General features: G+C 41.9%; 1 long non-coding RNA gene across 1 annotated transcript; it reads left to right on the forward strand.

Annotated features, from left to right (window-relative positions):
• The first annotated feature begins 60,718 nt into the window (after positions 1–60,718).
• On the forward strand, positions 60,719–230,535 carry LOC149462390 (uncharacterized). Its single transcript, XR_016312655.1, has 7 exons — positions 60,719–60,889; positions 67,252–67,337; positions 134,118–134,245; positions 200,161–200,293; positions 207,144–207,250; positions 220,553–220,649; positions 229,641–230,535. It is a non-coding gene; the product is annotated as an uncharacterized LOC149462390 (long non-coding RNA).
• The last annotated feature ends 55,177 nt before the right edge of the window (positions 230,536–285,712 follow it).

The raw sequence follows: 285,712 nt of genomic DNA on the forward strand, positions 1-285,712 counted from the left end.
ACAATTGGAAGTCAGATTACCTCAGCTGTCACCATCTGGACGAAGGGGTATGGGGCCTTCATCCTGACATCTATGTCAGAAATGGGGAATTCCATATGTGATTGTCAAAATATATATATGTGGTGATGCTGCATATGCAGCAGTGAGGTATAAAATATGTACATATATACACCAAGAGGTCACCACCCTATAAAGGAGTATGCAAAAAAAAGAGAAGAAAAACTCCATACGTGAACATCCTGGCTTCAGGTGCAACAATGAGTTAACCCTAGTTTGTGCCAGGAACAAGGATCCTCTAGCATGGGAATTGGATGCTCTTATAATTCCATGAACCCTGTTCAAGTTCATATATGCCTTCTCTCCAGTGCTAATTCTGGCTTAACTGCTCCACAAAATTGAGCAAGAGAAGGGTAGCCTCATAAGGGTATTCTGCTTCAAGATTCTCTATTGCCAGATGGATAAGAAAATTAATCTCAAGATCATACATTCTAAAGGATAAGACACCACCAGCTCCCTTACATGCTCACCCCACCAGATCGGTGGGTGTTTCTTGGGAATTCTGACATCAAGCTTTCATTGCCCAGCTTTGCAACGTTGCCACCTGGTCTTCAGTTCATACCCTCTCCAAGTTCTACCAGATAGACAACCAAACTTCAGCGGATGCAGCTTTCAGCTGCAATGTTCTTGCAGCGGCACTTTGAGTTGGGTCCTTTGATCTTTGTTACTGTTGGGTCTGTTGGCACAGTTCAGTTTCCTTGTTGTTGCCCGCCCTTCTTATTCCTTGCTTGAAGTATCCCTGGGTTTATGAGTATCCAATCTGTGTCCTGTACTTTAAGGATAAGACCAAAGGAATTTTGACTTACCTCTAAATTTCATATTTTGGATTACTGTACAAAGAATACCCTCCCCTCTGTTCTGTGTTACTGCATTTCTTGCTTAAAAACTGAGGTCTCTCATAGTGGGATAGGTTATTGGGGTACAACCAGGGGGATGGTCCAGCACAGTTTTGCCAGTGTCCAATCACCTGAAGATGGCAGCCTACAAGCCAAGGTGTATGAATATCCATCCCGTGTCCTGTACTGTATTCCAAGATATGAAATATACAGGCAAGTCAAAATTCCTTTTATTTAAAAAGATCAATTTTATGTATTTTGCCAACTTAAAGTTATAACCTCTGTCAGGTTTTAATGTCTGCAGTCCCATTAGATCGCAGCTTTACTACCTGTCTGAGAGACATATCAGGAAGTTAAAGAAAGTCTCCCAGAAAATTTTATTATTAGATGATTTCCCCTTACCTCTGTGACAGCTTTCAACTTTTGGACCCCTCCCTCAATTTCTGTCCTGGTGACAAAAATGCAGGAAAAATATCTGTAAAAATACAGCAGCAACATAAGGTTCTTCAAATAGTGTAAATGATGCAGCACTACAAATCATGAAATGTGCAAAGAAAAAGTGATAATTTAAAAAATAAAATAAAATAAACCATATAATAATAAATGATATAAAAGTCCAAACAATTATCTTCTATATATGGTGTTCCCTTCCTCCTGTGATCCCACAGTGGACACTGAAGATCAACTTGATGAATAATAGCTGTTAACATCTTGCTCAGAAAACATCTCTCACCACCAATTTACCTCATAAATTAAAAAAGCTTCACATAGCACATAAAAAACGTAAAAGCTTTTATTTTCACTACACATATCCAAATGCACACTCACATGTTATAGGTGCCTGACCGCACCAAGTATGGAAAGTCTCTAATGATGCTCCACAATCTGAAGAAGCTGTGCTGTCAAAGTCAGCTCTAATAACACTGCAGAGGTGTACCCTCCGAATATATCATCATTTCATATACAAATCGTATAACACAACTGACATAAGGGCCATTGGTTAGATTAGCAGAGTGTCTTCCGATCTGGATCCATATGAAAGGATGTGTAATACCGCTGTGATGATCGCCGGCTAAAGTTGATCTCCAGTGTCCACTGTGGGACCAAAAGTGCAGTTAGACCAAGCATAATAATATGTGAGGTCACACTGCTGGAGGCGAGCAGATATCGGGTGGAGGAATTGTGCACTTTTGCGGTTGGAGCACTTGGTGATCACAGAAGGAAGAGAACACCATATATAGAAGATAATTGTTTGGACTTTTATATCATTTATTATTATATGGTTAATTTTATATTATTTTTTCAAGAATCAGTTTTTCTTCGCACATTTCATGATTTGTAGCGCTGCATTGTTTACATTATTTGATTGAGTTTGCCTGATATGAGAGAGGGATATATGCTATAGCGGCTACAACATAATCAATAATATATGTTTTTACGTTCACTCGTTTTTTGATCCATAGAAGCGTGCAAGTTTTTATTTTAATTCCACTGACATAAGGTTCTTACCTTTATTTACACTCTCATGAATATTTCAAAACATTTCGACTGGCGTTTCACTAAAATATGGCCACAGAAAGGGATGTGCTTATTTATAGACTGACCTCATAACCCCCTCTCCCCCCTTCCTCACTGTACACACATCCACTATTTAGCAATCCCACAAGAGGTCTAATAAAGTGCATTGCCTTCTTCTATCCTTATCATAGTCAGTAGAAAACAATAGGAAATCAGGAGATCTCACTGAACCAGACATTTCTGTTTTGAAAGATCACAAATTTCTGCTGTGACGTCTTTCTGGCAGGTGCACCGTGACATTCATGATGCAGAAATGGTTGTAGCTACAGCAATCCTTCTATGCATGGGATACTTCATTCTAGGTATAGGTAAAGGTAATTTTGTAATATAATTTCACATACATTTACTAACTATATAACTGTCATGATCTTTTTACACTTAGCCTGTCCATACATGGTGTCCTCTTTATGAAGGATAAAGCAACCAAACTAAGCGCAACCTGTGATAAATGGGCAGTGAATAATCAGTACAAATATGCCTAAGAAGTGCTCATTTCTGCTTACAAAGCTTTTCCAACATATTAAACAAATAGAATCACTTCATTTTCTCCATTGAAGTGAATCATTCCCTTTTCTCCAAGAAGTGAATTGAGCACTATGTGCTAAATTCAGATAACTTTGCATGGGAAAATTCTGCCATCATTTATGTAAGGCATGTAAGAGGGGATTAGTTTCCCCGTTAGAGCGGGTTTCACTTTGTCTCCAGCCAGTCTGGAACAGTCTTGCTTTTCCCTTGCTGGGCATATATACTATGTGTGGAGCTGCTATTATGGTGGCACTGATAAATAGGCCATGTGGACCCTGACTTGACCCTATTTCAGTTATTCAGAATAATATTTCTATGAGTGTGGCCTACAGCAAAGGATACAGATGTAGATCACTAGTCCCCATGATTCAGCTCTGAAGGGGGAAGCGAAATGCATTGATGTGTTGCCTTGTTGGAGTCCAGGCTGAGTATGAAATATACCACATTACAGTGGGTCTGTCTTGATGTGTGGCCTATGGGACATTCATCTTATCTTACACTGACATTTGGAGCCGGGACAAGCTCCTTCCCCAGCCAGCACTCACAGCGGTGGACATAGGATTAGCACACCTTCTAAGCCTGAGCAGCTCACACTATTTTTTAATTAGATCACTAGTGACCAAGTAACCTAGCTCATGATTATTGAACTCTGTGGAAGAGATGTTTAACATCTGAAAACTTCACTGTTTGAGCCCTGTAATGCTGTTATAACTATTCAGTAGCAGAAAAGCATCTTCCCTGACCGGACATTACATTTCTGAGAAAGCAGGAAAGAGTATAATGCAGTGTATTTGGTCAAGGGTCCTATATTCCCTGGTCCAGTGAACAGAGAGGGCAGATTTACTGGTGACTCTAACTGTGGCCCGCAGGGAGTCAGGCAGAGTGAGTTAGGATTCCGCTGCTGTCCTATAATAAGTGGGAGAAACTGTCCTGTAGAAACTAAATGCACCTTAAGTCTCTTTACAGCATACCCAACTTAGGTCTCCATGCAAATACAGGTAAACTGGGTAAACCACCCATTGACTTTGAGGTTTCTGCTGTTTGGTCCATGTGGCCATTCTTGACCAGACAAGCCCCCAAAGTCTCGCTATGATGCAGCTGCTGTCCTATAATAAGTGGGAGAAACTGTCCTGTAAAAACTAAATGCACCTTACGTCTCTTTACAGCATACCCAACTTAGGTCTCCATGCAAATACAGGTAAACTGGGTAAACCACCCATTGACTTTGAGGTTTCTGCTGTTTGGTCCATGTGGCCATTCTTGACCAGACAAGCCCCCAAAGTCTCGCTATGTTAAAGTGTTCCCCAGCTGCAAGGAGCAGGTTAATAAATGCTCTGCCTGTTTATATGCAACCAGCCTCATTTGAAGGGAGAGTTGAAATAAAGTTTTCTAGTCTTCTGTCTTCTAGTTCAGTAGAAATCTTCTGTCCTTCGATGGCTCCCTTAGTTAATAGAACTAAGGAGCTGTCACAAGCTGTCGCCAAGAGTGCTCGACTATGCCTGTACTTTCCACCCAGCTCCTCCATTCATAGAAGCTGTTACTACAGCTTCTATGAATGAAACAGAATCTATGAATGGAGGAGATGGATCTTTCAATCATCCACCTGTCCTCCATTCATAGATCAATTCATTTCAATCATAGATACTGTTGAAATGGCTTCTATAAATGGAGGAAGTGGCTAAAAAGGGTGAGCTTATTTTATCACTTTTGATGAGTGCCTGTGACAGCCTTTAATTTCTAATAACCACTGCTGTACTGGCAGATTAATAGGGCAGAGGCGGGGGGTGTCCTTGGAGAACAATAGTGAAAATGTCCAAATTGGGTCCAAAGTGTCAATATTTTGTGTGGCCACCATTATTTTCCAGCACTGCCTTAAACCTCTTAGGCATGGAGTACACTAGAGCTTCACAGGTTGCCACTGGAGTCCTCTTCCACTCCTCCATGACAACATCACGGAGTTGGTGGATGTTAGAAACCTTGCGCTCCTCCACCTTCCGTTTGAGGATGCCCCACAGATGCTCAATATGGTTTAGGTCTAGAGACATGCTTGGCCAGTCCATCACCTTTACCCTCAGCTTCTTTATCAAGGCAGTGGTCATCTTGGAGGTGTGTTTGGGGTCGTTATCATGTTGGAATACTGCCCTGCGGCCTAGTCTCCGAAGGAAAGGGATCATGCTCTGCTTCAGTATGTCACAGTACATGTTGGCATTCATGGTTCCCTCAATGAATTGTAGCTCCCTAGTGCTGGCAGCACTCATGCAGCCCCAGACCATGACATTCCCACCAACATGCTTGACTGTAGGCAAGACACACTTGTCTTTGTACTCCTCACCTGGTTGCCGCCACACATGCTTGACACCATCTGAACAAAATAAGTTTATCTTGGTCTCATCAGACCACAGGACATGGTTCCAGTAATCCATGTCCTTAGTCTCCTTGTCTTCAGCAAACTGTTTGCGGGCTTTCTTGTGCATCATCTTTAGAAGAGGCTTCTTTCTGGGACGACAGCCATGCAGACCAATTTGATGCAGTGTGTGGCGTATGGTCTGAGCACTGAGAGACTGACCCCCCCCCCCACCCCTTCAACCTCTGCAGCAATGCTGGCAGCACTCATACGTCTATTTCCCAAAGACAACCTCTGGATATGACGCTGAGCACGTGCACTCAACTTCTTTGGTTGACCATGGCGAGGCCTTTTCTGAGTGGAACGCGTCCTGTTAAACCACTGTATGGTCTTGGCCACCGTGCTGCAGCTCATTTTCAGGGTCTTGGAAATCTTCTTATAGCCTAGGCCATCTTTATGTAGAGCAACAATTCTTTTTTTCAGATCCTCAAAGAGATCTTTGCCATGAGGTGCCATGTTGAACTGCCAGTGACCATTATGAGAGAGTGAGAGCAATAACACAAAATTTAACACACCTGCTCCCCATTCACACCTGAGACCTTGTAACACCAATGAGTCACGACACCTGAGAGGGAAAATGGCTAATTGGGCCCTTTGGACATTTTCACTTAGGGGTGTACTCACTTTTGTTGCCAGCAGTTTAGACATTAAAGGCTGTGTGTTGAGTTATTTTGAGGGGACAACAAATTTACACTCACTACATTGTAGCAAAGTGTTATTTCTTCAGTGTTGTCACATGAAAAGATAGAATAAAATGTTTACAAAATGTGAGGGGTGTACTCACTTCTGTGCGATACTGTATGTGTATATATTTAATCTGTGCATTTAACCATTTGCCTGGAATTCAATTTTGAAGATTTATTACAATTTCTATATTAAAGCTCTGCATAAATGATGTGCAGGCTAGTAGTGATAGCATTGACTGGTGGGACTGTTGGCTGTATGTGGTGTTCCCCCCATACTGTCACTGCATGTCAGTCTAGGGCAGTGGTTCTTAACCTTTTTGGAGGTACTGAACCCCACCAGTTTCATATGCGCATTCACCGAACCCTTCTTAATTGGAAAAATAAAATATGATTTTTAAAATTCAAAACATAGGTATATATTTATACATAGGTGCACAAAATGAACAAAACCATTAAGAACAAAGAACAAAACCATTAAAACATGATTTTCACACAAAAACAAAATAATGAATATTTACCGCAAATCAGTGTGACTTCTGCTGTTGTCTTTCAGAGGCCAGTTCAGAAATGCGCGGCATTACCTTGGCAAGTGCCACTCTCATGTCATTTTCGCAACAAAGTCTGTTCCTTTTCTTCGTCTTTATGTCCAGCATCCTTGAAAAGGATTGCTCGCAAAGATATGTTGTAACAAACGGTATGAAAATTCATCCCCCATATAGTAATTCATCCCCCATATAGTAATTCATCCCCCATAGTAATTCATCCCCCATATAGTAATTCATCCCCCATAGTAATTCATCCCTCATAGTAATTCATCCCCCATATAGTAATTCATCCCCCATATAGTAATTCATCCCCCATAGTAATTCATCCCCCCATATAGTAATTCATCCCCCATATAGTAATTCATCCCCCCTATAGTAATTCCTTCCCCATATAGTAATTCATCCCCCATATAGTAATTCATCCCCCATAGTAATTCATCCCCCATATAGTAATTCATCCCCCATAGTAATACATCCCCCATATAGTAATTCATCCCCCATATAGTAATTCATCCCCCATATAGTAATACATCCCCCATATAGTAATACATCCCCCATATAGTAATTCATCCCCCATATAATAATTCATCCCCCATATAATAATTCATCCCCCATATAGTAATTCATCCCCCATAGTAATACATCCCCCATATAGTAATTCATCCCCCATATAGTAATTCATCCCCCATATAGTAATACATCCCCCATATAGTAATTCATCCCCCATATAGTAATTCATCCCCCCTATAGTAATTCATCCCCCCTATAGTAATTCATCCCCCATATAGTAATACATCCCCCATATAGTAATTCATCCCCCATATAATAATTCATCCCCCATATAGTAATTCATCCCCCATATAGTAATTCATCCCCCCTATAGTAATTCATTCCCCATATTAATTCATCCCCCATATTAAGTCCCCAAGTCCCCCCTGTGTCAATTCACTTACCTTTGCTCCGCGCGTTCCTCTCGCCGTATTCCCGCGCCGTTCCGGTCTTCAGGGCGGACTGTGAGAGGAGCCTAGCTCCTCTCACGTTCGTCACGCTGCCCCGCCTACACACATCCTGACAGCCAATCACTGGCTATCAGGATGTGAGTGGCAACGAGACTGGCCAATCATTGCATTTGAGTCCCTGCCGCCCGAGAGGAGGGAGGGGAGCAGGCGCCCGGCACACAAGAGCCGCGGCTTGCCGACCACTGGGCATGTCATCACAAATCATATGAGTCGGGTGTGGGTCACCTCCGCCGAACCCCCGAGACTGACTCACCGAACCCCTGGGGTTCGATCGAACCCAGGTTAAGAACCACTGGTCTAGGGCCTCTATATATGACCCCAACAATTTAGCATTGCTGTTTAAAGTTACAAATAATAAACTGAAAACAAAAAATTTCGACTATTTAGATATTTAGGTTGTTTTTAATACCCCCATTTATTTCAGGTTTGTATTAATTAAAAACTTCTTTAGAAATATTTTAAATAGCACAGTAGTCTGCCTTTTTACTAGTGTCTTGTAATACCTTGTGCAGTAATATACCAACTGGCAGAGGAATAGGCAGTACAGCAAGCCAATTAGGCTTTACTACTTTATACAACATACAGGGAGCTGACTTATAGGGAAAAGAAAGCTGCGTGTTCACCTCAGCAGTGTATGGCTGTTCCTTCCTTATTGAATCAAAGGCTGGAGTGGTTCTTGATCAAGCTTTAAAGTGGTATTAAACCCAAAAGCAAACGTTTTTTAGGCTTTCTTTTATTTTTTCTGCATAATAATTTTTTTTCAGAATAGTCCAGCCAATAAGTCTGTTGTTTTTCAAAAGAAGAAGCTCTCCAGCAGAATGTATCAGGTTATAGAGATGAGACAAACCATTTTACACTAGCAAGGGTGCTTACAATGGTTAGTTTATATTTATATAAAACCTTTATCCCAAAAGGGAAAAAAGATGTTTGCTGTAACTGCTTATAAAGTGTTAGCTGGAGTTTGGCTTCAAGTTGTTTGTGTATCTAAATATGCTAATATCTCCCTTTCCCCCAGACTGACAATGCTGCTGTCCAAAGGTGCCCCCTGTGCTCCTGAGCACTCTAGTAAGGAGGTGTGTTATTGGTCAAATCACCAGGTGAAAACTAATGCAGTCACCACATCTAATGATTGATAAGCTGCTATATATTACAGTTTTGGTTTTGGGTTTAATATCGCTTTTAGGGCCAGTTCACACTACATGCATTTCAGTGTGCTTTTTTTCTGCATCCAAACACACAGAAAGTAGGTTACATGGTTGTCAATGTTATAGTTCACATCAGTGTTTACAGTTCCAGTGCTTTCTGGATGCAGAAAAAGAAGTAGAACAGGCTGCATTTTTCCTGCACAGAACTGTACTGGAATGTGGTAAAATGCATAAAAAATGCACTGGAACGCACTAAAATGCACCAAAAAATGCACTGGAACACACATGTCTCTATTTAGATTGAAGAAAAAGAGAGTGAAAAAAATGAACTGAAACGCATCAAAAACGCACCGGAACGCATTAAAAACATGTAAAAATGCACATGCAGAAACGTATCTGGAACGCATCTAGACTGCATTTCTTTAGCGTGCCCTAACTGCAGTAATGGCAGTGGGGTCAGAACCTGACAGTGCTGGCTGACAGAGATGTCTGATGTAAAAAACTAGGCTGAACAAAATTACATATTTTTTGTCAAGTAAGACACTTCATGCATTTTAAATAAATAGCCATGACATTTTATAAGGTACGTAAATATTCATTCTCAGGAACAGCTATGGGACTTCAACAGAAAAATTATTATTATTATTGTCCATCATGTTCTAGCTTTTAAGTTTAACTATAGAGCTAGCCAAACCTAGAACAACCCAATAGCTAAAAGATCAGGATGGTCGGGAGAGGATAGTCCAGTTTTAAATCTGCAGACAAAAAGACCATGTTTATTTCTGGTATTTATGTTCTACTTCCTTCTTACTTTAGTTAACTGAATATATTGCATATTTAAAGTAGAACTATAGGTAGGAATGCACCCAAATTTTGGTGGGTGAAACGTTTCGGCTGAAAACACCCCTTTCGGCTGATGGCCGAAATGAAAAAAAGCACTGATACAGGTGCCAAAAAAACCCCGCCCCTCACCACCACCCGCCCCTCGCTGTCACCGCCACCACCGCCCGCCGCTCGGTAGTTCTCAGCCTTACCTAAGAAACCATCAAAAGATCCTCGCACTGGGCATAGAGATGAGTGAAGGAAAAGATGGCCTCCACTCATCTCTATGCCATTGAAGGACTGGAGCGATGTCACTTCCAGTTCCGGACATTTTTTTCTTTTTTTTAAAGCACTAGATCAAAGCTTTTTTTTGTTCCAATACTTTACATTGCAAAGGAGAGATGTGGGGTCATATTGACCCCATATTTCTCCATAAATAGGACCTGTCACTAATTATTTCTATCACAAGGGATGCATGCATTTCTTGTGATAAGAATAAAAGTGCTAAAAAAAACTTTTTTAAAGGGACAAAATAAAATTAAATAATAATTTTTTTTTTTAAAGTTTAAAGTGCCCCCGTCCCCCCGTGCTCGTAGTGGTGATCGCATATGTAGGCCATGCCCACATATGTAAATGGTTTTCAAACCACACACATGAGGTATCACCACGAACATCAGAGCAAGAGCAATAATTCTTACACTAGACCTCCTCTGTAACTTTACAGTACTGACCTGTAGAAATTTTGAAAGCATCACCCATGGAGATTTTTAAGTTCTGTAGTTTCACGCCATTCCACGAGCGTGTGCAATTTTAATGCTTGACATGTTGGGTATCTATTTACTTGTCGGAACATCCTCTTTCTTTCTCTTATTTTACAAAAAAAATGGGGTATATATTTTTTTTTTGTTTTTTTTTAATCAAAGTGTATTTTTTTCAAAAAAATATATATTCATTTTTAAAACCTGCACAGTTCGGTTTTGGTTTTCGGCCAAGTGCATTTTGAAGTTTCGGTTTTGGAACCAAAATTTTCATTTTGGTGCACCACTAACTGTAGGCAAAGCTTTTTTTTTCATTTTGGTTTAGAGTAAGGGAAGGTTATAACCCCTGTCAGTTTATTTTTTGCCAACTGTGTCCCATTGGGAAAAATTCCATTTGCTTCCTGTCCCATAGCCAAAACAGGAAGTGAGAGGAAATCCCTGCAAATAAAAGCAATTCCTTGAGGACCCCAAGGTCACCAGAACTAGTGTCCCCATCGGAAGATTCCCCCTATATTACCTTTTTGGAGACAACCTAAAATTTAGGATTTTCTTTTACTGCCAGTGATAATGGTAAACAGGACAAATAGAGAGGATGAATCTCCTTAGTGGGGGAACAGACAGCAATAAACACTGACAAGGTGTTCAAATCTCTCTGCACTCTATCCAAACAAAAAAAGTTATGCCTTTAGTTGTACTTTAAAGTGAGTGTAAACCCTCGCCTTGTAAAACAACCCATTCAGTTTAACATATAAATTAAAGGCAAAACATGTGTGTATAGATATAAAAAAAAATTGTATACACCTTTTCTTTCACCTTTTTTTTAGTGATCACATATCCTTTGTTCTCAGCCGCATGAGAGCTAGGGGAGGGTAAACAGCAGTGCATTGAACTTCTCAGTGAAAGGCTGTGTGGTAGGGTGGGGGGTTGTTGGAAGATGTCTGATCATTGGAGTAGAGCAGGCTGAGTTCCAGCACAGCTAGAAAACTGATCATGCTGTGTTCTCATGCCTAGTGTAGTCAGTTTTTATTGGGAAAGCAGAGGGACTGGCAGGAACATTGGGGATTTCACACAAAGGAAGCACTACAAAGGGAACAGGATACTTTTTCATACAAGTACATTGTACAACAGGCACATATCAGGAATATGAAATGTTGGGTTTACATATTCTTTAAGTATAGTAACTTTTGTATTGTGTCAAAACAATATAGTACAATTTGGAATTCGCCTTTAGAAAAATTATAGCCTGTGTCATGTTAGCCTAATTTTCAAAATAGATATTACAAAAGCAAAAATATTTTGTGTTTCAGGAAGATATGACATGCCATACTGTTTCACTGCTGCTGGGCAGTGTTGATGTGATTTCTCTCAGTCTGAAGGATGAGAGCATCATACTACTGAGAAATGTGTTGTAAGCCCAGTAAGATCATAACTATATGTGACATCATTTCTACAGAATACTTACCATTTATTTGATTAATCACACAAGGGAAGGATCTACAGAACTGCTCTGCACATACCATGCAGATAAACATCATCCCTGGAATTTATAGAGTGCCACAAAAGTTTTCAGAAATCTGCACTCAATAGTGAGACAAATGGCAAAATGTTCAACAGACTCATATACTCATACAGTATATACTATATGAAACTCACAATCCTTTTTCCTGTGAAGGGGCAGATATTTACAGGCAGAGAAACAATTAAACTGGGAAAGTAATAGAAACATATAAAATATCAGTTCCAGGGGAACTTAGGGGTCAGTTTATTAAAAACAAATTAACTGGACAAATGCCCATCTATAATGACTTTTCCCTGTATTTTGTCTAATACAACTACAGTCATGGCCGAAATTGTTGGCACCCTTGATATTTCTCCAGGAAATCATGTATTTCTCACGAAACGTATTGCATTAACACATGTTTTGCTATACACATGTTTATTCCCTTTGTGTGTATTGGGACAAAACAAAAAAAGGGAGGAAAGAAAGCAAATTCGACATAATGTCACACAAACCTCCAAAAATGGGCTGGACAAAAGTATTGGCACCCTTTCACAACTGCGGATAAATAAGAATGTTACAAGCATGTGATGCTCCTGTAAACTCACCTGGGGCAAGTAACAGGTGTGGGCAATATAGAAATCACACCTGAAAGCAGATAAAAAGGAGAGACGTTCACTTAACCTTTGCATTGTGTGTCTGTCTGTGCCACACTAAGCATGGACAACAGAAAGAGGAGACGAGAACTGTCTGAGGACCTGAGAACCAAAATTGTGGCAAAATATCAACAATCTCAAGGTTACAAGTCCATCTCCAGAGAACTAGATTTGCCTTTGTCCACAGTGCGCAACATTATCAAGAAGTTTGCAACCCATGGCACTGTAGCTAATCTCCCTGGTCGTGGACGGATGAGGAAAATTGATGAAAGATTGCAACGCAGAATAGTCCGGATGGTGGATAAGCAGCCCCAAACATGTTCCAAAGACATTCAAGCTGTCCTGCAGGCTCAGGGAGCATCAGTGTCAGCGCGAACTATCCGTCGACATTTAAATGAAATGAAACGCTATGGCAGGAGACCCAGGAGGACCCCACTGCTGACACAGAGACATAAAAAAGCAAGACTACAGTTTGCCAAAATGTACTTGAGTAAGCCAAAAGCCTTCTGGGAAAACGTCTTGTGGACAGATGAGACCAAGATAGAGCTTTTCGGTAAAGCACATCATTCTACTGTTTACCGAAAACGGAATGAGGCCTACAAAGAACAAAACACAGTACCTACGGTAAAATATGGTGGAGGTTCAATGATGTTTTGGGGTTGTTTTGCTGCCTCTGGCACTGGGTGCCTTGACTGTGTGCAAGGCATCATGAAATCTGAGGATTACCAAAGGATTTTGGGTCGCACTGTAGGGCCCAGTGTCAGAAAGCTGGGTTTGCGTCCAAGATCCTGGGTCTTCCAGCAGGACAATGACCCCAAACATACGTCAAAAAGCACTCAGAAATGGATGGCAAAGAAGCGCTGGAGAGTTCTGAAGTGGCCAGCAATGAGCCCAGATCTAAATCCCATTGAACACCTGTGGAGAGATCTTAAAATTGCTGTTGGGAAAAGGTGTCCTTCCAATAAGAGAGACCTGGAGCTGTTTGCAAAGGAAGAGTGGTCCAAAATTCCGGGTGAGAGGTGTCAGAAGCTTATTGATGGTTATAGGAAGCGACTGATTTCAGTTATGTTTTCCAAAGGGTGTGCAACCAAATATTAAGTTAAGGGTGCCAATACTTTTGTCCAGCCCATTTTTGGGGTTTTGTGTGACATTATGTCATATTTGCTTTTCTGCCTCTGTTTTATATTTGTTCCAATACATACAAAGGGAATAAACATGTGTATAGCAAAACATGTGTTAATGCAATACCTTTTTTGTGTGAAATACTTGATTTTCAGGAAAAATATCAAGGGTGCCAACAATTTCGGCCATGACTGTATATATGTGTGTATGTATATATAAATGTGTATATATATATATATATATACAGTCATGGCCGAAATTGTTGGCACCCTTGATATTTTTCCTGAAAATCAAGTATTTCACACAAAAAAGGTATTGCATTAACACATGTTTTGCTATACACATGTTTATTCCCTTTGTATGTATTGGAACAAATATAAAACAGAGGCAGAAAAGCAAATATGACATAATGTCACACAAAACCCCAAAAATGGGCTGGACAAAAGTATTGGCACCCTTAACTTAATATTTGGTTGCACACCCTTTGGAAAACATAACTGAAATCAGTCGCTTCCTATAACCATCAATAAGCTTCTGACACCTCTCACCCGGAATTTTGGACCACTCTTCCTTTGCAAACAGCTCCAGGTCTCTCTTATTGGAAGGACACCTTTTCCCAACAGCAATTTTAAGATCTCTCCACAGGTGTTCAATGGGATTTAGATCTGGGCTCATTGCTGGCCACTTCAGAACTCTCCAGCGCTTCTTTGCCATCCATTTCTGAGTGCTTTTTGACGTATGTTTGGGGTCATTGTCCTGCTGGAAGACCCAGGATCTTGGACGCAAACCCAGCTTTCTGACACTGGGCCCTACAGTGCGACCCAAAATCCTTTGGTAATCCTCAGATTTCATGATGCCTTGCACACAGTCAAGGCACCCAGTGCCAGAGGCAGCAAAACAACCCCAAAACATCATTGAACCTCCACCATATTTTACCGTAGGTACTGTGTTTTGTTCTTTGTAGGCCTCATTCCGTTTTCGGTAAACAGTAGAATGATGTGCTTTACCGAAAAGCTCTATCTTGGTCTCATCTGTCCACAAGACGTTTTCCCAGAAGGCTTTTGGCTTACTCAAGTACATTTTGGCAAACTGTAGTCTTGCTTTTTTATGTCTCTGTGTCAGCAGTGGGGTCCTCCTGGGTCTCCTGCCATAGCGTTTCATTTCATTTAAATGTCGACGGATAGTTCGCGCTGACACTGATGCTCCCTGAGCCTGCAGGACAGCTTGAATGTCTTTGGAACATGTTTGGGGCTGCTTATCCACCATCCGGACTATTCTGCGTTGCAATCTTTCATCAATTTTCCTCATCCGTCCACGACCAGGGAGATTAGCTACAGTGCCATGGGTTGCAAACTTCTTGATAATGTTGCGCACTGTGGACAAAGGCAAATCTAGTTCTCTGGAGATGGACTTGTAACCTTGAGATTGTTGATATTTTGCCACAATTTTGGTTCTCAGGTCCTCAGACAGTTCTCGTCTCCTCTTTCTGTTGTCCATGCTTAGTGTGGCACAGACAGACACACAATGCAAAGGTTAAGTGAACGTCTCTCCTTTTTATCTGCTTTCAGGTGTGATTTCTATATTGCCCACACCTGTTACTTGCCCCAGGTGAGTTTACAGGAGCATCACATGCTTGTAACATTCTTATTTATCCGCAGTTGTGAAAGGGTGCCAATACTTTTGTCCAGCCCATTTTTGGAGGTTTGTGTGACATTATGTCGAATTTGCTTTCTTTCCTCCCTTTTTTTGTTTTGTCCCAATACACACAAAGGGAATAAACATGTGTATAGCAAAACATGTGTTAATGCAATACGTTTCGTGAGAAATACATGATTTCCTGGAGAAATATCAAGGGTGCCAACAATTTCGGCCATGACTGTATATCCTATGATCCTCAGTAGACATGTGAGGTTTGTTTTCTTCTGAATCAAAATTTGTACACATTTTTTGTTACTCAGAGATTCGGATGTACAGTATCTGAATTTCCGAATTTAAAGAATAGTAAAAAATAGTAACAAATCAGAAATAACGAAATGAAATGTCGTCCAATATTCGGATTCGATTTTGAATCCAAAATCGAAAACAAATTCAAATTTGAAAATAAATTTGAATATTGCAGATTTCCTTCAAATACTGTGTATGCTAATGTTAGGGTATAGCCGTCTTCTGAAATTCAAATTTCGAAAAGAATAGAACAGAAAATTAAAGAATAGAATAGAAAGGAATAGAATAGAAACAATGGAAATGCATGAATGGAATATAAAATAATAGAATAAATTAGAATAAAAAATAAAGGAATAGAATAGAATAGAAAATAATAGAATAGAGTAAAGCAGGATAGAGTAGAATAGAAAATAAAAGAATATAATAAAATACAATAGAAAATAAGGGAACAGAATAAAAAAGAATATAGTATGAAATAATATAATTGAACAGAAAATAAAATAATATAATAGAAAAGAATAAAGTAAAACAAACATAATAGAATAGAAAATAAAATAATAGAATAGAATAGAAAAAAAAGAATAGATTTTGTAAGAAATTCAAATTCGAATTAGAAAACAAATTCAAATATTGTATTAATGTTAGAATATAGCCTTCTGAAATTCGAATTTTGCAAGGAATAGAATACAAAAGAATAGAATACCATACATAAAAGAATAGAATAGCAAAAACAATAGAATAGGATAAAATAGAATATAACCGTCTTCCGAAATTTGAACCTCGAATGGAATAAATTAGAATATAATAGAACAGAATAGAAAAGAAAAGAATAGAAAAAAGAATAGAATAGAAAAACATAGAAAGAATATAACTGTCTTCAGAAATGTGAATTTCGAATAGAATAAATTAAAATTTGAATATAATAGATTAGAATAGAATAGAATAGAAAATAAAAGCACAGAATAGAAAAAAACAGTAGAATAGAATGAAATAGAAAGAATATAGCTGTCTTCCAAAATTCAAATAGAATAAATTAGAATTCGAATGCTGATTCAGATTTTCTGAATTTTAATTCAAATAAACGAAACAAACAAACGAACGAGGAGACATGGCATGTAACTATTTCACTCAGCTAGTGAACTCGATTTAAAAAGGGTGAGTTTATTATCACTTTACAGACAAATTATGTAATAGGATTAGCTGACGGAGAAATTACATTTTCCTTGTCATGGCTCACTAATACATAAGAATGTAGATGGGTATAGTTTTCACCTAACTGACAAAATACTACAGTATTGTCCATATTACAAACTGACCAAGTCCCTTCAGGAATGTATGCGGTCTTCCTTAAAAGGTAATACTACTTTCCAGGGTTTCTGATTAGTCATTCCTGCAATTTATACCTGTATATACCACAGCGAAAACTGGATAAGTTAGTCTTTCACCAGGGCTGTTTTTGGTTTGATCATCTACCAAGCTGTTGGAAAACGGGCAGGACTCCTTGGTGAAAGGCATCTACAGCTAAAATTTCCGGTTATATTTTTTCAATATTATTAAAACTGTTACCACTATCTGCCATTAATTAAATAAATATTAAATACAGTTTGATTTTACCTACAAGTGTCTGTGTGATCTCTCTTTGCACATCTCAAAATAAACAAGAAAAAGATAAACTAGCCATGTAGCCATGATACAATAATTAGCTCAATGATAAATGATATTTCCTTAAATCCATGTCACTAGTGCATTATACATTTCCTCATCTGTAACATGGTGTCTACTAAGGTTTGTGATGTAGAAGTTGTGTAGCGCTACCCTCATGGGGGCCGCTGTATAGTGGGTATCCCTAAGCCTCTCTCTGCACAGTCAGGGAACAGGTATTTCTCACCCAGACTTGCATCCAAGGACAACAACAAGTACATGGTCTTGGTTTTGTTGTTTTATTAGGGGAAATCAACTTGGATAGTGAAATAGGGATTATGGGATGCCCAGTTTGACTTGAATCAATGGAAGGGGGTACTTCCTTCCTATGTACAGAAGTAGATCCTGGACTGTTCTTGTCCTGAAAGTTGTCAGTCGGTGCGGATCAGCAGCAGCTGCCCTTTATGGGTGAGGAACTAGCAGCTCTTCAGAAATCAGTTTTTCTAAGCTACATGTAGAGATATCTTCTCTCTGCCCTGTAGAGCTGCTCCCAACTCCACAGCCTGCAAGCACTACGAGCCTTCTTGGCTTCTCGGATGATCTCCTGGGACAAGGATAAAGGATTGAGCCCAGCACTGTCCTTAGAAAGCTTGCTATGTGTGGCAGTCTTTCCCCTTGTAGATAGCAGAGAGTGCTGCTGTACTCACACTGTCCTCTTTGCTCCCTGCTGCTCCAGGTCTTGATCCCATTCACGCCTCACTGCTGAATATATCCTCCTGAGCCAGCCTGGTGGCTGCCCTTCCCAAAGACCCAGGGGACCCCTCCCAGGCACCGACAATCTCCTCAGCACTCCATCAACTTCCACTCAAGTCACCTATCAGCCTGGCCATATTTATGGGCCAGTCCACCATTCCACCAGGGCCTCCAAACCTGGGGCTGGCCAGACTCTCATGAACATGCGGATCAGGTCTCCACCCCTTCCTGATTACTGACTTCTGGAAGGTTCTGTGGTCCTCCAGAGTCATGAGGAGGCAATAGAGCCACATCCTGCAATAACCCAACCTCAAACACAGACTCACGCAGTTACCACGAGTCATACACAATGATTTTACCTACAATACTCTATTCTAGTAGCACACTAGAGGTTGCTACAGTCGTGAAGGCAGAGGGTAGGTAAGGGTTTACAGAATGCATAGCAGATGGCGCTTTATTGAGCTTTGGAGGAGTGTGTTCTGCTTTCCCATCTTTTTGTACTTGTCGAACAGATATAACAAAAAGCTTTCAACAGTATATATATTTAGATCAAATAGGAGCAAATAGGAGAAGTTCATTGCTAGGGTTTACATACACTTGTCCTATACATGCTATTCCAGTCTAGACTTATAGGGACATATTCATAAAGCAGTTAAACTGACATTCATCAAACACTCACTGCAAGTGAATAATTTTTGATCATGTGTTTGAAAGGACATTCACTGATTATCCACCAATATTCACCCCATATTCTATAAATGTTTGTATGTCATATTGCATTCTGGTTACCATGGCATCTTTAGGTCAGTTATGGCATGCCGAGTGTGACTAACATTGGCTTTCACCTGAGAAATCCAAAAGAATACAATAGCTGGAAAACAAGCGATAAGTTTCCTATGACTTTCTTTTTTCTTTTTGACAGTCTTCTGTTTTCTCAGTTTTTCTGAGAGCAGCAGTGTCACCCACATCTAATTGTGCCACAGCCCAACTTCCTTTTGCTGTCATGGTAACATGTGGATAGGGTTTACAAAATATAAAACCTGTAGTAACAAAAAGCATACTGATATCTGTCTAACTATAACAAGCTCCACTAATGGTTTTATATAGTGACATTGTATGAAAAGCAATGTGGGAGTGCATGATACAATAACCCATAGCAGCTGACTGTATTTCAGTGTCCTTAACCACTTGCCTACCGGGCACTTATACCCCATTCCTGCCCAGGCCAATTTTCAGGTTTCAGCGCTGGTGCACTTTGAATGACATTTGCACAGTCATGCAACACTGTACCCAAACTAAATTTTTATCATTATTTTGAGCCAGATAGAGCTTTCTTTTGGTGGTATTTAATCATCACTGGGTCTTTTAATTCTTGCTAAACAAACTAAAAAAGACTGAAGATTTCGAAAAAAAAAAGTTTTCTTCTGTTATAAAATTTTGTAAATAAGTAATTTTTCTCCTTCACTGATGTGCGCTATGGAGGCTGCAGTGATGGGCACTGATAGGCTGCACTGATAGGCGGCACTGATGAGGAGGCACTGATGGGTATTGAAAGGCATCACTGATGGGCACCACTCATATATGGCACTGATAGGCGGAACTGATTGGCACTGATAAGCGGCACTGATAGGCGGCACTGATGGGCACTGATAGGCGGCACTTAGGGGCACTGATAGGAGGCACTGACGAACACTGATAGGCAGCACTGACTGGTGGCACTGTTGGGCACTGATAGGCAGAACTGACCGGTGTGACAATCGCGGCGTCAGACCCCAGCCCTTCTCACCACTCGTGACCGAAGGACTACCCATTCTAATACCGTGCTGGCACATGCGTAACAATGCCATGCCCAGCGGCATCCTGAACAAAGATTTTCCAGCTAATGGACCACAATCGATGTACCTGCAGCCTGAGAATGATTGTTACTGGGTCAGGTTAATTACACAATTAACCCTTCACACTGCCACCACCTCCTTTTTATACAGAGAAAGAGGAAGCTCGGCAATATTAGCAATAACACTATGATGTTTGAATAATTGTCTATATACCACTGTCACCGTAGGCAGGGTATACAGAGGTTTAAACACACACAGTAGCGCTCTTCAGAGATAGGGTTCTTAGTTTGCATTAAAGAGCTTTAGAAACAGTTCAACACTCTCAGAAAGTAAGATTTATTACTAAAAGGTCAAAAGGGTGCAATAAAAATATTTTCAGAAAAAGATGTAGCCAATATATATATATATATATATATACACACACAGAGAGCAATAACACAGCAAAGAGATAACAGAAAGAAGTTTAGAGACATAAAGTACTTGCCAAAAGTCCTGAGTTAAGCAGCTTTCAAGTTTTCTGAGCAAAAGGGCCTTATCTCCCAAAGTTAGTTCCGATGTTAAAAGGGAGCTTCTTTAACTCAGCTCAGCTTAGCTTGGCTCTCTGCTCCAAGCATAACAGCTTTTCTAGGAACTCAGCAGGGTGTCTCCTTGAAGCAGAGAACCAATCGCCTCATTTGGGGAGGGTGTTGCGGGTGGAGCCCCCAGCTAGAACCAAAATCCCTCACCGTTTATATCATGATCCATAACTTACCCTCGGTGCATTTAGCAGCCTAGCCACTAGTAGATTAATGTACACAAGCATCTGCTGAATGTCTAGATATGAAGTATGACATACCTGCTGAGATGGTTAAGGAGATATCATTTTCTGCTCTCGTGTAGATGTCAGCTAGGGGGTGTAATATATCAGGCGACTTGTATTACAGTGACCGATCTGACTATATGCCTGGTTTTTATGTAAGTCTTCCATATCTCCAGATATAAAATTATATGGAAAAGGAGATTTTTAAATGTGAGTCTGTTTTACGACTACCTGGAATTTCTTTGAAGCCCAGTGAAGGACTGGTTTTATGGCTTTACGATATCCCAGATTGAGAAGCTAACAGACATCTGGGCACCAGCTAGATTGGGATTTATAGCCATGGAGCTCTCCCACTGGGGCCTGTTGCCTTTTGAACTCAGCATCCAGGGACTACGTGTCACTCAACAGAGAAGGAGTGGGGATTTGGAGGAGGGAGAGAGAGATACAAGATGGAGGGTTTGGAGCAAAATGGATGACTGTGTCCATCTCTGTGTGCACGATTGTTACAACCAGCACTAATAGTTGGCACTGAAAGGCAGCTCTGATGGGCACTGATGTGTGGCATTGATGTGCTCTGATATGTGGCATTGATGTGCACTGATGGGCACTGGTATGTGGCAATAATGGGCACTGACAGGTGGCACTGATGGGGCTACACAGATCATCAGGGCACTTATGATCAGTGCCCTGATGATCAGTGTAGATGTTCCCTCTGAGGAATGCCAAAAACCGTCTCTCCTCAGCTCAGCGTGAAGAGAGGACTGCCGATAACTGGCATTTCCTATTTACATGCAATTAGCTGTGATTGGGCACAGCTGATCACATTATAGAGCCTACGTCATCGGCTCTTTACCACGATTGGTCATCCGCTGTGTCCCAGGATCACAGTGCACCACCGATCGCCGCACCGCATGCCTCCAGGGGTGCGCATGGCATGTGCAGCTAGAGTGGGAGGACATAATATGACGCCCTCCCAGAATGAGAGAACCGCCGCCCATCCGTCATTTCCTTATATGGTTAAAGGGACGTGGTTAAAGGGATAGTTCACCTTTACAAAAAATCTGCCTATGCAAGTAAGGGGTGTTTGTAGATAAAAACAAACTCTGCAGCTCTAGCTAAAGTTGAATAATGTCCTTGCTATAGGTGTAGGCCATTTACATACCTTTCAATGCCTGACTGGAATACTCCCAGGACATTGCTAAGTGAGGCCTAGTTGTTACTGCTCACCTTCACCATCACAGGAGTCAGCTTTTTCTATGATTTTGACTCTCTCACACACGCTCTCTCTCTGCTGATGCGGTAGCTTTGAGTTCAGCATTTGAGAACTTGCTCCTGTGATGGTGAAGGTGAGCAGTAACGTGTAGGCCTCACTTAGCAATGTCCTAGCAACGCCCTGGGAGTATTCCAGTTAGGCTTCAAGAGATACATAAATGGCCTAGATTTATAACAAGGGCATTATTCAACTTTAGTCAAAGCTCTACAGTATGTTTTTATCTACAGACACCCATTATCTGCATAGACAGTTTTTTGGTAAAGGTGAACTAACCCTTTAAATCAGATGAAGTTCTGTTCTGGATTACTGCACTTTACTAAATCCCTTTTGCAGAGCTTCCTATTCCTCAAAATATTCTCTCAGGCATACATTTCAAGCCATCTTTCTTGTATTATTTTCATCCATGCTGTGATAGCAGCAGCTTAATAAAAAAAAATGTCATCTTTCTATATTTTACTTCTTACTCTGTTGCTTCAGCAATAATTGGACACAATTACCAAAACAGAGCCTTATGAATCAGAGTGCCGAGTGACTCAGACCTCTTCTCATCATGGTCTGAGCTGTGGCTAAGGATACAAACGTATGCCGCATCAAAGATGTTTGAGAGCTGTTAACCTATGAATGTAACTACTTCAGTGTGGGCCCATATGGTTCTAAAGGTCACAGATACTCTCCGGTCTCTTGCGTACTGACATAATAATCAAGATCTCGCTGGCAGAAAGATCCTGAGTAAAATACGCAAATATTTTCCATAAAGACCTCATGCTTACAAGCATAAAAATCTTCATTCTTTTCTAGCTGTCACTATTTCAATTTATGTGTACACACTCATATGTACAATGTAATTATTCACCCTGAGGTCATCACTGAGGACAAGGGGGCACTCTATGTCTGGAGGAAAAGAAATGTAATCTCCAAACACGGAAAGGTTTCTTCACAGTAAGAGCTGTGCAAATGTGGAATAGACTCCCTCAAGAGTTGGTTCTGGCCAGCTCAGTGGATTGCTTTAAAAAGGCCTGGATTATTTCCTAGATACACAGAATATAACTGGATACTAACATTTATAGGTAAAGTTGATCCAGGGAATATCTGATTGGCTCTCAGGGAATCAGGAAGGAATTTTTTCCTCTGCAGGAGCAAATTGGATCATGCTTTGCTGGGGTTTTTGCCTACCTTTGGATCAACTGTGAGTTTAGGATTATAACTTTTGTTTTTTTTATGGTTGAACTAGATCAGGGGTGGGCAGACTTTTTGACTTGAGGGCCGCAATGGGTTCATATATTGGACCCGGGGGCCGGACGAAGAGTAGATGAATGATGTGTATGTGTCATCCATAGTAAGTATAGTAATATTCCCCCATAGTAAGCATAGTAATTAATCCCCCATATAGTAATTCATCCCCCATAGTAATTCATCCCCCATATAGTAATTCATCCCCCATATAGTAATTCATCCCCCATAGTAATTCATCCCCCCATAGTAATTCACCCCCCATAGTAATTCACCCCCATATAGTAATTCATCCCCCATAGTAATTCATCCCCCATATAGTAATTCATCCCCCCTATAGTAATTCATCCCCCATAGTAATTCATCCCCCCTATAGTAATTCATCCCCCATAGTAATTCATCCCCCATATAGTAATTCACCCCCCATAGTAATTCATCCCCCATATAGTAATTCACCCCCCATAGTAATTCATCCCCCATATAGTAATTCATCCCCCATAGTAATTCATCCCCCATAGTAATTCATCCCCCCTATAGTAATTCATCCCCCCTATAGTAATTCATTCCCCATATTAATTCATCCCCCATATTAAGTCCCCAAGTCCCCCCTGTGTCAATTCACTTACCTTTGCTCCGCGCGTTCCTCTCGCCGTGTTCCCGCGCCGTTCCGGTGTAGCATGAAAATCTGTCTCCTATGAGGATCTGTCCCCCTCGACGTATATGCGCATGTGCCAGTTTCAGGCATTAGCAGCCGATCGGCGATCTCCGGCACATGCGCAGATACGTCGAGGGGGACAAATCCTCATAGGAGACAGATTTTCATGCTACACCGGTCTACATGGCGGACTGTGAGAGGAGCCTAGCTCCGCGGGCCGGATTAAAAGGTCCGCCGGGCCGTATACGGCCCGCGGGCCATAGTTTGCCCATTGCTGAACTAGATGGACTTTTGTCATTTGTCTTCTAACTATGTAACTAAACCTTTTAGATTGTAAGCTCCAAGGAGCAGGGCCCTCCTAACCCTCTTGTATTGAACTGTATTGTTGCTGTATTATCTCCCGTTATATTGTAAAGCGCTGAGCAAACTGTTGGCGCTATATAAATCCTGTACAATAATAACTATGCATATGAAATATGTATATAAATTTTGAAATAAATAGCCTGCCGGCTTGTAAGTTTGTTTAAAAAAATGCCTTCAGTTCCACTTGAAACATGTTTACCAAGTTTTTTCATTGTCTATATCAAAGCTAAATTTCAGGCAAAAACAAAAACAAAAATCAGCTTTTCTAGTCAACCAAAATGTATTCCTATATTGATAGATGAATTAATTGAGAATCTATCTTTACATCCGATTTCCATATTATCCTGCATACCAGGACACAGAAGAGGATGACAGCAGTGAGCAGTGTGAGGCAGTCATCACACAGCAAACAGTTAAAGCTTGCATACAGGAAGAAGAGCCCTTGACCTAATCAGCTTTCCTCTGCTCCTTCTTTGTCCACTCAGCAGGCCAGGAGGAAGAAAGGTGACTAAGGCAGCAGGATTTTGGCAGCTGTTTTTCCGTCAGATCGAAGGGAATTAATTTACTTTAGTGGGGCTTTGTACATAGGGGAATGCTTGTAACTTCAGAAGTAAGGTAGGATGGTAAAAAAAAAAACCAAAAACCCTAATTGTACACCATTTAGCAGCAAGTATAAATTCTTACATAGAAGCGTGATCTCATCCTACATGATGTCACGTCCAGCTCACTAACATGAGGCTTGGAACGCACTCCGGCTAAATACAGAGAGACATGTTGTCCCCACATTGGCTGTACAGACTGGTGCCAGCATCCAGGCACTATACAACGTGAGTGCATTTTTACTTAACCACTTCAAGTCCGAACACTTTCACCTCCTTCCTGTCCAGGCCTATTTTCAGCTTTCAGTGCTATCACACTTTGAATGACAATTGTGTGGTCATGCAACACTCTACCTATATGAACTTTATTGGATTTTTTTTAGACAGATAAAACTTTATTTTGGTGGTATTTATTCACCACTGGAAATTCAATTTTTTTGCTATATAAATGAAAGTCCAAAAACACAAAAAGTGTTTTTCTTATAAAATTTTGCAAATAAATAATCTTTCTTTATAAATCCTGGCCAAAATGTATTCAGCTATCTTTTTAGTAAAAAAAAAAATAACGCAAATTAGTTTATAACCAAAAATTATAATTTTTCAAAATTCTTTTACATTTTTATTTAATTTTTTATATTATTATTTATGTTTTTTTTTAACATACTGTCACCCTAGCAGTACAGTGTCACCATAGTGACACTGTACTACTTGTGGGGGGTGATGAAAATTTTTTCTTCTTTTTTTGCACTGATTGCTTTTACACCCATAGAGTCTGTTATATTTTTATTTTTTAGTTTTATTCAGCAAGAACCTGCCTATTTATGGTTTTGGTATTTAGAGGATGGTACATACACTGAACATTGTCAATTGATTTGATTAATGATATAGGGCTAGGCTGTTCCCTGCAAAGTGTCAGATATGTATCAGGTAGCCAATTGAAAGTTTTAAAGTCAATTTTTTGGGGGATCCTAATGCATTTTCTGTATTAGGGTAAAAATGTCCCACTACTTGTCCTACCCACCCCATCCCTAAACACTAATCTGAATCCTGTCACCATTCCAGCGCTGTCATGGCTGCAGCACTGCTCCTCTCACTCCTGCTTATATAGGAGACACTGAGAGTAGTGGGAGTCATAGGTTCCTGCTGTTGTCAGTCAAACCCTTGTGTAGGAGGGAGCAGGGACATGGCTTACTGGCTCTGTGTGTCTATGGATGCACAGTGTTTGGCTCCTGAGTGTGAGCGCATGCGGCTTGCTAAGGGCACCTGAAGGTGAGAGGAGCGGTGAGTGCCAGCGGGGGGACTGCCAGAAGAGGGGGTAAGGGACACTTCTGTGCAATATTTTTGCACATGGGCAGGTAAGTATAAAAACGTTTTTGTTTTAAAAAAAAAAAAAAACAGTCTTTGAATCACTTCAAACAAATCTACCTTTTCTAAAGCTGTCCATAAATGGATTGAAACTTGGTTGGTTCAGCAGGGGGCAGTTGAATTTGGCCATCCATGCCCATTCCAGAACAATTACCACCTCTAGTCCCACTGTCGGAATACATTGGCCAGTGGCATCTATGGCCAGTCTTACTCTACAATGCATTGCTGTGATTTTGAGTTTGCCATGTTTGTCTACTTTCTTTCAACTTGTAAACAAACTTTGAATAAAATGTAATCTTGTTATGGTGAAAAGAACAGGTAAAGGAATTTAAAGAAAATCTTTACAGAATCCACTGCCATGGAAACATTCACATTTTAAGCATTGCATCATTTTGTCACCACCTTCCTCCCATTTTCCCTAATCTGCTGCTCTAAAATTGTGTACCTGTTCTCTGTAATTACTAGGAGAAGATGGGATACCGAGACCATATATCACAACAAAAGTGTTGTGTTTTTAGCACAGTAACAAAAACCATATTATAAATACTTGTATTCATATCTAAGCGGCCCTATTGTAGACCATATACTCATATGTCGTGCAATTATGATGAAACAGTGCCTTGCACAGTTCATATCTAAAAAGTTATATAATGCTCTTTGTACACTTAGCTATAGACTAGTGGATAGTTTTGTTTCCATCCTCTGATTAATCAGCCTACATTGGTTGCATCTTTATATATTCATATGTACCTACATAAACACATTGATCTCTTATGACTTTTTGTTAATACCTATGATATACCGTATAATAGGCCTAATTTTGAGAGGTGTGACATAGCTGACAGTCTACTCCCTAAAAAGCGTCAGAGATTTAAATAAGGATCCAGAGCTACTGACTTTTAATGACTTTTAACTGATCATTATTTGGCATTGGTAAAATGATGGTGAGCAACTCTAGTATGTGCTTTTGCTTCTGCTCCATTTGTCATAATTTTTGCAGATTGTAAAGAGGCTATAAAAATATTTAACATTGTTTTTTTTAAAATTTGAATTGGGAACAGGGGGGGGGGCAGGATACATGTAAAGGCTATGCATGAAGGTTAAAAACCTTCTGTGTGCAGCAGTTCCCCCAGCCCCCTCAATACTTACCTGAGCCCCATCGAGATCCAGCGATGTGCACGAAAGCCTTGGCTGTCCCTGGTCTCTGGCTCCTCATTGGTTGAAACAGTAAGCGGGAGCCATTGGCTCCCGCTGCTGTCAATCACAGCCAGTCAGCCAATGAGGAGAGAGAGGGCAAGGCCAAGCCGTGGCTCCATATGTGAATGGACACATGGAGCAGCGGGTGCCTCCATAGCAAGCTGCTTACTATGGGGGCACCCAACAGAAAAGAGGAGCCTGGAGAGCCTGGGGGGACCCAAGAAGAGGAGGATCCAGGTTGCTCTGTGAAAAACCACTGCACAGAGCAGGTAAGTATAGACATGTTTGTTATTTTACAAAAAAAATGAACCTTTAGTATTGCTTTATGGGGTAGGCATATTGTACAGTAAATACAGGTTTGCAGCACACAAGAGTATTTTGACATTGATGAGAAAGCAACGGAAACTTTGTGTATTTTTTGGAATACAGTGTTCATGCTTTTTTGTACAACTATCACTATTCAGTAGAGATATATTTTTCATCCAGTAGATGGCAGTGTTTATATGTTCATGTTGCATCCATGGTTAAATGCTATGTCTTTTCTCTACAATAAAGTTCCTGTTTCCTGTTAGCAGAGAAGCAGTAGATAAACACATGTGGACTGTGCACTGTCTGTACTGTAAGACTATATACAGAATCTTTAACAGTATTCTATTAAAATACATGGAACAAATATCATTATCTGCAATGTATTCTCTTATTTCAAGCCTTGGGGACAGTTTTAAATCTGAAAGCAGTAATTAGGCTTTAGAGAAAATTTAGCATTTGATTGTAATGTGCAGGGGATGTGAAGGAAAGGAAGGAAGGGGTAGGTAAGAGCTGAGAATAATGAGGTAAAAGGTGGGTAGGTAGGAGTGGGAGGGAAGAAGGTAGGTGAGCATAGGGGAAGTGCAAGGTTCCTTACTGAGGCTGATTAAGAACAGCAGAATCAAATATTCTGAATTAGTCTTTTGCAGTGATACAGTGAGGCTGTTAAGTCCTCCATGGTTTCAATTCATTTGAACTTTGGCTATCCATCTGCTTACCAAGGTGGGGTAGGCGATTTTGTATCAATGGTGAGTTCCCTGGCCCCAATGATTAGGTGAATAGGCAAGAACATAGTCTGTAAAGAAGGAGTAACAAGCATGAAGTAAGACATATTTTAAATAGCTCATGTGTTAGTTGGTCTGTGTCTAGAGAAAGTGTTTTTAAAGATTATTATATTATTATTATTATACAGTGTTTATATAGCGCCAAAGGGTTTGATCAGCGCTGTACATTAGCGAGGGGGACAGAGCATGGGACAATACAGTACAATACAATACACAAGGGGTTCGAGGGCCCTGCTCTTTTGAGCTTACAATCTGGGAGGGAGGGGATAGTGGTACAGGAGGAAGTGGCTGTGGGGGATGGAGTGGTAAGAGGAGTGGAGGAGATAGATTGTTAGGTGAGGGTGAGTTAGGCTTCCCTGAAGAGATGGGTTTTCAGGGTGCGCCTGAAGGTGAAGAGGGTAGGTGACAGTCTGATGGATTGGGGTAGGGAGTTCCAGAGGATGGGGAAGTCCTGGAGAAGTCCTGCAGTCGGGCGTGGGAGGAGGAGTCCAGGGAGCTAGGGAGTAGGAGGTCTTGTGAGGAGCGAAGGGCACGGGTAGGGTGGTATTTGGGTATCAGGTCAGTGAGGTAGTTTGGGGCAGCGTTGTGAATGTCTTTGTATGTCAGAGTTAGCAATTTGAATTTAATGCGTTGGGCAATCGGGAGCCAGTGAAGGGATTGGCAGAGGTGGGTGGCAGATGTGGAGCGGTTGGTGAGGTGGATGAGTCTAGCCGCTGAGTTCAGGATAGACTGGACTGGGGATAGCATTTGTTTGGGTAGGCCAGTAAGAAGGAAGTTGCAGTAGTCCAGGCGTGAGATAATGAGGGAGTGTACGAGTTGTTTAGTAGTGTCTGGGGTGAGGAACGTACATATCTTGGAGATGTTGCGGAGGTGGAGCCTGCATGACTTTGATAGTGATTGGACATGAGGTTGGAAGGAAAGGTTTGAGTCCAGGGTGACACCCAGGACTTTGGCGTGTGGGGTGGGATTGATGGTGGAGTTGCTAGTCGTGATGGAGAGGATGGGGGGAGGCGCGGGCTGGGGGGAAAACTAGGAGCTCAGTTTTGGACAGGTTTAACTTGAGGAAATGGAGTGACATCCAGTCTGATATGTCGTTCAGGAGATGGGCGATGCGGGCGGAGAGAGAGGGGGTGAGGTGAGGGGTGGAGAGGTAAATTTGTGTGTCATCAGCATAGAGGTGATAGTTGAAGCCGTGGGAGTGTATCAGTTTGCCAAGGAAGGAGGTGTAGATGGAGAAGAGGAGGGGTCCGAGGACAGAGCCTTGGGGTACTCCAACAGAGAGGGGGAGAGAGGGGGAGGTGGCAGCATTATAGGTAACCCTGAAGGAGTGTTGGGATAGGTAGGAGGAGAGCCAGGAGAGAGCAGCGTCCCTGATGCCAAAGGAGTGCAGTTTAGTAAGAAGGAGGGGGTGGTGGACGGTGTCGAAGGTCGCGGAGAGATCGAGGAGCAGGAGGACTGAGTAGTGGCCATTAGCTTTGGCGGTTAGCAGGTCGTTAGTGATTTTAAGTAGGGCGGTTTCGGTGGAGTGTAGGGGACGGAAGCCAGACTGTAGTGGATCAAGGAGGTTGTTATCAGTGAGGTGAGCGCTTAGGGGATTGTAGGCTAAGCGCTCAAGGAGATTAGATAGATTAGATAGATTGGTTAAGGATCTAAATGTTGTGTTGGTTGTTGAGAAAATTTGTAAAGCAACCACTAGTAATAGCGGGGAGAAAGTACCATCGTGTACCCTGGAGATAATGGGATATTATCCTCCAGCCAAAGTTAGTGGCAAAGAAGGATATAGGAGTTGTTTTGTTTGACCTGAATCCAGTATTTAATTGGGTAATTTCTGCACTAGTCGGGTATTCTTGACATATTTACTGTTTATGGAGTTTATTGAGAGCCTGGTTTTATTTAGTGCCTTTTGAGTCTATAAAAATTGACTAAACTCACCTCTAATGGTTTTACAGAAAGAAGTTGGAATGTAAATTGGTAAGTTTTAGAGTAAATATAATAACCTGGGTAATAGGTTCAATTTTAGGATACTATTCTGCCCGAACCATGAGTTCCAATGTCGTAGGTCTTAGCTAATCGGTGCTGGAAAGGGGGGAAAGTTAGGGGGAAAGTTGGTAGGGATGATGGCTTCTATGGTGAGGGTTAGATGAATTCCAAGGTATTGAAAGTGGTTCCAAAGGCTCAAGGTTCAAAACCTTCTGTGTGCAGCATCCCCCTCAGCCCCTCCTAATACTCACCTAAGCCTCCTCCCGGTCCAGCGATGTACACTGGAATCTCGGCTATCCTGGGACTCCCTCTTCTCATTGGCTGAGACAGAAGTGGGAGCCATTGGCTCCCACTGCTGTCAATCACAGCCAGTGAGCCAATGAGAAGAGAGGGGGCAGGGCCGAGCTGCAGCTCCGTGTGTGAATGGACAGATGGAGAAAGAATCTGAAAAAGAATGCTTTTTCTTGACTATTGTTGGAGGTGAGGAGTAAATTATGTCAATCCATTTCTCCACATTTTTACCTAGGCCTATATAACGTAGGTGGCTTTTAGGAATTCTTAGTTTGTCAGCTGAAATGCCATTTTGGCATCTGTGGGCAAGGAGATGATAGGAATTTTGCTGGAATGTGCTAGATGAATCCCATTCAAAAGGCTTTGGTAGTGTTGTTTTGACCTCTAAGTGGGACAAAGCCTACCTTGTCCTGATGAATAGCTTGCCAAATTAAGGAGAATATGTAATTGGGTAAAATATTGGTTCAATATTTATGGTTATTTAGGAATGACTGAGATGAGTCAGGTAGTAGTGGTCAGGTGGGAAATGATGGCTATCCAAGAGAGAGTTGTATACCATAGGGAATAGTTAAGTTAGTAAGTGGAACTTTTAAAAATTAGGGGGTGTAAAGCTGTCCAGCCTTGTGTTTTATGAGGTTTGGTGGACTTCAGTAGCATGTGATGGTCGTCTTCTGAGATTGGGGCTTTAATAGGTTTCATGGCCCTAGGGTTTCAATGTTTACTATTACAATCTTCCAGTCGCTGGTGTCCTAACAGTCTGTGATGTCATTGGTTGATAGAGAGGACGTTGGGCGCCTGCACAGTATCTTATTTGCCGCTCCCCTGCCCCTACTAGTCATTACCAGTTTGCAAAGATGTATTTACTTTGGAAGAATAAATCACCTCTAATGTTGGGTGTGGATATTAATTTAGATCGGGGACTCCAAACTTTCTAAACAAAGGGCCAGTTTACTGTCCTTCAGACTTTAGGGGGGCTGAACTGTGCCCAGTGAAAGTAAACAATGCCCAATCATTGGAATTAGCGGGAGAAATAGTTGGTGTCAGTGGGAGAATAGTGCTCTATTTTCGTCGTCAGTGGAAGGAATTATGCCCCATTGTTGGTGTCAGTGGCAGGAATAATGCTTCAAGGGCCAGATAAAGGCAAGCAAAGGGCTGCACTTTGGAGCCTGCTGATTTAGATATATACAATTCAGAATGGGGTGCCTCAAGATTGTGCAGATTTTTAAAGGGTGCCCAAACTGAAATAAGGTTGAAAAACACTGCTTTACAGTATTGCTGAAAACAGCAAGCAATATCCATGGGTTTATTGACCATTGAGCCTTGACTTATATTGAGTTGCTGGAAAAAGAATGAAGGTGTGACGCTTGCCCCTAATGCAGGTGGTCAGGCAATATAGCTAGCTTCTGTGTTCTTCACCTATAGCAGCCCCATTTCCCATAAGGTAAGCAGGTCTTCCGATACTCGGTTGCCCCCAGGACTTATACACAATGCTATAGTGCTTGCCCATCACACTGAGGCAGACGTAAATCTAGCAAAGCAAACAGATACTTGCAGTTGGCAGACAGGCAGAGTAATTCAATGACATTCCATGTCAAAAGGCAAGCAGAGTTAAGAGAATATTTGATATCCGATCCAAGGTCATCAACGAGGGAATCCAGACAACAGAGCAAGATAGACAAACAGGGAGCTTGAACACATGTAACCAGCGCTATCACAAGCATGAGGCTGCAGGCTTGGCTGGCTTAAATCAGGTTTGGTTTCTCCCCAGAGACTGGCCACATCAATTACCTTGCAGGTGGACAGACAGACAGGGATGCATCATAGCTAAAACCAGGATGCTAAAATAAGACCTGCAGCTGTCAAAGAACAGGAGCATTTACACACTCCTGACAGAAGACACATTTAACTTAAAATGTGGGCATGGGCTTTGGCTTTACCAGGTGTGTTTCTATATTCCTTAAACTACCTTTTAACCCTAGTTTGCTGGACTTTTATCATGTAAAGGAGTAATTGTTTGGTTGGGAGCAGAGTTGTTGCAGTTCAAAATGTATATTTACAGTAAATATTACTAAAATAATTACATGAAAATCTATCTTTATATCCGTGTCCCATATTCGCCTACATACTAGGACACAGACTAAGGGATGGAGGGCAGCTGTGTGAGGCTGTCATCACACAACACAATTAGTTTAACAGTGGAAGCCTGCATAGAGGAAGAGAGCACTTACCTCATCAGTTTTCCTCTGCTCCTTCTGTATTATTATTATTATTATACAGGATTTATATAGCGCCAACAGTTTGCGCAGTGCTTTACAATATAAGGGAGATAGTACAATTACAATACATTTCAGTACAGAAGGAATGTGAGGGCCCTGCTCGTGGAGCTTACAATCTAAAGGAAGGTGGAGATGATACAAAAGGTGATAGCTGTGGGGGATGATCTGGTGGAGGTGATTCAACTACAGTTCTTAGGTGGAGGTGGGGTAGGCTTCCCTGAAGAAGTGCGTTTTCAAAGATCGCCTAAAGGCAGACAGGGTGGGGGCTGACCGGACATGCTGTGGTAGGGAGTTCCAGAGGATGGGAGAGGCTCTGGAGAAGTCCTGGAGGTGAACGAGAGAGGAGGTGATGAGGGAGCTAGAGAGGAAGATATCATGGGAGGAGTGGAGTGGGCGATTTGGCCGATATCTGTGGATGAGGTTGGTGATGTAGCTAGGGGCAGTGTTGTGGATGGCTTTGTAAGCTGTGGTTAGTATTTTGAATTTTATACGTTGGGTTATTGGAAGCCAGTGAAGGGATTGGCAGAGAGGGGCAGCAGATGCTGATTGGTTGGTAAGGTGTATGAGTCTAGCAGCAGCATTCATAATAGACTGAAGGAGGGATAGCCTGTGTAACGGTAGACCAAGGAGGAGGGAGTTGAAGTAATCGAGGCGGGATATAACCAAGGAGTGGATAAGCTGTTGTGTGGTGTCATTGGTCAGGAAGGGGAGGATTTTGGAAATGTTCCAGAGGTTGAGGCAGCAGGATTTAGCCAGTGAGTGGATGTGGGGACCAAAGGAGAGGTCAGAGTCTAGGATTACGCCTAGCACCCTGGCATGAGGAGAAGGACCAATGGTTGTGCTGTTGATCTTAATGGTAAAGTCGTGAGTGGGGGATCGGGGAGGAGGAAATATTACAAGCTCAGTTTTTTAAAGATTGAGTTTGAGGTAGTGATGTGACATCCATGCTGATATGTCGCTTAGTAGATTTGTGATATGTGAGCAGATTGAGGGGGTGAGCTGGGGAGTGGAGAGGTAGATTTGGGTGTCATCAGCATAGACGTGGTATTGGAAGCCATGTGAGGTTATCAGTTGGCCCAGGGAGGAGGTATAGAGAGAGAAAAGGAGGGGCCCAAGAACAGAATCTTGGGGTACCCCGACAGAAAGGGAAAGAGGAGCGTAGGAGGAGGAGGAGTTGTATGTGACACTGAAAGTGCGCTGAGAAAGGTAAGAGGAGAACCAGGAGAGAGCAGAGTCACGGAGACCGATGGAGTGGAGTTTACTGAGGAGGAGTGGGTGGTCGACTGTGTCAAAGGCGGCAGAAAGGTCAAGTAGTATGAGTATGGAGTAATGGCCGTAGGTTTTAGCAGTTAGTAGGTCATTAGTGAATTTTAGTAGGGCAGTTTCTGTGGAATGTTGTGGGCGGAAGCCACACTGTCAGAGATCAAGAAGGTTGTTATCAGTGAGGTAGCAGTTCATAGGGTTGTGAACAAGGTGCTCGAGAAGCTTGGAGGCAAACGGGAGCAGGGAGATGGGTCTTAAGTTATTCAAACAGGTGGGGTCGAGCGAGGGTTTTTTGAGAATGGGGGTAACCAGTGCATGTTTGAGTGGGGAGGGAAAGGTGCCCATGGAGAGTGAGAGGTTGAAGATGTGGGTTAGAAAGTTTAGGATAGAGCAGGAAGGAGGCTGCAACAGTTGTGAGGGGACAGGATCCAGGGGACAGGTGGTGAAGGCCTTGAAAAGGAGAACAGTAACTTCCTTGGAGGTAACAGGGTCGAAGGAGGAGAGTGTTGAGTTTGGTGTTGGGCCTGGTATGTTGGAGGAGGTATGTTGGAGGAGGACGCTTGACACTGGAGATCTCATCACGAATGGTGTCGATCTTCTTCTTGAATTGACTGGCAATCTCCTGTGCAGTAAGTAAGTTGGTGGGTGGAGGCAGTGGGGGGTGGAGTAAGGAATTAAGGGTAGAGAAGAGATGACGAGGATTGGATGAGAGGGTCTTGATGAGAGTGGTATAGTAGGTTTGCTTAGCAGCATGGAGGCTGGAGTAGTATTTAAGAATAGTGGTTTTGTAGAGGGTAAAGTCTTTCAGGTATTTAGTTTTATGCAATGCTCGCTCAAGAGTGCGGCTGCGTCTCTTGAGACTTCTGGTGTCATCTGTTTGCCAGGGTTGAGACAAGCGAGGCCTGGTTTTGCGTGTAGAAAGAGGAGCAAGAGCGTCCAGGGAGGATGATAGATAGTTATTGTAGGCAGATGTGGCCAGCTCTCGGCAGGACAGGGGTGCAATTTCATCATAGAGGCGTTCAATAGTGGAGTGAAGAAGGTCAGGGCTGAGGTGATGGAGGTTTCTACAGGTGGCGGTTTGCTGGTTGGAGGCATGGAGGGTAGGAGGCAGGGAGAGTGTGAAGCTGATAAAGCTGTGGTCAGAGAGAGGAAAAGGGGTGTTAAAGAGGTTACAGGGAGTGCATAGGTGGGTGAATACAAGGTCAAGGGTGTTGCCATTGCAGTGGGTGGTGGATTGTGACCATTGTGTTAGGTTAAAAGCGGACGTTAGGTTGAGTGGTTGAGAGGTGGCAGGGGTGTGAGCATTGACTGGGATGTTAAAGTTACCGAGGATGATGGTAGGCACCTCAGAGGAGAGAAAGTACGGTAGCCATGCTGAAAAGTCATCGAGAAAGTGTGAAACTGGGCCCGAGGGCCGGTAGATGACTGATGACTGTGATCCTCAGAGAAACGGGAGAAAAGAGACTAATACAGTGCACTTTGAAAGAGTTGGGGGACAGAGATGGGGGGGCAGAAAGAACCTGAAACGTGCATTGTGGGGAAAGAAGAAGTCCGACTCTGCCCCCTTTTCGTCCACTGGGTCTGGGCGAGTGAGTCCAGAGAAGGCTGCCATGGGAGAGTGCCTTGGGAGCTGAGGAGACAGAGTCATAATCCTGGAGCCAGGTTTCAGTAATAGCAAGAAGGTTGAGGGAGTGGGAGAGGAAGAGGTCATTGATAGTAGAGAGTTTGTTAGAGGCTGAGCGGGCATTCCAGAGGGCACATAGGAGGGAGGAGTTGGTGCGTGGAAGTAGGGGAATTGAGATGAGAGAGTGAGGGTTGCGGCTGTGGCCAGAGAGGGGAGGCTGCTGCTTCTGTGGGTTGGAGTTTGATGGTGGAGGGCCAGGGTTTGGGGCAATGTCTCCAGAAGTTAGTAGTAGGAGGGTGAGGGAGGTGAGGTGGGAGCGAGATTTATATGAGGGCAAGTGCCGCAGTGCTTTTTAAGCGGAGACATTAGGTGGACCAAGAGAGAGCAGGAGATAAGTGCAGTGATATTGAGAGGGCAGGAGTGAGGGTGATATGTACAGGTTGTGGGGCGGGGAGGAGGGGTAAACAAGAGAGAGTTTGAGAAGAGAGGGCATTATAGCAACAAAGAGGGTTAGCAAGAGCATGCTGGAGAGAGGAGAGATAACAAAGGAAGGCTGACAGAGAGAGGTAAGAGAGGGAAAAGCACATGCAATCTACTTGGGGTGCAGCACTATTATTTGTACTTGCCTTAGTTAAAGTGCCGTGTTTAAAGTGCGATGTACTTAGCACCGTAATGCGTACTTTGCGCAAGGAATTCCAGCCTGTCCCTTTGCCAGCCGTCCCCCGGAATGTTATGAATAAATACTTGGATGGACAGGGGGAGGTTAAGCAATCGTTCAATTAAGAGCTAATAAATGACACATGGGGGATGTGTTCTGCCCTTAACAAATTGCAAGCAGGATGGACACAAGATAAGGCAAGGTGTTTGATCTCAGCTAAGGCACTGTAAGGCCAAGGTCACTTCAAACAGGCAAGTATACACAATAGTTACAAAAAAGAAAACAGAAAAAAAAAAACTAAGAAAGCAGATAATTTCAGGTATGCAAAGTAGCTTAATGATTGAGAGAGCAGTGGAAGCAGTGGTTACCTTCTATGTTCTTCATTTCCTCCATTTATCCACTTTATCCTTTATCCACTCAGCTTACCATAAAGAAGAAAGGGGACTTAAAAAGCAGAACATCAGCAGCTCTTTTTCTATTTGATTGAAGAGCAGTAAAGTATGATATAGTGTACAGCGCTGAGCAAACCGTTGGCGCTATATAAATACTGTATAATAATAATGTACAGGCACAGAAAAATGTCAGTTGGTCTGACTAATGTGATAGGGTGTTTCCCACAAAGTGTCTGATATCTGTTTAAGAAAATTCTATGTTATCTAAAGCTGGCCATACACTAGTAGATTTATGAGCGTACATTTGTACAATTATTCTCAGTATACCTGATGACTTGACAAATGCTGTTTTCAAAGTTCTTCAACATTTTGTTTGCCTTTTTACATTTGATTTTGGAATGACTGGAATGAAAACCACATTTATTGTTAGAAAATGGTTTGTTTGAAGACAAGTTTCTATCCTGCTCCAAATTTTCTCTTTACTGCAGTCAAAAATGAACATTGATTTGATCCCACTAACAATTAGAAAATTGAATGAACATTCTTAAAAACAAAATTTTAGAGCTTTACTCTTCCATGTATTGCTGTGACTTTGAGTCTGCTATGTTGTCTTGATTTTTGCAGTTTGAAAACAACTAAAATAACATGTAACCTTATATTGGTGAAAAGATCATGTTAGGTAAAGGATTTTAAAGAAATCTTTATACAATCTGCTGCCATGGAAACATTCATATTTTTAGCACAATACTACTTTTTCACCACCGTATCCCCATTTTCCCTAATCCACTTCTCTACAATTGTGACCATTACCTGTTCTCTCTAAGTATCATGAGAATACTGGACTGCAAGACCATATATCACAAGGAAACCAAGTAATGTGTTTGATCACAAAAACAAAAAAAGCTACATACTCATACGCTGAGCAATTATAGTGAAACACTGTCCCCATCTATTTATGATGAAACTGTACTTTTGCTAGCAATGCAAAACACTGTAAACTATAGGTATGCAAACTGCCATATGTAAATTCAATAGCCCAAATATGGGATTTTTTTTATTTACAAGTCTTTCTGTAATAGGTACAATCAAAAAAAAATAAGCTCTTGCTGAAATATTCGCTTACTTTTCAATACATTCCCCTGAGTAATTCAATTCTGCCACTAGATGTACAAAATTTTCCAGTTTAAATAACACCCAACTTCCTTTAATACTGAAGACTGAGGACATACAGTGAGTGCAGGGCATCATGGACCTGCCCTCTCAGGGGGTGTTATCACAGTACCCTAAACTCACAGTATAAAGATGCTCTCTGCATCAGTAAGGACTGTCCACCACCAGGTGAAGATCCAAAGAGAACCACACAGATCAGGACTAGCCCAAAGACTTCTTGTAACAAGTTAGTATTTATTAAACAAAATTACTGCCAGGGGCCTCAAGGGGGTTAGGGGGCCTTCTGGGGGGAGGGGGGGCAGGGTTGAGGTTTAACTTTGTATTGCTTTTCTCATTGTACAGAAGGACACTTATTTAACATTACAAAGAGAAAATGATATGGCGCTACTGCAACTAATATGTGCAATAGTGCATATATGTGGAAGATATAAACCGCATAAATATCAAAATAAATAATAATATAAAGATAATAAATATGTAATATATAACATATAATACAATATAAACCTCCCAAGTGCTTCCTACAATGTGAATATGATCTATATTAGATCAAAACAGGTGAAAAGAATAAATAAGAAATATACACAAGAAGTGATCAGAATAATTCACACAAAAGTGTGTGTGCACATAAATATGATATATCTATAGTGGTGAACAAAAATCAGAAATGTCCATAACAGGACTAATGTGCCCAATTGATCCTTATAGGATATATACGGTAAGTGATCGTGAACCATCCAACTAGTCCAAATGGGACTACAATATCTACTGTGCTCCAAAGAAACAAATAGTGAAAAACACATGAAGTGTCAAACGAATAATGAAAAAACGCACGAATTGCATCAAGAAATGCTCCCCTATAAATTGGTGTATTCATCTGTGCGAAAACAACAGTGTGGATATGACAGATCATTATACCTGTCCCAGCAGCTGTAGTGAGGTAACCCTATAATTGATGGATGATTGACACATCAATAAAAAACATATAGGTAGCAGATGTGGAGATCCTTAGCTCAGTATACCAGTGCACAGCAAGCCTGGAGTGGAGTAATTGAGAAGCAGTGAATGCCATCAGCCATAAAGTATGGAACAAGAGATATCCATATGTTCATGGTATAATGCAGTCATTGCAGTATGAAACTGATGATAATGTGGGATACTCTCACCGCATCCTATGGTCTTGCTGCATGGTGATAGGACCTCAGTTGAAGCTTCATAACTAAAAGTCCAGTATCTGCTCCCAGTGTATATGAGGGTTCCTCCTGTTAGGCAGCATCTAGTGCTGACTCCTCAGCGTGATAGACGAGTGTGTGCAGGTACAGGACATGCAGGGCAGCCAGCTGGACGGCCTGGCCGGGACAACGGGAGCATGGCCGCCATAGATGCAGCAAAGTGAAAACGCAGAACGCTTTTTTGTTTTTATTTTTATTTTCATGATTGACAATGTGTTCACCATGATTCTAATGTCTACCTTTTCATGATCTAATTGATCTTAATAAAATATTTGCATACACTATAATAGTGTATATTTACTCCGCATAGGATTTGTAATATACCGTCTTTTTTGGCAGGTCTGCTCTTGTCAGCTGCTAACATTATCTCTTCAGTGAGATAACAGTATTTTGTTGAGGCCTTATGGGGTTCATTTAAATGACTGGCCTCAATATGGACTACAATCTGGTGTCGAGCAGGTGCTGGCTGTGGTGGGGCGCTCATCAGTGTACCACTGACTTGCGTGTGGCAGTTTTGACCTTGCCAGCAATGGATGTTGCTTTATGGGCTATGCCTTCAAGTTAAATTCTGGGGTCAGTCTAATGCCTGTCTGGCACTGATGGTAAGGACAGGCCTCTTAGACTGTGTGAGTTTATGTTTTATGGATGCTCACAGTATAACTGTGACTGACATTTTTATTTAGTACATTTAAAAAATTGTTACATTTTGAAAGTTCAATAAAGCTGTGGCCTTGCCCTATTTCCAACTTAATAGGCTTCTGTGTTTTTGGGGGGCAAAGTATTGTTTTTTTTTGTTATAAATGAGCCTGTGCTTCTCAGCAGTCATGAAGGCCCCTTGAACTTCCTTGAGGGAAAGGGAGCCTTGATTGCTGGAAGCCAGTCATCACTGCGGGTGCAAACCTAAAAGGGAAGTTAAGTGTCTCAGTTTAGGATTGGCTACAAAGGGCTGAGGCGACTGGGTGGAGCCTGAACTCTAGAAAAAGGCCACACTGGGGCACGTCCAACTGCTCTGAGGAGATTCAGCTGTCATAAGAGTTGCCCACCCACTTGCCCATTGTGATGTTTTGTCACAGCTGTATTAACGGCTTTAGCCTTGCCAGCAGTTGATGTTGCTTTATGGGCTATGCCCTCAAGTTAAATTCTGGGGCCAGTCTAATGCCTGTCTGGCATTAGGCAGGCCTCTTAGTAAGGACAGGCCTCTTAGACTATGAGCTTGTATTATGGGTGCTCACAGTATAACTGTGACTGCATAGTTGTTTGGTACATTTTGATAGTTGTTACATTTGGAAAGTTCAATAAAGCTGTGACCTTGCCCTATTTACAACTTAATCAACTTCCGGGCAAGGTATTGGTTTATTGGTCATAAATAAGCCTATGCTTCTCAGCAGTCGTGTACCTGTTTGAAGACTCACTATATGAAATTGATTCAAGCTAATACTAACAATGTTTACTTCTCCATTGTGTCCACCACTGCCATGTAAGTAGTTTATCACCAGCCGGAAACCTTGAGAGGGATTTTTTTCTGGTTCTCCCTACTCATTTTTGGGAGGGCATATGCTTAGGTTATTGGTTCAATTTTTGACAGAACAGTCATTATTCGCCTCTAATATACTTCTGAAGAAACAGCAATTACTGTAAAATGCATCAAGTTTCCCACAATATGGAATAATCAAACCAAAGAGGGGAGGGACCTGTGCCAAGTACTGTACCTCAAGACAAGGAATATACAGGTAATTCAAAATTCCTTATATCTTAAAGTAGGACTTAATTCTCTCAATCAACACTGACTATTTTTAATCCTTATACTGCTAGCATTATAAATAGATAGGAATGTAATAGAAATATACGCACTTTTTTTTAATTTCTTTAGTTACTTCCTGGTTTCCAGGCCTAGGCAAATGATGTCTTACATTCCAGGAGTCTTCAGAAGGGGAGCGGGGATTTTATAGACTTTTGTAGACTTTTTCAAATATAATTTTTTTTATATGTTTTAAAAAAAAAAAAAATTTTTATATTTTATATTTATTTTTCACTAGTGAATAACACAAGTCACAGATTGTTTTTTTTTAAATAAGCACGCAGGATTGCAAGTTAAAGCTGGACTCATTTTTGTTACTAAAATAATTTTAGATTATACACGTTTATATTTCAGTGTAGATATCATATTTAATATTAGTGGAGCACGACACGTTTTGCAAATTTAATTTTGATTATAGCGACACACGTGCATGAGTGTGTGTGAGGTGTAGGTGACCCACTTATGTTTTTTATGTTTTTATGTATTTATTTATTTACATTTAATACTTTATATTTCACTCACCAAATAGGATATTTATGCACATACCATAGTAGCTCACAAGTATCACGGTTTTATATTAGAATGGGAAAGAGCTAGATCTGAAAGGATTTTACCCAGTAGACAGGGAGTCATGGAGCAATAAGGAAATATTTATGCAAGGGCCAAATGAGCAAACTTGGCAACTGTTCAGGAGTGTCAGAACAAAGTTGGTTGGTGACCTAGAAGGCCACAGGTAAGTACTTAGTATAGGCCCTTGTTTCAAACAAATGGATTACTGGTTGAGGACTGTCACTGAATCTACATTGTAAAAGAGGAGTGGGTTAATATCCGGTTAGCTCATATAAAATGGCCCTACTCTACTGCTCTGTTAATGGAAAGGATGTATAGGAAGGCGAAGCTGAAAATAGGCAAGCGCTATCATGGGGTAACATTCAGGAAGTGAGCTAGAAGATGAAAGGTTACACCTGTCTTGTGGGAGGGCTGTTGTTGCCATGATCCCAAAGTAATCAGGAGTGTTGGCGCCTCTGTAAGGTAAGCATTTTAAAGAAAATCTCTATAGAATCTGCTTCCATGGAAACATTTGTATTTGAAACATAGTATAGTTTTGACTGCAGCTGTAATACTCTCACAGCACAACAATCAACCATTACAACTTACTAACAAATTTTTGATGGAGCTTGAAAAATATAGGGTTCTTCAGTCAAAGAGTCTTTAAAAATAGCAATTATTTGACCACCATATTAATACAAAAAAATAAAGGCTGACTTTTCCTGAGTTGTCACTGTGCCTTCACTTTTTATTTTAGGTAAAGGGAACGTGACATGAAGCTGAATTTTGTTCTAAAAAGTTAAAATGTCCGGCCATGGTCCTTTATAATTGTATAAAAAGTCTATTCCACGGGCTAGCTGCATACAAAAAAGAACAGAGTAGGTCCCCTCTATGTATAACAGTATTTCAGATGCGTAGTGTTTCATTCTAAAAGTTCTCTGAGGAACCCACTGGGAGAAGTAGTGTAATGTTTATATCTAGACAGGGGTTGACCATTGCATACAAGGTTTAGTTTTACACAACATAAAGCTACACTCACCAGCCACTTTATTAGGTACCTTGCTAGTGCCAAGAAAATACTCCAACACCTTTACACCACCAGCCTGAACTGTTGACACAAGGCAAGATGGATCCATGCTTTCATGTTGTTTACCCCAAATTCTGGCCTTACCAACTGAAAGTCTGCCCATTCTCCTCGGATATCTGACATCATCAAGGCATTCTTGTCCACACAACTGCCGCTCACTGGATGTTTTCTCTTTTTTGTACCATTCTCTGTAAACTGTAGAGATGGTTGTACATGAAAATCCCAGTAGATCAGCAGTTTTTGAAATACTCATACCAGCCCATCTGCCACCAGCAACCATGCCATGTTCAAAGTCACTTAAATCCCCTTTCTTCCCCATTCTTATCTCTGGGCTGATCTGTTCAGCTCCATACACTGTAAATGCCCTGATATTTTAAGTGATGCTTGGTGGAGATTGGATCCTATTTGTGCCTGGCAGTATGTGCCCTTATACACATATACATTGTAGAACAGTTCTCTACAAAAAGGCAGTCAATAATCAGAAAATATGAGTGAGATACGCCACTACTAAAGGCAGGCATGATGTAGAAGTTCTACCTGATATAGCTCTCCCATAGTTAATCTTAAAGTGGTTGTGAACCTCAGACATGAAATATGAACAAAGCACGTCTCTCTATCGTATGTACTTGTCTCAATTAATCTCTTCACTCAGGCCGAACGCAAATGTGTGGCCTCCCGGCGTCTGGGCCTAGACGCCGAGCGGTCGCAGATTTGCGTTCTATGAAAAAAGAACATATGTGCTGAGAGCACGCGCCCTGCACGCTCCCAGCACACATGTCCCATACTCACGGAAAGGTCCCGAACTCCTCTTTCAATTGGGACCTTTCCCGATCATGTGACCGCCGTGACGGTGTGTCATGGCGGTCATATGACCCTAAACCCCACCCCGCCTCCCAGCTTCTGAATACCTTAGAGGGCCGGGAGGCACCGGCGTGAAGGAGTTAAGAGCACTGTGTCATTTCTCTCTGCTGCTTTGTTCCTCTGCTATCAGCATGAATCACTTCTGGCAATTTTTCCTGTCACAAAGAGAAAAATGGTGACAGGGAGAGACCTCCAACAGATTGACAGCCTCAGCTCTATTCCTGTGAGCTGTGTGGAGGGGGGGTGTCTTTTCCCTCCAATCAGCTCTCAGAACTTTCCTCAGTGAGCTCTGCAGATGGTAAATTCAGCTCCCTGCCCCCTTTCTTCTGAATTCTCAGGCAAGCTTATAAATTCAACACTTTGTATGGATGTAGAGAAGAGGACACTGCAGATAGACAGATTCAACTTATGTAGGAGGATTTGTTTCATGTGTATCACCTGAGGCCAATCACTTCACTGGGTATACCGTATGTAAGGATTTACAACCAGTTTAACTATGAATAAAAAAAAAAACTAAGCAAACATTGGTTATCATTCATTCCTAATGCAAAAACAAAAAAAGAAAAGGAGTTGCCCCACAGCATTAACGCAGACATCCTGCATATTTTCCTCAGGGTGTGATGTGGACGCTGTGTTGTGATATACTGTAGTTTTTCTTTTTTTATATTATGAATAAACTATTTTTAAGTAACCTGTAGTAATATAATCGTGATTAGGTAGTTTCAGGTTGGTATCACTCCATGTTTTCTCCCTTTTTTCTGTTTTTGTATTAGGATATTATTGTGCTGACACACATTGCATATATGATTTATATACACTAGTCTAACCACCGGAATCATGTCTGTGGGCTGCCAGAACCAATTATTCAATGGGGTATTATCATTAATTCCTCCAATATATATACAAGGAGGTAGAGAACATCCATCAAATCCTCTATGAATAGAAAACAAATAACATACAGTATGTTTTCAGACTTAAAATTGGCAAACAATACTTAAAAGGGAACTTCATCCTACCTAGGTAAAACTAAATTTCAACTCTCTAATAACTGTTGCTGTATTATAAAAAAAATACTAGTACATGGACTTCAATATTGTCTTCCTTGCAGCCAAAGTTTTCTTCTTCAGCACTGCCGTCTTGAAACTCCTTTTTGGGAGATCTTGCAGACATAGCCAGGAGTCCCTGCAGGGTCCCACATACACTGTGTTGCCAAATCATTGGATTCAGGTGTTCCACTCACCTCCATGGCCACAGATGTATAAAGTCATGCACCTAGGCATGCAAACTTCTTCTACAAACAATTGTGAAAGAATGGGCCACTCTCATGAGCTCAGTGAATTCAAGCATGGTACCGTGATAGGTTGCCACCTGTGCAATAAGTCCTTCAATGAAATTTCCTTGCTACTAAATATTCCTTGGTCAACTGTTAGTGGTATTATAACAAAGTGGAAGCCACTGGGAACAACAGTAACTCAGCCATGGAGTGGTGGGCCACGTAAATGACAGAGCAGGGTCAGCGCATGCTGATGTGCACAGTGCGCAGAAGTTACTAACTGTCTGTAGAGTCAATAGCTAAAGACCTCCAAACTTGGTGTGGTCTTCAGATTAGCCCAACAACAGTGTGTAGAGAGCTTCATGGAATTGGTTTCCATGGTTGAGCAACTGCATCCAAGCCTTACATAACCAAGTGCAATGCAAAGCATCTAATGTCGTGGTGTACAGCACGCCACCAATGGACTCTAGAGCAGTGGAGACATGTTCTCTGGAGTGATGTATCACGCTTCTCTGTCTGGCAATCCAATGGATGTGTCTGGGTTTGACAGTTGGCAAGAGAACAGTACTAGCTTGACTGCATTGTGCCAAGTGTAAAGTTTGGTGGAGGGAGGATTATGGTGTGGGGTTGTTTTTCAAAGGTTGTGCTTGGTCCCTTAGTTCCAGTGAAGGGAACTCTTCAGCATACCAAGACATTTTTGACAATTTCATGCTCCCAACTTTGCGGGAACAATTTGGGGATGGCCCCTTCCTGTTCCAACATCACTGTGCACCAATGCACAAAGCAAGGTCCATAAAGATATGGATGAGCACGTTTGGAGTGGAGGAACTTGACTGTCCTTCACAGAGTCCTGACCTCAACAGAGAACACCTTTGGGATGAATTAAAGTGGAGACTGCGAGCCAGGCCTTCTTGTCCGACACCAGTGCCTGACGTCACAAATCCGCTTCTGGAAGAATGGTCAAACATTCCCATAGACTGGGGGTCTACCTGTTGACCACGGGCAGGTGACAGGTAGACCACCAACAGGTACCTGTGCTGCCAACCCCCACCTTTTAGTTGCTGGTCCCTCTCCCCACTTCCCCCCAGCCTCCTCTGGGGGGAAGTAGGCCAGAGGTCACTGATATGGGGGAAAGGGGGGCAGAGGACACTACTGGGGGGGAGGTAATTTGCAGAGGACACTGCTATGGGCAGGGCCACCCCCCCCATAGCAGTGTCCTCTACTTCCCTTCATATTACCCCCCCCCCAAAGTAGTGTCCTCTGCCCACCTGTTTCCCCATAGCAGTGACCTCTGGCCCCCTTCTCCTCCCCCCCAGCAATGTCCTCTGCCCCCCTTTCCCCTGTAGCAGTTACCTCTAGCCCTCCCCCCCCTTCCCCCCACAAGCAGTTTGCTCTTCCCCCCTCCCTTCCCTGCCATGGACAGGTATTTTAAAAATCTGAAATTCCAGCAAGTGGCTGGGGATCAGCTGAAAGCTAGCATCTCCTCCTGCCCTCCCACCAGCGTACAGCTGCTGCAGGAGGAAAATCCATGGGATCAGTTCTAGTAACACCTCCCCAACTGCCCCTCCCATCCTTGTTCCTCCTTTTTTATGCTGCCTGGCCCTTTCTCCAAGTGCTGCCTTTTCAACAGGGCTCCTAAAGAAATTGTGAAAAGTATTAAAAATAAAATTGTAAAAATAAAAACTACTGACACCATCTACTGCCCTACTTACACCAACCTCTGCCCTACTAACACCGTCCACTGCTCTACTGACACCATCCACTGCCCTACTGACTGACACTGTCCATTTTTTAGGTAGGCTAAATTTGTATTTTTACAGTGACATTTGTTTTATTATATTTTTCTACATTTTCCCTGCTATTTATTTAGGCCTTGCTAGTTAATTTTTTTTTTAATGGTGCTGAACTCTGGTGATCTTTGATCTCTTTCATGTTGTTCAGGTAGATCTCCACCTCTCAAAAAGGCTGCCTACCCCTGCCATAGACACACTCCTAAACCTTGTGCACAGCCTTCTCAGAAGAGTTGAAGCTATTATAGCTGCAAAGAGTGGGCCAACTCAATATTGAACCCTACAGACTAAGACTGGGATTAGATGCCGTTAAAGTTCATGTGCATGTAAAGGCAGGCGTCCCAATACTTTTGGCAATATAGTGTACCTGGCAGAGACCTGTGTAATTTGTTCGCATGCACAATGTCTCACACAAGTGCAGACATGCTACAAATCTATGAAATTAAACCCTACATCATTTTGCCTAAGGTATTTGATTTTCTTAAAGTGTATTTATGGTCATATATTCATTTCCAAATTGTATTTCATGTATTTTCTTTGCTGACCTACTCCTATTAATCTGAAAAATCTTGTATTTTTGTAAACTTACTTTGTGAAGATTGCCACACATTTACTTCCTTGAATTCTGTGACACATATTCACTATGCCCTGTGAGTAGGCATTGCTGTGTCACACATTTCACAGAGCCTGCCTTCTGAACTACCAAGGTGCTGAGAGGAGAAATTTTAGGAGGCGGTGTCAGTACAGGAATCACTGCTTGTAGTCAGCAAGGTACCATGGGATATGTAGTCCTTAGAAATTGAAAGTAAGCAGCAGAGGAGAAGCTACAAAGCATGCAGGGAATCCAGGAAGTTGTAGAAAGAGATGACCAGCAGACAGGCAGAATTCACGACATGAAAGGAGATTTTTCAAGTAAGCTTAAATTGGATTGTCTAATATTACCATTGTGTACACTGCTTTTACAATACTAATGTTATAAAATAAAAGTGTATGCTGTGACTATAGATTCTTTTTAAGCATTTTTAAAGGCATTTTTTAAATTAAAATAATAAACATGGTATACCGTATTTTTCGCTCCATAAGACGCACCTGACCATAAGACGCACCTAGGTTTTAGAGGCAGAAAACAGGAAAAAAAATTTCTGAACTAATGGACTGCAGACATAGTACAGGAGATGACCAGAGACTGCGAACACAGTGCAGGAGATGACCGGAGACTGCGGACACAGTGCAGGAGATGACCGGAGACTGCGGACACAGTGCAGGAGATGACCGGAGACTGCGGACACAGTGCAGGGGATGACCGGAGACTGCGGACACAGTGCAGGGGATGACCAGAGACTGCGGACACAGTGCAGGGGATGACCAGAGACTGCGGACACAGTGCAGGGGATGACCAGAGACTGCGGACACAGTGCAGGGGATGACCAGAGACTGCGGACACAGTACAGGGATGACCAGAGACTGCGGACAGCACAGGGATGACCAGAGACTGTGGATAGTACAGGGGATGACTGCTGACCTTTGGGGAGGGGGGGGAGCGGGTACCTGAATTTGACAGGTACCCGCTCCCACTTCCGCGGAGTTGTTCTTTCATCTTACCTGTTCCTCTATCCAGCCGCGCGCTGTCTTCCCGGCTTCTGTAATGGCGCTCGGCATGACAGCCAGGTGCCCAGTGCGCATGAGCGAGAAGCACTTGCGCTTTGTGATTGGTCCGGCGGCTTCTGGGATCTGTCATGTGTCCCAGGTGCCGCCTTACCATTCACAAAAAGCACCGCTTCCTGCGCATGCGCACTTGGCACCCGGCTGTCATGCTCACACTACAGAAGCCGGGAAGACCGCGCCGCTGGATAGAGGAACGGGTAAGATGAAAGAACAACTCCGCGGAAGTGGGAGCGGGTATCTGTCAAATTCAGGTACCCGCTCCCCCCCCTCCCCAAAGGTCAGCAGTCATCTCTATAAGGTCCCGCTGTAGAGCTGAGCGGCCGGCCCGGTATTCTGACACGGCGGCAGTGGAAATACCGGACCGGCCGCTCCATATTCGCTCCATAAGACGCACTGACATTTTCCCCCCTTTTTTGGGGGGAAAAAAGTGCGTCTTATGGTGCGAAAAATGCGGTACTTACTTGCTCTATGCAATGGTGTTCTCCTTCTCTAGGGTCCTCTTCTCTAGGGCCAGGTGCTCTTGGCTGGATCTGTCCCCATGACACGCACTTGCTATATGAGGCAAACGTGGGCTTGATCCCGAACCAGGCTCTGTGTGTCAATAGACACACACAGCGTGGCTCAGCCCTGCCCTGGGCTTCCTCCTTACATGACATGATTGACAGCAGCAGGAGCCAATGGCTCCCACTGCTGTCTCTGCCTGTGCGTACAATAAAAGAGAGCAGCAATGCTGCTCTTGGGCACAGTGCTGCTCCTTAGTACCAACTGAGCATGGCTTAAACGCCATGGCCTACCATGAGTATTGTTGCTGACCATGTCCATCCCTTTATGACTCCAGTGTACCCATCTTCTGATGGCTGCTTCCAGCAAGATAATGCGCCATGTCACAAAGCTCAAATCATCCCATACTGACTTCTTGAACATGACAATGAGTTCACTGTACTCCAATGGCCTCCACAGTCCCCAGATCTTAATCCAATAGAGCACCTTTGGGATGTGGTGGAATGAGAGATTCGCATCATGGATGTGCAGCCAACATATTTGCAGCAACTGCATGATTCTATCATATCAATATGAACCAAAATCACTGAAGAATGTTTCCAACACCTTGTTGAATCCTTGCTATGAATCATTAAGGCAGTTTTGAAGGCAAAAGGGGTCCAACCTGGTACTAGCAAGGTGTACATACTAAAGTGGCCGGTGAGTTTACACACTAGTTAAATGCAAAGAAACACTTGCTGATCATTCCAGGAAACATGTCAGCTTATAATTTCCTTTCTGCCTCTACTGTTATTAGTTACATTGTTCCCAATTTCTGAGGATTACAGAACCTCTCTCTTCTATTTTATGGAGGAGAGGTTATTGCAGTCCTGTATTAGGTGACAATGTTGCTGCTCCATACTGTACTTAGAGTATGGTGAGCGAGCATTGACACCCCAGCTCAGAAGGTGTGGTACTGGTGGAAAGAATGGGAAAAAAGCCTTAAGGAAAGAAAATTTTTAAAAACCCCAATCTATGGACCTGTACGCTGCAATTTATTCAGTTTTTGTTCTTGGATTTAGATACACTTCAATGCTAACTCCAGTGTCAGTTCTATGTTCTTTTATTCTGTAGTATGCAAAAAGAAGGTACCCAAACCTGGAATGGGCACACCCAGTCTGAAAATTCTCTAAATATCTACCTTTAGGCCTAGATACAGTATATTTTCTAGTTTTTATTGCACAAAACCCAAAGCCATGCATTTTTTTTATTCCCAAGCTTATAAATCACATTTTTTTCAAATGATTAAATGTTTTTCTTCTAAAAAAATCTTCTGTTTAGAGATAACAGTGAGTTTCTATTAGGTGTCTATTTAGAAGAAAAGTTACTATAGAAGGGTAGATAATAATGCAGAAAAATTTAAAAAATAAGGATTAATTACAAATGTGATATTTATTTTTCATGTAATAAACATTTTGCTGTGATAAAGTAAACAGTAATAGGAATTATGCAATAAAAATTACAATTGCAGGTCAATTAATTGATGTGGCTTTGTGGCAACCAAAGTTCTGTTGCTGACTTTTTATTGAAGCTTAAAGTGATATTACAGGTTCTGTTTTAATTTTTAAAAGAAATTAAACATATTTTACCTACAGTACCTGTTCTGTGAAATGGTTTTGCAGGAAGCACTCCCAATCCTCCTCTTCTAAGGTCCTATGCTAAACCTCATGGCTCCTTTCCCTTTCAAGTTCCCCCCAGCAAGCCATTTGCTAGGGAGGATACTCATGTAGGCTCGATCCTGACACAAATAGTGCGGCTCAGCCCGGCGTCACTGATTGACAGCAGCGGACGTTAGTAAAAAGGGAGAGATAGAGCAGCGCTGGACCGAGATCAGGCTCAGGTAAGTATTTAGGGGTGGGCGCTGCACCTAAAAGGTTTTTTACCTTAATGCAGAAAAAAATGTTTAGCCTTTACAACCACTTCAAACTGGCTATACACAGTTACATTTTTTTTCTCCTTAACCCTAGGTTCACACCTAAGCGTTTTCCGTAGCGTTTTGCAGAAATGCACAACAGTCCATTTACATGATTTCCTTTGAGACACGTTCACATCTCCGCATTTCCAGTGTGTTTTTTGGAAAGAGTCAGGGACTTTTTTGAACACAACAGGTTACATTTTTGGTTGTATAGACTTCAATGGAAACGTTGCAGCAAAAGCATGTAGTGCGTTTTTGATGCTTTCTTGCTGCATTTTTTATGTGTTTTGCATTTTAAATCTGCCTAGCAACAAGAAAATGCAAAAACACAATGCAAAACGCAATGCAGAAACGGGTCAAAAGCAGACTGCATAGGTGTAAACCTAGCCTTATGCAGGCCATAGATGGGTCGAAAATTGGACAATTTTTTGGCCGAAAATAAAATCGGCCGATTTTCAGATCGTTAGTGGGCTAATTGTTTGGCCGTTTTTTGGTATTTTGGCAGATTTTTTTTTATCGGTAAAGTTGGAAAAAAATGAAGAGGAAGAGGAAGAAGAGGAAGAGGATGAAGAAGATGAAGATGAAGAAGAAGAAGAAGAGGATGATGATGAAGAAGAAGAGGATTAAGAGGAGGAAGAAGAAGAGGATGATGAAGAAGAAGAAGAGGATGAAGAAGAAGAAGAGGATGAAGAGGATGATGAAGAAGAGGATGAAGAAGAAGAGGATGAAGAAGAAGAGGATGAAGAAGAGGATGAAGAAGATGAAGAAGAAGATGATGAAGAAGAAGAAGAGGATGAAGAAGAGGATGATGAAGAAGCTGAAGAAGAGAATGAAGAAGCTGAAGAAGAGGAAGAAGAGGGTGAAGAAGAAGAGGGTGAAGAAGAAGAGGAATTCCAGTCCAGCAAAAAGTGTCCCTGCAGAGAGTTCCGCGATTTCTTTGACAGTTCCTTGACATTTACAGCGGTTGCAACAATGTATCTATTTGTTTTCGAATAAAAACATCTGTATCCTAAATGGATACAAATACATTGTTGCAACCGCTATAAATGTCAAGGAACTGTCAAAGAAATAGCGGAGCTCTCTGCAGGGACACTTTTTGCTGGCTGTAGACGGGATGAAAAGCAGCCGATTTTTTTTACTATTGCTGGTAACGTCGGCCGCTTGAACGACCGATTTTGCGTTTTTTTTTTAAAGGAAAATCGGCCGATTTTCGACCCATCTATGGCCTGCCTTAGCCAGTTGGCTGAATAAAAAAAAAAGTGATCAATGGCCACAGCTAATTGGCTGCAGCTGCTGGTCACCTAGACAATTTCCAATGTTCAAATAATTGATTTCTGTTGAGCAGGGGAAGTCACACAGTGATCAAAATTCAGCTGTTTCCCTCTAGACCAGTTGCCTTTTGATCTCTGGATGGCAAGCTTTAGAAAATAGCACCATTTATAAGACAGCCATGTTTTCTTTTCAGTTTTGATGAATTATTCTCCGAGTGAGCTTAGTAAATCAGATGAACCAATTGTGTGGTAGCAAATTAATATTTTTACATTTTTCTTACACCTGCTTGGATATTTAAATCGAAGTCAGGTTCACTTATTTATTTTAAATTTGCTTTGCAAGGTTCCATACACTTTTTTCTTGTTTCTAAGTCAACATCATCTATCTTTTACTCTACTTGTAATCTATAGATTGACAGTGGGCATTTTTAGAATGACTTAAATTATTGTAAAGATGTTTTGGTTTTTTTAAATTAATATAACAAACATGTTATACTTACGGTATTGCACAGAACAGTTCCAAACCTCCTTCTCTGGGATCCCCTGCTGGTGAACTTGGCTCCTCCTCTTCTGTGTCTGCCCCCTTAGAAAACTGCGTGCTTCCAGGACAGATGTGTGGGCTTGATCCCAAACCAGGCTGTGTGAATCTATACATATAAACAGCATGGCTCAGCCTTGCCCCTGCTACCTCCTCACTGGATTTGACTGACAGCAGCAAGAGCCAATGGCTCCTGTTATTGCTGAGTCTCCTGTGAGAAGGGAGAAAGGGGAGAAAAACTGCTGCAGAGAGGCACAGCATTGGATCGAGATTGGGCTCAAGTAAGTACTTAACCCCTTGACGCCGATCGCACGCAAATATGCAATGTCTAGGCCTTGACGCCGAGCGGCCACATATTTGCATGCAATTAAAAAATACATATGCACTGAGAGCGCGCGCCCTGTGCGCTCCCAGCCCATATGTTTGCTACTCCCGGAAAGGTCCCAATCTCCCCTTTCCATCAGGACCTTTTCCGATCATGTGACCGCCGTGACTGCGAATAACATGACCCTAAAACCCCGCCCTGCCTCCCAGCTTCTTAAAGGGCTGGGAGGCGCTGGCACCAAGAGGTTAAGGGTTGGGAAGGGGAAGGTGCAGCTACATGTTTTTTACCCTAATGCAGAGAATGCAATAAGGTAAAATACCTTTTTGCCTTTAGAACCAATTTACTCAATGGGAACAAGATCTGAGAACCCAAATGGCATCATGATCCCTATTCCACCAAGGTCTGAGGACTCAGAGTGAGGGAGAAGCAGTTGATGGCTGCAATCTGTCTATGAGGATTAGGCAGTCATGATCGACTGGCAGAGAGTTCTTGTGTTAGCTGGTCTAGACAAGATGACTACACCACCTTTATTCATTAGGTATTGCTGAGCATGATCTGTTCTGTAAATCTGAAGACTGTCTTGAAGTGCCACCCAATACCCATATGTAATAGAATGTGATGAGCCAAGACACAATTGGAAGGGAGTAACTTTAAGCCTGGGTTCACACTATGTGGTGCCGGACAGCGCATGTAATTCACACAGGAATTGTACTGCATTCCTGTGCAAATTACATGCAAATGTCTGTGCAGTGCGATTTGAGCCATACATTCTGTATGACTCAAATTGCATCGCATCCGCACCAAAAAGGTGTAAGACCCTTTTTTGAACACGCACCTGAATCACATTGCATGCAATCTGTGACGGAACGCAGCGTTCAATCCCAGCCCTTCTCACCGACTAGTGACCGAAGGAGCAGCCGATCTCACAGCATGCTGTCACTTCCGTAACAGTGCCACTCTCAGCTGCGCCCTGCATAAAGATTTTCCAGCTCACGGGACTACAATCTATGTGCCAGCAGCCTGAGAGTGATTGGTACTGGGTTAGGTTAATTACGCAATTAACCCTTCACACTGCCACCACCACCTTTTTACAGAGAAAGAGGAAACTTACAAATCTTAGCAGTAACACTATGATATTAATATAAGCATCTGTAATACACAGTGTCACCACGGACAGATATATTCAGAGGATTATTACATACAGAAGCACTCTTCAAGAGACAGGGATTCTTTAGTTTGCATTAAAAGCTTTAGAGACAGTTCAACACTTTTCAGAAAATAGGATTTATTACTAAAAAGGACAAAATGGTGCAATTAGAATATTTACAGAAAAAGATGTAACAAAGATATAAAGAGAGCAATAAAACAGAGAAAAAAAAGAAAGGAGTTCAGAAGGCAGAATACTTGCAAAGGTCCTTGGTTTGAGCAGAGTCCAATTGTCCGAACAAAAGGTTGCCTTGGCTCTCAAGTCTCTTAGATGGTTCCTGATCGATGTTAAAGGAGAGCTTTTTTTTTCCAGGCTGTCAGTCTTTTTCTATCATCTCAAAGGGGTGTCTCCTGAGAACAAATGACCAATCATCCAGTTTGGGGATGGGTGTTAGGCGGTAACCAAGGTTATGACCAAATCCCTTACAATTTCATACTAAGGTCAATAACCTTTAATAGGTACAGGTAGCATCCTCAAAACTGGCAGATTAATATTTAGAATTATATTCCAAACGTAAAGATACCAAACATAGCATATCCTGCCACTCCGGATTAAAGAGACTGCTTTCTTCTCTCTTGTTGGTACTAACATAGTGATGTAAGGTCTCGTGTGACTCATATTAAAATTATCTATCCGAATATATACTTCATATTAATGTGTCCAGTTCTGCTGGTTTATGAATTTGTATGAAAAATGACTCATGTGGAATATCATTCCTCCTACCACTTCATCCCCCCCAGCCACTTCCTACTGTACCTTTACCCCCTCCCTCCTAGATTGTAAGCTCGTAAGAGTAGGGCCCTCTTACCCCTCGTACGCTGTCTGTCTTTGTTGTACTGTGCCATGTATTGTCCCCCCCTATTGTACAGCGCTGAGCAAACCCTTTGGCGCTATATAAACTCATAGTAATAATAATAATAATAATAATATACGTTTTATGGCACGCTCTAGTTCTAATGGCCTAACAGATCATGACTGACTGAGTTATTGTTTTACGATCGGGCAGAGGAAAGTGGTTTTCAAGCAGACCCCCTGGAACCAGACTAATCAGAGGTTTACAGCCCTGAAGCTTATCTATCTGTGTTTTATTTAGGATAAGAGGCCCTTTTGACCTCCGTTCACTTACAGACTCACATTCCATTCAAAAGGGAGGAGGGAGGACAGGAGTGAACATGGAAGAGACCTAACAAGATGGCTGTCATGTACAACGTCCATGTCTCTATTGCACACAATCGTCACACAAGCTATTTCAAGGTGTCATTAAAGTGGAGCTCCACCCAAAAGGGGAAGTTCCGCTTTAAGCCTTGGGTCCCCCGCTCTCAATTAAGGATTGGCACCTTTGGGGAGTGGGTACCCAAATTTGACAGGTACCTGCTCCCACTTCCACTGCGATCGGAAGCAGAAGTTGTCCTCCCTCCCCGTAGTCTTCTGGGACAAGTGACAGGTCCCAGACTACGGGGCCATTCACAAAGCACTGCGCTTCTCACACATGCGCAGTGGGCACCCGGCTGTGAAGCCACATGCTATCACAGCCAGATGCCCACACTGAAGATGCCAGCACCAGGGAGAGGAGACGGACGGTGAAACCAGCGGTGGTGAAGACACCGCTGGACAAAGGGACGGGTAAGTGGCTGTATTTTAAGTCAGCAACTACAGTTTTTGTAGCTGCTTTTATTTTTTTTGTAGGCGCAACTCCGCCTTAAATTATCATTAACACTCGCACCAGACCGCATGAATCTGATGATTGCAATGCGGTGCAGGAAATGCAGAGGATTTGCCGTGTTTCCTACATCACATTGGTGTGAATCCGGGCTAATACCAGACACAAACCTCATTTATTTTTAAAAGTCTAAATTGGGGTAAAAAAAACTGAACATAGGTCTTCCGTGGTAATGTGTTTGCTGGTCTATAAATCACTTCCCTTTAAATGTTTCCTCCTTACCCACCATTTGCAGAGGACAGTCTCTGAATAATGCAGGCAGTATGAATGATAGGACTGCAGTAGGGCACGCAGACCCCACTATGGTTATTATAAATGCTTCAACAGTTATTCCTCGAGTCTGACACAAAGATTTTCTAGGCCAAGGCAAATGCTTAGTCACGTTTCTTACTTCAAGCAGCTCAATGACTTCTCACCATGACATTTAACTGCATCAGAGCTTCACAGAAGAGAATGACTTGCTGTGCATGCTATGACTTCACAGAAAATACGAGAAAAGTTCACTCTGGATTAAACCCCATTGGCTGACCCTTCCCCTATGATATCAGCCTCCTGATGTTATTTGCCTAAAATAAGACGTATCACGATGGGGATGATGCTGGTCCGAATGAGGAGGGCTGATGCTGATGCTGGGCTGAGGAGGGGGGGGGGGGGTGTTTATCCTGATTGCTCTTCAGTCACGTGGTGGGCCCTTTAAGTTTCCATTGAGAGCAGCTTGTGGTGTCACATGATGAACATGATATAACGTAACCAGAACAGAGAGGGAGGCAGAGAAGAGGAGGGCAGAGTGGGAGAAAGTCATGGACAGCAGCATCCGCCGCCGCACACTGCGCATTACCGATCACTGCATTTTCATCAGTGTGAGCTGAGTCCACACCTAGTGATTGATCTTCACCATGTGTATGGGGGGTCTGCCACTGCGCCCAATCATCGGAGCCTGCCAGCACAGGACTGCATGTGTCAGCAGAACAAGAGAGATGGCAGAGGAACTTCACTATCACTAACATCTGAAAGGCGAAGTGACGACACAGAGGACCTGCAGCACACACACGAGGATGGGAAACAGCACACACAGGGATGGCAGAGCTCATAGAGAAGGATGGCCAAGGCAGAGCACACAGAGGGATGGCAGAGCTCATAGAGAAGGATGGCCAAGGCACAGCACACAGAGGGATGGCAGAGCTCATAGAGAAGGATGGCCAAGGCACAGCACACAGAGGATGGCAGAGAGCACACACACAGGGATGGCAGAGTTCATAGAGAAGAATGGCCAAGGCAGAGCACACACAGAGGATGGCAGAGCTCATAGAGAAGGATGGCCAAGGCAGAGCACACACAGGGATGGCAGAGTTCATAGAGAGGGTTGGCCATGGCATAGCACACAGAGGGATGGCAGAGCTCAAATAGAGGGGTGGCCATAGCGGAGCTCACACACAGGATGGCAGAGAGTACACACATTCAGGGATGGAAGAGCTCACACACATAGTAGGATGGCCAAATACATAGTAGGATGGCCATGGCAAAATACACACACAGGGATGGCAGAGCTCACAGAGCGGTGGCCATGGCAGACAACGCACAGAGGGCTCATATACAGTGGGATGGCCATGGCGCACACGTAGAAAGATGGCCATGGCAGAGCACACGAAGGGATGGCACAGAGCCCACATATAGGGATGTAGATGGCAGAGCGCACACACAGAAGATGGCAGAGAGTACAAACGTTAAGGCTGCATTCGCACTTTGCAATTTTGAACTGCAGGTAGAAACGCTGCAATTCTGCCCTCAATTCCAAATTGCACTACAATCATGGACAACGCACCACGCATGTTTGGATGTCGTTCATTCCTAATGGCATCTCAAACGCGGTGCAATTTTGCCACGATTGCTGTGCGACATAATTACGCAGCAAAACGCATTGTGTGATGCTGTCCCCCAAAAGAAGCAGAAGGATGGCCATGGCACAGGACACACAGAGGGCACACATATAGAAGGATGGTTATGGCAGAGCACACATGTAGATGGATGGCCATGGCAGAGCACAAGGGGGATGGCAGAGAGCTCACATACAGAGGAATGAACATGGCGGAGCACACACATGGAGGGATGGCAGAGAGCACACATACAGAGGAATGGACATGGAGGAGCACACACATGGAGGGATGGCAGAGAGCACACATACAGAGGAATGGACATGGCGGAGCACACACATGGAGGGATGGCAGAGAGCACACATACAGAGGAATGGACATGGCGGAGCACACACATGGAGGGATGGCAGAGAGCACACATACAGAGGAATGGACATGGCGGAGCACACACATGGAGGGATGGCAGAGAGCACACATACAGAGGAATGGACATGGCGGAGCACACATATGGAGGGATGGCAATGGCAGACAACATAGAAGAATGAGCATGCCGGACCTCACATACAGCAGGACTGCCATGGCAGAGTACACATAGAAGGATGGTCATGGCGGAACATACATACAGGGATGGCAGAGCTTACATACAGAGGGATGGCCATGGCAGAGTTCACAAAGAAGGATGACCATGCCGTACCTCACATACAGCAGGACTGCCATGGCAGAGCACACATAGAAGGATGGTTATGGCGGAACATACATACAGGGATGGCAGAGCTTACATACAGAGGGATGGCCATGGCAGAATTCACAAAGAAGGATGACCATGCCAGACCTTACATACAGCAGGACTGCCATGGCAGAGCAATCATAGAAGGATGGTCATGGCGGAACATACATACAGTGATGGCAGAGTTCACATAGAAGGATTACCATAGCAGAGCACACATAGAAGGATGACCATAACAGAGCTCACATACAGGAGGTGTAGCCATGGCAGAGCACACATAGGAGGACCATAGCAGAGCTCACAAACAGGAGGGGTGGCCATAGCAGAGCACACATAGAAGGATGACCATAGCAGAGCTTACATACAGAGGGGTGGCCATGGCAGAGGACACATAGGATGACCATAACAGAGCTCACATACAGAGGGGTGGCCATGGCAGAGCACACTTGGGATGGCAATGGCAGAGCTCACATACAGAAGGGTGGCCATGGCAGAGCACACGTAGGATGGCCATAGCAGAGCTCACATACAGAGGGACGAGCATGGCAGAGCTCACATACAGAGAGGTGGCCATAGCAGAACACACATAGGATGGTCATGGCAGACCTCACATACAGAGGGGTGACCATGGAAGAGCCAGAGCACACACAGAAGGATGACCATGCCAGAGCTCACATACAGAGGGGTGACCAGACCATGGCAGAGCACACATAGGATGACCATAGCAGAGCTCACATACATAGGGATGACCATAGCAGAGCTCACATACATAGGGATGAACATAGCAGAGCTCACATACATAGGGATGAACATAGCAGAGCTCACATACATAGGGATGACCATGGCAGAGCTCACAAACAGAGGGGTGGCCATGGCAGAGCTCACATACAGAGGGGTGGCCATGGCAGAGCTCACATACAGAGGGGTGGCCATGGCAGAGCTCACATACAGAGGGATGACCATGGCAGGGCACACATACATAGGGATGCCCATGGCAGAGCTCACATACAGAGGGATGACAATGGCAGGGCTCACATACATAGGGATGACCATGGCAGGGCTCACATACAGAAGGATGACCATGGCAGGGCAAACATACATAGGGATGCCCATGGCAGAGCTCACATACAGAGGGATGCCCATGGCAGAGCTCACATACAGAGGGATGACCATGGCAGGGCAAACATACATAGGGATGCCCATGGCAGAGCTCACATACAGAGGGATGCCCATGGCAGAGCTCACATACAGAGGGGTGCCCATGGCAGAGCACACATACAGAGGAGTGCCCATGGCAGAGCACACATAGGGGTGACCATGGCAGGGCACACATAAAGAGGGATGCCCATGGCAGGGCTCACATACAGAGGGATGACCATGGCAGGGCTCACATACATAGGGATGACCATGGCAGGGCTCACATACAGAGGGATGACCATGGCAGCGCTCACATACAGAGGGATGACCATGGCAGGGCTCACATACATAGGGATGCCCATGGCAGAGCTCACATACAGAGGGATGCCCATGGCAGAGCTCACATACAGAGGGATGCCCATGGCAGAGCTCACATACAGAGGGATGACCATGGCAGGGCAAACATACATAGGGATGCCCATGGCAGAGCTCACATACAGAGGGATGCCCATGGCAGAGCTCACATACAGAGGGGTGCCCATGGCAGAGCTCACATACAGAGGGGTGCCCATGGCAGAGCTCACATACAGAGGGGTGCCCATGGCAGAGCACACATACAGAGGAGTGCCCATGGCAGAGCACACATAGGGGTGACCATGGCAGGGCTCACATACAGAGGGATGACCATGGCAGGGCTCACATACATAGGGATGCCCATGGCAGGGCTCACATACAGAGGGATGACCATGGCAGGGCTCACATACAGAGGGATGACCATGGCAGGGCTCACATACATAGGGATGCCCATGGCAGGGCTCACATACAGAGGGATGCCCATGGCAGGGCTCACATACAGAGGGATGACCATGGCAGGGCTCACATACAGAGGGATGACCATGACAGAGCTCACATACAGAGGGATGACCATGGCAGAGCTCACATACAGAAGGATGACCATGGCAGAGCACACAAGCAAGGGTGACAGATCCCTCGGACAGAGAAGTTGCCTGGTGCACAGTCACTCTCCGGGGGAGTTGCAGGGAAGAGGTTGCTCGGGATTGCAGGGAGAAGGCCAGGCTCGGCTTCCTATTGGTCGACGGAGGAGAAGCAGCAGTGCGATCCTCATCCAGCACAGAGGAAAAAATGACGAGGAGGGGCGGGGCGTCCAGTTCCAGCACAACACATGGAGAGGGAGGATACACCCACCTGCAATATCACCAGCAGCACCAGCGACCTCTCCATCTACCTGTCCGCCTGCTCTTCACCTCTCCTCCCCGGATGGGGGATCCCGCCTGGCAGAGCCGGGCCCGGACAGGACACGGCACACAGGACGGTAAGTTGTGCTTTTTCTCTTCTGCTGGGACATCTGCGCCATCAGTGCGGCCATACATACGCAGATCCGGGGTAGCGGCGATCGTGGTCGTTGTGTCTCCCCATATGGGGGGTGTGTGATGGGTGATATTATCGGGGTGCGATGTTTGAGCGGGCACGCCCCCTTTTGTTGTCCCTGCCATGAGTTAGTGCATAGGACGGAGAGGGGATGGGTGGAGGAGGAAGGAGCACATGTCAGATCCATAGACTACTACACCCATCATCATCATCATCACTTCCAGCCATGGCAGGCTCATCGCCCCCTATTCCTGCCAAGGTCAGTGATCAGCGGGGTGTGGGTGGCGATCGGGGTCGGTGATGATGGGAGATGCGGAGTTGCGGTGTCAGGCTGTGACGCACACACCACTTCACCAGCACCGAGCCCTGACTACGTCTGTGTTGCCATGGAGTGTACGGGCTGCAGCCCAGGACGGGCACACCATGGAGGTAAGCTGTGCCCGGGGGTGTCCCTGTCATGGTGGGGGGCCGGGCCCGGGGCTGACAGCCCGTCTGCTCATCACTTCTCTATTCTCAATGTCCGCATTCCAGCTCATGTTGCGCAGATAAAATTCAGCCCTGATGTAAACAGAGAGGCGGGGCTGACAGCTCGGTGTTCCCTCAGCCCCTCCCCCCTCAACTCCACTGGTGTGCCCATCGTGTGCGATCTCCGCACCTGGCAAATCCATGGATCTGATGGGTCTACAGCTATACATACATCTGGATGGGGGGGAGGAGAGGAGTACGCCCCCCGGCCCGGGCCCCCCAACTCTGCCATGCCTCATAAACATCCCGGGCTAGATTCATCGTCACCTCCAATCTCCATGGAAGCGGACAGGATAGCTCCGGTCTATGGCTCCGGTCTATGGCTGGATCCGCTCCTGAGCAGTGGACGGCGTGCAGGGTACAGAGGAGGGGGTGTGTCCGCCTGTTCTCTGGATGTAAACAGCCCGGCGCTGATCATCTCCTCTACACCACAGCCACCGATGTCCCCATCCTTGGACCGGGGAGATGTCTGATCTGTGCCCATCCCGGGACCGGGGAGATGTCTGATCTGTGCCCATCCCGGGACCGGGGAGATGTCTGATCTGTGCCCATCCCGGGACCGGGGAGATGTCTGATCTGTGCCCATCCCGGGACCGGGGAGATGTCTGATCTGTGCCCATCCCGGGACCGGGGAGATGTCTGATCTGTGCCCATCCCGGGACCGGGGAGATGTCTGATCTGTGCCCATCCCGGGACCGGGGAGATGTCTGATCTGTGCCCATCCCGGGACCGGGGAGATGTCTGATCTGTGCCCATCCCGGGACCGGGGAGATGTCTGATCTGTCCCCCCCTCCCCATCCCACATCCCTTCTCTCTCTTCTCCACCACACTCCTCATCTCCCTACATTCCTCCCTCTACACTTGACTTTCACTCATTCCTTCTCTCTTTTCTAACTGATCTCCTCTATCTATCCCTCTCCTTTTTCTCTCTATTTTCCTAATTTCTTCTCTCTCCCTCTTCCCTCCTTTTTTCGAACCCCCTCTCTCTTCCTCATTTTTCTCATTCTTTTCCTTTGCTTCTCTCACCCTCTTGCTCTTCTCGTCTTCCCTCTCTATTTTATCTCCTCTCTGTACTCTCCCTTTCCTTCTCTCACTTGTTCTCATTCCCTCTTCATTTCCTTCCCTCCCTCTCCTCCTTTCCGTCTCCTCCTCCTCCTTTCCGTCTCCTCCTCCTCCTTTCCGTCTCCTCCTCCTCCTTTCCGTCTCCCCCTTTCCGTCTCCCTCCTCCTCCCCCTTTCCGTCTCCCTCCTCCTCCCCCTTTCCGTCTCCCTCCTCCTCCCCCTTTCCGTCTCCCTCCTCCTCCCTCTCTCGCCTCCTCCTTTTCCGTCTCCCCCCCCCCTCTCCTCCTCCTCCTTTCCGTCTCTCCCCCCCCCTCTCCTCCTCCTCCTTTCCGTCTCTCCCCCCCCCCTCTCCTCCTCCTCCTTTCCGTCTCTCCCCCCCCCCCCCTCTCCTCCTCCTCCTTTCCGTCTCTCCCCCCCCCCCCCTCTCCTCCTCCTCCTTTCCGTCTCTCCCCCCCCCCCCCTCTCCTCCTCCTCCTTTCCGTCTCTCCCCCCCCCTCTCCTCCTCCTCCTTTCCGTCTCTCCCCCCCCCTCTCCTCCTCCTCCTTTCCGTCTCTCCCCCCCCCCTCTCCTCCTCCTCCTCCTTTCCGTCTCTCCCCCCCCCTCTCCTCCTCCTTTCCGTCTCTTCCCCCCCCCCCTCTCCTCCTCCTCCTCCTCCTCCTTTCCGTCTCTCTCCCCCCCCCCCCCCCTCTCCTCCTCCTCCTCCTCCTCCTTTCCGTCTCTCCCCCCCCCTCTCCTCCTCCTCCTTCTTTCCGTCTCTCCCCCCCCCCTCTCCTCCTCCTCCTTCTTTCCGTCTCTCCCCCCCCCTCTCCTCCTCCTCCTTTCCGTCTCTCCCCCCCCCCTCTCTTCCTCCTCCTTTCCGTCTCCCTCTCCTCCTCCTCTCCTCCCTCTCCTCCCTCTCCTCTCCTCCCTCTCCTCTCCTCCCTCTCCCTCCTCCTCCCTCTCCCTCCCTCTCCCTCCCTCTCCCTCTCCCTCCCTCTCCCTCTCCCTCCCTCTCCCTCCCTCTCCCTCTCCCTCCCTCTCCCTCCTCCTCCCTCTCCCCCTCCTCTCCCTCCCTCTCCCCCTCCTCTCCCTCCCTCTCCCCCTCCTCTCCCTCCCTCTCCCCCTCCTCTCCCTCCCTCTCCCCCTCCTCTCCCTCCCTCTCCCCCTCCTCTCCCTCCCTCTCCCCCTCCTCTCCTCCCTCTCCCCCCTCTCCCTCTCCCCCTCCTCTCCTCCCTCTCCCCCTCCTCTCCTCCCTCTCCCCCTCTCCCCCTCCTCTCCTCCCTCTCCCCCTCCTCTCCTCCCTCTCCCCCTCCTCTCCTCCCTCTCCCTCTCCCCCTCCTCTCCTCCCTCTCCCCCTCCTCTCCTCCCTCTCCCTCTCCCCCTCCTCTCCTCCCTCTCCCTCTCCCCCTCCTCTCCTCCCTCTCCCTCTCCCCCTCCTCTCCTCCCTCTCCCTCTCCCCCTCCTCTCCTCCCTCTCCCTCTCCCCCTCCTCTCCTCCCTCTCCCTCTCCCCCTCCTCTCCTCCCTCTCCCCCTCCTCTCCTCCCTCTCCCCCTCCTCTCCTCCCTCTCCCCCTCCTCTCCTCCCTCTCCCCCCTCCTCTCCTCCCTCTCCCTCCTCCTCTCCTCCCTCTCCCTCCTCCTCTCCTCCCTCTCCCTCCTCCTCCTTTCCGTCTCCCTCTCCCCCTCCTCTCCTCCCTCCCTCTCCCTCCTCCTTTCCGTCTCTCCCCCTTTCGGGCGCTCTCTCTCTCTCTCCCTTTCCATCTCTCCCCCTCCCTCTCCCCCTTTCGGGTTCTCTCTCCCTCACTATAACACGACTTTCTATCTGACTCTGCTTCATTACCTATCTAAATATTCCCATCTCTCTCGCTTTCCTTTTTTTTCTGGCTCTCTCCCTCCATCTCTTCTATTCTTTCTCATCATCTTGTTTTCCTAATCTCTGTCTCTTTCCCTCGTTCCTCTTTCTCTCACCCTCTTCTTTCCTTCCTCTTGCCCTGTTCTCTTTTGGAAACATCATAATGTTATTCCTGGAAGAAAACCCATGTATCTTACAGAAATAGTGTTGATCTGTCAATGAATCCTTCATTTCCATTATTAACATCAAAAGTGTATTGTAAAACTCTTAAGTACAGGCTGTGATTTAAAGGGAACCTGTTATGAGAGAAACGTTGGCTGCCAGTGCTGAGCCGTCCAGAACATTTTGGTTGCTTGTCTGTCTAATTGTCTCGCTGTAGTACTTCTATTCACGAAGGCAAGCCAGGTATGCCGATTACTGCCTCTGACTTTTCTCTGACTTTAATGGTCTGCACATTAATGGATCAGTGACTCAAAACGTATTGATGCCAGTAGATGACCATTACAGCCAGGCAACTAGCATTTCCAGAAGGTCAGCACTGAAACCTTTTCAGAATAGGTTTTCTTGAAGAAAAAAAAAACTCTTTCTAAATGGCATGTTCTGTTCACGTAATGTGCCATTATGAGGTGCCGAGTACCTGCTAAGGACAGAGGTGCACAGTGCTGTCACACTACATTGATCAGCTACAAAGTGCTTCAGTGCTTGCAGCAATGCAGTTGTATGGAGCTTTAATCTGCCAAAGGGGGGAGCACTGTGTATGTGTAAAAACGGGTTCAGAATATAGACTTAAAAATGAGAATGTGAAATGTCATTCTGTCTTTTTAATGAGCCGATTCATCTGTGTGATTAAGCTTGGAATGAAGGCTGTCGAAAGCCCTGACTTTTGCAAGAAAGTCAGCAGGTATCCATGCTGTCATGTAATGATTTACAAAGGTCAATGAAGGCTTTGACAGTTTAGGAAGAAAGTCAGTAAAACCCCCGACCTTTGCAGTGCCCCCTGCCCCTTGCTGAAAGGGTTAAATACCATTTAGTCTAGTGGTGCAGAGATAAGGTGTCTTACCCTATCCCTCGCTGTTCTCTTCTTAAAGTGCAGCTGCGAGGGGTCCCTCAGCGTCATCGCACACAGTGCAGGGCTAATATCTCAGTGTTGTATGTGAAGAGGTAAGTCTGCAATCGGGGCTAGAAGCACCTTAGAGGGGCAAGAACGCTGAATTGATTCCATGGATGGAGGGAGCCTACTGGATCCAGGAATAAAGTTAGTATTATACTTTACCCCTGATCCTCTAGACCAGGAGTGTCAAACTCCATTTTATCATGGGCCGTATCAGCATTGTGGTTGCGCTGAAAGGGCCAGTTGTATCTGTAAGACTAGATGTCCAGAGCATCCCACTCCCCATTATGTCAGATGTCAAGAATCCTACACCCTCCTTGACATCACCATGCGCTCCCTTTTGGAGGCAGAGCTAGACATCAGAAAGTGCAGGGTCTGGAGGAGGACCAGAGGTAGGGTGGAGTCAGTTACCAGAGTCTGCTGAATGCTGAGATCAGGGGAGGTAGAGATGAGAGGGTGCTGCAGCTGCACTGAGAGGTGCAGGATTTGGCAGAAGAGTTCTATTCTCATCTCTGCTTCCGACTGCTTAAACAAGGGGGTACCTGCAGGAGAGGTGCAAGGGCCATATGAAATGGTCTGGAGGGCCGGATTTGGCCCGTGGGCCTTGTGTTTGACACCTGTGCTCTAGACTAAGTGGACATTTACCTTAATCTGTGGGGGGAACTGAAGTGTAGATTTTGTCTAGATGTCCGGAGTTCAGCTGTACTGCCTCTTGATAAGGAGTTTGTTTTTTTTGTTTTTGTTTTTTTTCTTGTAATGTGGTCAGTGCTGCGTGACGAAACAGTGCATTACTCCATGTTCTGAGATTTCAATGATTTTTTTTTTTTCTTTTTCAAGATGCAGATTTAAGAGTTCGTCTTAATGTAAATGTTTATTAATGGGTGTTAATCTTTAAAAAGAAACACAACCTATTATTGTTTCTAAGTATAATTGGAGTTGTACAGAGGGACATCCATATCTGATCATTATATACGTACGCTTTGTTTCCTGTTTTGTCATGTTATACAGTACTTTTGCTTTATTCTTCCTTTTTGCAATTCATGTCTAGGAGTCAATTGACCCATTGAAAACAATGTTCTGTCTGTGTGGCTGATATTTTATCTTGGCAGATTGCAGTTGGGCTAGTGGCTAATCCACACATTTTGTGCATTAATAAAATAAAAATAGAAAACCAATCATGACAAATGTGAAAGTCATACAAAAATGTACTTTAGAGAGGAGCTCCTGTCTTCCCCCCCCAAAAAAAAAAGTCGCAGCTGGTGACTTTTAATATAAGGACACTTACCTGTCTGGGGATCCAGCGCTGTCCTCACCCGAGCCAATCTTTTTCTTGGCTAAGCCTTGCAACTTCACATCTGGTTTCCTAGTGCGCTTTTGTGAGTCACACTGCAGTTTGTGAATGGTCCTGCAGTCTTCTGGGACCTGTGATATCTCCCAGAAGGCAAACTTTTGCTGATCACCCCTGTCAAAACCAAGTAACCCCCCCCCAAAAGTGCCATATGTTAAGGGGAGGGGGGATGATGCAAACAAGTGGAACTTTCCCTTTTGGGGGGAGTTCCCTTTTAAGGTAAACATTTCTAAAAAAACTCAAAACATGTGCACCCTGAAAATATATTCTACTTTCCCATTAGAGGCATGTTGCAGCCAATGCCAAACTTTTGAAGCTGGTAAAGTCTGAAAACATAAATTTTCTTATTTGCAGGGTATCAAAACTAATCTAGTTCTAGTAGTGAATTGTCCATTTTTTTTTTTTTTTTTTTTTCCCTGCGTAAAAATCCAGGGGTGAAGCTTGACAGCCAGTGTGTGCAAAACAAATGGGCATCTTGGGAGGAAAGAGTGACTGCATCAGCTGACCTTTCCTAGGAAGTAAGTGAAACTACTGTGTGTTTTTAAAATACTTGAATCCAGATCAGCCTTTCTCAACCAGGGTTCCTCCAGAGGTTGCTTAGAGGTTCTTTGAGCATTGAGCAACTACTGCCTCTCTGATTAAAAAAAGAAAATCAAACAAAACACTGAGACTCATGGCCTTTTAAGCTATCTGTAAGGGAAGGGGACGGGGCACCCATTGACCACCATGCTAATGTACTATGAGCTTTAGCTATAGTAATTATAAGCAGGGGTTCCTTGTGACTGAATAGTTATTCCAAAGAATCCTGCATGTTAAAAAGGTTGAGAAAGACTGATCCAGACATATCTAGTAGTAGTAGTTGGTCACAATCAAGTAGACTTGCTGAATGTTGATGTTTCACAGTTTCTCCAAGCCTTTTCTTCACTTCCAATGAGCATTAGAAACACAGGAGCGGGGGTTCCCTATGACCAGTAAGTTATTTCAAGGGTTCCTTGGTGTTAAAACGGTTATGAAAGACTGATCCAGTAGTAGTTAGTTACAATCAACTGAACGTCTGTAATGTTAAAGGCGTTTGGTAGCTAATCCAAGCCACTTCTTTTGAATATAAGGAACATACGCCACCATTTATATCCTCACAGGTAGCACCAGCACGTTGGTCCCGTTACAGATATTCTTGTCCTAGAAGGGGATGGAAGGTGTAAAAATTTGTTTACAACTTCCAATCCTCGTCTTGGACAATAACATCTACGTTTCCGTGTTGGTTGGGTCATGCTGTTGGTGCCACCCGTGTGGGTATAAATGTTAGCGTATTTTCTTGACAGTCATTGGAACTGATAAAATGGCTTGGATAGGCTACAAAACATCTTCTTTGTTAGAGAATGTGTCCAGGAGTAATGGACTAACCACTACTAGCTTTACCATGGCCTGGATAAGGAGCCTTCAAAGACATAGAATGACCCTTTCTTTAAAAGCGGTAGTAAACTCCCCTTGTCTTGTACTTGCTGGTAAATCTATACATAAAGATTACCTGTAAGTACAGTAAATATCGTCTAAACGTGCACCATTTAGGAAATATTTGTACGTTTAGCAGCTGGTGACATCACTGGCATATGCGCACTGCCCATGCCGTCCAGTGAGCGAGCTGTGATGCGTGCGGGAGTGACATCACAGCGGCTCGACCATTCAAACAGCCAGAGCCCCCGAACCCAGAATGAATACCACATGAAGATGGAATCCCTGTCAGCGGTGATGGCGCACCACTGCAGGGATCCATTTCTTGGGTAAGCTTGTTCTAATGTGCTAGTGGTGAAAGGCTATTACACAATCTTAACCTCTTCGCGCCGGCCGCACGCAAATGTGCAGCCTCCCGGCGTCTGGGCCTTGAAACTGAGCAGCCGCACATTTGCGTGCAATTAAGAAAAACATGTGCTGAGAATGCGTGCTCCCAGAACACATGTCCAGTACTCACGGAAAGGTTTCGATCGGGATCATGTGACCACCGTGACGGTGAATCATGGCTGTCACATGACCTTAAACCCCGCCCTGCCTATCGGCTTCTGAAACCCTTAAAGGGTCGGGAGGCGCCGGCGCCAAGGGGTTAAATCCCACAAGGAAGTGATAGTTCCAGTTTACTTAACATTTATGTTGTCAAAGTGATGATTTCCCTTTAAGTTACCAAATATTAATAGCTGAAGAAAGGTCTAGACATATCAGTTCCCCAGAGATAATTTACTTCCTGTTTTTGTGGGAGGTCTAACATTTGGAGTTTCTGTGGTATTTTATTGCCCTCACAAGAAGATAGCAGAAGTTCTGATAATGCGATCTGATGGAGAGTTTCAGACATTACATTTTAATAAAATAGAGAACCCTGGTGCATTGTACCCCATGGCTACTAATAAAACTTATATTAAACTGTGGAAGGCAGGCTTATGTTTTTTCAGTTGCTATTTGTCCTGTTATAAAACATTCCACCATTACTGCTGAGCTTCTGGAAGATATCAATAAAAACGCAGATTGGTCCAGTTTTGCATTCATTAAAAAGCATTCAATATTGGATCAGTACACATTTTATACAAAATTTTTATAATTCTTAGGCCGGCCATACATGGGTCGAAAATCGACCGATGTATCGTTCAAAAATCGGACTTAAGAATAATCGGCCGATTTTCGCTGTTAGTGGGTTAATGGCACCGGGCGATTTTTGTGCTTCCTCCCCTTTTCGGTGATCAGGCATGTTGGAAAATTCATGAAAAACGACAGATTTTCGAATCGATGGTCAAATCTCATGATCGTGTTTCCGAAAAGAATATGCGCATGATCCATGACCTGGAAGGAACAGAAGTTTTGCATGTTATATGGGGTGAACTTTTTTGTCTTGGTCGGCCGATTTTCGAAATCAATGAAGGTACCATTGGATTACCGTGCGAACTACGTTTCCGATTTTCGGACGAAAAATCGTTCGGCATTCAAACCATGTATGGCCTGCATTAGCTTTGCAGCAGTTCAATGGGACAGAGGTGGTCAGCACTTGGAGCCACTCAAGACACCATTGTTTTGCATAGTGCTGTCAGTCCTAATGTTCCTTACAGAAGGGAAAACAAATGGGTGACCTTGCCTTTGCGCTGCTGCTCTTTTATTATCCAACCTGGAAACAGACAGACCTTGTCCTTGACCAAGCTGTATTTATTAACTACAGCAAAGAAAATTTAGGGCATAAGACTAGGGTATGCTAATGCAGGGCAAAAAAGGTTATCTAGTAAAATACTGTGCGGTATAGAAACAACATCTTCAATTAAATTAAAAAATTGTATTAGATTTATTTGGAAAAAAAAGATACAAATAGATATGTATAGAAACAACATAGTAGCATCCGAACTCAAGTTGTACAGCCCCGTTCACATCTAAGCAGCTCTCCCATGGCATATTTTTTTGAGAATTTTTGTAGCCGCATTGTTCATTGGTTTGTTATTGGGGCTGCTGGAGATCAGACGGTACACAACTCCTTTTTAAGAAGTATATTCCTGTTGCCTCCTCTATGGAGTTGTGTGTGTTTTATGCTGTAGGATTTCTACAGAAGTCAGATTTGTAAACTGAGTGAACTTTTTGAATTTAGTACAGTTTCTATGGTGACTGGATAGGATTAGCAGCTGACCCATTGCTTTCATAAGCTGCCTGGTACTGTTTCTACATTCGTGATGTGACATGCATTACTTAGTTACATACATGCATTACCTATTACATGGTTAGCCTGGTTGAAAAGAAGACACAAGTCCATCTAGTTCAAGCAATGAAAGGGGAAAAAAATACAACCTTCTCTCTCTCCCTCTCTCTCTCTCTCTCTCCCTCCCTCCCTCCCTCCCCCCCCCTCTCTATCTATCTATATATATATATATAAAATCCTAACCCACAGTTGATCCAGAGGATCTGTTACTGTGAAAAAGCCTTTCTATATTTTGAGATTAAATCTATTTTACTCTAGACATAAAAGAAAGGGTGCCCCCTTGTCCTCTGTGATGATCATAACCACTTGCCCTCCAGAGGATTTACCCTCCTTCCTGACCAGGTCATTTTTGCTGTGTTCCTTTAACTGACAATTACACAGTCATGCAACGCTGCACCCAAATTAGATTTACATCCTTTTTTCCCACGAATAGAGCTTTCTTTCAGTGGTATTTGATTGCCTGTGCCTTTTTTTTTTTTTTTTTTTTTTTTTTGTGCTATAAAAATAAAAGAACGACAATTTTGAGAAAAAAACATTATTTTTGACTTTTTTATATTAAACATGTCCAGTACAAAAAAAAAAAAAAATAAATCATAGTAAATTTAGGGCAAAATGTATTCTGCTATATATCTCTGCTAAAGAAAATCCCAATACAGTACGTGGAAATGAATTGGTTTATGTGACAGTTATAGTGTTAACAAATGGTGGTATATACAGTGCATCCAGAAAGTATTCACAGCGCTTAACTTTTGCCACATTCTGTTATGTTACAGCCTTATTCCAAAATGGATTAAATACATTTTTTTTCCCTCCAACATTCTACAAACAATACCCCATAATGACAATGTGAAAGAAGTTTTGTTATGAAATCTTTGCAATTTATTACAAATAAAAAACAAAAATAAACTCCACATGTACGTAAGTATTCACAGTCTTTGCCATGACACTCAAAATTGAGCTCTGGTGCATCCTGTTCCCACTGATCATCCTTGAGATGTTTCCACAACTTGATTGGAGTCCAGCTGTGGAAAATTCGGTTGACTGGACATGATTAGGAATGCATAAACCTGTCTATATAAAGGTCCCACAGTTAACAGTGCATGTCAGAGCACAAACCAAGCCATGAAGTCCAAGGAATTGTCTGTATACCTCCAAGACAGGATTGTATCAAGGCACAGATCTGGGGAAGGGTACAAAAAAATGTCTGCAGCATTGAAGGCCCCGATGAGCATCATCCGTAAATGGAAGATGTTTGGAACCAACAGGAATCTTCCTAGAGCAGGCTGCCTGGCCAAAATGAGTGATCGAAGGAGAAGGGCCTTAGCCAGGGAGGTAACCAAACTCCTGATGGTCACTCTGAAAGTGCTCCAACGTTTCTCTCTCTCGAGAGGAGAACCTTCCAGAAGAACAACCATCTCTGTAGCACTTCACCAATCAGGCCTGTATGGTAGAGTGGCCAGACGGAAGCCACTACTCAGTAAAAAACAAATGGCAGGCCACCTGGAGTTTGCCAAAAGGCACCAGAGGGACTCTATGACCAAACAAAACTCTCTGGTCTGATGAAATGTCTGAAGGAAACCAGGCACCGCTCACCACCTGGCCAATACCATCACTACAGTAAAGCATGGTAGTGGCAGCATCATGCTGTGGGGATGTTTTTCAGCAGCAGGAAATGGGAGACTAGTCAGGATTGAAGGAAAGACGAATACAGCAATGTACAGAGACATCCTTGATGAAAACCTGTTCCAGAGCGCTCTGGACCTTAGACTGGGGCAACGGTTCACCTTTCAACAGGACAACAACCCTAAGAACACAGCCCACATAACAAAGGAGTGGTTACAGGCCAACTCTGTGAATGTCCTGGAGTGGCCCAGATTTGAACCCGATTGAACGTCTCTGGAGAGGTCTGAAAATGGCTGTGCACCGATGCTCCCCATCCAACCTGATGGAGCTTGAGAGGTACTGCAAAGAAGAATGGGAGAAATTGCCCAAAAATAGGTGTGGCAGGCTTGTAGCATCATACTCTAGACAACTTGAGGCTGTAATTGGTGCCAAAGGTGCTTCAACAAAGTGTTCAGCAAAGGCTTTGAACTTATGTACATGTGTTTTTTTTATTTTTAATAAATTGCAAAGATTTCAAAACTAACTTCTTTCACGTTCATTATGGGGTATTGTTTGTAGAATGTTGAGGAAAATAATGAATTTAATCCATTTTTGAATAAGGCTGTGTCATAACAAAATGTGGCAAAAGTTAAGCTCTGTGAATATTTTCTGGATGCACTGTATACTGGGATTTGTTTTTTATTTTTACTAGTAATGGCGGTGATTAGCAACTTACAGCAGGACTGCGGCTGGCATTCTGACACTTGGGGGAACTGACCTGGTGTCACTGGCATCTATAGCGACACCAATACAGTGATCAAAATAGCAGGAGCGCTGCCTCGGTATATGTTATGACATGAAAAACATGCTTTAATAGTATATTAAAGTCCCAAATGTGAAATCAAGTGAACAAAAATCCATTTCGCATCCAGAAGGTGATAGGCGGGGAGCACAGAGCACTTGTGTGTCCCCTCTCTCACCAACTTTAATGGACTCTTATGGTGAAATAAGAGTCTTTCATGCTTTTGGTGGGGTATAGGAAGTCATGCTGGAGCTTGTAGTCCTCTTGATTTAAATATTGCTTGTTATTCCCAGTGATTCAAATGTAGAGCCGATAGATATATATACATATAAGGAATGGAGAGAGGCATCCAAAATAGTGTAATTCCATTTTATTACTAAAAGCAGACACACTGGTATTGCACTCCCATGTTTCCAGATACAATAGGCATGAATCTCCAAGTGTACAATAGTAGGTCGCTAGTATTCCACAAAGCTCCTAAGCTTAGTATCGCCACGTCCATGCCTGATGCATTTCACCCCTCCCACTGGGTGTCTTCAGTCCCTAGTTTGTAGGATGCATGCATATTTTTAGCCCCCAAGTTCATAACTTTACATTTATCAACATTAAACTTCATTTGCCACCTAGTTGCCCAATTAAACAGTGCATTGAAGTTGGCTTGTAAGTTGGAGACATCCTGTAAGGACGTTATTCCACTGCACAGCTTGGTGTCATCTGCAAAGACTTAAACAGTAGTTTTAATCCCAGACCCTATATCGTTTATAAATATATTTGAAAAGGAAGGGTCCCAACACCGAAACTTGGGGTACACCACTGATAACCTTAGACCGTCATTCAGAGCTTGAATGATTAACCATTACTCCCTGAATTCGGTCTTTTAGCCAGTTTTCTATCCATTTACAAACTGATTTTTCCAAGCCTGTAGACTTTACCTTACACATTAGCAGTGTGTGGGGAACTGTGTCAAACACTTTTTTGCAAAATCCAAGTAAACTTCGTTCACAGCTACTCCTCTTGTCTAAGGTTTTGCTCACCTCCTCGTAAAAAGAAATCAAATTTGTTTGACAACTTCTGTCTTTCATGAATCCATGCTGTCTGTTGCTTAAAATATTATTTCTATCAAGAACCCATCTATGTGGTCTTTTATTAAACTCTCCAGTATCTTCCCGACTATAGATGTTAAACTAACAGGTCTGTAGCTACTTGGTAAAGACTTTGATCCATTTTTATATGTAGGCACCACTGTGGCCTTTATGCCAATCCAGTGGTACTGTGCCAGTTATAAAATCTTTTATAGCAGTACAAATAGTACTATAATTTCCAATGGTTGTTTGTAACATGGGAACCTTCTTATCATCTGCCATAATACACCCCCCCACCCCCATCTATCCCCATTCAACCCTCCATTATTGTCTGACCGCTAACTGGCCTGTCTGCTGCATTGAATTCTAGCTTCCCCTCCTCCCTCAATCCTAGTTAAAATACTATTCCAGCCTTCCCATAAACCTCTCCCTAAGCACAGCAGACCCCTTCCATTTAGGTGCAAACCATCTTTAACATATAGGTTTTACCCCAATGAAAAGTCAGCCCAGTGCTCTAGAAACCAAAATCCTTCCTTCTTACACCAATCTTTTAGCCATGCATTCAATTCTGTATTCTTCCCCTGTTTTTCCTGTGTTGCGCATGGCACAGGCAATATTTCAGAGAATATCACCTTGGAGGTCCTTCAACTTGCAGCCTAGTTTTTAAATTGATTTTTAAGGAGCCTCCATCTTCCATGCATTCTGTCATTGGTTCCAACATGAACCAACACAGCTGGGTCATGCCCTGCCCCTCCCAGTAACTTACCAACTTGGTTCACCACATGCAGAACCATGGCACCAGGGAGACAGCAAACCATTTGGTTTAGGAGATCTTGGCAACAATTTATTCTATCAGCCCTTCTGATTATAGAATCCCCTATTTCTACCAACTGTCTGTCTTCCTGCATTACCCTCACCACCTCTACTAGATGGGCTGCTCTCCCAGCTGTTAGGGGTAGCAGTGACATCCAGGGCTACCACCTCTGTATTTGCCACCTTCTCATCTTCACTCGGAAAATTGGTTTTGGTGTTCAAACACAGGACTGACCTTCCTACCACTCCCTCTAGCTACACTAACCCTTCTTCCTACCTGATAATCCTGACTTACCCCTCTGCCCTTCACATCAAACCCATAACCCACCTGTTCATTGAGCAGAAGGCTCCTTTTCAAGATTTGTCCTTTCTGCTCAGTGTTGCAACTTGCTCTTCCAGATCTCTAATGCGAGCTTCTAGAATGTCAAGCTGCTCACATCTGTCACAGCAGTATGCATCCTGGAGCTGTGGCACCATTTTTGCATACATATGACACACTGTTCACTGAGCAAAACCATTACCTAGTTTCAAAAATTTTTGAAACAGAATGTGCAGTCATGGATAAACGAACATGCTGAACAAGTGCAGATGCAGTGTACATGAATAACACGAATGAAGACTTGTGTATAATTGAGTCATTATATCACTGGTAATTGATCTAGAACTAAAGAGAAGGCAAAAGCAAAGGTGGTCATGGTAAGTATATGCATGTCGTGAATGCAGAACAAAAGCATTGCCTTCTTAGAACAGGACATATTAACTTTTGATTGCATCAGTGTTCTATTTGTCTCGCAAATGACATTTTACTTCCTTTTACTGAAAATAGCCCCAAAAAGTGTAGCGCCTCGATAATAAAAAAACATCAAAATATGATAAACAAAGACATTAAAGTGCATCGATATGTAGAAATAGTATGCAAAAATCATATGTGCAAAACATAGCAATAAAGAGTTAGTTCTCTTTCATAACCAAAAGTCCCATAAATCTTATGAAGAATCCACTGAAAGGCTTTTTAGTGATCGTGACTCCCAGTGTTGCAATTCATTCACTGTGCAACCAAAGAGCTGTGATCCTTCACCATTATGCACTGCCCAGATAGCTAATGGACATTAGCATATATCAGCTGTTCATACAGACACGTGGAGTCAACTCTGTTCTCCACTCCAGATTGTCCAACAAGGGTCCTGTGTAGAAAATGCTTACCACACGGAGCCCCAAGGATAAGGTATATGGTGCAGTATTTATTTCTCTAATGAGCCACATAAAACATCAAACAGATCTGCAAAGAAACAAATAGACTAAAACCTGCCTGATTTACTAAGATGGCTGAGGACCTGGAAACGGCGACGTGTTGTCAGCACATAAGGTGGTTACTTACTGTTTAACCTTGGTGAGATAGTTTTCAGAGTATTTTAGTTGCAGGTTTTTTTTTTGTTTTTGTTTTTTTTGGTTCCTTTCGGCCCACCTTATTGTTACATGTTTGGTCTTAGAGGATCTGATGAAAGCTTTCCAATTTACACACACAAGGCTTTTAAGTTCATGAACAACAGGATCATTTTATGGGTCAAATGGTAGAAGCCGTAACTAAAAAAGATACTCTGCTAGAGCTAATATTTAAATACTGTAGGTGACTGTTTTTTATTTTTATTTTTATTTCTTTTTAAATCCCACATTTCTCCTTTTTAAACAATAGCGTTGGCTGTTGCATTCCATTAACAAATAGCAGAGAATAAAAGTTTAACCTATGTGGCTGACTGCTAACCCTAAAAAGCAAATTAAAGCGAAAAGGCGTTTAAAAAAATTACACAATTGAAGGGACAGCTTTGACGTTTAAGGGCTACATGGAATTCATTAATAAATGCAAGAGGGTAATCAGCAGCTACAATTGAATATGATGAAACAAATTGCTTCAGAAAGCCAGGATAACCTGTAAAGTTACATAACTATATATGTAAATATATACAGTAAAAAGGCAAGGACTGAACAAATGGGAGGACAGATATGGGGTTTTGGTGACAATTGATCGAGATTAGGCTAATGTTTATAGACACGGTATAAAGGCCTCTATTACAAGGGATAGTAATGCTAACACCAATGTAAGAGACCATTTAGGTTGTCAGAAACTGGGTCTGAAACAGATTAGAAAATATATACAAGTCGCGAAACGCCTGATGGTTTACATTCACAAGTCCTTAAGGGAATTGGCTCAGACATTGGCAAGCCACACTCCTGGATTTATGAAAGGTCTCTCTTGTCAAGTCTAACCTAGAGTTTCTCAAATGTGATTCCGCATCCCTGGGGGTTCCTTCGCTATCTACCCGTCAGTTGCAGCCAGCTGACAGGTAGATCATATCCCCTCTGCCGACACATGCAGAGCTACGCAGGGAAGTAGATGTGATAGTGCCGATTGTGGCACGTTGTTCCCTAGCAGCACCTCCTCCCCTCTGGTCCATCTCAGGTGCTTGTATATGATATCACCTGAGATGGACAGGAGGGGAGCAGAGGCCGTGGGGAACAGCACGCCACAAGAGGACTGATCACAGCTGCACAGCTGAAGGGAACTGCTGCTGCTTTAACTTGTCCTGCTGTGTGCCCCATAATGTGCCCTGATGCCCCCTGTACACTGTTTATCTCAGGTTGGACCCTGAATTGACCATCTTTGCAGAAAAAACAAGGACAAGTTTAGCATTCAATAGGTACAGTACATTTTAATATGGATTATATTATTTAATGCTCTTTCTAAAAAAAAAAAAAAAAATTTTTGTTATATCCAAAGTTCTTTGATCACACCAATGATCCATGAGCTGTAGCTGAACGTTATTTTGAGGGTTCCCCAAGATCTTAAACTTTTTTTGCCAAGGGTTCCCACAAGGTACCGTATGCTATGCAGAAGTGTGCAGTAACCTAGATAAGGGCAGCAGATGTAGCTTATTGGCAACTTTTGTAAAAACATTTGAAATTGTAACCACAAATGCTTAATTTAAAAACTAAAATCTACAGCAGTGGAGTTCATAGAAAGCTGTCTTCAGGAATGTATATAGAGCATAATGGTAAATGCCTCTGAGTGGACCAAAGTTGCAAGAGGTATGCCCCAGGGTTTTGTCTTGGAGCCAATGTGGGGTTTACCTTGTTTATAAATGACATTGAAGTTGGAGTTAGGAGTTCAATATCTATATTTGCTGATGACACACAATTTTGCATGGAAATTACTTTGGCACAAAATGTACAACATTACAGAAAGACCTGGATAAATTAGGGGGATGGGCGGAGACTTGGCAGAAATTCAATGTAGATAAATGCATTCAAAGTTAAGCATTTGGATGCTAAGAACTTGCAAGCAAGGTATTAATTTGCAGGGGATACACTGGGAGAATCAGTGATGGGAAAAAGATTTAGGGGTCCTAGTGGACCACAAATGAAAAGCTGGCCTTACACTAGTAGGATATCATTTGAAATTTTCTGTTTGATTTTCTAATTGTTAGTAAAGTCAAATCAATGTTTGGGTTTTTTTTTTTTTTTTTTTAACCCACAGTGATGAGAAAACTTGAAGGAGCTAGATGGAAATTTTTCTACAACTGTAGAAAAAACATCTGAGGTTTCCTTCGAAAAAGTATACACAGTACATTCCAAAATTAAATGTTGAAAGGATTTGATATTTTGAAGTGCTTTCGAACGATATTCGTCAAATAATCAAATGTATGAGAATTTTCATAAAAATAATAATTAATATTCATATCATTCAAAAAATCTAATCGTGTATGGCCAGCTTTAGCAATGACAGGTCACTGCTAATTGAACAGATCAGAATACTCACATGCATTATAAAGGGTATTTTTTTGAGGGACAAACACATTTTATTACCCTTTTTACAAAACCTTGGTTCAGACTCTACTTGGGTATGCAGTTTAATTTTTGTACCCAATCCAATGAAAGATCAATCAGTCCAACAAAAGACAAATTAAACTAATAAGGATGCTAGAGAACCTCCTTTTAAATGGCATGAGTAAGTAAAGTTAACTTGTTTATTATACAGAGGAGGCATGATCACTATGTAAAAATTAATCAAAGATGATTGTAAAAGTGGTAGCAAGTGGAGTGGTTTCTAATATGGAACGTCCTTCAGGTAGTGGTATAAGCTGAGTATTAAAAAAACTAAACTAACAAAAAAAAATTTCTAGATGTCTTTCTCGATGAGCACAATACACAGGGATATGTATACTCTTAGCCTCAAAAACCTGGACTGACATATACACACGTTTGACTGGATGTGCCATTTTCCCACCTTACCTACTTGTAACTTTCTCAGACTGCTGCATCATACATATTTCCATACTTAACCCATATACAGTATGTGTTATATGTGTTCTTGGTAAACACCATACATAATAAGAGACTACTTTTAATAGAAAAACAAACAGTAGGTGCAGAGGTTTGCTGTAGAGTGCTAAAGCTATTTGCATCTCTGTACTTTTATCTGTAAAAGGTGAGCTTGGCCTCACCCTCTTCTACCTAAGTCATCTATTTGGTCATGCAGCACATTTATGGGGCTTAGAAGGAGCAACTCCGCATTTACAGGGAAAGTCAAGATTTAGATATAACTTTAGCTGCTTATATCTCTGTATGTCCTAATTGTTTTCATGTGGTTTTAATTTTTGATTATGTATTTTATTTATATACATAATACTTCTGGCCATACGCATGAAATAAGAATGCAGAAAAGGATTTCTGACTTCCCTCCAGCTTTCCTGTTCTGCATACTTGTTAAGGTTTGCTGACTTAATAAAAATAATGAAATCCTTGGGTCAGAATAGCGGTCAGGTAGCTTGCATTTTCAGAAGCAGATCAGCAAAAGTAGCTTCTGTATTTCTCTATTTACAAGTTTTTCTTAAGATGGCAAAGTCCTCCATGTTAGCAAAGTCTGTTTACACTGGAGACAACCTAGACATATTGGGGTTTATTTACTAAAGCTGGAGAGTGCAAAATCAGACTCCCTTCTGCATAGAAACCAATCAGCTTCCAGGTTTCATTGCCAAAGCTTCATTGAACAAGCTGAGGTTAGAAGCTGATTGGTTTCTATGCAGAAGGGAGTCTGATTTTGGACTCTCCAGCTTTAGTAAATAAACCCCCTTGTGTTGGGGCTTTGTCATATTTGTCCTTTATCATTCTTTATTTTATAGAAACCTTACATTTTGGACATTCTACAGACCAGACCAGTGGTCAGATCATGCATGCATGTTGTCTGTAGGGAGCTGTAGCCTTGTATTGAAGGGAGAGGTTTAACAAGGTACATAAAGTCTCTACAATTATGCTGTAAGGGTGGAAGGTGTTGGGGGAGGCGACTATCAATGACTAAATAAAGTTTTATGAGTAGGGATGTTATCAATGTGCTGCCCTTGTTTTGCTGCAGTGGAAGTGCATGGAGCTAGGACAGGTTCCCTTGGCCCGCACCTAGTATACCTACAGCAGGGTGGAATGGATGAGTGGAGAATTGGAGTGTTTGCTGTCTTTTGGGTTTTACTAACACAGAGCCCATGTATGTTATCAACCATTGTGCCTGTCCTGCAGTGGTGGTGAGGGGGGTGGTTGCAGCACAATGGTGAGTGGTACCTCCACAAGGAGCTGTCAGCTGTAACTCTTGATGCAGTCCTCTCAGCCAGCAGCAGTGGTTGGGTTGGTTAGCTTTCAGGTTGGGGAGTATAGTGCCTGCGTAAGCTGCAGCACAGGCCAGGGTCTAGGGAGGTAGTGTGAGCTGATGGTGTAACAGAACCGACCCAGACTGTGCTTGAGTACTTCCGTTTTAGAATACCGCTTCCCATCCGAACACCGACAACAGACACCACAGCCGACCATACAAGACTAGACGATGCCAGTCTGTCTGAACATGGAACTGTTTATTTTAAACTCAAATGGGCTTTTTATACAACACACACACTGATTACATGATCATATGCAAACGCAGCTATATACAGAAATAGACTTGACACTCTAAACAGTAAGTTAATTAGGTTAGCTAGCTGGATGACCGAAACAAAAGGTGAATGGGAATCCACACCTAGACAATGGTTTGATGAATTAGGATCTCACTACAGAGCAGATGGTCTGGCTCCTACACTGGAGTAGAGGAGAGGCCAGCATGATCAGCTCTTTCAATTCACATGTCTAGTTCAGAATCAACAACCAGGAATAGTCTTCATATGGCTGATAAATATAACTGTCCTTTTTGAAGTAATTCCAACTGCATTCTCAGGGTGACTTGCACATAAGAGGGATATGGGGAGCTGAGACAGGGGTCTCCCAACCTCTGCAAAGTAAGCTGGGTTCCATGAGTTCCCCACCCAAAGTGCCTCTCATTACAGATGGGGCCAGAAATTCGAAGGTCATGTCCCATTGCAACACAGACTCATCTGCTGCAGGTCCATATGGATGTGCTTTCTGCTGGGTATGGTTTTTGTGGATGACGTTGGTCCACTTTTAAATGCCAATGCTACCACGCATGCACAGTAATAAAATAATTAAATATAGTTCTGCATGCGCCATGTGGCTTCCTTTTTTGAATTACCCAGAGACTTGATATAACCCCACAGAGTGGACCTGGAATTTAGTGTTCATGCTGTCAATCCCCTCTAATCTGCAGTGATCTTTGCAGATACTGGCAATCGGCTTCCAGCACAGGAAGTATTCCATCACTTAATACCTTGAATGTCACATTATCTACTAAAGAGAGCTGCAAATAACATACTGGTGATGGAAGCCTTCCTGTGCCAGGAGCTGATTGCTAGTATGTGCTGTGATCACTGGAAGAGATTGCCATTAAATGCTGGGTCTGGGTCTTACTTCCTGTGCAAACAGTAGAATCCCATAGATTTATATAGGGCTAGAAGACAGATCAGTCTCTCTGGTCTATGGGGCTCAGCTGCACATGCACAGGCAGCAGGAATTAGAAGATGCACTGGTCACAGGAAAACATTGTGGCAGAACTCTGGTGGTCTGTATGCCAGAACTATGTGTGTATGTAGAGGAGTAGGAGGTTGAGTTAGATCAGCACAGTGGGGTACACGGGGAAGGTAAGGAGATGAGTATATTTTGTAAACCCTTCTCTTTACCCAGTGAAGCGACTGGCCTCAGGTGCTACACAGAAGTTAAACAAATCCTCCATCACACAGCAGTCAGGAATAGAGCTTAGACTGTCTATCACAAGCTGTGTGCTGAAGCTCTCTCCCCTGTCACCTTTTTAGCTCTTGGTGTCAGGAAAACTTGTCAGTAGTGACTCATGCTGATAGAAGAGGAACTAGACAGCAGAACGTAATGACACTTAGGTGTTTATTTACTAAAGGCAAATAGATTTGTCCTCTGCAAGTGTAGTTGCTCCAGAGCTTAGCAAAAGAGGTGAAGCTTCACTTTGCAAAGAACACCCATTCACATGCAAGGAAAGTAAAAACAGCATTTTTGCTTGCACATGATTGGATTGTGGAAGTCAGCAGAGCTTCTCATTTACTAGGCTCTGGAGCACCTGCACTTGCAGAGTGAGCAGTCTATTTGCCTTTAGTAAATCAACCCCATAGTGCTTTGCAGAGAGGCAAGTAAACACTATAGAAATATATGCTTTGTTCAGATGTCATTACGACCACATTAGGTGCTCAACTCATTTAAACTCTGAACTGCTTTCCAACATAATTGTTAACATCTCAAACATATAATGTAACCGCTTAAATTTAGAAAGCTGGAAGTTTCTTAAAACATATGGAATACACATACTGCCTTCCATTTTGGAAGCCCTTCCTAAAGTCTTCATAGACCATCTATCGCATTGCCAGCAGTGGAGATCAAAATAGTAAGACTCACTTCACACTGTTGTTCTATTGGGGTTCACTATTGTATGTATCTGTCGGCGACTACTGCACTTGTGTATTGGGGTGCCATTCTAACTGCAGTAAAACGCACATTATTGCAACGGCCATTGGATGAACTTTTATATATGGTTCTACCCGCTGAATTCTGATCTGGGTCTCTGAGTGCAGGAGGTTTTGTATCTGCACATTATTGCAACACATAGGTCTGAGGGTTAACTATATTTTCAAATAACTTAATCCTGCTGCTGTCAGTCAAATCCTGTGAGGAGGAAATGGGGGGGCAGGGAACCAAGCCGCATTGTGTGTCTATGGAGTGCACAGGTGCCCACTAGCAGCCAGCTTGAATGGACACTCATATGAAGATGAAGAGGACAGCGCCAGCAGGGGACTATGGAAGAGGAATTAAGCAATATTGTTGCACAGAGCAGGTATATAACATCTTCTTTCTTCTTTTTTTTTTTTTTTTTTTTTAAGCAAAAAAATTTTTTCCACTATCACTTTAAGTCCTAACTGACCTCTGTAGTTGCAGGCACAGTGGAGTAAGTTTTATAATTTGAATTTCACAAATAGAAGCAGTAAAGTAATTCAAATTGGGTCTGAGCACTCTGCTTTTCCCCCTTCCTTTCCATCTGCTCTGTGTTGACATTGGAGACTATCATGTTTAAAAGTCTGCCAAATAACTACTAGTAGGGGGGAGCAAAATGAAAAATAAAAGTGAAAGCACCTTATAGTGATAATTACTCCATAGTGCTTTTAGCTACAAAACCCATGAGGAATATGTGTTATGTTCTGTATTTTAGCAGCATAATGTTGATAAGTGCGTAGAGCTTCAGCACCTTAAAGTCTTACTAAACCCACAACAGTAAAATCAGTCTGTAGATGCAGTAAATCATGCTTGTTATATTCACTGTGGAACCTAAGGGGTTAATCCTCCGCATTGTGTAAAAAGGCTGTTTGATCCTGTGTTCTTTGATCCTCCCCTTCTTCTACTATCCCCCATACATCTGCCATAGTTCAAAGTTCTCGGAGTCACTGCACATGCTCAGTTTTTAGTGTATATTACTAGAGTTATTTTTTTTTTCTTTGGGAGAGTGCATGTGATTAGCACAGGGCCAATCGGCACTGTCTAGACCAGGGGTGGGCAAACTTTTTGACTTGAGGGCCGCAATGGGTTCATATATTGGACCCGGGGGCCGGACCAAGAGTAGATGAATGATGTGTATGTGTAATCCATAGTAAGTATAGTAATATTCCCCCATAGTAAGCATAGTAATTCATCCCCCATATAGTAATTCATCCCCCATATAGTAATTCATCCCCCCTATAGTAATTCATCCCCCCTATAGTAATTCATCCCCCTATAGTAATTCATCCCCCATATTAAGTCCCCAAGTCCCCCCTGTGTCAATTCACTTACCTTTGCTCCGCGCGTTCCTCTCGCCGTCTTCCCGCGCCGTTCCGGTGTAGCATGAAAATCTGTCTCCTATGAGGATCTGTCCCCCTTGACGTATCTGCGCATGTGCCAGTTTCAGGCATTAGCAGCCGATCGGCGATCTCCGGCACATGAGCAGATACGTCGAGGGGGACAGATCCTCATAGGAGACAGATTTTCATGCTACACCGGTCTTCAGGGCGGACTGTGAGAGGAGCCTAGCGGGAGCCTAGCTCCGCGGACCGGATTAAAAGGTCCGCCGGGCCGTAGTTTGCCCATTGCTGGTCTAGGCACAGATGGTCAGTGGTCATGCAGCCTCATAGGACAGTCGGAGCAGAAAGAAAACTCCTCCTACAGGCTTTAACCATTGCTCAGCAGGACACTGATAGAAGTCACAACACTGCTATATACTGCTGATGAGAAAAGTTATATAGCAGTTTATTTTTACTAAAATAATTGCATTTCCATGTTCTGTGTACTGTGGAACACCAGGTAAAGTGTTACAAAACCCAGGACCCTGCATTCGCTATAAGACAAATTAATTTTAGTCCGTGCCAGGTCACATGGTTTGCAGTTGCAGCATTGCTATGATGCTGCTGGACTCTGCTCATGGTTAGAACTTTATTATGTATACTGTCAGTCTTTTCCAGTATAGAGTTTTGGTAAAGAAACACCTTCAAACTCAAAGCTCTTTTCCAGATGGTCAGGAATCCAGAATTTGATGTTGTTTACTGCACCAAGAATTTTGAAGGATGCTGCACTGTGCCCCAAGTTTCCTGAAACATCTAAGATCTTACAGATATTCTTTATAAAAACATCAGAACATGGGGGTAGAACATGACGTCAGAGTAGTGATAAATTTGCAGCTAGACACCTTACTAGAAAGGACAGAGATGGTAATATTGATGTGATATTCTTTGAAAACTTTATTGGAAACTGGAGGTGATGGGGAAGACCAGAAGTATATCAGACTGCAACCGATGTTTGTAAGTATCCAGAGGATCTGAAAATAACCTACTTTATTCTACTTGTAGGCAAGAAAGGCTTGGAGCTATGTTCCTAGCCATCCAATACGGAAGATTTGTAAGACTGTTTACTTATAGTTACTATCTGTATCCATAAAAAAGGTGTCCATCCTCCTGTGTCTGAGCTTAACGCAAATGATTGGTGAATGTAGACATTAAAGAACTCAAAGCTGACATTTTGTTCATCATTGCCAGTCTCTCATGAAACGACAGCTTGGTCCTGATATACAGTAACATAAGACACCATGGTTTGTCATCTACAGAATCACAGGCCACTAAATGTACAAGATTGTAAGTAATGTTGAAAGGAGAGCCTTTTAATGGAGAATTTGGTTACTCCTTGCCGTCTACAGAAAATTAAAAGATGACGAATGTAAAAGATGACGAATGGGCTGATGTGCCAGAGCAAACATGGCCTGCACTAGTGTGAACTGGGCCTCAAGGTGAAATTGTGTTCATCATTGCCATCTGTTCTTGAAACAAATCTACAAGTTGGTCTTGACCTAATATTATACAACACACTGGGGTTGATTTTACAAAAACCTGGAGTGTGCAAAATCTGGTGCAGCTCTGCCTAAAAACCGATCAGCTTCCAGGTTTTTTTTGTCAAGGCTCAATTGAACAAGTTAGTAGCTGATTGGCTACCATGCACAGCTGCACTAGATTTTGCACTCTCCAGTTTTTGTAAATCAACCCCACATTGTCAATCCGCAGAATAAATCTGACCACTAAATGTACAAGATTGTAAATGTTGAAACAAAAGAAGAACTTTTTAATTGAAAATATGGTCTGCAGAAACTGCTAGTTCTGAACTGTTACAGAAATCAAAATAAGAAACCCAGCCATCAATTATAGAGCTGCATGAGAGAGTGGCCTATGTGGAAAAAACAAGTGCATCTCAATTTACAGGAAGGTCTGTCACTGCGTCATTCACTCTTAGTTGTCAGTGACCTACTTATGTCAAGGAATAGAACTGTAATCCCAAAAGGTTGCAGATCTGAAACGCTTAATACTACATACAGCTCATCAAGGCAATATGTGGCTCCAAAACAAAGGCAACTATCACAATATGTTCACCTTGTATGTCCTTGAAAAGCGTCAACAAAACAGACCAACCAAAAAAAGAGAATGCACCATGGAAATCTTTGACTTTAAAGAATACACATTCATTTTGACTGTAGAATGTTCAACTAAGCATCTCGAGGTTCTCAGTACACAATGAAAACATTTTATACCATCATTACCTAGCCCAAGTGTGGTATTCTGTGATTAGTAGTTTCATACAACGTGCCTTTCCTCAGAGATTTACAAGCTTGTTTTTCTTTCAGTTAGGAACTGAGCATTTTTTATTTTTTGGCCCCAGATACATGCAACCTAATGGGCAGTGAAGTGAATGATAATGACCATAGAACATGATTCAGCTCAAATATTGATCCATATATAATGCTTCATACAGTGCTCCGCATAAATGAGTACTCCCCTACAGAAAACCTTTACTGTACTTTCAGAATCAACATTTTATATGGGAAACTATACTACAAAATGCTCCCACAAATGCAGGTCATTTATTGCAATCAAGCTGTGTAAATTCACACACAAAGTATTTTTTCCTAACAAATTCATTCAAGACCATGTTGCAAAAATGAATACACCCTAATGAAAGTCTTAGAAGCAAAGCTAAATTTTAGAAAACAAAATCCTAAGTAACAAGGATTCAACTAGAAGTGAGTCTAATTATTCATTAAACAGGTGTCTAGTAGACAGTTGATTATAAAAGGGTGTTACTTAAAGAAAACCCCTTCCCATTTCATGTCAGCAATGGCACCACATGGAAGAGAAATGTCACAAGGCCTGAGAGAGAAAATTTCTTTACACAAAGGTGAAGGCTACAAGAAGATCAGCAAAACTTTTCAATCAGAATACTGTAGCAAGAGTGATACAAAGATGGAACTGCAACCATCTCACAGAGACGTCCAGACTGTCTACAGAAGTTAACACCTTGACAGAAGCTTCTTCTGATGGGAAGGGTTGAAGAAAATCTCTGTGCATGTTCACTGCAATTAGCTAAAGAAATAGAAAGCCAAACTGGGGTGATTGTTTCCCATGACACAGTACGGCATACACTGCAGAGGAATGACATGCGTGGGTGTCGCTCACAAAGGAAGCCTCTCCTAAAGCCCATGTACAAAAAAACCCACCTAGAATATGCCAGGGACCATGCTGACAAAGAAGACCTCTGGGACTCTGTACGTTGGAGTGATGATACAAAGATAAATGTTTTTGGAACTGATGGCTTCAAAACTGTATGGTGTCGCAAAGGTGAGGAGTACAAAGAAAAATTCATATTGCCTACAGTGAAACGTGGTGGCAGTGTCCTTCTGTTGGGCTGCATGAGTGCTGCTGGTGTCGGGGAGCTACATTTCATTGATGGTATCATGATTTCTCAGATGTACTGCTCTATATTGAAAGAGAAGATACTACCATCACTTCGTTCCCTTGGTCGTCATGCACTTTTCCAATGACAATGGTCTAAAACACATCTAAGGCCACTGTTGCTTTTCTGAAGAACAGGGTGAAAGTGATCCAGTGGCCAAGTATGTCTCCTGATCTGAACCCAATCGAACACCTATGGGGAATTCTGAAGAGACAAGTTGAGCATCACTCTCCATCTAGCATCCAGACTCTAAAAGAGGTCGTTCTTGAAGAATGGAAAGGGATAGATGTCGCCAACTTGTTCATTCCGTGCCTAGAAGACTTGGTGCTGTCCTTGCAAATCATGGAGGTCATACAAAATACTAGATGGAGTAGTTTTTGTTGTGGGGTGTATTCATTTTTGCATCAACTAATTTGAGTAAAACTGAAAATGTTGTAATCTAAGTTTTATATTCTTAACCTTACTTTCATGTAATGAGCAAAACAAATGTTCTATAAAATCTTACTTTTCAAAAGGGGTGTACTCATGTTGAGCACTGTATATATTTAATATTTCTATATCATATTTCTTCTTGTACAAGTATGAAGAGTGTGACTTGAAATACGGTATGCCTGAAACAAAGTTTCTTTCAACCAAAAGCAATAAAGTCACGAAAAAGCACAGGAAAATGAATGCAGCAGCATTTCAAGGATTCGTCCACATTTCATGTTGAAAACTGAATAAGAATTGCAATAGTTGAATGGAAACCAATGCTAGGGGAACAGCCGCTATTCCTTAAACTCTACCCTAGTTTTTCCTACTGCCTTGAACAGCATCCACTTACTATGTAGATTCTGCATTGTCTGTACGGAGATCCAAATGTTAGTAAGCATAGAAAAGAAGGTGGTATCAGAAAGCAAATGCTTGTCTCATAGTATGCGGGGAAAATTAAAATCCATATTTCTTTCTATGTGAATTTCTATGTGTTTTGTTATGGCACGGTGCAAAGTTGCCTTCAGAAATTGCGTTCTGGAAGTATAGAAAATCTGTGTAATATGTTAAAACAAAGGATTGCTATACATTTATTTGCAAACAAATACAAGAGTTTCAGCACTTGCGTTTATTCCTCCTGCAACCTGCTAAAAAATAAATTGCAAGGGGCACCTGTTTGCTGTTAGCAAAGCGTTTCATACAGCAGCCTCAAAGCAAGTAGCAGCAATTCTTTAGTTTCATGTTCTTTTATCCAACATTAAATAAGATCTATCATTCTCTTTATTTTACAATCCTGTTCCCTATTGGACAAAGTATGCAGTGCTTTGTCCCATGTTTCATACCCTTGTTATGAGTACTAACTTACTGCCTTCCCCTCCTGGTCTCCATATCATATGTTGTGCCATTGACAGATATATTATTATAATTTTTTTATTTTAAAATTCCCTATGGGACAAAGTAAATATGCTTTTTTAGCCCATGTTTCTAAATGTTTGTGAGGTCCACACTGCCCCCCATTCTCTCCCACCTTGGCCAGTTTGACAACAACTTTAAAGGAGGCAGTAGATTCATAAATGCATCTTGCTTCAGCTGTGAACACTTCCCAGAGACAAGTAATGGCAAGAGCATTTCAGAGGGAGGGAGGAACTAGTCAGCCTCCATTGTCATGCCTGATTGAAATTAGGTAAAGAATCTGTAGTCACAGTATACACTTTTATTTCATAACATCAGCAATGTAATAATACAAACAATTGTTTTTTTGACAAGCCACATCTTCCTTGATTCCCTGCATGCTTTGCAGCTTCTCTGCTGTTTTCTTTCAATGTCTAAGGACTACATATCCCATGGTACCTTGCTTCCTGCAAGCAGTGATTCCTGTACTGACTACGCCTCCTGAAACTCTTCCTCTCAGCACCTCTGTAGTTCAGAAGGCAGGCTCTGTGAAATATGTGACACAGCAATGCCTACTCACAGGGCATAGTGAGCGAGTGTCAATCCAAGAATTTCAAATAAGGAGCTTTACAAAGTAAGTTTACAAACTTCAGGATTGTTCACAGTAGTAGGAGCAGGTTAGAAAAGACTTTTAATATAATGAAAATGATTATGATTTTACATTCTGAATATAGATTTTTATAAGTTCCAGTATACTTTGGTAGTGTGGAAATGCTACGAAAAAGTGTTCCTGGCAATTTTTTAGGTTAGCATATACACCTTTTTTGTAGGTATCTCTTATATATAAGTTTCTCAGATTTACCGTTTTTACTGTCATGCCTGATCTAAGTGAATTATATCTCAATATGATTGGTTGCTTTTGAAATGTTATACAAAATTGTTCCTTGCAATTGCTAAAGCAGTTTTATACACATTACAGTTTACCAATCCTTGGATGTGGTGGCTGCATTCGGGGTTTTTTTTTTGGCTTTTCCACCTGGTGATCTGACCAATAACACACCTGTATTAGAGTGCCTCCACTCTGGATGAAAGAGCACAGGGACACCTTTTGGACAGCAGCATTGTCAGTCTGGGGTATGCTGAGTGTTAGAAGGACTTCCACATTTAAAAAAAACTAACAAATTGAGGCCAAACCCCAGCTAATACTTTATAATCAGTTCCAGTAAACCGTGTTGTTTTTGTTTTGTTTTTCCTTTTGGGCTACATGAAATCTGATCATTGTAAGCACACCTATCAGTGATAAAAAAATCTGCCTCATCCCCGTAATTGCAAGAGAGCTTTTCTTTTGAAAAACAGACTTATTGGTCAGATCACCAGATGAAAATAGAAGAAAGAAAGCTAAAAAAAAGGAAACGTAATGCAACCATAACATCTAAAAATTGATAAGTTGCAATATAATAAGTGTTTGCTTGCTTTTGGGTTTAATACCACTTTAAGCATATATAACTTTAGGTAATTTTGTATGGCATATATTTCTGAGGTTTGCCTGTACTATCCTAGTATTTTGCCTGTTTTTCCTTTGGGAAAGATGGGTCATGTTTTTTGTCACTGATACTATGTTAGTTTCATCTTCTAGTATTAACATTTGTACCTGTCTTATCTGATGTGTTCGCCTCCGCACACGTTCCCATTTATTTCCTGTTTTCTAAGTTTCTTAGAATAACTGTGTGTGTGAAGTGGTTTCTGTGTGTTAACATGTTTTTATTAAACCGTAAACATACAGTTCAATGAAAGTATAGATATCCGCGTAATTTATTACAAATGTTATGCAACAAAATAATCGAGTATTAAAATCAAGAAAATACATTTGCTATGATTGAATTTCATCATCTATCTCTTTTAAAAATGGAAATATATAGCATCAACTTTTATTGTCTTATGTTGATGGACATTTTTTGAAAACACAACTATTCAGAAGGACAATGATGACGATAAGAGCAAAAAAAAAACTACTGTTAGTATTTTACCAGGTTTAACACATTTAAAAAATAGTCACTGTAAAAAATTCAGCTATCGATTTCGTCTTTTTGGGAATTGTGAATTTTAATTTCTTCAGATGCCTCAAAACTACAAAAAAAAAATTTAAAAAGAGTGTATAGTTGTTTGTATACTTCCTTTCTTTCTATATTTTAGCCAAGGCTAACATTTTTAAAATTGTAAAAACATTTTCTTTAGTCAAATACAGTGTGTATTGTATATAAATACAGTTGCAAGAAAAAGTATGTGAAGTTTTGCATGAATTTGGCATAAAATGTGCTCTGAACATCATCTAAGTCACAACAATAGAAGAACACAGTTTGCTGAACATAAAACTACACAAACATTAGATGTTGCCATGGTTTAATTGCACATATCATGTAAACATTCACAGTGCAGGGAGGAAAAAGTATGTGAGGCCCTAGCTTATTGTCTTCTCCCAGAGCTAATTGGAGCCAGGAGTGAGCCAACCTTGACTCCAATCAGTGTGATGATATTGGATGTGTTGCTGACAGCTGTACTGCCCTTAAAACACACACACCTGTTTTGGGTTTACTGGTTTCAAGAAGCACTGTCTGATGTGAACCATGCCTCGCAGAAAAGAGCTCTCAGAAGACCTACGATGAAGAATTGTTGACTTGCATGAAGCTGGAAAGGGTTACAAAAGTATCTCCAAAAGTCTTGATGTTCATGTGTCCACGGTAAGACAGACTGTCTACAAATGGAGAAAGTTTAGCACTGTTGCTACTCTCCCTAGGCATGATCGTCCTGTAAAAATGACTGCAAGAGCACAGCGCAGAATGCTGCATGAGGTAAAGAAAAATCCCAGAGTGTCAGCTAAAGACCTACAGAAATCTCTGGCACATGCTAACATTTTTGTTGACACATCTACAATAAGGAAAACATTAAACAAGAATGGAGTACATGGGAGAACACCACGGAGGAAGCCATTGCTGTCCAAAAAGAATGTTGCAGCACGTTTGAAGTTTGCAAAAGAGCACCTGGATGTTCCACAGCACTACTGGCAAAATATACTGTGGACAGATGAAACCAAGATTGAGTTGTTTGGGAAGAAAAATAGTTGTTGGAGAAAAAAAGGCACAGCACACCAACATCAAAACCTCATCCCCCACTGTAAAACATGGCGGAGGGAGCATCATGGTTTGGGGCTGCTTTGCTGCCTCAGGGCCTGGACGGATTGTTGTCATTGATGGGAAAATGAATTCCAGAGTTTATCAAGACATTTTGCAGGAAAACGTACGACCATCTGTCCGCCAACTGAAGCTCCTCAGAGGATGGGTGATGCAACAGGACAATGACCCAAAGCATACAAGTAATTCAACAAAACAATGGCTGCAACAGCACAGAATACGCCTTCTGGAGTGGCCCAGTCAGAGTCCTGACTTCAAACCGATTGAAATGCTGTGGCATGACCTTAAGAGAGCGATTCACACCAGACATCCCAAGAATATTGCTACACTTAAACAGTTTTGTGAAGAGGAGTGGTCCAAAATGACTCTAGATCGTTGTGCAGGTCTGATCTGCAGCTACAGGAAACGTTTGGTTGAGGTTATTGCTGCCAAAAGGAGGGTCAACCAGTTATTAAGTCCAAAGGTTCACATACTTTTTCCTCCCTGCACTGTGAATGTTTACATGTTATGTGCAATTAAACCATGGCCACATCTAATGTTTGTGTAGTATTATGTTCAGCAGACTGTGTTCTTCTATTGTTGTGACTTAGATGACGTTCAGAGCACATTTTATGCCCAATTCATGCAAAACTCCACGTAATCCCAAGGGGTTCACATACTTTTTCTTGCAACTGTATTTAATATTTTTGCATCTAGTCAGCAGTTGTAGTTTTCAGCTCTTCAAATATTTTCCATAACCTATTAGTAAAAAAAGTTCACTGTTTACAGACCTCAATAGCTGAAGCTGAAAAAGATACACAAACAAGTGAATAGGTCAAAACAGGGTCTTATCCCTCTGCTTGCTTTGTTTATTATAGGGTAATAGTGCCAACAATTTTATACAGTGCTTTACATATATACTGTACATTCATATCAGTCCCTGCCCTCAAAGAGCTTACAATGTAAGGTCCCTAACCCACATTCATACATACACATTAGGGCCAATTTCGAGAGGGGCCAGTTGACCTACCAGCATGTCTTTGGCTTGTGGGAGGTAATCCTACGTAGGCACAGGGAGAGCATGCAAACTCCAGGCAAGTAGTGCTGTGGTTGGGATTCAAACCGATAACCCTAGTACTGCTAGGTGAAAGTGTTAACCACTTGGCCACTGTGCTGCCCTGTGTTTGATTAGATTTTTAGAATTTCATCAAGAAGTAGGATCTATAGGTGAAGGGCTTCTGCTGTACTCCTTGCATTAGAAAACCCTTAATGCTCTGTGACATTAGTGTGATCGGTGCATCATGTAGTACATGTTTAATTGGTAAAGACATTGTAAACTTGCAAACAACCTGACCTCAAGCCATTATGGTTTCTTTTTAAATAAAGCCTGTACTGAAAGGCGTTTCTATGATGCTATTGCCGATCTCTTTCTGTAAATGTTATCGTTGCCTAGTTGGCATACAGTTGTAATAGTGTAGGTAATTTGAGTCACTGACCTGGAACAGCAATGCAGACGAGGTGTTCTGAGTCATTTTTTCCTGATCTTCTTCTAATCAGCGCCTTTCTACAGAACCCAGAGACAACCAGGCAGCTGGCATTTTCATAGGGAGGTCACCAGTGGCAGACCCCCTAATTCTCTTAGTACAGGACATCTATACATGTTTGGCCAAAGATGCTTCCATTTTGTCTGCATTAAAGAGTTGAGCACACTTCATCTGAATTTGTTTGAAAATTGAATAGTAAACTATATTCACTGCTGAAGCCAAGGTTATTAAAGAGAAGCTTCAGTCTGTTCTGCAAAAATTAAAAGTCAGCTGCTAAAAAAAACTGTAGCTGCTGACTTTTGATAAACAGACACTCACCTGTCAAAAGATACTGCTCTGTCCTATGGTTCTTCAGTCTTTGGGTCCCTAGTAATGACATGTTAACTGTGGGCAGCCAGATGTGACTCCTTGCTCCTTCCTAGCCAGCTTCACCCTCTGCATTTGTGAAAAGTCCTGCAGTCTTCTAGGACCTGTGACATGAAAGGTTGCGGACAGTGAGGGGGGAGGAGACAACTGTGGTTGACAGACAGGTACCCAATCCCCCCCCCCCCCCAAAAAAAAAATATATATATATCTCTCTCTCTATATATAGACAGACAGACAGACACAGTGAAGGAAATAAGTATTTGATCCCCTGCTGATTTTGAATGTTTGCCCACTCACAAAGAAATGATCAGTCTAAAAATCGAATGGTATGTGTTTTGTAACACTTAGAGACAGAATAACAACAAAAAATTCAAAAGAAATACATGTCTAACAAATTATGCACTGATTTGCATGTTCATGAGGGAAATAAATATTTGATCCCCTATCATTCAGCAGGATTTCTGGCTACCAGGTGTCTTTCATACAGGTAACAAGCTCTAAAACAGTCTCTTAAAGAAGTGCTGCTAATCTCATTGTTACCTGTATAAAAGACACCTGTCTACAGGAGCAATCAAACAATCAGATTCCAAACTCTCCACTATGGCAAAGACCAAAGAGCTGTCCAAGGATGTCAGGGACAAGATTGTAGACCTACACAAGGCTGGACTGGGCTACCAAACTATCGCCAAGCAGCTTGATGAGAAGGTGACAACAGTTTGTGCAATCATTCACAAATGGAAGAAACACAAAACAACCAGTCTCCCTAGCTCTGGTGCACCATGCAAGATCTCACCTCGTGGAGTGTCAATGTTCATGAGAGCAGTGAGGAATCATCCCAGAACTACACATGTGGATCTTGTCAATGATCTCCAGGCAGCTGGGACCACAGTCACCAAGAAAACAATTGGTAACACACTACGCCGACAAGGATTGAAATCCTGCAGTGCCTACAAGGTCCCTCTGCTCAAGCAAGCACATGTCCAGGCCCATCTGAAGTTTGCCACTGAACATCTGGATGATGCAGAGGAGGACTGGTTGAAAGTGTTGTGGTCAGATGAGACCAAAATCGAGCTCTTTGGCATCAACTCAACTCGCTATGTTTGGAGGAGGAGGAATGTTGCCTATGACCCCAAGAACACGATCCCAACTGTCAAACATGGTGGCGGAAACATTCTGCTTTGGGGGTGTTTTTCTGCTAAGGGGACAGGACAACTGCACCACATCAAAGGGATGATGGACGAGGCAATGTACCGGCAAATCTTGGGTGAGAACCTTCTTCCCTCAGCCAGGGCATTGAAAATGGGTCATGATTGGGTGTTCCAGCATGACAGTGACCCAAAACACACGACCAAGGCAACAAAAGAGTGCCTCAAGAAGAAGCACATTAAGGTCCTGGAGTGGCCTAGCCAGTCTCCAGACCTTAATCCGATTGAAAATCTGTGGAGGGAGCTGAAAGTTCGAGTTGCCAAATGTTCAGCCACAAAACCTTAATGACTTGGAGAGGATCTACCAAGAGGAGTGGGCCAAAATCCCTCCTGGGTTGTGTGCAAACCTGGTGGCCAACTACAGGAAACGTCTGACCTCTGTGATTGCCAACAAGGGATTCGCCACCAAGTACTAAGTCATGTTTTGTGAAGGGGATCAAATACTTATTTCCCTCATGAAAATGCAAATCGGTGCATAATTTGTTAGACATGCATTTCTTTTGAATTCTTTGTTGCTATTCTGTCACCTACCATTCGATTTTTAGACTGATCATTTCTTCATGAGTGGGGAAACATTCAAAATCGGCAGGGGATCAAATACTTCCTTCCTTCACTGTATGCATGTGTGTATGTGTGTGTATACATACATACACACTTTTTTTTTTTTTTTTTCCCAAATATGATAGCAAAAGGAGGAAGAAGAGAGCAACGTATCCTTTTGGGTGAAGTTCCTCTTTTAATCAGAGTTTGTTATGCTCTTTTCAGAATTGTTATGATGATATTGGGATTATGGCCAAATAGTGCCCACTCAGGAAAAATAACTGTAGCTTTACATATGTTCCATGGACACTCCTTAAGAGCCAGCTTTTGGCATATTTATGCATTAAGTATTTTTTTTCACAGTAAAGAGAGGTTTATTTTAGTGTATGGTATATTATAAATGTATTTAACATGGATCAGTTCCATAATGTGAAGCACCGCACAAACTCACCCTGGCGTACGCTGTGTTTGAGCAAGCAAATTGATCGTACACTTTCCCCCCCCCCCCCCCCCCTGCTTACAATATACAAACACAGCCTCATGTTCCTTGCAGCTCAACTCACTGTCTTCTGGAACATGTAGTCCTTGTGTGGGTGCTCTTCTCACTTAGGTGAGGACGTTGATCAACACTGCTCCCTGCACACAGTGAGATTATTCAGGAGGGATGAAAGAGAAACATGACTGTACTGCTAGATTTCTTTAAAAGATCATTTTAGAGGCTTTTTCCAGGGGAGGTGGGGAAAGTGGGGGGAAAGGTACAGGGGATATCGATTTAATTACTGGAGTTCTACTTTAACCTGACCCTAGCAGATAACACTGAAACAAACCCCTACAATAGCCTTTCTTTTTTTTTTTTCAAAAATAACAAACGTCATTTTTACCTGTTCTGCGCAATGGTTTTGCATAGAGCAGCCCCGATCCTCCTCTTCTCGGGTCCCTTACCAGGGCATCTCCCATCTGCTCATTACCCCCATAGTAAGCTGCTTACTATGGGGGCACTCATGCATGCTCGCTCCTGAGCTGGCTCTGTGTGTCCATAAGACGCACAGAGCATGGCTTGACCCTGCCCTCCACTCTCTCCTCACTGGTTGTGATTGACAACACCAGGAGCCAATGACTTCCACTGCCATCTCTGTGCCAATGAGGAGGGAGAGAGATTGAGATTGGGCTTGGGGGAGCTGCATGCAGAAGGTTTTTTACCTTAATGCAGAGAATGCATTATGGTAAGAAAAAAAAAAAAAAACTTTCTGACTTTAGACCCACTTTAACACCCACGATGATGGATTTGCTCCTCCTCCCAGGAAATAAAATAAGGGTAGAGGGTCATCTGACCGATCTGAGAAGCTCACAGTGTGCAGCAATTTCAGTACAGGAGAGGAGTCTGTACAACTGCAAGACAAGATAAGGCTGGAGTTCAGCTTTAATGCAGACATCCATAGATATTTGGTCATAAATTAACAGTGAAAGCCGGTTTTGCCAGCATATTCTTACAGCAGCTTGGTAACTGAATAGCTTGCTGCAAGTTCTTTAGGAGTTAAAAAGAGAGTATTTTTTTTTTCTAAAACCCCGTGTATGTCAAGCATCAGAAAAGGGCTCTCTGGTACAATGGAGCTGAAATCGAGAGTGACTACCCTTTTATTACAGACCTTATTTGCTGTAGTTGGAATTCCTACAACACATTTGAATCCAGAATGGGTGTTTTTTTTTTTTTTTTTTTTTTTTTTTTTTTTTATTATTAATAATTCACTTAGTTTTCAATCTCATTCTCTGTGGTTATAATAGGACATTGCTTTATTTCCTCATTCCTTTTATAACGTGCAACAGTTTGTTTGACGAAGGCTGTCTGGCGCATTGGTAAAAACATGGGAAATGCAAAGCACCTATTAAGTGATTACATAATGCATCATGCCTCAAAATTCTTCTTCAAAGACCCTTTGTTCTCCGTCTTGTTTTCCAGAATTTCTGTTACTGTTGGAATATTTCCTTGTTTTTTGCAAAAGCCCCAGAATAATTAAACTTTTTTTTTTTTTCTTTTTTTTTTCCCGTGTAAAGTCGCTGCTAGTCTTGAGCATGTGAAAACGCATTTGGCAGTTTAGAATTTCAGAACTTTACTAAACAGATTTGGCACAAACCTTACAATGGGCTGACAAGTACTTGGAAAAGGAAGGACATTTAGTTTGTTTTCTTTGCAAGAGATGTGAATACGTAAGACAGTTGTTTCATAAGTGAAGTTTAAACTTCTTATCAACGGATTAGTTTTAAAGGGAGTTATAATGGTTTTAAAGTGTAAGTTCAGGTTGTAAAACTCAGACAGTGTACTTTTGCTCAATTAAGAGCATTAAGTGTTATTTCTGTCCGCTGCTTCGTTCCTCTTCTATCATAACTTCTGACAAATTTTCCTGACACCAAGAGAAAAATGGGGACAGGGGATTAACAGCCTAAGCTCTGTTCCTGCGAGCTGTGTGGGGGGGGGGTGTCTTCTCCCTCCAATCAGCTCTCAGAGCTCTCCTCACTGAGCTCTGCAGACTGTAACTTCAGCTCTCAATCCCCTTTTTTTTGAATTCAGACAAGCTTTATAAATTCAGCACTTTGAATGTAGAGAAGAGAAGACTGGAGGTAAACAGGTACTACTTTATGTAGGAGGATTTGTTTAATCTCTGTGTATCACCTGAGGCCAGTCAGTTCACTGAGTATCTTTAAGGGTTTACAAGGACTTTAGCTCTACCTAACTCTACTCTTACCCCATTTTAAGACTATTCTATCTACCTTGTAAAGGAAAGATTGTATACTTACCCATGCTGAGGGAGCTCCAGTCTAGTCCCATGATCGGGACCCAGTGCCGGCTCCAGTGAAGAGAGATCACGGACAATGACTGCAGAGCAGTGGTGCACCAAAATGAAAATTCTGGTGCCGATACCGAAAATTCAGAATGCATGTGGCCGAAAACAGAAATCTCTGCGTACGTGAGGGTGGGGAGGCTCCAGTTTTTTTTTTTTCTACTTTCACATTTTTATTTATTTTTTTTCACTTATGATTTTATTGCTATTACAGAGGGAACCAATTGTCCCCTAATGTGATACCATATGAGTGACAGGTCCTCTTTTGGAGGGGGCAGTGTGTGAGCAAGGAGGGGGCAGGAGAGGAGTAGTGTATACAGTGAGGGAGCAGTGTATAGAGAGGATCCCTCACTGGCTGTCACTATATGTCAGTGCCGGGTTTTAAATGCAATTGCCGGCTTTTTTTTTTCCTTCACTATAGCCCACAGAATTAGCTGCCACTTTCCCTGGAGCTAAAGGAAACCTTGTTTCTTTTAACTCAGGGAATAAACTAAAAGGAAACTTTTTTTTGTTTCTTTTAACTGGGGGAAAGTGACAGTTAATTCTGTGAGCTATAGTGAAGAAAAAAAAAAAGCTGGTAATTGCATTTAAAAACCGGCACTGACATATAGTAAAAGCCAATCACTGTATACACTGCTCCTCTCCTGCCTTTCTCAGCCGCCCCCTCATAATCTGCAGTACACACAGTCTCCTGTATTGGCACCTGTAGCGGCTAAATGTTTCCTATTGGCATTGCTATTTTCGGCTGGTATGTTTCGGTGGCCGAAATTTCGGTTCATCCCTACTGCAGAGCCAAGGTGATGACGTCATCCATAGGCTTACTATGGGGCATCTGTTGTTGGCTGTCCTTCCTTTACACTGAAGCTGGTGCTGGGACCTGATCATGTGACCAGATCGGAGCCCTCAGCATAGGTAGAAGTATGCAGATCTTTCCTTTACAGGGTACAGTCAATTTAGACCATACTGGCCCAAAACCAACTATTTCCATTACATAACTTTGCAGTCGCTGTGTGTGCTGTAATATACTGTAGTAGCATTATCTTCACAGTAGGCGACAGCAGTATGGGTGAGTTTGGTTGAATTTTGCTCTGCTATTTTGGAGCAGCATTCTATTTTTATTAGTGAATACAAGGCTTCCTCTGAATGGCAGAGGTGGAGAGGCTGGCAAATTACATCATGATTTCAACCTTGGACAATCAGAGGAAACCTTGTATTTATTGATAGCTTGGCCCAAATTAACTATTTCAAGTCAAATTTTTGAAATTTTACTTTAAAGGAGAAGTGTGGGGTTCTGAAAAAGAAATAAACATTCATACTTCCCTCCGAGAACTGAGCAATCACGTGACTGCTAATCACTTCTTGGTCTTCTCTGAGCCGAGAGCGGTGGCGGTCAGTTACCTCTCTCGGCTCTGCTCACTGGAGTGCTGGGCTGGGGAGGGGACAGGAACGGCTAGCTCTGGCTCTCTGCTGCTTGCTAAGTGGCTGAGCTAGCTGCCAATCAGGCATCTGGGTGTATCCCGACATTGCTGTCTATCCTTCCAGAGCCTGGAGTGGCTCTGTGAGATAGTCGACTGATTCTGGGTCACAGGAGTGCAAAAGTAAGTGCCAAAAAAGCATCAGTTATACTTCTCTCTTCATGCATTTGGGCATAGTTTGGCTTTAAATGAAGCCTGAGAAGTGTCATAGGGGAAGTACAAGCCTAAGCAGTGTACGCAATGCTAAAATACTGCAAGCATTCTCAGTCCAAAGCTTCTGTAAAAACACAAAAGTTCAAGATCTCACTAGGGTGCGGCCATCGCGATAATAAACTTGTGCATTCATATACTAGGAGTTTTCTGGGATTTCCACAGCTGTTAGCTATTACCTGCATTTGCAAAGTGGTAACCGTTCCCTAGAACTCCACTTACCCGACCCGTGAAAGTTTCTGGCTAGTCACACAGCCACCTCATCTTGCTGGGAAGTTTATTATTATTTTTTTTTTTGGTGGTATACCGTAGCACTTTGTCTTTTGCCTAAGTATGACAAATGATAACTGTGGTTTAATGATTTCCTTTTTTCCTTTTTAATTTCCTAAAGCTATTAGAAGAACAAAGCACTGCCAGACCCTTGTTTATATTGGCATGCTTAATTTTATTTTTTGCAAATCGGACAAAAGAACATTTAGGTTGTCCTCATGCAGGGCTTCACGGTGATCTTTTTTATTCTTCACTGCCCAATAGCAAATTGTATCTATGACTTTTGCCTGTCATTACTTCCAATACATTCATTGCCTTGCCCATCAGTGCAATATCCCTGTCATTACTGTCTGTCAACCCTTTTTTATGCATATGTGCCATTAAAGTGGTTGCAAAGGATTTCTTTAAAATGACAAATGTCCATACTTGCTTGCTCTGTGCAATAGAATTGCAGAGTGGCCCTGAACCTCCTCTTCTCAGGGCCCCTGCTGGTGCTCCTCCCCTCCACCAAATGCCACTTCCCATTGGCCACTCGTATGGGCCTGCTCAGAAGCCCTGCTGCTGGGTCCATTGACACTCTGCCTCCCACTCCCTCATTACTGGCTTTGATTGACAGCAGTGTGAGCCAATTGCGTGGTCATTACTGTCTGAACTACATACTGTAAATGTGTACTATTAATTCCTCAATAGTACGATGTCCTTGCCCCTACTACTAAGGACTTGCTATACATTGTACCATCCCGTAATCACCAGCACATTGGCCATGTTACTGCTGGCTGTCTGTCATCACCGATATACTGGGTGATCTACTGCTCAGCAGCACACTGTCTGTATCTCTGCTTATTAGTTCACAGTCCCGATACGTATTTACCAACCACTACTCAGCAGCAGCATTCATATTTCCCATTAAAAAGAAATTCATACCACACTCCAAAAAATCCTCCTCCTGCTTGTGGTTGAAACGTGTTAGGGGGGAGCTCAGATCGGAGTTCTTTTGGAGAGCGATATGAATTGTTCTTGGATACTGGATGGGGATACCAACCTTACAATCATACCGCCACCTGCAGCGCAGAGGTATTTTTAAGTACACCTGGAGTGGAGTTTCTAGTTTTGAGAGTATTATTCTCATTATTGAGGTCTGTCACTTCTTGCAATACATGCATATGTTCTAGCAGCTCAGTATCAAGAAACCCCTTCCAAAATTCCTTCAAATTTTTTAGCAAATACTTAAAATGAACAAAAATCTGGCATTTGCTGAACATGGTATCGGGTATTCCTCAAATTTGTCCAAAGAAGATCTGCAGTTCTGGAATAAAAGATAAAATCCACGAGTTTGTTTTATGTTAGGTGTAATCCTGGACTCTGAACTATTTTTTTGAGCCTCACATCCAATCGCTGTCCAAAGCTTGGTGCCTCAATATCTGCGATACGATTCTTACTCCTTGGTTATCTCCCGCCTTGACTGCTGCAACTCCCTCCTCACTGGTTTACATTTGCGAAGGCTATCCCCCCTCCAGTCCATCATAAATACTGCTGCCAGACTCCTCCACCTTACCAACCATTCAGTGTCTGCCACCCCTCTTTGCCAGTCTCTCCACTGGCTCCCGCTCACTCAACGAATAAAATTCAAAATACTTGCAACAAATTATAAAGCCATCCACAACGTCACTAACTGGTCTCAAAATATCAACCAAATCATTCTCTTCATTCCTCCCAAGACCTCCTGCTTTCCAGCTCCCTTGTCACCTCCTCCCATGCCTGCCTCCAAGATTTCTCCAGAGCAGCTCCCATCATCTGGAACTCCATTCCCCAATGTGTCCAACTATCTCCATCTCTGTCCACTTTTTAGATGATCCCTGAAAACTCACCTCTTCAGAGAGGCCTATCCTGCCCTCACCTAACAACTGTACATGTATTTTGGCCATTAGCCCATCCCCATAGTTATTACTTTTTGTATCTCTCGACCCTCTCTCTTAGATGGTAAGCTCTAACAATCAGGGCCCTCTGAATCCTCCTGTATTCATTTGTATTGTAATTGTACTGTCTGCCTTTATATTGTAAATTACTGCATAAACTGTTGGCACTATATAAATCCTGTATTATTATAATAATAGTGTTCTAAATCTCACATGCCGGTGCATAGGCACTGCATTCACAATGGACCTCAAGTTTCAAGCCACCTGGGCTTTATGAAATTTATTTTAAAACCAAGACAGGGCTTCCAATTATACTACTCCCTCCAAAATTAAATTAAAAAGGTTTGGGCTTTATACACTTTAAAGAGGGCTGACATTGTAGAAGCCTTCCCCAAAAAGATGGAGGGTGAAAGATTAGTCACCAGTATTGATTGTAGGCTCTCTGCAACTGATCTGTTTCCAGGACCAGCTTGTTTCATGCTGTCTCTCCATGAGAAGCAGAAAGAGAGGTGCAGAAAGCACAGAGATACATTGAATGAATACTCCCCTCTGCCAAGAACATCTCCTGCCTTTTTGTTAAGCAAGAACCCTTGGCCTATAGAAAGGGGAAGATCAGCCAAGCTGGACCAATGTAACTATGCAAAAATTGCCGTGCCTGAAATTGACCTTTTACCCTTCCTGCACACATTACACGTCATCATACCCTCTACATTCCTCTCCTGTACATACTGCCCACTGCTATAACCTCTGCACTCCTCTTTTGCACATACTGCCTACTGCCATAACCTCTGCACTCCTCTTTTGCACTTACTGGCAGCCATCATACCCTCTGCACTCCTCTTTTGCATGTACTGCCTACTGCCCTCTGCACTCCTCTTTTGCATGTACTGCCTACTGCCATAACCTCTGCACTCCTCTTTTGCACATACTGCCATAACCTCTGCACTCCTCTTTTGCACATACTGCCATAACCTCTGCACTCCTCCTTTGCACTTACTGGCAGCCATCGTACCCTCTGCACTCCTCTTTTGCATATACTGCCATAACCTCTGCACTCCTCTTTTGAACATACTGCCATAACCTCTGCACTCTTTTGCACATACTGCCATAACCTCTGCACTCCTCTTTTGCACATACTGCCATAACCTCTGCACTCCTCCTTTGCGCCTACTGCCATAACCTCTGCACTCTTTTGCACATACTGCCTAGTGTCATAACCTCTGCACTCCTTTTTTGCACATACTGCCATAACCTCTGCACTCCTCTTTTGCACATACTGCCATAACCTCTGCACTCCTCTTTTGCACATACTGCCATAACCTCTGCACTCCTCTTTTGCGCCTACTGCCATAACCTCTGCACTCTTTTGCACATACTGCCTAGTGTCATAACCTCTGCTCTCCTCTCCTTGCACATACTTCTAGCCTGCATACCTTCTACACCTCTCTTCTACACATATTGCCTGCAATCATACACTCCACACTCCTACTGCAGATCTTTACCCACTAAAAGACTTTTTCAGCATTATAATTTCACCAACCTTGCTCATTCTGGAACAGGCACACTTTTCCTAGTTTTCCAGTTAATCCAATTTGAAAAGCGTGTGCGTCTTAGATGACAGTTGTATGAATATTGGGTGAAAACATTTATTTGCAGTTAGTACAGACATATTGGGAAAAACCATTTCCTAAAAAAGTTGCCTGTAGTGATGGTAACAAAACAGTCAGATTTTGTGATGATTAAATAAACTATGAAACACGGATGTTCTGATGTACACGTTGGAAGTTTCACTTTGGATCATCAGGCATTACCACCGTACTGCAAGTGATCGGTATCTGAGAAACCACATATACGTAATGCCTCTAAAAATATTTTCTCAAAAATGTTTGGAAGCTTCCTTATTTTGACTAGTAGCGCCCACAGACACGTTAAATTGTGTGGATTTCCTCTTCCCAAAATTCTGCTGTTTAAGGATATTGGAAATTTAAGAGCAAACCCAGCTGTCATTTGGCAGTACTAGGACATTACATAGCCGGAGTTTAATTCCAAAAATGAATATAAAACTTGGTTATTAACCTAAAAACCTACAATGAGATTTTTTTTTTTCCTTGTGCCCAAAAAGGGTTTTACATTTTTTTTTTTATTTTAGTTTAGCCAATACTGGCATGATTAAAAATTAGGAATACATGTGATACACTAGTATTAGCCATTTTGTTAATGATTTTAATTAATACGTTAACAATAATATACTATAGCAGGACTTAAAATGTCAAGTCCTGAGCTGCTAGCCAGGCCTTAGAGTTACTTGCCACCAGCAAACACACACAAACAGAGACACCTGTTCATACACACATGTACACACACGCACAGAGACAAATGTACACACATACAGACACATGTATACACACACAGGCATGTACAGACATGCATACACACAGATACATGTACATACACACATGTAGATGCGCGCACACACATACATGTACATACACGCAGACACATGTACATACACACACACACATGTACTATTGTACATGCATACACAGACACACACAAACACAGGCATGTACAGACACGCATACACACAGATACATGTACATACAGAGAAATACACACACAGACACATGTACACACAGACACATGTATGTACACACACACACACGTGCATACATGCAGACACATGTACAGATACACACATGTACATACACAGACACACACGCGCGCACACACACACACACACACACACACACACACAGCCCCATAAAAAGTTGCAGTACTTCGTTGTTCACTCACAGATCCGGGTACTGCACTCTAGGGGGAGGCTGAGAGCACAGCACACACTCTCCTTGCTTTGCTTTCACTGTGCTCAGTTATTGAGCAGTCTGACAGCTCCCAGTGCCAATGACCGATCCGGCCTGAGCTCCGAACCTGCTCAGCAAGACGGCCCTAGGGGGCACACTCGCCCCCACCATAATTTCCACTAGCCATTGGCGAGCAGGCGAGTGGAAATTTCAAGCCCTGCTATAGTGTATATTAAGAGTTGGCTTTATTGAAATGCAGAACATGTTAATTATGGGTCATTAGGAGCTATTTATTAGGTGGTAAAGGAGCCAGAATTTGTATGTTGTTTATATACAGAAGTTTTATTTTATTTATTTTTTTCTTTCCACTTGCATTTATGATTTCTTTCCTTATCTACAATCGTATCATCCATCAGGTATTACATGTTATTATTATTATTCAGGATTTATATAGTGCCAACAGTCTGTGCAGCGCTTTACAAACTGAAGATAGACATTAGTTACAATACAGTTTGGTACAAGAGGAAACAGAGGGCCATAGAGCTTACTATCTAGGAGGAAGGGATACTACTCAATGCCACTCTATTAAATGCAGTGTCTAATGGCTCTTTATGGCCTGTTGTACATGGTACTGATGTTTTGAGCATCAGCATTTCTGGATGCAATTTCAAGCATTTGTTTTGCGCATATTCACATTCCCATGCACAATGCATTCCTAGAGAAAATTCCATTAAAATTTATGCTCATAGGTGCATATTAAGCACACATTTGTGCCTACCATTGCACATTACTGACCAGGAACACACATTTTTCTATTTTTATTTTTTCACTCAAGGATACGCAGAGCTTTTTTATGCACCTGTGTGTACTGGCACATTGTAAACAATGGGCTGCATTTTAGGTCAGTAAAAAAAAAAAAAGAAAGCTCTACAGAGTTTTTTTTTTTCAAGCTGCAGTGTGCAAGAGTCCTAGTGCATACAAGACTTCTTACCTCTGTATTTACATGCAGAGCCTGAAATCTTCTTATTACACTGCCTCATACACCTGTATTACACTTAGTGCCTCATATTTACCTTTTACATTACACACAGTATGCCATACTTTTCTGTATCACATATGGCACTTCCTTCTTTGTAAGTCATTTCTCAAACAAAGAAATTGTGAAGGGACTGACCATTTTTAAGCTGACCATATACTTTACTATCTGAGCAATCCCTGAGTAATTTCCTTTTAGGTTTAACAACTATATATAGTGTCTCAATCCTTACCCACTTGACCTCCTACAGAAGGTCCCCCCCCCTTCTTTTTTTTTTTTTTTTTCACAAATAGAGCTTTCTTTTGGTGGTATTTGATCACCTGTTTTTTTATTCTATAAATGAAAAAAGACCAAAAGCTTTGAGAAAAAAAAAATTTCTACTTTGTTATAAAATGTATCCAATAAAATTTTTAATTTCTTCATACTTTTAGACCAAGATGTATTCTGTTGCATGTCTTTGGTAAATAAAAAAAAAATCCCAACAAGTATATATTAATTGGTTTGAGTGGAAGTTATAGCATCTGCAAACTATGGTGTATATACTGGAATGTACGCAGCTTTAGATGCTATACTGTACTGGTGGTGATCAGTGACTTAGTGTGACTGTGATAGGGTGGCAAGCAATCCTGATGCCAACAGACACTGGCTGGGAGGGTCACTAACTGAAACTGATATTGCTAGTGGCACTAATACAGTGATCAGTGATAATACTTTACACTGGCATTGTACTAATGACACTGGCTAGGAAGGGATTAACATCAGGGGGCAATCAAGGGGTTAACTGTATGCCTGATAAGTTTAATGTGTGTATTGTGTGCTGCTTTTACTTGGCAATCTGGCTTATGTCCCTGTTTTTTAGGGCGAAGAAACAGCCAGATCACTGTTCACTGTACAAAGAGTTCTGTGTGTTTTGTAAACACAGAACTTTGTGTGTGATTGGATACAGTCGATCAGTAGGTTGCAGCTGAAATCTTTGGTTGAAATCTGCTGCCAAACTTGTACTGTATCCAATCACAGCACAGGTTGGAGGGGGCACACACATGCGCTCCCCAAACCCAGCAATGTACATGTACTTTGCCAAACATGCACCTGCCGCCCGCTTGCAGTATATTTACTGCGAGTAATTAGCAGGAGATTACAGTAGATCTTAAGACGACACTTTTTTTGGTTTTTGGATTTTTTTTTTTGTCCCATCGGGGATATTTCCCTTCCTGTCCCATAACAGGAACTGAAAGGAAATCCATACAAAATGAAGGAATTCTTGATTTGTCACCAGAACTATTCACATTGGAAAATTTTCTCTCGATTCATGTTGTGGTGACAACCCAAAATTTAGGATTTTCTTTGCCCTTATTACTGCTATTACCTAGAGTAAAAGTCAAATAGTGAGATCACTTTTACACAGGCCTTATTTGGTTTTGCTGGATGACAGGCCTGTGTCTGCTCTGCATATGCAGAATGGACATAGACACAGCCTGTTCTCCTCTATGAGCTGTCAGGTGTAAACGGGCTGGCTGTCTGTTTTCACCCTACTGCCCACTGATCCGGCCAGATGGAAGGGAACGGATTTGGTTTTGTTTTAGCCTGATCGGATCGGCGGTATCCGGGTATAAACAGACTAAAAGTCTGCCCATATAGAAGAATGGAGGGTCCGGTCCGACAGTCAGACCTGACTGGACTGCCCATGTGAAAGGAGCCTAATGGGACTACAGACCACAATAAAAACTTTACATGTTCTAACATCTCTCAATATCCAAAACGAAACAAAAAATAATTGCCTTTTAGTTTATACTTTAAATCCTATATCATGACAAATGTTTTTAAAAAATTGTGCAAATCTGCCATACTCGCATTTTTCCCCATGTTCTATCCCTTTTAAAAAACCCTGCAAGTGCAGAAAAGTATCAGTTGCTGTTGCAGAACTATAGTGGGCTCCTACCTTCTACTTTGTTCTAACAACACTGTATTTTTGGCTCGGAATTCCAATGCATGTGTGGTCAATCCTGGCTACCTAATTTCTGATGCATTACAAAGAACACTGACCTCTCTTCATCACCCTCTAATCTCCATAACCCCTCCTGGTGCACTGGCAGAGAGAACATGGAAGTTATCAGCAAACTGGATTTCTGGTACTTTTTGCACTTTAAAAACCTATATGCGAAAACCCTTTGATTGGTATATTTAACAGATCAATGTTTAAAATAGATGATACTAAATGAAAATAAGTTTCACTTAAAATCAACTATGCCCTCCCACTGAAAAAAATATTTGCTGCAGAACTTAAAGTGGTTGTAAACCTTATGAACAAAGCATATCCCTCTATAGTCTGTACTTGTCTCCATTAAGAGCACTAAATGTAATTTCTCTCTGCTGCTTTGTTCCTGTGCTGTCAGCATGAATCTCTTGATGAGCTCCAGCACACAGCCTGTGACTGACAGCCTCAGCTGTGTTCCTGTGTGCTATGTAAAGGGGGGGGTGTGTCCCTTCCCTTCAATCATCTCTCAAAGCTCCCCAAACTGCGCTCTGCAGTGTGTAATTTCAGCTTTCCGTTCCATTTTCTGAAAGCTTGGACAAGCGTTATAAATTCCGGACTTTGAATGGATGTAGAGAATAGAATACTGCAGATAAACAGGTGCTCCTTACGTAGGAGGATTTGTTTCATCTTTGTGTATTACCTGCGGCTGGTCGCTTCACTGGGTATAAAGGGTTTACAACCACTTTAAAGTAGGTACTATAGACAAAACTTTTTTTCCATTTTGGGTAGAGCAAGGGGGGGTTATAACCACTGTCAGAATATTATTTTTATTTTATATTTTTTTGCCATCTGTGACCCATTGCAGATATTTCCCTTCACTTTTCTGTCCCAAAGCCAAACAGGAAGTGAGAGGAAATCCCTGAAAGTTAAGGGAATCTCCTGGGGTCACCAGAACCAATGTACCCATTGGAAGATGTCCCATTTATTACTTTTCTGAGGACAACCGAAAATGTGGGATTTTCTTTAATTTCACTTTCAATAATAATGGTAAACAGGACAAATCCATCTCCACTCCACTGAACTCCAACTCCACTCTATCCAAAACTAAAACAAAAAGTTTTGCCTTTAGTTGTACTTTTAATATAGATGCATCTGCAATTACCTGTTGAACTTGCCAGTGAAGTCCACCTAATGCAGTGTCCCATGATGGGATGGAAACAATGCTGCACTGCTGAATTCAGAGCAGAGTTGCCACTCTCAGATTGTACCTGCTTGAACTCCAGTGGAATAAAAAGTGTTGCCGGGGGCGCTGTTCTCCACATTGTCACTGTGGATTTTCAAGTCGGTCGCTGTCAATCAGCACATGGTCACACCTAGTCCTGCCCACTACTTTCTGGATTGACAGCACTCTCCCTATTGTTGAAACCCTCCCACTGTGAGCTGCAGTGTCCAAGAGGAGGAGAATGTGAGATACAAATGAAGGAAAATTTAGTTCAATCAGTAAAAGTAAAGTAAGTTGTTTTTTTTTTTTTTTTCCTGTCACATGGACGGTTCAGTCGGGTCTGCCTGTCAGTTTTTCAAGCGAACACGATCAGACCATCTGTAGCTCTCTATAGACTGGTGGGTGTCAGTGGACAGGTGTCATCCATCCGTCCGTGTCATAGAAAACAGCGGGCTGGGTTTATGATTAAGCACGAGATCGTGTGAAACGCATTAACAGGTCCTGTATTCATGTCTTGGTGTTTTGTGTGTCCTATGGATCAATAAATATACACTATATTCATCTATCCTCTGGTGTGCGGCTGACCCTTCTCCCTTTTCCATCTGTAGCCCTCTATGGACTGGTGGGAGTCAGCGGACAGGTGTCATCCATCCGTCTGCACCATAGAAAACAGCAGGCTGGGTCTGTGTCTGCTGTGCAGCAGTGGAGCGGACACAGACCTGCCATCCACTGGCTCAGTAGAGATCAGTGGAGAGATCCCCCGCTGAGCAAGAGGATCCGCTGATGGTTCCGCCCTGTCTGAAAGGGGCCTTATTGAGGCTTGTGCATCACATAGTACATAGATTTAGAACATGTTCAGACTGTCATTGAAGGAGCCTTTAGTTGCATTTAGGGCTGGTTCACACTGTAGAAATGCAGTCCAGATGCGTTCCAGATGCATTTCTGCATTCTCTTTTTTTGGTGCGTTCTGGTGCATTTTTGATGCATTCCCGTTCATTTTTTCCCCTCTTTTACTTCAATTTAAATAGAGACGTGCGTTCCAGTGCATTTTTTTTAATGTTTTACCACATTCCAGTACAGTTCTGTACAAGAAAAATGCAGCCTGTTCTACTTTTTTTTTTTCTGCATCCGGAACACACTGGAACTGCAAGCACTAATGTAAACTATAACATTGACAACCATATATAACCTACTTTCTGTGTGTTTTTGGATGCATAAAAAAGCACACTGAAACGCAAACAGTGTGAACTGGCCCTTTAAAAAAAAAAAAGTTGAAACTGTAAAGTTTTCAGCCATAGACACAGTACAATCTGACTTTATATTCTCCTTTTGGATTGTCAAAACTATTCAGTGAGAGGGTCAACCTAAGCAATCCTTTCCATTTTTCTTCCAATCAAATATACCATCACACCACATTACAAGCAAATAAATCTTTACGGACACTTTGTAATGTAATGGTCAGCTTTACATTCTACTTGTGTTCTATTTTATAAGATCAGTGTTCATACAGTTCTTCTAAATCTGTGAATTCATGGGAATTTATGCAGGACCATACACCTTCACTTTATCTAAATGTAATAGACTGTACAATCAGATTGTAACTTTTGTGGCCAGTTTTCGTGGACTTCACTGCCATTGCTAAAGAGACCTTGAAAATCCACAGCTACTGTCAATCTACAAGTGATTTTGTCACATGGAAAATGTCACATTCCAAAACATTCATGGAGCAAACACAATTATTAATTCATTAGAAGTTCAAAGAATCAGCTGTGCTTTCATGTCATCACATTGTAGTTTTCAATATACTCGCTAGGAGGAAGCAAAGACCATTTCTCAGAAACCTGAATCGTGTATTGCCTGCAGACAGGGCTTTGTAGGGGATTTTCTTGCAGCAATTTTTTTTTTTTTTTATGCCTCGACAGATCACTAACATGGGCATTATCTAGCTAGCGATTTAAATGTTGGCATAGCCAATTATTTTATAATTGGTGTTCACAACAGTAATCATTTGGCTTTGATAATTTACTAGGTCTATTATGTGTTCTGAAAGTACATGTTAAGTACTATATATGTGAACCCTCACCTTGTAATATAACCCATTCAGTGTAAAATAGAAATGAAAAGCAAAACATATATGTATGTGTGTGTATATGTATATGTGTGTGTGTGTGTGTGTGTATATATATATATATATATATATATATATATATATATATATATATATATATTTTAAAGGTGTGTTGTTTTTTTTGTTTCTTTTTAGTGATCACGCGATCTTTGCTCTCAGCTCTATAAGGGGCTTGGAGAGGGGAAGGGGAGGAGGCAGGGAGCGCACAATACACCAATCTTCTCAACAATTACTGTGCAAGGGGTGCGTGTCAGCACAAGGCTGACAGGCAGGTTGTGCTCTCAGCACAGTCAGAAAACTGACCATGCTGAGATAGATGTGTTCCCATGCCGAGTGTGGTCAGTTTGAAATATGAAATCAGGGGGACTTGTGGGTGCACACGAAGGATGTAATGCAAAGAAAACAGGATACTTTTTATCCTTTATTATGTTGAACCGAGTAAAGTTACACATGGGTTTACAGAACATGATACTTTTTGTATTTCAATGGTTTTTATTAACTTTTGTAAACAGTTTAACAAGGAGGATTAAAGAAGACATGCCCAGGCAGGGGCTATCAATGGTACATAAAATATAAAGAAATCAGTATTGTAACTCCAACAATGCAAGAGGCACGCCCATGTAGGGGCTATAAATAGCACATAAAATACAGAAACCGTGATATAACCCCAACAAAAATTCCCAGTCAAAGGAAAATATCTATCACCTCACGTAATCTAACAAAAAAGAGGAAAAAGAGTAAAGAAGGAAGAAGAAAACAAGACCAGAAGCAGGGACACTGGAACGCATTTACCATACAGCGTCCTAAACCTAGACTAACCAGGGGAAGCTTGGGAAAAGCATATGTCAACCACGGCTATATTTTCAAACATTTTCATTGGGAGTCATTATGGATACTCGACATCTGTTCATTGAGCATCAGAGTGGTCATACAGTCCCGCACCCCCTGAAGAGGGACAGACTTGCTCTTCCATGCCTGGGCAATTGTTCTAATGGCCGACAGAAACAGGCAGCCAAGTTCTGCTGACGAGCCAACAGGTCCGGTATGGGACAATGAAGTAAAGCATACCGAGCTTCTTGGCGTATGGAGAAATGGAACAAGGTGTAAAGAAGGCCAAAGACACGAGACCAAAAACGAAGCAGTCTCGGACATGACCACCATATATGCAACAAATCTCGATGATGGCCTCAACCCCGAAAGCAGCGATCACTATAGGCAGGGTTCGCCTGGGCTATACGAGCCGGGACCCAATACCAACGAAACAGTACTTTGCCGCCTCCAGCAGGGCCGTATTAAATGAATATTTAGCTACAAACGACCATGCCTTATTCCAGTCCTCCAGATCCACGACTGTCCCCAAGTCACGCTCCCACTGGACAACATGATAAGAACATGATACTTTTTAACACAAGTACAAGGTACAGCAGACCCATATAAGGAATAGGAAATGGGGTTACATATATAAATCCAGGAAATAATATAATTGTTCATTTTAAAGTCCTTTTTTATCTGTAATGCCTTTTTAAAGTGGTTCTGAACTCCCTCCATTAAGGTATAACCTTTCACTAGCTGTTCCTCCCTCCCTCCCTCCCCTTTCTAACCTTCCATAGCTGTTCCTCCCTCCCCTCCTTCTTAAACACCTGCTTCCGGCACCTTCTTAAGCACTGCTACAGATGCACCTGCATCTGTAGCAGTGCTGGTCTTTTACTGTTCTCACAGGACAAACTGAGAGAGGTGGGAGCCATTGGCTCCTGCTGCTGTCAGTCAAATCCTGTGAGAATGAATTGGGGGCGTGGCTAAAGCCACACTGTGTGCATCTATGGACTTTCACAACCCGGCACGGGGCATGCTCGCATGGATGTTCCAAAGCATACAGCTTGCTATGGAGGCATATGCAGAGGAGGTGGCGCGGACCAGCGGCGAAGGACTCCAATAGAGGCACACTTCTAGTTTCTGGTCCATTCTGACATTTAAGCAGGATAGCAGGGGTGCAGCTACCTGGGAGTTTTTGTGAACAGGCTGTTCATGACCTATGAAAATGAAATGGAAAGGAGCACCTTTTTACAAAAAAAAAAAAAAACTGAGCGTGGTATGTTTTGAGTTGGAGATACTGTAATGGATTAGGAAAGGGGGGTTGTTGGAAATATGCAGGAAAGATAAACCAACCCTTTTGCTTCCAGGCCATGTGCTCCACTTTTAAACCCAGCCGGATGGACAATTTTTGCAATCTTTCCATTGCTTTTTTTTTTTTTTTTTTTTACCTTCCAGCTTTGAGTTTGTAAAAGACCCCCCAAAACCATATATTTCCTGAAAACACATGACCAGTAGAATAAAAGAAGGTGCTACTGATTTTTAAAAATATCAGAACAATATTTTTGCTGAAAATACACTAAAATCATTATTAGTAGATGAAAACACAGCAAATTTTACAAAATCCCTGCTAAATTCTAAAAGTTTAACCTGTATTGAGTTAATAAATAAGAAATATTTGTCAATTTTAAACTGCGCCTTTTTGCAAACTGGTGAAAATCGAACGTATACAAAGATGTAGATAATCAAAACTCTCTATAAATCTGGAGGTTTTCATTTTTCACTTAAAGCTCTAAATTTGTAAAAAAAAACCCTAAACCATATATTTTCTGAAAGCACATGATTAGAATAAAAAGATGGTGCTACTGATCTTAAAGGCCCAGCGATGTTTGCGCAAATCTTCATAAAAACAGTATTTTTGCTAAAAATACACTAAAATCTTTATTAGCAGATACAATCACAGCAAATTAAAAAAAAAAAAATATATAAATTCCTACTAAATATAAAAGCTTAACTGGACATCATTGGGTCTGCCTGCATGGGGATGCACAGAACACCTGTGCATCCCTGTGCAGCTAAACATGGCCTCGCTTGTAGTATGCCCCACTTGAACTAGGCCTTTGGTCTTGTTTGGACTTGTGGTTGGGGGTGTCAAAAATGTGCAGTTGAGCTGCGTTTTTGCTGCCTGCCAAACAGCCTCCCCCTTAACCTCTTGGCACTGGCCGAACGCAAATGTGCAGCCTCCCGGTGTCTGGGCCTAGACGCTGAGCGGCTGCACATTTTGCGTTCTTTTAAAAAAAAAAAGTGCTGAGAGCACGCACCCTGTGCACTCCCAGCACACGTCTGGTACTCGCAGAAGGGCCCCGATCTCCTTTCGATCGGGACCTTTCCCGAGCCTGTGAAGGCGTGTCACGGCGGTCACATGACCCTAAACCCTGCCCTGCCTCCTGGCTTCTGAAACCCCTAAAGGGCCGGGAGGCTCCGGCGCCAAGGGGTTAAGTTGCAATAGGCAGTGGACAGGGTGATGCCATCATGCTTCAGAAGACAGGAAGATTTAGGCGCATGACTAAATCTAACCTTACGGTGTTTTTTAATTTTAATCTTTTTTTTTTTTTACAACTTAATTCTTTTTTATTTGTAGAGGCACAGTTTTATTTTGTAATATTTTTTACGGATTTAAGTGCACTATCAAATTGAAACAAACTCCATCTATCATCAGTTACAGCAAACGTTTTTTTTTTCCTTTTGGGAAAAAAGTTTTATATAAATAAAACTGATTATTGTAGGCACCCCTGTTAGTATTAAATGGTTTGTCTTGTCCCTGTAACTGATAAATTTGCAAGGGAGCTTATTCTTTTGAAAAACAATAGATTTACTGGCTGGATCACCAGATGAAAATAGGAGGAGTAATGCCTAAGAGAGAAAAAACTAAAACAGCCATCACATCTGAAAATTGGTAAGCGGCAATATAAATGTTTGCTTTTTGGGTTTAATGCTGCTATAAGCTGGTAAAGAAAGTGGAAGGTGTAAAATTGGGTCTTGGACTGTACGTCCTCACATAGAGTGGTAGACAAGAAAAACAAGCATTAGATAGAATTGGAGTTTCAGAGAGTTCCAAGAGGGGCAAGGGGTGGGTGGGGCTGGACTAGGCAATAGGTCTTCACCACAACAACACTACGCGTCTACTCCATGAGTGGTCCAACAATGTGCCATCAAAATCAGCCAGAAGATATTGGTTGATCCATGGTGTCCCAGATCTGTTCAGCTTTGTTGAAGTTGTTTTTCCATTGCCTCAGATCTAATATGCCACATGAGTAGGTGATAACTGCTTTGGTTAGCTTTTTCTCCAGTATTTTACCTTCATACAGGTAATAGAATGCAATCTGTAATTGTATTCCGTATGGAGTGGGGGGACAGTATCTCTGGAGGTTGGACACGTTGTACACCTAGATTGTTTTTCAGCACAACCTCTGATCACAGTCTCCTTCAATCCATATATTTTCTTGGAACGTAAACCAAATAGATATATGGAATATCCTGTTGCAGTGTCTCAGCAGAGGGTGCAGGTAGGAACTGGTGCAGAAAAAAAACCATTCTACTAAAAATCTCTAAAAAAGAAATTGGTGTTCTAATTTTAAAACTGAAATACCAGGTTTGCATTGACTTAGTTGTGAAAGTGAAACTTTAGTTTCGGGTACATTTGTATAATTGCAGAACAGACCCAAAGACTCTGTTTTGTAAATATAACAAAAAGACATATACCCTGGAATTTATAAAGTGCTGTAGACAAATATCCATGCCTGCGACAATTTGATAATTTTTTTTGCATGGTGAGGGTGCAGCCCTGAGGTCATAGTGTCCATCCCTAGTGCAGACTCAGACCCCACTGTTGAGCTACCCCCAGAAGCTGAATGATGGTAAGGTGAGTCACCGGCTGGTACAAACCCGGTGGCCGCTGGTGTCCTAGCAACCAAAAGCCCTTTGCGGGAAACTGTCATATTGTCATGATAGCCTCCCAAGCATTAAATACCACTATTCCCAATGCAATGGCCGTGAATGTAAATGGGTGGTGCAGTGACCTCCAGCAGGAAATCGAAGAAATTCAAAGTGAAATATGTCACCAGCAAACCACGGATTTCCAGAGCGGGTCCAAAGCTTTATTCTGCAATCACATCATAAAAACCAAAGCAATGTTTCGGAGCCTTGCAGGACCACTTCATCAGGCATGTGGCCAGGCACATCACATACCTGATCAAGTGGTCCTGCAAGGCTGGGAAATGTGGCTTCTGTTTTTATGAAATGATTGCGGAATAAAGCTTTGGGCCCGCTCTGGAAATCCATGGTTTGCTGGTGACATATTTTCACTTTGAATATCTTCGGTTTCCAGATGGTGGTTGCTGCAGCATGGGGGTGTAGATCTCTTTCAGGGGGATCCTGATTTCACCATTTGTTCAATTTGGAAGGAATTGCAGCCAATGGAGATTAGCATGACAGCCAGGTTACTGAAATTGTAAAATGGGGAGGTCAAGAATGGCAGCCTTGATGCCAGTACAAACTCATTACAGATTATTACTAATATCAGTACCTATTTATATCTAATCAATGAGTTCATCAGCCGTGATGTTTAAACAAGTGCACCGTGGGAACCTGCTTACAGAACTGAGCGAATACTGTCTCATAGCAACCATAGAGATTCCAGTCCAGATTTAGCTGTTTTTTTTTCCTGATTGGCTGCAGTCAATTGTCTTTCTCAATGTATCCTTCAAATAGTTTTGTAAACAAAGCTTAGAGAATGCGTTCCCTTCTGTGCTTTTACCTTCTAACAAGCAGGTTTTTTACTAATATGTCACCTTTCATTTTGTACCGAGCTACAGAAAATGATGGTGCTATATAAATATATATCTTGAGAAACGTTTCTGTATCGTTTAGACTGACACATGCATTATAAATGAATTCCATATTGCAAACGTCCTCAGCCACATGCCTTCCGTGTGTGTGTGTGTGTATATGTGTGTATATATATATGTGTGTGTGTGTATATATATGTATATGTGTGTGTATATGTATATACATACACATACACACAGTTGCAAGAAAAAGTATGTGAACCCCTTGGGATTATATGGAGTTTTGCATGAATTGGGCATAAAATGTGCTCTGAGTGTCATCGAAGTCACGACAATAGAAGAACACAGTCTGCTGAACATAATACTACACAAACGTTAGATGTTGCCATGGTTTAATTTCACATAACGTAAACATTCACAGTGCAGGGAGGAAAAAGTATGTGAACCTTTGGACTTAATAACTGGTTGACCCGCCTTTGGCAGCAATAACCTCACCCAAACATTTCCTGTAGTCGCAGATCAGACCTGCACAACAATCTGGAGTAATTTTGGACCACTCCTCTTCACAAAACTGTTTCAGTGTAGCAATATTCTTGGGATGTCTGGTGTGCATCGCTCTCTTAAGGTCATGCCACAGCATTTCAATCGGGTTGAGGTCAGGACTCTGACTGGGCCACTCCAGAAGGCGTATTCTGTGCTGTTGCAGCCATTGCTTTGTTGAATTACTTGTATGCTTTGGGTCATTGTCCTGTTGCATCACCCATCCTCTGCGGAGCTTCAGTTGGCGGACAGATGGTTGTACGTTTTCCTGCAAAATGTCTTGATAAACTCTGGAATTCATTTTCCCATCAATGACAACAATCCGTCCAGGTCCTGAGACAGCACAGCAGCCCCAAACCATGATGCTCCCTCCGCCATGTTTTACAGTGGGGATGAGGTTTTAATGTTGGTGTGCTGTGCCTTTTTTTCTCCACACATAGTGTTGTGTGTTCTTCCCAAACAACTTAATCTTGGTTTCATCTGTCCACAGTATATTTTGCCAGTAGTGCTGTGGAACATTCAGGTGCTCTTTGCAAACTTCAAACGTGCTGCAATATTCTTTTTGGACAGCAATGGCTTCCTCCGTGGTGTCCTCCCATGTACTCCATTCTTGTTTAATGTTTTCCTTATTGTAGATGTGGTAACAAAAATGTTAGCATGTGCCAGAGATTTCTGTAGGTCTTTAGCTGACACTCTGGGATTCTTCTTTACCTCATGCAGCATTCTGCGCTGTGCTCTTGCAGTCATTTTTACAGGACGACCACGCCTAGGGAGAGTAGCAACAGTGCTAAACTTCTCCATTTGTAGACAGTCTGTCTTACCGTGGACACATGAACATCAAGGCTTTTGGAGATACTTTTGTAACCCTTTCCAGCTTCATGCAAGTCAGCAATTCTTGACTGTAGGTCTTCTGAGAGCTCTTTTCTGCGAGGCATGGTTCACATCAGACAGTGCTTCTTGAAACCAGTAAACTCAAAACAGGTGTGTGTTTTTAAGGGCAGGACAGCTGTCAGCAACACATCCAATATCATCACACTGATTGGAGTCAAGGTTGGCTCACTCCTGGCTCCAAATAAGTCTGGGAGAAGTCATTAAGCTAGGGCCTCACATACTTTTTCCTCCCTGCACTGTGAATGTTTACATGTTATGTGCAATTAAACCATGGCAACAAGTAATGTTTGTGTAGTATTATGTTCAGCAGACTGTGTTCTTCTATTGTTGTGACTTAGATGACGTTCAGAGCACATTTTATGCCCAATTCATGCAAAACTCCACGTAATCCCAAGGGGTTCACATACTTTTTCTTGCAAGTGTGTGTGTGTGTGTGTGTGTGTGTGTATATGTATATATATGTGTATGTGTATATGTGTATATATATATATATATATATATATATATATGTGTGTATGTATATATGTATATATATATATATATATATATATATATATATATATATATATATAATCTCAAAGTCCTATGGCACTGCAACTTCATGCACAGATGTCTATGCAACTTGCACATCAGAGTCGCTCCGATGCAAACAGTTTCATTGCCTATCATTGGATGCGATTTGTCATGTGTGTTGAATGGCCAAATCGCATGACAATTTGCATCAGTGTGAACCAGGCCTTAAAATTAATTTGAAATGAATTCCCCATTTATTTTTATAAAGCAATGAATTAAAAATGATTTGACACACTGTATGCTTAGTATGAGTTTCCAAAACAAGTATTTGTTACACTGAATTAACTATAATCAGTTTATTCCTTCCAGTATGTCGTTTTACTAGAATTTCCATGTCATTCAGATTAACGCTGAGCAGTAACTGTGCTTGTTTGGTGAACCTTTATTTTTGTGTGCATGAAATGGGACAGCCCCTTGACCTCACATCTGTCAGCAGATAAACTGGTATTTTTCACCAGGGGATTTCTAATATGCTTTGAGAGTGAAACCTCCTTTTTTTTTTTTTTTTTTTTTTTTTTTTTTTAATGTTTTAGTGAGTTTTATGTTTAATCAGCACTGTATAGTCAAATAGATTTTCAGAATGTTAAGTTTATGTGTGCTTCGAAATACAAACACTTGTGCATACCTACTTTTGCATAGAAAACCAGGCTAATACTTCCATCTGCATGTACATGTAACATGCACTTGTAGATGCAGAGATTCTGGTCACTACTGCTACAGCAATGACAAAAAAAACAGTCATGTTGGAATTTTGTTTAGTATAAGTGAATGATTTTCGAAACATGAGTAACGCATTCGATCAAGAATAATACGATAACTCGTACTGCGCATGAGTACAAGCATTTATTCTGCATTCAATGGACAAAAGATTTCAGATTTTTACAAGTGGGGAGGGGGGGGGGGGAATTATATCAATGATGGCGTTATTACACACTTGTCTTTATCAAATGCGAACACATTTTCAAATGATTTTCTATTCCAATATAAGTTATATAGATATATTAAAGTTTTTTTGATAGACAAGGTGCATAACAAGAACTGGTCATCGGTTCCAACCTGCTTCTTGCTGACAACAGTTGCAGTCGCTAGACAGTCTTGTGGCATGTGGTTAAAGGTTCTTGTCACTGAAACTTGACATTTTAGTCAACTAGGATGTACGTCATTCCAGTTTTCCAAAATGAATGCTTGAAGAAAAGATAATGTTCTTTGGCTTGACAAAACTACTTTTCCAATATTTACAAGATATTTCTTTTTTTGATTACTAAACCAGGCACAATTCATGGAATTTTAGAACTCCACATCCTTCAACGGTTAAACATAACGCGTTGTACCGCACATACGATAAACTTTTATATTCTGCTATGTATCTTTATGGAGTTTCACTGCCCGCACGTAAAGTGGTACTAACCCCATGACCCTGCATTCACTATATCTTGTCTCCCACAGTACACAGAGCATGAAAATTATTTTTAGTAAATATAAACTGCTAAACACCTTTTCTCATCAGCAGTTAGAGCAGTCTTGTGACTTCTGTCAGTGTCCAGCAGAGCATTGGTTAGGAGGCTCCTTGTAGGAGGAGTTTTCATTCTACCCTGATTGTCCTGTGAAGCGGCATAACCCCTGACCCTCTGTCTGGACAGCACTGTCCAAAAAAAACCCCCCAAAACTCACAGCAATACACACAAAACTGAGTATGTACAACTTGCCCCCAAGGCTCTGTTCTATCAGTGGATTGATTGGGGACAGTAGAAGGAGAGGATCAGAGAAGACAGGATCAAACATCCTTTTTACACAATGCAGAGGATTAACCCGTTAGGTTCCACATTGAGTATAACAAGCATACTTTACTGCATATACAGACTGATTTTACTGTTGTGGGTTTAGTAACACTTTAAAGCAGAGGTCCAGTCGGAAATAAAAAAAAAAAAAAAAAGTCAGCAGCTATAAAAACTGTAGCTGCTGACTTTTAAAAAGACAGACACTCACCTGTCGTAGTACCGCACTATCCTCACACTGGCCCGGTTGAGCGTTTATCCTGTCTTAGCGCTGGAATCTTCAGTGTGGGCACCTTGCTGACAGCTTGGGACAGCCGGGTGCCCACTGCGCATGCACGAGTAGCTCTGAGCTTTGTGAATGGTCCCGTATACCTGTCATGTGTCCCAGAAGATTACGGTGAGGACAACTTCCGCTTCTGATTGCCTAGCGATCACAGTGGAAGTGGGAGCGGGTACTTGTCAAATTCGGGTACCCCCCGGTCCCCAAAGGTGCCTATCCTTACCAGGAAGCGGGAGACAAAGCCTTAAAGCAGAAATTCCCCTTTTGGGTAGACCTCAGCTTTAAGTGCTAGCCATGTTGTTTTCAACCTGGTACTTAAAAAAAAAAAAAAGCAAAAAACGTATTTCCTGCAACGCAATGTCATAATGTGCTAGTATGCATCGCATACTAGCACATTATGTGAAATTACCTTAAAAAAAATCCTCCAGTGGCACGCTGTCACCGCTGATAGGGCTTCCGGATATATGTGATCAGACACCATAGGAAGCAATGATATTTCACATGTCATTCGGATTGGATGCAGTTCAAACCACATTTAATCCGCATATATGTGAACGGGCACTTAAGCCACTCATCTAGTGTTGCCAATGGGCTTATGTCCGCTCTGAACTGGTCTTTCAAGCCCTCACGTGGCTGGAGTCACAGCTGGTGATATGTACAACACAATGGGAACTGTAGATCTGAATAGAGGCAAGATGGCACCCTCCTCAGAGGGGAGGAAGGTTTAGTTCAGCTTTACCTTGACTCTGTCAGAACATCTGAGTAAAGTAATACTATAAGAAATCAGTATATAGGTGTTGGAGGAGATTAAACTGTCTAAAGCAGCCTTTCTCAAGCTTTTCAACACAGAGGAACCCTTGAAATACATTTCCAGTCTCAGGGAACCCCTGCTAAAAATGACTATATCTACAACTCATGATACATTAGTATGATGGTCCGTGGGCAGAATGCTCCTTACACTTGTGGTCATTAGGAAGAATTACCCCTTTTACAGATCGCTAAAAAAAATCAATGATGTCAGTGGGAACTTATCTGAGATGAAGAAATTGCTTAAGTAACCCCTAGCAACTTCTGGTGGAACCCAAGGGTTCCATGGAACCATGGGTGAGAAACCCTGGTCTAAAGCAAGCCTGTGCTTCACTCATTTAGCCCGGTTTCACACCATTGCGGTGCGGGAAACGCTGCAAATCCTGTGCGTATACTGCACCGCATTGCAGTCGCTTCCTGTGCATGCAGTCTGGTGCGGGTGTAAGCGATAAGTTAATGACACTCCAAAACAGATCGCAAAACGTGATGCAATTTCCAGAAATTGCATCACATGGGTGAGAACACCCATGCAATGTGATTCAGGTGCGGATCTAAAAAAGGGCCCTGCACCTTTTTGGTGCGAATGTGATGCAGACCTTAGCGTATAATTCGTACAGGAATTTGGTGCGATTCCTGTGTGAAGTACATGCGATGTCCTGCTCTGCATAGTGTGAACCCGGGCTTAAAGCAGAGCAGCAGATTTGCTTAGGGGTCCATGCACACTGGCTTAAAAAAACACTGCTTCTAGAGGAGTTTAGCGTTTTGTCTGTTGAAGCAGTTAATGCTACCCTATGTGTACATAGAAGCATATTTCAAGCTCCGCGTTCAGAGGCAGAAAAATCCTTCTGTTTTGCGTTTTTTTGAGAGCAGTTTTTTGCAAGGAAAAAGAACAAAAACAAACGTGCCTAAATATGCCTAAATGGTACTAGGAAAAAAACGCTCAAAATTTGTGGGGTTTGTTTTTCTGCCATCAACACCGGCGTTTTTTTTTTTCCCAGCCAGTTTTCATGGACCCTAATAGGTAAATTATGCTTTCAAACATAGTAGTACACTTTCACCAGCAGCAAGATGGCCTTCTTCCTACTAGTAATTCCTGCTATTTACAAATGCCATACAAGTAGGAATGAAGCCCTACCAAATAACAAAGTGAGAAGGGCGTTTTTCACTTTTTGCTTTTAGCAGAAAACATTTTTTCATTTTGTTGGATTATGTACTTGGTTAATGTGCATACAAACACTTCACTTACATGGAATGAGAAGATAAAATTAGACTACCCAAGCTACCATAACAACTTTGTAAATAAACAAACCAAGAGAGTTCTAGGTAAATATGTTAGGTCCGCAGCTCAGTGGAAGTATGCGACGATAAAAAACATGCAAGATACTTATTAAACTGCTAACATTTTCATGGCAAATTGTCAGCTGAAGTCAGAGATGACATAAAAAAGCAGTACAGATTAATGTTAGAAAAACAGACCTTTTAAAATGAACATGAAATTGTTGGTATGTATCACGTGTTTTTTTTTTTTTTAATCAAATTGTTATGGCAACACAATCCCCTATGACGTACGTATATTAAAGTGACACTAAACTCTGGTTTAAAAAAAATATATGCTGAACTCAAAAATATAGCCTCCTCCAAATTTTTTATTTCTGCTATGATCCAGTTTCCTTAGAGGGAGGCTATGTTTGTTTTCTATGGTCCCATTGTATGTAGGAACGTAGTCACCCTCTCTTGCTCGCTTCTGAGATAGACTAGGGATCATAGACTATGGGATTTGTAGTGTTCTTAGAACAATGCTCACAACTGACAACAACTAACATACACTGCTTGTTCCAAACAAATGGATCTGGGGGTAGAGGTTGGAGTGCTCATTGATGACGTTACAAGGATGAAGAGAAACACAGTAAGAAACTATTTTATTAACCACTTTCCATCCGCCTTTTAGCAGATTTACTGCTACAGAGCAGACTTTCTGTGCAAAATCGTGTATATATAAATGGATGAGTGCCAGTACCTGTTGATCGCTGAGGAGACTGACAGAACACAGCTCTGCCTATGTAAACAAGGCAGAGCTGTGTTCTGTCAGCGGCGATCTCCTAGATTTTATTCAAGGAATAAAATCTAGCAGATTGCCTAGTAAAAACAGCGCACACACAGTACACATAAACACTGGATAGGCACACAATTAACCCCTTGATCACCTTAGATGTTTAATCCCTTCCCTGCCATTGTCATTGCTACAGTGTACAGTATATTTTTAGCACTGATCACTTTATTAGTGTCCCTGGTTCCCACAAAGTGTCAGTTAGTGTCAGACTGTCTGCTGCAATATCACAATCCCACTATAAGTCGCTGCCATTACTATTATTAAAAAAAAAACAAATTCCAGTGTATATATACCACTATTTGTAAATGCTATAACTTTTTTTGCACAAACCATTCAATATACACTTATTGTTGTGTTTTTTGTTTTTTTACCAAAAATGTGTAGCAGAATACATATTGGCCTAAATTTATGAAGAAATTCTATTTTTTTTTTTTTTTGGATATGTTTTATAACAGAAAGTAAAAACATTTTATTTTTTGTAAAACATGGAGGTGATCAAATACCACCAAACGAAAGCTCTATTTTTGGGGGAAAAAAATTACAAATGTCATTTATGTACAGCGTTGCATGACCGCACAATTGTCAGTTATAGTAATGTCTAAAAATGGCCTAGTCATTAAGAGGGCTGAATCTTCTGGACGATAAGAGGGTGATTGCACTGGTTGTGTCTGGATTACTTTTGGAGAATAAGGATATTTAACGTCACTTTAACTTTTACTTGTCTTTCGTAACGTAAGTAAAAAACATATCATTATTATTATTTTGATTCTGGGTTTATTTAATGCCAAGAGTTTGTGCAGCAATTTGCAAACTAAAGGGAGACAGTACAGTCACTGGACATGTATAGATTATTTATAGAGTATAAGGATAATGTTTAGTGTCACTTTAAGTTTCACTTGTTTTTGGTAGCTTAAATAAAAATCATGTATAATTACATATTTACATACTTAGTCTGGCTGAAAAAAGACAAAAGTCCATCCGTTCAACCATTAAAAAAAAAAAAATGTAATAATTGTATTATTTAATTCTGGGTATATGTAAAGCCAACAGTTTGTGCTGTTTCCCTTAAGATTGTAAATAGCTTCACAGTCACTGGACGTGTATGGGATATTTATGGAGAATAAGTATATTCTTTAGTGTCATTTTAACTTTCACTTGCCTTTGGTAAGTTAAGTAAAAAACATGCATCTTTGGTATTATTTTAATTCTGGGTGTATATAACGGCAAGAGTTTATGCAGTTATTTACAAACTAAAGGGAGACAGTACAGTCACTGGACGTGTATGGATTATTTTATGGAGAATCAGGATATTGTTTAGTATCACTTTTACTGGTCTTTGGTAACCTAATTAACAAACTTGTACAGTATCACTGTTTTAATTCTGGGTCTATAGAACGCCAACAATTTGTGCAGCGATATACAAAATAGAGATTGTACAGTCACATACTAATTCAATACAAGAGGATTAGGAGTGCCATGCTCATAAGAGTTTTTTAATTGATAAGTAAGGGGCCTCTCGAATTGCCTGTCCCTGAAATACTTTTCTTTTATATAAAATTCATTACAGAAGCAGGTTGCATTGTACACTCCAGGATTTGTATGAATTTGTAAAGTATTGGTAACCAACGTGTAGCTCTTTTGGTACCTAGCACCTTTTACAATTGAAGAAATGTATGTGCCTTGACGAAGAGTGCCTGTTGCAACATCAACTACAAGGGGAAGGCAAAGAGGAAGCATGTCGATTTAAATCAGGTGCCCAAGAGTTTCTAGTTCTACGGGCTTCAGAACCAATTTAGAGACACCATTTAGTCACCATATAATATCTTATCACTCTGAAAGTGATAGAAACAGAGGGGAGAAACCATTGTATTTGTGGAGGTGTTCATGGTTAACCTGTGCTTTGCAGGTATAGATACGTAGAGCATTTTAAATGAATGGTGCAATGCTAACCTTTAAAGGGAAGTTCTATTGATTTTTCAGTGAGCTCAGATTTTAAGCTATCATTGCAGTATTTACCTTTTTAAAGTCATTTTTTTAGTTGACCTTCGCATTTTTTCATGTTTTCTTTTTATTATTATATTTAATATATCAATTAGCAGATTAGTCTCCAAAATGAGTATTTACTCAGCAATCACTCTGCCTTTTCAGTTTTTGCAACTGTTGCGATAAAATATCAGCCACCAAGGGAGTGTATTGTTTTTAACGAGTCATCTGAATCATAGACCTGTCTGTGAGATGGATCAGTAAAGCAGAACTATTGTCTAGCACTTTAAAGGATGAAGTACAGTTCACATATGTAATGAGCAAATATGGTTGGCCCCATGTGCATATATAATTCCTAACTACATAATTTCTAGGTAGACAAGGTTTTCTTACTCTTACAGTACAGAACACAAGACTTTGTCTTAACTATAGCAGCTATCTTCAGGTGATTGGATACTGGCAAGAAAAGCTGCAGGAACATCTTCTCTATGATCCCTCCCATTCTCATCTAGCTTCAGTTTTTTTGTTAGTGTCCTTCGATGATGGACTTCTCTCTACCAAGTTAAACTTGTCTCCCTTTTTATGGAAGTTTTTTTCTTCAAGATTCACCTATCAAGCTCTAGCTGCTTCATCACCACTGCTGCTCACTTTTGCAGTTTTCTGGATCCGTTGCCTCCTTAGTTGAGCCTTGAGAGACCATATCTTGAGCACACCTGGAAGATGTGCAACTGACCTGTAATGTTGCTTTAGGCACTAGTTTTTGTGTGGGTGTTCGCTTTTGAAACGTGTTGCACCATGGTTAGGTTAGCCACAGAATATTATACAGGTACAGGACCGAGCTCCATGCACTTTTGAAGCCCTGTCTTTGAAGACCTCTTAAAGTGGAGTTCCACTCAACCTATCAAAAAATAAAAGTCAGCAGCTACAAAAATCTGTAACTGCTGACTTTTACAAAAACAGCCACTTGCCTGTCCCTCTGTCATGTGGTGTGTCCCCCGCAGCTCGTTTCACCGACTGTCCTGTATTCCAGGAGATAGCTTGCTGCTTCACAGCCAGGTACCCACTGTGCATGCGCAAGTAGCATTGTGCTTCGTGAATGGTCCTGTAGTCTTCTGGGACCTGTCACGTGTCCCAAAAGACTACAGGGAGGGAAGGAGATCGCCTAGGTGATCGGACCAGAAGTGGGTGCGGGTACCTGTCAAATTCGGGTACCCGCTCCCCAAAGGTGCCAATCCTTAATGGGAGCGGGGGAGCAGTCCTTAAAGTGGAACTTCCCTTTGTGGGTGGAGCTCCGTTTTAAGGAGTATACCCAATGGTAGGGCGACATTTATTTATTTTAGGTACTTATGTAAATCGCTGTGTAAATTGATGGCGCTGTATATGTATTATTCATTCACATCAGTTTCTACCCTGAAGGAGCTTGCAGTCTAAGGTCCTTAACGCACATTTATACATACACATACTAGGTCCAGTTTAGACAGGAGCCAAATAACCTACCGGCATGTCTTTGGAGTGTGAGGAAACCAAAGTACCTGGAGGAAACCCACGCAGGCACAGGAAGAACATACAAACTCTGTGCAGGTAGTGCCATGGTTGGGATACAAATCGACAACCCTAGTGCTGCCAGGGGGAAGTGCTAACCACTTAGCCACTGTGCTTCCCCTTCATCTTATCACGCATGCCCCACCTGTGCTTTGCCACTTTGATTTTGGCTCAATAAAGCATTAAAATGTGTTACATGCCTTTGTATGGGATACAGTAAACACATTGGCGGTATCCCTGCCCTCTGCACTTTCTAGTGTGTTTTCTTTTGGCATCCTTGCTTTCCTGTGCTACTGCCAGCTCCTCATGAGGCCCACCCAGTAACATTGTAGCAAGAAGCTTCTAAGTGGTGTGTGAGTAGCAGGGTTGGCAGTGGCTCACTGTGTACTTGGTATAGTAGCCTATGGTGACCTAGTCACAAATAACAATTGACACATCTTGATCTGCAGTGACCTGTGAGTGAGCTTGTTGGTAATGTTTCACTCTTTACTATTGTACAGCGACCTATGGGGACCTTGTTATTTATGGCCACTAACCTTTCTGCTCTGCAGTGGTTTGGGAGTACCCCTTCTTGGCAATGTCTCATTGTGTACTGTTTATAGTCATTATGGCCATTAACCCAACTGTTCTGCAATGGGTCTATCACCTTGTTGGCAGTGTCTCACAGCCTATGGTGACCTAGTCATGCAGGGCCATAAAGTCCTCCTGCTTTGCAGTGGTTTGTGAGCTACGCATGTGGGTAATGTCTCACTGTATACGGTTTGTACTGTAGGCTACAGTGGCCTTTATGGGCTTGATTTGACTTTTGCATACTGTTTTGTACAACAGCTTAGGGTGCCTCGGCCACAAACAACCTTTAACTTCTCCAGCTCGCAGGTTGGCTCGTACATTCATTTTGCAAGTTCTGTCTGCTTTCCTTGCTATTTTGTGTTGCAACCTAAGATGTCGCAATTGGCCTTCATTTTTACAGGTGGTTTATTCGTTCCTAATAGCGTGCTTACTGTTTGTATGCCACTATAGGATTACCTAGTCTTGCTGGGCTGTTACCCCCTACTGCTTTGTAGTTGGTCTGTGAGTCACTTTAACTGTTCTTATCATACTTGGGGGGGCATTGTAGAATGATCTTTGGTGCCCTGGCAATGGGTGAACCTTACTCCTCCCTTGTAGAAAGTCCTAGGGTGATCTAGTTTTACTCAATCATCTATCCAAGGCAATGTGCTGAGAGGCTGATCCAGCTGTCCATCAGGTATCTAGGTGGATCTCAACATTATTGTCTGGATTTTTCCAGAGCCTGAAGCAGTTCTGTGATGTCAGCTAACCAGGGCTTTAGCCCACTGTTAGCTGATCCTGAGCCACAGGAGAGCACAGGTAAGTGCAGTCTTGTGAAAAAACATTAAACAGTGCAAATCACCACCTTGACTCAATAAATGAGTTAAATATTACATAATAAAAAAACTCGAAAAAATACAATTGTGATTAAAGTGTCCCCAAAAAAAATATTCATATTAAAGTGTCCAAATAAATAAAAGAGAGTCCTTTCTCCCAAGTAAACAAAAAAATTATGCTTCCACCATCCACCAGTGAGAAAACAACATGAACCGCACTCACCAGATGATGGCCGGTCTGCCGTCCTGACGTTCCGCGTCATTTCCGGTGAGTGGAACGCATGCTGAGCGGTGCGTTCCAAGCGGCCATCTTGGTCATTGTTAGATGTGTATCCTGTCATCCTTTTGCTGAACCAGGCTGTGAGGTCTCTGATATGGGATGTGGAAGCTGTGGAATCTGTGTTAGTCTATGGAGGCAATTAAACTGATGCTTCTAATTATCATGAGAAATGTGAGTGGTCTGGCAATTTTTACTTAATATTGCACAAATTACCAGCAGTATTACACTATTATATATTCTTTTCCTTGTACTGCTGTGGAGTTTGGTGAGAGGAGAAGGCAGGAGCGAGTGAAGGAGTACCCTTAATCCTATGGTGGAAAGGAGTCCTTGTAGGTCTTAAAGAGGGCTTAGGAGCCCAAAATATCCTAAAAGGCGCAATACTCACCATCATCTGGTGAGTGCGGTTGATGTTGTTTTCTCACCGGTGGAAGCATAATTTTTTCGTTTACTTGGGAGAAAGGACTTTCTTTTATTTATTCATATTTATTTGGACACTTTAATATGAAAATTATTTTTTTTGGGGACACTTTAATCACAACTAAAGTTTTTCGCATTTTTTTATTATGTAATATTCAACTCATTTATTGAGTCAAGGTGGTGATTTGCACTGCTTAATGTTTTTTCATCATTTTGGTTTAATTTACCTGTGCGCAGCAGCAATCTATAACCTGGGTGTACCTTTTGAGGGTGTTCCTTTGCGCTGGGGTTTGTTGTATATTTAAGTGCAGTCTTGTGACCCACAAGAGAAGCATGGCTTAAAAAGCTTTGGCCATACTTCTCTTTTAAAGGGTTTGCATCTAAACTCTATCTTGAATTTGGAAATTACCACTTCAAGCTGTGAGCATGTTTTTGGACTAGTATATAAATTAACAATGTTCCACTAGGAAATTGGTTGCCAGACACCATACTTAAATGTTTATTTACAGAAAATCATACACTCACCGGCCACTTTATTAGGTAAACCTGTTCAATTGCTTGGTAACACAAATTTGCTAATTTGGCAATCACATGGCAGCAACTCAATGCATTTAGACATCTAGACGTGGTGAAGACAACTTGCTGAAATTAACCAAACATCAGAATGGAGAAGAAAAGGGATTTATGTAACTTTGAATGTGGCATGGTTTTTGGTGCCAGACAGGCTGGTCTGAATATTTCTAAAACTGCTGATCTACTGGGATTTTCACACAGAGCCATCTCTAGGTTTTACAGAGAATGGTCTAAAAAAGAGAAAATATCCAGTGAGCTGCAAGTGTGTGGATGAAAATGCCTTGTTAGAGGAGAATGGACAAACTGGTTTGAGATGATAGGCATGCTATCATATCAGTATGGACCAAAATCATTGAGGAATGTTTCCAATGCCTTGCTGAATCTATGCCACAAGAATTAAGGCAAAAGGGGGTCCAACCTGGTACTAGCAAGGTGTACCTTATAAAGTGGGCAGTGAGTGTATGTAATATGGAACTAAAATTCTAAAAACATAAGTTTAAAATATATTTAGAGGTGGAACCATACAGGAAGTATACTTTTGTGTGCTATTGTTAAAGTGAAAAGCTGGCATGTTATGATCATTAATAAATGTTCAGTAATTTCACAGTCAGCCTGTCCTCAGCCCAAAATGGATGATACTGTAAATGCATTAAGTTCCAAACCGCAGTGAAACAAATTTTACTGCAATGCAAAATGTGAACATTCCTGAAGGAATATGGAAATTTAAAATGCATTTCTGATTTTTTTTTTTTTTTCCATTCATGGTTATTTTGTTTATATGATTAGCAGTACTTCACCATATATCGATTGCCCAACAAGGAATGTGTAGCCTTTGGTTTTGCAGTCTGGAGAGAGAGCGAGAGATAATGATAATGAGGAGGGGGAAAAGGACAGAACATTCCCAACCTGTGTTTCTCTACTGAGCACAACGTAATGGCTACTTTCCAAGAGCCTTGTGGACATAGGCCAATTTTCCATGCCATCACACAACAACAGTGTGTAATCTGAGTTTTTTTGCTTTGAAAACAGAACTGACTGTGTCTAAAGTTTAGATGCTCTGAAAATAGAATAATTTAATTATAGTTGTTAATTGTCAGATTATTATTTAATTTGGGTACATGCATGGATTAATATATGACAGTCAATCTGTCTTATTTTCTTTGGAAAGGGGGAGAAGGAAATCAATTGTACAAATACATGTTGACCCCCCATTCTAATTGATGGCAAAGGGTTTGGCCCTCATTTATCAAGGTGAAAAAATAAGAACTATCCGTGTTGTCCTGTAGCAATCAGTTGAATTGTAACTGACATTTTTTCAATGCAGTGTTTAAAAAAAAAAAAAAAGGAAGAATAAAGTAAAATAGCTACAATAAGATTCATTGATAAATATGTAAATGTTTCTGGAGATCCTTGGAACAGAATACATGTAGAAAAATTTCATAGAGAAAACTACCAAGTTTATATATTGACCCCTGTAAAGCTTGGGATACTTTTTCTATGCAGTGCTAACAATTGTTTGTTAGTAGCTCTTGCACGTAGTTTAACCATTACAATTTTAGGTTTGTTACATATTTTTCTTTTACAATTTTAGGTTTGTTACATATTTTTCTTCTATGTATCATTAAAATTTACACTTTAAGAAATATTATAGTACTTATTGTTCAGCTTAATGAAATGCTGCATATGAATAACTCCTATTTACCATTTGCAGATGGTGCAGGGAAGTGGGTTTTTCAGTAGCTTTGCTTATTCATTTTAGTACTAGGCTGTGAATAATGGGCTGTGATTTAATCAGCTTTTTAGAACAAACATTTGCATGAACAGAGGATGGACTCCACCAGCCAGATAGCTTGCACTTTCAGAAATCATCAGCGGGTTCTCTCTGTACTGGTTTAATTTATAGAGACCAAGGGGTTGATTTACTAAAGCTTACAAAATCTGGTGCAGCTCTGCATAAAAACCAATTGGCTCCCAGGTTTTATTATCAAAGCTTAATGAAACAAGCTGATGTTAGAAGTGGATTGGCTGCCATGCTCCGCTGCACCAGATTTTGCATTCTCCAGTTTTATTGAATTAACCCCCTAGTGTCATTACCTTCACTTTGTTGAACCACAGTTGTCTCCATTGATGGGTATTTAGCACTTCCAGGATTATCAGTTGTCTGTATCCCCTGCTGCATGGTGTGGTTTCCTCTGCTCACCTCCAGATCACTGTGGTGTCCTGTAGTGATGTATAGGTCAGAGGATTAAACCACAGCGCACAGCGGGAGACACAGACAACTTTCTCCTGCAAGTGTTGAATACCAAAGATCCTAAAGGGGCTTAGGGTTTACCAATGTAGGAGACAATGGGCACAGTTGAATGTATAGAAAATAGAAAACATGGTCTGCCTGAAAGGTAGGCATAATACATCTGCTTTGTAGGAGACCGTGGTTAAGATTTGTGTTGGGGGTGAAAACAGTGTGGCTTTATCAAGCTGTTATGCTACTGGCTGAATGTTATGTTCACCATTTGTCTATAAACTCTACAAAGATTCTAGGAAGTCAGCAGTTTCTAAGATGGTAAAACCACTACATCTGACACCAACAACCATCCCACAGTCAGTATCTGTTAGATCAAACATTTTTACCATTCTAGTGTTTGTAAAAGAGTTTCAAGACTATGTAAACCCAACATTTCATATTCCTGATGTGTACCTGCTGTACCATGTACTTGTATGAAATTGTATCCTGTTCTTTGCTTCCTTTGTGTGAAATCCCTGGCAGGAGCCAGTCCTTCTGCTTTCCTATTAAAAACTGACCATACTGGGCAGGAGAGCACACAGTTCTCTAGCTGTGTTGGGAACTCAGCCTGCTCTCCTACAGTGATCAGGCTTGTGCTGAAACACCCCCTCCCCCGCACAGTCTTTCTCTTGGAAGGTTAGTGTGCTGCTGTTTCGCCTACCCCAGCCCCTTATGTAGCTGAGAACAGTGGAAATGTAATCATTTACAAACAAGTATATCTATACACAAATGTTTTACCTTTCATTTCTATTTGAAAATGGACTGGTTTACAAGGTTGAGGATGTTTACAATCCCTTTAAACTTTAGGCCACATCTGCATGATTTCAGTATGTGTTTGTAGCTCCATGATTCACTATTTATCCATTTGTTTTGAGCAAGTGTAACTAGTTTAGTGACCGCTTGGTGTAGCTACACTTGGGGGTGGGGGGGGTCTATTTATAAAACATTTGTTGGGTGAATGTCATACACATTGGTGCAAGCTACATAATTTTTGTACAAGATGTCTTTAATTCCTATAATTGTCCGCTCAATATGGTTGACAAATGGTAATATAATTTGCTGCATTTTGGCCACTAGATGGGGCTGACAATCATAGCAATTATTCTATTACATTAATTACAGCCAAATTCCGTGCATTCTGCATGATTGTGTGCCACATTTGTCCAATGAATTATTTATAAATATACTCTTGATGTTTATTATATAAGTTTCCATTCTAAAAAGCCTGAGTAGCTTGCAGGGGGTTAGATTTGCTCTTTTCATGTGCAAGTCCTTCATCCCGCCATGTAAACGCATAACCTTTGCAGGATCCATTTACGTATATTTCCTTTTTTTCCATTTAGTGTACTATAGAGTTGCTGTACGGTAATGATTTTCATTATGTTGCAGGCACATAGCACATTCCATCTCCTTTATGAGTACCATCACAAGCAAAAGCAAATGTGGAGATCATCTGTCTTCTATGGCACAGTTACAGCATTATCCGTATAGAATATATAAGAACACCTTTTATAATGGTAAGCATTTCTATTTATTGCCCTTTCTTGGATTCTTTATAAATGTGCCTTTTTGAAATTGCTGTACTGTCATTGTAATACTTAGGCAAACTAATACACCATTAGAATATGATTCAGAGGTCATTTTCTTCAGTTCATATGCAATCTAAAAGTTATGACTAGTTTAAGCATTTGTTCTTTGTTTCTTTTCTTCGTTCCTAATGCTGTAAATGAGAGGTGTCTCATTTTGATATAATATATTCTTTATTGAAAGTGCATTTTAGAAAACTGCTCCAAAGATGTGGGAGTCAAATTACTAAGAGTACATTTTCCACATGCAATGATCTCAGGTTTACTCCAAACACCCAATACTGTACATGGCAATATAAAACTAAGGGAACTTTCCCTGAGCTCCGTTGGATGTTTGACCTACAAAGAAAGTAGCTGGGAGAGTGAAAAAATGTTCTCCTTTTAAGAAAGTGGTGGTAAAAAGACTGGTTACCAACCTGTTCATTCCACTATGACCCCCCCCCCCCCCACCTCATCCCAGTGCAACTGCAAATGTAAATAAACCCCAAAAAAATAAGCAGTGGCAGCTTTCTGTTAGGATTTATCTTGAATTTGGCAATTATTTTTCATTTAAGCCTGAAGCTTTTTTTTTTGGGAGGGGGAGGGGGGACTATAGCAAACCCCCTGGTTACATGTACTAGTGTGTATCCTATGTCCTTTGGGCTGCTGCTTCATGCCACGTTCATAGCCACTGAATATTGCCCTGGGCACCTATTTCTGGTGCTGATCATTTTGTACCAGTTCCCTGCCCTCTCTGCAAGTAAGAGACCTTGTGCTGCTATTCTCCCACCATGCAAGGCATTCTGTAAATGGAGATCCTGTGATTCGTCCACTTCTCCTCTATACACCTCCATATAACTGAATATACTTGAGATAAAGATTTTTATTATAAGAAGAGCTCCCTGTTCGGTAATTCCATAGAAAAATCCCAACTTGCACTCATAAGCCTTTTCTAGTCCGATTTGACATCTGTAAAACCGCCGTGTGGGATTTCCCCCCACTCGATCAACGCTGCAGGCTGTAGCTTGCAACACTGATTAGTGTATTCTGATGGAAGGGAAGTCCCACATGGTCAGAATACAAACAATTAGCAGGGAGCATCAGTTTTTTCAATCGAACAACTGGTTGAACGAAAAAAAAAAAAAAAACAGTATCATCTGTGGGCTGCCTAAGCACAGCAATGTGCAAGAAAGAGAATTCACTTGGCTGCATATGGTAAAAGTTAGCATTTTTTTTTTTAAAAAAGGTTTTATTTATTTAACCTGATGGTTATTTGCTCTCTGTAAGTTTGCTTTAAGGTATCTTATGTTTGAAGGGTAGTATGTTTTAAATGCAAGCAATGCAAGTACCTTAATTTGGCCTGGTGTCAGCATTTTACAGAGCCTGTACAGCAAGGCTGGAGTGTGAGAGGAGAAGCCAGTTAGTTCATGTGCTAACAAGAAGAGAAAGCAGAGTGACAGAGAAATAAGTTTAGCATTGTGCTGCTTCTCCTTTCATTGTCCAGTCACAGGCTGGAGCGGATCCAGGACAATCTGGGCTCAGGCAGTGGGTGAATGATGCTGATCATTAAACTGAGGACGTCTAGGGAGAGACAAAAAAGTACTTTTGAGGGAAATCTCTGGGTTGAAAGTAAAAATTAAAGAATATCAGGTGGTGCTTTGCTTTAAAACCACATGTAGGGCAAAGCAACATGTTCTCTTTAATGGTATCCCCAGTAGCAGCACATACTCTCCTTTCTTTCACTCCGTTTGGACTTTTTGAGGAAGAGAAGTTGCCCAGGAATTCTGAGTATTGGGGCAACATGTGACCCTCTCCTCACCAGTTGACAGCTACAAATCACAATATGGAGATGTTTGTTTAATACAGGTACAGTTGTGTTCAAAATAATAGCAGTGTGTTGAAAAAAGTGAATAAAGCTCAAAATCCTTCTAATAGCTTTTATTTCCATACACACAAATGCATTGGGAACACTACACATTCTATTCCAAATCAAAACATGAAGAAAAATATATCAAATTTGTGTTGTTCCTCTAACAAAATTGAAGAAAAGTGAATATTAGACTGTTCAAAAAAATAGCAGTGTTTGTATTCTTCTTTACAAACTCAAACATTCACTATATAAACTGAAAAATGTTTGAAGATTTTGCTTTCCTTTGAATCACTTAATTAATATTTCGTTGTATAAGCACTGTTTCTGAGAACTGCTGTACATCTGTGTTGCATGGAGTCAACCAACTTCTGGCACCTGTGAACAGGTTTTTCCAGCCCAGGATGATTGGACTACATTCCACAGTTCTCTATTTCTTGGTTTTGCCTCAGAAACTCCATTTTTGATGTCACCCCACAAGTTTTCTATTGGATTAAGATCCGGGGATTGGGCTGGCCACTCCATGACGTCAATCTTGTTGGTCTGGAACCAAGATGTTGCACGTTTACTGGTGTGTTTTGGGGTCGTTGTCTTGTTGGAACACCCATTTCAAGGGCATTTCATAAGGCAGCATGACCTCTTCAAGTATTCTGATGTATTCAAACTGAGCCATGATCCCTGGTATGCGATAAATAGGCCCAACACCGTAGTATGAGAAACATCCCCATATCATGATGCTTACCCAAACATGCTTCACTGTCTTCACAGTGTACTGTGGCTTGAATTCAGTGTTTGGGGGTCGCCTGACAAACTGTCTTCGCCACTAGACCCAAAAAGAACAATCTTACTTTCATCAGTCCACAAAATGTTGCACCATTTTTCTTTAGGCCAGTCAATGTGCTCTTTGGCACATTGTAACCTCTTCAGCACATGTCTTTTTTTCAACAGTGGGACTTTGTGGGGGCTTCTTGCAGATAGCTTGGCTTCACATAGGCGTCTTCTAATTGTAACAGTACTCACAGGTAACTTTAGACCTTCTTTGATCTTCCTGGAGCTGATTGTTGGCCGAGTCCTTGCCATTTCGGCTATTCTATCCATTCGAATGGTAGTTTTTCGCTTTCTTCCACGTCTTTCAGGTTTTGGTTGCCGTTTTAAAGCATTTACGATCATTTTAGCTGAGCAGCCTATCATTTTCTGCACTTCTTTATATGTTTTACCCTCTCCAATCAACTTTTTAATCAAGTTATGCTGTTCTTCTGAACAATGTCTGGAACGACCCATTTTCCTCAGAATTTCAGAGAGAAATACACTGTAACTGGCATGTACAACATTTGCTGCCTTCCTTCCTTTAATAAGGGCAATAATTGCCACCTGTTTTTCACAGAATGAATGACCTCACTAATAGAACTCCACACTGCTATTATTTTGAACCCCTTTCAATTAGTGATTCAATTACACAGAATCAGCAGCATGCATGTCATGACTGTTGGGTCTGTTGGATTTCTATTACTCTACTACACCTGCTAGTAAATTATTTGCCATGTAGAAATATAATTTCTACCAAAAACAGTGACTGATCAAGTTAGTGATGTCTGACTGCTATTATTTTGAACACAACTGTATATAGTGCTTGCAAACGTACACAGCACTTCACATACTTTAACTACATTTTTAATATTGTATTCACATCTATCCCTGTCTATGAAGTGCTTACAATCTAAGGTCCCTATCATGCTTGCATACATTTTTATACTTGGAACATTTTATATGGGGAATTAACCTACTGATATAGGTCAACCCACACATGGAGAACATGCAAACTCCTAGTAGAGTCCTTGTTGGAATTCAAGCTGAGGAACCTAGTGTTTCAAGGCAGAAGTGCTAACCACTAAGCCATTATGATTAATCAGGTCTTCCTGTCTTTCCTCCTGTTGGGTGGAAGGAGCAGCACAAGTAAATGGGAGGCGAGTATAATCAGGTGGTTGGGTTACCTGAAAAGGCAAAGCATGACCTTAATCACATTACCAGCATTGGGGCTGATATATAAATGGAGCAAATTGTGAATAAGACAAAGAAATCCGATATCTTGTTTTAATTGTCAAATTAAACTTCTAGTTTTAGCTCTATAGACTAGAATAATCCAGCATTTTACAACACACATTTTAATGGCAGGCATGTAATAATGCAAAGTACAAGTCTAGAGTAAAGCAGTACTTTGCTGGCACAGATGGCATTGCCAGTTGAATAGCAGGTGCAATCTACAATAAAACAGACCGCTGTGGGACCAGTTTGTGAAACATAAACTTTTTGTGTTAAAACTTAAAAAGTGCCACCATTAATATTCATACATGCTGCTTTAGTGTTATGCCCAGTCTTTACAGTTGCCCTGTGTTATGGTGTCATAAAGCAACTTTTCTATAGCCTTCCTGGCGGGGATGGAAAAAATGCTAATGCTCCGTAAATATTCAGTATCTCCTTGTTCCTAGGTGCCCATATATACATAAGCAAAATATCATCTTTTCTTATGAGGACTTTATCATTGCTTAACAGGTTTATAACCTGCAGGTGTCAGATTGCAGCGGCTTGGTAATGCTGACAATGACAGGTTAATAATAACAGTTAATACATTGTGTAGGTAATGTGATGCTAAAGCCAAATTACGTACATGATTACATTACTTTTTCCTATGTTATCTTAAAGTGAACTGGCTTAAAACATTTCTTTGGTAACAACAGTGCTGATGTGTAGGTATCTTTTTAACTATCTTTTGGTGTGGTTGTGAAAAGGGAATACGGATACGTTGCACAAGCATAGGCTAAATAGGTACAATCTGTACATTAAAAAAAAAAAAAAAAAAAAATATATATATATATATATATATATATATATATATATATATATATATATATATATATATATATAATGTTTTAAATGAATTCAATTATATATTTCCATACGTATCAAAATTTCTCTCCCTATAAAACAGGGGTCTCCAAACTGCGGCCCAAGGGATGGATATGGTCCTCTGCTACCCTTTATCCGGCCCTTGGGGCACTATTCCTCCCACTGAAACCAACAATGGGGCAGCACTTCTTCCATTAAAAGCAATGATGGTGTACTATTGTTCCCACTAATACCAATGATGGGGCACTACTCCTACTTACCATCAACCCTGTGGCCATGTTTATTCTCACTGATGCTGGGGCGAGGACATTTGCTATCCTTGCTGATCCTAATCCGGCCCTTCTAAAGTCTGAAGGACAGTATACCAATCCTTTGTTTGAAAATTTTGGAGACCCCTGCTATAAAAGAATGTGTCTGGAAACTTTGCATGTTACAGAAATGGCTGGCTACTCACTTTTTAAAAGATTGGTCTAGCCTTAATATAAAATTTGGCCTTCCCCATATGATGGTATCAAGGTGCAGGTTGATTTATTAATTTAATAATAAAAGCAGATATTTTAATGACTGAACTTGAATATACTTTGCCATAAATGTTATGTGAAGGTTGATCGTCAGCCTCCACCATATGTGACCCTGTCTTTCCACTGTGTAGACACCACTACAGTCTAATGTGGTTTAAGTAAAAATGTCAGCATTACCATGACCCAGTTGAAGCAAATGCATGTTTCACTAGCTCTAATTGTCATTCAAATAATTAGAAAATATTCTGTACTGTTAAATTTAGTAAATTGTAAAAAAATTACAGTTGCCCTGTGTTATGGACAACTGTAAAATTGACCCCAATGCCCCCAAACACAATGTTTGGGGGCATTCGGTTCTATTTCAGTTTACAGTATTGGGGTATTGGGGGTTTTTGCAGTTCACTATAGTAATATCTCATTTTCTGGCATTTGAACTATTGCTATTAATTTCCTTGTTTACCTATATGACTGATCTAATACAAACCATACAAATTGTCTGCTTATTACTATGATTCTGCCTTTTATTTTAAAAGAGAAGTATGGGTTAAGTAAAAATAAAAAACTTGCTTAGGTGGATGCAGCATCAATCTCATGCTGCATTTCTCCCCTGCCGGCTCTAAGACTGAGAACTGAGTGATCCAATACTCAGTATAGCCGCCCTCTAAAATGTACCCCAAAAAATACCCAAAATTAATTTAGGAGAAAGGTTAAGAAATATATACTTACCTTTACACCCCAGCTTTTATCTGTGGTGGAAGTGAAAACATAGTAAACCTATAAGCTAACTATAACATGTTTTTTAATAAAGGGAATAAGTAGTGTTTTTCAAGATTTTTTTATAGATATGTACTGTAATATCTATAAATAAATATATTGGTGTAGGTCTATTGCATAATTTAAAACCAAAAATATAAACCACAATAATAATGTTATATGAATACATATAGTGATGAATCCAAAGTGATCTGATCCTCTAGGGATCTAAATGTGACACACCTACACGTGACACCGAAAACGTGAAAAACAAAAAGGTCCCAATTAGACCCAATATAGTGAAAAATGACAAATTAACACAAACAAAAAACCCCAAATCCCTAATTGGGATAGATGGCTTAAAATAACTCAAATAAAATAAACCTAGTGCCACATACAGTGAATCCCTGGAAAAGGGGGATATTCCTCCTAAATAAAGTGATACGTGCTCAAACAACACAAGAAGCAAACCACAAATAAAAACATACACATGTAAAAAACTTCACCCTATCAATAAGCACATATAAAGTTATACAATCTAATATGAATAAAAATACTGTATAGTGAAATATATATAAATATATAAAAAGTCCAACAAAGTGCAAATCAGCAAAGTGATCCAAAGATTCAAAACCATGCAGGTGATGCGATGAATGTGCGTTCAAGCCAATGATATAAATCCTTAAATGGCTAGATTACCCCCTCACCTCCTTACCGCGACCCACTGGGCCAACGCACCTATGGGATCACACCAGGATCCTTCACAGTCAAATTATCCTCAGTGGATGGTATCCATAGAAATTCCTGTCAATGGTGGCACTTATACATCACAGGCTCCCCTCCAGATATAGGTACCGCAATATAGCCAACTCACATATGGATCATAATAACAAAAGAGAAAGATCCTCCATAGTGTCATACCATTTATTAGATGTAAAAAAGCAAAGAAAACACCAATTGCCCACTCGATAACAGATGAAGTTAATCCTGCATGGGTTTCAGGTGTGCCAAGATGGCGTCCATGCCAGAACTACGTCACCGCGTACCAAAACTGTAATAGCTTTGCATTCAGCATTATCAGCATGTTCCCCAAGTAATGTGCGTTAAAACCTTGTTTCTAGTGTAGGGTTATGGGTTCAGCAATGCTTGCATAATACGTATACAAGCTGTGCAGGTATTCTACTTTGTTGCCCTTGCTCTCAGTGCAAGCCTATTGGTCTGGTTAGGTGTATTTAAAGCAGTGGATTCCATGTGCAGCTAACGTATATTTGTTGGTGGGTCATGAAAGAATTGCTGATAGGTATCTGTTACAATAGCTCAATATGTTCACAGTGACATTATTTTCCCATGCCATGCTGTCATGCCCGGTATTTTCCATGTCTTGAAGTGGTAGGTGTGTGAATGGTGTCAGTACTGATTTTGGTCTCTGCGATGATGGAAAGTCTGTATGATACGGTACCTGAATTTAAAACATGTATTTTATTGTGATCACCATCATCAGTTTTTTATCAATTTTTGTTAAATATTTTAGAATATGCAGTACGTAGCAATAGGGAACCCTTCTTATTTGGCATTTTTGCGGCTGTAGCTTCTGCTTTAACAATCTTAGTTTGAATACAAAGGCTTGTTTTAGAAGATTATTAATAGTTTGCCAATGTTAAAAGTTAGCATCTTGAATTTTGTTTTCAAATCTTTAGCAGAAAGTGCTTAAGCTGGCCATAGATAGATTGAAATTCTGCTGGTTCAGTAGGCTGTTCCTGTTCTACAGAAATTCTGTTGAATGAAGAAGTTAGAAAACGTTTGTAGATCTCGCAGCTTTGGCTTCAGCCGCTGATCAGTGTAATCTGACAGCGCTGAGTCCCACTATCAGAATACATTGTCCCAGCATGGGGTGGGGAGAGATTCCTCTGTCCGCCTCACTTGTGTGAATGGAGGAATCTGCACAGTACAGTGTAAATGATGATAATCACATGCTTGACAAAGGGGCCTTGTTCTGAAACATTGCACCGTATGTTTGTATTGTGATCTTTCTTCAATAAAAGCCATTGAGACTTATTTGTGGTGGTGTGCTGGAGAATATTTCCACTGTATTGCGCATGCTTCAGTATCCGACTGGTGGTGGCTGCTGCACTCGGTGTTTATGAAAGCTCATTCTAGGAACGTGTGCGATGGGAGTATGGACTGTTATGGAGGGATCTGTTCCTCCCATATTTTTTTTTTTTTTTGCTCAGCCCACAGGATAAGCAAAAAAAGAACTAATATTCTATGGCCAGCCATTTTCCCAGCTTTAGACAGAATGCTGAGGCTCATATGATGCGTTTCTGCATTGGGGACAGAAACTGCAACTGAAGAAAATGTTTAGTACATTAGGGGAGGTTCTAGAACACTATTGCTGCTGGTGTTTTGCTGTCCCGGCTATTCCCATTCCTTGACCTGGTATCACAAGAGCTGAAAGTGAAGGAAAATAATGCAATATTTTTGAGCATTTTGGCAGTTGGGTATTTTTAGCATACAATAGAACTGCACTGAGACGTTGTACTACTGACAAATGGAAAGATTTGTTTTGTCATAACAGTCACCGCTGCTGATGTACTTAACAGAAGCTTATACATGAACAGAATATTTTTACATTTCATGTAATTCTACGTAAATCAGATTATAAAATAAACTATGCACATATCTACATTTTTTTATTTTAATGTATGATGTCAAAATAGAGACAGCTTAATTTAATACTTCTAGCCAGTAGGCAGAACGTCAAGTTTCTTTCTTAATGATTACCAAGCTATACTTCACTGTCCTGTATGAAGAAAAGGAGAAAAAAAAAAAGCTTGTTTAGAGAAGCTCAGATTACACACACAGCTGGATAATTTAGAGCAGTGACAATTCTTCTCCCCTGCTCTGTTTGCTCCATATGGCATTTGAGTAAGCTAGAGACAGTCACAACAGAAGAGGCAACTGCTGTGACACCAGTGTCATTGATGCACTGGGGGGGAGTGTGTGTATGTATGTATATTTATTTATTTCAGGTACTTATATAGCGCCGTCCATTTACGCAGCACTTTACATATATATTGTACATTCACATCAGTCCCTCACCCTCAAGGGGTGTACAATCTAAGGTCCCTAACTCACATTCATACATACATACACACACATACTAGGGCCAGTTTAGACAGGAGCCAATTAACCTACCAGCATGTCTTTGGAGTGTGGGAGGAAACCGGAGTACCCGGAGGAAACCCACGCAAGCACAGGGAGAACATGCAAACTCCATGCAGGAGGTGCCATGGTCGGGAATTGAACCCATGACCCATTTACTGCAAGGCAGACGTGCTAACCACTAAGCCACTGTGCCTCTCTCTCTCTCTCTCTCTCTCTCTCTCTCTCTCTCTCTCTCTCTCTCTCTCTCTCTCTCTCTCTCTCTCTCTCTCTCTCTCTCTCTCTCTCTCTCTCTCTCTCTCTCTCTCTCTCTCTCTCTCTCTCTCTCTCTCTCTCTCTCTATATATATATATATATATATATATATATATATATATATATATATATACAGTCAGGTCCATAAATATTGGGACATCGACACAATTCTAACATTTTTGGCTCTATACACCACCACAATGGATTTGAAATGTAACAAACAAGATGTGCTTTAACTGCAGACTGTCAGCTTTAATTTGAGGGTATTTACATCCAAATCAGGTGAACGGTGTAGGAATTACAACAGTTTGCATATGTGCCTCCCACTTGTTAAGAGACCATAAGTAATGGGACAGAATAATAATCATAAATCAAACTTTCACTTTTTAATACTTGGTTGCAAATACTTTGCAGTCAATTACAGCCTGAAGTCTGGAACGCATATACATCACCAGATGCTGGGTTTCATCCCTGGTGATGCTCTGCCAGGCCTCTACTGCAACTGTCTTCAGTTCCTGCTTGTTCTCGGGGCATTTTCCCTTCAGTTTTGTCTTCAGCAAGTGAAATGCATGCTCAATCGGATTCAGGTCAGGTGATTGACTTGGCCATTGCATAACATTCCACTTCTTTCCCTTAAAAAACTCTTTGGTTGCTTTTGCAGTCTGCTTTGGGTCATTGTCCATCTGCACTGTGAAGCGGCATCCAATGAGTTCTGAAGCATTTGGCTGAATATGAGCAGATAATATTGCCCGAAACACTTCAGAATTCATCCTGCTGCTTTTGTCAGCAGTCACATCATCAATAAATACAAGAGAACCAGTTCCATTGGCAGCCATACATGCCCACGCCATGACACTACCACCACCATGCTTCACTGATGAGGTGGTATGCTTAGGATCATGAGCAGTTCCTTTCCTTCTCCATACTCTTCTCTTCCCATCACTCTGGTACAAGTTGATCTTGGTCTCATCTGTCCATAGGATGTTGTTCCAGAACTGTGAAGGCTTTTTTAGATGTCGTTTGGCAAACTCTAATCTGGCCTTCCTGTTTTTGAGGCTCACCAATGGTTTACATCTTGTGGTGAACTCTCTGTATTCACTCTGGTGAAGTCTTCTCTTGATTGTTGACTTTGACACACATACACTTACCTCCTGGAGAGTGTTCTTGATCTGGCCAACTGTTGTGAAGGGTGTTTTCTTCACCAGGGAAAGAATTCTTCGATCATCCACCACAGTTGTTTTCCATGGTCTTCCGGGTCTTTTGGTGTTGCTGAGCTCACCGGTGCGTTTCTTCTTTTTAAGAATGTTCCAAACAGTTGTTTTGGCCACGCCTAATGTTTTTGCTATCTCTCTGATGGGTTTGTTTTGTTTTTTCAGCCTAATGATGGCTTGCTTCACTGATAGTGACAGCTCTTTGGATCTCATCTTGAGAGTTGACAGCAACAGATTCCAAATGCAAATAGCACACTTGAAATGAACTCTGGACCTTTTATCTGCTCATTGTAATTGGGATAATGAGGAAATAACACACACCTGGCCATGGAACAGCTGAGAAGCCAATTGTCCCATTACTTATGGTCCCTTAACAAGTGGGAGTCACATATGCAAACTGTTGTAATTCCTACACCGTTCACCTGATTTGAATGTAAATACCCTCAAATTAAAGCTGACAGTCTGCAGTTAAAGCTTATCTTCTTTGTTTCATTTCAAATCCTTTGTGGTGGTGTATAAAGCCAAAAATGTTAGAATTGTGTCAATGTCCCAATATTTATGGACCTGACTGTATATATATATATATATGTGTGTGTGTGTATATATATTTGTGTGCATAGAGAGAGATTTTAAGTTTGGGCAGCACAGTGGCTAAATGGTTAGCACTTTCGCCTGGCAGTACTAGGGTCATTGGTTTGAATCCCAGCCACTGCACCACCTGCCTGGAGTTTGCATGCTCTCCCTGTGCCTGCGTGGTTTTCCTCCTGCTACTCTGGTTTCCTCCCACACTCCAAAGACATGCTGGTAGGTTAATTGGTTCCTGTCTAAATTGGCCCTAGTATGTGTATACATGAATGTAAGTTAGGGATCTTAGATTGTACGCCCCTTGAGGGTTAGGGACTGATATGAATGTGTAATATATATGTACAGTGCTGCGTAAAATTGACAGTGCTATATACAAGTACCTGAAATAAATAAGTTTAAAAAAAAAAGGGGGGGGGGGCTCATTGCAAAGACATGCTATGAAATATCCTTTTATCAATGTTCTAAACATTTATATTTCAGATTACTAATGTAACATAATTAAACTTTACAGTCTTCTGAAAAGTAAAAAAAAAATTTTTGTTTTTTTAATTGCTAATATGCAATGTGCTGTGCATGATTAAAATAAGTTCCTTCCTAAATGTACGTGCAGAGTTTGCATGTTTGGGGGGAAAAAAGGCTTTTAAGATTTGACCTTGTATACATTTGCTTTGTCATAATGTTAAAGAAATGTTTTACTCAAAGTCAAAATGTAAGTTGGTTTATTGAACAAAACTTGAAGAATTGTCATTTATCGCAAAGTATGCTTCTCCAAACCACAAAAAAGTCAAAACCAAACGTACTTATATTGTCATTTTTATTTGCTGGAAGATTGTTTCATTTTTAAAAATATGACCAGAACATTACCAGATACATGATTTATTGTATGGATTGGTGTTCTGTATATTTGTTCTCTGTAACAATTGAAGTTGTACTGTGTGATGGAGCATTTTCAGTCTAAGAACAGTCGCATTTACGTATATGCTAGTTTGATTGGGTTGTGATATTTGCAAAGGTCCTTCTATCAGGAAAACAATTATGTTATGACCTGATAGATCGTAAGGTAATGGACATCTATAATGGCTTAATGATTGCAATTCGCTTTTTTTTAATGAAGTACCGTATTTGTATTGTAAACAAATGCTGTAAAGATGAACCTGTGAAAACAAAATCTGTAGATAGAAAGATTTTGAGTTTTTTTTTTTTCTCAAAGTGAAAGCAAAACTATGTGAGCTCCGTTTTTTTTTTTTTTTCCTGAAAACATTGTGTTGCACAGTAGATTTTTTTTGTTCTTTGAGAAGTATTTAATGGTTAAATATGAGTACTTAATGTTAAAAATGTGATTTTGTTTTCATGTATTAGTGAAAATTGAACTGTTACAATCTGCTCAGAATAGTACAGATGTGCCCTTTTAAAAAAGGTAGTTACACGTCATTGCTTAACACATTAATGAGAGGTGTTTGTTCTTCATTGTAGGAATTCCCTTATTCCCTAAAAACTACCGTAAATCCCTCCATGACAGCCCACTTAAAGTACAGTAATGCCTGATGTAGAACTGTTATTAATTTGAGTTTTTACTGAATTACATATACTGTAGATTGTGCCTCCTTGTTTAAAACCGAGAGAAAAACATTTCTTCCAGTGAAGTTACATTTTTAAAAAAACCTCAAAGCACAATTTAACCATATCTGAGCACCACAAAGTGAAAAAGCTCTTTAACTCATTTTGAAGATTACCCCCCACTGGTTTTCTTTGCACTTATATGCAGGCTTTAAGGAAAGGGGAAGGATCCCAAACTGATTGAGAAAACCTTGCCTGAAGTGTTAGGTTTGTTTTAAAGCTGAAGTTTAGATATGGACTCAGTTTTCATAGTTAACCAATGTAAGTGTGCATCTGCCACACCTGTGGGGTCTGTGTGCACCACTACTATAGTGATAACCCATAGCTGCAGGGTTCTATGGCAAGTGGCTGCCCTCCTGCTTAATGAACACCGGAGGTGGCTTGCTTGGCATAGGCACCATTCAGAGAACACTTTGCAGTTTCTCAAAGAATGCAAAGCGTCCTCTGATTGGACAAGGTGGAGAGGCGGGGCGGTGACTTGCCATCTTTCAGCATGAAAGGACACCTAGCTTTCCAAAGTTAGGAAATGTTTGATGGCCTTTGTGGACACTTGGTTACTTGGATGCCTGGGTGAGGTATGTTGTTTACTGGAGCTACAAGCTAGATTTCAGCTTGTAGATTTCCTAAGCCACTTCATGTTGTCGCACATGCCTGTGTTTCTGCACAGGCTAGCAGACCTCACTCCATTTATGGGGCTCTTCTAAGCCAATGAGTTATTTTCATTGTTCCAACAGGTTTCAAGGATTTGTCTTCAACCTTTTCAATTCCAATGCCTAGAGAGTTCTGGGCTGGATGGTGGCCTTCTTCGTAGCCGTTTTAATTTGCTTGGTTTTACTGTAGACCCCTGCAACGCAACACTGTCTCTGTGGGACAAATTGGTTCTATACAAACTAACTCTTCTGACACCGAAGACCAGATTATCCATGGGCTCATGAATCTGTGCTCCTGCTGTCTTCTAAGATCATCTCAAGGAGTGCCAGCCTGAAGGGCTGTGGTGAAGTCCTAAATATCTTGCACTGAGATTGAGATTCCTCGCAAGAGGAATCTCAAATCCCAATCATCATTCTGGAGCTCTGAGCAATTTGGTTGTCTTTGCAGTGATGGCACCCTGACTAGAAGGTCATCTGATCAGATCCAGTTGGATAACACCACAGTAGTGGCATACATTAATCATCAAGGAGGAATCATAATTTTCACTGCAGCAAGGAGCAATCATAATTTTCACTCTTGTCCACAGTTCACATTCCAGGTGTAGAAAATTTGCAGGCTGACTACCCCCACTGGCAGTGTCTGGAACCATGGGGATGGTTCCTAGACCAGGAAATGTTGTAAGTGCTGTGTCACAGTTATGGGATGCCATTTGTTGACCTGCTGACCTTCAGGTTAAGCAACAAACTGAACAGGTTTGTCTCCAGATGCAGAGATTCCTGAATGCTCTGACGGTTTTGTGGGATCAGTACAGCCTGATCTATGCCTTACCTCCTCTGAAACTCCTTCCTTCTCTACTCTGCAGGATCAAGATGGAGGGCATTCCAGGGATCCTCATATCTATGAACTGACCCTGGTGAATGTGGTACTCTAACCAAATCAATCTTTGGGCAGATACCTTTATAGGGTCTTCTTGATTGACCAGATCTCCTGTCCCAAGGAGCAGATTACAACCCTAACTTGCATTTGCTGGCTTTATTGGCATAGCTTTTGAAGCCTAAGTCTTGATACAGGGGTCGCTTTGATTCGTTAATTCCTACACTGATCAAAAGACGTCTACCAATATCAATATCTACCATTGACATTGAAGGCTTAGTTGGCCTGCTGTGAGGAAAGCTTTCTCCCCAGGGTATACTCCTTGGGAAGAATCCTAACCTTTTTTTACCGTAAGCCGGTATCCACATTTGGCCCTGAGTACCGTTGAGGGGCAAATCTTGGCTCTTGTAATTCTATTCCAAAGGTTGTCTATCATGTAGCTAATCCTGCACAGCCATCAGTGAATGATATTTGAATTTGTTTTCTTTTCTCAGCTTCCAAGGGTTCCTTTTGAACCCACAAGGGATATTTCCCTTTATACGCTAACCTCAAAGTTGCTTTATTGTTGCCATTACCTCTGTGAGCCCTGTGTCTGAACTGGCAGCCTTGCCCTCTATAGAATGTAAGTGACATTGTTGCCCTAGAGCCCTCTTCCTTCCTAACATTTCCTATGGTTTCAGCCTTTTACTTTAATTGGGACATTGTGCCATTTCTCTGTCCAGCTCCAGTACATCAAAAGGAAATTTTCCCTCAATGGCTGGATGTAGTTTGTGCTGTGCAAGTTTACCTTTCAGCCACTGCTTCCATTATAGCGTCTGACTCTTTTGGGTTTATTTACTAAAACATGAGAGTGCAAAATCTGGTGCAGCTCTTCATAGAAACCAGTCAGCTTTCAGGTTTTATTGTCAAAGCTTAATTGAACAATCTGAAGTTAGAAGCTGATTGGTTACTATGCTCAGCTGCACCAGATTCTCAGTTTTAGTAAATCTACCCCTTTTTGTCACTCTTGATGGTCCCCCTAAAGGGGAACAAGCTATTTGTTTCAACATTTCAGTGTGGCTTGGACAGCTCATCATACAAGCTTATGCCCCCACTTTCTTGTCGAGGCGCACTCTACTAGGTCTGTGAGTGCTTGTTGGGCTTTTCAGTATCAGACAACTGTTTTCCAGATTTGAAAGGCTGGAAACTGGTTTTCTGTTCACTGGTTTTCTTTGCTTTACCAGATAAGCGTTCTAGCCTTATCTGGCCAGCTGCAGGTGTAAGCTGCTTCAATCAGCTCTTCCAGCTGCTGGCTTCCCCCCATTTTTATTGTTTTTGTTATGTGGTCATGTTAGTTTTTGTTACTGTTGTGCACATCTCAGACTGCTTTTGTCCCATTATGAATTCCAAGGAACAGATTTTATGACTTCAACAAAAAATTATTTTTCTTGTTCAACCCATAACATCTGATGTCATCTGTTTAAAGAAGCACTATTATAATTTTTTTTTTTTTTTACCGTTCTGTCCACTATGGAACACAAAATACATGTATTGCTTTGTTTCTAAGTACATTCTAACCGTAGTTATGAGTACCAACCCGCCCCCTTCCCCTCCTACTTTCTTGAGACAAGTAACAGCAAGAGGAATGCAGAAGGAATGTCAGCCTTTGAATTCCTCTTGCCGCTGCTTGCCTGCTGTCAGTTTTTGGACACACCTTAAAATGTTTGCTTTTTTCCAAATGTGATTTTTGTGGGGGGGGTTTTCAGTATTTAGGAACATAGGATTTCTTTACAATGAACAAGTTTTCAGTGGGGCAAACAAAAGAAGATGTAGGTATTTACAGTGGGGAAAATATTTATTTGTTCCCCTGCAGATTTTGTACGTTTGCCCACTTACAAAGAAATGAAGGATCTATAAATTGTATTATAGGTGTATTTTAAATGATAGAGACAGAATATCAACCAAAAATCCAGAAAAAAAAAACAAATGATACAAATGCTATAAATTGAGTTGCAGTTCAGTGAGTGAAATAAATATTTGATCCAACCAACAATAATTCTGGCTCCCACATATTGGCACTCATGTGCTACACAAATTAGTCCTGTCAATCTAAGAATGTGCTCCTAACGACAACTCGTTATGTGTATAAAAGACACCTATCCACAGAATCTCATTCTTCCTCACCATCATGGGCAAGACCAAAAAGCTGTCAAAGGATGTCAGGGATTTGATTGTAGACATGCACAAGGCTGGAATGGGCTACAAGATCATCAGCAAGAAGCTTGGTGAAAAGGAGACAACTGTTGGAGCGATTATTCACAAATGTAAAAAATACAATATAGCCATCAATTGCCCTCAGTCTGGAGCTTCATGCAAGATTTCACCTCATGGGGTAAGGATCATCATGAGAAAACTGCAAGAAGTACACGGGATGAGGTTGTGAATTATCTCAAGGCAGCTGGGACCACAGTCGCCAAACAAACCATTGATAACACAATACGCTGCCATGGATTAAAATCCTGCAGCACCTGCAAGGTCCCCATCCTCAAGAAGGTACATGTACAGGTCCATCTGAAGTTTGCCAATGAACATCTAAATGATTCAGAGAAGGACTGGGAGAAGGTGCTGTAGTCAGATGAGACAAAAAATAAGCTCTTTGGCATTAACTCGACTCGCTGTGTTTGGAGGAAGAAAAATGCTGAGTATGACCCTAAGAACACCATCCTACAGTCAAGCACAGAGGTGGAAAAATTATGCTTTGGGGACGTTTCTCTGCTAAATGTACAGGCCGACTTTGCCGCATTGAGGGGCCAATAGATGGGGCCATGTATTGTAAAATCTTGGATGAGAACCTTCTTCCCTCAGCCTGAACACTGAAGATGGGTCTTCCAGCTTGAAAATGACCCAAAACTTGCCTCCAAGGGAAAAAAGAATTTGATCAAGAAGAAGCACATTAAGGTCATGGAGTGGCCTAGAAAGTCTCCAGACCTTAATCCTATAGAAAATGTATGGAGGGAGCTGAAACTTTGAGTTGCCAAGCAACAGCCAAGAAACCTTATGGGTTTAGAGAAGATCTGTAAAAAAGAGTGTACCAAAATCCCTCCTGAGATGTGTGCAAACCTGGTAACCAACTACAAGAAACGTCTTACCTCTGTGCTTGCCAACATGGGTTTCTCCAAGTACTAAGTCCATGTTTTGCTTGGGGATCAAATACTTATTTTGCTCACTGAACTGCAACTCTGTTTATAACATTTCTATCATGTGTTTTTAATTCTGTCTCTATCATTTAAAATACACCTATGATAAAAAATGATAGAACCTTCGTTTCTTTGTAAGTGGTCAAACTTGCAAAATCTGCGGGGAATCAAATAATAATTTTCCCCACTGTACTTCATTCTTTTACAGGTTTAGTCAGTATCTTTGTGTAAGTGACAGGGTTGCTTAAAATATAGGTGTTTTTCTTAAACTGTCCCTATATTACTAATCACTGTGAGCAAGCCATGCAGTTTAAATTATTTTTAGCCATTCTCACCTTTTGTTAAGCCATGCTTACTGTTACAGTGGTGAGCCATAGCCATTGATACTACCCCTTGGGCCTCATGCACACTGCGGCTCTTGTAAATGGTTTTCTCCTGGCAGGAGAAGAGCTACTTCACAAATGCACCTTAGCTGCCTTTTTGCAATCATGTTTATGTGCATTTAGCACTTGGGTGTTTATTAATTTCAATGGCCAGAGTATTAATTTATCCTGGCTACTGAAATTAAAAAAAAAAAAAAAAAAGCTCAAGGGCTAAACGAGCCTAGCACTTGGACCCATGATTAGCACCTTTACCAAAACACTTCTCTCTTGAATGCACAAGTGTTTGTTTTTTTTTTGGGGGGGGGGGGGGTTCTGTCTTTAAACGTTCCTGCCTCTAAACTCTTGTAAATGTTTACATGTGCATGGACACATAGGCTAACATAAGGGGGTGTTTAGAGGCAGAAAAAAAAGGAAAATGAAAAAAGCAAGTGTTTTTGAGCTCAAGTGTGCTTGAGGCCTTACATTTGTTTGGTGGCAACCCTACACACCCTGTTGTAAGTTTCCATGGTGACAGGTTTACATAGATGACAATATGTATAAACAGATCTATGACATACAACTTGACTTGTGCTCTGCTGTCACGTGCTCTACTGTTCTTGAGCACTTACATAGATGTGTTCTCTTCGGAATCTATTTTATAATCAGACTGTGACCTATGGTGAACCAGCACAAAGAAAATGTTTCCCAGATAGTCTCACAAGTGTACATACCAGGACAAATAATTATCTACAACAGAATATAACATGTCAAAGAAATGTATTCAGAAGTAATTTGACATTTTTACGGCATGTGCATGTACACCATTTCAGACTAGGCAAATAGAAAAGGGACATTAACATTCATTAGCAAAAGGTTCAATTTCCATATGTGATGGACCATAGTTGCTATTTTGAACCTTCATCATGTCAAGCAACTCATCTAACCTCATAGGCAGTCAAATGAATACCAAGAAAACTTCCATTTGACTCATTTCATATCCACATAGTACTAGGCTCATTTCCAGATTATACTAGATGGTTTCAGTTCACAGTAGTCTAAAACATAACTGCTTTAAAGAATTCAGTTTTTAGTAGTTGCTGATGGATCTAGGGTATGTGCCAAATCACACCTGCCCCTGCAAGCTTATATTCCATGCTATGAAGTTCCTCTAGTGATCTCACTTTGCTGGTCATGCTGCAGCTACCTGTTGTTTGGTGTTCGCACCAGTGACATCAATGGGAAATCTACTGACACCTACACACAAGGGACCTCTCTGGTTGCTGAGATTTGAGATCATCAGGCAGAAACAAACACAATTTACATGCAATTTGCTCTGCTACTATTAGTAGTTGTCGATGAAGGGGTTTTGCAAATACTTCTGCAAATCATCTAAGATGAAAAATGGTTTATTTTGCAAAAAGCACAAAGAACATTAAAGTGTATGTGGACCCTTATCTTGTAAAACAACCCATTTAGTTTAAAATATAAATGAAAAGCAAAATGTGTGTGTGTGAGAGAGAGACACCGACCGAGACCCCTGCATTTCTGTCAAGTAATACACCACTTTGCCCAGAAAATTTCAGTCACAAATGCTTAGGCTTTCTCATGTTTATTTCTTTTGTTTGTATTGGTATGTCACCAAAAAAGTGGAGAAACAAGCCAAATCTGATACATTCCACGCAAAACCCCAAAAATGGACTGGACAAAATTATTGGCACCTTCTCAAAATTGTAAGTTAAATTAACTGACCACGCTAAGATTGCCAGGAATTTCACACTAAAAGAAACCTGTTCTCTTTGTACTGCTTTCTTAAACACAAGTACTGCACATGGTCCAGAAGACGCATATCAGGAATATAAAATGTTGGGGTAACATATTCTTTAAAAGCCATATGGAAAGATTTACATTTTTGTGCAAGGAGGTTAGAGCCACTTAGTATCTAGTGGTTTTTGTGCGTATACTCTTGGCATCTAGCATTTTTTGTATTCATGTTCCCTAGCAACTGATTTTATATGGTTAGATGTTGAAATAGATGGTACATGTGTGTATATATAGATTGATATTGAACCTCTATGTTAGCATATCAACTGTAAAAAGCTTGAACTCAGAGTGATGGCTTAAATAAAGTATTCATGATATACAGCTGCTCAGTATTTTACCACTTAAGCCAATGATCAGCACAGAGTGAAGAAGTTTTCCAGGCCCTGACTTCCCTTGCAAATGTGTTATCTGATATATCTGAATATTGGGGCGCATTAGCACTGGGTTTACATTAGTAAAACAGTAAGTAAGATGTTATGGCAAGTTTTTATTCTTCTATGTCCTTCCAAAGAAGGAGGAAATCTGGTTACCCCCCGAGGCAATTTTCTATGTTACTAATTTGTGGTTGGCACAATGGAAGGAAGGAGTTTAGATAAGCAGGTCATAGTCCTATTAGGGAATTCAGCTCTATAGACTTATTCTGAGTACCTTGCAGTACTTGTGAAGGCATAATTTTTCCATAAACTGAGCATCTGGCTTGTCTATGAAGAAGGTAGTGAGCAGGAAGGCAACACACACCAACATTGCTGAAGCCACACAATCCAGAGGATGCAGTGATAATTGGTTTTCCAATCTTTTTGATCAGTGATTCCATAGACTCGTGTTTGATTTGTGGGATCTTGTCTGCCCTCATAGTCATGAGATCCTCACCCAATCAGGCCAAAAACGTCTTTAGCTTTAGTTTCTTTTTGAAATCCTGGCTAAAAAAGACCACATCCTGCGCAAAATCTTTCAGATGTAGTCTCTACTTAAAATAGTTGAGCTGTGCTGGACATTTTGCCGTTATCCACCTGACTTTCTACCTCAGCTAATCAGAGGAAGCCTTGTATTCCCTGATAAAAATACGTCTACATGTGAGTGCCTGAGCAGCGCTTAGCCCAACTCGATTTTGTTCCTGGAATGGGATTGAACGCTCCTGTGCCACTGCCACAACACACTACTGTATGTATACTGTGCTATTCACAGCAGGATGTAGAAACTCTATAGGAAGACCTCAAGAAAAATGAATGGGTAGGCAAACAAATGGTAAATGAGGTTAAATACAGGGAAATGTAATGCACTTGAGGACTAAAAATATGAATGCAACCTACACGCTAGGGGGATCTTCTTGCAGGCATCGCAGATAGAAAAGGTTCTGGGTTCCTAGTTGATGATAGACTCAGCAATAGGATGCCATGCCTAGCTGGAGCAAGCAAGGCCAGTAGAATATTAGCATGCTTTACAATGAGTATTTACTCAAGAGATAAAACTATAATTCTACCACTTTTCAAAACCTTGGTTTGGCCAGATCTTGAGTATGCTGGCCAAGTCTGGTCTCCAGAGAAGGGCAACAAAACAGATAGGTGGGTTGGAGGATCTTGGTTATGAGGAATGGTTACAAACATTAAACTTGCTCTACCTGGAGAAGAGATGCTTAAGAGGGAATATGATAGCGATAAACAAATATCTTAAAGGTAATTCCAGCATTGTGTGGAAACAATTCAGTCTCGGGTCACTCAAGAAGACACATGTTCAATCAATGTAGTTGGACGAGAAGCAGTTCAACCTTAAACTGCAGAAGGGTTTTTTTACTGTTAGAGTGGTAAGGATATGGAACTATCTTCCACAATCTGCAGTTGCAGAGGGGAATGTTGCTAATTTCAAAAACCTCATAGGTGGGCATCTTATTAAACACAATATAACGGGATATGGGAAGCGATAGACACACACACACATCCACTTGAGTTGAACTGGATGGACAGATGTCTTTATTCAACCTTACAAACTATGTAACTGTTGCTGATGCTAAATACAATTTATACAGTGCTAAAAGTGACCACATGTCATAGTAAAGTAAATTGCTCAATAAATGACTTTAAGGCTGTTCAAGGCTGTAAGTGGTAAGAAAGATGCCGTTCGCAATTGAGTGATGCTACAGCCTCACATTTTTGGTGCTTTTTGAAGTGAGTTTTTAGAGCAGCACCATTCATTTCAATTGGCCTACTTCTGCTCCAAATATGCACTAAAGAAGCTCATGTACCAAACTGTAGACATGAGCCAACCATTTTTTGCATTTGCTTGCTTTTTTTCACACCTTTTGTCACATGGGAAATGCATGACAAAATGTGCAACTGCTACCCATGTTTGGGGTGCCATTGAAAAATAATAGCACCGCAAACACATTACATGTTTCAGTGCATTTTTTGCGTGTTTGCAGAAAAACAGGTATAAGCGCTTGTTTCTGCCTGCATTTCCACTACTCCCAAGTGTTAACAGGCATATCTTCTTCAAGGCAGGCCCATTTTTCCCTATTCGTTTAAAAAAAAAAACAAAATCTGGGTTGCAGTAAGTGGCATGTGGGATTTACTGCAATTCACTGTGGAAAGATTATTATTATACAGGATTTATATAGCGCCAACAGTTTGCTCAGCAATTTACAATATAAAGGAAGACCATACAGCATCGATACAGTTCAATACAAGAGGTTGAGGAGGGCCCTGCTCCTTGGAGTTTACAATCTAAGAGATTAAACTAGTTGCTTTTTTTTCATATTGGGTAGGAGTTGTTGAAACTGGGCCATGTGATTAAGTCTTGTAAATGATCTATATGCTCCTTCTTAAACAATTCAGTTTTACATATTAAGACGAGCTGAAACCGCCCCTTATTTTACTTTTACTTTTTGGCATAGGTGGGTACTCTGCATAGTAGTGTGTGAAACATCAGCAATTATTCATTCACATGGATAGATAACAAGTAGCTGGAACCCATCATTTTTATGGCAGCTTTATTAACTTTGGATAGCTTTACAACATGTCATGTGTAGAACAGGGAAGGTCACAATGAGTCGCATCTCAATCAGTTGCAGATCATAGTGACAAGATATTGTTAACTTCTAGTACACTTTTATGTTTTTTTTATGTAACCTACTTCAAGTACTTTCCTTAAATCGGAGCTCCAGGCTCCTCCCCAAAAAAAATTCAAAGTCAGCAGTTACAAATACTGTTAAAATCCGTTGAAGAAAGCTTATGGCAGCGCTCAAAGCCCAGAGCCATATGAAAGGGGTCACCCTGCCGGCAATGGAGATGGGAGTGGCATCTGTAGGCTGTTCCAGAAGCTAAAGTAGTGAGTAGTTAGACACTGCTCGACCTGTCCCAGGAGTCCGGAGTTCACAGTAGATTGCCGCAGTGATCCAGCTCCCGGTGGTTGGGTTAAATTGCATCAGAGGGTGTGGCCGGAACAGCGGCATGTTTGTGCATGTGTACATATGTGGGGCTGGGTGGCCTTGAAAAATCTTTGGGGGAGGGGGGGGGGTTATGCTTGGATGTAACTTACATTTTTTTACAAATAAAAAAAAATTTTTTTGTTAATTTTTTTTATCACATCGGGACAAAAAGTCCCCTAATGGGTTGATTTTTGGTGAAAGGTTCTCTTTTTTGAGACATGCAGGGTCTAAAAGACCCTGCATGTCTCCCTTGTGCTCCTCCAAATGTAATACGGTGCACATCGCACTGCATTACTTTCTTTCCTGGCCTCGATGGCCGGGAATCTGTCAACGGGGACCCGGAAGTGATGTCACATCACTTCTGGGTCAGGACAAGAAGGGGAGCGGACATGTCTGCTCTCCTCCCTCTTGTATTCCCGCATCCTGACATACCGCCGGCACCCACTGACTGGTCCTTGGTCTGCAGATGGGCAAGCAGAGCCCGGAACATATAGTGGACAGGGGGGCAGCGGCTGGCACTGTGGGCTGTGTGGAAGCAATCTGGTGTCAGCGCTGCCGTCCAAATGTTTCCACCTGACATATGAGCCCTGCTGCTTACTCGCAGCAGGGCTAAAGACAAAAAAAAAAACCCTACCTGCCCAGCGCCCGGAACTACATGTCCCAGGCGTTGGGCAATATGAATTGCACATCCCTGCATCTATAGGCTATTTCAGAAGCTAAAGTAGTGAGTAGATAGACACCGATCGACCTGTCCCGGGAGTCCGGAGTTCACAGAAGATGGCCTTTGTGATCAAGTCCCCGGTGGGTGGGGGGAATTGCATCAGAGGGCATGATGCTGAGGCCATCTTGTGTGAACTCCAGACTCCCGGGGCAGGTCGAACAGCATCTATCTATTCACTCTCTCAAATACTGTTGTTGCTGACTTTATAATATAAAGATACTTACCTATCCAGGTCCATCGATCCACCCCTATCTGAGCTAATTCTTCAATCGGCTTTGGGTGCATGTGCTGCCATCTTTAGTAAACTGGAAGTGAAGTCATGCAGCTTCACAGCCTGTTTCATACTGCGCATGCGTGACTGCGTGGGTCTTGCAGTCTTCTGGGACCTGCGAAGAAGGTAGGGGGGTGAACATCCAGCTTAGATCGCTGCGGAGCATCTGACTGGAAGTGGCAGTGGGTACCTGTCCAAACCAGGTCTCCACTGCCTCCTCCCTATGTGGCACTGGAGGGGGGAAAGGATGTAAACAAGCCAAACTTCCCCTTTTGGGTGAAGTTCCACTTTAAAAGTACGTTATTAGTTATAGCACATTATTGTGAATAGAGGTTTGCAGTTAGTTTGGCTTTTTTTGTGGAAAGTAGAATCTTTTGGGGGCGTACTCCACATTAAGAGGATGTCCTGGTTTTCATTTTTGGTTTCCAGGATTTGGGTCACAGTTTTGCCCTGCTACATATCAATGCGACTTGCCACTTTGTATGACAAGTCGCATCCAATGTATGTCTTTGACTCAAGTTGCAGCAACTTTTAAAAAGGGTCCTGCACTACTTTTGTGCGACTTGCGTTGAGCTGAAGTGACCTCTCAATAGTTGGACAGTAGTCACATCACTTTAAAGTCGCATTGGTGTGAACAATGGCTTGGTTTTCTCAAGTATTAGAATAGTATGATCTCTTATGACATTTGCTGGGCTATACTACCCAATGAGCTGTCAATTACAGTAATTTCTCTAAGAGTAGTGACTTGATGGGGTTACTAGAGCAAATTTACCATGACCTAAACCATACATAAGTAAGTTTTATTTATGCATCAGAGGTGTTTTTTTAGTTATAAAACCTGTCTAAACTAATCAGATTGTATGTAAGCACAAGTTAAAAGCATACAGTTCATGGTCAGTCGTTTTTAGCGAATGAGTAATTCACGCTTTATTGGTGCATCAAGGCAATGACTAGATGACACTTTTCACCACAATAGAGCTTACTCAATGTGCAGCATACTGTTTCAAGATCTTGAGATGGCAGAAGCTCTTTCTTGGTCGGTGAGTTTTACAGATTTAGTGGCAAGAGATGTATAAATTTAGTATGAAATTCTTAAATGCACATAGATGGTTTGATAGTAATGTTTTAGTTGTTTGAGATTATTTGCTAATTGTTCTACTTAAAGAATTTAGAATATTGGCATTTACGTAGAAGTTTTTTTTATTAAATGAATCCATGCAGTAGTCAGGTAATTGTAATCTTTTACTAAAGTTTTTTTTTTTTTTTTATTTCTTCTTCTTTTTCCCCCTGGAATCACTAGTAACTTGGCACGTGTTGCAGACTTGTATTAATATTATTTTTTAGTAGCATAATCATATAGCTTAAAATTTGCTAAATAATGCTAAATAAATAGATTATTAGAAATGCCTATGTGTATGACATGTTTCTAGAAAAGCTCATTAATTTAACAGCTGGTCAATAGATGCAAAAATCTTACAACTGTGGAGATAGGTGTACATATAGGGGTTTACTAAAACTGCACAATGCAAAATCTGGTGCAGTTCTGCATAGAAACCAATCGGCTTCCAGTTTTTATTGTCAAAGCTTATTTGAACAAGCTGAAGTTAGAAGCTGATTGGCTATCATGCACAGCTGCACCAGATTCTGAGTGCACCAGTTTTAGTAAATCTCTTCCATAATGATCATCAATGTTCTTGAAATGAAAGAGAGTTAAAAACATTACTTCTTGCAATCTAGTTTCTTTGAATTGCAGTTCAGTTTACAAAAACTACTGTAGACATATAGGCATACCTTTTTTTTTTTTTTTTTTTTTTTTTTTTTTTTTTTTTTTTTTGTTTCTTTAGCTTTTTTAGTTTTTCAGTAAACACTGAGGATGGCCGCAACATTAGGCAATTCAAGTAACACAGATTAGTAGTACATAACGCCACAGAATGTAGTCCTTAATATTTTATTAACTTGTTAGAGTTGTGACCTATTTACATTATTATATAGGAGAAGGCTTGCCAGATATAATTTAAAATAAGTCCTATACCGGTTTAAATCTGGGTATGAACAGCCAATTCCTTTAATAAAAGTAGCAAAATGAATAGGAAATGTTTGAAAAGCAACAAAAAAACTTTACTCGTATACATTTTCTAAATGTATTTTTAATTAATTTACATCATTCGAGTTCAGCCAATCTGGCAATTCTGTAGCTGTGAGACCGCCTTTCTATTTCAGTGTACCTGTCCTGGGAAAGTGTGTAGGAGAAATGACACATCATTCAGGCATGTTACATACGCTATGAAATGTACGGGGAATGTAGTGACTAGTATGCCACTTAAGTTGGGAATAAATACTTTGATGATTAATTCCATCAGCATTTAAGACTTTCTAAAATGGACGCTATCTTGTTATATCATGTCTATTATCCGGTGCGGTTGCTTCTCTTTTTTTCTTTAACTGCTAGCAAAAATGTGTCCTGTTGACTGGAACATAACTATGAAAGGCAGAAGAGAGTATTTACCATCTTTTTAGAATACTGACCTGAACAGGTATACTCATAGTAATGGTTTTATTTGTAGCTCCCAGGCACACTCAATATAGAGGAGCAGTGCCTCATTCAGAACTAAATCCCTCTGTCCCTCTTTCCTCCTCAATTGTCCCTATGGGATATTTGTAACGCATGGGAAATGTAGTGGTGACAAAAACATTTTTTTGCAAATATTTCATGATCCATGTAATCCGAGGCATAGTAGAATATGTTCTTTGCCTTTTATACTTGGTTGTCCAGATGAGTATAGTTTGAGGAACCTTTTTTAACATTACATCAGTAAATGTGCCACAAGGAAATAGTCCACGTATTCTTGTTTTGCAACAATTACTGTAATCATTGTTTCGGAACAAATTAAAAGGCAACTCCCACACAACTGAAACACAGTTAAATACATAGTCAAAACATATATACTGGTTACCTTAGGCTGCAAGGCATAATAAGGGCAACAACACTTTTCCCTACCTCTAGCTTATTCTTTTGGATACTAAATAATATCACACTGGTAACACTCACCTTAAGCCCATCCATGTGACCCACCACCCCCTTACAGAAGAGTCATTCTGGTGGCATGTTACAACTCCAGACAGATGGCTAAATAGTTCAAATTCCAGAGGATTTTTAACCACACATGAGAGCCAGGTACACCAGCCACAGTGCATACCCAGGCCTTGTTACCATCTTGCAGATTACACAGGATAACAGGTTGGTTTAGGACCTCCTTTTGGGTTTGTTTTGGAACTGAATGGAGATCATCATTCTATTCTCTTCTCAGGAAACTTCCAGTACAAGATAGACAACTCTGTGCATTACAGTAAAATACTGACAGTCCTACAGTTCTTTCCCTTCCGTCTTGCGGTTCTTCCACTCCTTTCCCAGTGTTACAGCACAGGGCCTTAGAGGGGGATATAAACAAAAAGATTCAGGTGCTTCTTCCAACCACATTTAAAAATATATATGTTTCATAACTGGTTTTCTTCATCCCCCTCCCTTTTTCCTTCCCGATAGTGGAGTTGTGCACAAACAACATACACGTTTGGTGATCAGAGGTTTGTTCTCTAGGGATCTGACCCAGTCTCACTGTTCTTCTGAAATCGGTGGGTGCCAGCTGTCTTTTACGGGTTATGCAGTGGCCCCATGATTACACGCAAGTATTGCATCATCAGGGACGCAACTGCAAAAACTATGAAGAGGCAGCCAGCACAGTGGCATGCACCAGAGAGTACCCTACAGCCTCCTGGGATCTCTGACGAGGTTGTAATTGTCATTCTTTCCTAGGTGGAGAAACCAGTAACAACAAGGAAGGGTCAACCAAATTAAAAACAAAATTTATTCAAAATGTTCAGATTCCTTTTTTTTGGGGGGGGTATGGTTCAGATGGGAGTTATGAAGCTACTTTAATGACTTTTAAAAGAATACATACGCAATTTAAAATAAGTGTGCATTTTTTAAAAATAAATATTTATAATGTAGTTATACAGTGAACCTGTTACCTGAAATGCTACATTTAAAACATTCTACCTCACATAGAATACTTTTTATAAATCTCGGACTAATCCAACTGTTGTAGTCTGTGTTCTCTAGTTCAGCTGCCCCGATGATTGATCACGTAACAGCCTTTATTAATGATAATTTAGAAGATAAAAAATGAATGTTCTTTTTTAAATGTACATATACATAATAACTGAGTGTGTAAAGGTGCATGTGATTCCCCCAATAAAATAAAAAAAAATAAATAAATAAAAATTATATATATATGAAATTTTGCAATGTATACCATGTAGATTTTAATCCAGCTGTTCCTTGGCAGAATTAGTGGCATATACTTAAATTGGTGAAAACATCATTGTTAAATAGAGTACAGATAAAGGTGTCTGCATTTTGACTCAGCGCTTCTCTGATTGCAACTGTACATGCTGAGGACCTCTCACTTGGAGCATATCGTATGCCAATATCCACTTGGTGCCCAAGTTAGAAGCTGTGGCACACCTACACAAACCATAGGGTAGTACCTTCCTATTGGTTATGCTGACAGAAATACATGTGCACTGTAATAAGAAAGGTGAGTGCACGTCGCAGGTCTTCAATTTGAATTCCCAAGTTGACTTCCAGATATAGTAAACGCCTGGTTTAGGGTTCCCAGGGAACAAAGGCTGTACAAGTGATTGGGTCCAAACACTTCTACTTGATACCTGGCAGCCAGGTGTAAAAAGGTAGACAAACTGTTTACTTGCTGGTGATTCTGCTGATGTAATAGGTGTGTGTAATAGTTACATTATCAGCAGTGAAAGGGTTAAAAGTTAACTAGCTCACACCCTCCCAGTGTGGGTTCCCTCTTAGTTCCTCTGGCTGATTCAGGTGAGAATTATGCGATTTATCTGGGCTGACCGGCGCCCCAGAGTCTCCAGAACTACGCTTTTCGTCCATAGGCTGCAGGGAGGTCTGGGGGTGCCTAATGTAGCCAAGTACTAACAGGCGAGTCAGATTGCCCCACTGTCTATGTTGCACGCCTCCTCTGATGTTCCTCTCTGGGTTCTTTTGGAACTGCCTAACTGTGCTCCTATCGCAACATCGATGCTTCTATGGCTCCCCGCTGCTCTACGCCCTACAACACTGAGCCCAATTTTGCTTCATGGCCTGTGTGTATGGGGCTCGGTTTGCTCCTCTGGTGGCTTGATGTCCCCCTTTCTACCTCTGCTTCCAAATACTAATAACCTTCTTTTCTCGCCGGGCTTAGATCAACCGGGGGCGTTCTCCTGGTGGGTGGCCAATGGTTTTTTACAGGTGCCACACTTCTTGGTCTTTCCCTACCTGGAATTCTCTTCGGGAATCACAGGATGTTCCCCACGCAGAATTTTTTCATTATTTTCAATTGCGGCATTGGCTGACCTCACTGCGTGGCACATCCACCTTTCCATACTAGAAATGTGCCTTTGAACAGCTTTGCCAACAGCGTCCTGGTGCTTCGGGTCTTGTTTCCCTACTCTATACACCGTTTGAATAGGCGCTCAACGCATGCTTCCCTATGCAATTTGGGGGCAGTCGTGGATACGGAGGACTGAATAAGGCCTGGTCGTTTTTTAGCTAAATGTTCATTTAACACAAATACGCTGGAGGCTGCATATAAAGTACTGTTCTGTTGGTGTTGGGTCCCGGCTTGTATAGCCCAGGCAAACTCTACCTATAGTGATCGCTGCTTTTGGGGTTGTGGCCATCGTGGAGATGTATTGCATGTATGGTGGTCATGCCTGAGACTGATCTGGTTTTGGTCTTGTGTATTTGGCCTTCTCTACATTTTGTTTCATCTCTGCATATGCCAGGAAGCCTGGTATGCCTTGCTTCATTGTCCCGTACCGTGCCTGTTGGCTCACCAGCAGAAATTGCCCTCCTATTCTTGTCGGCAACTAAAACAATTGCTCAAGTTTGGAAAAGTACATCTGTCCCTCTTCAGGGGGAGCCGGATCGTATGTCCACTTTGATGCTTAATGAACAGATGTCAAGTATCCGTAATGACTCCCAACGCAAATTTTTTAAAATCTGGGAGCCATGGTTGCAATATGCTTTTCCCACGCTCCCCCCGGCTAATCTGGGTCTAGGTTGTTGAACGGTATTTGCGCTCCCGGATCCCTGCTGTTGGTCTTGTCTTCCTTTTTTTCTTTTTGTCTTTTTTGTATGATTTTTGCGAGGCGGTAGAGACCTGTCTCTGGTTTGCTTCACTGTTGGAGTTATAACACTGTATATTTTTTTTGTTTGTTGTAACATTTTTTTAGGAATAACTCACTGAAATCTGTCCGAACAAGAGTCTAGTAAACATCCCCGGTAGGATAAAACTTGAAATATGAAATCATAAATTATAATATAATAAATCATAATACATTTAATTCAATAATATAATCAAACCAAAAACTGAAATTTGAAATATAGTGTCAAGTTCGCACATTGCTGAGCAAAGTCGCAGAATCGTTTTCAGTGTCTGACGAGTTTCCCCACAAATCATTATCACTCAATTCTGCAAGTAGTTCTAATTTACTATCGCTGTATTCTAGCTGGTCTAAAACCGCTTTTGACCAAAAGGGACGCTTTTTGGACGCCATGGACTTTTCTAAGTTTCCAGGCAGAAAGAACAGTAAAAATACAGGCAGGGCACAGGACAAATCAGTAGGGACAAAATGTATGTGAAATGCTTTGAAACAGTAATATTTTACTATGTTATTAGTGAATGTCAGTTTTTGAAAATTTTCAAATTTCCCACCGGTTCCGCCCCCCCATACGTCCCGCCGCTTGCAGGGACCAGAAGACAGATGCCGGCATCGGCCGGAAGAGATGGCTGGGGACGCTGCAGGGGACACATCGTTGGAGTGCAGGACAAGGTAAGTGCTGCAGGTAATCCCTGAGCAACGCTGTATGGTATTCCCGAGTGTAGCTCGGGGTTACTGCTTTTGGTACTGAAACTTTACCCCGAGCTACACTCGGGAATACCACCAGGGAGGTTAAAACGTTTAAAATTAATAAAAACCAATGAAATGCAAAAGTTAGCCAAATATTTCATTTTGCGACTACTGTTTTTATCCATTATATTCCCCTATGTTAAAAAGAACATGACGTATGTATGAAAAACATAATCCACAGAATATAGTAGATTGAAGATCAGGTTCATTTTCCAATTTTGGACCACCAGGTACCTCCAAAAATGTGGAGCAAATATATCCAACTTTCTCTGTCAAGAGCCTGGCCCCAACTCTCTCACCTAAACCTCACCCTAGTGAGCATAGACAATAACAGCGATAAGCCAGTAGTGAGGTATAGTGAGGAAAGGCAGGGTACGGCTTTCAGCCTTTTGAAGCTGATTCACCAGGTATCAGAATATTTCTAGATTTGGGACTCCCTGGGCACTGAAATGGAAAATGAACCTGATGTGCAGGCACCTGAAGGGCTATACCAGCATTTTTTACATCTGGTCATACGTCAAGTTGGAATGCCTTGGGTGCAAGAGTAATCACAATAGCCTGTCTAGACCTTCGAATGTGATTTGTTGCCATGAGAGCACAGTAATTAATTATATGGACAATGTCCATGATTATGACTAGAGAATATTTTGCTGTAAAAAGAAAAGACACATTCTATTTTTACACTGTAATAATGAGAAGTTGGATTGGAAACAGTTATAAGAATGTATTTCTTAGTTTCCGTTTCTGACATCTAGAGAAAATGTGTTTGAAAAATCATTCTAATTTTTTTGTCCACCCTCTTCCGAAGTAAGCATGCTACTACAGTTTGTCGTGCGAACCTATACACAGGAGTGGCCAATTTACCTGCTTCAATAGTGGTGTAAGTGGAAGATTGTAACAAGCAATTCAAAGTAGACATAAGAGTTTAGACTGTGGTTGAGTATGTTAACATGATCTGACTGTGAACAATCTTTTAATTCCTGGCCATTTCATTAGCATGTATATTTGGATAACCCTACTAGGTTTATAATAATACATATCTTTGTAGGTGGGAGTGCAGGAGGAATACTTACCTCCAGTCTTATCTACAGTTACCCTAAAGGTGACCAGTCTGTACAATCTCCTTCAGGTTCACCATCAACAATGTAGTACAAGAGCATGCCAATTTGATGATGATTGAATTGATTGTTTAGGTTTGACCTCATAATGTATAGTGTATGGCTAGCTTAAGATTCTCAAGAACTGGCAGTTTCTTTTGAAATGTGGTATTTTTTTCCTGTCGAGTAGGCAGGCAGTGAGCAAAAATCTCCCTATTTAATCCTCTTCTGTCCACCTGTATTAGTTTCTATGAATGGAACAGGAGCTAAGAATGGAGAATGGGCAGATGATTGATAGCTCTGCCCCATCCATCCCAGTTCAATGAGAAACAAAAAAAAAATATTCTGTTTTTTAGCCTTACGTGAACTACCAACACCTGTAAGGAGTTAAAAAAAAAAAAAAAAAAAAGTTTGTTCCCATTCAGTGCCAACAAAGTAAGAAAGTTACACTGGTTTATAATTGGCCACCCCTCTAAAAATAGGCTACAGACTCTACCGGGCAAAGTTTTTTTTTTTTTTTTGTATTTTTTTATGTTCTACTTCCTTCAAGTTGTACTCTTTCCTCTTGAAATTCATTCTTCTCCCTACTCGGAAATGTCTATTAATAAAAGCTGCAGGGGAGGTTTGTTTGCCTGTAAGGGGAGTGCTTGGCGGCTCTTTTACATATCTTTAGATTACAACTTGAACTTTGCTTTTGTTGGGAAGTTTTAACAAAAAGAAAATAAGTGAAAGAAGTGGGTTCAGGCATGAAGGAAAAGTGCTTCTTATCAGCCACAAAGTTACTCATTGATCTGGAAGTTCGATCATCGATGTAGCTCAAAATGTGTTTGTATGTGAATAAAATATGACGTACTTTAAATCAATCAGAGCAAATATTACTAAGCTAGTTACCTGTGTACTAAAGTGGTTTTAAAGGCAGAAGGTTTTTTGTTTTTTTACCTTCATACATTTTATGCATTTTACACACACACACACACACACACACACACACAATCTCTTATACTTGCCTAAGCTCGCACTCAGTCAAGTAGACATATGAGTTTAGACTGCAGTTGAGCATGTTAACATGATGTGACCATGAACAATCTTCCTGACCATTTCATTAGCATGTATGCTTAGATAACCCTACTAAGTTTATAATAATAATTAATAATACAGATCTTTTGTAGGTGGGAGTCCAGGAGGCTTACTTACCTCTAGTCTTATTTACAGCTACCCTAAAGTTGACCAGTCTGTACAATATCCTTTAGATCCACCATCAACTATGTAGTACAAGAGTATGCCAGTTTGATAATGGTAGAACTGGTTGTTTAGATTTGACCTCATAATGCATAGTTTATATTGTACATTCTATATTGTATGGCTAGCTTATGTTCTCAAGGAACTGGCTATTTCTGGTGAAATTTGGCAATTTTCTTTTCCCCTGTCAAGTAGGCAGGTAGCGAGCAGAAATCTCCCTATTTAATCCTCTTCTGTTCTGTACTACAGCTTCTATGAATGGAGCAGGAGCGAAGGATGTTTCGATTGTCCCCTAGACCCTTACTGGTATAAAGTCCCATCTGCACCTTTCAGCAGTGGTATGGCACTTCAGTTTACATTTTAGTTATTTTACACAGATATTAGTTGTCAGTTGGTTACACATTCTGAGCAGACAGAAACAATTGAGTACTGACGTGATACTTTTTTTATTTGCACTAACAAAAAATAAAAAAAGTATCTCGTCAGTACTCAATTGTTTCTGTCGCAAGTGCACTAGTACAGCTACAATCACCTCAAACATTCTCAGCAGGTAACCCAACCATCTAGGACCAAGAGCTTTTGGTCTTGGCAAGCTAAAGTCACTGAATACCTAGAAACGTGTGTGTTTATTTAAAAAAAAAATTGCATAGCTGTTTGTCTATTGAAAATGGATGTTAATTTGTTCTGTGCCAAATGTTCTCAAGCTATATTCTTTGCAGTTCGAATATGTGAATGCAGAAAATATCACATTATGGTCACTAGATGGAGATGAGGTGCATACGTTTCCCTTTGATTGACAACATCATCTAGCGGCCATAATGCATTATTCTCCAATTTCAAAATTCAGAGAATATTGGCCTAAAAACATTCAATTTTACCCAATTTGCACAGAACTAATTTACATGAAATTTTGATGGGTCCAATTTTTTATTTTTAGAAATACACCCCATTGTGATCACAGCCCATGCAAATCCAATGTATTACTAAGACCGCCTTTTTTCAGCCAGGGAATGCCATTGAGTTTTTTTCAGGGGTGCCTTGACAAAGTGCTTAAAAATTGTCCCAAAATTGTATACAAGCCTGACTTTTTTTTTCTACTTACACGAAGTCAAAGGTTTGCGTTGTTCACTATTACAACTTTCCACACCACCTTCAGAGCAACCAATGATCTTATCAGTTGATAAGGAGGAAGCCTGACTCCTGCACAGCATCCTTGTTTGCCCTTCCTCTGCCCCTCCGTCAATGCTGGGGTCACATTAGCTGAGTAAAGGGGAGAAATATTGCAATACTAATCAGCACCAGTGTACAAATTTGTGTTTGCTTTGGAAGAACAAAATCGGCTCTAACGTTGGGTATCCTACCTGTGTGGATATTGCTGTATAATGTAAAACTATTAGTTTAGTTTTTTACATTTTAGAATGGGGAGCCTCAAGGTTGTTCATAATTGTAAAGGGTGCCTTGACTTAAAAAAAAAAGTTGATAAACGCTGTACTAGGAGATGATACTAAATGTCTTTGTGGAGCTTAGCACACTGTTATACTAATATGGACGAGCAACAATTCCAGATTTAATCATTCCCACTTTGCAGCTGAAATCTATTACTTTATCAGGGGCAAGTAGGATGAGCAAAGGTTCAAATGTCCCCTACATGTTCCTATGTGAATGTGTCCCAAACCGCAATCCACCAATTCCTGAAATGGAAGACCCCTTCATGACCATTACATTTTAGCATTAGCCTTTTTAGTCTATGTATGGTACTAGGTTTAACTTTATTCAGTCTCAGTTGAATGTACAGTGAGAGATTTATTATTCTTTTAAAATGCCATTGTTTTTTTTTGCCAATTTAACTTTTGTAAGCTTTTGATCATCATTTAGTGTGTTTAAATGTGTTCTGTTGCTATGCATTTTAAAGAGAGCTTTTTTTTGTGCTACCACCTAGTGGGTGAATCTAGAAATGTGTTGAGCTTTTTGCTGAGCCCACCTGTTCCAACAGATGAAAGATGACTATGTTTTAAGGAATTGGTAAATAAATTCCAAAAATTACTAGAACATACATCATTTTCCTGATAATACATGTAAAAGCCCACATGAAAAATCCATTTCAATGTCTCCTCTTTCATGAATGTATAGAATTCACATGTAGATTGCCTTAGTCATTTGGAATGTTATAAATGCTTCATTGGCCCTCAGTACGTGCCTTTTGCTTCATTGCATAGTGGATTTATTCTAGGAGAATATCACAGTTTGCATTTTGCAAATATATTTTGCTTTTGAAAAATGCTTTGCATGTTTATATTGTTAAAGTATTATTTTATCTGGGGTGTAGAAAGGGCCATAGACTGATGGTTTCTGGGGTGTAGAGGGGTCACAGTGCTAGGGATACTTGAAATGTAGAGAAGGTCACAGTTCTGAGAGTTTCTGGAGTATAGAGGGATCACAGTGCTTGGAATATTTGATGTGTAGAGAGGGTCACAGTGCTGATAGTTTTTAGGGTGCAGACGGGTCACAGTGCTGGTGGTAGATAGTGTAGGGTAACTTTACTAACTGAGAGTTGTAGCGGGGGTAACAGTGCTGACCAAATCTGGTATACAGTAGGGCCATAGTGCTGGGGGGATCTGGGGTGTACATGGGGTAAACCGTGCTGGGAGAAATTAAAATTAAAATATCTGATGAGCACCTTGAGAATTTATTGAGAATTGTTACTACATACATCAAACCAGATATTGATGTATTTGATTGATAGTTTATCAAAATAGTGTCAAATATCGCACTCGTTTTATGTTGCCCTCTTTTAAAAATAAAAAATATAAAAAAAGTAAGTTTTATTACTCAGGTACATTATCTATATCAGTAATTGTTAACTTGTGATCTGGCTGACTTTCTGTTCATCAGCTATCCTTATTGTTGGCATAATTTATGTGTGGCCCAAGACCATTCCTCTTCTTCCAATGTGGCCCAGGAAAGTGAAAAAGGTTGGAAACCCACACACGTAATTTATCTGTGGCCCAAGACCATTCCTCCTCTTCCAATGTGGCCCAGGAAAGTGAAAAAGGTTGGAAACCCACACACGTAATTTGTGTGTGGCCCAAGACCATTCCTCTTCTTCCAATGTGGCCCAGGAAAGTCAAAAGGTTGGAAACCCACACACGTAATTTATGTGTGGCCCAAGACCATTCCTCCTCTTCCAATGTGGCCCAGGAAAGTGAAAAAGGTTGGAAACCCACACACGTAATTTGTGTGTGGCCCAAGACCATTCCTCTTCTTCCAATGTGGCCCAGGAAAGTCAAAAGGTTGGAAACCCACACACGTAATTTATGTGTGGCCCAAGACCATTCCTCTTCTTCCAATGTGGCCCAGGAAAGTGAAAAAGGTTGGAAACCCACACATGTAATTTATGTGTGGCCCAAGACCATTCCTCTTCTTCCAACGTGGCCCAGGAAAGTGAAAAAGGTCGGACACCCACACATGTAGTTTGTGTGGCCCAAGACCATTCCTCTTCTTCCAGTGTGGCCCAGGAAAGTCAAAAGGTTGGACACCCTTGCTATAGATAGTATTATACTGTGTATATACAGGAGTCAGACAAAAAAATGGAAAAACTACATGATTTGCAGGTGTGAAAGTGGAAGCGATGTAACATCCTTTTGCTTCCACTGTGTGATGAGACACCTAGCTAACAAGTGGAAAGCCTCACTTTTGTCATTCACTGTGTGCACTGCTAGTAATACGGAGTTATGTCAGAGCTTACTGAGTTTACTTAAAGTTATGACGGCATATAAAGTTTCTGGGAAAATGTTGTCTGATAAGCAGAAGTGCAGTTGTCGAGGTCAGCTGACCAAAAGAGACAAAAGGACATTTCGCAGGATTGTGACCTGGAATAAGAAAACATTTGCAAAAGTGACTGCAGAACTCAGTCTCAGTCCTGTTTAAAACTGCAATGGGACACGATGGGCATATATTGTGAGTGGTGTTAGCCAACTCTCAATTTTGTTTTTCCATGTTTGTGGTTTCATATTGCTGAACCTTGTAATTTGGGGTTCCGGGGCAATGCCCGAATACCAGGAGGTTTCTACCCAATTTTGGGTATTTTGTATGAAAGGGGTTACTTTTAATCCTTCTGTGATATTAGGTAGGTAGAATGTCATGACTTGCGCCATTCAAAGCAAATACCAAAGATGGGTGAAAAGAAGCACACGATTATTGATCCATTGAAATTTTTTTTTTTAACTATGCATTGGCTGTAGTTTTTATAACAAATAAAGTTTTGTGTAGGTGTGACTAAAAATATAACACTAAAATGCATATTTATGGCTAGTCTGCAAATTTACAGCACTGGAAAATTTGTTACAATTATGCAACCATGTTTTATTCTTTTTAAACCAGCCTCAATTTGTTATTATGCTAATACAAATGCTTCACTTTAAACATTCATTTGTGTGGGCTGAATCTCCTGCTGGTTTCTTTTTTATGTATTCTTTATTTTAGAAATAGCATCAGGTAATACTACAATGTACATCAGATCTAGCTGCCTATAAGAACAATTATATAGACAATGATTGGAATAGTGGTTGAACAATACAGGTTTCTTTTAGATTCTGCAGTAAGTGGAGACTGAGATTGAGCTCTGCAGTCACTTTTGCAGCAGTTGTTTTCTTATTCCGGGTCACAATCTTGCTCAGTGTCCTTTTTCTTTCGGTCCATTGACCCAGTCAACCGCGGCTATGCTTATCAGATGACATTTTCCTAAAACCTGTATATGCCGTCATAACCTTTGATACTGTACCGTGTGACATGGCAAGTAAATTGGTAACTTCAGTCACAGAGGCACCAGCTAAATGTACACAACAATTTGCCCTCTTTGAAGCTCCGTAATCTCTGCAACAACTCCGTATTACTAGTAGCGCATGCAACAAACCCAATTGGATAATCCACAGACCTCTGTGGACCAGCGGGTGTCACTGGACAAGTGTCCACTGACACCCGCCAGCCTCCGTTCTGATCCTGTATGCCAAAAACAGACCGATGGGACCCATTCCCCATCCGTCCATCAGATCGGATGACATTTGGGTGGAAACGAACAGGCAGTCAATTTCGATCCATACGCCCCATAGAAAACAGCGGGTTGTGTCTGTATCTGCACTGCAGCAGTGGAATGGACACAGACCTGCCATCTGCCTGCTCAGCGGGGATCAGCAGAGAGATCCCCCGCTGTGCAGGCGGATCTGCTGATGGGTCCGCCTCGTCTGAAAGGAGTTCAAGGCTCCATACACACTAGCATTCTTTATAAGCTCAAATACTAGAAAAAACAAGCTGGATGAAAAATGCTGATGATAGTGTTTTTGTGGTGGCTTGTAGTAGCAGTTTAGTAGCTTTTAGAAAGATTTAGGAGTTTTGGCATTTTATTAGAGTTTTTATAGTACATGGCGAATAAAAAAAAAATCTAGAAAAAAATCTGTTAGGAGCGTTTTAATAGCACTTCAGCATTTTTTTCCTGCCAGAAAAACACTCCCAAGAAATCTTACAAAACAATAAACGCTGAATCTTAAAAAACGCTACTAGCCTAAGATCGTGTGCATGGATACACAGGATAATACTATATAGATTCTGAGAGGTGAAAAAATGCTGATAACAGCTTCTAGACGCTTTAAAAAAAATACTAGCTTACATGGAGCCTAAATACTTTTTTTCACCTTTTATATAAATCACATTCCCTCTGTTTTGAGCTGCGGGACGAGAAACAGCAGCACACTGATTTTCCCAGTGAACGGCTGTGTGAGGGAAGGGGGGGGGGGGATGTTGGCATGTCAAGACAAGTCTGATCATTGGATGAGAGCAAGCTGAGTTCCCAGCACAATTTGAGAACTGACCACGCTGTGCTCCCCTGCCGAGTGTGGTCAGTTTTTAATTGGCAGGAACATCAGGGATTTTAAACAAAGGAAGCAATATATAGAGAAGAGGATATTTTTTCATAGAAGTACATGGTACAGCAGGCACATATCAGGAATATAAAATGTTGGGTTTACGTAGTCTTTAACTCACCAGCATCTACTAGAATAAAATGTTATGAGTGGATGTTCTCCCACCGGGAAATGAGGCAGGCTTTATCTGAATTGTTGCAGCTTCTAATGCACCGTTGTAGATGCTTAGAATGTACAGTGAAATCAGAGTATGCAGTTTCAGTACAGATGAGGAGCCTGGACACCTATGAAAAGATGGTAAAAGGTACGGATGGAGTTCAGCTTTAAAAGTGATGCATGTCAAAGGTATTGCTATGTTTGCTGCAGCATGCATCTGACATCACAGGAATACATGGAATGAGACACATTCTCCACATTCTTCCCACGCACACACAGGGGATTCTTTTTGAGACATTCCTAAACAAATAAGAAGGTAAAATATGTGCATATACAAGGAACATATCTTCTTAATCACTTGCCCTCCAGAGGATTTCCCCCCTTTCCTGACCAGGCCATTTTTTGTGATACAGCGCTGCGTTATTTTAACTGATAATTGTGCCGTCATGGCAATGCTGGACGTAAATGAAATTTGTCATTTTTCCCCACAAATGGAGCTTTCTTTCGGAGGTAGTTGATCACCTCTGCAGTTTTTTTTATTTTTTGCGCTATAAACAAAAAAAAACTCAACAGTTTTTTTTTTTTTTTTGTTTTTTTTTAAAAAAACCAAAACAATATTTTTTACTTTTTGCTATAAAACACCCAATAAAAAAATTTAAAAAACCAAAACGCGTCATAAATTTGGGTCAAAATGTATTCTGCTACATGTCTTTGCTAAAAAAAAAAAAAAAAACCAATCCCAATACATGTAAATTTGGTTTACGTGAAAGTTTTGTAGCGTCTACAAATGGTGGTACATATATACTGGAATTTGAATTTTGTTTTTATACTAGTAATGGTGGCAATCAGCGACTTATAGCCGGACTGCGGTGGGCATTCTGACACTGGGGAGAACTGACTGCCACTGACATCCCCAGTGACACAAAATCCTCATGCACACTGGACGTTTTTTACAGCTGTTGTTTTTGGCTTTTGGCTTTTATTTTTTTCTACAGCCAGTAAACTCCCCAGCATGTTATCCTATGTATCCATGCACACATAGGCTGTAATCGGCGTTTTTTGACTGGAAAAAAGCCCCAGAACTAATAGAGCATTTTTACAGCTAAAAAACTCCCCAACACTGAAAAAGCGGTAAATGCAGCAAACTGGCATTTTTGGTCGTTTTTTGAGCAAAAACAAATTTTTTTTCCTGGTAAAATGTGGCTGAACGCTAATGCAAAAACGCTGGAAATCGTGCGTTTTTTTTTTAACATGACTTTACACAGCTAACGCTACCAACATTATTAAAACGCCCAGTGTGCATGGAGCTGAATACAGTGATCAGTGCTAATAAAAAGCTCTGACACTGTACTAATGACACTGGGCAGGAAGGGGTTAACATCTGGGGCGATCAAAGGGTTAACTGTGCAGTGTGGTTTGTTTGTTTTTTTGTTTTTTTTTACTGTGTTGTATTTTACTAGGGAGAAATTCTGTTACAAAGCAGCATGTCCATGCTGACAGCAGAGAGACTGGTGTTGTTTACACACAGATCTCTCCGCTTTGCCCCATGATCGCCCAGTGCCGGCTGGGAATCGCCAACCGAGACTTGGTGGTTGACATCCCTAACCGCCAATAGCTGCACGGGTAGGGCAGTGCGCTTGCGCATCCCCTACCCGGGAATACAAATCACATATATATATACACATGATTTTGCACAGCACTGCCGTCCTGTAGCAGTACTTCTGCTATAGGGCAGAGGGCAAGTGCTTAAGTAACAGAGCTGCACATGACAATACTTTCAGTAATAATCATGAAATTAAATAGTTATAATAGAAAAGAAATGTAGACTGAAAATTGGAGTGTCCCTTACATTGGTGCTCCTAAGTTCTATTAAAACATTCCTAACAGACTTGCCCTGACATGCCCCCATCCCCCCGCACAGTTGTTCACTGGGAAAATTAGTGTGCTGCTGTTTCTCCTCCCCCAGCTTATACAGCACAGAGCAGAGGGAATGTGATCACTTATATAAAAGGAGAAAAAAGGTATTGAGGCTCCATGTAAGCTAGCATTTTTTTAAAGCTTCAAGAAGCGGTTATCAGCATTTTTTCTGCTCTTAGAAGCTATATAGTATTATCCTGTGTGTCCATGCACACTATTTTAGGCTATTAGCGTTTTTTCAAGATTCAGCATTTAAGAGCAGAAAAAAATAGTTTTGTAAGATTTTTTGGAAGCGTTTTTCTGGCAGGAAAAAATGCTGAACGCTCCTAAGTGCTATTAAAATGCTCCTAACAGCTTTTTTCTAGATTTTTTTTTTTTTCCGACATGTACTGTAAAAACTCTAATAAAATGCCAAAGCTACTAAACCGCTACTACAAGCCACCACAAAAACGCCATAATCAGCATTTTTCATCCAGCTTGTCTTTTCTAGCATCTGCACTTATAAAGAATGCTAGTGTGCATGGGGCCTTAGGCGCACAATTTCAAAATCGGGTGACTTGCCAATTTTCTTGCGATTTGCAAGACCTCTGACACAGATGTCTATGCAAATTGCACAAAAAGTAGTGCATGCACTACTTTAGAAATCGGTGCAGCTCTGAACAATTCGGAACCACACTGATATGACCACTATAATAGTGGACAATAGTTTGCGATTTGGCCTACGATTTGCAAGTTGCCTGGCATGCCAAGTCGCACCTGATGTGACCGGGGACTTTGATGCATTAAAAATGTGCATTAATGCTTTAGTTGCGTTGGTTTGCTTTACTGTCAGCTTTAGTATTTTTATCACGTACGAACTTAGTTTAATAAAATATGTGGTTTAAAAAGAATTGCCAGTTTAGTAAAGGGTAATAGGCACCTGATGCTTCTCTAGTCTTGCTGACCCAACCATACATGTTGCCTTCTCACAAGGCCAGTCAATTGAAAAAACAGACAGTTACTAGTAAAATGCTTGTATCTGTACGGCAGTTAGATTTATGTGAATGCTTTGCTTCGTTGAACTCTGCCTTTATTGAGGGATATAGAAAAGGGTATTAAGGCAAAACTACACCTTTAGACCAATATGATGGATCGGTGTCGGCAAAATAATGGAAACTCAACCCAAGAATCACAGTAAAGTAACAATCTCAATTGCAGACACATCTTTAAAGGCGAGCCATATTAGGATGATTGCTAGGGAACAGCATCCTCTACAAAATGGATATGTCAGCTAGCACTTTGATATGCCAGTTTTCAAAGGAAAAAAGGCGGCAGAATTTCAAAAAGGTCAGATCGTTCCCAAAATGAAAAAGCAAAAAAAAAAACTGCAGACAAATCTGAAAGATGAATGGTGGTTTTGCATGGAAGTTGTTAGAGATGTATGCACACTAAATAGGATAGTTTATTAATTGTCATAAAATACAGTCTTTGAAATAAAACTGTCACCCAAGTCTCAACAGACTGTATGTTTCCATCTACAAAGCTGAAATGTGTTACTGTTTGTATGTGCCAAGATGTTTTAGCTGGAGTAAGGGACACAAAATCCGGATTCATTAGCTGTGAAAATAACAAAGGTGCTGTATCTGAATGATTTTATTTTTATATTGTTCTGTCAGTTCATTTTTCAGGCCAAGATTTCAGAAGATCCAAGTATTGCTTAGTCCGAGAGTGGAAAGTTTTTTCTGAAAAATGAACTTTGTGCAGATACAGTGCTCAGCTGTGCTGTTACTAGTGCATTAATACAGCCACTATCACCTGACATATGAGCAATGGAAAAAGTCACATAGTCTGGTGAGTCACCTTTCACCCTGTTTACTACAGCTGAGCTGATGTGTAGTGCAGGGGTCTCCAAACTTTCTGAAGAAAGGGCTGTTTTACTGTCCTTCAGACTTTAGGGAGGCTGGAGTGTGCCCAGTGGGAGTCAACGATGCCCCATCTTTGGTATTATGGGGGGAAACAGTTGGTTTCAGTGGGAGGAATAGTGCCCCATTTTTGTTGTCAGTGGAAGGAATCACACCCCATTGTTGATGTCAGTGGCAAGAATTATGCCCCATTGTTGGTGTTAGTGGCAGGAATAATGTTTCAAGGGCCGGATAAAGGCAAGCAAAGGGCCACATCCGGCCACAGGGCTGCAGTTTGGAGACCACTGGTGTAGTGAGTCTGAGACTCCTTCAACTCATGATGTCTGTTGCCCAATATTAAACATGGTGGGATCCATAACAGTACAGGCAGCCACTTTGTAGAAGTCACCAAGTCCCGAAATTGGCCTGTGTGGTTGTAGTCAAGGAACTACAGCACCCTATTTCTTCATGATATTATAGTACTTCAAAATGACACAGCCCCATACGGACTGCTGAGAGAAGAATAGTGGTTCTATGAAAAAATGTAAACTTCATTGAACCTTTATGGGAAATATCTTCACAAATATTTGCAGCCCCCCCCCCAAAAAAAAAGCAGCTCTCCATACAGTGTATATGTGTGTGTGTGTGTGTGTGTGTGTGTATGTATATACAGTTGCAAGAAAAAGTATGTGAACCCCTTGGGATTACGTGGAGTTTTGCATGAATTGGGCATAAAATGTGCTCTGAACGTCATCGAAGTCACAACAATAGAAGAACACAGTCTGATGAACATAATACTACACAAACATTAGATGTTGCCATGGTTAATAACACATAACATGTAAACATTCACAGTGCAGGGAGGAAAAAGTATGTGAGGCCCTAGCTTAATGACTTCTCCCAGAGCTAATTGGAGCCAGGATTGAGCAAACCTTGACTCCAATCAATGTGATGATATTGGATGTGTTGCTGACAGCTGTCCTGCCCTTAAAAAACACACACCTGTTTTGGGTTTACTGGTTTCAAGAAGCACTGTCTGATGTGAACCATGCCTCACAGAAAAGAGCTCTCAGAAGACCTACGATCAAGAATTGTTGACTTGCATGAAGCTGGAAAGGGTTACAAAAGTATCTCCAAAAGCCTTGATGTTCATGTGTCCACGGTAAGACAGACTGTCTACAAATGGAGAAAGTTTAGCACTGTTGCTACTCTCCCTTGGCGTGGTCATCCTGTAAAAATGACTGCAAGAGCACAGCGCAGAATGCTGCATGAGGTAAAGAAGAATTCCAGAGTGTCAGCTAAAGACCTACAGAAATCTCTGGCACATGCTAACATTTTTGTTGACACATCTACAATAAGGAAAACATTAAACAAGAATGGAGTACATGGGAGGACACCACGGAGGAAGCCATTGCTGTCCAAAAAGAATATTGCAGCACGTTTGAAGTTTGCAAAAGAGCACCTGGATGTTCCACGGCACTACTGGCAAAATATACTGTGGACAGATGAAACCAAGATTGAGTTGTTTGGGAAGAACACACAACACTATGTGTGGAGAAAAAAAGGCACAGCACACCAACATCAAAACCTCATCCCCACTGTAAAACATGGCGGAGGGAGCATCATGGTTTGGGGCTGCTTTGCTGCCTCAGGGCCTGGACGGATTGTTGTCATTAATGGGAAAATAAATTCCAGAGTTTATCAAGGCATTTTGCAGGAAAACGTACGACCATCTGTCCGCCAACTGAAGCTCCGCAGAGGATGGGTGGTGCAACAGGACAATGACCCAAAGCATACAAGTAATTCAACAAAACAATGGCTGCAACAGCACAGAATACGCCTTCTGGAGTGGCCCAGTCAGAGTCCTGACCACAACCCGATTGAAATGCTGTTGCATGACCTTAAGAGAGCGATTCACACCAGACATCCCAAGAATATTGCTACACTGAAACCGTTTTGTGAAGAGGAGTGGTCCAAAATTACTCCAGATTGTTGTGCAGGTCTGATCTGCAACTACAGGAAACGTTTGGTTGAGGTTATTGATGCCAAAGGAGGGTCAGCCAGTTATTAAGTCCAAAGGTTCACATACTTTTTCCTCGCTGCACTGTGAATGTTTACATGTTATGTGCAATTAAACCATGGCAACATCTAATGTTTGTGTAGTATTATGTTCAGCAGACTGTGTTCTTCTATTGTTGTGACTTAGATGACGTTCAGAGCACATTTTATGCCCAATTCATGCAAAACTCCACATAATCCCAAGGGGTTCACATACTTTTTCTTGCAACTGTATGTGTGTGTGTGTGTGTGTGTGTGTGTGTGTGTGTGTGTGTGTGTATATATATATATATATATATATACACAGTGGATATGAAAAGTCTACACACTCCTGTTAAAATGTCTGGTTCCTGTGATGTAAAAAAAATGACACTAAGATAAATAATTTCAGAACATTTTTCCACCTCTAATGTAACCTATAAACTGTACAACTCAGTTGAACAACAAACTGAAATCTTTTAAGTGGAGGGAAGTTTAAAAAAAAACCTAAAATAATATGGTTGCATAAGTGTACACACCTTTAAACTAATACTTTGCTGAAGCACCTTCTGATTTGAGTCCAGCACTCAGTCTTTTTGGGTATGAGTCTATCAGCATGACACATCTTGACTTGGCAATATTTGCCCACTGTTCCTTGCAAAAACACTCCAAATCTGTCAGATTGTGAGGGCATCTCCTGTGCACAGCCCTCTTCAGATCACCCCACAGATTTTCGATCAGATTCAGGTCTGGGCTCTGGCTGGGCCATTCCAAAACTTTAATATTCTTCTGTTAAAGCCATTCCTTTGTTGATTTGGATGTATACTTTGGGTCGTCATGCTGAAAGATGAAGTTCCCCTTCATGTTCAGCTTTCTAGCAGAAGCCTGAAGGTTTTGTGCCAATATTGACTGGTATTTGGAACTGTTAATCGTTCCAGTTGAGGAAAAACGGCCCCAAAGCATGATGCTGCCACCACCATGCTTCACTGTGGGTATGGTGTTCTTTTGGTGATGTGCAGTGTTTTTGCACCAAACATATCTTTTGGAATTATGGCTAAAAAGTTCAACCTTGGTTTCATCAGACCATAACACATTTTCTCACATGCTTTTGGGAGACTTCAGATGTGTTTTTGCAAAATTTAGCTGGGCTTGGATGTTTTTCTTCGTAAGAAAAGGCTTCAGTCTTGCCACTCTACCCCATAGCCCAGACATGAAGAATACAGGAGATTGTTGTCACATGTACCACACAGCCTCCTAGATCAGTTTTCTTCTTGTCTTTTCATAAATTTTGGAGGGACATCCAGTTCTTGGTAATGTCACTGTTGCACCATATTTTCTCTACTTGATGATGACTGTCTCCACTGTGTTCCATGGTATATCTAATGCCTTGGAAATTCTTTTGTACCCTTCTCCTGACTGATACCTTTTAACAATGAGATCCATCTGATGCTTTGGAAGCTCTCTGCAGACCATGGCTTTTGCTGTTGGATGCGACTAAGAAAATGTCAGGAAAGACCTACTAGAACAGGCATATCCAAAGTCCGGCCCGCGGGCCATTTACGGCCTGGGGGTCGCTTTAATACGGCCCTCCAACAGCCCTCCCTGCTCTGTGTAATGTGGCCCTCCCACGGCCCTCCCTTCTATGGCAGACAGTCTTCTGCTTGAGAGCAGAGGGCAGTGCGCATGCCTGACTGCGGCGCGTTCTCCCTGGTCTGTGTAAATGCGGCTGTCGCACGGCCCTCCCTTCTGTGGCAGACAGTCTTCTGCTTGAGAGCAGTGCGCATGCGTGACTGCGCCGCGCTGGGAGCGACAGAGGGCAGTGACGTCAGGGCCGGGCTTCCAGCGTGAAGTGTGTTTCTCTTCCCCTCCCGGCTGCCGAGCAGAGACTTCAGCTCCAGCTACCTTTTTCACCCTTCACATTAGTGCAGGTAAGTTTTTTTTAAATTTATTTTCAATACATTGTGAAAACTCAGCTGTCAGTTGATCTTAATGTTATGAAATGAAAAGTATGTCGTTTGCAATTAACTTGGCATAAAATAATTTCTTTGCATTTAATTGTAATGGTTCAAAGAATGTTCGGAAAAATGTTCGGCCCTCCACCATGTTCACTTCATCCAATCTGGCCCTCTTTGAAAAAAGTTTGGACACCCCTGTACTAGAACAACTGAACTGTATTTGGGGTTAATCAGAGGCACTTTAAATGATGGCAGGTGTGTACTGACTCCTATTTAACATGATTTTGAATGTGATTTCTTCTGAACACAGCTACATCCCCAGGTACATGAGGGTGTGCACACTTATGCAACCACATTATTTTAGTTTTTTTATTCCCCCCCCCAAAAGATTTCAGTTTGTTTTTTAATTGAGTTGTACCGTTTATAGGTCACATTTGAAGGTGGAAAAAATTCTGAAATTATTTATCTTTGTCTAATTTTTTTCACATCACAGAAACCTGACATTTTAACAGGGGTGTGTAGACTTTTTTAATATTTGGCCAAACCTCTTTTGGCCATACTATCAATTACAGGGGTGTCCTTATTTCTGCACTCCTGTGACCCAGATTCAGCCGACATCACAGAGCCGGTCCAGGCTCTGTGATGATCCCAACAATGTCTGCATCTGACCAGCAGCTGGCTCAGCGACTCCTGCCCCCTCCACAGCCCGGTGCTCCAGTGAGAGCAGGGAGGCGGTGACTGATGGTCTGCATTCTTTGCTCACTGAAGACCGATCTCCGTGCTATCAACTGTCATGTGATCGCTCAGATCTCGGTCTTCGAGCCAAAGGGGGACAGCTGTAGCTCAGATCCTGTGCTGCATTCATCTAGGTGAGTATATACGTTTGATTTTTTTTTTTTTTTTATACCCATACTTTATTTTAATGGATACAATTTTAAATGTTTGAAAAAACAGGCTTCCACACATCAGAGGTCCCCCTTTCACCTCAGAGCCCCCCTGTTGCATATTAACCCCATTTGCACATAAGAGCCCCCCATCACATCTTTAGTGCTCAGCCCCCCTGTTCTGCCTTACGATCTTCACTATAGAGGCAGCATGATATATGGCAGGAGGCGGAGCAGGTCCCTTTTTTTTTTTTTTTTTTTTTTTTTTTTTTTTTTTTTTAATACTGGATCAGTGTAATGCAATTTCATGGTGACTGGGTAAAATGTTGTCGCGGGGTGGATGTGGCCTGTGGACTGTAGTTTTGAAGACCCCTGCTCTATGGGATGGTCTGCAGCATAGACTGTGCAGCAGATATCTGCCTCCTTCAGAGGAATGGAGACTTTTCTTTCTCAAGAATGGTACAGAATGGGCCTCATACTGATGGAAGGTGTAGCCCTACTGCTTACCAGGATGTTATTATTATTACCATGTTGTTGTTGTTGTTAGGTGTTTGCATTATTTTGTTTATCTTTTTTGTTTTTGTTTTTTTAATACATTTTCTTTAGAGACAGTCCATCACACTACCTTACTTGTGGCTCTCTTCCAATACTGGATGTAGCTGCCATACTCTGAGCCCAGTGTTAACATTGTAAAGTCCGTTTCCCTACGTGGCACACCATCTGAGCAGACACAATGATAATGCCTAGGGAGAGATGGCATGGACAGTCCATTGCATTTTCTATATAGTACTTGTTGCTATGGTGTACTGGTACATGACAATATACTGTCATTAAACAGATTATTATTAGACATTAATGACATGATTTCAGTGACTCAATACAATACAAACCATTGTGCCAGGGTCAGTCTGTACTTCAGCTTACAACCAAACCCAACTGCTTTAAAAGAAAAAGGCCTGGATTCTTTCTTAGATACACAGAATATAACGGGATACTAACATTTATAGGTAAAGTTGTTCCAAGGAATATCCGACTGCCTCTCGGGGGATCAGGAAGGATTTTTTTCCCTGCAGGAGCAAATTGGATCATGCTTTGCTGGGTTTTTTGCCTTCCTCTGGATCAACTGTGGGTATAGGATTAAAACTTTTTTTTTTTTTTTTTTTTAATGGTTGAACTGGATGGACTTTTGTCTTTTTTTTTTTTTTTTTTTTTTTTTTTTTAGGTAGACTAACTATGTAACAGATTGTAGGACTTGAAAGACAATCATGTTCAGGTGTATGCTAAAGAGCCTCTTTATTAAAGTGGTTGTAAACTTCAGACATGAAATATGAGCAAACCATGTCTCTATAGTGTGTACTTGTTTCAATTAAGAACACTAAGCATCCTTTCTGTCTGCTGCCTTGTTCCTCTGTTATCTCCATGAATCAGTTCTGACAAGTTTTCCTGACACCTACAGAAAACTGGTGATGGGGAGGGACCTCTAGCAGATTGACAGCCTCAGTTCTGTTCCTGCAAGCTGTGTGGGGAGTTGTCTCTTCCTTCAAATCAGCTCTCAGACCTTTCCTCACTGAGCTCTGTAGAGTGTAACTTCAGCTCTTCGCACCCTTTTTTCTGAATTCTCAGACAAGCTTTATAAATTCTGCACTTGGAATGCATGTATAGACAAGAATTTTGTAGATAAACGGGTACAACTTATGTAGGAGGATTTGTTTAATGTTTGTGTATCACCTGAGGCCAGTCAGTTCACTGGGTTTGGGTAAGTGTAAGGTAACCGCTTTAAAGCAGGATTCCAGGTATGGTCTTGTATGCTGTCATTGGTTCAACTTGGACCGATGTAAGTATTCATAGCTCTTAGCTGAGGGCCACTGGGAAAGTGATCTTCCAGATCCCCTCTGCACAGTGACTACAAGGATTGCTCATTTGACACCACCGCTATTCATAGTATGCCATGTAATTTTTTTTTTTTTTTTCAATTAGTACAAGGCGTTCTTTGATTGGACAAGAACTCCACCTCATCCAAACAGGAATGCCTAGTATTCATTAGGTGTTCTGTGAATGGCATCATAGGTGAATGAGCAGCCCCCCGCGGTCCGTGTGTGCAGTGTGGAAGCCACTTGGCACATGACTCTGAAGATCATGACCATCACTGTAGTAGCCCCGACTACTACAGTGGCTGTCAGCTTCCCCAATGGTCCTTTAAGTTCCAAGTTCCAGCTTGCAAATATCTTATAAAGATCTCAGTTTTTTTAATATTGTAAATTTTTATTATTGGCCAGTGCCCTTTTTTTTTTTTTTTAAAACAGAACATAGTTACAACAACACTTTAAGTATAAATGTTGCAACGAGCGAAAACCATCATTAATATAAAAGAAAACAAAATCAGGAGAAGTACGAATATAGATAAACAGCATGGTAGTCTGCACAATTCAAAAACCTAAATCTACATAAACCTGCACATCATTGGATTACAATATTTGTCAAAGGCATGTTACCTGGAAAAGTGTCTGGACTATATAAGGGAAGGGGGGGGGGGGGGGGGAGGAAGGAAGTCTACCAAACGGAAAATGATCCTGTAAAAGATCTCAGTTTTAATGCTCACTTGGATCTATAGTTTAAATATTTTGGCTCTATGATTTAGCTGTAATTGTATTCACGTCTGTAATAAAATACTAAAGTAGATGGTAGGTTTGTGAATAGACTGGAACCACATGGCTTTTTAGAGCAGCTATGACTAACATCCTTTGTAGAAAGTTTTGTAGGTGAATCTTTGGTAAGTTGTTATAGTTAGAAGATATTTCAGGACTCTGGAATTTAAATCGAAGAGAAAGTGAAGCCAAAGACAGATAACTGGAAAGACAGAAGGAAATGTCTCAAGGCGACTCATCTTATCAAAAGGATGACTAAGACACCAGTTGGTGGTCAGAAAGACACGTGCCCCCTAAATAAAGCAGATCTGTGCTCACATTGAGGTGGCTTTCATGCACCAGCACAGACAATGTGATTCTTAATGAGTGAATCACTTCCAGTCAGGAATAGCTGCTCTGAAAGGAATGAAGATTGTGAAATCGCTGTTTACTGCAGGCTCCTCCGATGGGTGACTAACAGTGCAGCATCCAAGTTCAGATGAAAATAAAAGCCTGGAGGACAGGATTAGAACATGCAAGGAGAAATCACTCTGGGTATCATCATGGGATGTCGAGCTAGAGAGAGACATTGTGTCCTTGTGAGGCCTTCCACTGATTGCTCCCTGGACACTTTCTAACATTTACTATACAAGAGGACAGCAGGCACCGCTCCCCCTCGTCACACCTAATTATCCAATCAGTTTTGTTATGGAATGAACACTTCCAAATGGTAGAAGAACACAAAAACATATTTCACTATCTGCGCTTGACAGTTTGTCCTGTTAAAGGACTGCTTGTATCTAAACTGACCACATAGCAGAACTCGAGTGCTGTGTATGAAAAGTGTCATGTTTAGAATTTCCCAATACTGTTTGTCTATGATACTTTGGGGGGGATAGAAGCTCTCCACCAACTTTCAATATGGAAGCAGGACACATCAAAATATTCTGCTTTAGGAGATCCATTCTGCATTTGGCTGTGTTCACACTTGAGTGTTTTGTAGCTTGAAGCTCCTAAAACGCTCAAACATAAAAAAATAAATTGTTCTCTATGGTACCTGTTTGCTTGATCAGGTGTGAACAGGCACCATAGGGGACAATTGATTTTTATTTTAAGTTTGAGTTTTTTTTAGAGCTTCAAGCTACAGAACGCCCAAGTGTGAATGCAGCCTTTATGCTAGCTTTAAAAATGACGTTGTTAGCAGGTTTTATTTAATGTGGTTGTAAACCTCAGACACGAGACATGTACACACTACATATGCTTTGTTCATGTTTCAAGAGCGCTAAGTGTTTTTCCTGTCTGCTGCTTTGTTCCTCTGCTATGACCATGAGAAAAAAGGTGACGGGTGGGATCTCCAGCAGATTGACAACCTCAGCTCTGTTCCTGTAAGCTGTGTGGAGGAGGGCATGTCCCTTCCCTCCAATCAGCTCTTAGCATTATCCTCACTGAGCTCTGCAGAGTGTATTTCACCTCTCCGCCCCTTTTTTTCTGAACTTTCAGACAAACTTTAAAATTCAGCATTTTGGATGGCTGTAGAGAAGAGAAGACTGCAGAAAGACAGGTGCAACTTATGTAGGAGATCTCTGTGTATCACACAGTCACTTCACTGGGTATACAGTCAGGTCCATAAATATTGGGACATCGACACAATTCTAACATTTTTGGCTCTATACGCTAGCACAATGGATTTGAAATGAAACAAAAAAGATGTGCTTTAACTGCAGACTGTCAGCTTTAATTTGAGGGTATTTACATCCAAATCAGGTGAACGGTGTAGGAATTACAAGTTTGCATATGTTCCTCCCACTTGTTAAGGGACCAAAAGTAATGGGACAGAATAATAATCATAAATCAAACTTTCACTTTTTAATACTTGGTTGCAAATCCTTTGCAGTCAATTACAGCCTGAAGTCTGGAACGCCTAGACATCACCAGACGCTGGGTTTCATCCCTGGTGATGCTCTGCCAGGCCTCTACTGCAACTGTCTTCAGTTCCTGCTTGTTCTTGGGGCATTTTCCCTTCAGTTTTGTCTTCAGCAAGTGAAATGCATGCTCAATCGGATTCAGGTCAGGTGATTGACTTGGCCATTGCATAACATTCCACTTCTTTACCTTAAAAAACTCTTTGGTTGCTTTTGCAGTATGCTTTGGGTCATTGTCCATCTGCACTGTGAAGCTGCGTCCAATGAGTTCTGAAGCATTTGGCTGAATATGAGCAGATAATATTCCCGAAACACTTCACAATTCATCCTGCTGCTTTTGTCAGCAGTCACATCATCAATAAATACAAGAGAACCAGTTCCATTGGCAGCCATACATGCCCACGCCATGACACTACCACCACCATGCTTCACTGATGAGGTGGTATACTTAGGATCATGAGCAGTTCCTTTCCTTCTCCATACTCTTCTCTTCCCATCACTCTGGTACAAGTTGATCTTGGTCTCATCTGTCCATAGGATGTTGTTCCAGAACTGTGAAGGCTTTTTTAGATGTCGTTTGGCAAACTCTAATCTGGCCTTCCTGTTTTGGAGGCCCACCAATGGTTTCCATCTTGTGGTGAACCCTCTGTATTCACTCTGGTGAAGTCTTCTCTTGATTGTTGACTTTGACACACATACACCTACCTCCTGGAGAGTGTTCTTGATCTGGCCAACTGTTGTGAAGGGTGTTTTCTTCACCAGGGAAAGAATTCTTCGTTCATCCACCACAGTTGTTTTCCGTGGTCTTCCGGGTCTTTTGGTGTTGCTGAGCTCACCGGTGCGTTCCTTCTTTTTAAGAATGTTCCAAACAGTTGTTTTGGCCACGCCTAATGTTTTTGCTATCTCTCTGATGGGTTTGTTTTGTTTTTTCAGCCTAATGATGGCTTGCTTCACTGATAGTGACAGCTCTTTGGATCTCATCTTGAGAGTTGACAGCAACAGATTCCAAATGCAAATAGCACACTTGAAATGAACTCCTGGACCTTTTATCTGCTCATTGTAATTGGGATAATGAGGGAATAACATACACCTGGCCATGGAACAGCTGAGAAGCCAATTGTCCCATTACTTTTGGTCCCTTAACAAGTGGGAGGCACATATGCAAACTGTTGTAATTCCTACACCGTTCACCTGATTTGGATGTAAATACCCTCAAATTAAAGCTGACAGTCTGCAGTTAAAGCACATCTTATTCGTTTCATTTCAAATCCATTGTGGTGGTGTATAGAGCCAAAAATGTTAGAATTGTGTCGATGTCCCAATATTTATGGACCTGACTGTATGTGAGGGTTTACAACCACTTTAAGGTTCTTAATAAATAAATATGAGAAACGAAGCCATACATTATGCAGTTTTCATTCCTTCAACCATGGGTTGCAGAAAAGAAAATCGCTAGATTCCCCTATCAATACAGTCATTATTGATAGGGAGAATCCCTCCCACGGAGCTATTTTATTCTGACAGCGTGAGGTTTCCCAGCCAGCAGTGATTGAATGAAAAAAAAATGTCAAGCCGGTTGTACTGAGGTCGATCGATAGATCAACTTCAGTACAAACAGCCTGCCCATAGAGGGATCGAAATTCAGCCAGTTCCTGCTGAACCAGCCTAATTTTCATCCATCCATGGCTGGTTTAAATAACAGATTTTGTTTAGACTAGTATTCCACTTAAAAAGTCAGCATTGTTAAAAGTTCCTGACAGGCAGGGTATATATGACAGAAGAGCCCCGATCGGTTTCTTCTGTCATCCATGCATCCTCCTGACTGTCAGTTGTGATGTACACTGAGCCACACATGCGTAGCTCAGCGAACATTTACGGCCCCCAATCTGTGCCGCTGCTTTGTTCCTCCCCTGAACATGTGTGGGAATTACCATTCAAGCGGCCGAAAATCAGAACCCCGGATGGAAGACCGTTCAAAAATGGAAGCACCCGGGACCCCCCACATCGATCAGAGCAATGCTGGAGGACTCTGTTTGACAAGTAAGTGTGTCATAATGTTCTAGTATGCTGTGCATACTACTACATTATGGCTTAACCCACCTGGGGGACCCCAAAAAGAAGAAACTACAGCAGACTTTACTACCATTTTAAAAATATACCTGTGCCGGATCACATATATGCAGATTGGATGTGGTTTGAACCGCATCCAATCCGCATGACATGTGATGTAACATTGCTTCCTATGGGGCCTGTTCACATATGTCCGATGCACCGGAGGTGCGGATTCAGTGCTTTTTGAACTATTAATGTATGATTACTGAGCAGTGCGGTAGAGTTCAGGTGCGGATTATAGGCTATTGACTTCTATGGGAACCGCTTCTAAACCACACGTTTGAACAGGATAATTCTAAGAACCAATCCTGTCCTGAACCTGATGTAAACCTGACTGAAACCGCTGAACAACTACTGTGTCAATTAGCTGAAACCTGAGCTTCAATCTGCACCGCATATGTGTGAACCAGCTCTAAGGGACCACATCATTCCTTTAGGGCTCATTTACATATATGCGGTGGGTTAAAGTGTGTTAATGTGTATTTTTGTTCATTAAAATGAGCTGATTAATGCACCAAAATGTACAAAAAGGTGCGTAGACCATTTTTAGAAATTGAGCGCCCCACAGCCATGGTAGCAGGTTACTGTGCACTGCAGTGTCCATTTAGAGTAAGTGGCACTGCAGCGCAACAAAATGCATAACATGACCTCCAAAAAGTCCCTTGGGCAATTGACTTCAGTGTACATAAGAGCATTATTCTGCTTTAGGATTATGGTAATAGATTTTCAGCACTATGCATTGAAAAATATTGCAACATCAGAGTTAGTGAGTATAGGCACCCCCCATTCCATTCTACAATGCAGTCCCCCCCCAGTGCCATGCATTGTATCTCCTTAAACTGTCACTAATTCCTAGAAATGCCATATTAGAGGCAGGGGAGTGTGCCTGTGCAAATACTGGCCTTGAGAAAGTCAGTATTTGCATGGAAAATAACTTTTTTCTGGCGAGGATTTGGTATTTAGCTCTGTAATACTGTATTCCATTGCAAGCCATTTTTATGTGTTTTTTTTCTTAGGAATTATCAAAATTGTTTGAGCCTATCCATACCTTTTTGTCATTGGGATTTGGGCTTGTGTCGATGTGCATACCTCCTTGTATTTGACATCAATTTTGAGAAGCTTCTGAGATCATTCAGTGTTCATTGATAGCTGCATTTGACTTGCCATACATGACTCTGCCATCCATGGCATTTCTGATGAATTTGAGGAAGGTTGTATCGGGTGAAGCATTCTGGTGATGCCATTGGATTTACTGTTGTCTGAGTGCTGGAGTGTTTGAACTTTACTATTATACGTGTATGTGTTTTATATGTGTTGTTTGAGCTGAGCAAATTATGCTGTGCTTCACAGTAAGTGGCCTTTTAGGCTCGGTTAACACTGGTGTGATTTCTGATGCTATTTGTGTCGCATAAGGGAAATCTCATTATGTTGTTGTTGTTGTTATTATTATTATTATTATACAGGATTCATATAGCACCAACAGTTTGCATGGCGCTTTACAAAATGAAGGTAGACATTACAGTTACAATACAATTTGGTACAAGAGGAAACGGAGGGCCCTGCTCGTTATAGCTTACAATCTAGGAGGGAGGGTTGAGTGATACAAAAGGTAATAGCTGTGGGGGGGATGAGCTGATGGAGGAAAAAAAAAGCAGTTTACTAGTTAGAAGCAGGATAGACTTCTTTAAAGAGAGAGGTTTTCAAGGATCGTCTAAAGGTGGATAGATTAGGAGACAGCCGGACAGATTGGGGTAGAGAGTTCCATAGGCTAGAAGAAGCTTGGGAGAAGTCCTGGAGGCGAGTATGGGAGGAGGTGACACAGGAACTAGAGAGCAGAAGGTCTTAGGAGGATCAAAGAGAGTGGTTTGGTTTGGTTGATATTTTGAGACAAGGTTGGTGATGTAGCTGGAGGCAGAGTTGTGGATGGCTTTGTAAGTTGTTAGTTTTTTGAATTTTATTCGTTGGGTGAGTGGAAGCCAGTGGAGGGATTGGCAGAGAGTGGTAACAGACACTGAACGATTGGTAAGGTGGATGAGCCTGGCAGCAGTATTCATGATGGACTGGAGGGGGATAGCCTATGTAAAGGTAAGCCAATGAGGAGGGAGTTGCAGTAATCGAGTCGAGAGATTACCATGGAGTGAATTAGGAGCTTTGTGGTGCCACTTCACATCAATGCTAATCTGTACAGTGCGATTTTAAAAACTGTTCCTGTGCTACTTTGGTGAGATTTCAGTGCAATTTGGCCCCATAGAATATGCTAGCCACATCTGAAGTCCCATCAAGGTTGCATTACATGATCACAATGAAAGTTGCATCGGAATCAAATCGCTGTAGTATAAACCAAGCCTTAATCTGACCATGGAGTTGTTTTCAGTTGGCATCATCTTTAGTGGCCAAATAAATACAAAAAGAATCTTATCATATATAGGGAGAAATAACTTTTACATACCTGAGTCCCACTCCGTGTACCTTTTTATATAATACACCCCTCTTCTCCTCTTCATATTACTATCCTCTGCTCCCAAATCTCATTTCTTTACCCCTCTGCTCCACCCCAAAACTTGTACATCTACCCCTCATTGCTATCATCTCCCTACTATTGCTTTCATCACCTCCCCAAAATGCCTCTTCCACTCCTCCTTCTCATTTTCCTCTCCTCTGTTCCCAAAATCCATTCACTATATCCCTCTGCTCCTCCCAAACATTTGTATATTGTGCCCTCACTGCTTCCCTCACCCCTCTATGGCACCTACCACCTCCTCCTATTACTCCGCTCTCCCACTGACCCAAACACCTCCACTAGTAGTTTCTCACGCTCCTGCACATCCCGCTCCCATGCCACCTTTCTCACCCTTCTCCTCCTCATAACCGCGGGGGACATCTCCCCGAATCCTGGCCCTCCACCACCTCCCTCACCCGTACAAAACCCTCCCGCCTCCACGTCCTGCCGCAACCCCCGCAACTTAGTATCTGTCCCCCTGCTCCCTAAAATCTCCCCCCCATTTTCATGTGCACTCCTGAACGCCCGATCGGTGTGCAACAAGCTTACCGCCATCCACGACCTCTTTGTTTCCCGCTCCCTCAACCTCCTGGCGATTACAGAAACCTGGATCCAGCCCACTGACTCTACCTCCCCTGCTGCACTCTCCTACGGCGGTCTCACCTGGACCCACTCACCCAGGCCCAACGGTCGTAAAGGTGGTGGGGTTGGCCTGCTCCTGTCACCGCTGAGCACCTTCCGAGTCCTCCCAAACCCCCCCTCCCTATCCTTCTCCTCCTTCGAGGCCCACTGCGTCCGACTATTCTCCCCAACCCCCCTAAAGATTGCTGTGATATACCGGCCTCCTGGATCCATACCCCGCTTCCTGGAAGACTTCTCCTCCTGGCTACCCTTCTTCCTCTCCTCTGAGCTACCCACTATCATCCTTGGGGATTTCAACATCCCTGTCAACCTCGACAACCCGGACACAACCCGTCTCCTCCACTTAACCTCCTCCTTTGCACTTGCACAGTGCATACAATCCACCACCCACTCCGACGGTAATATCCTTGATCTTGTCTTCTCCAACCGCTGCGCTCCCCACAACCTCACTAACACCCCCTTCCCTCTCTCTGACCACAACCTGATTACCTTCTCTATCTCCTCATCCTCCAATGCCTACCCCTCCAAATGTCACACTACTACCAGCCGTAACCTCCGCAACCTTAACCCTGCCTCCCTCCACTCCGCAGTTGATCAACTCCATGACCGCATCCTCCCCCTGTCCTGCCCCGACTTGGCTATGACCGCCTACAACAATGCGCTGTCAACAGCCCTTGACTCACTAGCGCCTTTAACCACACGCAACATCAGACCCCGACCGCTCCAGCCCTGGAAGACTGATCACACCAAAACCCTCAAACGACACAGTCGTGCCCTGGAGCGACTATGGCGCAAAACCAAATCCCAACAAGCCTTCACCCGATACAAATCTGCCTTCCACACCTACACCTCCTCCCTCCATACTGCCAAACAAGCCTACTTCCTGACCCTCATCAAGGCCCTCTCCTCCAATCCTCGCCGACCCTTCTCCACCTTCAACTCTCTACTCTCGCCACCCCCACCTCCACCCAGCACCTCACTCACTGCCCTTGAGATTGCCAATCACTTCAAAAACAAGATTGACACAATTCGCAAGGACATTGCCGCAACTCACACGCCTTCTCAACCCGTCCCCTCTCACACAGCTACCCCCTCATCCCCCCTCCCCCTCAACATAACCCACAGGGACTTCGTCGCTGCTCAAACTCCCTCCAACCCCCTTCCCCCTCACTTAGCTACCCCCTCTACACCCCTCTCCCACGGCCCCACCACTGCTCTTACCTCCTCTCCCACCCCACCCTACATTCCTCATACTGAAGCTCCCCCAACACTCCGCACCTTTGACCTTACTACCATCGAAGAAGTCTCCCAGATCCTCTCTGATGCCCGCCTCACCACCTGCCCCCTTGACCCTATCCCCTCACAACTCCTACAACCTCCCTCCCCCTCCATCCTACGCTCCCTCACCCACATCTTCAATCTCTCCCTCTCCTCCGGCACTTTCCCTTCCCCTCTGAAACATGCACACATCACCCCCATACTTAAAAAGCCCTCCCTGGACCCCAATGACCCGAACAACCTCAGACCCATCTCCCTGCTCCCATTTACATCTAAACTCCTCGAGCGCCTAGTCTACACCCGCCTATGCTCTCACCTCAACGACCTCCTCGATCCCCTACAGTCCGGCTTCCGTCCCCTACACTCCACCGAAACTGCCTTACTCAAACTCTCCAACGACCTGCTAACCGCCAAAGCTAATGGCCACTATTCAGTGCTCCTACTCCTTGACCTCTCTGCGGCCTTCGACACAGTCGACCACCCCCTCCTCCTCAAAAAACTACACTCCCTCGGCCTCAGAGATTCTGCTCTCTCCTGGCTCTCATCCTACCTGTCACAACGCTCTTTCAGCGTTACCTATAATGCCACCACCTCCCTCTCACTCCCCCTCTCTGTTGGGGTCCCTCAAGGCTCTGTCCTCGGGCCCCTTCTCTTCTCCATCTACACCTCCTCCCTTGGCCAACTCATACACTCTCACGGCTTCAACTACCACCTCTATGCCGACGACACACAAATCTATCTCTCAACCCCCCACCTCACCCCCTCGGTCTCCACCCAAATCACACACCTGTTGAGCGACATATCAGACTGGATGTCGCTCCACTTCCTTAAACTGAACCTCTCCAAAACCGAGTTTCTTGTCTTCCCTCCAGCCCGGACACCACCCCCCATTGACTTCTCCATCATGTCCAACAACGCCACCATCAAACCCGCCCCGCAGGCCAGAGTACTTGGTGTCATTTTGGACTCCAACCTATCCTTCCAGCCCCAAGTCCACTCTTTAACAAACTCGTGCAGACTCCACCTCCGCAACATCGCCAAAATCCGCACGTTCCTAACTCCAGAAACCACTAAACAGCTCATCCACTCCCTCATCATATCACGACTCGACTATTGCAACTCCCTCCTCACTGGCCTGCCTCGCCGCTGGCTATCCCCGCTTCAGTCCATCCTGAATACGGCTGCCAGACTCATTCACCTTTCCAACCGCTCCGTTTCCGCCACCCCCCTCTGCCAATCCCTCCACTGGCTTCCGATTGCGCAACGGATCAAATTCAAAATCCTAACGCTGACGTACAAAGCTGTCCACCATACTGCCCCGAACTACATCTCTGACCTAATATCCAAGTACCGCCCAACACGCACACTCCGCTCCTCACAAGACCTCCTTCTCTCTAGTTCCCTGGTCTCCTCCTCCCATGCCCGCCTCCAGGACTTCTCCAGGGTGTCACCCATCCTCTGGAACTCCCTGCCCCAACCCATCAGATTATCACCTACTCTCCTCTCCTTTAGGCGCACCCTGAAAACCCATCTCTTCAGGGAAGCCTACCCCGCCCCCTGCTAACTTGCCGACCTCCTCCACTCTTCCTACCACTCCATCCCCCACAGCTATCTCCTCCTGTGCCACCATCCCCTCCCTCCTAGATTGTAAGCTTGAAAGAGCAGGGCCCTCGATCCCCTCATGTTTTGCATTGTATTGGTATTGTTCTGTCACATGTTCTGTCCCCCTTTATAATGTACAGCGCTGAGCGAACTATTGGCGCTTTATAAATACTGTATAATAATAATAATAATAATAAGGGGGAGTCAGAGCCATAAACGGGTAATAGTGACCTACCTAGCTAAGGTAACACGGATCACCTTCCCAGCTCCAAATATTTAGCGACTTTGCCGTGCCGCTTCTTGAAACTAACTTTAGAGCAGGAGTGCCAAACTGGCGGCCCTCCAGGTGTTGCCAAACTACAAGTCCCATCATGCCTCTGCCTTTTGGAGTCATGCTTGTAACTGTTGATCTTGCAATGCCTCCTGGGACTTGTAGTTTGGCAACAGCTGGAGGTCCGCCTGTTTGACATCTGTGCTTTATAGAGTGATTGGACAGACTGCAACTTCCCTTGGCAAAGCAAATCTATGTGCCGCAGAGCACCCAAGAAAAAAGTCGTCTACAATATTGAGGGAGGGAGATAAAAAACACATGCAGATGCTGCTTTGGCCCATAGATATGAAATTGTCACCCAATCCAGGCAACTGTACCACCATGGTTTTGGATAGCGCAAGACTGAAATAGCAACATTTCATACTATGATCAGAAAATTGACTTTGGAAATTATGGCCCTGGCAATGACCCCCTTACCAGCGTCCTATCAATGGCCATGTCCTACATTAATCTTAGAAGACCAGCGCCTCCCTTTTCCCAGTTTTATATTTGCTGTAGCTCTGGCAGTCTTGTAGATGCCTGAAGTTAATGCAAAACAGAGTACAAGCTGGTATACTAGATTTACAAGCCAGAGATGTTTGTCAATGATCAGGGAGGAAATTCATTCATAAAAATGTGTGTGTGAAGAGTACAGTAATTAAAGTTTTTATCTCTCAAATCCAGAAAAAATACATTTACAGTGTATAGTTACAAAGGAACAAACTTTAGATATTGGCTATCTGTCTGTAACTTTACAGTGTTGCTCTCTGCCCAGTAACCTCTCATTATGGCATAGCGGTTTTACTTTTTGGCAAAAAAAAAAAGAGTACGAGTTTTCCCCAAAGTATTGCAGCGTTCCTATACGTTACCCTGACACCCACTTTAATCCCCAACCTCCACCTTAAATCCTGACCATCCTCTAAAATGAGCCCTTAACACCAACCCCCCACTCCAATACTTAATGTAACAATGGACTTCTCATATTTACTCCCCTCCCTGTTCAATATACCACTCAAGGTTTTCTGTCCTATCTGTTCAATAATTGCAAAAAAAACCCTGACGCCTTCCTGCGCACTGTTTCTGTTGCAGTTGTCTCTGTGGACTACAGAGCAATTGCCCACCTTTCTTATAGAGGAGAGATGAGGTGTTCTGTAGTCTTAACTCACTTTCTGCCCTAGGATGACCACGCTTCTCCACCATAGACACAGTACAGTGAGTGAGCTTTGTCACCCCAGGACAGGACGTAGTTTACTGGCAGGTTCACCAGCTGAGAAAAAAAGCCAAAAAAGAAAACTAATGCAGTCACCACACTTAAGGACTGGTAAACTATGTACTGTATATAGTAAATATCTACTCTTAGAATTACTGTGTACTGTATATCCTTAAGTTTTACCTTAAAGTGGTTCTAAAGGCAGAAGGTTTTTACCTTAATGCATTCTCTTCATTAGGGTAAAAACTTTCTGCATGCAGCTCTTTGCCCCTCCCTCCTATACTTACCTGAGCTCAATCACGATCTAGCAATATGTACGAGAACAGCATCTCTCCCTTTCCTCACTGGCTCAGAGACAGCTGCAGGAGCCATTGGCTTCTGCTGCTGTCAATCACAGCCAGTGAGGAGGGAGTGGAAGTGTAGGGCTGAGCTGTGCTTTGTGTCATTGGACACACAGAGAAAGGCTCGGGAGCAAGCCCTCATAAGTGCCCCATAGCAAGCAGCTTGATATGGGGCACTCGGTGAGGTGGGGGAGAGGGGGGCTGCTCTGTCCAAAACTGGCTTATACCCAGAATGCACAAAGTCCATGTTTTGGGGAATATATCTGAATGCTATACATGGGTGTGTGCGAGTACTGGTGTATACCTGCATATAGCCACACACAGCCATTCATGGCGGGTGGCAGTGCGAAGCATTTGGTCTTCTCTGGCACGCAAAAGAGGTAGAATTTTATGTTGTGCGTTTTTAATGCACCCATGTTCACGAGCCCTTAATGTAGTACAAGTGAAAGGATTTGAGGAGTATAGTGCAGTATATGTATTGATGGGTAATGCTCTATTCTGTACAACGTTCTTATAAGAATCTTTCAGTATTATTTTGTGTGTGTGTAGAAACTTACAATCCAAGGTCCCTATCTCACATGCATACCTATATACACATAGGCTGAATTCTCACTGCCTGCAGTAAAATGCAGGGGAAATGGATGTATATCCATCAATTTTATGCGCTTTTTAACATGCGTTGATCTGTGTTTTAGTGCACTTGTGAAATGCAGGTCATCGCACAGACATATAAAAGAAAATTGTTTTTTTATGTGTCCTATTCACACTGCAATACTTCGTTGACCTAATTTGCTTTAACCACTTGCACTCCGGAAGATTTTACCCCCTTCCGGACCAGGCCATTTTTTGCTATTCCGCACTGCCTTATTTTAATTGACAATTGCACGGTCATGCAACACTGTACCCAATAAAATATATGTAATTTTTTTTTTACACAAAAAGAGCTTTCTTTTGGTGGTATTTGATCTCCACAGGGTTTTTTATTTTTTGTGTTATAAACGAAAAATGACCAAAAAATTTTTTGGGGAAAAAAAACTATATTTTTTTACTTTCTGCTATAAACCATATCCATTAAAAAAATCAAATAAATGTAGGCTAAAATATATTCTGCTATATATTTTTGATAAAATCCCAATAAGTGTACACTATTGGTTTGCATGAAAGTTATAGCGTCTACAAACTATAGGATATAGCTACTGGAATTTTTTTTTTTTTTTTTTATATATACTTGTAATGGTGGCAATCAGCGACTTATAGCAGGAATGTTATAGTGTGTTGGGGAGGACACTTTTTGGGAGCTGACTAATTGACACTGACACCTCCAGTGACACTAATACAGTGATCATTGTTTATAATATACACTGACACTACTTATAACACTGTCTGAGAAGAGGTCAACATCTGGGGCAATCAAAGGGTTAACTGTGTGCCTAACAAGTGTTTGTATACTGTGTGCTGTTTTTACTAAGGGATGTGACTGTTTTTATTCCCTGCTTTGCCACATCCCCACTGACAATAGAGAGATCTGTGTTGTTTACCAACACAGATCTCTCTTCTGTCATCCACTCTGACAATTGGCGGTTGGCGGCCAAGAATCAGCCGGCACACGTTGATTGGCTCCTTCTTGAGCCAGTGACAGTGCAGTCAAGTGGGCCCCCCTACCTGGGAATATAAAATCATATATGTGTATATGTGTGTGTGTGTGTATGTATATATATATATGTGTATGTAATTCTGCACACAATGGCTGCCCTGTAGCAGTAAAAGGGTGGTAGCTAACTGGTAAAATGCAACCTGTATGCATTTTAACACAATGCAACACAGATCAATGCACTGTTGTAGTGTGATCAGGACACAAAACCAGTTGTTTGTGTCTGTGCATTGACCTGCATTTTACAAGTGCGCTAAAATGCAGATCAGAGCAAGTCCACGCCCATTAAAACGAGCATAAAATGGATGGAAATGTACGTCCATTTCCCCTGCATTTTACTGCACGTCAGTGTGAATTCAGCCATACTAGAGCCAATTTGGAAAGGAGCCAATTAACCTACCAGCATGTCCTTGGAGTGTGGGAGGACACCGGAGTACCCACTCAAGCACAGAGAACTGCAAACTATATAATGTTGGGGAAAAAAAACCTTTAATTTGGTATGTAATAAATTTGGAGCGCAGGATCAGGGTCTTGTGTTTTTGTTTTGTTTTTTTTGTTTGTTTTTTGTTTTTTTTAAATGATTTGCTCAGTGATAATGTTTAACGATATAAATTGTTTTGGAATGAATGAACATTTTTTTTATTTCTGTGCTTATATTTATGTTTTCATTGGGTATTACAGCAATGTGTATAATTCAATCTACGTCATGTTATTCCTCAAAGTAATCCCTGGGGAGAAGTAAAAGGTGTCTTCCAGGGCTGGTTTCAGGCTTGTTGTCTTTCTTGGAATAAACGGTTCTGGCAGTTTATGCTTCAGTTTCCTGTGCTGTGTCTCCATTGCTTTATATTCTAGTACAAATGTGAGTAGGTGGAACAGCCCGGTTAAGTAAGAGGCTGTTGCGAAATCCTGAGCTGTTTGTTATGCTGAGCAGGATTGGAGAGCAGAGCTTATAAACTGACGGCAGAAGCTTGACATCCCTCTTGTTTGGGACGACAGAGAGACGAAGCTTGGAAAAACATAAACAGGTGCTTCTACGAGGCCATGGAGGACCCTAATGAAGTACATTGGGATTGTTTTTCACATTATTCGATTTGATCTTCTTTCACCCATCATATTTCAAGATCTATAAAGCTTTTCTGATATTTGGATTTTTCCTTTGAAAGAGGAGGAAGGACACATGTTGTTGTGCATTTGAAGGATGTATAGTGGAAGCCCCTGGCAGCAGATGATGGATCAGGATGGAGTTGGGAGGGTGATGTATACTAGAGCAATGTGATGGTTTTCTGTGGCTCAGGATGAAGCAGCATTACCCCTCTGGATTCTTGGATGTCTCTCAGGGTTTACGCAGATCAAGCATACTGATGATGATGACTGACTGACTCAGTTTCAAGGAATTAGAAAAACAACTCATTGTGGTTTCTGTTGTTGACTTTTATTTCAAAGGATTTGGAGGAGGACCAGGCAGTATAGGAGAAGACAGGGCTCCTGGGGCAAAGCACTTGTTACATGCTTGATATTGAGGCAGAACTTTCCATCTTTCATCAGAACGCACGTGAGAGCAGCGGGGAAAGAGAAAGTAAGTGTTTTCTACATGATTCTATGAGCCTGTGCATTGCATGACCGATTTCCCTTTACTGATGGCATAGTGAAGACTTATCACACAAAATAAATAGGTATGTTTATGGATCCTACGGGTCCCACTTCTCTTTCTCTATATGCTGAGACATGTTATAGGGTGTTCTATGCCTGCTGTGTACTTGTTCTCTGTGGCAGAGATGAGATGTAATATATCTATAATCTGTTAGCAATGCAGTCTGTATTTACTGCGTATGAGGTATGACTTGTACCAGTGCGCTGTCTGCGCACCTGCTGTATATCCAAATAGTGCTTTTATATCAATTGATATGATGAAACTTAAAGGGTTATTTCATCTGTAATGACATGTTAAAAAATCCATGTATATCACAGCTTTGAGTGAATATTAAAATGCAGTCCTCGGTTTTTAAAAATGATCTTTGCTTTTGAAGCTGTTCTACCGTGGGCTCCCCCTGTCACTCCTGCCCTACTCTTGGATGTGCAGCACCTCCTAAACAAGCTCTTGGCTTGAACTATAAAAGTAATTAGGTGCTAGGTATTCGTGTATCTGTGGTGCAGTGATTTAGGTATATATTGGAAAGCATGTGGTTTGCCTAACCACGCATGCGCAGTCTGCTCTCTCTCGCAGCAGTATGTAAGCTTGGTGTTCTGCGAATGAGAGAGAGCACACCGCACATGCATGGTTAGGCAGTCTTGAGTACTCATGCTTCTGGCAGGATGATGATGGGGAGCCTCTGGTAGAAGCAGCTTCAGAAGTGAGGAACATTTTGAAAGGAGGACAGCATTTTAAAGTACAGTTAAAGCTGTAATGAATATGGATTTCTACAAAATATAATTAAAGATTAACCCTGTAAATATCTAAACCTAAGAACAAAAATGTAATATATAACAGCTAGTCCTACAATGTGGTGGCTGCATTAGTTGTCTTTTTTTCAGGCTAAGAACATTTTCAATCAATACAGGAAATACCTGTTGATGTTGCCAGAACTTTGGTGTCTTTGTCACATCCTGTGCACTGAACTGACATTTTAATATTATCAACCTTTCCAGTTCTCTGTGAACTACAGAAACACGCTTCCTTGTGTTCATGAAGGGGGAGGTGTTTGTAGTCCAAATCAAGAGAGTAGCCAAGGTTTCAATGCTGCTCCTCCACAGATACAGTATGGGGAGTAAGCATTGTCACCTTAGGATAGAAAGTGTGTTATTAGCAGGATCATAAGTTAACAATAAAGGAAAGCCTAAGAAAAAAAATTAATTTTTATTCTTGGGTTTAAATACACTTTAAGGCAGCTAGCTTACAAGTCTCTATAATATTGGATGTAACGGAGGTTACTATAAATTACTATTTTTTTGTGATGTTGCACTTTTCTGGGCTAACATTCACCAAAATGATTAGAGATTCCATATTTGTCCAAGGTAGAAGAAAAAACAATGAATATTCTATAGCTATAGAAAGCAATGTGTTAAATTTTTCACTCTTTAAAGAAGAACTCTATCATTACTATTTGCTATCTTAAGTTGAGCCCATAACATCACTTCTTCTTGGGTATGATCCCACTGGCTGTATCTGTAACAGCCATGAGGTCATTTCTCCGCCACATGTTACAGGTATGAATCCCGAACATAAAAGAAAGATCTGGTCCCATGAGCACATTGGAAGCGTTCATCCTGTGTTTCATGTGTCAGTTATGAAAGATCAGTAATTTGGATTGGCACAGACGCAGCTTGCCTTCCATTGACCCGAGATAATGGAAATGTGGGATGGGAACAGACACAAATAATTCTGAACATGTGGTTCAGAAGATAAGCTAAGTTAATGGTGGCAACTCTCTAACATGCAGTTCTTAAAGCAGAGTTCCACCTAGAAAAAAAAAAGCAGCTACAAAAACTGTAGCTGCTGACTTTTAAAATAAAGACTTACCTGTCCCTCGGTCCAGCGGTGGCCTCACCACCGCTGTTACCATCGGCCGTCTTCTCTCCCTGGTGCCGGCATCTTGTGTGGGCACCCAGCTGTGACATCTTGCGGCTCCACAGCCGGGTGCCCACTGCGCATGCACGAGAAGCGCTGCACTTTGTGAATGGCTCCGTAGTCCTCTGGGACCTGTCACATGTCCCAGAAGACTACGAGGAGGGAGGGGGAGGACAGCTTCTGCTTCCGACCGCCTAGGAGATCGCAGTGGGAGCAGGTATCTGACAAATTTGGGTACACGCTCCCCAAAGGTGCCAATCCTTAATGGGGAGCGGGGGACAAAGCATTAATGTGGAACTTCCCCTTTTGGGTGGAGCTCTGCTTTAATAACTTCCTTTTTAGACACTGTAAAAACGTTTTTTGTTTAAAGTGGTTTTTTTTTTTTTTTGTCCCGACGGAACTACTGAGGATGCCATTTCTGGCCTCCTTCTGAAAATGCTAGTTGCCTTGCTGTCTGTAGATTTTAGTCATGAACCCAAAGCAATCATGCAGTCTGGAAGTCAGGATAAAATCAGAGCTGTTGATTTGCATACTTGGATCGGCATGAGGACTCATTCACCTAGGCACAGAGGACCATACAATGTAAAAAAGCAAGTATATTTCTAGGCCCAGAATCACAGGTGTTGTGTACAGTCAGCTATAGAAATCACTGACAGGCTGCGGGGTACACTGGTAACCACACGTGACCATTTACATGTGTACAGGGATGAATTCACAGCCCTGGACACAAACTGCATACAAGGGTGCACATCCATCCCTGCACACGTGTGGTTACCAGCGTACAGCTATCGCTGTATGCAAGACCAGTAACTCTTGAGTGCAAAATACTTTCATCTTTACGGTCTACAGCCCTCTGCACCTGTGTGAATGAGCCCTAACAGGTAGAGAGCTTTGATAAGAACAAACCGTTCAGCAGTGACAGCGTCATATTTCTCTCCATTCATTTTTTTTTTACATTCATGACAGAGCTTAAAATGATCCCTTATCCCCGGTTCACACTGTCACAGCACATGTGATTCGCACAGGAATCCAATCACATTCCTGAAATCACATGCGATTCTATGCAGTGCAATTTGAGCCCATAATTTTGTATGGCTCAAATCGTACCGCATCTACGCAAAAAGGGTGCAGGCACTTTTTTTTTTTTTTTTTTTTTTAGCTGCACTGGAATCTGGTCTTACCCATGCGATCCGATTCAGGCAAACACACTGTTCTGCAGTAATTGATACCCGCAGCAGATTGCATGCAATTGATATGTGAAGTGATGCAGGAAATGCGGAGTATCCTGTGCGTTTCCCACATCGCATCACTGTGAACCAAGCCTTGCAGCAGGGCTGTGTCAGCACTGCAAGGGCTAATTGCTCATTTAGGTTTGGGGACACAGAAAAGAAGATTCTTACCTAATCCTTTGCTTTGCTAGACAGGTCTCTGTAACATCTTCTCCCCTATGACCCAATGGTCTGAGATCCTGCCATCATCAAGACCAATGCATGGTCCATAGCCCTGCAATGGACTGCCAAAGTACAGTCCATCTCCAGAGCATGGGTGAGCAATGTCTGCTGGAACAGTGGAGACTCAGGTAAGTAAAAGCTCTTCTCCTCTCCTCTAGACAAAACGAGCAACCGTGCTTGCGTAGCCCCCCTGCAAGGGTTCATTTTAAAGTTTCCCAGAGTTGAGCTTTAAAGACTGAGAAGTAAATCCAAAGCTTTTTTTAATTACTGTTTCTCTAGAACTGCTATACTGTATATCGGGAAATAGTATGATTCAGATTGATTCATATAATGCAATATGTTGCAATTTCCTTCTAGTGACATCTCTGGTGTGAGTCACCCCTGTGAGTAGACCACCTCTCAGTTACTGGAGATTGCTTCTTACATTTCCAGTGAACTCGCAGAGCCTTTCATTTGCTTCCTTTCTCCTTCTGTGAAATCTGATTCCTGTGTGTTAGCAAAGCATAGCAAATGTCAGAACGTCACACCTATTACCGGCCACTCAGCTTTCACTATGATTATGTGTGTCCATGAAGTAAAGCCAGGGAAACTCCACCAAGCAGTGCAAAACAATGGAAGATTGAATAAAGTTGCATTAGGAATGCAGGATTCCTGTATGTCTGTGTACAAGCACACATTTCCTCTTGTAAAAGTAGAAAAGTGTGAATGTTTAGCAAATACTTTTTATTAGGGGATAGATTCACAGCAGGTGCCATCACACTGCATTGGGAGGCTATTCCAGTGCAGTCCCACCGCACCCCCACCACAATGCCTTCGTGGCGGTGGTGTGCGCTGAAATAAAGTACGACGCTCCCGACCAATGCAGAGCAGTCGCCGCACACCAACTGATAGAACGTTAGGAAATGTCACTGTGTGACATTTTTAATAAAGTTCGTTCATAGAACAAAAAGGGACTGTACGGTGCGCCAGGACCAGTCCATCAACACTGCCTGCACCACAATGCACAACCGCTTCTGCGTCATAAAACAGTGGCTGGTGTGAATGGACCCTTCAGTTTATTAAAGGAATAGCTGGGCAACCTAGATATTTGCCTGTGACAGCTCGCTTTAGCTGTATTATCCTGGCAGCACTGTGGGGGGGGGGGGGCACATCGGGGGGGGGAAGGAAGGTAAACCCCTCCCAGCCCCCACCAATACTCACCTGAGACCAATCTCATTACAGCGATTGTGTACAAGCAGCTCTCCCTTTTCAATGGCTTAGAGACAGCAGTGGGAGCTAGTGGCTCCACCTGCTGTCAGTCACAGCCAGTGATGCAGGAACAAGGGGGGGGGGCAGAGTGTCTGTGTGTTGTATGGACACTCGGTGGGGGGAGAGGCCAGGGGAGCCAGCAGGGTAACCAAAAGATAAGGATTAGGGCTGCTCTGTAAGCTCAGAGCAGGTAAGCATAACATGTTTGTTATTTAAAAAAAAATGTTTACAGTCACTTTAACCACTGGGCAAGTGATTAATGTGACTGCAAACAAGTGACTGAGGATCTACCCCCCTTCACCACTGGGCAAGTGATTAATGTGACTGCAAACAAGTGACTGAGGATCTACCCCCCTTAACCACTGGGCAAGTGATTAATGTGACTGCAAACAAGTGACTGAGGATCTACCCCCCTTAACCACTGGGCAAGTGATTGTGACTGCAAACAAGTGACTGAGGATTTACCCCCCTTCCTGACCAGGCCATTTTTTGCATTACGGCATTGCATTACTTTAACTGACAATTTAGCAGTCATACAACGCTGCACCCAAATGAAATTTACGAACTTTTTTTTCCCCCATGAATTGAGCTTTCTTTCAGTGGTACTTTATCACCTGTGTGGTTTTTATTTTTTGCGCTATAAAAAAAAAAGATGACAATTTTGAGAAAAAAACAATATTTTTGACTTTTTGCTATTAAACATGTCCAGTAGAAAAATCTAAAAAATCTAATTTCGGCATAAATTTAGGTCAAAATGTATTCTGCTTACATGGCTTTGCTAACAAAAAATCCCAATATGTGTAAATGAATTGGTTTACGTTAGTTATAGCGTTTACAAATTAGAGGTATAGATACTTGCATTTTTTTTCCTAGTAATGGCTGCGATCAGTGCCTTATAGCAGGCATTCTGACACTCGGGGGAACTGACTTGGTGTCACTGACATACCCAGTGACACCAATAAAGTGATCAGTGCTAATAAAAAGCACTGACACTGGGCAGGAAGGGGTTAACATGAGGGGCGATCAAAGGGTTAACTGTGTACTGTGTCTGTGTGCTTCACTGTAAACACACTGCTTTGCATTGCTGTACTGTGCACAGCAATCCAAAGCAGTGTGCATGAGCTGACAGGGAGAACTGTTTTGTTTACAAACAAAACGGAGATGCTCGGCAATCACTGGGCGCTGGCGAGTAATCACCGGCCGGGATCTGGTGATTGACAGCTGTGGCTGCAAATGGCAGCGCGGGTAGGGGTGCGCATGTATGCCCCCTACCCAGAAATGCAAAATCACGCATATCTGCTACAGAGCGTTCGGGAATCAGTTAATGTCCCTTGTGGCTATTCTTTATTTGTTAAGCTTTAAGCCCTGGTTCACACTGAATGCAACTTTGATCGATTTTAAATACGCAGATCAGTGCAATTTGACGTCACTGTGGATTGCAACTTCATTTAACAGAAGTCAATGCAAGTTCCATTGAAATTGGGGAAAAAAAGCCTTGCAGAAACTATTTTTGAAATTGCGCTACTTCAGATCGCACTGATTAAGACCATAGAAATACATTACATGCGACCTTAGGTGCGATTTGTAAATCGCATGTCGCACCTGAAGTCGCACTGGTGTGAACCAGGGCTCATAGTGTTTTAGACCTCATTCACTAGGGTGATTAAGGCTGGTCTGTAAACTCTGGCAGCAATAATCAGCAGATACTTGCAGCTGAAATCACTGGTGTTTACATTTAGCCGTGACTGTTCTGACTGTATCAATGAATGACAACCAACAGCAGCAGATACATCTGTGGGTATTCACGCATGATGTGGTTATCTGCAGTTAGGGGTGGATGATCACCCCTGGACGGAACGTCAACATCCAGCAGAGATCATTTATGGGCACATCAGCTTCTCATTTATTCACATGGGCAGAGTTGTGTGGTTCTGGCTGCAGGAATCCACAGACCAGCCCTAATCTCTCGTGCGATTGAGGCCAAAGGGAGGAGATCCAGAAATGTCAGAACTAATTATCTCTTCTCCTTAATGGGAATGTAACCAGTTTGCTGTCCAGTGTGTTGCACCCTTGAAATGTTGTGTCTCTGTCTAGTTCTACTAATTGACAACTCAGTTTGCGTATTACAGCGCAGAATGATGACAGCTAAACTTATTTTCTAGTTCTACCTGCTCAGCTACACCATGCTGAAGATGAGAAGTGACCGCACACAGGAGCAAAAACTCAAACTTCTACATATGTTCAGACGGGTGTAAGGACCCAGACAAAAGTAAGTTTCTTATATATTACCGTATTTTCCAGCGTATAAGACGACTGGGCGTATAAGACGACCCCCTACTTTTCCTGTTAAAATATAGGGTTTGAGCTATACTCGCCGTATAAGACTACCCCTCTTCCAACGCACACCAAATAAAAATGAAAAAACATCAGATTTGAATATTTCAATATGGTATGCTATTTTAGTATGGTATTCCAATGATGGGGTGCTATTCCTCCCACTGACACCAATGATGAGGCACTACTCCTCCCACTGACACCAATGATGGGGCACTATTCCTCCCACTGATACCAATGATGGGACACTATTCCTCCCACTGACACCAATGATGGTGCCCCATCATTAGTGTCAGTGTGTGAGGAATAGTGCCCCATCATTAGTCAGTGGGAGGAATAGTGCCCCATCATTGGTGTCAGTGGGAGGAATAGTGCCCCATCATTAGTCAGTGGGAGGAATAGTGCCCCATCATTGGTGTCAGTGTGTGAGGAATAGTGCCCCATCATTAGTCAGTGGGAGGAATAGTGCCCCATCATTAGTCAGTGGGAGGAATAGTGCCCCATCATTTGTGTCAGTGGGAAGAATCGTGCTGAAAAGTCTCCGGCAACAATTTCACCCCAAGAAGCTTTTATGATGTTTTGTTTTCCTCTTCCACCATCACACCTTGGCCAAGGTGGATGGTGTCTTCTAATGGTCATATCATGGGATTGTCTACCTATCTGGCTGTGCCATAGGCATGTTTAGACAGTCTGTATAGTCATTAACTCATAGCAACCAGGTTCAAATGTTTATTCCTCATCTTTTATTTTGTAGTGAAGGCTTGAGAATATATTTGATGGGGAAATGGTTCTTTTCTCAGACTTTTTGATCCAAAAAAAAAAAAAAATAGTCAGCAGCTATAAAAACTGTACTTCTGCTTTAAAAGCTGTGCTTTTTTCACTAGTTACCTTGAAAATAAACCACAAAGCCTGTATATTTTAAAGCATATATTTAATTTTTTTTTTCTTTACATTAGCTGTTTTTTTTTTTATTAAGCACAGCATTCTGTAATTTTGGGGACTTTTGTAGACTTCCAGTATTCTGGAATTAAATGTTTTAAGTGAGTCAGTATTACATTCAGCTGTTGACCAGAAGTTTATACCAATCAATGACAGGCTGACACTGTCCAGCGCTTTTCATGTGTAATTACTCAAGGAGATTCTCCTTAGCATTCCCGGTAGCTTTGTCCTCTCTTGTTTTGCCTCTGCCCACTATGCCCTTCTTCCTTCATGATGTCCAATGCACCTCGTTAATTCCCTCTGAAGTTTAGACCGAATAGTATTTTTCTTTGACATGATATTGTAAATCTTTTTACTTGGTGTACAAATCTATTGAGAAAAAACTGCGCCGTATTCAGTATTATATGTCTTTCTGTGTGCCCTGCTGATATTGTCATCTTTGAGGTGCCAGTCCAAGTAGCTCTGATTGGCAGAGTGAAATGGGCATGAAGTCTGTGCTAATACATGCTAGGCCAAGCTGACCTCATTTGGTATGCATATGTGCAGTTTATCGGCAGGTGAATGGACCACTTTACTCCATTGGAAATTTTTGACATTCGCCAATCTAGACATTAGAAAATGTTGCTGGCACATTGCATTAAATGTGTTTGATACATAGTGGTGAAACTATAATTCTGTGTATAGATTTTCTGGTTGCATGGGCCATCATGTATTCATGTGTATGTCTGTTAGTTTCATTTTATTTCTTCAATCAGTTATAGTAAAAAGAAAAGATTAGAACAGGCAATTGCTACAATATTTTAATAATTACATTTGTCTGCAGTAGGTAAAAAGTAGGTTTGATCTTCGTAATGTTCGTGTTTTTTTTATCCGATTACAGTTGAAATAGATTTAACAAACACTACTGTCACTTGGATTTGCAAGGCAATGTAATCGGTGCATGGAATCTGCCTATATGTATTACATCACATCTAAAAGTTGACGTGTTTATTTTCTGTTCTGTTGACTGTGCAGGTCAGAACAGCCTGATTTCCTCTACATGTCAAATGTGGGCCATTACTACCGTCTAAATGACAGCATTCCAACTCAACCTACTGTGCCTTGCAATTACTAAAGTGTGGGTAGAAACACACATTCCAGCTTGATGTGCACAGTAAAAGCTTTCTTCAGGATAGAAGGCATTATAAGTACAGGCTAAAAAAAGTAAAAAAAACGAAGTTCCCACACAAAACAAAATAATTTAGAGAGCAACCTACACATGAAGAGTTTTGGAATTTACATTATAATTGTTTCAGAAGGCCCTTGAAATTACATCAGTGTAACTTTAAATTTCCAATAGTCAGTCTGATTCCTGAAGTTGTAATAGTGTAAAAAGTGACTTATGCAGGCCATAGATGGGTCGAAAATCGGCTGATTTTTCGGCCGAAAATAAAATCGGCCAATTTTTGGATCGTTAGTGGGCGATTTGGTCGGCCGATTTTCGGTATTTGGGCCGGTTTTTTTTTCCGGTAAAGTTGGAAAAAAATCGGCCGATTTTGCCGATCGGCCGATTTTCGCGGCAATTAGTGGGCGAATCGGCCGATTTTTTACCGATAAAAAAACTGCGCATGAGCAGTGACCTGCAAGAGGAAGACAAAAAGAAGAAAAAGAAGAGGAGGATGAAGAAGAGGAGGATGAAGAAGAGGAGGATGAAGAAGAGGAGGATGAAGAAGAGGAGGATGAAGAAGAGGAGGATGAAGAAGAGGAGGATGAAGAAGAGGAGGATGAAGAAGAGGAGGATGAAGAAGAGGAGGATGAAGAAGAGGAGGATGAAGAAGAGGAGGATGAGGATGATGATGAGGATGAAGAGGATGATGATGAGGATGAAGAGGATGATGATGAGGATGAAGAGGATGATGATGAGGATGAAGAAGAGGATGAGGATGAAGAAGAGGATGAGGATGCAGAAGAGGATGAGGATGCAGAAGAGGATGAGGATGCAGAAGAGGATGAGGATGCAGAAGAGGATGAGGATGAAGAAGAAGAAGAGGATGAAGAAGAAGAAGAAGTAGGATGAAAATAAGAATAATTCCAGTCCAGCAAAAAGTGTCTCTGCAGAGAGCTCCGCTATTTCTGACAGTTCTCTGACAGTTCCTTGACATTTACAGCGGTTGAAACATTGTATCTATTTGTTTCCGAATAAAAACATCTGTATCCTAAATGGAAATAAATAGATACAATATTTCAACTGCTGTAAATGTCAAATAACTGTCAGAAATAGCAGAGCTCTCTTCAGGGACACTTTTTGCTGGCTGTAGAAGGGATGAAAATCGGCCGATTTTTTTTTTACCATTGATGGCAACGTCGGCCGCTTGAACGACCGAATTTTCGTTTTTTAAAAGAAAAATCTGCCGTTTTTCTGCCCATCTATGGCCTGCATTACAGGAAACCTGTTCTGAAAGAAACATTGTAGACCCCTTCTGAAAACATTGGTTGCCTGGCTGTTATGGGACATTGTGCAATTATTTCAAGTAGTATAAAACCCTCCAGTTAAAAAAAAAAACAACACTTCCAGTTTAAATAAATACATTCTTAGCAACAATATTTACATTGATTACCCTCCGGTCCATAATTTTGTTGAAATGTGGTCACAATGCACTGCCGCTGAGTGCAGGTGCACAGTGCTACTTCCCTGAACTTCCTGGTAGTGGAGTACTTTACATGCACTGTGCATTAGAGATAGCGCTGGAAGTAGAATACTTCACAGGCAGTGCACACTAGGGACAGTGCAAGCTCCAGCCAATATCCGTCACCATTTTCTTCTCTGGATGTAAGGGAACTCGTACATAGTGTCAGCAGGGAGGATGCATGCAAATGTGGCTCCATGGGACTCAAGTGACGAAGCCACCTGAAGATCGGGACCACAGGGCGGGGGGTTTTGAAGACAACTAATACTAGGCAATCATAGGCTGGAAACAAAAAACATAATTCAAACATGTTAAGTGCTGAGGTTTGCAGCCTGTATATTTTTGCACTTATAGATTTAATAACACTTTAAGCCCATGTAGACAAGCAGGGGAAATATGCTATAGACACCTACAGCTCCAGTTATCTAGGTATTGGGATTTCTGAAAAGTCTCCGGCAACAATTTCACCCCAAGAAGCTTTTATGATGTTTTTTTTTCCTCTTGCACCATCAAACCTTGGCCAAGGTGGATGGTGTCTTCTAATGGTCATTATATGGGATTGTCTATCTGGCTGTGCCATAGGCATGTTTAGACAGCCTGTATAGTCATTAACTCATAGCAACCAGGTTCAAATGTTCATTCCTCATCTTTTATTTTGTAGTGAAGGCTTGAGAATATATTTGATGGGGAAATGGTTCTTTCCTCAGACTTTTTGATCCAAAAAAAAAAAAAAAAAAAAAGTCAGCAGCTATAAAAAAAAACTGTACTTCTGCTTTAAAAGTTGTGCTTTTTTCACTAGTTACCTTGAAAATAAACCACAAAGCCTGTATATTTTAAAGCATATATTTAATTTTTTTTTTCTTTACCTTAGCTGTTTTTTTTTTATTAAGCACAGCACTCTGTAATTTTGGGGACTTTTGTAGACTTCCAGTATTCTGGAATTAAATGTTTTGAGTCAGTCAGTATTACATTCAGCTGTTGACGAGAAGTCTATACCATCAATGACAGGCTGACACTGTCCAGCGCTTTTCATGTGTAATTACTCAAGGAGATGAGTGTCTCTGTACACACAGTGTACTTCCAGAGCTGGAAACCTGTCCCTAACTGCAGATAAACACTCCACCTGTTATTACACACGGACAGCTGCGGAGCTTTTCAGCCTGTCATTGATGTGTACAGGAATGAGAGACCGCAACTGAATGAATGAACTGAACATCCAGCCATACCTGCTGCAGAAATACGCTGATCTGGGTGGTGTACAGCCATGAACTGTGTGAATGAGCTCTGAGACTGTTATCAGCTGAACCAAGGCACTGTAGTCTGTATGGTAAGCATAAGGACTGCCATATACAATGCGATTTGTTGTGATATGACTCGCCGACCGCAGATAGCTGAATGACGGCTACACTGTGGCCGGCCAGTTCTGGGAGGATGTCATATGACATCCTCCCAGAACGCGCCCTCGGCAATCTCCGTAATCGCTGTGTCCTACGGACACAGCTGATCACGTGATGTGGTAAAAGGCCAATCTCAGCAGCCTTTTACCACGTGATCAGCCGTGTCCAATGACACAGCAGATCACACCGTGGGGAAAGTACTGCCGATTACTACCAAAATTGTCAAAGGAGAGATCGGCACCGATCATCAGGGCACTGATGATCAATGCCCAGCAGTGCTCCCCTGCAGTGCCACCAATCAGTGCTTATCAGTGTTGTCTATCAGTGCCCATCATTGTTGCATATCAGTTCTGCCTATCAGTACCACCTCATCAGTGCCTATCAGTGCTGCCTATTAGTGCCAATCAGTGCAGCCTCATCAATGCACATCAGTGAAGGAGAAAAAATACCTGTTTGCAAAATTTTATAATAGAAACAACGAAAAACTTTTTTTTTTTCCTTTTCAAAATTTTGTGTTGCATGACCGCGCAATTGTCATTCAAAGTGCGACAGCGCAGAAAGCTGAAAAGTGCCCGGTAGGCTTGTGGTTAAAGGAGAAGTATAGCCAAAGCTATTTTGTCTATACTTCTCCTGTAGGTCACAGGAGTGCAGTTTGTTCTGCAATCCTGTGACCCATTTTCAGCCGACAGCAGGATATAGTGCACTGTCGGCTGACGCCACTCAGAGTGAAGGGGGAGAACTGAACAATCAGCTGTGTTTGATCACTCAGTTCTTACTGATGAGCCAGCGAGGGACAGATGCAGCATCGCAGCGATGCTGCATCCTCATAGGCTAGAATAAAATGTTTTTTTGTTCATATTTCTCTTTTAAATGAACTCTAGTGAGGCTATGAAAAGGACTAGGAATGTCAGTTTCTCCTTTTCTTTTTTTTTTTTTTAATAATGGTATATTATTGTACCAACACAGTGATTTGTGGTAAGGTTAATCTAAAATGACCACAACTATATTCATGTAAATCTATACAAATTACAGTCTATGCCTATGGTTTATAGAGTAAAAGCAGAGCTGCCAAATTTTTATCACTTTTTTTTCATTCCGCGTTGGCTGCTTTGATGCTGTATTTACTTGCTTTACTAACTGCTTATTTTGTGTAATGTGTATATAAACTCTAACAATAACTTTCCCTTATTTGTCCCCTTATAGTCTTTTAAATATACCATTGAAAGCATTTTTTTATATCAGGAAAAAAAATAGCTGTTCGTCCTGCCAGAAATTTCATGAGCTGATAACTGTCCACAGAGGAAGACCACGCAGGAAGTTATCAGTTAGCTTTGAACCCAGCTATCTTTGTTGACTACCAAATACCATCTGCTTTGTCATAGAGAGGGGAAGGCGTTATATAGTCCTAACACACTGCCTGCCTAGGATGAAAACACTGCTTCCTAGATTCGGTATGGTTGTCACCCTAGAACAGGAAGTGTGGCAGGATCAAGTGAAAATAAGAGAAAAATCTGAAAATAGAACATGAATTCAGCTGCCAAAACAGTTCTTAACCTAATATTAAAGTGATATTAAAGCTTAGTTTTTTATTTTCAAATAATAAACATGTCATACTTACCTGTTCTGTGTAATGGTTTTCCACAGAGCAGCTCCGAATCTTTTCTTCTCGGGTCCCCTACTGGCTCCTCCCCCTTGCTGTGGAGCACTGGTGTGTGCTCGCTCCTGAGCCCCATTCTATGCATCTATAAGACTCATAGAAACTTGGCTCGGCCCGGCCCCCCCCCCCCCCCCCACTCATTGGTTCTCTGGCTGTGATTAATGGCCAATGCTGTGTCTCAGCCAATGAAGAGAGAGAGACAGACGAGGCTCCTGTGCAAATCATTGGATTGAGATGGGGCTCAGGTGAATATTTGAGGGGGGATCTGCACACAGAAGGTGTTAAATACATGAAGGTAAAAAAACGTTCAGCCTTTACAACCACTTGACTGAGAGGTGCCTTTACATACTTGCATACTTATTAATACAGTGACTCAGGAGTTTCAAAACCAAGGGTGCTCTTTTATGCAAATGGTGACTTCAACCAAGAGTTGCTCCTTTTTTTCCCCCCATTTTCCCTACCCCTCTTTTTCCTGAACTTTGACCCCTTCCCCAAACCCCCACCACTGGAATCTGGTGTAGAATCCATCAATCATCTGTCTGTACTCCATTCATAGATTGTTTCATTCATAGAAGCTGTAGTAATGACTTCTATGAATGGAGCAGCTAGGTGAAAAGGGAAGGCTCTTGATGAGAGACTGCCACAGACCCTTAGTTTTCTTTAAACCCCATTGCACCAGAAGATTGTGGGGGTAAGGAGCGAGGAAGATTTTGGCAAAAGGAGGACACAGCAGCACAAGGGATGCATCTCACTGAAGGTAAGTAATGTCCCTTGTGCTGTTTTTGTTTTAGGTAAACTTAAGCTTTCATATTTTCCTGGTCAACTTTGTTAAAAGGTATAGGGCCCATGTACAGAACCCGGGGATGCCATAAGTTCCACTTTTATCACCTACACTGTTTTCATAAATGATATCCAATGTCTGTTAGCCAGGAAGTCAAGAATGGGTCTTGTGTTACATTTTCAAACACGCATATAAATCTCCAAGTAACTTTCTCCAGAGTGCCAAGCGTGGGCGGCAAGGTCAGAGGCAACTTGCTTACTGTAGTTGCTATGTGGGTGTAATAAACTAAAGAAAAGGAAAGGGTGTGGAGATACTAAAGAATAGAGATTATTTGTGTTTTATGATTAACCATTTGTAACAGGTACTGGTATAGGACCTCACAATCACTGCCTCGTTCTGGCATAGACACAAGTTGTCTTTAGAAGGGAATGTGGCTGTTCTGTATGGTCTCGCTTTATCAGAGGATCCTTTTACATTGTATCACTTCAAATGCTAAAATCCACAGAAATACATAGCCAGTGTACAATACATTAAATGCTTTGTTTACTTTATTATAACAGTGCAAAGGGTAATTCTTTTCATTCAATATGTGGTTTTCGGGTGGAAAGCTCTTTCTTATGAATAAATGGTAAGAAATGCAAATACATATATATGTATAGCACAATCTATTATTCTTACAGTATAGCTGTGCAGTAACCGTTGTTAGTTGATGGAGGAAGAATTTTCCTGGTTTTTCATTATGGACATTCTATCTGTAATTCGATGTGATGCAGGCCACTAGCTTTGACTTGCTACCAGCAATTATGCAGTTCTGGTTTATTGACATCATGTTATATCATCAGATGAATCAGGTTTGAAGCAATATGGTTATAAAAGACACATTTGTTTAATAATGTAGAGAGGTCTATGCAAAGTGCTCATGCAGTGATTGTAGAACCTTATCTTACACAGATCTGGCTCTAGAAAACTGAAATCTGGTTGTTTTGGGTTAGTGCCATAGCACGTCGTCCTTGCTACATCCCTGCTATTTTATAGAACATCTTTCCAAGATTTTTTGATGGGGAGTGTTTGGCAGTTCTTTTGTTAGTTGGTCGGTTATAAATCTTTTTATATTTTAGATACTTTTCTGTTTCATCACACTGGCGTTATACTGTTTACTGTATGTACTGTAAATTCTACTTGCCCTGCTCTTCTTTTCAAGCTAGGTACATTTTCTGCAAGTACAGAAAAATACCTGTTGATCCTGATAGAAATCCAGTATCCTTGTAATTTCCAGTGTATTGAACTGAAATTTGAAGCAATGTTATCAGCTCCCCTAGCTATAGTCTATGAACTACAGACTCTTCCCCACAATCAAATGGAAATGAGGACAGAAGGAGGTGTTTGTAGTCTGAATGAGGAGCAGTCTAGGGTGACAATTCTGCACCTTCATTGATACAGTACGGTGAGTGAGCATTGTCACTCTACCTATTGGAGGGTGAGCAAGATCACCAGGTGAAAAAAATGTAAAAAGATGCTACCACTGCATCCAAAGACTGGTAAGCTGCCATATATTGTATTTTTGTTTTGGGGTTTAAATACTCTTACGTTTTATGGTTAGTGCACATGTTTTTGTACAGAGGAAGAGTGGTTTCCTAGAGGACGAGGAAGTCGACAACGCTAGTTAGCATAAGCATGATTTATTTTTTAACCACTAAAACAAAGTGGTATTACATTGTGTATATATACACAGTTTGCAGAAACAGTGGTGGCAAAAGATGTTCTTTAAAAGGACTTTCTTGAAGCTATTTTCGTAGTGTTTTATTTCATCAATAAAGCAGGCCTATCATCAAAACATCATCATCCCTTTCTTAAGCTTGCCATAGATGGATTGAAATTCAGTCGGTTCAGCAGGGAGCTAACAATTGACTTATGTCCAACAGGTTTGTTGGAAAATCTTTTTTGGTCGATGACTGTCAGTGAATTATAACAGTAGCAAGTCCCCTATGTCAGAATACAATATCTCCGGGGGGAGGATTCCTCTATCAACCTCTGCTTTTCTGAATGGAGGAATCTGTTCGTTCAGCAGACTGAATGAAAAAAAAAAATCTGGGGACAGCTGTAGTCCCTCGAACCCCTAAATTAAAGCAGAACCCTTGGAACCTTGAAATAGGTACTTTAGCTGGCAGTATCATTGCTCTGAAATCTCATGATGGCCAGTCATTTGACCAGAGCTCCTGGCCTCCATGGCATCTCAAAGCAGCATTTTCTCCATCCAAAGTAATAGCTTTGTTGCTTTTGAGATTATTTGTTTATATGATTTAATATGATTTAATTTGTCTGGGTGATAGGGGTTTACACAATCCATAGAACCTAAATGATCAAATCTGGAACAAAAACTGGAGCAACAGTTCCAATATTGCACCACTTATCAATCCATACCACTCCCTTTCCATTTTGTTTCTGTGTACTATAGTAAATACATTTCACTGGGAAAACAGGCAATACTATTTTACAGGCTAACTAAAATCATATTCTGCAAAGCTTTTAAAGCACTAAGGCCACTTTTTCCGGGATATTAATATGCCATTGAAATTGAATGGTTTAGATCAAAACATATTCATGTGTTAGAATGGCCCAGTTGAAGTCCAGACCTAAATCCAATTGAAAATCTGTGGCAAAACTTACAAATTGCTGTTCACAGATGCTCTCCATCCAATCTGACAAAGCTTGAGCTGTTTTATAAAGAATGGGCAAAAATTTCACTCTAGATGTGCAAAGCTGGAAGAGACATCCCCAAAAAGACTTGCAGCTGTTATTGCGTTCTACAAAGTATTGACTCGGGGGATGAATACCAATGCAGGCCACATTTTCACAGATTTGTTTGTAAAAAGAATTATGTGCCACTTTGTGTTGCTCTATCACATAAAATACATTTACGTTTTTGGTTGTAACATGACAAAATGTGGAAAATTTCAAGGGGTATGAACACTTTTTCAAGGCACTGTAGGTCTCTGACAGATATTCAGCAAAGAATGATGGGCTTCTTTACCTACAAGGTCTCTATGACATCTCAACCAGGGTTCCTCCAGAAGTTGCTAGCGGTTCCTTGAGCAATGAGAAATTTCTGTCTCTCAGATAAGTTCCCACTGACACCATTGATCTTTTTAGCTTTCTGTTACGGGGGGAATTCTTCCCAGTGACCACTAGTGTAAGGAGCATTCTTCCCACTGACCATCACACTAATCTATCATGAGTTGTAGATTGTCATTTTTAGCAGAGGTTCCCTGAGATTGGAAAGTTATTTCAAGGGTTCCTCTGTGTTGAGAAAGGCTGGTCTATGAGAACGTGTGATTCTTTCGGAGAGATGGAGCTGGATTCAGTAAACATAGGACAAATATAAACATGCCTGTCTGTAACAGAAGAATGTGCAGAGGGAACACACCAGCAGAAAGAAGTCAGTAAATACTGGGGTCAGAGGTTTCTTATTACATAATATTACCCAGCAAATAGCTTCCCGCCCTCAGCAAGTCTAGTGCCAGTAAATCCACTTCCAGGAGAGCATTCATCATTGTGGAAGTGCACTGGTTTCATCGTACAAACAATTGTTGAGGCTTGTTCAGAAAACAAGGGCATGTACTGATAATTAGTGGAAGATAAAGAACTATTACATGGAAAGCCTTCAAGGCAGCATGTTTATCTGGGGTGGCAGGTTCACTGGAAACATTTCCACACTGGAAGCGATAGTGATGCTTTAATAACCAAACAGGAAACCGATTTCACAAGAATTATGTGAAATGGTCGCACTAGAATGCAACTTATTACCTTTATTACAAGCATTTACGCTCATCGGCCACTTTATTAGGTACACCTGTTCAATTGCTTGGTAACACAAATTGCTAATCAGCCAATCACATGGCAGCAACTCGATGCATTTAGGCATGGTGAAGATAACTTGCTGACGTTCAAACCAAGCATCAGAATGGGGTAGAAAGGGGATTTAAGGGACTTGGAACGTGGCATGGTTCTTGGTGCCAGACGGCTGGTCTCAGTATTTCAAAAACTGCTGATCTACTGGGATATTCATGCAAAACCATCTCTATGGTTTACAGAGAAAATATCTAGTGAGCTGCAGTTGTGTGGACAAAAATGCTTCCGTCAAAGGAGAATGGGCAGACTAGTTGTTGCAACATTCAGATGGAAGAGTCAGAATTTGGCGTGAACAACATGAAAGCATGGATCCATCTTGCCTTCTATCAAAAGTTCAAGCCTGTGGTGTAATGGTGTGGGAGATATTTCCTTGGCACTAGCAAGGTGTACTTAATAAAGTGGCCGGTGAGTGTATATAGCAATGACAAAGTATACATCACTATTCATACTTTACATTAGTCCTTGCCTTCAAGGAACGTACAAACTAACGCTCACCATACAATCTGATTGTACACACTCCTTTAGATATATCAACAATGTAGTGCAAGGGCTAGCCTGACTGGATAGATTAGGTATGTCCTCCTATTTTATAGTTTTGACAAATCTAAAGGAGATTGTACATACAGCGTGTGTAGTGTTTGATCATCATAAGGTTCGTATCTCGCATGGATACACACTTTAGGACCAGTTAACCTATTAGTGTGTTTTTGGAGTGTAGGAGCTAACCCAAGCAAGCACAGGCAGAACATGCAAAACACCATGCAGATGACATCCTGATTAGGATTTGAACTTACATGACTTCTTCAGTCAAATGTAGATCAGAAGGAAGTCCAATACATGTCATAAAAACCTGTGAAAGAACTCCGCATCTAAAAAAACTGATCACATGCAAGCTGATTGCATCTGAATATATATTTAGATAACATCTAGTATCATGCCTATTATGATGGAGTCAAATGACCTAAAACCATACTGATTTAACCATGCTCACATTTTGTCCCGGTTTGCACAGTGCAAGACTCTCTTATTGCCCTAGAAACTGCTCCCTCCAGTTGACATCTCTGCTATACTGGGTGCCAATAGGAGGTAGAGAAAAGAATTATTGCCAGTAAGCCCCCTATTTTGTGAGTTTCATGAACTCCAGTTCTGAATAATTCATGTTTGGAAGCAAGGAAGTGTGCAATATTCAAGACGTAATAGTATTGTACAAGCTCTTTGTGGTTGATGGCATGAGGCACATTAAAAAATTCATTCTTGAGCTCATTGAAAAGAGATTCCTTGTGTACACACTAGCCATCATAACTCTTTTATTTTTTTAAATATGGTACTTGGTGACCCTGTATGTTGCCTAATCATGTAGTGGGTTTCCTTTAGAGCAGAGACATGCCTCCTGGGGAAAAAAAAGACAAGGAGCTGCCTCGGTCCCACCAAGCAAGAGGGGGGAGCCCACTAGTCACTGAGTCTCAGTGATCGCCCATCACCACTGGCAGAGGGCCCACTGAGAAGATATTTGCCCATGGGCCCACAATGATTTTAAAACAGCCCTTGACTTTATGCAAGTAAATTTACAAGAGTACTTAAGATGTGCAAATACCAGTGTTGTGTTTTCTGTAGTAGCTTAGGTTACTGAATAATCCTAGATGTCTGTTAATACTTTACGAAATGTTACATAATGCTACATAAATGTCAGGAAATATGTTGTTTTACCAGTGCAGATGTCATGTTAAGCAGGTAAATAATAATTCTGGATTGATGTGTGAGCTGATTAATATTTTGTTTTCTCATAACATTGTCATAGTGTATGAAGGCAGATTTTGGTCCATTGCCATTCTGTTCCTTTTGGGTGCGGACTGTAACCTCACCACTCCCAAAATGCTTTCTCTTTCAGAGTGAATCTTCTGATGCAAGCAGCATCTTGATTTCCACCCGCTCTTTTCCAGCCTGTCCAGGCAGGCGATGACAGGATGGAAGCCGCCAGCACCCAGGTATTTGGTGCTTTCATTAACTGCAGGAAACACTGGTGGTATGAGAAGTGTGTAGGTTGTATACCGAGGTGTGTCACTAATAGGACAGTTTTTATATATATATATATATATTTATATATATGTGATCCATTAACATTCTTCACATTCCAAATTTATGTACACATTCACAACCTCAGATCTTTAGTGCTGCAATACATCTTTTTTTCCAAACTTTGTTCAGTCATGTTGTATCAAAGTGACCTTTGTAATGTCCAAGTATAATCTCAGTAGGTATTATTAAAAGTGAAGGCTGTTTTGGGGTACTTGCAAGATGAATATCTGCTTGTCTTTTAGAAGAGCCAGCACCCAGTCAGGATATTCCTTTATTAAAAAAAAAAAAAAGCCACTGGATCCCATAGAAGCAGACTCTGTTGCAGTCAATACTCATCTCCCACAGGAAACTGTCCCTAGAGTGAGCACATTCTTCTGAAAGGTTGTCCTGCTCTTAAATCACTAGTTTCTCTGCCATCTACCCATAGACGTTTGTGCCTCATGGCCATATGCATGTGCAGCGCTCACCCCCAAAAGGCCCACTGATCTGGGCCCAAGGTTCTTTCCCCAATGAGTGCACTAGCAGCCAGGCACACAGTCTCGGTCACACTTCTGGCTAAACGAATAGTCTATGGGTATCCTTTTTTTATGCTTTATTGAAAACTTGAACTTGGATGGGTTTGAGGTAACCATGGGATATTCCAGTAAAGCTAGGTAGTAACTTGAGGACACCCAGCTTCCTACTAAAGATGAGCTAAACAGGGACACCTTGAACAATTACTACTTTTAGTACTAGCTGTCTCTGAGGCAAGAGGGACAGCAGCAACACACAAACACACACATTGGCTGAACTCACAAATGTCTCTGGATAGTTGGATGCTTCTTTCCAATATCAGCCAGGCTTTTCTTCTGTGAACTCTTCAGATCAGATCCCCCAAAAAGATATCCCTCAGTTAGCTCCAGCAAAGTTTAATATAATAGGCCCCTCAGCTAGCACTGCTGGGTTCTCAATGAGCAAATGAAGCACAGGTGGACTACCCAGAAGGGCAGCAGCCTTTCAGTCTGGGATCTTCTCCACCTGGACAAAGTGAATAATTGTAATGATGAGCCGGCAACCGAGCCGAAGGCTCAGATTCAGGAGATCAAATCAAGACAAAAAAGACCTGGCCATGAATAGAAGAGAAAACTAGCACCCAGGCCAGGTCATGGCCAAGTCGTTTTGGCCCTAGTATGTTTGAACGTGAGTTAGGGACCTTAGATTGTACATTCCTTGAGGGTTAGGGACTGATGTGAATTTACAAAATATATATATATATATATATATATATATATATATATATATATGTGTGTGTGTGTGTATAGCACTGCATAAATTGACAGCCCTATAGAAGTACCTGTGATAAATAATATACAGACTGATTTTACTATTGTGGGTTTAGTAACATTTTAATTCTCCCTGTGGCCCCATTCGCTATACTTGGTTGCCTGTCTCCATGTAAGCGGTGTTTTTTACTTTTTTTTTTTTTCCCATTATTTCCAACCCTCTGCTATTAACTTGCACAACGTACATTTTTTCAGGTATGTATTTCCTTTTGTAAACATATTATACAAGCAGGAAAAGTTTCATATTTTTGCTGCTTGATGTTGTTCGCATACACAACAGATCAAGATTGAGACAAGATTGAGAATCCATGCAGAGAGTTGCAGCCATCACTTAACCTGCTGGGTGTCAGAGGGAGCAGGACAAGTCACAGTTTTCCAAATATTGTGTAGGCGCTCTCTTTTCATTAATTTACTCCATTGCAGGATGAAGGGCAACTAAAGTCTCTAAGTCATATTGTGCTTTTTGTGAGTGCCCTGGTTACTTCTTTGCCTACCCTTTCTTTCCTGACATTCTTTCAATGGTTTCTCACCAAATCTCTCTTGGCCTATCACTTCATTTAATTTATCTTAGGGTTTAGGTGTGTTCTTCATAAGGTCATGTCCAACCCAACTTTGGACCTTTTTATTGAAAGGTTAGTTAATGCCGATAATTCCATGCATGAGATCACTTCAGCCCATCCAAATGAAGCAATCAACTTTGTTCTTCTCAGCCAGCATGGTCTACAGGAAGGCCATAATTGAACAACTGCTTTGTCCCCAGTGGTACTGTTTTACTCACTGTGTGGCCAAACTGCATTATATTTTCAATGCTGGTAAATTGGTTTGTCGTGTTTTCTCATGTCCTTGAATTTTTTGGAGTTATATTTCAAGCAAGCTTGGCTTCCTTCCTCTGTAGGTCTTGAATTTCTTTCAGTGTATTATAGAAAAGGCAAATATCACTTGCAAAGTTGTTCAAGATGGTCTTCACTGCATGCTTCTCTTACTACCCCCAGTGTCTTCCTCATAACAATGTCCAAGATAATCCAAATGTATTTCAGAGAATCATCATAGAAAACTAATATCTGTTTAATGCTGAACTGGACAGAAAAGGATTCAAATAAATTCCCCATGTTCTACATGGCATCTGAAGTTTTTATTTATTTCCTTCACAAGGCAGATGATCTCAGAAATGCCACTTTCATGACAAACCAGAGCTGTCTCTGTGAAATGCTTCAAGTCTACAGACTACGTTTAAAGAATGATTCATACCCTACACACTCCTCCACAGTAATCTGCATTAATTTCAGTAGTTCCAGCTGAATTCAGCTCGTTCCTTTCTGATTTCTTATATAGCTATTGTTAAATTTAGCTGATCCAACATTTTAAGCTTAAAGTGGAACTTCCCCCTCTCAATCAACATTGACTATTTTGAATCCTTATGCCGCTAATATCAGTAAATAGATAGGAATACATGTTATATTTACTTGTTTTAAACCCTTTGTTACATTTCCTTCAGTTACTTCCTAATTTCCATGCTTAGGCAAAAGATGTCATACATCCCAGGAGTCTTCAGGAGGGAAGAGGGGTTTTCTCAGCTAAGCACATGCATGCCTAAGCTAAGGGCAAATGGATTTCATATTCCAGGAAGTAATTTCACCTGCCCTTACTTGAGATGGCCGTGGCCAGAAATGCTAGAGGGATGCTTTTAAAAGTGATTTCTCAGCAACATAAAGCATAGAGACATGCATGAATGTGGGGTTGGGGGCGGGGGGTTGCAATGCATAATAAAAATGAATTTAATCATGTTTTTGGTTTGTGCTGCTCAGATTCAGTGTGGTTTTGCTTTAAGGAAAATCTAATTGAATTTGGTTCAGCTTCAGGAACTCTAGCAGTGAGATCTCTTTTAATATATGCAGCTGTGCAATTGTCACTCCTGATGCAGCAATCTCTAATATAAATTAAATATCTAACCAGGAGTATATAGCATTGCCAAAATGGTCATGTCAGACAGGAGGACTTGTAAACTCTGTGTCAGAGATCTTACTGCTGCAACCCTGATAGATGTAAGCAGCTATTAGATGATTCGGCTGATCTGATCACTTAAAGAAATTGACCCTTAAAAGTGTGAATTTTGTTAAAGTAGTCATGTGTGCCTTTTAACTGAAAATGATTGTTTCCTAATACAGTGGGGAAAATAATTATTTGATCCCCTGCAGATTTTGTAGGTTTCCCACTTGCAAAGAAATTGAGGGTCTATCATTTTTATCGTAGGTGTGTTTTACATAATAGACAGAATATCAACCACAAATCTGGAAAAAACACATGATACAAATGTTATAAATTTGCAGTTCAGTGAGTAAAATAAGTATTTGATCCCCAAGCAAAACATGATTTATTACTTGGTGGAGAAACCCTTGTTGGCAAGCACAGAGGTAAGACGTAGTTGGTAATCAGATTTTCATACATCTCAGAAGGGATTTTGGTCCCCTCTTCTTTACTGATCATCTCTAAATCCTTAAGGTTTTTTGGCTGTTGCTTGACAACTCAAAGTTTCAGCTCCCTCCCATAAATTTTCTATAGCATTAAGGTCTGGAGACTGGCTAGGAAGACCCATCCAAAACTCATCTTCAGTGTTCTGAGGGAAGAAGGTTCTCACCCAAGATTTTACAGTACATGTCCCCGACCATTGGCCCCTCAATTTCAGGATCGTCGGCCTGTACCTTTTTAGCAGAGAAAAAACTCCAAAGCATAATGTTTCCACATCTGTGCTTGACTGTAGGTATGGTGTTCCTAGGGTCATAATCAGCATTTTTCTTCCTCCAAACACAGCGAATCGAGTTAATGCTAAAGAGTTCAATTTTGTTCTCATCTGACCACATCACTTTCTCCCAGTTCTTCTCTGAGTCATTTAGATGTTCATTGGAAAACTTCAAATGGGCCTGTACATGTGCCTCCTTGAGGAGGGGGACCTTGCGGGCGCTGCTAGATTTCAATCCATTGCGGCGTATTGTGTTACCAATGGTTTGTTTGGTGACTGTGGTCCCAACTGCCCTGAGATCATTAATAAGCTCCTCCCGTGTACTTCTGGGCTGATCCCTCACTTTTCTAATGGTCATCCTTACCCCATGAGGTGAAATCTTGCATGGAGCTTCAGACCGAGGGTGATTGATGGTTATTTTGTATTTCTTACATTTATGAATAGTCACTCCCAACAGTTGTCTCGTTCTCACCAAGCTTCTTGCTGATGGTCTTGTAGCCCATTCCAGCCTTGTGCAGGTCTACAATGTTATCCCTGATGTCCTTTGACAGCTCTTTGGTCTTGGTCATGATGGTGAGGAAGAATGAAATTCTGTGGATAGGTGTCTTTTATACACATAATGAGTTGTCGTTGGCACCTTCTTAAATTGACAGGACTAATTTGTGTACCAAATGAGCACATAGCCAGTCTATGGAAGCCAGAATTCTTGTTGGTTTGTAAGGGATCAAATACTTATTTTACTCACTGAACTGCAACTCAATTTATAACATCTGTAACGTGTTTTTTCTGGATTTTTGGTTGATATTCTGTCTATCATTTAACCACTTCCCGTCTGGCCCATGTAGATAAACGGGCAGACGAGAGCAGTGCAGGAGTGGGTTGCCGTACATAAACGGTGCCCACCATTTTAGCCTGTGTGTGCTCCCTGGGAGCGTGCGGCACCGCGATCCGGTGCCTGCTGTGTCCAGAGGACACAGTGGAACACCGATCACATGATCGGGACCTCACACCGAGGTCCCGTACAGCGATCACTGATTGGCCAATCAGTGAACACAGGAACAGTAGTAAGCAAGATATCACTTCTGACATAATTGTTTACTACTAGTGAAATCTGTGAATGATCACAGAGGTCACATGGTACAAGGCTATGTACAACAAGAATGCAGCCAGAGAGAAAGAGAAATGATTGTTTTTACACCCATAAAGGCTCTAAAAGCAATCAGTGTAAAAAAAAAAAAAAAAAAATCTTCATCACCCCCCACAAGTAGTTCAGTGTCACTATGGTGACACTGTACTGCTAGAATGACAGTATGTTTAAAAAAAAACCACAAAAAATTAAAAAATAAAATAAAAATGTAAAAAACTTTTTTTCTTTAACTAAAAAGATAACTGAATACATTTTGGCCAAGATTTATGAAGAAAGATCATTTATTTGCAACATTTTATAAGAAAAACACTTATTTTCAACATTTTTGGACTTTTTCATTTATATAGCAAAAAAAAAAATCCCAGTGGTGAATAAATACCACCAAAATAAAGTTTTATCTGTCTCAAAAAAATGCTACAAAAATTCATATGGGTACAGTGCTGCATGACCGTGCAATTGTCATTCAAAGTGTGATAGCACTGAAAGCTGAAAATTGGCCTGGACAGGAAGGGGGTAAAAGTGTCTGGACTTGAAGTAGTTAACATTCACCTATATAAATAAAAGAGCTATTGAGCGAGCTAAAATGAAAGTAGCTGATGCACAATGGTAAACCAAAAAATACACCTATCATAAAAATTATAGACCATTTCTTTGTAAGTGGGCAAACTTACAAAATCTGCAGGGGATCAAATAATTATTTTCGCCACTGTACAAACCTATGGCAAAGCAGTACACGTGAATGACTGACTACGTTCTGATAAAGACAACCATTCCCTGACCTTCAGTAACCTGGGTGTCCTGGAACTGGTATGCATCACTCAAGTCAAAACAAAGCTGCTCGTAGCAACACAAGACCCTTTAATATTTGCCGTATGCTGCAAGTCATGATTTGACGTAAACAGTTTAATCCTTTAATAATGTCACTTTCCAGGACAGTTGATGTGTTCTGGTTGTTTTGATAAAGTGAAAATCTTGTTGGTATGATGAGTATCTGTTTCAGACTGGTGAATGATGAACACTTGGATGTTTCTTCCAGGACTCTGAAGGGTTATTATAGTTTAGTATTTGTTGATAAGGAATCTGTTACTATTTGTGGCTGCTGTGTGACCCTGAGGATCACATGTTTTAATGGCATGATGGTAAGAACAGTGTAGTTTGTAATCCATAGTAGTGTGGTGAGCAATCTCCATACCCATGCTGATAGAGGTTGGATGAGTAAACTGCTTGTGGTCAGTGTGTCGAGCTACGGACAGGTGTAAGTCATTTAAACCTTCCGTTTTAGCTCCGCTCAATCACTAGCAACCGATTGCAATGGTCAAAGCTACAGCTAGTACGAAGACCCACAGCTGGCATCCATGCAGTCATGTGTCATCACTTAGCAATTCATCCCAATGCACTGTATGGTCAGGACCTCTGAAACCAAAACATGCTACTGGAAATTCTCTGTAGAGGCACACAATCCCCAATGAGTAGCATGTGGATGGATTTCATAATTGCCATATGGCAGATTACACTTGCATGTGCAGAAGGAGTAAACTAGCAAGGGAGAAATCTACTGGGCAAGAACAAGGGTTTCTGGTGTCACATCTCCAACTAGGATCCTATTTGTGGGGCTCTGCTTCAACTGCACCTACTTTCTGGTTCCATTGAACAACCCTGATCATTTTTAATCAAATTGTTTTTGTGAAAAAAAAAACATCAAAGGAGTCTGTCATGGAGGACAGTGGCATTAATGTAACCACTGTAAAGAGCAGACTGTGTCATATAAATGCCATAAATCAAGTAGCCAAACAAATTTGGACAGGCAGTAGAAATAATTAAAGACCAACCTAAACTACTTATTATGTTGTCTGGTGTAATTAGCCCTATAAGGGTATCAAGTGTATGGGACAGCAAGTGGAAGGTGATGAAGTTCACCTCAAGGTGGCCAAGACCATATTCCATTTGGGATAAGCACCTCCTGTGGACTAGGTATAGACAGAGGTCTCCCAGTATGGGAATTGATTTGGTTAACTACATCTGTATCTGTCTATATCTTCACCGACAGGCTAGGATGAAAGCTGCCAAAGTATGATTATATAAGGCCAGAAGCCACTCCTCCACTCAACACCCTATCCTTGACCAGGTGAAACGGGGTCAGACCGGGAGTGCCAGGCCTCCCAAAGTTTTGTAAATTTACCTGCACAACCTCTGTGTTGATAGACTCATTTTTCTCAAGATAAGGTGTCATTGACAGCCTTAACCCAGCTGGCCTGAGAATGGGGAAACGGAGACAGCCATTTTTGAGCAATGAGTTTCCTGGCCAGAAACAAGAGGTGAAGGATAGCAGTATATGTATGGGGTTCATAGTTTTCCTCATCCAACCAACCCAATAAGCAGAGTTTAGGATCTAAACTGGAGAGTAAGGGAGAAAATGTTGTTATTAAAGTCGAGTTCCACTCACCTGTCAAAAAATAAGTCAGCAGCTACAAAAACTGTAGCTGCTGACTTTTAAAAAACGGCCAGTTACCTGTCCCTTGGTCCTGTGGCGTAAATCCCCCCCCCCCCCCCCACGCAGCCCGTTTCACCAGCCGTCATGGATACCAGGTGCCGGCATCTTGAGTGTGGGCCCCTGGCTGTGACAGCTTGCGGCTTCACAGCCGGGTACCCACTGAGCATGCGCGAGTAGCGCTGCGCTTCATGAATGGTCCTGTAGTCTTCTGGGACCTGTCATGTGTCCCAAAAGACTACAGGGAGGGAGGACACCTTCCATTTCTGAACGCCTAGGCGATTGGACCGGAAATGGGAGCAGATACCTGTTACATATGGGTACCTGCTCCCTCCCGCCCTCCAAAGGTGCCAATCCTTAATGGGGAGCGCAGGAGCAGTCCTTAAAGCGAAACTTCCCCTTTTGGGTGGAGCTCCGCTTTAAGCTCTGTCACAGACACCCAATACTGCACCAATTTAGGGCATGATAATATTTTTAATGATTATGCAATTGCACATCTAGGCTCTTGCAGAAAAGCATCCAGTGGGACAGTATTCTGCCTGAAGCTGGACTATACTCCTGTAGAGGGGAACAGTGTCAGTAGGCAGTATTGGGCCACCAAACCACAATGGTTACCGACCAATCTTTAGTGCACTGAGCCCTTCAACCCAGTACACTGTATATGAATTACTGTTGAGGCGTTTGACAGAGGTTTATAACAGCCTGCTAAGCGTCCCATTGTAGCCGCAACATGATTGAACCACTTAGTGTAACATCATTTTGTATAATTTATGTTCAAGATGTTCCCTTAACCCTTCTGCTGACCACATGCTGTCTGCCACTGCCAGTTCTCCTACCCATTGGTATACATGGGACTAAACTGTACAGTGCAACTAATAGTTACTGCGGATTGCTTACAATTCAAGCTTTTTGGCAATATCACACATCACAATAAGTATTCTAAATATCTTGCATAAACAAATGTACTTTTGCTAGTTCTTGACATGCATACAGCACCCTCAAGTGGCCATCCTATATTATAGCTTGCTGCTCTGACAGTTAAAAACAAAAAAAACTTGAGATAGAGGAGAATCAAGTATTCCAATTGCTGTGTTTAAACTAAGCTTTACATTTTTGCTTTTTTTATGAAACTTTATAAATAAAATGCAAAGTATTTATATTATCTATCTTCTAACAAGATAATTATTTATATTGACTTTTCTCCAGATTTATTGAAGAACGTAAAGCAGAATTATACTTACCTGCCCTCCAGCAAGTGAGCTGCCTCACCAGCACGGACATCCTCACCTGATCTTCCTTTAGATTAAGGATCCTTGGCTATCTTGATTGGCTGTGCCAGGATGACTTAACTTCCATACATGCACAAGAGATCATTCATCCTGGCAGATGCTGAACCTGTACACTGAGCATCACAAAGCAGCTTTTGTACCTTGTAAAGTAGATTGCAAACCTACATTGGGGTTTTTTTAACCTCCCTGGAGGTATTCTTGAGTGTAGCTCGGGGTAAAGTTTCAGCACCACAAGCGGTAACCCTGAGCTACACTTGGGAATACCCTGCAGTGTTGCTTCGGGATCTCTTCTTCACTTACCTTGTCCTTCGCTCCCGCGATATCTCCCCTGCAATGTCCTCCGGCCGATGCCGGCATCTGTCTTCTGGGTTCCGTCCCCTGCGAGTGTCGGGACATACGGGGACGGAACTGGTGGGAAATTTAAAAATGTCAAAAAGTGCCATTCACTAAATACACTAAAAGCACATAGTAAAACATTACTGTATCAATCATTTCACATACATTTTGTCCCGAGTGCTTTGTCCTGTGCCCTGCCTACATTTTTACTGTTCTTTCTGCCTGGAAACTGAGAAATGTCCATGGCATTCAAAAAGCGTCCCTTTAGGTCAAAAGCGGTTTTAGACCAGCTAGAGAACAGTGATAGTTAATTAGAGCCACTTGCAGAATTGAGTTAATGATTCGTGGGGAAATTCGTCATCAGACACTGAAAACGATTTTGCGACTTTGGTCAGTGATGTGCGAACTCGGCGCTATATTTCAAATTTCAGTGTTTTTGGTTTGATTATATTATTGAATTAAATTTATTATTATTATATTATTTTTTATGATTATTTATTAAATTATAATTTATGAGATCGTGTTTCACATTTTAACATACCCGGGATGTTTACTAGACTCTTGTTCGGACAGATTTCAGTGAGTTATTCCTAAAAATTACAGGCCTACAGTAAAAAAAACATATTTCCATGCAAAAAACTGTACCGCTTTGAGCACAGAAATACTGACCTAATCAGACCGTTAGGGAGGTTAACTAAAACTGGAGAGTGCATAATCTGGTGCAGCTGTGCATGGTAGCCAATCAGCTTCTAACTTCAGCTTGGGCAATTAAAGGAGAAGTCTACCTTTCGTAACATGTTACACCAATATTCAGAGTGTAATATGTTACGTTCAGACCACCCCCCACTCCCCCCCACCCGATCCCTGCTTTGATAGCCATCTGTCAATTTGATCTATGTAATCTTCTCTTCCCTCGATAGCTGTCAAATTTTATAAAACCGTGGCTGTGCAGGGCTCCACCCACTCAGCCACGTTACTCATTCAAAGTCATCTGTGAATGAGAGACTACAGGTCGCGACAGCCTTAGTGGCTCTGAGCTTGTAGTCCTCAATGAACTACCGCAGCGCTGTGGAGCACCGTGGTAGTTCATTCATTCTTCCTTTCAGTATATCTGCTTGCTCATACATCCCATATGAGCAAGCAGATATACTGACAGAGCTTCAGGAATCCTGCATGGCACCAGCGATCTACTGATCTCTAATGCAGTGGTTTATAGGCTGCTGAAGACACAAAAAAATAAATGGACATTTTTTTTAGAAAAAAAATGTGCATTTATTATTTTTTTTCTAAAATGTGAACTTATCCTTTTAAGCTTTGAGAAAAAATCCTGGAAGCTGATTGGTTTCTATGCAGAAATGCACCAAATTTTGCACTCTCCAGTTTTCGTAAAATCAACTGTCTGTTTGGATGTACAGCCATTATTATTGTAAATCTTATCCTATAACCTTGTGCAGTATCTGGTAAGTAGTTGATTTAGTTTAGTCTTTGGCAGAAACCAATGTACAATAATTTACTTTTATTTTCACACTGCTCAAGGGGTTAATCCAGAGTACATTGTTCAGATGAGATTATGCAAACACTGACTGAATGGAACAAGCAAGTAAATGGAACAGGCTGTTTCCCTTGAGTTCTGAGTAACTGTGACTTCATAGGGAAGGGCTGTCTGCCCCAGTGCATGACGGAAGTGAAAAAACAACCAGAATAAACAAAATGAAAACTGTTATGAAAATCATATACTCCACGTTTTTTTTCTAAGGCGGACATGTAGCTGACTAGATGAGGAAAACCCTGCTGTTTGCACATTTTAACGTGATCACAGATTTATTTTCTTTGAAACCAATTGAGAGTTTCCTTGGCTTTGTGTTTGGGATCATTGTCTTGCTGAAATGTCCACCCTCGTTTCATCTTCATCATCCTAGGAGATTTTTATCAGGAATGTCTTGGTACATTTTTCCATTCATCCTTCAGTGATATGAAGTTTCCAGTACCGTATTCTGAAAAACAGCCCCACACCATGATGTTCCCACCTCCAAACTTCACTGTTGGCATGGTGTTTTTGGGGTGGTGTGCAGTGCCATTTGACCTCCAAACATGGTGTGTATCATAGTATCCAAAGAGTTCAATTTTGGTCTCATCTGACCAGACTATATTCTCCCAGTATTTCATAGACTTGTCTAAATTGTGCAGCAATCTTTAAACGAGCTTCAACATGATTTTTCTTCAGCAATGGAGTCTTGCGTGGTGAGCTTTCATACAGGCCATGGCAGTTGAGTGCATTACTTATTGTTTTATTTGAAACTATTCTACCTGCTAATTCTAGGTCTTTCTGAAGCTCTCCACAAGTGGTCCTTGGCTCTCTTCTGATAATTCATTTCACTCCTTTGTCATAAATCTTGCAAGGAGCACCTGGTCGTGGCCAGTTTTATGGTGAAATTATGTTCTTTCCATTTCTGGATTATGGCCCCAACAGTGCTTACCGGAACATTTAGAAGTTTATAAATCCTTCTGTAACCAATGCCATCAGTATGTTTTGCAACAATAAGGTTGCAAAGGTCTTGAGAGAGTGGTTTGCTTTTTCCAATCATGAGATGTTTCTTGTGTGACACCATGGTAATGAGACACTTTTTTTTATAGGCCAGCAGTTGAGACTGAACCAGCTGGTAATAATTTGCACTGACAAGGGACAGGTTTGCTTTCTAATTACTGATAGATTTCAGCTGGTGTCTTGGCTTTCCATGCCTTTTTTCACCACCCTTTCTTCATGTGTTTAATACATTTTCCCTGTCATTCTAGTTTATTACACATAACATCATTTCTGAACTTATTTGTTTTGGTTTCTTTGTAGGTATGGCTTGCATTGGTTGTTACCGACATGTGGCGAAAATTCCATGTCAATAGCACCTTTTAGAAATATATTTACTGAGAAAAATGGCGACGTTTTCAATACTTTTTGCCTGCTGTAATTCAGTTTACAACCTTGAATGCTGCTGTCTCCTGCGCTCTCTGTGCTGTATCCCTGACCAGCTAATTCTGTTCTGTCAGTGTTATGACTTCGGCACTGTTGCTGTACTGTAAAGCCATTCAGATGACACTGGTATTTCTGGCTTTTGACAGCCTCATCACTTGTCCACCTACAGTCGACCTTCTAGACCAGGGGTCTCCAAACTTTTCAAACAAAGGGCTGGTTTACTGTGCTTTAGGAGGGCCGGATTGTGACCAGTGGGGGTAGAGAATGTCCCATACCCATAATAGGTATTAATGGGAGGAATAATGCCCATCATTGGTATCAATGTAAAATAGTGTCCCTTCTTTCGTGTCTGAGGAAGGAATAGTACCTCATATTATTAGGAGGAATAGTGCACCAAGGGCTGGATAAAAGCTTGGAGACCCCCTGTTCTAGACAATATATCAGGATCATCACACAGTTTATTGTCCATAGAGCCATGAGGCTACACGGGAAGATGTAACCCAGTACAACCAACCCAGTACACAATGTAACCCACATACAGTCTTGTATTTGTAGAAAAGCCATACATAACACAAACATGATGCATGTTGTTTGTTCTAACAGAAAAATAGTAGTAGTATTGTGGGGTGTGCTATTATTGTATAAAACCATTCCACATGTATCTAATTTAATGAAGAAGCTGCTATTTGGGCTATAGTGTCTCTTAGAAATTCAGAAGATCCTCTTGTGTTTTTCTTGTAGCGTTTATCATCATTGCTTTTTATAATAGCATGACATTTGATCATGTGTATTTTATGTCCTCTGTGCTGAGTCACACAAACACAGCAGGGCTGTTTACTGTGAGCAATCCTTTCAGTGGAACGTGACATCCCAGCAGGATATATTCATCACACAAATTCTTAACCTTTTTTTAGCCAGCTACCTACGGAACAGATTTGTAGCTACGTGAACCATCCCTGATTTTCATTCCTAATTAAACTAAAACAGTTGGGTCTTCTTTATTCTATAGATCATTTGTTTGCTGAGGATCGGTTGATTCATATGTTGTCTTTGGTAAGTGCACCTTCTACATATGGTCACAGCAAAGTGGTCTAATGTTTTACTGGGCCCTGAAAGATTAATTCATTTAAATGTCACCCCGAAATAGAACATTTTAAAGTTCTTTTTTTTTATTAAAAAAATCATGTTGATGTGATTTTTCTCACTGTATTGATCACTGATATATCTTGTGTCAACAATCTTATCAATCACGTAGTAGCTGCATGTTAAATTGCTGGACTGCTTTTTATTGCAGGTGTTGTTGGTGCAGGTACATTGATCCAGCTCATATAAAGGTCAGAAGTGGATCTGCAAAAGCAAGACTGCCAGTGGAACAATAACAAAGGAGCACCCAGCTAAGATGTCACGTTCTCAGGATGCTGGTTTCACATGGTGGTTTAGATTTAACTTTCCAATGTCTAGCACCATATGAAATCAGTGTCCTTGGAAGGAGTAATTCTGCATTGGAAATCCATTTGTCCAGTCATTATTGGTAATACAAATGTTTAGTTATAAATGGTGGTGTCTCCCTATTTCAAAGATGAGGCTAACACACCTAAGGTTTATGTGTATTTAATGTTCGAGGAGATATAGATAGATAGATATAGATATATGTAGATTGATAGATAGATAGATAGATAAATAGATAGATATATGTGTGTGTGTATGTATGTATGTATATATATATATATATACAGTCATGGCCGAAATTGTTGGCACCCTTGATATTTCTCCAGGAAATCATGTATTTCTCACGAAACGTATTGCATTAACACATGTTTTGCTATACACATGTTTATTCCCTTTGTGTGTATTGGGACAAAACAAAAAAAGGGAGGAAAGAAAGCAAATTCGACATAATGTCACACAAACCTCCAAAAATGGGCTGGACAAAAGTATTGGCACCCTTTCACAACTGCGGATAAATAAGAATGTTACAAGCATGTGATGCTCCTGTAAACTCACCTGGGGCAAGTAACAGGTGTGGGCAATATAGAAATCACACCTGAAAGCAGATAAAAAGGAGAGACGTTCACTTAACCTTTGCATTGTGTGTCTGTCTGTGCCACACTAAGCATGGACAACAGAAAGAGGAGACGAGAACTGTCTGAGGACCTGAGAACCAAAATTGTGGCAAAATATCAACAATCTCAAGGTTACAAGTCCATCTCCAGAGAACTAGATTTGCCTTTGTCCACAGTGCGCAACATTATCAAGAAGTTTGCAACCCATGGCACTGTAGCTAATCTCCCTGGTCGTGGACGGATGAGGAAAATTGATGAAAGATTGCAACGCAGAATAGTCCGGATGGTGGATAAGCAGCCCCAAACATGTTCCAAAGACATTCAAGCTGTCCTGCAGGCTCAGGGAGCATCAGTGTCAGCGCGAACTATCCGTCGACATTTAAATGAAATGAAACGCTATGGCAGGAGACCCAGGAGGACCCCACTGCTGACACAGAGACATAAAAAAGCAAGACTACAGTTTGCCAAAATGTACTTGAGTAAGCCAAAAGCCTTCTGGGAAAACGTCTTGTGGACAGATGAGACCAAGATAGAGCTTTTCGGTAAAGCACATCATTCTACTGTTTACCGAAAACGGAATGAGGCCTACAAAGAACAAAACACAGTACCTACGGTAAAATATGGTGGAGGTTCAATGATGTTTTGGGGTTGTTTTGCTGCCTCTGGCACTGGGTGCCTTGACTGTGTGCAAGGCATCATGAAATCTGAGGATTACCAAAGGATTTTGGGTCGCACTGTAGGGCCCAGTGTCAGAAAGCTGGGTTTGCGTCCAAGATCCTGGGTCTTCCAGCAGGACAATGACCCCAAACATACGTCAAAAAGCACTCAGAAATGGATGGCAAAGAAGCGCTGGAGAGTTCTGAAGTGGCCAGCAATGAGCCCAGATCTAAATCCCATTGAACACCTGTGGAGAGATCTTAAAATTGCTGTTGGGAAAAGGTGTCCTTCCAATAAGAGAGACCTGGAGCTGTTTGCAAAGGAAGAGTGGTCCAAAATTCCGGGTGAGAGGTGTCAGAAGCTTATTGATGGTTATAGGAAGCGACTGATTTCAGTTATGTTTTCCAAAGGGTGTGCAACCAAATATTAAGTTAAGGGTGCCAATACTTTTGTCCAGCCCATTTTTGGGGTTTTGTGTGACATTATGTCATATTTGCTTTTCTGCCTCTGTTTTATATTTGTTCCAATACATACAAAGGGAATAAACATGTGTATAGCAAAACATGTGTTAATGCAATACCTTTTTTGTGTGAAATACTTGATTTTCAGGAAAAATATCAAGGGTGCCAACAATTTCGGCCATGACTGTATGTATGTGTGTATATATATATATATATATATATAGTTAAAGATAGTGGGATAAATAAAGTATACCGCAGGAGTGCTAGGCCTGTCATTCCTTTGATTACAGCCTAATTCGGGGTGGATGGGATTGCGTCCCCTCATTGGACCATTTAGCTCTGCATTGTACTCTCTCCCCATTTTAGACTACATTTAATAGATTTGTTAGGTATATTTCCACTAATTGCCCTTAGGCTTTTTAACTAATACTCTTTTTATTCTTCCTTGTCTAAAGATTTGCACCTTTTGAACATCAGTAAAGCTAAAGGGTGGTAGATTGTGCACATGGTGGTCACAGTCTTTAAAGTGGAACTTTAGTCACACAATTTAATTCTGCTAGGTCACTTCATGCTGGCCAATTTTGCAGGTATAGCTATGCAGGTATTAAAAATAAGTGCCTATACTGTTTAAATCCAGTAATACACTGCCTCACCCTGCTCTGCACATGCTCAGTTGCTGTCTATTTTTCGGCACTGTGCTAAAAATGTAGAGGCCAATCTGCTGACAGCCTAAACATTTACTGCTGCTCAGGGGCTCTGGGATTCAACAAAATGACAGCCTCCAGCAAGAAGAAACCGGAACAATGCTGGAGGCAATTGACAGCACACAATAATTTTGGTAGCATAATTGTTTGTGTAGAATGTATGTTCCTTCTAAAGAACATTATTTTTATAAAGTTGTTATGGCTAAAGTTCCATTTTAACGCAAGTTATTCATAGAAATGATGTGGCCTTTCCTCGTTAATGTCAGTTTCAAGCACATTTAGCATTAATTGCCTTATGTGCAACCAAGCAACTGCAGTGACACATAGCTAGAGATGAGTGCTATCAAAGACTTCGGGCTTAGAACATAACTGCTAATATTCTAAGAGCTCAAATGAGGACAACTTTAAACCTCAGTATGAGACATATTACGTAAAGTATAACGGCTCATGTACACAGGGCATTAGAAAAACTTTTCTGAATGCTGGAAACTTGACTGCTAGAAAACGTAGGTGTAAAATGTCACTTTAGCTGCGTTTACCTACTGCGTTTATGAGCGTTTGCTTTTAGAAGGATGTTTAAAAGATAACCTCAGGAGACCCTCCCGAATGCACTGAAAAATAGTAAATAAATAACTATGTCAGACATTTTGTGAGAAATAGAGTGAGCAGAAGCAGAGAGAGCACTACTTTCTGATGGGTGTTTCAACTGTAGCAAAGTGGCTCGTGAAACATGCTTGGCGCTGTGGGAGGAGCTACATAGTGCTGTAATGCCTCCGGATGCATTCTGTCCTGCACACAACACTCCTTGTGCTTTTTTGATGTGTTCTAGTACAGTTCTGTGCAGAAATAATGCAGGGCGTTCTACCATTTTCTCCTGCACGCGAAACCTGGAACTGACTGCACTGGTGTACTAGGCCCATTTGAATACATGGAAAAACACTGCATGCATTTGTGATGAAGAAAAAAGGCTTTGGACATCATCTGGATATGGACCAGCCCAAAAACGCATCTAAACACAAGCTCGCACAAACGTGGTTACAGGCGTTTGAACTGCCGGTAAACTCTACTCCAGAACACGATTTTTGTGCTTTCAAAAAATGCCTGTAACCTCAACTGCCAGTAAACAAATATGTGTACATGGACACATAGGAAAACATAAAGGAGAGTTCAGGGGCTCCTGAAAAACGCATAACTGCTCCTAAACTTTAGCAGCTGTAGTGTACATGAGCCCTAACTAAACTTTTATTTGATATTTATTTATTTTTAGTTTTGGATAGCATGGAGATGGATTAGAACACCTATCAAATTTGTATTGCTGTCTGTGCCCCAGTTAGTAAGATTCATCCTATTTTTTCTGTTACCGCTTTCAATAAAATTCTAAGGAAAGAAAATCCCAAAAATGAGTTGTTACCAGAACAGGAATAAAGTATTTCTAGTGACAGTCCTAATTTTGGAGGGTTTCCTCTGACTTCCTGTTTTAGCAAAAGGGCAGGAATTGAATGGGAAGTCTCCCTAGTGGAACACTGATGTAAAAAAATACTGACTGGTTTTAACCTTCTGAATAAGCAGCCCATAGACTTTGTTTTTTCAACCAGCGGGTTGAACAAAAAAAAGAGGGCTCCGTTTTCCCATTCACACACTCGATGTAGAAGGGGAATCCTCTCTGCTGTGTTGTTGTATGGAGACTGCCCCACAGTCAGAATGCACTGATCAGTGCTGCATGCTATAGCTGGCGGTGCTGATCGAGTGGGAAAAATCAAAAGTGGTTGTACAGAAGGCAATTGGTAGATCAACTTCTATGCAACCTCCTTGCCCATACATGGGTCGAAATTTAACTGGCCCTACTGAACTGGCTGAATTTCGATCCATGTATCGCCAGCTTTACTCTATCCAAAAGGGGGAAAAAAAGTTTTACCATTAGTACTACATTAATGTGCAAAGAATTCCCTAAATTCTTAATGATTTCTTACATTTTATTGGGGTAAGGTAGCATACTGAACTAATCCTTTCTATAATTTTCTCTTTCTATTTACAACTACACAATATAATATAAAAGGCAATTGTAATCTCTAATATTAAGTAATCTTTATATTTATTCTCTTTTTATTGAGCGTTGGCAGATAATAGAGGTTTACAGTTCAAATTCAACTTGTACACAAACAAGTGCAACCAAATTCTTACAATCCAAATATTATGAGCAAAATACAATAAAACGTAACAGCAGATGTAAGAGAAAAAATAGTTATGCACCTTGTGGGATACCAAACAGTAAAATCTAGTTCAACTGGGGATAAGACATTTGGGTTAGCCGGCATTACAGTAAAGCCAATCATCAATTGTATACAAAAACAATAGTGGGGTAGTAAAAAGAAGAGCTAAAAAGGAAAGAAAAGAGAGAAATGAAAAAAGGGGGGAGGTGAAGGGGGAACTTAAAGGGGGACCATGAGAGGAGCCCAGAAATCAGAACGTCAGACTTTAGTTGATTTAAAGGAGTCAAAGTCAGAGGAGACTGCAATGAGACCATACTGTCCACATACGTTTTAAGTAATATTATTTAACCTCCATATTTCTTTGTGTCTGACCATCCAACCATCAGCTACTGTTATGTATGTTGTGTACCAGCAAGCAAGATATTTCTGTCTTGTAGTGATTCTGCTAAATTGCTTTTAGGGAATTGCTGTGAAAAAAGGTATACACATCACAAAAAAAAAAGATTGCCTCCGAAGAAGCAGTAATACAAACCCCTTTTAAAAGATGACCGATTTCTTCTGGTGTTCAGAGTCTTCTGCTTTTTCTAGCACCATTTGAAATCGGTTATAATGACCGGGGAAAACTCATCGTTACTACAATCACTGACTGTCATTAGCCCAGGGTACACAGCATGTGTTTGTATATTACAATGTAGCACTGCACGTGACTTCAATAAAGTGAAAGTTGAATCTGCTTACATTTTGCCTTCCTTTCTTTTCCCAATGAAAACTTTAAATAAAATTTATAATTCAATCTCTATTTTAAAATGAGTGGCATCATTACTGGGTCTATGTACTTTTCTATACAATGCAGGCAGATCATGATTGGTAAGAGAGGTCAGCGATGTGCCATACATGGCTTCCTGAAAACATCAAAGCACCCTGCCATTGGCACCACTCTAAAGAGTACTCAGCCCTGTTGCAAGCATTGGGCTGGCTCCTGGGTGGGGATTTATGTGAGGTTCATGATTCCTTGATTGGTGGGTGTCAGTCTGAAGGAGTGGGCACTCCTGTGCAGACCACCATATGTTGGGTCCACATGTGATACTGAGCCTCCATGATTTAAAGAACTGAAATTTGCCACTGTTCTCTTTCGCACATATGCAATAACTGAAGTATTGTTGATGTGTAAATTATGAAGTGCTTACACACATGGCGATTTTGTTTATCGAATTGTGTGTGGCTTATATCTGCTGTTTTTGTAAAACTTTCATAAAATCTGATTATACAAAAAAAAAACCACAACACACATTGAAGCTGCTCTTAGGGGAAAAGAAAAATCTTCCCTGCACTGTGCGAGTTTAATGCTAGTTTATGTCTAGGGTACTGGAAAAGGCACTTTTTCTTAACTGATCACCACTCCACCAGCAAGTGGCGGTCCGCAGTGCTTGTTTACTATTCCTCAGCATTCTCAAGTCCAATGCAGGGCTATGGGCCTTGCATTGTACTTAAAGCAGAGTTCCAGTCACACTGTGAAAAAATAGAAGCAGCTACAAAAACTGCTTCACAGCAAGGTGCCCACTGCGCTTTTGCGAGTAGTGCTGCGCTCCCTGAATGGCCCCATAGTCTTCTGGGACCTGTCACGTATCCCAGAAGACTACGGGGAGGGAGGACAACTTCCGCTTCTAGGCAATCACCTAGGCAATCACAGCAGAAGTAGGAGCAGGTACCTGTCAAATTCAGGTACCTGCTCTCCAAAGGTGCCAGTCCGTCATGGGGAGTGGGGGACCAGTCTTTAAAGCAGAACTTCCCCTTTTGGGTGGAGCTCCGCTTTAATGACATCAAAGGGGATGTAACCGTTGAATTGTAGGGGTGAACGGATACGAATTGTATGGGTCTAGTAGACTGAAAAAAACTTGCAGGCTCAGGGGATCAGGTAAGTGTATTGTTTGGTTTCCTAGACGTAAGCAAGCATTTGACCTTTGCAATGTGGGGCCAGCCCCACTTCAAGGGAGGATTTTTGTTTTCCCCAGCAGTAAGGTGTGAATGGGCCCTAATGGCCAGATATGATTACTCACATAGAACTAGCCATCTCATTATCCATCAAGTGATGCTGCTAAACTAAATCAAGTTGAAATTCCGCCTTCTGGCCGTATGCTTTAACCTCCCTGACGGTATTCCCGAGTGTAGCTCGGGGTAACATTTCAGTACCAAAAGCGGTAACCCCGAGCTACACTCGGGCTTACCCTGCGGCACTGCTCCGGCAAGTGTTCTTCACTTACCTTACCCTGCGCTCCCACGATGTGTCCCCTGCAGCGTCCCCGGCCATCTCCTCCGGCCGATGCCGGCATCCGGCTTCTGTGTCCTGTCCCTGTGACGTCGGGACGTACGGGCGCCGCCGCCGGCGGGAAATTTAAAAATTTTAAAAAATGTCATTTTTTTTTTTTTACATTTTACACAGTAAAACATTGCTGTTTCAACCTATTTCACATACATATTGTCCCTAGTGCTTTGTCCTGCGCCCTGCCTGCATTTTGTCTGTTCTTTCTGCCTGGAAACTGAGAAATGTCCATGGCGTCCAAAAAGTGTCCCTTTAGGTCAAAAGCGGTTTAGACTGGCTAGAGAACAGCGATAGTAAATTAGAACCACTTTCAGAATTGAGTGATAATGATTCATGGGGGAAATTCGTCATCAGAAACTGAAAACGATTTTGCGACTGAGCTCAGCGATGTGCGAACTTGGCGCTCTATTTCACATTTCAGTGTTTTTGGTTTGATTATATTATTGAATTAAATTTTTTATTATTTTTATATTATTTTTATGATTATTTATTAAATTATAATTTATGATTTTGTGTTTCAAATTTTATCATACCCGGGATGTTTACTAGACTCTTGTTCGGACAGATTTCAGTGAGTTTTTCCTAAAAATTACAGCCTACAATAAAAAAAATACATATTTCCATGCAAAAAAATGGTACCGCTTTCAGCACCAAAAATCTGAAATAATCATACCGCCAGGGAGGTTAAATTCTTTGCTAGGGATAGACCTCCTGTAGACTATGTACAATAGAAGGTAATTCATAAATAAGCCAGTCACTTTGAAAATCAGTTTGTAGTTGGCACACTATTTAACCTGTCAGTACGTACCTCTTAAACACATTCAGTAGGGATTTTGTATTATACCTTCTAGTGTGCGGGTAGATTTAGTTAACTTATTTTATGCTGATTCATGCTGAGGCAGATTTATGCAGACTGGAGCAAAAGTCAGGCCATCGCTCAAACAAGCCATTCAGCTATCATCTTTAAAATTAAGCAATTAATCTGCCTCGATTCAAGAGACATAGCTACACTCTTCTTACAGTGTCCATGAATAAATCACTCACCCCATTCTCACTTTAATCTCCATAATATTTCCACTTAAAGGAACATTCCATTCCAGATTTTTATGTCATTTAAAATAACTTGTTTCATATAATTTTACCCCTGTAGAATCATTAGTAAGACCTCATATGGAATATGAAGTTCAGTTTTGGGCACCAATTCACAAAAAGAACATTGGGGAACTGGAGAAAGTACAGAGAAGGGCAACCAAACTGATAAGAGGCATGGAGGAGATCAGCTATGAGGAAAGATTAGAGGAACTGAATTTATTCTCTCTTGAGAAGAGGAGATTAAAGGGGGATATGATCAACATGTATAATACATCAGTGGTTTATATAGTGAACTCGGTGTAGAGGTATTCACCCTGAGGTCATCACTGAGGACAAGGGGGCACTCTTTACGGCTGGAGGTAAAGAAATGTAATCTCCAAACACGGAAAGGTTTCTTCACAGTGGGAGCTGTGAAAATGTGGAATAGACTCCCTCAAGAGTTGGTTCTGGCCATCTCAGTGGATTGCTTTAAAAAAGGCCTGGATTCTTTCTTAGATACACAATATAACTGGATAATAACATTTATAGGTAAAGTTCATCCAGTTAGTAGCCACAATGCTATATTTTCCCCGATTACACATTTTTATCTTTTTCTGGTAAAAAAAATACTTTGAAAGCCTTTAAAATTCAACTGGATTTACATTCTAAAGTGAACCTGTCTGGTCCATCAAAGTGTATAATATGGCAAAGTATCTGCTCTTGCCCTCAAATCTGTTTATGGGGAGGGCCCTGGGTTTATGTCCAAGCTGTGTACAGGACTTCAATTTCTTTCCAACCCAAGATTTAGCTTCAGCTATTGATATTAAAGTGGAACAAATCTATCTGAGCACCACAAAATTAAAATGCTATTAATTTTTAATATACAAAGCAAACTCACCCATCCATCTGTGTTGGCATGCTTTACTTTGTTGAGAAATCACTTGAACCACTTGAGCTCCAGAAGGTTTTACCCCCTTCGTGACCAGGCCATTTTTTGTTCAGTACTGTGCTACTTTAACTTGCTATTGCGCAGTCATGCCTCACTATACCCAAATGAAATTTATTTCACACAAAGAGAGCTTTCTTTTGGTCGTATTTTTATCACCACTGGTTTTCTATTTTTTGATATATAAATGAAATAAGAAAATATTTTTTCCTAAACTTTGTTCTAGAACATATCCAACAAAAAAAACAACTTTCTTTATAAATTTAGGCCAAAATCTGCTGTCTTTGGTAAAAAAAAAAAAACAAGTGTATATTAGTTTGTGCAAAAGTTATGGCGTCTACAACCAATGATCTATACAGTATCTCACATAAGTGAGTACACCCCTCACATTTTTGTAAATATTTTATTAGATCTTTTCATGTGACAACACTGAAGAAATGACACTTTGCTACAATGTAAAGTAGTGAGTGTACAGCTTATATAACAGTGTCAATTTTCTGTCCCCTCAAAATAACTCCACACACTGCCATTAATGTCTAAACTGCTGGCAACAAAAGTGAGTACACCCCTTAGTGAAAATGTCCAAATTGGACCCAAAGGGGTTTATTTACTAAAGCTGGAGAGTCCAAAATCAGACTCCCTTCTGCATAGAAACCAATCAGCTTCTAACCTCAGCTTGTTCAATGAAGCTTTGGCAATGAAACCTGGAAGCTGATTGGTTTCTATGCAGAAGGGAGTCTGATTTTGGACTTTCCAGCTTTAGTAAATAAACCCCAAAGTGTCAATATTTTATGTGGCCACCATCATTTTCCAGTAGTGCCTTAACCCTCTTGGACATGGAGTTCACCAGAGCTTCACAGGTTGCCACTGGAGTCCTCTTCCACTCCTCCATGACAATATCATGGAACTGGTGGATGTTAGAGACCTTGTGCTCCTCCACCTTCCGTTTTGAGGATGGTCCACAGATGCTCAATAGGGTTTAGGTTTGGAGACATGCTGGGCCAGTCCATCACCTTTACCCTCAGCTTCTTTAGCAAGGCAGTGGTCATCTTGGAGGTGTGTTTTGGGGTCATTCTCATGTTGGAATACTTCCCTGCAGCCCAGTTTCTGAAGGGAGGGGGATCATGCTCTGCTTCAATATGCCACAGTACATGTTGGCATTCGTGGTTCCCTCAATGAACTGTAGTTCCCCAGTGCTGGCAGCACTCATGCAGCCCCAGACTATGACACTCCCAATACCATGCTTAACTGTAGGCAAGACACTTTTTTCTTTGTACTCCTCACATGGTTGCTACCACACACGCTTGACACCATCTGAACCAAATAAGTTTATCTTGGTCTCATCAGACCACAGGACATGGTTCCAGTAATCCATGTCCTTAGTCTGCTTGTCTTCAGCAAAGTGTGGGTTTTCTTGTGCATCATCTTCAGAGGAGGCTTTCTTCTGGGGTGACAGCCATATACACCAATTTGATGCAGTGTGCAGTGTATGGTCTGAGCACTGACAGGCTGACCCCCCCCCACCCCTCAACCTCTGCAGCAATGCTGGCAGCACTCATACATCTATTTCCCAAAGACAACCTCTGGATATGACTCTGAGCACATGCACTCAACTTCTTTGGTCAACCATAGTGGGGCCTGTTCTGAGTGGAACCTGTCCTGTTAAACCGCTCTATGGTCTTGTCCACTGTGCTGCAGCTCAGTTTCAGGGTCTTGGCAATCTTCCTATAGACTAGGCCATCTTTATGTAGAGCAACAATTCTTTTTTTTTTTTTTTTTTTTTCAGATCCTCAGAGAGTCCTTTGCCCGGAGGTGCCATGTTGAACTTCCAGTGACCAGTATGAGAGAGTGATGACACCAAATTTAACACACCTGCTCCCTATTCACACCTGAGACCTTGTAATACTGAGTCACATGACACCGGGGAGGGAGAATGGCTAATTGGGCCCAATTTGGATATTTTCACTTAGGGGTGTACTCACTTTTGTTGCCAGCAGTTCAGACTTTAATGGCTGTGTGTTGAGTTATTTTGAGGGGACAGCAAATTTACACTTATACCAGCTGTACACTCACTACTTTACATTGTAGCAAAGTGTCATTTCTTCAGTGTTGTCACATGAAAAGATATAATAAAATATTTACAAAAATGTGAGGGGTGTACTCACTTCTGTGAGATACTGGAATACAGCTGTCGCTTTACTGGTAATGGTGGTGAGCAGAGACTTAGAGTGGGACTGTGATAGCGTGGCATGAATTATGGCACTAACCAACAGTGGCTGGGAGAGACACTGACATTGCCATCAATATTGATACTAATACAGTGCCAATACTGTCACTGTACTAATGACACTTTGTCAACACAGGACTCTGGGTTGTGATTGGACACAGCCAATCAGCAGGTTTTAGCAAAAATAACTGGCTGAAACCTGTTGACAAAATTGTGCTCCAACTGCTCGTGTCCAATCACAGCATGGGTTTGCACATGCGTGTGCCCACAGACCCGGAAAAAGCCAGTCACACATATATAATATATATATACACACACACACACGTGTGATTGAGCCTGCCCATGCCGCCCCATCACAGTAAATGTTCAGCGGAAGGATGGCAAGTGGTTAAAAACCCCCCCTAGCATTTCTAGCTGTGGCCATCTTCAGCAACTGATTCATGTAGCATTTACTTACTGGAATCCATCTGCCCTTAGTTCAAGCAGGAGGGTCTGCTTAGCTGAGAAAACCTCCAGATGAAAGAAAAAAAATTCACATGAAGACTCCTGGGATGTTTATGTTAATCTTTTTTCGCCTGCCGTACGCATATGCGCAGCCTCTCAGTGGGTGGGCTTTAACTCTTGAGAGACCACATATATGCATTCCAAATTTAAATATTTCTGTGCTGGGAGCACATGCCCTATGCGCTCCCAGCACAGAGACCGCTATGTACCGGAAAGCTCCTGATGCATACTTGCGATCGAGAGACTTGCGCTCAGGAGCTTTCTGATCATGTAACTGCTGTGAGTGCCAATCAGCCCCATCAGTGCCACCTGTAATTGCCTGTCAATGCCACATATCAGTACCTTCAGTGCACATCAATGCCACATATCAGAGCTGCCTATCAGTGCCATATATGAGTGCTGCCTTTCAGTGCCCATCAGTGATGCCTGTCAATACCTATCAGTGCAGCCTATTAATGCCCATCACTGCAGCCTCATTAGTGCACATCAGTGAAGGAGAAGAATTATCTACAAAATGTTATAACAAACTAAGAAAAAACTTTTTTTTTTTTCAAAAGTTTCAGTCTTTTTTTAGTTTGTTTAGGAAAAAAAATAAAGAGCCCAGAGGTGATTAAATACCACCCAAAGAAAGCTCTATCTGTCATAAAATGCTAAAAATTTCATTTGGGTACAGTGTTATATGACCCCACAATTGTCGTTCAAAGTGCGACAGTGCTGAAAGCTGAAAATTGGCCTGGCCAGGAAGGGGGTAAAAGTGCTCCTGAAGGCAAGTGGTTAAAGCAAGAAAATGTAATATACCTTCCTATCCATTTCCTGATGCTAGCAGCATAAGAATTTAAAATGGTTCATGCTGATTGAGAGAGTTTAGTTCTGCTTTAAGTCCTGCCCCTTCCATTCAAGAGAAACTGATTTGGAGACTAGCACAGGAACCTGCAGATAAAGTACTTGCACTTTCCAAGTAATGTTCTTTTATACACTTCAGTAGGTCTAATTGGTGTGCTTTAAAGTAGAACCTCTATTCTCAGTGTTTACATTCTATGCCCCTATACTGGATATACAGTATGTCCAACCTTTTTTTCTCCTAATGGTACGTATTTATTTCATGAGTGAATATAGGATAAAAATGCCTGCACAAATACTGCTTCCCAGGTTACCTTTCCTCTCTTAGCCTGCCAATGAAGACAAAGCAACAACATAATGATTGCTATTTGCTATCATCATTCTTTGGCTGTAAAATTGTGAGTCACTACCACGACCAGTCAGGGTGCCCATGTTGACCCATATCTACAGCCAAAAGTGCCTACAATGGGCACATGAGCTTCAGAACTGGACCACAGAGCACTGAAAGGATGTCTTCAAGGTGTTGACTTGATCTCCAATCTCAATCCAACTGAGTATCTGTGGGATGTCCTGGAAAAACAAGTCTGATACATGGAGGTGCCACCTTGCAAATTACAAGACCTAAAGGATCTGCTACTGCTAGCTTGGTGCCAAATACTACAGAATGCCTTCAGGGGTCTAGTGGAGTCCATTCCTCAACACGTCTTGGCTGTTTTTGATGGCAAAAGGGGGACCTGCCCCATATTAGGTGGTTGGTCATGTTATGGTGGGTGGTCATAACTTTATGACTGATGGGATATGTATAAACGGAATAGTCTATTATAGCTAAAGGATTATCATACTGCCATAGATAGTCCCTCTTGCCATAATCTCTAATGTATGGAAAAACCATGGCAGTCAGTACCCCCAGTTGGCAGCAGCCAGACATAGGGCATGCCTCCTTCTGTATCCCACTTGCTACCACCGCTGACATTCAGTTCAGCCTTGATGTGGCTGCACAAAGTATGGCACATTCACACAGTGATATAACAGATAATTCCAGTGACATCAGTGGGAGGAGCATACCACCCACCTAACAGTAGGAACCAACCACATCAGCCAACAGGGCGAACAATACCCTGCTTGGTTTAACAACCTTCCGCCCACCCTATAGTACAATGACGGGCGCAAGGTGGTTCTCTCGTTCTGATAGGACGTCATATGACGTCCTACCATTCTCACTGCGCATGCGTGGCTCAGGGAGCGTGCAGCGCGGCGATCGCCGGTGCGCTGTGTCCCTCGGACACAGCGGATCACGGAAAGAGCTGAAGATGTCGGCTCGGTCATGTGATCAGCTGTGTCCAATCACATGTAACCACGGAAATGCCGGTTATCGGCATTTCTCTCCTCTCGAGTTGTCACACTGACAGCTCGAGAGGAGAGCCGGTAATCGGCTTTCCGCGGAGGGGACATGACCACTTATCACCAGGGCACTGATGATCAGTGTGGCCCCAAAAGTGCCACCTGTCAGTGCTCATCAGTGCCAGTGCTCATCAGTGCCACATACCAGTGCCCATCTGAGCTGCCTTTCAATGTCACCCATCAGTGCCAGTCAGTGCTGCCTATCAGTGCCATATATCAGTGTCATGTATCAGTGCTGCCTTTCAATGCCCATCAGTGCAACCTACCAGTGCCTCCTCATCAGTGCCACCTATCAGTGTCCATCAGTGCAGCCTATCAGTGCCTATCACTGCAGCCTCATTAGCGCACATCAGTGAAGGAGAAAAATCACTTATTTACAAAATTGTATAACAAAAACTAAGAAAAAATGTTTTTTTTTTCAAACTTTTCAGTGGCTTTTGGTTTGTTTAAGAAAAAATAAAAATCCCAGAGGTGATTAAATACCACCAAAAGAAAGCTATATCTGTCTCAAAAAAATGATAAAAATGTCATATGGGTACAGTGTTGCATGACCGCGCAATTGTCATTCAAAGTGTGACAGAGCTGAAAACGGGAAATTGGCCTGGGCAGGAAGGGGGTATAAGTGCCCTGTAGGCAAGTGGTTAAATGGGGAAGATAACCAGGCAATTAGGGCAGATCCTCATATATGGGCATCCAATGACTGCTCCAGTGATCCGAAAACAAGGGACCCTTACGTACATGCAGGCCCACCACTACAAATAGATGTCAACTACCTGCACTGGAAAATAAAGATTTTTAAACAATTTACAATAACAATTATAAAGACATACTTGAAAACATTTTAATAATTTATTTCAAGTACTTATATAGCGCCATCAATGTACGCCGTGCTTTACATATATATAGTACATTTACATCAGTGCCTAACCCTCAAGGGGCGTACATTCTAAGGTCCCTAACTCACATTCATACATACACATACTAGGACCAATTTAGACAGGATCCAATTAACCTACCAGCAGGTCTTTGGAGTGCAGGAGGAAACCCACACAGGCACAGGGAGAACATGCAAACTCCAGGCAGGTGGTGCCATGGTTAGAATTTGAACCAACGACCCTAGTGCTGATGGGCAGAAGTACTAACCATTTAGCCACTGTGCTGCTAATAACATACATACACAAATGACCAAAAGAACCAAAAAGAACAAAAGACAGGCAAATCCTATAATAAGGCTTATAGTTCATTAACTCTTTTAGTCAAGATGATATAGTTATGTTATAAAACAAACATTTTATATATTACAGTTTACCATTCCTTAAAGCGGTAGTAAACTCAATACAACTAAGCCACTAGAAGCATAATACCTGAATTAAATGCACTTTTAAACACATAGGGATAATCCAGAGTGTCATGTAACTTACATTTTCTGCAGTTTATTATTTCTGGAGCCCGTTCTGTCTTCAGGTGCCGCCATCTTTGTGGAGTCCTCTCACTCCTTTCCCTACCTGAACTTTCGCCCAGCGCAGCAATCTCGCGTATGCTCGGTAAAGTTATACCAAGGCACTGGTGAATGGTCAGCAATCTCACGGGATTACAACATAATGTCATGGAGTAGTGCTTACAGTGAGCTGTATTGATTGACGGCACGCTCAGTGTGCCATCAATCTGGACAACAGTGCGCATGTGCAAGTGATATAATTGAAACAAGGAGTGGGCGATATCTTCTAAACAGTGCACCTGAAAGAACGTTTATAGACACCAACTAGTAATTTTTTACTGGTTTACATGATGTGGACTTGTCCTGGCGCGTTTACTACCACTTTAAATGTAATGGTATTGCTTGAGTTCATCTTTTAGGCTTTTCTTTGCCTGGTGATCCAGGGAGTAACACCCTTCCTTTCCTAGGGGGCCTCTACTCTATGGGGGAGCAAGGGAAACACGTTTGGACAGCAGAATTGTCAATCTAGGTTAGCCTTTCTCAACCAGGGTGCCTTCAGGCTTTTTCAGGGGTGCCTTGGCAATATGGCAAAACTGCCCAAAACTTGTATACAAGCTAGCCTGCCTTTTAGTTACACAAAGCCACAGGTTTTCATTGCGCACTTTTACAACCTGCCAGCTGCCGGCCACCTAACAACCAACTACATGATTAGTTGATAAGGAGGAAGTTGGGCGCCTGCACAGCACCCTTGTTTGCCCCATCCCCTGCCCCTCTGCATCAGCAGTGGGGTCACATTAGCTGAGTGAGGGAGAGAAACTAAGGGAGAAACACTGGAATACTGGTCAGTACCAGTTTGAAAAGGAATATTTGCTTTGGATGAATAAATCACCTCTAACATTGGGTGTCCTACATGTGTGGATGTTGCTGCATTATAGAAAACCAATAGAACAGATTGTGCAGAATGTTAAAGGGTGCCTTGAATGAAAAAAGGTTGAGAAACGCTGATCTAGGGAAAGAGTTTTGCTAGACTAGCAGATTTAGATGGACTTCACTAACAAATTACAAAGCCAAACTCCAGCTAACACTTGCCCTCCTGAGGATTTACCCCCCTTCCTGACCAGACTGGCGCTGCGTTACTTTAATTGGCAATTGCGCAATCATGCAACGCTGCACCCAAATTAAATTTACATCCCTTTTTTCCCACGAATTGAGCTTTCTTTCGGTGGTATTTTTATTATTTGTGATATAAAAAAAGACCGACAATTTTGAGAAAACAATAAATTTTAGACTTTGTGCTATCAAACATGTCAAGTAAAAAAATTTTAAATATCAAATTTCATCATAAATATAGGTCAAAATATATTCTGCTACGTCTTTGCTAAAAAAAAAAAAATGTAATTAATTGGTTTATGTGAAAGTTATAGCTTTTATAAATGGTGGTATATATACACTGGGATTTTTAAAAAAAATTGTATTTTTACTAGTAATGGTGCCAATCAGCAACTTATAGCGGGACTGCGGCGGGCATTCTGACACTGGGGGGAACTGACTTGGTGTAACTGACATCCCCAGTGACACCAATACAGTGATCAGTGCTAAAAAAAAAAAAAAAGCATTGACACTGTACTAATGGTACTGGGAAGGAAGGGGTTAACATGTGCTGTTTTACTATGTGCTGTGTCCATATGCTTCACTGTAAGCACACTGCTTTGCATGGCTATGCTGTGCACAGCCATGCAAAGCAGTGTGCACGAGCTGACAGGGAGGAGAACTGTTTTGTTTACAAACAGTTCTCCTCCCCATTGGAGATGCTCAGCAATCACTGGGTTCCAGCAAGTAATCATCGGCCGGGACACGGTGATTGACAGCCGTGGCCACGAATGGCGGCTCGGGTAGGGCGCGCACGCCCCCCTACACGGGATTGCAACATCACATTTCACGTATTTCTGCCATAGGGTGGATGGGAAGCAGTTAATAGACGTAGAAAGGTTTTTTTTCTTTTGAGACTTGCATATAAGAATAAAAGCTGACCATTGTGAGCCCTCAAGTCAGTGTTAAATGATTTGTTTCAACCCTCTAACTAAACACTTTTTCTGCACAGCCTGATCTAAAAAAATAACAGACTTATACAGACAGGATCACCAGGTGAAAATAAAGGGAAAGTCTGATAAAAGAAAATTAATGCAGCCAGAATTGGTAAGCTGCAGCAAAGTACATTTTTGTTTTGGGTTTAATACCGTTTTAATCCATCCATTTCATTTCCAAAAAATGAAAGTAAAAATCACCATCCCTAGGATCTAAAACCAGCCATAGATGGAGCAATTTTCTTTCCTGCAACCGCAAGTTGCAGGAAAGAAAATTGCTTAATTCGCAGTGTTGATGGGGGAATCCCTCCCAGGGAACCATTGTGTTCTCCCTGCAGGGGAAGCCATCCCCCCTTAGAGAACACAGTGATTACTGCTAGTGACTATAGTAGCTGCTAGCAATAATCACATGTAAAACCCGATAGACTAGTTGTACCCGAGTTGATCGATCAATCAACTTGGGTATGTTCAGCCTGCCCATACATGGTTTGAATCTCGGCTAGTCCCTGCTGAAGCTGCCGAGATTCGAACAGTCTATGGCCAGCCTAAATGAACCACATTTATAGTTGCAAAAGATATGCAGGATAATCCATTGTGATGTTAATGAGCAGTGACTAATAGAGGAAGACGGATCTTCATTATCTATAATGTATATATGATCTACACCAGAATGGGCGTTTCATTTTCCTGATATGAAACGTCCACATTCACAAGACATTGCATATGAAATGCTTAGATATCAATAGTTTGCCGTCTGGAAGAATAATTGGAGCCTGATCATTAACATATTTGAAATAACTACAGATCCTACAACTAAACATTACCTTCTTTATACATGGATCTCCCCATTCACTCACCTAGTAGTGACTCTTTATAAATTTGTCCCTAATAGGTGTTGCTTGTTGAAAAACGATTTTGGGAGCTGCCTTAATAAAGTTTACAACCCTGGAATCTGTAACAAGCACAATGTTTACTGAAAATCTCTTCTATTTTGCAGCTGTGTGTAGCAGGTTGTTGGCTATGTTTATGTTCTTTTCCTGGGAAATGTTCTAGGAAACAATAAAGAGTTTGCCTTAGCTCTGTGAAAGGCTTTATAAAGAGTCTCCTAGTACTATCTCTATCTAATAATCTGTCATGCAATAATTCCCATTGCTGAAAGTCACTTTCAAGCACAAATGCTTACTATGGGGTATAGAATTGACTAGAGGCGCAGGATGTACCCGGTTAGCCATATGTAGACTTAAACTGCAATGTCTTGGCAAGAGTTCCGTCTTCTCAAAGATTAAAATCATTGCAGTTTAAACAAATTTAAGAAGTCATTAAGGGTTTTGCATGTCATGTAGGATGAGAATGTCATCTATATACCTTTGCCACAATAAAAAATGGCACAGGTACATAGAAAAAGTGTCATTATTAAACAGATGGCCCTCTCAGCCCCCCCCACAATTTAGGTTTGGGGGCCCATTGCTACACACTACACCTGAAGGTAGTGGGAGCCACCATACATGAAGATAAACTAACAACATGAGTTCATAAATGAGCGCCAATTCTATCATTAACATTCTTTGTTGTTACCTGTGCACAACACTATAGGTCTGTCGGGAGGATGATGTAAGTTTTTATGTATTTTGGGCAATGCATAAAGTGTTGGTATGCATGGATGATTGATTTTGAAATATTCCCAGGTTTTCTTTGAAATGACATAATTTTGGTAGGCTTCACCAATGATTTTACTGAATGTCTCACTGGAGCTTTCAATATCAGCAACCAGAATCTATCTATACCAAGCTTTGTTTTTTTTTTTTTTTTAAACATCCGTGCACATAGACTTGCATTGCTTGTTGTCTGTGACCACATTATCTGTAATTCCTAGAGTTAGGAGGGCTGTATACTTCTCCCCCCGATGTTGCTGGCATTATTCACATCAAGGTGTTACTGCGCATGTACACCATACATCTTGCATTGCACAACCGCATTGGTGGCAGAACCAAACATGGGTGGGCATGGTGATGGTGTGCTATGGAGATATAAAAGAAGGCAAAGTCTTGGGGCTCATTCAAACATGCGGCTTTGCCGCCATCTTTGAAAAGTGATCTGTGGTTGTTTGCTTTACAGAGGGCATTTAACAGGGAGAGAGAAGGTGATATGTTGCTGCCTGCATTAACCATCAAAATGCTTACCCATCGTGCTGCAACGATGGCACTTATTTGGTGGCAGTACCACCTGCAACATGCAGTTTTTTGGGTTGTTTTTGCTTTGCAGTCGCCGCTTGTGTAAAGTCCTGAGCAGCTGCAGCCATAGTTAAGGTGGACAGTCAGGGGGCTGTAAAGCCATGGCTCAAGAGCTTGCTTTTGCTGCCCTTGTGAATGAGCCCTTAGTTTGGCCTCTGCCTCCTGCGGGAACTGGCTGCTCTGGTTTTTTCCTATATTAGAAAAGCTGGTAAGGAGGACTATCTATGGCACTATGTTAACTATCTATAATAGACTATTCCATGTATACATAATATATATTTTTTAAATCCAAATGGGGACATAACTTGGTCTGTGGCTTCTGTTTGGAATAATCAACAACTGATTTATCTCTGATTCTGATTAAAGAATAATATATCTTAGGTAAGCAATTGGTCACCATTTCACTGAAACCAACCAAAACAAATACCAAAATCAAGATATCATATGTAGATGTTTAATGTTCAAAAATGAAAATGACAAATGTGAAGTGCATTGCAATATTCATGAATATCCTAGCATCTGTACAGGTCGAACAGCAATACTAACAGCTCACCACTAGGTGTCAGCCACATTCATAGAAAGCAGAGGAAATCTGAAAAAGGAACAATGTGTAAGAAAATGAGTACATTTAGTTGTAGAAGTGACAATCATCACAGCTATAGTAGAAGAGCAGAATGTTCCCTATTGGGTATACAAAAAAAAACCTAAGGTTTCTTTTTCCTTATAGCTACTGTGTCACTGAACTGAAACTGTCAAAAATGTTTCCCCACAAATATTATACAGTAATAAACATTCCTGCTACCCACTAGACATGTGCAGATTGTTTTGTTACAAATTGAAATTTGGTTTGGATGTATCCGAATCACCAAATCACAATATTAACAAATTTCAACTAATACAAAATAAATTGTAAAGAAAACAAATTCATTTGTAATAATTTATTTCGGATGGCGTGATGCGATAGTTTTGTTAAAGTGGTTCTAAAGCCTCGAGAATTTTTACCTTAATGCATTCTATGCATTAATATAAAAAACTTTCTCTGCTGCAGGATCCCTCCAACCCCCCCTTATTCTTACCTGAGCTCGATCTGATCCACTGGCGTGCATGATAGCAGCGGCTCTTGCCGCTGTCTCCCTCCTCATTGGACTGATTGATAGTGGAGGGAAGGGCCGAGTCCATTGACACAGACAGCAGGGCTCGGGAACGAGCATGCATGAGTGCCCACATGGGAAGTGGCTTCCCGTGGGGGCACTGGACAGAGAGGAGGAGCCTGAAACACCAGTGGGGGGATCTGAGAAGAGTAGATTCTATTGCACAGAGCAGGTAAGTTTAGAGAATATTATTATTATACAGGATTTATATAGCACCAACAGTTTGCTCAGCGCTTTACAATATAAAGGGAGACAATACAGCACTAATACAGTTCAATACAAGAGGGTTAGAAGGGCCCTGCTCCTTGGAGCTTACAATGTAAGAGGGAGGGGCTGGGGGTACAAAAGGTAATGACTGTGGGGGATGAACTGATAGTAGGAATAGAAGATTCCGTTATTACTTGAAGGTGGGATAGGCTTCCCTGAAGAGATTTTCAGAGATCACCTAAAAGTGGGCAGAGTAGGCAATAGTCTGATAGATTGGGGTAGAGAGTTCCAGAGGATGGGGGAGGCTCTGGAGAAGTTCTGTAGACGAGCATGGGAGGAGGAGACAAGGGAGCTAGAGAGCAGGAGGTCGTGCGAGGAGCGGAGAGTACAGTTTGGGTGATATTTGGGGACCAGATTGGTGATGTAATTTGTGGCAGAGTTATAAATGGCTTTGTATGTTATTGTTAATGTTTTGAATTTTAGCCCTTGGGCAATGGGAAGCCAGTGGAGGGATTGGCAGAGAGGGGTGGCAGATATGGAATGGTTAGTAAGGTGGATGAGTCTGGCAGCAGCATTCATGATAGACTGAAGAGGGGATAGCCTGCGATTAGGTAGGCCAATGAGGAGGGAGTTACAACAGTCAAGGCGAGAGATAACCAGGGAGTGAATAAGTTGCTTAGTGGTTTCAGAGGTTAAGAATGGGCGTATCTTGGGGTGTGACAGACAGCAGATTTTTTGTGTTGTCTGAAGTTCCTGTGCCTCTCAGGGGGAGGGGAAATGGAATGTATCTCAGCATAGAACAAAGACAGCATGGCTCTGTGTGGCCACTGTGTGGGTCCCTGTCTACTGGCTGCTTCCGCCCCTGAAACTGTGAGTGTTCCTGCACATAGTCTGCTGGTTGCCCCTGGAATTTACCTACCGTGTGTGCCCACAAGTACTCTGCCTGTTACCCGCTGTGTGCCAAGGAGTACCGTTACCTGCTGCCCGCTGTGTGCGCCAGAGCTGACTTCTGCCTAAACCATGAGTGCCTATACCCTCTTGTCTGAACTACCCCCCATGACTCTCCCTATTTGCCCTGCCTGGACTGGCCCCATTAAATACCCCTAATTCCCTGTCTGGGCAGTCCCATTGAACACTCATACCTTTTCTGCCTGGATTGCCCCCATTGAACTTCCCTAATACCCTTGCCGGACTTGCCCGCTTGGATTAATACTTGCTTGGGCCATCGCTACCCAAATTGCCCTATCGTGGGCCGGATGACAATTATTTCGGGCTCCGCCCTCTATTTCCTTTGTTTGGGTACCCGGACGCTACCTTCAGACCCCAATTGAGTGACTGTCATTTTTCAACAAAGCTTTGTGTGTTTATCATCTGCTCTGTGTGTTCTGTCCCTGCCTACGCTCCGTCACATGGGGATGTTGCAGAGGTGAAGACTACAAGATTTGGACAGTGATTGGATTTGGGACTGAAAGGACAGATGGGAGTCCAGGATTACACCTAGTACCCTGGCATGATGGGAGGGACTGATGGTTGTATTATTGATCTTGATGGAGAAGTCAGGGGAAGGGGCATGGGCTGGAGGGAATAGTATGAGCTTTGTTTTGAAAAGATTGAGTTTGAGGAAGTGGAGTGACATCCATGCTGATATGTCACTTAGTAGGTTAGTAATCCGAGAGTAGACTGAAGGGGTGAGGTGAGGAGTAGAAAGATAGATTTGTATGTCATCAGCATAGAGATGGTACTTAAAGCCATGGGAGTTTATCAAGTGACCAAGGGAGGAGGTGTTGATAGAGAAGAAAAGGGGTCCAAGGACAGAACCTTGAGGGACCCCTACAGAAAGCGGAAGTGGAGAGGAGGAGGCAGCGTTATAGGTAACGTGAAGGAGCGCTGCGATAGGTAGGAGGAGAACCAGGAGAGAGCAGAGTCTTGGAGGCCAAAAGAGTGGAGTTTTTCTTTTTGAAGAGGGGATGGTCAACAGTATCAAAAGCCACAGAGAGGTCAAGTAGTAAGAGTATGGAGTAGTGGCCATTAGTTTTAGCAGTTAGTAAATCATTAGTGGGTTTTAGTAGGGCAGCTTCGGTGGAGTGGAGTGAACGAAAGCCAGACTTTATAGGGTCAGGAAGGTTGTTGTCCGTGAGGTAGGAGCTCAGGCGATTGTAGACTAAGCGTTCTAAGAGTTTAGAGGTAAATGGGAGCAGGAAGATGGGTCTTAAGTTGTTCAGGTTGGTGGGGTCCAGGGAGGGCTTTTTAAGTGAGAGTGATCTGTGCATGCTTTAGAGGGGAGGGGAAGGCACCATTGGAGAGGGAGAGATTGAAGATGTGAGTGAGGGAGCATAGGACAGAAGAAGAGAGTGACCATAGTAGTTAAGAGGGACAAGATCCAGGGAAAAGGTAGTGAGGCAAGCTTCTGAGAAAACCTTAGTGACCTCTTCAGTAGTAGCAAGATCAAAAGAGAAAAGTGTTGAGGGAGGTTTAGTATAAGGTATGCTAAGTGGGATAGATGTCTGTGTAGCGGAGATGTCCCTACAAATTCCATCAGTCTTGTTTTTTAAATGATCTGCAATCTCGTAAGCAGTGAGCGAGTTACTGGGTGGAGGTGGAGAAAGTAGAGTTAAAAGTAGAGAAGAGACGACGAGGGCTGGATGACAAGGTATTAATAAGAGTGACAAAGTAGGCTTGTTTGGCATCATGAAGGAAAGAATTGTATATTAGGAGGTGTTTTTTATTTTTTTCCCTTTATAATGCTTTAATGCTTGAAGCATCTGAAATAATGTAATGACATAACAAATGACCCGGATTGATTTGGATCCATTGGTTTTTATTCTAGTGAGTGTAGCGTGAATCTTCTAATAAGATTCTTTTTTGTACTGGAGTTGAACTTGACAGACTACTCCTTTAATTTGTATGTGTACAGCCCAACAAAGTCAGCTGGGAATGGGAAAATGAATTCAACTTAATAATACAACAAATTAATAATTCTGATTAATTTGTTTTATTCGGATGAGAGTGGCATAGCCAAATAACAGAAGAATAACAGAGCTTCCAAAAAATGAATTGATTTCGGAATATATAATCTCCCGGAATAATGAATCATTCTAAAAACAAATAATTCTAACATACTGATTATGATCACACTAAATGACTTGCTTATCGAATGAAACGGAAACAAAACAAATGCTTCCGTCATGCACATCTTTAACACCCACACCGCAGATTGTTGCTCATTGGTTTGATCCACTGACTTCTCCACCACCACTTTGTCCTGTCCTGACAGCAGGAAGAAGAAGAGTGCAGAGGGGGCCCAAGATTTCAACATTCTGCAAAGTGTTTCCGGAAAGAATTTTCAAGCAGTTGTTTTTTATGAACAGCAGTATTTTGTGGTACAGTTAGGGGAGGTATTTACTATATTCTTTATAGGGAAACATTTTTTGAACATTAAAGAATATGTTACCCCAACATTCATATTCCTGATATGTGGCTGCTTTACGATGTACTTGTATGAAAAAGTATCCTGTTCTCTTTATATTGCTTCCTTTGTGTGAAATCCCTGGTGTTCCTGCCAGTCACTCTGCTTTCCTATTAAAAACTGAAGGCAAACTAGGCAGGAGAGCACATTCATCCCAGACTGCTTAGTTCCTTCTTTGCATTTTACTTGGGAGCACAGTCTGCCTGTACTCCAATGCACAAACATTCACTGGGAAGATCAGTGTACTTCTGTTTCTTTACCCCCATCTCTCCAAGCCTCACTGCTGGTTGCTTCTTTGTTTATGAGAGAGCATAGGAGATTAAAATGATTTAGAACTTTTATTCTGTTGTTATTTTCTGTGTTCATGATCTCGTTTTTATCCAGTTCTAATCCTATTTTACGACTTTCTGCTTTATCTTTTCTCAGTAGATACAGCATACTGTATCTTCTTTGCTGCTGGTGACGAGCGTTGTGTCATCTGCTTAGCGCAATTTGTTTATGTTTCGGCCACCAACTTTAATACCGACAAACTCTTCTTCCAAATTTACTTTTCTGAAGATGGCCTCACTGTATAGGTTGTACAGTTAAAGTGACAAGATACATTCCTGCCTGACACCAAGTTTTATCCGAAACCAGTCAGTGTGGCCATATTCAATTCTCACTGTAGCTTCTTGATTTTTGTAGAGGTTCTTTATTAACTTTGTTATGTGTTTAGGTATTCATGTGAGTGTCCTCCATAATTTATCATGATCCACACAATTAATCCCTTTACTGTGGTCAATGCAGCAAAAGTATACAGTCTAACACTGGCAATAATGTCTTTTGTTCCTAGGTCTCTCTGAGCCCAGCCTGAGTTTCAGGAAGTTCTTGCTCAACATATGATTGTATAGTCCTTTGTATTTTTTTCAGTAATACTTTGCTAGTATGTGGAAGTAATGCAATTTTTCTGTAATTGTTACAATCTTTGGCATCTCCTTACTTCAATATAGGAATGAACAGTGATCTGCTGCAGTCGGTTGGCTATGGTTTTTCCTTCTAGATCCGTTGACATAGCCGAGGAACGGCCATGATAGCATCTTCAGAGCCTCAGATGAACTCATTTGGAATCCCATTGATACCTGGTGACTTATTGTTCAATAAGGCTTTAATTGCTGCTATGACTTCCTTGCTGCTATGTCTTCGGCATCACTGTCTGGTCCACTTTCTTCAATGTTATCGTCATCGTTTTTTTTCTATAAGTTTTCGGTATAATCTTTCCATCTCTTTTTAATGTTCTCTGGATCATTCAGTATCAGTCCAGAGTTTTTTTTTTCCAATCTAGGTTGGAATTTCTGTCTCAATCTCCTAATGTTCCTTTTACGTGCCCAGCCTTTTCTGACAAATATCCTTGAGATATCTTTCTTTATCTTTCCAAACTTGGCATTGAATTATTCAATTCATTTGAGATACTTTTACTCTGTCACCAGAAATTTTGGCTTGCCTTCTTTGTTCTGCTAATTTTCTAGCTTCTTCTGAAATCCAAGGTGACTTTTTGGCTTTTTTCTTCATTTGTAATGTTCTTTCAGCTTCTTCACTAAATGTGGTTTTGATATTGATCCATAACTCTTCAGGCTCTCTATCTCCTGTATCCAGAACTGCAAATCTATTGTTTAATTAATCCAGTAATTTTGTGTAATATTTTTCAATATCATATCTTGGAAGGTCTCTAATGATCTTTTGCTTGTGAAGCTTCCCTTGATCTTGCATGTCAAACGCTTGTGGTCGTTTCCACAATCAGCTCCTCGTTTAGCCTTTGCTGTCAAAACTGCAGGTTTCTACCTCTGTCCTATGCAGATGTAGTCAATTTGATTATGATGCATGCCATTTGGAGAGGTCCATGTGTATATCCGACGCCTGTGGTGCTGGAATTGTGTTTTCATGAGGGAGAGTTGGTTAGTTTCACAAAACTGTATGAAGTTATCACTTCATTTCTTTCTCCTAAGCTATACTTTCCAACCACTGCATCTTCGAATTTCCCCCATGAAGTTCCCCATGATGAAAGTAGATCTTGATTCACTGCTTGATCTATTGCACTTTGACGTTTTTCATTAAACAACTCTACATCCTCTTCTGCATCTGTTGTTGGAGCATACACTTGGATCAGGGTGACATTGTTTGGCCTTCCCTATAGATGGATTGAGATGACACTATCACTGATAGTATTGTATTTTAGTACCGTCTTTATTGTTGAGGATAAATGCCACACCATTTTTCTTATACACTTTGGTACTGGAGTAGCATATCCAATGTTAATTTGATTGAAAGTGGCCCTGCCCTGTCCATTTGTGTTCTCTGACTTCTAATAAATGGATGTTGGTTTTATCCTTTTCATCTTTAACAATTTCTAGTTTTCCTTGGTTCATACTATGTATGTACCATGTTCCTATGATGATAATATCTTTACAGCTGTTGATCTCATTTTTCTGTCCAGCTACATCAACATCAGGACATCCCGTAGGCTTTGATCCATCAGCTTCATAATTACCAGATTTACTGTTTGTGACCATCAGCTCTTCCCTAGTAGCATGATGAGTGCCTTTCCGACCTAGAGGACCATCTTTCAGCACTGTATGACAGTTCTCTTCATCAAGTTTTCTTGGCATAATACAGAAGTACATTTCTGGGCTATTCTTCTGCCTAAGTTTGATGTTGTCACTGCTGTCACGTCAAACATGTCCCCTAGAAGTAAATGAGAAATTACTCCTTGCAGGGAAGGGGGCAGCCCCACTGCATGAGATCATTTTTACGTTTCCCGGAATCGGGGTGTAAATTGTAGCAACAAGGTCACTTTAAGGTTTCCCTTTTTTTACTAACAACTTTGTGCAGTTAATTCCTTATAAGATCATTGATGGACCTTACATATTCAGATTGTGCCTTCCCTGTTTAAATTGGTGTAAGACTGACGTGTTGTGTAATTTTCATATTAATTTGTGCTTCTGAACCCTGCAATAAAAACATGTCACAGATCCTAACCTTCCTCACTCTGTCCTCAATCTGTGTAAATCTTTATCTCGATGACTTCCAGGGTAGCTTTCATATAATGCACTTGTATCCAGGAGTAAACCACTATATAATGTATATCTTTCTTACATCATAACATGTTTCCATTGACAAGACCTTAGCTGAGATGTTATAATCTCATAGGGAAGCACCCCCCCCCCCCCATTCCCTAGAAGGCAGTCTTCCAATAGTGTGGTATAAATAAACAAGATGTTAAATTATAAGGCTTGCCTGTGACTGTCAGATAAAAACTCATATGACCGCCCTTTCCCCTTTCCTTAGAAGGGAGTTTGCCAGTGGTATGGAACAAGCAAACTAGATATGAAATACTGGGATCTCCTGTGAGTGTCAGATGCAGCAGAAAACATTCACCAGTTAGTAATGGAAATGGGTATAGAAGCACAGTCCGCACATCTATTGTAATTCCCACAAGTGCAGCGCCATATGCTGAAGTGTAAACTAGTCATTTTTTAGTTCTCCATAACACAGTTTCCACAAGTAGTTTGTAAAACAAGAGAAGTCTGCCGTCAGTTGTAGTCATAATAATTGCAGGTATTTCTCTCTGGCTGCAGAAACAATGTTCAATGTAGAATGGATCTAGTGTGGGTACAATTTGTACACTCATTTTCAATCCAAGTAATTTTTTCAGGATATTCAAACTTCATATGATATAAAAAAAAAAAAAAACTTTGCAGTGCATATCATCCAGGTTGATAGTGAGTGGTATCACCTACACTGCACTCGTTTGGTTGCTTCTAGGGCTTCTTCAGGGAAGCAGGTATGTCCTGTGACCTCTAAGGCCACCTTAAATATAGATATGTTCCTCCACTCCTACCACCTACCACATTCCTCTGGATTATTGGGCAACATAAATTATTCTACATGTGTTTACCTAGAAGGGGATCTCAAATAAAAGAACATATTTCCTTGCAGCCTTCTCCTAGAGGATCATTTTCAACAAATAATCATATTTTTTTCCAGAAAAAACATGTAAATTTATACCAAAAAAACAAACAAAATATAGAAAAATATAATATATCAAAACTCCTCCACCATGGTGGGCATATCACCCCGCAAAAAACTATCTCAAATGAAAAAGCGAACAGGCCCAAACACTTGGCCATTGTACAAAAAGAAATTAAAACTACATTTATTAATGAATCCAGGAGGAGTTGTAGCCTTCAACCTAAATCCACTTGCTCTCTTTTTGTAATAATAGTAGATCGATTTCCCCACCCTTCCCATTATGAGAAATTCTAATAATGACTCAAATATGCAAACCCATCACATTTCCTTCATGATCAAACATAAAGTGGTTTGCTACTGGAGACATCAAATTATATATTTATATCATACTGGCATACTCCTAATACTGGCATACTCCTAATGAATCCAGGAGGAGTTGTAGCCTTCATCCTAAATCCACTTGCTCTCTTTTTGTAATAATAGTAGATCGATTTCCCCACCCTTCCCATTATGAGAAATTCTAATAATGACCCAAATATGCAAACCCATCACATTTCCTTCATGATCAAACATAAAGTGGTTTGCTACTGGAGACATCAAATTATATATTTATATCATACAAATGCTAATATAGTCTTTGTTTAAAGTGGAATTCCTGCTCAGCACTATGTTTAAAAATGTCCTCTCACCCCTGCTGCTACCTATGCTGCCTAACCTGTGTAAAAACATATATATACTTACCTATATTCAGCCTGCTCCAGTCCAGTCATGTGATCCCCTGCTTTTATACTTTAACCATTTTTGGGTCTTCCCCACACAAAGTGAATCACATTCACAGGGTAAGGTGTATATTACCCTTCGTGTAATACAATTGGTGGTCATTCTATAGTAAATTTTATTCTTTTTTTTAGCATTCCTTTTTTAACATTATACTCTTTCCTTCTTTAATAAAGGGCCAAAAATCACTGCCTCCACATCTCTTTACCTCCTGGAGGCCACTCTTATTCCCATTATCCCATTTTATGAACAAGCTTTTTACCAAGAGATAATCTAGAGAGGTTGCACCACTGTACATGATAATGAGACATTTGCCCACAAAATTCTTTGCTTCTATATCATCTGCGAGAAAATGCCAATGGGTTCTAACCACTTCTGAAAGAGTTAAAGATAACAAAGTGCTTGAAGGACAGCGGTGGCTGTCGCTAGGTTGTGGAAGTGTACTGTCCAGCTAGCAGAGTGTTAACCTGCAGTGCAGGAAAAGTGCAGCCGTTGACAGCAATTGACAGCTGTTAAATGGCTTCTGTGTACAGCTATGGAGTGATTGCATGGAGGCAAACAGAATACTAATGAGGCTTGGCGCTATGGTGAAGGATGGCTACATGACAGCCAGGAAGGAAAAACTCCATTGTGGGCATGCAAGGGTTAACATGTTCCACGGGAAGGAAGGAGCCAGCGGAAGCTGTCCAGAGAAGAGCGGAGTTCCCACCTGAGCATCGTCCAGTGAGGAAAGACAGGCAGAGCTGTCACAAGGTCTCACCCAGTCAGAGGAAGAGGATGGAACAGCAGTGCCATTTCCAGGTACCAAGGAGAGAGACTCACGTGGTGGGTGCAACAAGATGGTGGGGCATGTTCCATTCTACCAGCCAAGGTGGAATCCGTGTGGAGTTCGTGGAGCTGACGAAGTTGAGCGCTTGACTGACACAGGTGTAAGGCTGGTGTTGAGGGGCAAGCTAGCTCTTGGTACTGTCCAGGGGGCCAAACACCCATGTGTAGTTTGCTCTGTGTGCAAGAAGCTGACAGTGGGGATCTGGTTCTGGAGCCGGTGTGGACACTGTGGAGAACACAGAGATACAAGAGATGAGGACTTTAATGAGAGGGAGACAACCGAAAGGTCTCCACCTGAATGGTTCTGGGGAGGTCAGGAAATACAGGAGGAGGAAAAGCAAACATTTTCCTGTGTGGCAGAACCTTTGCCAGACACTAAAGAGGCAGTGCCTTTACCAGAGTGTGAGATGGAAGAAGAGGAGAAACACTTCATCCAAATACAGACGCAGTTGGCTGCCAGCTTACAACTGAGTAAAGAGTACCAGGAGAGATGCTCTGATTTGTCACTCCTACGCACCTAGGTTAGGGCTCTAGCCCAAAGCAAGGCCCACCACCAGCTGATAAAGAGGGCCACTAACCCTTTTATCCTGCCAGGCAAATGGGTAGAAGACAAGATGCCATGGTTTTTCCAGATGCAATGCATTGTTCAGAAAAGAGTGGCATTGGCAGGTTCATCTTTAAAGCGGAGCTCCACAGGGGGTATTTCTACTTTAAGTCTTCGTTCCACGCTCCCTGTTGAGGATTGGCACCTTCGGGCAGCAGGGGGGATACCCGAATCTGACAGGTACCCCGCTCCCACTTCCGCTGCGATCGCCTAGGCCAGGGCTTGAAATTGCCACTCGCATGCTCGCCAATGGCGAGTGGAAATTATGATGGGGGAGAGTGTGTCCCCCAGGGACGTCTTGCTGAGCAGGCTCGGAGGTCAGGCCGGATCTGTCATTGGCACTGGGAGTCGTCAGACTGCTCAATAGCTGAGCGCAGTGAAAGCAAATCAAGGAGTGTGTGCTGTGTTCTCTGCCTCCCCCTAGAGCGCAGTACCCGGATCTGTGAGTGAACAACGAAGTACTGCAACTTTTTATGGGACATATGTCTGTGTGTCTGTGTGTATGTACATGTGTGTATCTGTACATGTGTCTGTGTACATGTATGTGTGTGTTTGTGTGTATGTACGTACATGTGTCTGTGTGTACATGTGTCTGTGTATGTATATACGTGTCTGTGCGTGTGTATTTCTGTGTATGTACATGTATCTGTGTGTATGCGTGTCTGTACGTGCCTGTGCATGTATACATGTGTCTGTATGTGTGTGTGTGTACATGTGTCTCTGTGCGTGTGTGTACATGTTTCTGTGTGTGTATGTACATGTCTGTGTGTATGCGTGTCTGTACGTGCCTGTGTGTTTACATGTGTCTGTATGTGTGTGTGTGTGTACATGTTTCTGTGTGTGTGTGAATGTACATGTCTGCATGTGTGTACAGGTGTCTCTGTTTGTGTGTGTTTGTTCGTGGCGAGTAACTCATAAGGCCTGGCTAGTAGCTCAGGACTTGAAATTTTAAGCCCTGGCCTAGGTGATCGGAAGTGGAAGTTGTCTTCCCCCTTCCTTCCCCGTAGTCTTCTGGGACACGTGACAGGTCCCAGAAGACTACGGGACCATTCACAAAGCGCAGCGCTATTCGTGAATGCGCAGTGGGCCGCTGGCTGTGAAGCAGCAAGCTGTCATAGCTGGGTGCCCACACTGAAGATGCCGGGGACACAGGACGGCCAGTGAACCCAACCAGTGTGAGCACAACGTGGGGTCATGGGACAGGTAAGTGTCTGTTTTTTAAAAGTCAGCAGCTACTCCTTTTTTTTTTATTTTTACTGGACCTCCACTGGAGGACACTTCTAATTTAGAAACAGGGCAGATCTGATCAAGTGAGATCCTTGAACATCTGAGACTCAAGACAACTGGGTGGTCTAGGTCCCCCACCCTGAGTTCTTCTGAGCCAGAAGAAGCCTGGTCGTTTGCACCACAAATTTTATTATTTCAGTTGCTGCTTTAACGGAACTGTTGCTGTATGTGGGCAGAGACCACTCATATTTTTTCCAGAGTGTTTACAGAGGCCAGAAGAAAGTGTACAGTGGCCTTCACAATCAGCACTAGATTGTTCTATATGTTCTTCAGCTGTGCAGACTCTGATTATCCTACATTCTTTACCAGTGCTGTACACCTTTTCATCCTCTATGATCCTATGAGTGAGATCCATGGAGAAGTCAACTTATTTGCTGTTGGCAGTTGTTATACTGGACTGACTGCCATCCACTTGAGGCCCTTTAACCTTGGACTGAGTTAAGGGGACTTTATCTCATTGAGTGTCCGTGGGTGGAAACCCTCTACTCAATTTCCAGATCGCTGAAAAAAGATCATAAGCTCTTATGCCCTTGCAGGCTGCAGAGCCTGGCTCCGAAATTTTACTTGCAGAGACTGTTTGTTTCAACAGTTCCCCAATAACAATTCGCAAGGACATTGCCGCAACTCACACGCCCTCTCAACCTGTCCCCTCTCACACAGCTACCCCCTTATCCCCCCTCCCCCTCGACATAACCCGCAGGGACTTCGTCGCTGCTCAAACTCTCTCCAACCCCCTTCACCCTCACTCAGCTACCCCCTCATCACCCCTCTCCCACGGCCCCACCACTGCTCTGACCTCCTCTTCCACCCCACCCTACATTCCTCATACTGAAGCTCCCCCAACACTCCACACCCTTGACCTTACTACCATCGAGGAAGTCTCCAAGACCCTCTCTGATGCCCGCCTCACCACCTGCCCCCTCGACCCTATCCCCTCACAACTCCTACGACCTTCCTCCTCCTCCATCCTACGCTCCCTCACCCACATCTTCAATCTCTCCCTCTCCTCAGGCACTTTCCCCTCCCCTCTGAAACATGCACACATCACCCCCATACTTAAAAAGCCCTCCCTGGACCCCAATGACCCGAACAACCTCAGACCCATCTCCCTGCTCCCATTTACATCTAAACTCCTCGAGCGCCTAGTCTACACCCGCCTATGCTCTCACCTCAACGACAACAACCTCCTCGATCCCCTACAGTCCGGCTTCCGTCCCCTACACTCCACCGAAACTGCCTTACTCAAACTCTCCAACGACCTGCTAACCGCCAAAGCTAATGGACACTATTCAGTGCTCCTACTCCTTGACCTCTCTGCGGCCTTCGACACAGTCGACCACCCCCTCCTCCTCAAAAAACTACACTCCCTCGGCCTCAGAGATTCTGCTCTCTCCTGGATCTCATCCTACCTGTCACAACGCTCTTTCAGCGTTACCTATAATGCTACCACCTCCCCCTCACTCCCCCTCTCTGTTGGGGTCCCTCAAGGCTCTGTCCTCGGGCCCCTTCTCTTCTCCATCTATACCTCCTCCCTTGGCCAACTCATACACTCTCACGGCTTCAACTACCACCTCTATGCCGACGACACACAAATCTATCTCTCAACCCCCCACCTCACCCCCTTGGTCTCAGCGCGAATCACACACCTACTGAGCGACATATCAGACTGGATGTCGCTCCACTTCCTTAAATTGAACCTCTCCAAAACCGAGTTTCTTGTCTTCCCCCCAGCCCGGACCCCACCCCCCATTGATTTCTCCGTCACATCCAACAACGCTACCATCAAACCCGCCCTGCAGGCCAGAGTACTGGGTGTCATTCTGGACTCCAACCTATCCTTCCAGCCCCAAGTCCAATCTTTAACAAACTCGTGCAGACTCCACCTCCGCAACATCGCCAAAATCCGCACGTTCCTAACCCCAGAAACCACTAAACAGCTCATCCACTCCCTCATCATATCACGACTCGACTACTGCAACTCCCTCCTCACTGGCCTGCCTCGCCGCTGGCTATCCCCTCTTCAGTCCATCCTGAACACGGCTGCCAGACTCATTCACCTTTCCAACCGCTCTGTCTCCGCCACCCCCCTCTGCCAATCCCTCCATTGGCTTCCGATTGCGCAACGGATCAAATTCAAAATCCTAACGCTGACGTACAAAGCTGTCCACCATACTGCCCCGAACTACATCACTGACCTAATATCCAAGTACCGCCCAGCACGCACACTCCGCTCCTCACAAGACCTCCTTCTCTCTAGTTCCCTGGTCTCCTCCTCCCATGCCCGCCTCCAGGACTTCTCCAGGGTGTCACCCATCCTCTGGAACTCCCTGCCCCAACCCATCAGATTATCACCTACTCTCCTCTCCTTTAGGCGCACCCTGAAAACCCATCTCTTCAGGGAAGCCTACCCCACCCCCTGCTAACTTGCCTCCCTCCTCCACTCTTCCTACCACTCCATCCCCCACAGCTATCTCCTCCTGTGCCACCACCCCCTCCCTCCTAGATTGTAAGCTCGAAAGAGCAGGGCCCTTGATCCCCTCATGTTTTGCATTGTATTGGTATTGTTCTGTCACATGTTCTGTCTCCCTTTGTAATGTACAGCGCTGAGCGAACTATTGGCGCTTTATAAATACTGTATAATAATAATAATAATAATAATAATAATAATAAGAAAATTCAGTTGTTGCTAAGGTAGAGTATCTAGTGTAGATAGAGAATATCCTATCTACCTACAAACCTTTCTTTTAGGGCTTTGAGAGACATGACGAATTAAGAGTTTTCCCCTAGGGGGCAGTTTTCATGTGAACCCTTACTGTTGGGATGTAAATACTAATGCTACAATGCTAGGTTACCTTTGCTAGTGGGAGGATTGCCTCTTTGGAGAGGATGCTCCCACTGTTGTAAAGATAGGTTGTTCATTCTGTTGTGTGATTCTTTCTTTCTTTTCCTGCAGGATTGCAAGAAAAGTGAGGTACACCCACTGTTATGTTGCCTTAAAATGTATATTGCTAGATAGAGTAGGATTTTAGTTAGCTGGTAGGAAAGTTGTTTACATGGGCCAGGGTGAGGCTCCCTTCTTGTAAATGTGTGTTATGTCACGCATACCTGCAAATAGTTAATTTCCCTAACCTCTCCTTGTTAGTTATGGGATACCACACTCTTGGGTTCAAGATTAGTCAGCCTCTGAGGACAGGGCCTATTTTTTTTTTTTGGGGGGGGTGAATGTAGCACCTCCTACTTATGGTGCTAGAAGGGAAAATGTAGCTTTTTGGCTCTGCTGTTAGACATGGAGACATAATTGTGCTTGTCTACTCTGCGTTCTTCAGCTGTCTCCCCCGTCTTTTCAGAACTTTCTGAAAACATAGTGAGCAGGAGATGGCAGAGTCTGAGCTGGCCCTATATATAAACCAATCTCTGGTTGAAAAGAATGATCAGCAGGGGGGGTGAGAGTGGTATATAAGGGTGAGTGCAGAGAGTAGCAGGGGCCTTCGTCTGCTGGAGACTGACCCAGCCTGGAAGTAATGTCAAACCTTCCAAGGCTTAGCAAAGGCCTAAAGGAGTTCCAGATGACTCTAGTTCACTAAGGAGCAGAATAGTCATCCTCTAAAGTAGCAGGAACATCAGAGCAAAATCTGGAGAGGATCTTTCTAGGAACCTTGTGTCAGAGTCAGCTGAAGTGAGGGAGATCTTCAGTCTGCACAGATCACAGTGAGTAGGCAGCAAAGAATCCTGAGAGAGTGACTGTTGTTTGTGCACCCTTTCTGAATAGAGGGACTGTTCCAGACCTAGCTGCCAGGGCTGCATCTTAGAGGAAGCCCCCCTGTACTAAAAGCTGTTGCTTCCCTTTTTGTGGAGGAAACTCTACTTTGTAGATTTCATCTGTTTCAAGATGGTGTCCTCAGCCAAGTTCTCTAGTTTCAGGCATCCCAAAGGTTTTTCCAATTCCTATCCCAGTTCTACCAAACAAATAAAACAACAAAAAAGAACAACTGCCTGGTCACTGTCTGAGGATTGAATGAGATTTAACACCCCTAGATCAGAATACCTTGTGCCTAAGTACTTGTACCATCAAAGTAATACTGCACCCAGGACCCTGCATTCACTATATCTGGTCTTCCACAGTACACAGAACATTGAAATGCAATTATGTTAGTAAATATAAACTGCTAAATAACTAATAAGCAGTATATAGTAGTCTTTTGACTTCTATCAGTGTCCGGCGAGCACTGGTTAATCTTGTAGGAGTTTCCATTCTCCTCTGACTGTCCTATGAGGCTGCATGACCCCTGACCCTCTGTTCAAACAGCACTGATTGGCCCTGTGCTGATCATATGCACCCCCCCCAAAAAAAAAACTCTCTAGCAATACATACACATCAAACAGGGCATGTGCAGACTTGCCACTGCTGCTCTGTACTATGGCAAATGGATTGGGGACAGTAAAAGAAGGGGAGGATCAGATGAGACAGAATCAAACATCCTTTTTACACAATGCGGAGGATTAACCCCTTAGATTCCAGAGTATAACAAGCATGCTTTACTGCATATATAGACTGATTTTACTATTGTGGGTTTAGTAACACTTTAAGGCAGTGGACTCCAAACTGCTGCCCTTGGGCCACATGTGGCCCTTTTCTTGCCTTTATCCAGCCCTTGGAGAACTATTCCTCTCTGATATGAGACACTATTTTGCCAGCTGACACCAGCAATGCAATGGGGCACCATTTCTCCCACTGACAACAATCATGGGGAACTATTCCTCCCCCTCATTCCAAATGTGGTGATGTTTATGCCTGCTGATGCCAGGAAAATTTCCACTACTGCTGGCCACAGTCCGGCACACCTAAAGTCTAAAGGACAATAAACTGGTCCTTTGTTCAGAAAGTTTGGAGACCCCTACCTTATGGGATCGTAACATGGGTTTAACAGCAAGACCAATCACTGGGTCTGCACTACAAAAAAAGTTTATGCGGATTCTTATACATTTTTTTCCTCTAGGAAATGATGAACCCCCCCCCCACTTAGTTTTCTGCAAGCTTGTAGTGGGTGGACCTGCTGGACTATAGTACAGCTGCTATGAATGAAGGAGTGGGGTATAAAGGGCGGGTATAGTCAGCACTCTTGACGAGTGCCTAGGACCAGGGGTGGACTGACCATTTGGAAACTCGGGCACTGCCCGAGGGCCCGGGGTCAGTAGGGGGCCCCATGAGATGCCCCTGGTAGCTTTTTCATAGGCTTTTTTTATTTTGGGCAAGGACACAGGGGCCCCATGATCCCCTATTGCCCGGGGGCCCCATGAGTTGTCAGTCCGCCCCTGCCTAGGACAGGTCCGGTCGGCTGTGTTAACCCCCACAACACCAGGGGATTTCTGCTGGGTTGGTATGTGGGAGGCAGAGTACTGAAGATTTCAAGTAAGATAGCAGCTACCAACACAATGGACACATCTCAATCTAGGTATGTACCATCAGTTGTGCAGATTTAAAAAAAATAAAAACAAGAATCTAAGCTTATACTTTATGTGAGGAATTTGATGTAGGAATTCTGGTATTTCCAGACAATGTATCTCTACACATGTGTCAACAAGATTTCAAGAGCTTGTAAAATGACTGTTGAATCAAGACATTAAAATGCTGTCTTTTCTGTTTCTTCTCAGCCTAATCGGAATTTGAAAAGCGATCTCTATTTGAAACTAATAAAACCTTTGAATCTTGCAAAATATTTTCTGTGGAAGAGGTGTTTGCTATTCCCACCGTCATTAGAATGTTTGCTTTCAGGGTGTGTGAAGATTTTTTCATGCTGTTCTTTGCTGTGCTTGCTCCAAATAATATCCTAAGATCCATGTTTATCCTTCCTGGGCCCTGGTCTGACAAAAGTAAATACAGATTTCATGTACAGGCAGTAATCAAATAGTTTCTTTTACATTAACACTTACAAGTACTGCGTTCAATAGAATATTTCTGGTCTGGTGTTGGCAATAGGGGAGAACCGTTCCTTTGTTCTTTCAGAAAGATACGAAAGCTACCTACAGACACCTAGGCCTCATTCCGAGGGAAGGCCAGGGGGGAGGTAAAAGCAGGCAGTTGAGCCAGTTTTACCACCCCTTAACCACCCATCAAAAAGAGAACATGCAGCTGTTCAGGGCTGGTCACAAGCCGCAGCTATGGCAAAAATGATACCCCTGTCACATTCAGCAGGCAGTTCCATCACCAAATGGAACCCATTTGGGCATTTTCAAGGCAGTTGTATTACCTTCTGAATGCCTGGCAGCAACAGTTCTACCACCCTCTAGGAAGTGATCCATACCAGATTGTTTTTCAGAGAGACAGCAAGGGTTGCCTGAGGTGTAAATGAGTCCTAAAGCTAAACAGTGGGGGAAAAAAAGGTACTCTTGCAGTAGGGCTCTCCCAGCACTGCAAACATGACAAGAAATTATAATCACCTTAATCCTCCCTCCTGAAGTTTTCCTACCGGCTGCCTGACTAGTCCCCGTTCTCTTTACTGCTACATCAGTCACAGACACTCTGATGTCATCATACAAATGGGGACATAAAGGCCCCCTACAACCTGGAACATCAAAAAACTGAGAAGAGCAATGACTACCAGGGGAGCAAGGTATAATATAACTGCTTTTTCCTCCCTAGACAAAAGTGAGCATTTGACCCTTGCAGTGCAGGGGGAGCCCCACTCAAGGAGTTCATGTTTTTATATTACCTGGCATTAACAATCTGGGTGCTAGATAATGTATAATCCAGAATCTAAATGCATAGTCTAGTAAAAGATTTATAAGACAAACATGAATACAACATACTTGTGCCCATGGAGAGGGGATGTAGAGCACTTACCAGACCAGGGGTGTATTTACCACAAGGCAAACAATGCATTTGCCTTGGGCGGCATTTTTCAGGGGGGGGGCAGCACCACTACCTGGAAGAAGGGACAGAAGAAGGGACCAGGTGGGATCCAAGAGAGCCCGCGGGCTGCTTGAGGGTGTATGAAGAGCCTCAGAAACTCTCATTCAAAGGGATGTCTGGAGATGTGAAGATGAATGTCTTCCTCTCTCTTGCTGGGGAGTGGGGTGGCCGGTGTATGGAAGGTGGTGGTAATGGAAGGCTTTCTCGGGTGGCGGGTGGCGCAATCGTACACCCAGAGACTGACGCAGTCCTCCATTTTGTTAAGAAATCTCCATGTTGTCCCTCATTTCTCCCCCTCCCTCTCTGAGAGGCACAGTGACATCTGGTTGATGTGGGTGTTGGAAGTGTCACAGGCAGGCCGGAGCCCAGCAGGGAGCCCAGAGGTGCCTGGTTGTCTGAGAGAGCTGTGAAATATAACACCTCGTAAAAGATAACGCAAGCCTTCCCAGGAGTTCAAAGACATTCCAACGAAGCACATTCCAGATAGCACTTTTAAAATCCATTTTTCCCCTATGTCTCATATCTTGGAATATGGGAGACTTACATAAAAACCAGGCATATCTTCAAATTGGCCACGAGGAGACAAACAGTTTGATAAGTCACTCTCCTTGGCTGGAATACATAGGAAAGCAGAAAAGTAGATCTTGTAAACCGTTCAGTGTATAATTTCATATTTCATATCTAATCAGTCCTCAGATGTGTCTGCATAATAATCTACCCGCGGGTGGAATGTCACTTGTGCATATGGAAAGTTATGAGCCAAAATATGAACTACAAAGATTTTGGCTCTAGTTTAGGCCTACGCCCAGACGATCCCTCCCTAAACGGGGTATTGGTCCTTGACTTCAGAGACACCCCCTGCTGGGAAACTACAAAATGGGTTGTCAGGCCTAAGAAAGTTAAGTTGAAGAATTCTCCCATTTAACATCAGAACCAACTTGGGAGACCGCCCTTTCGCTCTGAAACTTGATCTGCTAACCCAGGACTTTGGCAAGTACTTTAACCCTCTAACTTCTTTCTGTTATCTCTTTGCTGTGCTGTTGCTTTCTGTATATTTATATATATATTGGTTACATCTTTCTTTTTTCTGTAAATATTTTTATTGCACCCCTTTGATCTTTTAGTAATAAATCTTTCCTTCTGAAAGTGTTGAACTGTTTCTATAGCTCTTTATTGCAATTTACGAATTCCTGCCTCTAAAAGAGCGCTACTGTGTTTGTTTAACCCTCTGTATAACTGGCCTTCGGTGACCGTGTTATACAGATGATTATCTCATTATAGTGTTATAGCTGATATCGCCGAGTTTCCTCTTTCTCTGTACAAAAAGGAGGTGGTGGTTGTGTGAAGGGTTAATTGCATAATTAACCTGACCCAGTAACAATGGCTCCCAGGCTGCCGGTACATAGATTGTGGTCCAATTAGCTGGAAAATCATTGTGCAGGGTGCAGCTGGGCATGGCATTGTTATGCACATGACATAGTGGTGTTAGATTGGCCAGTCCTTCGGTCACGAGTTTGGTGAGAAGGTCAGGGGTCTGACACCGCGTTCGTCACATATTGGTGACAGCAATCGTGGGATCGTCACATATTGGTGGCAGCGATCGTGGGATCGTCACAGAGGGGGAGGTGGTGTTGGTTGGTGTCAGGCTCTCTCCGCGGGAGGGGGGGAGGCGATTTTTGTGTTGCCTAGGGCAGCACAAAACGTAAATACACCACTGTACCAGACAATGCCTCAACCCACCTCTCTTAGTGGAAAGCAATGACTGGCCAAAAGAAAAAATCCAGACTGGCCAATAAGCTCTTCATGTGAGAAAGTGCAGGCAGGGGATACCTGTCATTGTTGGGTAATGCCTACAAGCGATAGGGATCAGATTCTAAAATGCCAGAAGAGGCAAGCTTTCTTTGATGTCTATAAGCGCCTTAAATTAAAAACAATGTCCCCAGTTTTAGCACCTCTTTAGAAAGACCTCCCTTTGGGCTGTTAGAGATTCTTATTATTATGCATGGTGATCCCCCATGTGTGTTGGAAAATATCCATCCAGTAGGGCCCTTTCTTTGATTGTTCTACAGAGAAAAGAGAAAGCTTACATTTCTACCACTAGGCTAAACCTTTTTTTGGATATTGTATGGAAGTGTTAAGCTGTCACGTTTTTGTTGCTGTCTGATTTCTTAATGGGAACATTCACCCCTTTGATTATGAGAAAGAAAGTGAGGGAAAACATAAAATTTTGTTCCCAGAACAAGAAGTGAGCAGAAATCGTTTCATGGGTACATCTTTCTAAAAGTAGACGTTCTCTTACTTTTGCAGATTTCCTGAAACATTGAATTCTAAGTGTAAGTTAAAAATATTATAGTTATGAATGTATAGATGTGTGTATTTTGCCACTCATATTTTTGCAGATCAAGCATCATTGAGGTTATGAATACTTATATATGTGTTTCTTTCATACAAGGAGATTAAATAAAACATATCCTGATTTTTTGATGGGCATCCAGAGTGAAGAGTAGTACTGTATATGGCAATTATGTTGTATCTCAAAAACTAGAGCTGATAGGGAAAAATTGGTGCCATTTTCGGTTTCAGTGGGTCAAATATACCCAGGAGCAGGTTTAACATTCAAGGCACCAAAATATGTCATGTGTTTGTTGTGTGCTTTCTTTAATATTTAAAGAGGAACAACAATTTTTTTTTACGAAAAACTAAAAGTCATCAGCTACAACTACTGTAGCTGCTGACTTTTAATGAACAGACACTCAGGAGTCCAGTGTTATCTTCACTCAGGCCAGTCCTTTGCTGGTCATCAGATCCCTGGCATCGCCATCTTGACCGTGGGAAATCAGCTATGGCTTCCCGATGTTTCACAGCTGATCCCCAGAGCCACCTGAGATATGTAATGTGTCCCAGGAGGTTGTGGGTGGGGAGGGGGAAGGAGGTTAGAACTTCTGCAATTCTCAAATGAGAATTGCAGAAGTGGGATCGTTTACCTCTCAGGAAATCCGCTCCCAGGGAAAAAAGAAAAAAAAAGTTTCAATAATGATAGAGAAAGGAGAAGGATAAGTTTAACTTTCACTTTGTGAAATTCCACATTAAGTACGGTATGTTGTTATAGTAGGATTTGTTTTTTTTGTTTTTTTATAAATATTTATAAATTTTTCACTTCATATACAAGTCATTTCAACATTTCTATTAAAATATTTATCAAAAACATATTTTCTCCTTATATAATTTATTCCTATATATGACATTCTTTTCTTACCATCCCCCCCTCTCATGCTCCCCCCCCTCCCTCTCCCCGTCCCCTCCCCTCCTTCCCTTACCCTCCCACGCTCCACATTCTCTCTTCTCTCATTTACTCCATATAATTCTGTTGTTCCTGAATCCAATTCTAAACCGACTACCAGGGACATTATCTCTTCATCTATTTCACCATTTCTTTACATTCTCCCCATCCTTTCCATTTTTTATTATACATCTCTAGCTTGTCCTCGTGCGTATAATACAATCTTTCTGTCCCGGATATCCGATTTACTCTAGCCTTCCAGTCTTCCTCAGTTGGCACCTCTCTTTTCTTCCAGTACCTGGGTATCAGGCTCTTTGCTGTGGTTAAGTAATACCATATCCCTGAACTCTTATAAGCTTTCACTGGGAGTTCTGAGATATGGAGGAGGCATAATTCTGGATCTAATCCTATATTGATTTTAGTGATCTTCCCTATCAAGTAAACTATCCTCCGCCAGAACACCTGTATTTCTGGACACTCCCACCACAAATGATACCACGTGCCCACCTCTCCACAGCCTCTCCAACACATCTGTGAAATTTCTGTATTCATCTTGTGCTCCAGGTAGGGGGTAATGTGCCATCTATTCAAACACTTATAATTTATTTCCACTTCTCTCATACTAATATTTTCGTGAATTAATATGAACATCTTCTTCTTCTCCTCTTCATCTATTTTTCTTCCCATATCTCTTTCCCATTTCACTATGTGCATTAATTTTGTGTCTGTGTCAAGTTCCATTAATATCTTGTGTATTTTTGCCGTTCCATGTCTACCATTTCCCCGTGACTCCAAAATTCTCTCAAATGGATTCCAGTCTTTTCTAGTTCTTATAGGCTTTGGGAGGCTTTCAAAAAAATTCTTCAGTTGGTAATATCTTAATCTATCCATCTTATTAAAGACTTCACCCTTTCTTTCCTCCATATCCTTATATGACCCAATTTCCTCTCCTACCATTATATCTCTCAATTGCGCCTCCTGTTTAATAATCCATTTCCCTGCTATGCGATCTTTACCTGGGATGAAATATTTTGTGTTCCTAAGTGGTATTAATTGTGAATTAAAAACCCATCCCTTTTGTCTGTGTAATAAATCCCATTCTTTTAGAACATTAAAAGTGTACGTGCTTGTGCTCTCCTCTAATTCTCTGTATTGTGCAGGCACCCATATACTATTACTCAAACTTATTCCACTCAGTGCTTTCTCAATTTTAACCCAACTTTTCTCCGGATTATGAATCCAGTCGAAGATTCTTGCGATAATCCCCGCTTTGTAATATCTCCTAAAATCTGGTACCCCCAATCCTCCTCTTTCTTTACTTCTAGTCAATGTTTCATAACCTATTCTAGGCTTTTTATTCCTCCATATACATTTTATTATCATTTTCCTCAGTTCTTTAAAATATGCCTCTGGGAGTTTGATTGGGATCATTTGAAATTTATATAATACTTTGGGGACAATTACCATCTTTATCAAGTTTATGCGACCTATCCACGATGGATTTCCATTTCCCACTCTTCTTAACTCCTCCTTAATTTCATTTAATAACGTTATATAATTGGCTTTATAAAGGTTCTTATTTGAGGCTGATAGTTTTATTTCTAGATATTTTAATTTTTTGTATTTCCAAAGGAAAGGGAATTCCTCTTGTAGTTTTTCTTTTTCGCTATTTTTGAGATTTATGTTTAAGATTTCGGTCTTTGTTGGGTTAATTTTCAGGTTCGACAGGTCTCCGTACTCCCTCAATGCTTTCATTAAATTTGGTAGTGATCTTCTAGGGTTTCCAACATAAAACATCAGGTCGTTCGCATAAGCCACTACCTTGTGTTCTCTTTCACCTATCTTTATTCCTTTTATGTCTATGTTCTTCCTAATCCTGGACAGTAAGGGCTCCAGTGATAACACATATAGCAATGGAGACAATGGGCATCCCTGTCTTGTACCATTTGACATCTTAAAATACTCTGATCTTCCTCCATTTACCATTATGGTAGTGGTAGGCCCTCTGTATAACTCTCCAATCCACCCTCTCATTCTATCTCCCATTCCTAACGCTTCCAAAGTGTCCATCATAAAACCCCAACTCACTCTGTCAAATGCCTTCTCAGCATCTATCGACATCAGTATCATTGGGGTTTTCCCTTTTTTGCCCTCCTGTATAAGCAACAGTGATCTCAAAGCATTATCTCTACCCTCTCTTCCCGAGACAAACCCCACCTGGTCTCCATGTACCCACTTCGGCATCAGCTCTTTCAGTCTATTTGCCAGAACCTTTGCATATATTTTAGTGTCTACATTCAGCAATGCTATTGGACGATAACTCGCACATTGCGAGGGGTCTTTATCTTCCTTCTGTATCAATACTATATTCGCCTTTAAAGACTCTCCCCTCATCTCCATCCCATTTCCCAAGGCATTCATATAGATCTTCATTTTGGGTATTAAAAGCTCTTTATATAGTAGGATTTATTTTAACAGGGTGTACAATCCTATGTACATGATGGGGGTGAGCGTGCAACTGTGCCCAAGAGTAGCATACAGAGAAGGTCGTACAGATCAAGGGAGCCTACTGGACCGGGGAGTCAGGTAAGTAATTCAAGCCCCTAGACTTATAAAAGAAGCACTGTGTTTTGTTTTTTCCCCAATTGTACTGACCTAGGTGGATACAGCATTGGTCTGATGCTGCATCTGTCTCTGGCCAGCTCTAAGGCTTGGTTCACATCTGTGTGGGTGATGCCGCTGCGGGACCCGCACAAATACCTTCAGCCGCACCACCCACACAGAGGAATGCGAGACCCACAGGCTAGTGCCATTAATTTTATTGGCACACTGCCCGCACTGGAAATTGCAACAGTACTGGGAATCTTGGTTCCCGTGCGGGCTCCGATTTCCCAAGTAGTGTAGGGATTTCATCCCTGCGTGTCCCGGGGCACGGGAGTCCATTTAAATGAATGGGCTTTCGTGCCCACGCAAATCACAGCCTGCATGGCCGCACATATGTGAACCAGAGGCAAGTGTGAGAACTCAGCGATCACATGACTGCCGATTGCTGAGTTCTCACAGCTGCTCTGAGCAGAGAGCAGTGACTGTCAGTTACCATGGTCTGCTCTGCCCCCCCCCCCCCCATGCTCAATGGAGCACTGGGCTGTCAAGGGGGAGGGAGCAGCTGGCTCAGGTTCTCAGTGGCTCGCTAACAGGCTGAGCCAGGTGCTGCTCCAGACTCTGAGGTGGATCCCGACTGTAAAGTCAGGATCTCCAGCCTGGTCCGGCTGGATGACGTCAGATGACAGCGGGCTTCAGCTTGCTGTCAGCTGAAAACAGATCACCAGAGTGCAGAGTGAACTGTGATCCACAGAAGTACAGCCAAATGAGCTTTGGCTGTACATCTCCTTTAGTGAGCATTTAACCCTTGCAACGGGGGCAAGGAGGGCATGCAAGGGTATTTTTTTATTTTTTTTGCTGTGCCCTGAGTTGGACTTTAAAGATCACTGGTCACTATGATGTCAAACTGTAACAAGTCCTATGTGATTAGTTTACATTGTAAGATGATATCATTGGATAGCATGTGTCCCCAGCCTTAAATCACAGGCAAAGTAAAATGCAAACACCAACACAATACAACATAAACACTGTAACAATTCTTTTATTAGAGAAACAAAAGAAAGTGACAGAACATGCGCCTGTGAAAAGTGGAGGGCAGTTTTTGGAAGCCTGTTCTCAGAGGTTGCCATGTGGAAGTATTCAAGGGTTTTCATAGACTCTAGAACTCTAAAAACCACAGCCTAAGTAAATCATCCGCACAGTACAAAATACCTTTGTTAAGTATGTATGGCACTGTGAAAACACTGGCAAGGCACCAGCACATATCTATCACCTCCAGCTCAAGAGCTTGCATTTTATAACACCAGTCAGGCACAGGGGACATGTGAAATGTTCATTTAATGTGCAGCAGTAAACCTGAAAGAAGCTCATCAGAACTGTAAGTTTTTTCAATTATTACTAATATGTTAAGAAATGTAAATGTACATTGTGGAGAACGTCGTTAAGTTAGCGTGAACAGCCTAATGTTATAACATTTAGCATGTTTATGTATTAAAGAGAACATCAACTTACATATCTATAAAACCTACAATAAAAATATCATGGCTAAGAGTGACTTCCCAAACCAATATTTGTTTTTATATTAGTGTTTTTTTCTTATTTTAGAATTTGTAATAAAAGCTGTGACAGTGTTGCACACTGGGCGTTTTAATAACACTGGTAACGTTAGCTGTATAAAGTCACATTAAAAACTTGAGTTTTTCAGCGTTTCTGTATTAGCTTTAAGAGGTGTTTGCCGCGTTTGTGCTGGTGGTCAAAAAAAGTCCAAAAATGCTAGTTTGTCACGTATTACAGCGTTTTCCAGCATTAGAGCATTTTTACAGCTAAAAAACTCCTCTAGAAACCCACTACTTCTGGGGGGTTTTTTTTCAGCCAAAAAAACACCCCTGCCAAAAAATGTTGATTACAGCCTATGTGTGCATGGACACATAGGATAACATGCGGGGGAGTTTACTGGCTGCAGAAAAAAATGTCAAAAGCCAAAAACAGAACTGTAAAAACATCCAGTGTGTATGAGGATGAAATTGTAACTTTTATCTAGAGTTGATTCACTAAAAGATTAGAGGATTTTTACCTAGTGAATAAAATGAAGCTGAATTCACATTTACAACTCTTTTAATAAATCAACCCCTTTATATTCATCTAATTTATTCTGAAATGTATACACAGAAGACATAAAATGTATCTCCTGATTTTTTTTTTTTCAATTCACTGTACTTTAGTTGTCCCAATTTCTTCACATTCCAAAAACATTCAATAAAAAAATGCTTATATCAGTAACAATATTTGTGTAAAGTAGACTGATATTTACAGTACACCTATCATTCACACAAAACAAAGTTACTGTGAAGCTGGATAGAAAATACCCTCTGATGCCAAAATGTACTTTCAATGTGCCCAGCTACTATCAAGGCCATCTGTTATATCCCCCAAAAGGTGCTATGAAGACATTGCATTTTCTGAAAGTAGGTATGTTTTTTGTTCTGCGCTTGGAAGTTCTGGTACTTTGGGGGCGTCTGCATCTTATCCACACAGTGACCAAGTATTTAAAGATATGGTGTGTCTCTAGTTGCTTCGTTGTTTGGTGTGACCCCTTCAAAGAGTTTGCTTTCAAATAGTTCACACAGTATTTTCATTATTCATTAAGCAATTGGTGACCATTCCTTGTTATAATGCCCTTATTTCAGGTACATCTAGCACACTTGCCTGTTTTGGATATCTACACAAATGAGAATGTTTTCCATGGAAAAACCTCCAGTAAAATATTTACCAGCTTATTTAAAGTATTTCCTTTGATTTGACCCAAAAAACTAATGATAAGTTTTGTGGATTTTTTTTAAATTGTGGCTTTAAAGTCACTTTGACTCAATAAGCTTTGGACTAATGCAGAGACCAGTACTTCTAGCTAAGTAAATCATGGTTACAAAATGTAATTTCTTTATTATAGCAAAGAATAAAAAATTATAGATATATCTATATTTACCGGCCACTTTATTAGGTACACTTTGCTAGTGCCAAGAAAATATCCCCCACACCATTACACCACCACCAGCCTGAACTGTTGATACAAGGCAGGATGGATCCTTGCTCTCATGTTGTTTACGCCAAATTCTGACCCTACCATCTGAATGTTGTAGCAACCAGTCTGCCTATTCTCCTCTGACCTGTGACATCAACAAGCATTTTCATCCACACAAATGATGCTCACTGGATATTTTCTCTTTTTTGGACCATTCTCTGTAAACTCTAGAGATGGTTGTGTGTGAAAATCCCAGTATTATTATTATACAGGATTTATATATCGCCAACAGTTTGCTCAGCGCTGTACATTATAATGGGAGACAGTACACGAGACAGTACAGTATCAATACGATTCAATACACGAGGGGGCCAGGGCCCTGCTCCTTGGAGCTTACAATCTAGGAGGGAGGGGATCGTGGTACAGGAGGAAATAGCTGTGGGGTATGGAGTGGTAGGAAGAGTGGAGGAGTTCAGTAATTAGCTGAGGGCGGGGTAGGCTTCCCTGAAGAGATAGGTTTTCAGAGTGCACCTAAAGGTGAGGGGAGTAGGTGATAGTCTGAGGGATTGGGGTAGGGAGTTCCAGAGGATGGGGGAAGCCCTGGAGAAGTCCTGGAGGCAGGCATGGGAGGAGGAGACCAGGGAACTAGAGAGTAGGAGGTCTTGTGAGGAGCGGAGAGTATGTTTTGGGTGGTATTTGGATACCAGATCGGTGATGTAGTTTGGGGCAGTGTTAAGAACAACTTTATACGTCAATGTTAGCATTTTGAATTTTATCCGTTGGGTGATCGGAAGCCAGTGGAGGGACTGGCAGAGGGGGTGGCGGATACGGAGCGGTTAGTAAGGTGGATGAGTCTGGCCGCCGCATTCAAGATAGACTGAAGCGGGGATAGCCTGCGGTGAGGTAAGCCAATGAGGAGGGAGTCGCAGTAGTCAAGTTGTGATATAATAAGGGAGTGAATGAGTTGCTTAGTGGTTTTCGGGGTTAGGAACGGACGTATTTTGGAGATGTTGCAGAGGTGAAGTCTACATGAATTTGTCAGCGATTGGACCTGGGGCTGGAAGGACAGATTGGAGTTTAGGATGACACCTAGTACTCTGGCTTGAGGGATGGGACTGATGGTGGTGTTGTTGGTCTTGATGGAGAAGTCGGGGGGGGGGGGGGGGCGCGGGCTGGGGGGAAGACTAGGAGCTCAGTTTTGGAAAGATTTAGTTTGAGGAAGTGGAGTGACATCCAACCCAATATGTCGCTCAGTAGGCTAGTGATACGGGCGGAGACTGAAGGGGTGAGGGGTAGAGAGATAGATTTGCGTGACGGCGGCATAGAGATGGTAGTTGAAGCTGTGAGAGCCGCGAGAAAGGGGCAGGGTTCAAGTTGCGGGGGTTTCTGCTGGTGATAGTTTGACGTTTGGAGGGATAGGTGTTTGAGGACGAGGAGATGGAGAAGGTAATGAGGTTGTGATCAGAGAGAGGAAAATGGTGTTTGTGAGGTTGTGGGGAGTGCAGAGATGAGAGAAGACAAGGTCCAGGGTGTTCCCGTCTAAGTGGGTGGTGGACTGTATACACTGTGTGAGTGCAAAAGAAGAGGTTAAGTGGAGGAGTTGGGATGTAGCCGGGTTATTGATGTTGATAGGGATGTTGAAGTCTCCAAGGATGATGGTGGGTAGCTCGGAGGGGAGAAAGAATGGTAGCCAGGCTCAGAAGTCATCAAAAAAGCGGGACACGGGTCCAGGAGGCCGATAGATTACTGCAATCCTCAGAGAGATTGGAGAGAATAGCTGGATGCAGTGGACCTCGAAGGAGGAGAAAGATAGAGAGGGAGGGTTTGGGAGGACTTGGAAGGTGCTCTGCGGTGACAGGAGCATACCAACCCCACCACCTTTTCGACCGCTGGGTCTGGGTGAGTGGGTCCAGATGAGACCTCCATAGGAAATTGCCACAGGGGAGGTAGAGTCAGTGCGTTGGATCCAGGTTTCGGTGATCGCTAGGAGGTTAAGGGAGCGGGAGACAAAGAGGCCGTGGATGGCGGTGAGTTTGTTGCAAACCGATCGGGCGTTCAAGAGTGCACATGAAAACGGGATGGTGGTTTTGGGGAGCAAAGGGACAGGTATTAGATTGAGGGGGTTGCGGCAATTCGTGGAAGTAAGAAGGTGCCTTGTGTGTGGGCAAGTTGGTGGAGGACCAGGGTTCGGGGATATGTCCCCAGCGGTTAGGAGAAGAAGAAGGGTGAGAAAGGTGGCATGGGAGCGGGATGTACAAGAGCGCGTATGTCTACCAGTGATGGTGTTCGGGTCAGTGGGAGAGTGGAGTATCAAGAGGAGGTGGTGAGAGCCGTAGTAGGGAGATGGAAGCAGTGAAGGTGTACAGTTGTTTGGGAGGAACAGAGGGAAATAGAGAAGAGATTTTGGGAATGGAGGAGAGGAGTATGAGGAGGAGTAATGGAGGCATTTTAGGAAGGTAAATGGAGTGGCGGACAAGTGTGGTGGAAAGTTTCTCAGGGTGCTTGATTGCAGATAGTCTAGCGTGCAGTAGCGTATCTCGTTGTTGTATCTTCCTGCAGCTAGAGTTCTCATGCTTAGGTTCAGGATGGGTTGAGTACAGTTAGATGAGTTGTGATCAAGGGTAGTACTGGCCCCAGGGGATCCTTGGTGCCCGGCGCAGGTGCAGGGGGGTAGTAGCATGGTGGTAATCAAGCTACGAGTTCCAGTTTGTGCAAGTCCCAGATTGTAGGGTGAGGTTTGGCTTGAGGAGATGAGGGGTGGACGTCAGCAGTGGAAGTGTTTCCCAGGTGGTGGAGATGAGATTTAGAAAAGGTTGTGAGGGGTGGGCATCCGCTGTGGGAGTTGGGTGTAGTAGGGGTTAGGGGACCACAGAATCAGCAGTCGGGCCTTCTCTCACGCTGGCTGTACTCATGGGGGTAGACAGATAGGCTTCAGGTCCGGGCAGGGTCACGTCGTGGTAGGTGGTGATAGGCCTCACCAGGCCGAGATTATCTGCTGGGCTCAACAGTGTGGAAATAGGCCCGCTTCAGTTCACTCTTTCAGGTGTGGATGGGGATGTGCGGGTGGAGCTCCTTTAGGTCAGCTGCAGGCTCCCTTCAGATGTCAGGGGGGGGGGTGCCGAGGTAAGCCGCAGCAGGCCCTGCCAGGCCAGGTGCTGTGGTAGTGTGGTAGGCCTCGGCCTAGGTGGCACTGGTCTCTGGCTCCTTCACACTGGTCTCGTTCTCCTTCACGGCGCAGGTAGGGTCGAGGAGACCACCGGTGTCCTCTCCCTGCCCTCAGCTACTCGGGTGGTTGGGTTGTATGGTGGGAGCAGAGTGGTGTGGTTGGTGGCCTATGCAGCAGTGGGCCCTGCTGGGTTGGCGTGTGGCCTAGATGCGGGGCCCGCGGCGGGC

The sequence above is a fragment of the Staurois parvus genome, unplaced genomic scaffold (genome assembly GCF_062004578.1).
Source record: "Staurois parvus isolate SC_StPar_1 unplaced genomic scaffold, SC_StPar_1.0 ptg000175l, whole genome shotgun sequence".
NCBI lineage: Eukaryota > Metazoa > Chordata > Amphibia > Anura > Ranidae > Staurois > Staurois parvus.